Source organism: Schistocerca serialis, chromosome 5 (assembly GCF_023864345.2).
Source record: "Schistocerca serialis cubense isolate TAMUIC-IGC-003099 chromosome 5, iqSchSeri2.2, whole genome shotgun sequence".
Lineage (NCBI taxonomy): Eukaryota > Metazoa > Arthropoda > Insecta > Orthoptera > Acrididae > Schistocerca > Schistocerca serialis.
Window position 1 is genome coordinate 595911911 of NC_064642.1, and position 288358 is coordinate 596200268.

The 288358-nt window shown below is 41.9% G+C and overlaps 1 protein-coding gene and 1 pseudogene across 1 annotated transcript; both read left to right on the forward strand.

Annotated features, from left to right (window-relative positions):
• The first annotated feature begins 48747 nt into the window (after window positions 1–48747).
• Window positions 48748–228884, forward strand: LOC126481468 (transmembrane protein 229B-like). Its single transcript, XM_050105245.1, has 3 exons — window positions 48748–48836; window positions 186638–186775; window positions 227166–228884. The coding sequence occupies exons 2-3, from the start codon at window positions 186646–186648 to the stop codon at window positions 227519–227521; spliced, it is 486 nt and encodes a 161-aa protein (XP_049961202.1). The 5' UTR covers window positions 48748–48836; window positions 186638–186645; the 3' UTR covers window positions 227522–228884.
• Window positions 113100–113218, forward strand: LOC126482907 (5S ribosomal RNA; annotated as a pseudogene).
• Window positions 228885–288358: the final 59474 nt, after the last annotated feature.

Consider the following 288358-nt stretch of genomic DNA (forward strand, 5'->3'; position numbering starts at 1 on the left):
AAAGAGAACATAGCACTTTCAGTTGTTAAACGACTTCTAAAGCCGAACTGTACATTTTATAGCAAATTGTGTGATATAAAATGATCAATTATCCTTACGGACACAGCCTTTTCAATAACTTTAGCAAACACTGATGGCATAGAAACAGGTCTAAAATTATCTACATTATCCCTTTCTCCCTTTTTATAAAGCCACTTTACTACTGAGTACTTTAATCGTTCAGGAAACTGATCATTCCTAAGGAAAAATTACAAATATGGCTAGGTACAAGGCTAACGTATGCAGTACAGTACTTTAATATTCTGCTAGGCACTCCATCATATTCATAAGAGTCCTTAGTCTTCAGTGATTTAATTATTGACTCAATCTCCCCCTTGTCTGAATCACAGAGGAGTATTTCAGACATCAATCTCGGAAAGGAATTTGCCAAGAGAGTTATATGATTCCCTGTAGAGACTAAATTTTTGTTTAATTCAGCAGAAATGCTCAGAAAATTATTGTTAAATACTGTACATGTATCTGACTTATCAGTAACAGAAATATTTTATTTTCTATATCGTCGACCTAGTGATGCTGATCAGACACTTCCTTCACGACTGACGATATGGTATTACTATTATCCTGTGAATTAGCTATTCCATTTGCGTACCACATACTCTTTGCCTTCCTAATAACATTTCTAAGCACCTTACGGTGCTGCTTGTAATGGGCTTCTGTAGCTTGATTGTGAGTACTTCTAACATTTCGATACATTTCCCACTTTGTTCTACATGATATCCGTATCCCACTAGTTAGCCAACCAGTCTCCCTTTTACTGCTAGTACCCCGTTTAGAACGTTCTAATGGAAAGTAACTCTCAAACAGCATGAGAAATGTGTTAAGGAAAGCATTATATTTGTCATCTATGTTATCGGCACTATAAACATCTTGCAACTTTTGTTCCTCGACGAGGTTTAAAAAAACTCTCTATTGCCGTTGGATTAACTTTCCTAAATAGCTTGTAATTATATGTGACATTTGTTTGAGAATAAAAGCGTTTTAGTGTTAAAATTTGTGCATCATGGTCTGAAAGGCCATTCACTTTTTTACTAATAGAATTCCCATCTAGTAATGAAGAGTGAATAAAAATATTGCCTGTGGCTGTGCTACTATTCCCCTGCACCCTAGATGGAAAAAACACAATCTGCATCATATGAATTTAGGAGATCTACCAATATCCTTTTTCTTGCAGAATCATATACAAAATTAATATTGGAGTCACCACATATAACTAATTTCTGGTACTTCCTCTAAAGCGAATCAAGCACCCTGTCTAGCTTGAGCAGAAATGCTCTGGAGTCAGAGTTATGGGACCAATAAACAACAAAAATCAAAAGTTTAGTTTCATTAAATTCAACTGCCCCTGCACAACATTCAAATATCTGTTCAGTGCAGTGTCGTGATACGTCTATGGACTCAAATGGAATACTGTTTTTTTAGTATATGGCCACTCCGCAAGGAATTCCATGAAAAACAGCCAGTTAATCTGTATTCTGGAAAAGGAAGCCTCGGAATTGTCAAATTATTTAAGTGGTGCTCCGATATACCAATAATTTCAGAGCCAACATTGCATTCTGATGAAATATGCTAATTCCTTCTCTACTTGGAAATATGACGTTCTCTGAAGGTGATTCCTTAGTTAGAGGGACTTCCTTGAAGTAGGTATACCTAACAGCTGATTTGAATTACAAACTACCACAGGAATTTTTCCATGACTGATCCCACCACCACCCACGATGCTGTCACCTATCAGCTTTGCCAGCCTCCCCTTCCCATACCTATTGAGGTGCAGGCTATGCCTAGTGAAACCCCATCTACTGTTAGGCAGGCTCAACTGGCACCGCTGCAATGTGGTACATGCCCTCTGCCATCAATGCCGTCTGCAGCCCCAACGCAAATCCTTAAGCGCACATTCTGAACTTCTTCTCATAAATGTGGACCACCATACGGTAAATAGTTTCCCGTCTACACCGGTTCAAGTGGTAAAACTTTATTTATAGCCTCCCTGTACAACGTGGTAACATTATGAAACGTGGGAAACTGACGTGAGTAGTAGTTATACAGGAAAATTGGACATAGACCATTGGCATCACATACCGTGTGTGGTATCTTCTTTCCAGTCATGTACACAATGCCATTATGCATTGTAATGCACTGACATAAAAATTCCAGTGGCTGCTCTGTTGTGCTATATTTCTTGGTTGAGGATCAACGGCGCTTACAGTCCGATTGAAGAGGTTCCACAGATCCTCGATTGGATTTAAATACGGGGAGTGGTGGCCAGCGGAGTACAGTAAACTCATCTACGTGCTCTCTGACCCGCATTGAAAGCTGTGTGACACGTTTTATTGTCCTGCTGGTAGATGGCATTGTGCTGAGGAAAAACAAACTACATGTAGGGATTGGAATGGCCCCCAGGGAATGCAGCCACAACATTCTACAGACCATGACGCTCCCTCCTCCGGCCTGGACACTTCTTACGTTACAGGGTGATTGCTTCCAGACGTCTCACGCCGTACACGTCAACGGCCATCTTTCTGATGGAGCGTAAAATGAGATTCATATGAAAAGGTCACCTGTCACCATTCAGCTACGGTATTGGTGTACGGATTCCAGACTTTGTCGTCTAGGGGCAGCAGCCACGAACCACGCCCCTGCAACAACTTTTGCTGAAAGGTCGTTGTGGAGACACTGTGGGTAGCCCCGTGTTTCATCTGGATGGTCGGTTGCTCTACTTCGTTTCACTTGTACACATTTCCGCAGCCGTCGTTCACGCTTGTCATCTATGGCCAGTGGTGCACCACAGTTGCACGGCGCCGGTTTTGCGTCACATAATTAGCTCCGTTTACGCAATGCGACAATTACTGCACTGTTTACTACATTCTTCCGACATGTTCTATGTACGCTCCAATGCTAGTGCTACCACCTTCCGTATGTGATGGGTACTGCATGTTGACATGGAACATGCCTGATGGTCGTATTAATGTGACTGGACAGTGTAGATCCTCTTAAAAGAACACTCAGACACAGGAAATTTTAAGTTCTCGCTTTGTTGACAAATTCTAATGGAAGCTGCAGTACTGGCGAGCACCGATGAGCCAAAAACATTGTGACCACTGCTCACCTCGAGAGTGAATGCCTGCCAGGTGGTGTTGCGGACATGTGCCGGCACGGTGGTCTCGCGGTTCTAGGCGATCAGTCCGGAGCCGCGCGACTGCTGCGGTCACAGGTTCCAATCCTGCCTCGGGCATGGATGTGTGTGATGTCCTTAGGTTAGTTAGGTTTAAGTAGTTCTAAGTTCTAGGGGACTGTTGACCACAGATGTTAAGTCCCATAGTGCTCAGAGCCATTTAAACCATTTTTTGTTGCGGACATGTGACGCCGCTTTTTTTTTTTTTTGGGAGGGGGGGGGGGGGGGGGGGCTCGGGTCATCAGTCTTCTGACTGGTTTGGTGCGGCCCGCCACGAATTCCTCTCTGTGCTAACCTCTTCATCTCAGAGTAGCACTTACAACCTACGTCCTCAGTTATTTGGTGGATGTATTCCAATCTCTGTCTTCCTCTACAGTTTTTGCCCTCTAAAGGTCACTCTAGTACAACGGAAGTCATTCCCTCATGTCTTAACAGATGTCTTATCATCTTAGCCCTTTTCCATATCAGTGTTTTCCACATATTCCTTTCCTCTCTGCGCAAAACCTCGCCACTTCTTACCTTAGCAGACCACCTAATATTCAACATTCGTCTGTAACACCACATCTCAACTGCTTCGATTCTCTTCTGTTCCGGTTTACCCGCAGTCCATGTTTCACAACCACACACTGCTGTGTTCCAGATGTACGTTCTCAGAAATTTCTTTCTCAAATTATGACCTATGTTGTCTAGGCCAGGAATGCCCTTTTGCCATAGCTAGTCCGCTTTTGATGTCCTCCTTGCTCCCTCCGTCATTGGTTATTATACTGCCTAGGTAGCTGAATTCGTTAACTTCATCTACTTCGTGACCGTCAATCCTGATATCAAGTTTCTCGCTGTTCTCATTTCTGCTACTTCTCATTACTTTCGTCTTTCTTCGATTCACTCTCAGTCCATATTCTGCCCTCATTAGACTGTTCATTCCGTTCAGAACATCATGTAATTCTTCTTCACTTTCACTCAGGATAGCTATATCATCAGTGAGTCATATTACTGATATTCTTTCACCTAGAATTTTAATTTCACTCCTAAACCATTCTATTATTTCCATCATTGCTTCTTCTATGTACCGGGAAAAGACTAAATCCCTATCTTAGATCCTTTTTAATCCAAGCACATCGCTCTTGGTCGTCCACTCTCATTATTTCCTCTTGGCTCTTGAACATATTGTGTATTACAAATTCTCCCTACAGCTTACCCCTATTTATCTCAGAATTATGAACATCTTGTACCATTTTACATTGTCGAAGGCTTTTTCCAGTTCTACAGATCCTATGAACGCGTCTTGATTTTTCTTTAGCCTTGCTTCCATTATCAACTGCAACGTAAGAATTGCCTCTCCTTGTCTTTACCTTTTCTAAAGCGAAACAGATCGTCATCTAGCACATCCTCAATTTTCTTTTCCATTCCTCTGTATATTATTCTTGTCAGCAACCTGTATACATGAGCTGTTAAGCTGATTGTGTGATAAGCCGTAAGGAAGGTATATATCCGGACCAAAGACGGATGTGGAATCATTCTAGCGACGACAGGAAAAGCAGATAGGAAAACCCACTGGCAAAGGGCAGAGTGTAATGATCCGACACCTGGGAAAGAGCATATCGGCGGTGCTGGTCGGCTGTTCGTGTGCCACTGTCGTGAGCATCTTTGAAAAGTGATTGAAGAATGGCGAAACCACAACTAGGCCACAAGAGGCTGGTCGTCCACATCTCATCACAGAACGTGGAACTTAGAGACTTGCCCGCACTATATAGCAGGTCAGACGGCTACCTGTGACAAAGCTGACGACAGTATACAGTGCCGGTGCAATTACAAGTGTTTCGGAGCACATTGTTCTGTGTATATTTTTTAACGTGGGTCTCCATAGCAAACGGATTCTATCTGTTTCCTAGTTAAACCATCATCATTCATGGCGTTTGCAGTGAGCACTTGGTCATCGGTATTAGACTGGAGACGTGTCGGTTGGCCGGTTGAATCATATTTCTAGGTCAGTGAGGGCAGTATTATGGTATGGGGACAGTCATCTTGATTTTCGTGGGGTCTGTGGTACTAATCGAAAGCCCCAGGAGACTTTTCTGTTAAGCTGACATTATTGCGGACCACCTGCATCATTTCATGCTTGATGGTTTTCTGCCGGCGATGATGTCTTCCAGCAGTATAACTGTTTGTGTCACAGGGCTATACACGTCTCAGAAGAATGGTACTGAACTCACTTTTGATTTCTGGGCTGCCAAATTCGCCTGATCTGAACTAGGTGGAACGTAACTCGGACGCTACTGGATGCCAGCACTGCACTGATAAACCATCGGAATGTAATTTACGGGAAATGCGTGGCCGGTGCGTAGACATCTGGTGGTATACAGGGTGTAAATTTTAAGTTGACAAACCAGAATAACTCGAAAAATAAGCTTCACATGAAAAAATGTGTAGAATCCAAATTTGATTATTTTCGAAGGGGACATCTACTGGTGCTAAAATTAGCCCGTCAACCCAGCCCCCTGGGGGTGGTGCGGGAGGCAACTTTAAAATTTCAAATGAGAACCGCCATTTTTTATTGCAGAATCAGATTCTACATAAAAGAACTACGTACATTTTGTCTTAAACAATTGTTTTGATTCTCGGTAGTTGGCGCTGTAATTCAAGAAAATCCATGTTCTCATTTTTTCGTAGAAAATGGCTACGGATAAATAAAAAATACTCATTTACTTCCTATATTTTGATTCGCTAAAACTAAAGCTCTCCTTCTCTATCCATAGGGTGAGGTTTGAGAGAGAGGAATCAGAGTTTTACAAATCTTGACCCATATATTAATTTTTCTCGCAGATTCGGATAAGTCCTGTTTATTTCGTGGTCATGAGGCCACACAACTTTTAATTATCAAACAAATCATCTGACTAGCTAACTACCTAACCAATACCTATTTCAATAAGTATTTTTTATTTATCCGTAACCATTTTCCACGCAAAAATGAGAACATGGATTTTCTTGAATTACAGCGCCAACTACCAAGAATAAAAACAAATGTTTAATACAAAATGTACGTAGTTTTTTATATAGAATCTGATTCTGCAGTAAAAAGTGGGGGTTCCCGTTTGAAATTTTAAAGTTTCCGCCCGCCCCACTCCCCAGGGGGCTGGGGTGGCAGGCTAATTTTAGCACCAGCAGATGTCCCCCTCTAAAATAATCGAGTTTGGATTCTACACGTTTTTCATGTGAAGCTTATTTTTCGAGTTATTCTGGTTTTTCAACTTAAAATTTACACCTTGTATACCCCACAGAAACATTTCAAGGACTCGTGGAATTCATGTCACGCAGAATCACTGCAGTACTGTGTTCTAAAGGTGGGGCAACACGCAATTAAGCGAGTGTTCATGATATTTTTTCTCTTCAATGTATATAGACTTTACTACACTAACACAATGAACGAATGTATATAGACTTTACTACACTAACACAGTGAACCAATGGTTTGTTTCTGAACTCCTGTTATTTCGTAATTCATACTAAGCAGGAATCCATACTTTTTTGCACCGTTGTATACTTCACAGCTTGCAAAACGACCATTAGCGTATATTCACTTGCTTGGTTGAAACCTATAGTTTTCGTACATAGTTTGTCTTGGTTTTGGAAGCTCTTGTACATTTCGAAGAGAAAGACTTATATTTTTTTAAGTCTCACTCTAAGAAAACTACAGTAGTTACAGTAATTCTGGACTCTTTATTGAAATATTCATTCATTTTAACACCATGAGATGTGCGGAAGTCGTGGTATAGTAAGTCAACGAATTATTCCTCTGTGTCTTACCTGCGATAAGTACACTAAATATTAATTACTTTTAGAAAATAGGATGTTACATTTTATTAAAAATAAATAAATAGAATTAGCTGACAACGATTTAAAAACTTCACTTTTTTAGAAGCTTGTGTAGCTGCAAAGCATGATGACATTTGTTCTGATCCGACGAATGAAACAATGAATGCATATTATTATTGCTTTTTGTCGTGGGAAAAGGCGTTATGATCATGTTTCGAAAACATGCTTCCAAAAGTTATCCACAGACAGAAGTCATGAAATATAATATCGTGCCCGACCTCCATTTGCCCGGCGTAGTGCAGCACCTCGGCGTGGCATGGACTGAACAAGTCGTTGGAAGTCCGCTTCAGAAATATTGAGCCAAGTTGCTTCTACAGCCAATCACAATTGCGAAAGCTTGCCGGTGTAGGATTTTGTGCACAATCTGGCCTCTCTATTATGTCCCATAAAAGTTCGATGGGACTCATGTCGGACGAGCTGAGTGACCAAACCATTCGCTCGACCTGCCCAGAATGATCTTCTAACCAATCGCAAATATTGTGACCCGGTGACATGGCTCGTTATCATCCATAAAAATTACATCGATTCTTGGGACATGCAAATGGTCTCCAACCAGCCGAACACAACGATTTCCAATCAATGATAGGTTCAGATGAACCACAGAACCCAGTCGATTCCATATAAACGTAGCCCACACCCTTATGGAGCCACCATCATCTTGTATAGTGCCTTATTCACAACTCTGGTCACGCAGCTACTATCAGCTCTTACCAACTCAGAGCGGGAGTCATCTGACCAGACCGCAGTTTTCCAGTCGTCTAGGGTCCACCCATTATGGTCAAGAACACAGGAGAGGCGCTGCAGGCGATGTCGAATAGTTAGCGAAGGTGCTTGAGTCGATCGTCTGCTGCCATAGCCCATTAATACCAAATTTTTTCGTTTGTCCCACGTTGATTTATGCGGTTATTTCAGGCGGTGTTGCTTCTCTGTTACACTGACTGCTCTACGCAAACGCCCCTGCTTTCGGACGTCAAGCGAAGGCCGTCGGCCGCTGCATTGTCCTTGGTGACAGGTTGTTGTTGTTGTTGTTGTGGTCTTCAGTCCTGAGACTGGTTTGATGCAGCTGTCATTGCTACTCTATCCTGTGCAAGCTTCTTCATCTCCCAGTACTTACTGCAACCTACAGCCTTCTGAATCTGTTTAGTGTATTCATCTCTCGGTCTCCCTCTACGATTTTTATCCTCCACGCTGCCCTCCAATGCTAAATTTGCGATCCTTTGATGGATAAGAACATGTCCTACCAACCGGTCCCTTCTTCTTGTCAAGTTGGGCCACAAACTCCTCTTCTCCCCAATTCTATTCAATACCTCCTCATTAGTTATATGATCTACCCATCTTATCTTCAGCATTCTTCTGTAGCACCACATTTCGAAAGCTTCTATTCTGTTCTTGTCCAAACTATTTATCGTCCATGTTTCACTTCCATACATGGCTACACTCCATACAAATACTTTCAGAAACGACTTCCTGACACTTAAATCTATACTCGATGTTAACAAATTTCTCTTCTTCAGAAACGCTTTCCTTGCCATTGCCAGTCTACATTTTATATCCTCTCTACTTCGACCATCATCAGTTATTTTGCTCCCCAAATAGCAAAACTCCTTTACTACATTAAGTGTCTCGTTTCCTAATCTAATTCCCTCAGCATCAGCCGACTTAATTCGACTACATTCCTTTATCCTCGTTTTGCTTTTGTTGATGTTCATCTTATATCCTCCTTTCAAGACACTGTCCATTCCGTTCAACTGCTCTTCCTAGTCCTTTGCTGTCTCCGACAGAATTACAATGCCATCGGCGAACCTCAAAGTTTTTATTTCTTCTCCATGGATTTTAATACCTACTCCGAATTTTTCTTTTGTTTCCTTTACTGCTTGCTCAATATACAGATTAAATAACATCGGGGATAGGCTATAACCCTGTCTCACTCCCTTCCCAACCACTGCTTCCCTTTCATGCCCCTCGACTCTTATAACTGCCATCTGGTTTCTGTACAAATTGTAAATAGCCTTTCGCTCCCTGTATTTTACCCCTGCCACCTTTATGGTGACAGGTAATGACCGAAATTTAGTGTTCTCGGCACACTCTTGCCAGTGTGGGCCTCGATATACTGAATTCACATACGATTACCGAAATAGAATGTCCCATGCTTTCAAAGTCTGTTAATTCCCGTCGTGCGGCGATAATCACGTCGGAAATATTTTCAGGGTGCGTTCCCTCTTACTTACGGGCGGGTTACCGCAGAACTGTTCCATGAGGAAACAATCACAAATGCTGTAATCCTGCACACCCCTAGGACATGTGGATCTACCAATGAATAAAGTATTATAACAATATTGTGAGTTTATTTACACCTTACGACTGTTGCTCCTGTGACTGATAAGAAAACAATTGGCGGAGATTCATGTTATCAATTTATATGAGGATTATCAGCATCCGATTCATTTTACTACTAGTGTGCCTTTCTCTTGTGTGTTTTATATCCCTCACGGTGGCTCGTCAGGGCTTGCAGAGCATCTCTTCACTGTACTGCCTCAGACAGCTCATCACTGGGCATCATGCAACAAGTTAAAGAACAGTATTAGCGATACAAACAATTGGATACGTCCTGTGCTGCCCTGGAAGGTTTCCTGATTAATACATTTATTTCATCGGAAGTTTTAATTAATTTATATGTACTGGCATGAGTAATGCGATCTGTAGGCGGTGGGAACTGATACTTTTCACCGACGTTGTGTTGACATTCCTGTTACTAGCGGTACATTGCTTCAATTAAAGAGTTTCTGTCAGTTCGCAGCAGATAATCCAGGTCTCGGCACAAGCACTCAGTGAGCGCCTTTTTAGGGCACTCATCCCTTGCATATTATAGACGTTTTACAAGTTACGCGAGCAATACAACGTGCAACAATAACAGTAGCTGTGTTGAAAACTGTAATGGGCTACCAATGTGACAGACTGCCTGTTGGTTGTGGCGGTAGCACATCTAACACATGTGTTTCTGAGTTTTTATGTGTAACATCACCAGTTGGATTCTCTTAGGATCGAAGACGTTCGTGGATACAATACACTATTACATCCCATAACCCGTTTCGGCAGAGGTGAGTACCAATCCGTTATCTACTGTGCGTCTTCAAATGTTCTCATACATTTTGCTCACGACACCGCTACGGTATCACTGCGCTTTACACAGAAGCACTCAGCTCCTCTCAATACTCGGAAACCAACCATATCGAACCATTCTACTCTGAGCACGACACACCACTCGGAGATCATCACCATGCCCTATGAAGATGCTCAACTGATGCCGCCTCCGAGACAAGTACGCCCAGTCGCCACTGAACTGATGCCACCACCGAGTCAAGTACACCCTGTCGTCATTGTCACCTATAACGTGCCTGCTGCACCATCAGATGACGAAAGTCCAGAGACGACTGACCGAAAAAGGGCAAAGAAAGCACAACACCAGCCGCAACTGCAGACAAGACAACAGCCACACATCAAAACACCAACAAACCAACAAAAAGCGATGGCAACGCAGCTAACAACTGTCCCTAACAAAATCCAAGCCGAAAAATTGTCTATCGAGTAAACTGAAGACAGGACGCCATGACAAACCCCCACAGAGACACCAGAAGCTCAGCCCATCAACGAAAACTGGGACCTGGGAACGGGAGACACATGGCAGAAAATCACCAACAAACGCTCACGAAAAAATTCAGCAACAAGCAGGAGTGATGCACAAACACAGATCGCCAAATTAAAAACCACAGCCGAACTGGAAACACAATCTAGACAGACCACACCAGCAAACTACCGGTTCTCACTTATAATAAAAAACCTCAACAAATGTGAATCCCAGACATCACTGGCAATGGCCATATAAGGGATCCAGGAACCAACTAACATCGTCAATATGCCAGTGAGAAACAATGGTACGGCCTCCCTCCACAGCACAAATCCAGGAATACCAGAAATTTTAGAGCAACACCTGAGAAGCAGCTGAGTGAACATGCTAACAGAACAATTACCTATCCCCTCCCCCCCCCCCCGGAAACAATCAGCTAGGGAACACAAACCATATCAATTAACTTTTAGTGTGGTGATAAAACACGTCGACTATGACATAATGCCTGACGAGGTAACGAAAGATCTCGAAAAACAAAACTTCGACTTAAAGTACGTACGCCGAGCAAGAGGCAGAGACACAAACAACGAGCTAGAATGATGCGAGTAATATCACACAATAAGGCCACCATAGACCACCTGCTCAGTGAAAACGCTGGAATGTTCCACCGTACATACCCAGTAGAACACCAAACTGTGATGCCAAAACCCTAATCTGCAGCATATGCAGAGAGCCACACTTTTCGAGCAGATGCATATCACAAGACAAACCGCGATGAGCCAACTGAGGCGAACAACACCCAGCACACGATCCAAAATTCCGCAAAAGGCCGGCAGCACCAACCAGCGAGGACACAATAGCCATAGTAAAATGCATAGGTGCGACAGCTAAAGGAACCGTAAATCCAGAAGACACCCTCGTCAAAGTGGACGATCTACTGAGATCCATTACGGTAGCATTAATAACGTGTTCCCCCCAAAAAAGGCCAAAATCGGAAACAAACTGCAAAAGGTATCCAAACAATACATTCAACAGACAGTTTGTAGTCAACCAGATAGGGAACTACCTGCACTTCTTAATAAAAACAGAAACGCACTAGCCGGCCTCTGCGGCGGAGCGGTTCTAGGCTCTTCATTCTGGAACAGCGCTGCTGCTAGGGTCACAGGTTCGAATCCTGCCTCGGGCATGGATGTGTGTGATGTCGGTAGGTTAGTTAGGTTTAAGTAGTTCCAAGTCTAGGGGACTGATGACCTCAGATATGAAGTCCCATAGTGCTTAGAGCCATTTGAATTTAGAAACACACGAGACAAACAAACAAAGTGTGAATAACGCATGGGGTCCACCAGAAGAGCAATGACCTTCGCTAGCTTAAAAGTCAAAAGACAGCTCAAAACAGCGTTCGTCAACGCGAATGGCTTTCGAAAGAGACAGCCGATGGTGGAACACTTAATGAGCCAGGAAACTGGAAATTTGTGGTAAGCTCCTATGGGACCAAACTGCTGAGGTCATCTGTGCCTAGGCTTACACACTACTTAAACTAACGTACGCTAAGGACAATACACACACCCATGCTCAAGGGAGGACTCGAACATCCGAATGGGGCAGCCGCGAACTGTGGCAGGGCGACCCTTGGAGTAGCTGAAACAAGAGCAAACCAGCTTCTCCTACAACTAAGGGATTACATATGCCATACGGGGCACAGCGAAACTTACAGCAGATCCATTACCACCAAATTCCAGCCATGCACGTTGATATCCCTGCTAACTCCAATGACATCCAAGCAGTAATTATCAGACTACAAACCAAGATGTTTGAGACCATCAACGTAGTCACAGTACACGTTCTACCCAAAAACAGAAAACCTTGGGCTTCATAAATTACATAAAGAGTATCAGACCTCTCATCTTCGCATGAGACCTAAACGCCAGATTACCACATATGGCGACTACGCCACAAACAGTAACGAAAGAGAACTCGAAGATCTACTAGACGACCCAAACATAATGCGATTTGGAAACGAACTGCCAACGTTCATTAATCACAAAGGACGCTCCATACCGGACCACATACTCTGCAGTGTCAGCCTAGGCATACACTGCAGCCAAATGTGGATCGGCGACAGTATTGGCTGTGATCACCTTCCGCTCATTTTCAACTTGGACCTAATCAAAACTACACCAACACAAAAAGAAATCAAGACGCTACACAACCTAAGCAGGGAAGACGAAAAGAAATATAGAGAAATTCTGACCAACAATCTCCCAGCTCCCACCACATCACGACAGTACACGAACTCGATAACTATAAAGAAAAACTCACCTCAGCAATAACGCAAGCAACAAACGATACCGCACCCGAAAAATAAATAAGCTACGGATACCAACAATATCTTTCCATATACTTGCAAACATCAGGTCAAAAAGGAAGGGTATACAAATTCAAAATGTGCAATATGACCATCACAAAACGGAGTGGAATCGATTAAACCCACTCAACAGACAACAACTTGCTGGCTAAAGAAATCAAAGATGGGTACAAGCCTGTATAAAACTAGACCATAGGCAGGCAGGACGGTTCTGGAAAACCTCCAAACAAACCTGTGGCCACTCATACACATCCGAACCACCCATCATAGACAATGGCACCATTACGACTCAAGACGAAGACAAAGTAGAGGTATTCAAAAAGATGCTACAGAATGTCCACAAACTCTCTCAGGATGAAACATTCGATCTCTAACATAAAGCAATGGTGCAAAAAATGCTCCCTACCATGATGTCCTGTCCCACAGTATGCAATGCTAAGGAAGCAAGAAGAAATTAGCAGCGGAGAAATTGGGAAGGTGATCGCAGACGGCAGAAACAACGCGCCAGGCATTGATGGATTCACAAGGGGACAACTTCATCTGGCCCCGCAGGATAAAATAATAGCAATATTGAAAAGTCAGTTCAGCGGTGCAATCAAACTGCTAACTGTTCCAAAGAAGTGGAAGACAGCAAAAGTAAAGACGCTGTCAAAATCCAGAAACCCAACTAATAACCTACTGTTACATAGACCAATAACACTACTCCCGGTCATAGGAAAATGTTGATAATCACTAACCGAATTCAAAAACACTCAAGCAAACAGGAAGTCATTCCAAAAATCCCAGCATGTTTCCGTAAAGAACACGCAACTATCGATCCCATTCTGTACGTTTGCAATAAAGTCACAGAAGAACTCAACCTATGAGAGGACCTTTGATAAAGTGTGACACGCCAGCCTGCTAAAAACGGGACTCTCTGAAAAGCCTAATCACCTTACTCAAAAACATATTAGATGAAAGGCCATTAATGGGAAACCCTCGAACACCTTCTACCAAAAGGCGGGCTTACCATAAGGGGCTATTATCTCGCCACTGCTCTGCTAACTGTACGCAGGCGGCATCCCCCAGCCCATCAGATGGAACGAACTTAACGCCGATGACACGGCATACTGGAGCTATTGTGTAACAGCGGAAGGACTCTCAGAAATGACTAAGCACTACATACAATGGATATGAGTGTTGGCCGGGAGTTCCCAGACGGGAAGGTCGGCCGCCAAGTGAAGTCATATTGAGTGCGACGCCACGTTGGGAGACTTGCGCATCGACAATGGGGATGAAATGAAATGATGATCAGGACAGCACAACACCCAGTCCCTGAGAGGAGAAAATCTGCCCCCCCCCCCCCCCCGGCCGGGAATTGAACTCGGGCCCCCAGGCGTGGCATTCCAACGCGCTGACCATTCAGCTATCGGGGCGGCAGTACATAAAAGAGTTAGAACCATAGGTCGTAAAGTGGAAAATAAGGCCGAACGCCCTCAGCAGCCAACTTATTGTTTACCAGCACAGAAACAGAACGATGCATAGAAACCAAAGCCGAAAGGATTCCACAGTCCAACTATGGGACCAAAACGTCACCCCTAAGGACACCAGAAAATACCCAGGTACTACTCTAGATATAACACTGTACTGGAACGAACACATCACAGAGACTTTAGCAAAAACACGGTGCAGAATGCGATTAATAAAGATTGTCAGTGGCAGGGCACATGGAGTCACTACAGAGGCAATGATACACACATACAACGCCTTCATGAGGCCAGTCCTACAATATGCAGCCCCAGCCTGGATGGCTCACAGCTTACAAAGCCAGAGAGAATGTGCTACTGAAGACGAACTCTCAGAATCATGATAAAAGTATCAAGCAGCACGGAACAAGCAATAGTTTACAGCCCAGAAAAAGTAGAACCACTAGCACAAAGACTGACAACTAAGCTCCAGAATAGGACTAAACAGATTAAAATGCAAAACCCTAATCAAAGAAGAACTGAAGAAACAATACCACACAGCAAACTTTCCAGCATACAATACCCTTTACCAACACAGTCCTTAATAGTAGCAATCAGCATAGAAGGACCACAAAACGAAGACACAGCGGCCCTACTCACAGACCAACAAATCCTGCAACATCTACTCCCAATAGAAAGGAACCAATAAAAACAAAATGATAAGAACAAGAGAAGGATAACAGGAGCTATACACAAAGATGCAGCATACCCAACCCTTTCTGGAGTTTTAAGGAGGATTTCCCTTTGCGGTAAGGCAAATTCTAGGGTTGTGACTATACCTCTTACACGGAAAGATAATCCAACAGTAGAATAATAGGAGCAGAAAGTACAACAGCAAGAAAAATATGACATAGATGATAAGAATAGAACGTAAAGCTAATTAAGTCATATTGAGAAAGAAAAGATCAAAGAATGTAATAGATGTATATAGCAGTAACTTAGGCAAGAAAAGCCAGATCAAGAAAAATGAAAAGAAGCCGAGAACAAAATTAAACGAACTATAAGAAGAATACCAGACTACGGAAACCAAAATCCAGATCCAGAAATTAGCAACTAAAAATACAAAAGATAAAACAGAACAAAATAGATAATAAGAATAGAATATAAGAACAGAATAGAATATAAGAAACCAAACCCATGTAAAAAGAGTTTACATCTCTGTTCGTTCTCATCTGTCTTCATATTTGAATGCATACAGCCTATTTTTATATCCACAGACTGTGAATTTTTTTTATAAAACAAAAAGTTAACTACATATGGAATGCTTTTAAAGTTGAGATTACATATGAAACTGTTACTTTCTGAATTATTTAGTCGTATTTCTGTTTCAGCTCAGTGACTGATACACATCTATAAATTCTTTTTTAACCAAAAAGATTACGTGTTTTATCGCAGAGGACACCATTGCTCTACACTTACGCACAACAGATCAAGGATGCTTGATAAGGAATCGAAAAGCATAAATGAAAGAAAAAATATCCACCGCGAACGTGAATGAGGACATGTATCCAAATACAAACAAAAATTTATCTTACCATGATACCTAAACGTGTTGTTGTTGTTGTGGTCTTCAGTCCTGAGACTGGTTTGATGCAGCTCTCCATGCTAATCTATGCTGTGCAAGCTCTTTCATCTCCCAGTACCTACTGCAACCTACATCCTTCTGAATCTGCTTAGTGTATTCATCTCTTGGTCTCCCTCTACGATTTTTATCCTCCACGCTACCCTCCAATGCTAAATTTGCGATCCTTTGATGGATAAGAACATGTCCTACCAACCGGTCCCTTCTTCTTGTCAAGTTGGGCCACAAACTCCTCTTCTCCCCAGTTCTATTCAATACCTCCTCATTAGTTATATGATCTACCCATCTTATCTTCAGCATTATTCTGTAGCACCACATTTCGAAAGCTTCTATTCTCTTCTTGTCCAAACTATTTATCGTCCATGTTTCACTTCCATAATTGGCTACACTCCATACAAATACTTTCAGAAACGACTTCCTGACACTTAAATCTATACTCGATGTTAACAAATTTCTCTTCTTCAGAAACGCTTTCCTTGCCATTGCCAGTCTACATTTTATATCCTCTCTACTTCGACCATCATCAGTTATTTTGCTCCCCAAATAGCAAAACTCCTTTGCTACTTTAGGTGTCTCATTTCCTAATCTAGTTCCCTCCACATCACCCGACTTAATTTGACTACGTTCCATTATCCACGTTTTGCTTTTGTTGATGTTCATCTTATATCCTCCTTTCAAGACACTGTCCATTCCGTTCAACTGCTCTTCCAAGTCCTTTGCTGTCTCTGACAGAATTACAATGCCATCGGCGAACCTCAAAGTTTTTATTTCTTCTCCATGGATTTTAATACCTACTCCGAATTTTTCTTTTGTTTCCTTTACTGCTTGCTCAATATACAAATTAAATAACATCGGGGATAGGCTACAACCATGTCTCACTCCCTTCCCAACCACTGCTTCCCTTTCATGCCCCTCGACTCTTATAACTGCCATCTGGTTTCTGTACAAATTGTAAATAGCCTTTCGCTCCCCGTATTTTACCCCTGCGACAGGTAATGCCCGAAATTTGGTGTTCTCGGCACACTCTTGCCAGTGTGGGCCTCGATATACTGAATTCACATACGATTACCGAAATAGAATGTCCCATGCGTTCAAAGTCTGTTAATTCCCGTCGTGCGGCGATAATCACGTCGTAAATATTTTCACGTGAGTCACCTGAGTACAAACGAAAGCTGCGATGATGCACTGCTTTTTTGTATCTTCTGCACGCGGTACTAAGCCTGTCTGTATTTGTGCCTATGGCTAGTGGCCGGAAACATGTTTTGAAAATATGTTTCAAGCTCAGTGCCTACGCAGCTTAAGATTTCTTTAACATGAGCTGAGACAGAAGACAGTATTGAAAACAATGCCTCCCGTACCAAAACATGCTGACAGTTTATCGAGTAAAAGTAATAAGTCAATAACACTCCTTAAGGACGTTCATTTTTATGTATAAACAGGGAGCGCAGTAAACGCCACTCAGAAGCAAACGCATTTCTGTCACTCTGCATATGACGTCAGAGAGGAAAACTTCGCGTCCATATTTGTCTGTTGGGGGTTGTATGATTTCGCGAGTGTTGTTGCTTAGCAACTTTTGTGTAGTGTGTGACTTGCAAACGAAAGCATTTCGAATGTGTCCAAGCAATGCCAGGTTGTGTTGTTGTTGGCTGCAATTCTCACTATCAAAACACTACAGGGACTGAAGCTGTGCTTCCCTCGAGGTGAAAGTATGCAGAAGATCTGGCTGTCAAAATACAGTAGAAAAGATGCTGTGAATATTGCAAATGCTCTCGCCAATTCAGAGAAACTGGTTATGTTTGGTTCCCAGCCATTCTTAGACAGTTACACCCCTAATCAGACATTAGCTAGTGCCCCACTCTCCTCCCTCCTCCTTCCATCTATTGCCCCTCCTCTCACACGCATCGTCACCACCTTTAGCACCTAAATAAACTGATATTTAATTTGTGTGTGTGTGTGTGTGTGTGTGTGTGTGTGTGTGTGTGTTTCTGTTAGAATGGAAGACGAAGGAATTCGTGGTCCATCGCAAGTCCTACCCACAAGTCTTTCGCAGAAAAGAAAGCCGACTATCCACAGTGATTGTACACACTTGCTACAAAACACGCTTCCACTTCATTACCCTCTCCATTGCGGCACTTGCTTCACCTGCGCACTGCAACCCCATTTAAAATCAAACAAATTCATAAGTGTGTACTAACTGTTCGTGAAACACTTCATGTTGCACTCCTTACTTCCGAACTGACAGAAATTGGACGATTTCAGGCTGTTAATTCTTTGTGTCTAATCGCTCTAATAATAGTAATAATATTAAAACTATGTACAACACTATAGTAGCCCTTATGTAGTTACTGCTGTGTCGTGCTATGAAGTAATACATTTGTTTCGAAGAGAGTAATGAAGCAATTTCTGGACTACTGCAGGTGCTATCTGCAACTTTGGCAAGACATTTTCTTAAGCAATTTAGCATTTGTTACTTATATGTCTCACTTTCATCATCAGCGATGTACGGGACGAAGCACAACATATGTGTGTAATGCGTAGACTAAGTGAGGAACCTGTAACCCCCATCGCATTAATGCTACTAATTGAGAAAAAGTGATTATTGATAACGTATACCTGTATAATCGATATTATAGTCCATTAAATCTCGGGCATGCAGCCGCTCAAATAAAACTTCTTCCACCGATATTTCAGCTGCGTATCGTCCGACCATCCTCAGAGTGAGTCGCAAGATGGCCGGACGAAAGGCGGCTGAAATATCAGTGGAAGAAATTTCATTTGCGCAGCTGCATGCCCGAAATTTCATGGAGTATTCATTACGCCGCGAAAAGTTGAAAATGCACATTAATATTAGAGTCTTATAAAATTGTGATAATAGCAATAGTCTTTTAAAAATAATTTAGTTCCGTAACTGCAACAGAATCGCAGCGTTTAGTTTTTACCCCTCAGAAAATTTCGGGATAGTTACCCCAGGTAGGGAACCACTGTGTTACAGACTTGCCTACTAGACTACCAAATTTACCGTGGAAACGAGTGCTTAAGAGCTGTGCATTTCTATAGTGTGATTTGCCTTGTACAGTAGTAATAGCGCCAGTGATGGCACACCATGTACAGCAGAACGTTAGAGCCATAGAAGAAGCGTAGAGATATTAGAAAAGCTTTCACCGCGGAACGGGTAAGTGTAAATTTACAGATGAAGTTGTCTGTGACGATTCATATAAAGCCATCTTCTATAATTCAGTAATGGGATTGCCGAGGACGCTCTGAAGAAAATGTACATTAAATTGGGAGCGTGTAATACGGATCTTCAAAGTCAGTTTTCATCAACGAAGCGCCGTCTGCATGATGGAGAAAGTACTCGCAATAAAAATGCATTAATGTCATGTGAAATTGATTGACTACTGCCGAAAATATTTTTATGCAACCGAAGAAATTTTTTTACATGGATCAAAACGGGCTCTGTGAGTCAAAGAGTAAACTTGCAAATCGGTTACTTTGCGTGCATTTTCATAGGGAAAGCTACATGTCCCTCAAGGAAGAACTCGGATATCTTTATCTCCGTGGTTAATCTTGCTTTCTTGGGAAAAACGCAGTTTCACTCGGAATCCAGAAATTTTGAAGGATTTGTTGTTAAATTAGCTAATTCTAAAGCTTTCTACAAATAAAACACTTTTATAATCAATTGAGTGCAAGCGACAGTGTCCGCCTGTTAATTTAAGTAGATTTAAGCGTCTGGTGAATATAAAAAAAAATGAGCGTTATGCAGAGTGATCAGAAACAGTCAGAAGGGCTTGTAAGGGCGTCGCAGGGTGGACTGCGCTAAGAAGTATTTGTTAACAAATAATTTTCGTACGTTGCGCGGTTTATGAGTTAATTAGTATTACGTTAGCCCATCAGGCCGCTGTGGTCTCAAATTCAAGCTGCCCGTCACATACGATTAGTATCAGTTGTTATAGCTTAGATGATAGCGCACAGGACTGCTAGGCCTTTAGCTTGGGTTCAGTCCTCACTACCGCCTCATGTCCAATTTTTGTATCCTTCTCTTGCTCGGTTTTAGGAAACCAAACGAAGAACACGTTTGAGGACACTGTCTCTAGCGGGCCGATTGAGTTTGCGCGTGCAACGACCTGATCAGCTAACTTCAATGCTAATGAACTCGGAAACCTCGCAACGTATCGAGTTTTTTCTTATCAATAATTTCTCAGCACAGCTTAGTCTACAACTCCGTTATAAGCTTTCAAACTGTTTTGGACCAGCCTGTACGGATCTTGATCTTCAAATTTTTCTCAGAGGTAATTTAGAAAACAACACTGTCATTTCAAACATTTATTTAGACAGAACACTGCTATAACAGACTATACTTTGGGTTTTTTTATTTGCATGTTTAGATTCGGTAAACACTTAATTTTTTTTAAGCAGAATTGTCTGTTTAAAGACTGTTTAGGAACATTCCAGCAATAGCAGAATAACAATTTACGTTCCATTATTTCAATTGAAACTTACATAGAAGACAAATATATCGCATAAATACCAGGCGCACATATTATAGCGCTGTTCGCGAGGTAGATGCTCTTTCTTAGTGACGTCATAGGGTCAGCCAGTGTCAACATGGAACGCTTACTGTCCAACCTTATTTTCCTACGGATCTCGGCGCATAAACATCAAAACGGTTGGGTGGAGACGCTACAAGCTCTGGGTTGAGGAATGTCTACAAGTGGTACGAAGAAACTGGATAAAGCAAAACTGCTCCAAGAACCATCGGGAAACCAATATAGATTGGTAAAGACTGTCATACGGGCTGCCGTCTTTCTCTGTGAGATTGTCAGCGCACGGCAAAAGATGTAAATTCTATCTTGAAGACTTCTAATCGAATTTCAGATAAAAACTTTGATAAAATGTTTTTTGAGCAAGGACACCAGAAAGAAGCCTTATCTGAACAAAAGACAGAGGCGGAAACGTATGTAGCAGACTTTAATAGTCGGCCGCTTTGGCAGAGCGGTTCTAGGCACTTCAGTCCGGAATCGTGCAACAGATACGTTCGCGGGTTCGAATCCTGCCTCGGGCATGGTTGTGTGTGATGTCCTTAGGTTAGTTAGGTTTAAGTAGTTCTAAGTTCCAGGGGACTGATGACCTCAGACGCTAAATCCCATAGTACTCAGAGCCATTTGAACCATTTTAGACTTTAATAGACATCTAAAGAACACAAGAAAACATGACTAGAGTCATTTGAAGTGACGAGATTAAGATCACCGTCACTGGATGCGATGGGATTGAGTTCGTTTGTCGTCGACCAGCGAAGACTTTTTGCTTCAGAGAACCATTGCCACAATGAATCACCCCATCAATGTCATGATGTGAGGCAGCAGGGTACGACAAGACATTCAGCATCTGCCAGTGGTACATGGCAACATTAGCGCCAAAAATTACCAAGAAAAATACTCTTTGCGCGATTTGCTTCAAGGCAATAACGATCAGCAAGGTAGTACGCCATTTTACAGCGATAGAGTCGATAAGGAAAGGTTCACTGACCATCGCATAGTGCCGACAGCCTCGTAACATTCCCAAACTCAATTCAGTTGAGAATTTGTGGTCGAGGTCGAAAATTGTGGTTTTACGATGGAATCCCAGTAACAAGAGGGAGCTGTTAGAGGCCATCGTCAGTTCATGGGCCAGAGAGAACAAACCAGAAGATCTCCGACGTTTGTTAGACTCGACGCAGCGCAGAATTGAGGCAGTGGTTAAATCAAACCGATATCAAACTTTGTACTAAATAATTTGTAACTTTTTGAAATTGTTGGGTTGTCTATAATTTTTTATTTTAATTAAACTTTCATATTTTAACTCAAATTTTCAACCAGTGGACATTAGTTTATGTTTCCTGAAAAATTTTATAAATTCTGATACGTTTTTCAACTAAAATAATCTCCTGAGTGCAATATTCAATGAACCTCTATAAAGCGTACAGATTTAGTGTTACTACTGTATTAATCACAAAGGATCTGTAGCTGTCCACCGGTGACAGTTTGAGATAACAGATGGAACGTAAATATAATGAATGAACCGATACATGTCCCATTTAAAATGTTAAAGAAATTTTTATCCACCTATTTAAAGATTCTTGATGTAGTCGGTGATACCCCAGACTATCGTGTATGTAAATGAAAGTAAATATCGTTTTGTACATGGACGAAAACTGGCGCATTAAATTTTCTTTACAGTTAAGAAGAACGCTACATTGTTGTTTGACGACGAAGCAATTAATTCATCGAACCTTTCATGTAGCGTACGGGTCAGTTGTTCTCTATCGTTTCTCCTCCGTCTCTGCTTCACTTATCAACTTTTATACATTTATGGGAAACACAGACACTTCAGCGGTCTAACAACTTTTCTTCATAGTATATACGGTGTCACTCTACCGCAGTTTCACCATTTCCCTCCTCAGAAGCATTAAATATTTCATTCATATTGCACCGACAGTACCAAATAAACAAAAATAAGGGGGGCAAAACAACGACAGAAATGAAATCTCTTGTTCCACTCGTTCGCGTTCCAGAATACACGAGAGAAAAAACTCTTGAACTGCCTCCTGTTTCCCTAGCTGTCTGAGTGCAAACAAACACTCTAAAATCACTGAGAATGTTATTACAGAATTTACTACCATCGATGTCGGAAAACACGCGCAGAGCTGGATGTTGCCTGTGATACGCAGGATGAAGGTTGTTCCCTTGCACCATGTACTGAGTTGTATCGTGGGAAGTGCCTCAATGCAGAGGACACGCATCACCAAACTACCGAGCGGGTAGCCTAAAAGCGCAGGCTGCAGCCAGTTGCTGCACGGAATGGAATCGACCAGCTTTCAAGCTTCTTTAATTGAATAGCGTTACAGCGGCTGAAGACGTAATCGTATCTACATACTTCAGTGACTAGTATATGCACACTGTCTGCGTTTCGAAACGAAGCTCGTACAGAGAATTATGCAGAGACATAGTAGCGGTACGCATGCCACAACATGAGCTACCTGATGTGTTCCAAAACGCTGGTATATAAACGAGATGTCTCCGGGGTTCATACCTCGGGTTCTGTTGGTGATAGGAAGGTACGGTCAAGTGTTTTGGATAGCCCTTGGGCTAAGGACCGATATTATAAGTAACCTAAGGACCGTCTTATTACCATTGTCCTATAGTATAGGGTGCAAGTATGAATATTATCCTCCTGCTTAGGCAAAAGGAGTAAATCGTTTGGCTTTCTTTGCATTTGATGTGATTTACGGTGGGCCTTAAGGGGCTTGCAGAGGACCATTAGTTCATAGGTTGTCCCTTAGCAAACCCTAAAAGACCGGTTTTTATTATATTTTCGTACCAAAACCGAGCCGCAGATTCCAAGACGGCTATGCACAGCATATGCCTGAAATTTTTACCCTATTAATACATACAAAATACGCACGTAAAGTCCGGTGTTGGGCGAAACCTAAATAATAAACAACCACATAAAATTGCTCAAATGTTAACTATACGTTCTCCAGGAATTTATCTGGGAGTTCCATTAATTTCAAAAATCTTCTCCTTTATTGAGAGACACCTGGAAAACTTGGTTTCTGAGTACAACATAGAGCCGCAGATTCCAAGACGGCTATCCACAGCAAATAGTTGTAATCTATACAATATATGCGTAAGATTCCGATCTCGAACAATCTCAATTTTTTATACATTTATCCGTTCTGTAAAGCCCCAACGACCACCTTAAAGTCAATTAAGAAAAAAACATGAAGTAGGGAAAGTTATCTTGGCAGTTACGACATCTTTGCCGATGAGCTAACACGAAAGAGTTTTGTCAACAACTACATTGTACACCACTGAGCATATTTGTTAGCGAAAGAGAAAGAAGAAACATTGTATTTCAGCAACGGACAAATATCCATGTGACAAGTGTGAAATTAATATCTCAAAAGTTAAGTCCAAAGTAATGTCATCAGAGATAACTTTTATGTGGAAGAGAGTTGTAAGCGCAACGAAGAAAATCAATGCGCCTACAATGCTCTTCCACAGAAGAAGTCGCTTGCTAAAAATCATCCAGTGCAGACGTACGAGAGCAATTCTGATCTGAATTATTGAGATTGCGAATCGTGACGACATTGTTTTCGAGTTTAGATGTGTTTGTTGCGTGACGGGATTCACGGCTTAAGAAACTGATTTTATGAACTGAGACAGGAACAGATAGAGTCATTTAACCGTGCAATACGGGTTAATTGAAATCTAATAACGGAATTAGTGAACATTGGACTTGACTTTAAATTAGTTGGACCTTAAGGAGAAGTGAACATTCTATGAAAGAATACACGCAATTAGTCTTGAGTAGGGCCCAAGTACACGACATCATGAAGATAAAACAATTACGCTAAAGTGTTGAGTAGTGGTAAGAAACTATATCTCAATCGGACTGACTTAACTAAACTATTCCGTGTGCGTGTGGTGTGGGAGTTATGAGTATTTAGTTATAAAATAACAATAAACTGTTCGTTACCAATTAAATACCCGGTGTGGACTACATCATTAAATAGTTTGATAAATGACTAAATCAACGACTACTCATGAAAGTCTATTTCACTGAAGTGCAAATATTCATTTCATCAGTTGAGAAGTGAACTTTAAAATATTTTCGTATTACGACGCAATCTTACAAAGACTGAATCACTGAGTATCTCTGGATCTCGCTGCATACCAGCACAACAATTCCATAGCAACGAGACAACAGCGTAAAAAAAAAAACTGTTACCTAAAATATTTCCTCGCAATCAGTGGTGCGTGCTGTGCGAACGAGAGAAGAATTAATAACGACTGCAAATCCGGGCAATTAACAATACAATATTAATAATAAAAAGCATCAATTATACGAGTTCGCATAAGTGGAATCGCTGTAGACTTGTAATTGAGATACAACGACTACGCGAGGAACGCCTTTTCCGAAGTTTTTCAGGTTTCTTTTCTCCCGTTAATTAACGGGGACTGACGTTACATCGCATCGTGTCTCTACTATGCTGCGAGAGCTGTGGCAGTAGCAGCTCTACGGCGTCGACTACATCAGCACGCGGTTGGAGTCCGGGGGCACGCGCCACACACAGTTCCCGAGATACAGAGGTTCAAAGTTACCGTAGTTGTACACGTAACATAAACACATAAAATCCGGTATGAGGCGAAAATTTGTAGTGGTGAAGCGCATGCAAAATTTTTATTCACGTAAAGTCTGGTCTGAGGTGTCCAATTAGTTTAACGTTATTTCAGGTTTAAGTAAGTAAATTATCAAACTTTTACTGACTCATAGAGACGTGCTCTGCTGTGGAAGGGGAAGGAAGGGAACCAGTCTAAAAATGCACCTATTGGAGAACAAAATAGGTGAATATGCTCCTTTTTTAAAAGACTAACTGAAACTTTGGATACCAGCTGCTCATTTACTTTCCTTAGCACCGTTAAAAATTTTCCCAAAAATTTTGGCATGCCAATACAATTGCGCTTTTTCATGCTCAGAGAGAAGAAGGTAGTGGCAGTGGGAAACAATTGGAAAAGTAATAAATACTGGAAAGTAGTAGACAGTAGTTGTGGTATAAAAAAATCGAAGGAGACAATAACAGTGTGGGTGAAAGAAAGGAACACAGTGGCAGTAGAACCTAGTTTACAGTGACAGAACAGTGCTAGGAAAATAATGAAGGGGACAGTGCCACTGGGTCAGGAGTAAAGAGAAGGGGAAGTGGAAGTGAGAGGCAGTGATAATGAGAGACAAAGTCTGTGACAATGACAACGAGGGAGAAACACATAGTCACAGTGATAAAAGACAGCAGCAGTGGGCAGGAATAAATGAGATAGTAGTAGTAAGAAGGAGCAAGACGGAGACATAAACAGAGAAAGGAACCAGAAGTAGTAGGACAGAACGAAGGATACTGTGGCTGTGAGACAGGAGACAGTGACACTTAGATTGGCACAAAGAGGTAATGATTAGTTGGGCTGAATGAGTGAGTGAGAATGTGCAAGTGGGAGTGGATGGTATGAGCGACGATGGACTAGTGGGTGTGAATGTGTTACAGGTAGGGGAGCTTGTGGAAGTGAGAGGTAGGTTTCATGTTACAAAGAGCGCGAATATGCCCGCATGGCAAAACTTTTGGGAGAAATTTTAAATATGCTGAGGAAGATAGAATAAGGCAGCTGGTAACCCACTTTTCATTCAGAGTCTTTTAACCAGGAGCATAGTCGCCTTTCTTGCGCACCGAGGCGAGCATTTTTTCGATAACCAGAAAGAATGAACTAATTGTAACAACAAGCAAAAGTACTTCATAATTATGCTGCCAGAAAAAATTAGTACACCTTTATTTTGATCCAATGACGGCATATGCCACCTCGGGGATAGTGGATGTACTGATAAATGTTTCAATGTCGTCCACCAACAAATATTGTAGTGGCGTAGCTAACAGGGCGCCATCTGTGTCTACCCTTTAATAAGGAATGCTCACAGTCAGAGGGCTAAGTGTGGTGCAAACGTGTTAAGCAGGCAGGTGACCATGCCAAGGAGACGCACTCGTATTTCCTATAGCGAGTGAGTTTAAAAAGAGTCAAATTGTGGTCTTCCGAGAGGTGGGATGGTCCTCTCGGAGATTTGTTACTCATGTTGGAAGTACTGCGTCAGTTGTGCACCAGTGCTGGCATAAGGGATCACGTGAACATTCTCACACTCGTAGACGAGGTTCTGGACGTCCCCGTAGCATAGACGCCGGCTAGGATCGTCGTATTTTAAGGGCAGCAGTAGCAGGTCGTACAGCTACCACAGCACAGATTAGACACTTTGTGAGCCAAGACGTGCCAACACGAACTGTTGCGAACCGGTTACTCTTTTTTTTTTTTTTTTTTTTTTTTTTTTTTTTTTTTTTTTTTTTTGGTCATCAGCCTACTGACTGGTTTGATGCGACCCGCCACGAATTCCTTTCCTGTGCTAACATCTTCATCTCAGAGTAGCACTTGCAACCTACGTCCTCAATTATTTGCTTGACGTATTCCAATCTCTGTCTTCCTCTACAGTTTTTGCCCTCTACAGCTCCCTCTAGTACTATGGAAGTCATTCCCTCATGTCTTAGCAGAAGTCTTATCATCCTGACCCTTCTCCTTATCAGTGTTTTCCACATATTCCTTTCCTCTCCGATTCTGCATAGAACCGCCTCATTCCTTACCTTATCAGTCCACCTAATTTTCAACATTCGTCTATAGCACCACATCTCAAATGCTTCGATTCTCTTCTGTTCCGGTTTGCCCACAGTCCATGTTTCACTATCATACAATGCTGTACCCCAAACGTACATCCTCAGAAATTTCTTCCTCAAATTAAGGCCGGTATTTGATATTAGTAGACTTCTCTTGGCCAGACATGCCTTTTTTGCCATAGCGAGTCTGCTTTTGATGTCCTCCTTGCTCCGTCCGTCATTGGTTATTTTACTGCCTAGGTAACAGAATTCCTTAACTTCATTGACTTCGTGACCATCAATCCTGATGTTAAGTTTCTCGCTGTTCTCATTTCTACTACTTCTCATTACCTTCGTCTTTCTCCGATTTACTCTCAAACCATACTGTGTACTCATTAGACTGTTCATTCCGTTCAGCAGATCATTTACTTCTTCTTCACTTTCACTCAGGATAGCAATGTCATCAGCGAATCGTATTATTGATATCTTTTCACCTTGTATTTTAATTCCACTCCTGAACCTATCTTTTATTTCCATCATTGCTTCCTCGATGTACAGATTGAAGAGTAGGGGCGAAAAACTACAGCCTTGTCTTACACCCTTCTTAATACGAGCACTTCGTTCTTAATCGTCCACTCTTATTATTCCCTCTTGGTTGTTGTACATGTTGTATATATCCCGTCTCTCCCTATAGCTTACCCCTACTTTTTTCAGAATCTCGGACAGTTTGCACCATTTTATATTGTCGAACGCTTTTTCCAGGTCGACAAATCCTATGAAAGTGTCTTGATTTTTCTTTAGCCTTGCTTCCATTATTAGCCGTAACGTCAGAATTGCCTCTCTCGTCCCTTTACTTTTCCTAAAGCCAAACTGATCGTCACCTAGCGCATTTTCAACTTTCTTTACCATTCTTCTGTATATTATTCTTGTAAGCAGCTTCGATGCATGAGCTGTTAAGCTGATTGTGCGATAATTCTCGCACTTGTCAGCTCTTGCCGTCTTCGGAATTGTGTGGATGATGCTTTTCCGAAAGTCAGATGGTATGTCGCCAGACTCATATATTCTACACACCAACGTGAATAGTCGTTTTGTTGCCACTTCCCCCAATGATTTTAGAAATTCTGATGGAATGTTATCTATCGCTTCTGCCTTATTTGACCGTAAGTCCTCCAAAGCTCTTTTAAATTCCGATTCTAATACTGGATCCCCTATCTCTTCTAAATCGACTCCTGTTTTTTCTTCTATCACATCAGACAAATCTTCACCCTCAAAGAGGCTTTCAATGTATTCTTTCCACCTATCTGCTCTCTCCTCTGCATTTAACAGTGGAATTCCCGTCGCACTCTTAATGTTACCACCGCTGCTTTTAATGTCACCAAAGGTTGTTTTCACTTTCCTGTATGCTGAGTCTGTCCTTCCGACAATCATATCTTTTTCGATGTCTTCACATTTTTCCTGCAGCCATCTCGTCTTAGCTTCCCTGCACTTCCTATTTATTTCATTCCTCAGTGACTTGTATTTCTGTATTCCTGATTTTCCCGGAACATGTTTGTACTTCCTCCTTTCATCAATCAACTGAAGTATTTCTTCTGTTACCCATGGTTTCTTCGCAGCTACCTTCTTTGTACCTATGTTTTCCTTCCCAACTTCTGTGATGGCCCTTTTTAGAGATGTCCATTCCTCTTCAACTGTACTGCCTACTGCGCTATTCCTTATTGCTGTATCTATAGCTTTAGAGAACTTCAAACGTATCTCGTCATTCCTTAGTACATCCGTATCCCACTTCTTTGCGTATTGATTCTTCTTTACTAATGTCTTGAACTTCAGCCTACTCTTCATCAATACTATATTGTGATCTGAGTCTATATCTGTTCCTGCGTACGCCTTACAGTCCAGTATCTGATTTCGGAATCTCTGTCTGACCATGCTGTAATCTAATTGAAATCTTCCCGTATCTCCCGGCCTTTTCCAAGCATACCTCCTCCTCTTGTGATTCTGGAACAGGGTATTCGCAGGGTATTCGCTATTACTAGCTGAAACTTGTTACAGAACTCAATTAGTCTTTCTCCTCTTTCATACCTTGCCCCAAGTTCATATTCTCCTGTAACCCTTTCTTCTACTCCTTCCCCTACAACTGCATTCCAGTCGCCCTGACTATTAGATTTTCGTCCCCCTTTACATACTGCATTACCCTTTCAATATCCACATACACTTTCTCTATCTGTTCATCTTCAGCTTGCGACGTCGGCATGTATACCTGAACTATCGTTGTCGGTGTCGGTCTGCTGTCGATTCTGATTAGAACAACCCGGTCACTGAACCGTTCACGGTAACACACCCTCTGCCCTACCTTTCTATTCATAACGAATCCTACACCTGTTATACCATTTTTTGCTGCTGTTGATATTACCCGATACTCATCTGACCAGAAATCCTTGTCTTCCTTCCACTTCACTTCACTGACCCCTACTATGTCTAGATTGAACCTTTGCATTTCCCTTTTCAGATTTTCTAGTTTCCCTACCACGTTCAAGCTTCTGACATTCCACGCCCCGACTCGTAGAACGTTATCCTTTCGTTGGTTATTCAATCTTTTTCTCATGGTAACCTCCCCCTTGGCAGTCCCCTCCCGGAGATCCGAATGGGGAACTATTCCGGAATCTTTTGCCAATGGAGAGATCATCATGACACTTCTTCAATTACAGGCCACATGTCCTGTGGATACACGTTACGTGTCTTTAATGCAGTGGTTTCCATTGCCTTCTGCATCCTCATGTCGTTGATCATTGCTGATTCTTCCGCCTTTAGGGGCAATTTCCCACCCCTAGGACAAGAGAGTGCCCTGAACCTCTATCCGCTCCTCCGCCCTCTTTGACAAGGCCGTTGGCAGAATGAGGCTGACTTCTTATGCCGGAAGTCTTCGGCCGCCAATGCTGATTATTTATCAAAATTTAGGCAGTGGCGGGGATCGAACCCGGGACCGAAGACGTTTTGATTATGAATCAAAGACGCTACCCCTAGAAAACGGGTACTACCAGTGGGAATAAGGGCTCGCACACCTCTAGCTCCTCTTCCAGTCACGCCACAGCATTGCCGTGCACGGCTCGATTGGGGCCGTCAGAGAATTATTTGGAAAATGGAATGGTGCACCACGGTCTTCAGCAACGAAAGAAGATTCTGCCTGCACGCAAGTGATGGTCTTTTGCGCGTTAGATGCAAAGTGCATTCGTTCAGGACAACATGGCCCCAATCCAGGCCTTATGGCCTGGAGTGCGATAAGCTACAACTCTCGTTCACTTTTGGCGTTTCTGGAGGTGACGCTAGCCAGCGCTCGGTATGTGCAGGACATTTTCAGCCCGCTCTTTTGTCGTTCTTGCAATAGGAAGATGTGTTGTTCCAACTGGACAATGCTCATCCACACACAGCCTGAAGAAACTCAACGTGTTCATGAAGGCATGCAGTAATTTCCCTGGCAAGCAGATCTCCGGTCTTGTTTCCAATCGAATACGATGGCACGAGAAGTGTCTCATGCGACTCGTCAACCAGCAGCTCTTACAGAACTATATGAACAGGTTGAGCAGACGTGGCATAACATAACCCAGGACAATACACCACGAATTGATATGGGTGTTTCAACATGGGTCGATACCTGGAACCTCGGAAGTGCTTGTGGTGTTGATCTGTAAATGTAGTCATTTCATGCATTCCACATGTACTGTTGCAATAATAAATATTGAGTGAACTGGATACCTTAAAAAGGTGTACTAATTTTTTCCAGTAGTGTACATACAAATTCACCCTGATCACATTCTTTGCGGCAAGTAAACAGGGTAACATAGCTTCTAAAGTTAATTCCTAGGGAGCTGTTGTTTGTAGTAGTCTCCAGTCCAAAGACTGGATTAAACCAGCTCTCCACGCTAATATATCCTGTGCGAGCCTCTTAATCACGTCGTTACTACTATAGAATGTATCCATTTGGCCCTGTTTACTGCAGTCAACTCTTAGTCTTCTCCATCAATTTTTACGCTTTAGATTTCCTTCCATAACGAAATTAACTATTCCTTGATGACTCACGATGTTTCCCATCCACCTATCACTTCTTTTACACAAAGCTCTTTTCTCCTCGTTTCGATTCAGTACCTCTTCACCAGATATCCGATTTACGCATGTTACGCGGTTGTCTATAAGAAAGTAGCAACGCCAGAAGACATTAAAGATTTGCAGGATGACCTGCTGAGGATTGATGAATGGTGCAGGCTGGTAACATTAGCTACCGTAAAATACATAGGAGTAACTGTTCTGAGTGGTCTTAAATGAAATGACAACATCAAGCAACTAGTAGGAAAGGCAGATAACATATGCAGATTCAAAGGAAGAATCTTAAGGAAATGTAACCTATCCACGACAGAAGAGGCATAAAAAGTGATGTGTTGGTAAATCTGCCAACACCTTGTAGATAGAGGAAGCCTAAAATGCACGCTATCTAACGCAGACGGGCGTGAATTCTGGAAAAGTATAATTAGTGAATGCTAATAAGAAAAGTATGTAGCTCCTCGAATACTTAACTTTATTCGATCCTTGTGGTACATCGCTCTTGATAATACAAATAAGACTATCTTCAGATACGGTTAATGGCGCCTTGCTAGGTCGTAGTCATGGACTTAGCTGAAGGCTATTCTAACTGTCTCTCGGCAAATGAGAGAAAGGCTTCGTCAGTGTAGTCGCTAGCAAAGTCGTCGTACAACTACGGCGAGTGCTATATCGTATCTCGAGACCTGCCTTGTGGTGGCGCTCGGTCTGCGATCACACAGCGGCGACACGCGGGTCCGACATGTACTAAACGGACCGCGGCCGATTTAAGGGGACTAGTGTAGCATGGGATACAACCCGTCGGCTTTGGACAATGACGTCACAAGTCGCCAATCGAGAAGCGGTTCTTCTTAGTGTTGTAGCCCCCTTCAGTGGCTGATAAGTGTTTTTTGGCTTTTTAAAAAAAAATCTCACGAGATAGAATAAACAGATCCACTTTATTAAGCAATCAGTAAAAAAACGAAACTGAAACATAACAGCAAAAGCGAAAATCGTAAACTGCTCTCTGGCGACTTGTGACGTCATTATCCAAAGCCCACGGCTTGTATCCCCTGCTACACTAGACCCGATTTAAGCTAACACCTAGCAAGTGTGGTGTCTGGCGGTGACACCACAAAAAGTGCTTGTTCGACCAATTCTTGAGTACTGTTTATCTGTCTGGGATCCTTACCAGGTGGAACTGATAGAAGATATAGAGAAGATCAAACGAAGAGGGGCACGTTTCCTCTCGGGATCGTAGAGTTGGCGTTAGAGCGTTACAGAGATGATCAACAGACTGCTGGCAGACGTTACAAGAGGTGCGTTGTGCATCACTGGGAGGTTTATTATTGAAGCTTCGAGTGAGCACTTTCCCAGAAGAGTCGGAAAAATGGTTCAAATGGCTCTGAGTACTATGGGACTTAACATCTGTGGTCATCAGTCCCCTAGAACTTAGAACTACTTAAACCTAACTAACCTAAGGACATCACACACATCCATGCCCGAGGCAGGATTCGAACCTGCGACCGTAGCGGTCGCGGGGTTGCAGACTGAAGAGCCTAGGACCACTCAGCCACCGGCGGCCGGCGAAGAGTCGGACAACATAGTACTTCCTCCCAAATACATCTCTTGCAATGGCCACGACGAGAAAATTCGAGAAATTAGAGCTGGTACAGACGCTTACGAACAATCATTCATACCATGCTCCATTCGCGAATAGAACAGAGATGGGGGATCGGTTAGTGGTACCTCCGACACACACCGTAACGTACCTTGCAGACTGTGATGCAGATGTTGACGTAGATCCAACCTTCAGCATTCTTCTGTGTTACTAAATTTCTATAGCTTCTATCACCTTCTTGTCTGAACTATTTATCTTTAATGTTTCACTTCCAAATAAGTCTACCCTACAAACAAAGTAGATTCAATAAAGACCTCCTAACACTTAAATTTATATCCGATATCAATATAGTTCTCTTTTTTTTCGAAAAGTTTTACTTTGGATTGCAAGTTTTTATTTTACTTTGACTTTACTTCTTGCATCGTTAATTATTTCCACTACTTCCACTACTTCTGGTATGTCATTTTCTAATCTTAATTTTAATGGTATTGATATTCATATTATAACCTGTTTTTCAGACAGTATCCGTGTAAGTCGATTTGAATCCATGACAGAGTGAATAAATGTGCCTCCATTTCTACTTATAGTGTTATTTCCTGTGCGTCTATAGAAATGAAGTACTCTGCTTCAAAATGAGGTTGAGTCTGTTTTTTTGGTGTAGGGTAGAGTGTCTGCTAACGCAGGTTTGCCAGTCCTAAAACATTAATGCGTGGACAGAGAAGTGACCTACACAGCTCTTTGTGCACGTAGCAAAGGGGGTGTTCTGGCGAAGTTGGTCAGGGAACAGTAAGCTTCTTAGGTGCAACTTTCGCCCTCCAAAACCACAGGCAGATAGGGTGCGGAAATCGCTTTGAAACGGCGCTTGGGACCTGGGGAACGAGTGAAACGGATGTGAATACGCTCCACTCTTCATTCTGCATCGTGTACGTTCATATTCTTACCTCAGAGTCCGGCCCCGGCAGCTGAGTGGTCAGCGTGACGGAATGTCAATCCTAAGGTCCTGGGTTCGATTCCCGGCTGGGTCGGAGATTTTCTCCGCTTAGGGACTGGGTGTTGTGTTGTCCTAATCATCATCATTTCATCCCCATCGACACGCAGGTCGCCGACGTGGCGTCAACTCGAAAGACCTGCACCAGGCGAACGGTCTACCCGACGGGAGGCCCTAGCCACACGACATTTCATTTTACCTCAGAGCGTTTTCAGGTTGTTCAGTCAGTTTTCTTTCGGTGTTTACACTGAGGTGACAAAAGTCATGGGATAGCGATATTCATGTATACAGATAGCGATAGTATAGACTATATAAGGTATAAAATGGCAGTGCATGGGCGGAGCTGTCATTTGCGCTCAAACGGTTCATGCGAAAACTTTCCAAGGCTATTATGGCTGCACGATGGGAATTAACAGCCTTTGAACGCGGATTGGTAGTTGGAATTAGACGCATGGAACATTCCATTTCGGAAATCGTCAGGGGTTTCAGTGTACTGAGATCCACAGTGTCAGAAGTAAGCCGAAATACAAAATTTCAGGCAACGCAATGTCCGGCAGCCTTCACTTAACGACCTAGGGCAGCGACATTTACGTAGAGTTGTCAGTGCTAACAGACAATCGATACTGCGTGAAATAAGAGCAGAAATGAATGTGGGACCTATGACGAACATATCCGTTAGAACAGAGCGGCGAAATTTTGTGTTAATGGGCTGTGGCAGCAGACGACCGAGTGCCTTTGCTAACAGCACGACGTCTCCTGCAGCGCCTCTCTTGCGCTAAAGTGTGCGTCATTTACGACGGCGGCCGAGTTTAGGTTCGCTCTGCGCATCTGACGTCACAAAACACAGTCAGCCAATGAACAGAGAACGACGTTGCCAGAGTTCGACTGCAGTGCAGAGCATGGCCGAGCGTCTTCAGTTTTAGAAACATTCAGTCACAAATAAAGTAATTGAAGAAAAGCAATGTCCTGATAGCAGACTTTACAAAAGAAAGTTTGGAAAAAGCATTCTTTTATACCAATTGCTTCATATTATATTAATTAATTAAACCAAACAAGCAATAAGCCTCATAATGCAGGCCATAGCAAGGAAATTCATTCTCACTAACCGCTTTTTCGCAATAAAGAACAGCGGTAATTGTTTATTTCCTATTGTACTTCGACGAAACGTAATTCATAGTCATACCAACAGTGTTTGTCGGTATTTTGCGTGATTCTTTAAAATGACGAGCTGAATTACCGTAATGGTTAAGCTGTTAGACTGCTAAGCTAAAGGTTTTTCGTTCAAACCTTGTTCAGTGCTTAGTATTTTCTTTATTTAAAAACAATATCGAAGTATCTTACTTCATGAATTTTATTCATTTGAATGCAATTTTTTGAAATTTCTAGTGGCAACTAAAGTCGACCATACGGAAAGTATACGCTGTGGACTTCTACCTCTGTAAACTCTTCAAAATTTCGTGAATGGTTGACTACATTTAATGCTGCACAATAACTGCGTTGAACATCGATACAAAATTAAGTCATTTATGGGGGGAAGGTATCAGTCAAGAAGATGTGTAAAAATCAAATTTTTGGGCCAAATAGTTTGTGTGAAATCGAATGATAAGTATGTCAAATCAGTCAGAACACCATGTGTCTGCACAGGCGAGCAATGCAGTGATGACAAAATCGCGCACAGCACGGAATGCGGGGAGCACGTCTCTGTAGCAGCGAAAGGGTTAATGCGGCCGTGGTGGCTTTACTTCATAAACTGCGCGCTCTCCCCTAAACGTAAGTTTGCGAACTATTCTATACTATGGCGCTGCTTCTCTTGGCGCGTGCAACTGGCAACACAGCAATCTCCCGCGTCTGGACGCGCATGCGCGAGCCGCCTAGATAAAAGAATTGTAGTACCACATCGGTTGGACCCTGGACTACTTAAATGTCCGTGGGCTAGTCAGACGAGACCCTATTTCAATTAGTAAGAGCTGATGGTAGGACTCAACTGTGGTGCAGACCCCACGAAGGCGTAGACTCAAGTTACCAACAAGGCACTGTGCGAGCTGGTGGTGGCACCATAATGGTGTGAGCTGTGTTTACACTGAATGGACTGGGCCCTCTAGTCCATCTGAACCGATCATTGACTGAAAGAGGTTGTGTCCGGCTGGTTGGAGATCACTTGCAGCCATTCATGGACTTCATGTTCCGATGAAAAAACGCCATGTGATTGGGTCATAGTTGTTCGCTTTTGGTTTGAAGAATATTCTGGACAATTCGAACGAATGATTTGGCCACCCAGATCGCCGGAAATGATTCCCATTCACCATTCACGGGACATAATCGAGAGATGAGTTCGTATAAAAAATATTCCACCGGCTCAATATTTCTGCGGGGTACCTCCAGCGACTTGAGTCCATGCCACGTCGAGTTGGTGTACTGTGCCGGGCAAAAGGAGGTCCGACACGATGGCTTTTGTCACCTCAGTGTACATTTTGTCGATGTTTCAATGCTTAGAAGTTTGCAAACCAAACATTCAGGAGAACGTTTCGTTCACTCGCATGATTGCTTTGTGTAAGGGCCGCTGGGCCACAAGTAACGATTGTACAAAGGAAGTAGACATTTAGGCAACGCTTATAGGAATAAATCATTTCTCAGTCTGCTGGAATAATCATTGCGAGTCGGCGCGCTTCACCTGAATTCAAGGTTTGCAGTCTTTTTGTGTTAATGAACTTAGAATATTCGTGTCTTTATGGGATTGCTGGGTAACGCGTATCACTGTCCAAACTACATTGGATGAGGGTATAAATCATTAGATAGCTTTGGTTATTCAAATCATACGTACCATTTGAGGCGTGTACGACTCGCGTTCTTGCCGTTGGTTACCTCTGACTACCTAACAATCAGGTTTCACTATTCGAGGTATTGCACATCAACATTTTAATTGGTTTTCTTGGTGACAATCCATCGATGAGCTGCCATGTGTCCCTCAGACAATTCGCCGGCATCCACAATACCAATAGTGGGACAAGGTCCACTTTGGTGCTGGCTGAAGTGGCAGAGCGGTTCTAGGCGCTACAGTCTGGATCCGCGCGACCGCTACAATCGCAGGTTCGAATCCTGCCTCGGGCATGGATGTGTGTGATGTCCTTAGGTTAGTTAGGTTTAAGTAGTACTAAGTTCTAGGGGACTGATGGCCTCAGAAGTTAAATCCCATAGTGCTCAGAGCCATTTGAACATTTCCACTTTCGTAGTCATTAGTTAATCTTGTGCAATAGTAGGCGATGTCCGGACTCGCGGTTTTCTGAGACGTAACAGTTTTCGGGAACTTAAAACTGTCTTGTTGGTGTAGTGGTGTCTCTCTGTTCATGTATCGTAGCACTTTATGTCGTAGCGTTATAATGGAATGTTTGTCGCGAAAGATTCAGTGAATGTATGTGCAAATGCACGATTATGTCCCTCGTATCAGAAGTCCGATAATGCCCGTTGTATTCCCCATGCTCGTGCACAGAAATCGTTTAATTACTTTTCTGAAACTAGTAATCAGAATATATATCAAAAGCTATCTGGGTAATAAAACTTCTATTTAGAAGTCATTTTACGTAGATATAGATATCGCTCTCTTACTGATAATGCTGAGTAATTATAATAACAGCATGTTACTCTCCCACGTACAGGTTGTACTGGGATACATTAATAGCGGGAAACTGTCTTCTTTTGTTTCGTATGTGTGTTTAATAGTACTTTAAATCGTGTCAATTTAAAAGTGAATGAACCACATGCGAGGTAATGCTGGTTCCATCCCATCATCTGCTGCCTGGCACAGCAACCGCTCATGATATTTTTTTGAATAGCCCCAGTCTCGGTGGCAAAATTGTTTTTATCGATATCAGTTACTCTACTTGCCCTTGCGAGGCATCATCGGATGATATGAAGAGAACTGAACAAAGGACGTGTAACGAACGGTAACGTAATGGAGCAGGGTTCTAAATCATGCAGCCATGCATGCTCGTATAATAATATATGTCTGAACTCACGTAAAAATGCAGTTGAATAAACTTCACTAGTCAACTGCCACAACAGGGCATAAAATGAGGAAAAAAATTCGTCTGATAATGCATCCGCTCGTGAAAAGTCTTACCGGAACTAAAAAGAATCTATACGGAAATGAAAATAAAAAAGTAAAACTAATGGAAGGCAATGAAAACGTAAAATGAATGAAATACGTGAGCTGTTATATAGCTTACATGTCCTAAGACCATATCGGCATGTTATACACAGCATAAGAACACGCGTACAACATACACTCCTGGAAATTGAAATAAGAACACCGTGAATTCATTGTCCCAGGAAGGGGAAACTTTATTGACACATTCCTGGGGTCAGATACATCACATGATCACACTGACAGAACCACAGGCACATAGACACAGGCAACAGAGCATGCACAATGTCGGCACTAGTACAGTGTATATCCACCTTTCGCAGCAATGCGGGCTGCTATTCTCCCATGGAGACGATCGTAGAGATGCTGGATGTAGTCCTGTGGAATGGCTTGCCATGCCATTTCCACCTGGCGCCTCAGTTGGACCAGCGTTCGTGCTGGACGTGCAGACCGCGTGAGACGACGCTTCATCCAGTCCCAAACATGCTCAATGGGGGACAGATCCGGAGATCTTGCTGGCCAGGGTAGTTGACTTACACCTTCTAGAGCACGTTGGGTGGCACGGGATACATGCGGACGTGCATTGTCCTGTTGGAACAGCAAGTTCCCTTGCCGGTCTAGGAATGGTAGAACGATGGGTTCGATGACGGTTTGGATGTACCGTGCACTATTCAGTGTCCCCTCGACGATCACCAGTGGTGTACGGCCAGTGTAGGAGATCGCTCCCCACACCATGATGCCGGGTGTTGGCCCTGTGTGCCTCGGTCGTATGCAGTCCCGATTGTGGCGCTCACCTGCACGGCGCCAAACACGCATACGACCATCATTGGCACCAAGGCAGAAGCGACTCTCATCGCTGAAGACGACACGTCTCCATTCGTCCCTCCATTCACGCCTGTCGCGACACCACTGGAGGCGGGCTGCACGATGTTGGGGCGTGAGCGGAAGACGGCCTAACGGTGTGCGGGACCGTAGCCCAGCTTCATGGAGACGGTTGCGAATGGTCCTCGCCGATACCCCAGGAGCAACAGTGTCCCTAATTTGCTGGGAAGTGGCGGTGCGGTCCCCGACGGCACTGCGTAGGATCCTACGGTCTTGGCGTGCATCCGTGCGTCGCTGCGGTCCGGTCCCAGGTCGACGGGCACGTGCACCTTCCGCCAACCACTGGCGACAACATCGATGTACTGTGGAGACCTCACGCCCCACGTGTTGAGCAATTCGGCGGTACGTCCACCCGGCCTCCCGCATGCCCACTATACGCCCTCGCTCAAAGTCCGTCAACTGCACATACGGTTCACGTCCACGCTGTCGCGGCATGCTACCAGTGTTAAAGACTGCGATGGAGCCCCGTATGCCACGGCAAACTGGCTGACACTGACGGCGGCGCTGCACAAATGCTGCGCAGCTAGCGCCATTAGACGGCCAACACCGCGGTTCCTGGTGTGTCCGCTGTGCCGTGCGTGTGATCATTGCTTGTACAGCACTCTCGCAGTGTCCGGAGCAAGTATGGTGGGTCTGACACACCGGTGTCAATGTGTTCTTTTTTCCATTTCCAGGAGTGTATATACTTCGAGATTGAGAGCGTTCTGATGAAGCAGGTCTGCTAAGCACTACAGCAAAACGTACTATTCTGTACATAGGACAGTCACAGCTAAAAGTACATTGTTATTATTTAAGAGTCTTCAAACCGTTTTTTATTCAAAAAAGATCTTATGAACGTACTATTCTGTACATAGGACAGCCACAGTTTAAAAAAAGTACATTGTTATTCTTTAAGAGTCTTCAAATAAATTTTTTTATTAAAAAAGATCTTATGAACTGATGGGTTTCATAGTGAATGGAGATTCTTCAAGCCGTTTTAGCTTTGTAGTCCTACAAAACAGCTGAAGCAACTTGAAGAATCTTCATTCGCTGTGAATCGCATCAATTCACAAGACCTATTTCAGTAAAAAACGGTCCGAAGATTCTTAAATATTAACTACAGCAAAAGCTACTACCCACACGTGTGGGTTCATGATGACCCTTGAGCTTTAATTGACGATTCCCCAATCCCATTACGATTCCACTCTGGTAATTTGAATATGATAGCATATTATTTAAATATATTTGATCTTGATATAGTGAAGTTGCTGTATGTCTATTGATGGTCATGTAGCTAAATGATCAGAGAGTTGTTTTGGGAAGCTATGAGGAACTAGAAGCCATGTCGTTTCCGTTGCAGGCCATCGAACAAAGCCTCATCTGCAATAGCTCTTGGAAGGAGTCATCCTTTCCATATTTAATAAAGAATATTTTTTATGAGATTAAAATTGAAGTATAGCCACAGTGCGTCCCCCTCTCATTTATTCATGGCAGTGTGCTTTATCTGGCGACCCATTTCTTTAAAGTATAACTTAAACAGAACGTTCCCTGCCAAAATAGTACAGATATGCTACACATCATCTCACTGTACTGTCACAACCTCCATCCATTACCCAAATAGTGTGGGTAGGTTACAAACTCATCTGACTGAATTGCAATAACACTGACATTCTTAACCACTGCCTTCTTTTCATATCCTTCCACTTGCATAGCTCCAGCATAGTTACCGTACAACTTGTGGATACTTCTTAGTCTCTTTACCTAAACCGACAGAGGTGGCGCAGTGGTTAGCACACTGGACTCGCATTCGGGAGGACGACGGTTCAATCCCGTCTCCGGCCATCCTGATTTAGGTTTTCCGTGATTTCCCTAAATCGCTTCAGATAAATGCCGGGATGATTCCTTTGAAAGGGCACGGCCGATTTCCTTCCCTCACCGGAGCTTGCGCTCCGTCTCTAATGACCTCGTTGTCGACGGGACGTTAAACACTAATCTCCTCCTCCTCTCTTTACTTTATCCCTGACAATTCAAAATTTTAAAGCATTTTTGTCTAAATCAATATGTGCTACAAATTTCGATTTGCATATTTTTCAAGGGATCATACTAGTTGCTACAGAATGCGATGACACGAAACTATAATCTTCGTGAGCGAAAACATACAGCCAGAGATTGACGTAACACGTTGCCACACTATGCGGGATAATGGAGATTATTACCTAATATTAATTACACAAGGTTTTGAACCCTGGAACTGCTTAATAGTCTGTAATCCCGCACCTGAAACAAGTTGTCACAATTATCATGTAAAAGCAACAAAAAAGGTCTCGTTAACAATAAGGGCTAATCCTCGCCGATAACAGAGAAAAGCGTGGTTGGAAAGCTATGTCGAGTGGAGTCGGAACTACTGATTGTGCTAGAGACACAAACTCTAGGTCGCTGGCGTTTGGAAAAATGAAAAAATAGAGAAAGACATGAAGTGTTCCGGGAATATCGATATGTGACGAAACCGACCGGCGGGCCCGACGGACACATTTTATTGTGTCACTTACATGCAGTTAATATTGTTAGCAAAGTGTTTATCGCCAAGCGTGAACATGCATCGTTTTCCTCTCAGTTATTGCTGTAAGTGGGATAAGCAGGCTGCTAGGATGTTCATGTACAGAATATCTAATAATAAATCAATACATAAACATATAGCTCTAAAACAGGCAGTATATTTATACCGTACGGCCGATATTTTTATAAGCCACAGCTTCGGTACCTTTTCCGTCGATATATCGAAACATTTTCGCGATATATCGAGGGCCGGAAAGACACTTTTAAATATCGATATACTGGATCCCGATATTTTCGAAAGCATCAACAGTCCTAGTCGGTATACCTCGGTTCGAAGGTAGCTGACGGTTAGAAATAACCAGATAATGGTAATGTAACGGAATTATATTATCTACTGATCACTGACATATAAAATAAATCTACTTTTTTAGAAATGTGCTTTTACGTTTGTTACAGAAAATAGAGCAGCCACGATAGAAAGTTGTTTTCCATAAGACACCGAGTCCTTACGTAGGACCCGGCAGCATCACTCAGCCTTCTTTTGCCAGCTTTGGACTAGGCAACACGCAAAGTGAGTGTCCGGTTGTCAGTGTCCCCCACAATGAACCTCTTGCTCGGAACCTCGTAGGCGCATGTCTTCTATCGAAGGCTCACACCATCAGACGAGTGGCAATGTCTCTTTCTATCGAGCGCAATGTTTACCGTTAGAGATGTGTAAATTATCTTTGCAATTTACACGACTGAAACTTGAAGCACGCCCGCAGAATGCAGTCAAATTTCGAGGTACAGTGCGTTGGTTCTAGTCGTCCTACGGCTTGGCATTACCCTTAAAAAACATGTTGGCTGAGAGATATTCCCAAGTTGTCCTCGGCAGTCGATTAAACGAACAGAAAAAAACATAACAGCAGTGTTCTGTAGCGTTCAGTTTTGGTACTAATTCTGTTCAACTTATCCACACCTGATCTCTTTGTAACAGTATCGAGAAAGTCCGTTTATGAGGACGATCTAGCTTTGCCCATTCAACAGTGTTGAGGCTGGTGGAAAGGTACTCTTTGCGTAGCTAAGAACAATGTATGTATATTTCAAAAAGTGGAGGGCGACACCGATTCAGCGAAGACCGAAGTTAGCTGTTTTCGTCTTAATAATAGAATGGCCAATGCATAGCTAAACGTCGCCTTTATCGATAAACTCCTCCGTCAACAAAAATTCCCAAAATATTTAGGTGTAACTGTTGACAGAACCTTGTCGCACAAGAAACACACAGAAAATACCGCAGCAAAGACGAGATCGCGCATTAACATCATACAGATGTTAACTGCTACCTCATGGGACGCTAGAGATCCGACACATCAATGTTCTTCCGTTGTTCTCGTCTGCACTGCTTCCGGATACTGTGGTCCAGTATGGATTAATAGTCCACACGTGAGAAAAATCGAAGTTTAGCTAAATGCAGCGATGAGGACAAAAACAGGATGCATCAGCGTGAGACCTGAGTTTCTCCTGTCGTATACAATGTTCAAATAAAATACGGGAATGCAGCTGGGTGACCTTGTCGACAATCGCCAACATTTTTACAGGCGTACACACTGTCATTTTCAAGACAAAACTTCAGCACGTAAGAGCTCCGTACGGGAATTTAATACCTCGGATTTCAGAGAAACGCCAGAAAGATATCACACCCACATGCACGCACTGCAAACGCTAGTGTCATCACAAAACAAAGATGAAAGTATCGATGGTGAAATCAACGCGGAGGTAGCATAAAATCTGTCCTTCTGTTGTTTTTGACAAGGGAGAGAGCAAGATTCCATGCAGAATTTAAACAAAAACCACCATCTCTATCTACACTCCTGGAAATTGAAATAAGAACACCGTGAATTCATTGTCCCAGGAAGGGGAAACTTTATTGACACATTCCTGGGGTCAGATACATCACATGATCACACTGACAGAACCACAGGCACATAGACACAGGCAACAGAGCATGCACAATGTCGGCACTAGTACAGTGTATATCCACCTTTCGCAGCAATGCGGGCTGCTATTCTCCCATGGAGACGATCGTAGAGATGCTGGATGTAGTCCTGTGGAACGGCTTGCCATGCCATTTCCACCTGGCGCCTCAGTTGGACCAGCGTTCGTGCTGGACGTGCAGACCGCGTGAGACGACGCTTCATCCAGTCCCAAACATGCTCAATGGGGGACAGATCCGGAGATCTTGCTGGCCAGGGTAGTTGACTTACACCTTCTAGAGCACGTTGGGTGGCACGGGATACATGCGGACGTGCATTGTCCTGTTGGAACAGCAAGTTCCCTTGCCGGTCCAGGAATGGTAAAACGATGGGTTCGATGACGGTTTGGATGTACCGTGCACTATTCAGCGTCCCCTCGACGATCACCAGTGGTGTACGGCCAGTGTAGGAGATCGCTCCCCACACCATGATGCCGGGTGTTGGCCCTGTTTGCCTCGGTCGTATGCAGTCCTGATTGTGGCGCTCACCTGCACGGCGCCAAACACGCATACGACCATCATTGGCACCAAGGCAGAAGCGACTCTCATCGCTGAAGACGACACGTCTCCATTCGTCCCTCCATTCACGCCTGTCGCGACACCACTGGAGGCGGGCTGCACGATGTTGGGGCGTGAGCGGAAGACGGCCTAACGGTGTGCGGGACCGTAGCCCAGCTTCATGGAGACGGTTGCGAATGGTCCTCGCCGACACCCCAGGAGCAACAGTGTCCCTAATTTGCTGGGAAGTGGCGGTGCGGTCCCCTACGGCACTGCGTAGGATCCTACGGTCTTGGCGTGCATCCGTGCGTCGCTGCGGTCTGGTCACAGGTCGACGGGCACGTGCACCTTCCGCCGACCACTGGCGACAACATCAATGTACTGTGGAGACCTCACGCCCCACGTGTTGAGCAATTCGGCGGTACGTCCACCCGGCCTCCCGCATGCCCACTACACGCCCTCGCTCAAAGTCCGTCAACTGCACATAAGGTTCACGTCCACGCTGTCGCGGCATGCTACCAGTGTTAAAGACTGCGATGGAGCTCCGTATGCCACGGCAAACTGGCTGACACTGACGGCGGCGGTGCACAAATGCTGCGCAGCTAGCGCCATTCGACGGCCAACACCGCGGTTCCTGGTGTGTCCGCTGCGCCGTGCGTGTGATCATTGCTTGTACAGCCCTCTCGCAGTGTCCGGAGCAAGTATGGTGGGTCTGACACACCGGTGTCAATGTGTTCTTTTTTCCATTTCCAGGAGTGTATAAAATCACTTTAATTCCAACAGCTTCCTTAATAACACTATCCCAATAGTTGGAAGTGCATCTCAGAATCTGCGTGTTATATTCCATACGATGGACGTCCATAGGATGACCAGTGCCAAGACAGTGTTCAGCAATGGTAGATTTACTCGGCTGTTGTAAGCGTACGTGCCGTTTATACTCAGTACACCCGTTCTTCAAGGTCCTGATAGTCTGACCAACATACGACATGCCACAACTCCAAGGAATACGGTAGACACCCGCCTTACGCAACCCAACGTCACCTTTTACGGAATGTGAAAGAACCCCGATCTTAGATGGTATTGGAAAAACACACTTCGCATCATGTTTCCGGAAGATACGGCTAATCCTGTTCGGAATTCTCCCTGCGTGAGGAGAAAGATGCAATAGACTTTGGAGTCGCCTTGGTATTATCACCACTCATCCGATGCACATTTGGTCGATAGCCCAAACCGAGTCTCATCTTTCGCTGTACCCACTCAGGCGAAAGATGATATCTAGTGGGCTAACTCAGCTGACAAACTCTCAGGGTTCTAGATGACATGGGCTCTGTGAACCAAGGTACGAAGTACACCTTCACGTTGAGCAACTATCAGCCTGCACATATAAGTCAATATGAGTACGCTTCCTACGAACGGCATGTCTCGACGTACCGCCCATCTCGAAAGTGGACCCCATAGTTCTCAGGAAAAGGAAAAAATATAGTGCAGTCCTGTGTCTTGCTTTCAAGAAAATCAATTAGAAATCGCTGTTAAGCACGGAACTAGAACTTTTTTGTGGCTATTTAGAAGTCGCCATTCGTCTTGTAAAATATTAAAAATACTATATTTCCCTGGTCTAACACCCCACCCCCCACCCCCTCCCCCCCACCCCCTCCCCTCCCAGGCTATCGTATGGGCACCTTTGAATGCTCTGTAGCGGTTCTTAGAGTGATTGCATACAGACATACGTATCACACGTAACACATTTTCCGCTGGTTAACATCGTTGGTTCCGTATAGTATTTCCACCAGTTCCCGCTTGACTTCACAAGCTAAATAATGATTCATAAGACATCATCTTCGTCAGAGATCTATAACCACTTCAATAGTGTTAACACTGCTTGGAAATAAAGAGTAGTGCCAATTTTAACAGATGGTTCAAATGACTCTGAACACTAAGGGACTTAACATCTGAAGTCATCAGTCCCCTAGAATTTAGAACTACTTAAACCTAACTACCCTAAGGACGTCACACACATCCATGCCCGAGGCAAGATTCGAACCTGCGACTGTAGCGATCGCGCGGCTCCAGACTGGAGCGCCTAGAACCGCTCGGCCACGGTGGCTGGCCCAATTTTAACCTATGATGTCATGGTGGTTCAATAATTTTGTGCTGTCTGCTCATGAACTAGCTAATGTTTGCTACTCTCCCACACAAGAAAACACTAAGCTGTTTTTCGTTTCTTGTGCTCATGTAAACTTAGGTTTTATTGAAGTATTTTCAGCAGTTGGTGTGTACTGAAAATCTAATTGCACCGCCATCAGGTGCTACTAAAATGTTTATCACTCCTACTAGTATCGACTGTTATAAACCACCATCATGTTCAAGAAAGCTTTTAGTCACAGTACCCGTGTGGGATACACACGTGACGTCCCGCGCCTGTCTACACAAACATCAAATATATACACTGACAGCAGAACTGAATAATTAGCATTGAAGCATTGCTTACAACATCCATTTGCTTCAGACATCTAACAGTGATATTGTTCCGACACATTACAAGTTTATACAGGATGGAAGCATTGAATTCTTGCATCATGTACCTGATATTATTGCTTGATTTACAGCAGTCGAAACTGACAGCAACAATAAATGATTTCTTAGCACCTGCTAGTGGTGCAATAGGATTTTAGTATTGTTGAATTGTTACTTCTACTTCCTGTTTTGCCGGCCGCTGTGGCCGAGCTGTTCTAGGCGCTTCAGTCGGGAACTGCGCTGCTGCTACGGTCGCAGGTTCGAATCCTACCTCGGGCATGGATGTGTGTGATTTCCCTAGGTTAGTTAGGTTTAGGTACTTCTAGGTCTAGGGGGTTGATGACCTCAGATGTTAAGTCCCATAGTGCTTAGAGCCATTTGAACTTCCTGTTTTAAACGGTAACTGAAGCGAAACGTGTGTAAAATTTCTTTTTATAAATACGCCTTTATATAAATATCTGACGTGACTTGGACAAAATTAATTGCAATGTCTTCTATACACCTGATGTTCCTGGAAATTTTAAGAGACTAACTCGGCCAGAGAAATTCCAAAACGTTCATGTCTTCCAAAATGAACTGTAATTGGACTGTACACAGCGTTAGTTTCATATTTCTGACTTTCTTTCCTCTTTCAGTTTTTTGGCAGCATTAGTTTAGTAATTTAGTTACATATTTCAGAAATAATTATCGCGGTATTTCTTATATGGTGTAATGCTACACTGTGCACAGGCTATATAGTAATTTCTTTTTGTGTGTTACTACATGGTGTCAGTTGAATGATTAGTATCCAAAATGGCAATTCTCTCTTTGTAATGAACAGGTAAGTGCTCTCACGATGCAAACTTCCAATTCGTATTGTACTAAGTCACACAGACAGTAGAAGGTAAATGAACTATTAGTTTCATGTAACTTGTAGCGTTTTTCCATTAGTTTAATAAAAACAACAGGTAAACATAACAGAGACTTTGTTCATCAATAGTACATTCCCCTTCACTTTTTACAACAGTCTGCCAACGCTGGGATAACTTTTCGACTATAGAAATCACATGGTTTTGAGGCGTAGAACTCGTCGAACCATGTTCGGAGCGCACTTTCATCCGGAAAGGAAGTTCTTGGAGAGTGCGGGCGGGCGTTATCGTAGACTAGCATCACTTCATGCATTCTTCCTGGTTGCTGTTCCGAGATTGCGTCTGCAAGACTTCTCTGTTGTTTACAATAAATGGCACCAGTGATGAAAACCTCTGGGAGTTGCTGCTTTGTCTGAGCTCAACCATTCCTTTCTTTTATCTCATTGCCAGTAACGACACAGGATAAGAATGATCGGTGTTGTTCACGAGCCAATTGATGACGAGCAAGTAAAAACACGCAAATGGACACCTGCTGATTTTTGTGATTTTGGCTTAGAGCATGTCGTATCCATACACCCGATTTTTGAACCTTCCGCATTTAATGCAAATGTCGCACTATGTTAGTACAATCACAATTCATCATATTTCTCGAGTGGATCATTGTGGATTAATGCATTTCGACGATCTTCATCATACCCTGAAGGTCTTCCTGAACGTGGATTGTCACTAACGTCAAAAAACTCTTCTTTAAAACGAGGAAACCGCTTTCTTGGCGTGCCCTCTCCGATGGAATTATCCCAATGCCAGTGTGGATAATGGCAAATGTTTCCGGATACCTCTGCTACTGTCAGTGCTCTATTGAACTGTTGGAAACTTTCCGATTTCTCCGCTTGGTACTCCATTTTGTAGCGTCCATAGCTCTACATACTGCCTGCCGATATCAAACCGACAGTCTGTTAACTCATGTGGCAACAGTGAACCACAAATAAAAAACGACAATCGATAATAAACCCATAGCAATTGGAAAACAAACACGCTACGAACCTATGAACCAACCGAAAACGTTACTACACGGCTGATTTTTGAGTCGATCTCCGTTGTGAACAGAGATCACTTGCTGCGAAACACTGTGTTGCAATACGATTAGCAGAACAAAACACTGTCGCCCGTTCCAACTACGCGCGAACCGCGAGTAGCGCTCGTGTCGGTCAGCTGGTCGCCGGCAGAGCCACCAAGCGGCCGTCGCCGCGGCCGGCATCATGGCGGCGCAGCGCGGCGTGCGGGCGGAGCGACACTGCTGCGGTGGCCACAGCCGTCGCCACGGCCGCTGACTGCTCAGGTAGGTGCCGAGTGCGCATGTGCCACAAGCGATCTCGCCGGGAAAGCGTGGTCTCTCGCGGAAATAGCTCACGTGTGTGGTACTCGCCCGTTCTCGGCCAGGTAGCACCCGCAGCGCCGCTGAAACAGTAGCAGGTGCGGCTCATTGATTGCTGCCGTGGCCCTGCGAACCGGTGAGGAAGCCGACGACATGACGGCACAGCAGCCCCGACCGTCGCGTTCTCTGATAATATAGAAACGCACGATGTTAACTGCCATGTTCACAGACTCTGGTTCCTTCTGATAATACAGTCTCCTACCCCTAAAAACAAAAACAAAACATTGAAAGTAGTGTAGAAACTTTGGTACAAGCACGTCGGAAACCCATAGCAGCAAAACTAATTTACAATCGTTGAAACTGATTTTTTCATATCTGTAAAATACTTAAGTAGCGGAGTATGTGTTTAAGTAGGAAATAACATTTCGTCGCCATTATTTTTTTTTCTATTCCTACTGCATGAAATAAAAGGTAAAATCTACATTGTTTCATGGATGATGTTAGATGTTGCTTAAATAACAGGAATAACAAAAATATTAAAAATAACTATAATAATACATCAGCATAAAATGTTAACTTCAAATCATTAGTAACGACAAAGAAAAGAGGAAGAGGTCGCCACGGCATAATGACGGGAAGCAGATAGGAAAATCAAAATCACCAGAAAACTATACATGGGAAGCAAGACAACTGAAAGAGTGTTTCAATATTGCCGCGTATACGAGTCCTAAAAAAAAGAATACTCAAAAAAAAAACGCAAGCTTCATCTGCAGCTGAAAAGTTATGAGTTAGTACCTCTTATGCTGTATTTCTCAAAACAGCTGATACTGAACAGTAAGAAATTATCAAGCAACAACAGTAGAATGACCTTCAGGACTGAATTACCTACGCAATGACCTGTCTGAAGAAAGTTTAATCTGTAACTGTCAGAAATATGTAGGTACCTCATCAATACTTCATCGACATGAATTACACTGTACGCTTTTCGTCGATAAGTGTTTATCAATAATTCCTTATGTAATCTCCAATCTAAATACAGGGAAAGCGATAACTGAATGGATATACACGTCATTATTGTCCTCTGTCTCACAGGTTCTTTGGGAGATCAAGCCTACGTGAGGAATTTGAAAATATAACTGAGACGTTTCTCAAGTTCTTACCAATGTACCAAAAGCAATTTACGTCGGATTGTCATTCTATGAAGATAAGCAAATTAAAAATTTCTGGTTCTGTCTTTCAGGGAACTTAGTTCTTCTGTCAACGGCTTGGGCGAAAAGTAGAATTGCTACTTTGTTTTGAGCAACTAACCCCACACCAATCGCAATTTTCTCTGACATTTTCTTACTGTTTGAGCAAACAATAGTGAAAGTGATGTTCTATTTTCAACTGCCCATACTCAGAAAAATGATGAGATGGTAGAGGAAAATAGATTCGTGTACTACCTAAAATAACTTTCTGTCAGAATATTTTCTTATCTACCATCATTTCATCCTGTGCCTAAGTAAGCAAGAATTGTGTTGTTCGTTTCTTCGCATCGCTACAATTCAATCGGCCAACGACGAATTCTGCTGTCAGCAAATAGGGAAAAATGCCAGGGTTCAACGTCCTGTCGACGTCAAGATCCTTAGAGGCGATATATCTGATTTATTTTTACGTCCTGCGGCAGTCATTTTTGTCTATATAAAGCAAAAGCTCCTATATGACATTCTGAAGTGTTTTAACACGTCTGCTGATTTCTAAGTTCTTCGTAGCCTCACTGTCGAAACTCACTAATCGGAAAAGCACAGTTTTACTAAATTAGCCATAAAAGCTCTCTCCTGGTATAGTTAAGACAAACGACGGGACATTTAAATCATCAATGAGGTACAAAAATGGCAAAGACGAGAGGTCGCTCTTCGAGAGGAGCTAGATTCAAATAACAGCCATCTTTCGTGATATTCGTTAACGTTTCAGGCCGACATAGCGTTACGGTGTTTTTAAGTCAATATTGCATCCAACAACATCTGACTATGGTGTTTGCTGAACACTTCAGAGAATTTCTATTACTGCTACTTACAAATGTACAACATCGCTAATGATGTTCTACTGGCCTGTTCTTTCTTCTCGTGAACTTCTTCCTTTATAGTACTCTTCATTACGAGATTTATTTGCCCACTTAGTCATTAAAACTTATTATAAAGCATTACAGTTTAATCTGCTCCACTATGCATGTTTCATTTCTACGCAATTCAGTACTTCAGACTAACATTAAAGGTTTTTCAGAAACCACTACACGTCTCTGGAAAACCTTTTTCGATTTTTGAAACATTCACGGTCGATTAATGCTCAATGTGTCTTTAAATTGTTTAAGGTTCTAGTTTAACGGATGCCTTCATGATTCTCTGTCAGTATTTGGTGTAACTCGCGTTCTTTTCCTACACACACTAATCTTGATATTTTCACTTCTGATATTTTCCTTGGTTCGTTCATCTTTTGCCATATTGCTTTCTACACAGCAGAGAGTTTTTCATTTCTTCTAGTACTGCAAACCAACTTGGCTCACGCCGGTCTGAACCCCAGATCATGTAAGAATTTAAAGGTCGAAGAGATCTAATTATTTGGCTCCTGCACCCAAAATTTTTCTTAATCCATCATCGAGGTCGCAATCTGCTTTGTCGACATGAGCTCTCGAAAACAATTACGCTGTTATCCTCTCCAGTCTTTAGGTTCAGCAGTTCTCTTTACACTATTGTACCATTTGACATCCCTTCCATAACGGCTTTCTAATTACCTAATGTTATTCAGTTCGATAACATTTCTAAGCCTTCATTCTTTTCCACGTCTATACCTCCTACGACCTTTTGCATTTCTTTTTGCCCCTTTTTTTTTATTCCGCTTGTAATAGTATCCTTTCCTTCAAAGTTTCAAACAAGTTAAACAACAGTGATTATTGCGTATCTGCCTGACGTCCTTAATGAAATGATTTGTCTTTCTAGAACTTTCACTTTCATTGCCCTATTTAGTTTACCTGCAGCCACTGTAAATTATTCTTCTGTTTCTATAGTGTACTTATATTCCTCTCTAACCTTGAACATCTTGTTTTTCTTATATTGTCGAAAGCTTTTTCTACGACTGTAAATATTACGAAATACTCTTGACATACTTCTACTCAATCACGAAAGGTGAAACAATGCAACATATACTTTCTGAACACGCCGTCGTGTCGTCAGCTGTAAACCTGACGCACCCATGTTTAGAGATGGAAGAAAGATTAGCGTTTGTCGTCTGATCGACCGCGATTTCAGAAGGCGTGGAGCATACATTGAAATCTGGTGACGTGTGTAGATGCAGATCGGCGGTTTCGTTTTTATACTGCCCATCGTGACGTTTGGCTTAAACGATTTAGGGAAACCACGAGAAACCTAAATTCGGATGGCCGAAAGAGGTTTTGAATCGGTGTCTTCCTGAATGAGAAGTCAGTGCTCTTACTACTACACTAACTCATTCGGTCGCTGATCAAGGCTTTCCGAGTTCTAACAATGACATACTACTGCTAATTAGTGGGAAATTACCGTGAAGACCATTGGCAGACTGAGATTTAATAGCAAAGCCCTAGGAAGTGTAGTTCTCCAAGGAAGATCACTTACAAAATTTGTGACAGCAGCTGACAATGTAATTAATGGAAACGGAACGCCGCAGCCGCATTTTCAAAGTATTTATTGTTCAGACGGCCAGTTTCAACGCTTCATCTTCAGGTCGTGTTTATGAAAAATGGCTCTGAGCACTATGCGGCTTAACTTCTGAGGTCATCAGTCGCCTAGAACTTAGAACTAATTAAACCTAACTAACCTAAGAACATCACACACATCCATGCCCGAGGTGGGATTCGAACCTGCGACCGTAGCGGTCGCTTGCCTCCAGACTGCAGCGCCCAGAACCGCACGGCCACTCCGGCCGGCCCGTGTTTATGAAAAAACAACTTATGTTGTCACAATGCCTGTGTCTAATAACTTAATTGGTGTATAAATAAGATACCACAACTACTTAAACATGGTAAAATGAACAAAACTCAACCAAAGTATCCCGAGAGTGTACACATAAATACATAGAAAGGCTTTATATAATTTTTTTTACAGAAACCTGAGTCATAAAATGAATAAAAGTACATGAACATAAAGACACAGATTAGAAAAAATTGTCATAGTAATCATGCATGTGGAGAATACGGACTCTTCAAGGTAACTATTGGAATACTTTAAAAGTATGTTGTTTTACACTCTTATCCATTTTATGAGTCAAGTTTCTGTAAAAAAATTACATATAAATATAAAGCCTTTCCACGTATTGGTGTGTAACTCACAGGGTACTTGGTTGAGGTTTTTTTTTTTTTTACGATGTCAAAGCGATTCTGGTATGTTATTTTTACATCAGTTAAGTTATTAAATGCAAGCACTGTAACTATATAAGTTGTTTTTTGGTAAACAGGACCTGAAGATGACGCAAATGTAGCTTCTTTTGAAAATACAGCCGTAGTGTTCCGTTTCCGTTACGCAAAATTATTCGTTAGTCTTGGCCGCTACCAAACTGGATGAACGGAGGAAATATCGAAAATTCAACGAAGAGTTGTGCAATCAGTTACGTGTGTGTGCAGCCAGCATGGTAGTGTCACAGAGCATACAACACATTCAAACGGCTGACGCTGGAGTGAACGCGCTGTGCATTTCGGAGAGCCTCTCCCACAGAATTCCAGGGGTCCTACATTCCAGTATGGTTCAAGAAACACATTACTGTTTCCGACTCATATTGCGTGGAACGATCAAGAGGGAAAAGTTAGAGTAATTTGATAGTGGACATAGCGATAGCGACGATCACCGTAAGTGTAACAAGGAGATGTTATTGTCTGTGTTGTGAAAATTTTTGTCAGTTTTAGGGAGCTGTAAATTAGAAATTCTTGGACGAACTTTACACAGACTATTTAGCACACCGTTCGAATTAACGCATAAACGTGAAGCAAACTACAAAGACAAAGACATACGGCAGAACCACGCATTAATAAAAATCAAACTGAGAAAGAAGTTAAATAATACAATTAGTGTATTCAGAAAGCCAGATTCCACAAAGTGACCGAAGCGGAGAACATACGAAGATCATTTCGTAATTCATGGCAACTATGTTATGTCGTGCGAACATGTGGCGTCGCTGTAATCGGACACTTTCAAATTCCCGCAACAAACAGTACCTAAATCAACCGACAGATTGCCACGGCTCGATACGAGCGCCTGAAACATTCAGTGTGAGCTCGGCCGTGCTACAAGACGTATGTAAACAGAGTGAAACAGCGAGCATACGTGAAAATTGCCTTTGTCGCCGACAGAAACGCTACTCAGTGTCATGTGCGGAACTACGAACAGCTGTTACTGACAGCGAAAACGTCCGGGATTTCTGGATAATGAAATCATACTGCATGATAATGCTACAGCCCACACTGCAGACGTCATCAAGAATTGTGTACTACGGTAGAGTTGGAGATTCACCCCCACCCATCCTACTCAAATGACCCCCAATCCATTCCACTTCGACCTCATTCCAGCTTTGCAAACAGGGCGGATATGGCTCTAAGCACTATGGGACTTAACATCTGAGGTCATCAATCCCCTAGACTTTGAACTACTTAAACCTAACTAACCTAGGGATATCACACACATCCATGTCCGATGCAGGATTCGAACCTGCGACCGTAGCAGCAGTGCGATTCCGGACTGAAGGGCCTTGATCCGCTCAGTCACAGCGGCCGGCCACGGGGTACAAATTTATGGCAATACTAATGGCATTCAACGACTGCCCCATCATCGGCAACGCTGTCTGGATCCACTGATGGACTATTTTGAAGGACAGTGATTGATTCTGATTCATTTTTGTTCCGTTTGTACTCATGCACAATGAATTTGCATAGACTTCCAATGTGTGAATTTCATTTCACCCTTTGTCTCGACCTCATGTACTGGAACCCTATTGTATGTTGGCACTTACATACAAAGTGCCTTACCGGTTCAACGCACACGGTGAGATTACAATGTTGTCGCATTATCGTAAGATATACTATAGTTGTTCATAACTTATGGACTGACTATCTTCTTAGGATAAATTTCATGAAGCGGATAAAAGTCTATCGCGTGACAAATTTACCTAGATCTGAAGAAAACTTTGATGTACTATAAAATATATATATATATATATATATATATATATATATATATATATATAATAAGTGAGACGACGACGTGGAGAAAAAGGGAGAAGAAGGACTTCGAAGCATTCGCACTGGTACGTCGAAAACAAAACGTGCGAAGAAACAAAGGAAATCCAGGAAAAGACCCTGTTAGCAGTTGTACGAGAAAAATTAACGAGACACGGTAATAACATGGTATTAATATATCCGAACGGCAGTGTTCGAACCGGTAGCAATAATAGAGAGGAAAGTTGCAGAGAAACACAATTATAGAAATGAGTAATATGGTTTATTAAAGAAATGTGGGTGCAGGCAATACGAAGAGACTGGCGAGGTATAGATTGTTCAAATGGTTCAAATGGCTCTGAGCACTATGGGACTCAACTTCTGAGGTCATAAGTCCCCTAGAACTTAGAACTATTTAAACCTAACTAACCTAAGGACATCACACACATCCATGCCTGAGGCAGGATTCGAGCCTGCGACCGTAGCGGTCACGCGGTTCCAGACTATAGCGCGTAGAACCGCTCGGCCACCCCGGCCGGCGGTATAGATTGTAATAGGGTTTGTCAGTCTGATGAAGAGGCTAACCATTACCTGTACAAGGGAGATATTTAGCACTCATGTTAGACAAATAAACAAATCCAGTTTAACAATACATAGTAAGTGACTGATCTAAAAGAAACGCATTGCTCTGCAGCAAACACTCGTAAGACAACGCTCATGAAAACTGTCAAATGGTTCAAATGGCTCTGAGCACTATGGGACTTAACATCTATGGTCATCAGTCCCCTAAAACTCAGAACTACTTAAACCTAACTAATCTAAGGACATCACACAACACCCAGTCATCACGAGGCAGAGAAAATCCCTGACCCCGCCGGGAATCGAACCCGGGAACCCGGGCGCGGGGAAAACTGTCAATGGCACGCTTCGGAATTTACATTTAAATTGTGAACACTTCTCCTTATACACTCTTACTGTCCTCGAAGTGCTGTTGTCCATTTCAAAGCGTTTCATTTTGCTGACGTGAAATATGCAGTACTGTTAATGAGAGTTTGAAATAATACAAAGGTTTCACGAGGATGAATGGCGTCTACACATTATTTAAAGTACTACGAAGATACAATTAAATATTTAAAGTAAATAAGATGTTGTTTCATGCAAAAAAAAAACATATTCTATCAACTCAGTCTGTACTGTCTTAAGAGTTTGCATACATTTGACATAAATTAAAGAAATTTTGAATATTTATCTAAGAAGTTTATTTAGTATCTTGTAGTTACATATGTCTTTGGTAGTCGATTCATCATGCGAATGAGCTTGAGAAGATAATTTATGTACACTGAAGAGCCAAAGAAACTGGTATAACTGCCTAATATCGTGTAGTCGTGTAGGCAAGCATGCAGAAGCGCCGCAACACGACGTGGTATGGACTCTACTAATGTCTAAAGTAGCGCTGGAGGGAATTGACACCATGAAGCCTGCAGGGCTGTTCATAAATCCGTAAGAGTGCGAGGGGGTGGAGATGTCTTCTGAACAGCACGTTGCAAGGCATCCAACATACGCTCAATAACGATCATGTCTGGACAGTTTGGTAGCCAATGGAAGTGTTCAAACTCAGAAGAGTGTTCCCGTAGCAACTCTGTAGCAATTCTGGACGTGTGGGGTGTCGCATTGTACTACTGAAATTGCCCAAGTCCGTCGGAATGCACAGTGGACATGAATGGATGCAGGTGATCAGACAGGATACTTACGTACGTGTCACCTGTCAGAGTCGTATCTAGAACACGCCACATGTTTCCAGTGATCAACAGTCCAATGTCGATGTTAACGAGCTCAGGCGAGACGTAAAGCTTTGTGTCGTGCAGTCATAAAGGGTACACAAGTGGGCCCTCGGCTCCGAAAGCCGATATCGATGATGATTCGTTGAATGGTTCATACGCTCATACTTGTTGATGGCCCAGCATTGAAATCTGCAGCAATCTGCGGAAGAGTTGCACTTCTCTCACGTTGAACGATTCTCTTCAGTCGTCGTCGGTCCCGTTCTCGTAGGATCTTTCTCCGGCAGCAGCGATGTCGGAGATTTGATGCTTTACCGGATTCCTGGTATTCACGGCACACTCGTGAAATGGTCGTACGGGAAAATCCCCACTTCATCGCTACTCGGAGATGCTGTGTCCCATCGCTCGTGCGCCGACACAATGTTCAAACTTGATTAACTCTTGATGATATATCCTGGTAGCAGCAGTAACCAATATAACAACTGCGCCAGATACTTTTTGTCTTATGCAGACGTTGTCGACGGCAGTACCGTATTCTGCCTGTTTACATATATCTACGTTTGAATACGCATGCCTATATCAGTTTATTTGGCGCTTCATTGTATAATCTGTGTAATAATGTATTAATATGTGTAATATAGTGTGTATAATGAAGGTAATATGATAAACAATAATATGATATACGTATATTAAATATAAAATTTCCACGCAGGTATAGCTTATGCAATCAATAACAAATGAAACCACTATATCTGTCAGTTGCAGAAATATAATTAAAGAAATTTATTATTGTGTTACTATTGGTTATCTTTCTTGAGCTTACTGCAGTTTAATTCAAGAGGATTACACCAGAGGCATTTCATTTTCATTTATAAAGTATCTTCCGTGGTTATTCTGCAAATTGGATACGTATGTTTGTACTTTTTTTGTTTGTTTTAGGCTAAAAGCAGCGTATTGTTTCTGAAGTTGGTATGCGATTTACTTACAGTATGTCTTTACGTATTCTGCTTCTTCCTTCCTTGCTAGCAGTGGTTGACGTCGAAAGACTTCGACTCATATATGCACTTGGCAGTTTTTGCCATTCTACAGTATTTCTTGCGATGCGTTGTTTACGCTTCAGTTTTGTAAACCGAACTGCAGTTATATGTGTTTCTCACTCTGCACAGTAACAATGTTTATGTTTGTGCATTTGTTTTCGTTCACATTGTGGGTGTTGCCAACCTATGAAATTACTTTTGCTTGTGTGTGTGTGTGTGTGTGTGTGTGTGTGTGTGTGTGTGTGTGTGTGTGTGAGTTAATGTAAATTAGTGGAATTGTCCTGTACATTAGATAGAGATGTGAGAGGAGATAGGGGTTGAATGAAATTTCCTTTTTTCTAGTTTCACAGGTTGTCAATACTCACAATGTCAACGAAAACAAATGAACAGACATAAACATTGTTACTGTGCAGAGTGAGAAACACATAACTGCAGTTCAGTTTACAAAACCGAAGCGTAAATAATGCATTGCAAGAAATACTGCAGAATGGCAAAAACTGCCAAGTGCATGCGTGAGTAGAAGTCTTTCGATGTCAATTGCAGCTGTTCTCAAAGATAAAGAGTAAATTTTGCAGCACAAGAAATACTGAAGAACGGCAAAAACTGCTATGTGTGACTCTAAGTCTTTTGAGACCAACCGCTGCTAGCAAGGAGAGAAGCGGAGTATGTAAGGAAACACCGTAAGTAAATTGCACACCAATTTTATAAACAAAATACTGTTTTTAACGTAAAACATCCACAAATGAACAAACGTACATATCCAGTTTGCAGAAAAACCACGGAAGTTGCTTTATAAATAAAAGTGAAACGAGTCTGGTGTATTTCTCTTTAATTAAATTGCAGTAAGCTTTAGATGGAGAACCAATAGTAACTGATTTTAACAGCTGCTGCGGAAGATGGCCATGCAAACAAACGAATTTATTATTGCTTGTATTTCACAAAATACAGGGCGATCAGAAACAGTCTGAAAAGCTCGCACGGGTATTGCAGGGCAGGTTGTGCTAATAAATAACTGTTAAGAAAAAAAAATCTATATGCGGCGTTAGCATGAAGTTAGCCAATCAGGCAGTTGTTTGCGCCAATTCGAGCGCCCCTCCACAGATGGTGTCGCCAGACACGTTCTTCATTTTGTTTCCTAGCACTAGATAAGAGAGCGATGCAAAAACTGGACGTGGGACGGTGGAATGGATGGAACCGAGCCAATGGCTAAGCAGTCTCTTGCGCTGTCATCTACCCTATGATAACAACAAATTGTATCTGGTCGGTCGCTTTAATTTGCGCTTGCAACGGCCTGATTAGCTAACTACAATGCTAATTAACTCGGAAACGGTGGAAAGTACGGAACTGTTTCTACAACAATTATTTCTCAGCACAACCTACCCTACAAAACTCTTACAACCTTTTGAGACAGTTTCTGGCCGCCTTGATATTTGTTCCGTATCACATTCAGATTCACTATACAAAACTTATCAAGTCTCAGTCATACCAGCTGTATATAGGATCACTTTCCTGTCTCCTAGTTATTAATTTAGAACAAAAGAAACATTTTTCGGGAAGTAACTCCAAGCAGACGCCTTGTGTGATGGTTCAATGTTTATGGTAACAAAAAAATTGTACCATCACAGAAGGCGACTGTGATGAGTAAATTTTTTACGAAATAAGTGAAACCAGTTGCCTTTTGGGATGGCGCAATTTTATGGTAAAACAAAAATTAATAATTTTTGACGCCATAGCGGAACGACCGCGTTCATACTCAATACTGCAACAGTCTAAGTCGCCATCTTCAGATCAAAAGTTCCTTCATGACGTGTGGAGCCGCTTTACGAAGCTGCTGTGCGTATCAAAAAGTAGCAGCAGCCAAGGTTGACACCGAGAACTATTACACTCAGAACAAGTCTTGAGCAAGCTCCGAGGATAGGTTGCTGTGACCCACATCGGCGACAGTAGCACAATATCCCATACTTGACGTATGTCCTCTCTAATGTGTTGCATAATTTGCTCTAATCTTCTTCTTTCAGCGAATTGCTCAGTTCAGATCCTTGCCTTGCTTCTCAACCATTAAGCAACATGCTGAGTTGTCTGTGGTTTAACATATGGCACCAACGTGAACAGGAGAGCAAATGTAATGGCATGTACTCATAAACGTGAATCCAACAGCACCCAGATTGTATAGGTTACCTAAGCCTCACAAAGAAGGTATTCCAGTAAGACCTGTAGTGTATTCAGTTTCGGCATATTGTCACACACTATCCAGAGAATTAGATTCACAAATGTAAACTAAATTTCAACCAAAATTTTGAATACCTGACTCGCTTGCATTTGTGAAACAATTAAAACACGATCGTATTCTAATAGGGCTAAGACAGCCTCATTTCATGTCAATGGCCTGTTTCCCAATATTCCTGCTGGAGACGCAACGCAATATTTTCAACAGAATTGTTACGTGGAGACAGAAGATATTAGATCGGCAACTGAGACATATTTAAAGAAAAACTATTTCCAGTTTCTACGGACACTGTACAGTCACTCAGATGCGCTAGCAATTGGGTACCCATTGATCCCCTTATTGGAAAAAATGTTTATGGATAATTTTGAGCGAACATTTTTAAGCCTCTAAGTTGTAACATACAATGCTAGACTAGATATGTGGATGACGCACTGTGCTTGTGGACAAACACGACCAGACAGCTAAATAAACTTTTTCAACATTTAAATTCACACTACAGAAAAATTAAGTTTACAATGGAGTTGGTACTTTTGTACCTTTCATTGGCATTTGCAAGCAACAGCATTTATTTAAGATATATAGCAAGCCAACCTCTACAAATACAGCAATACCTGCCAGTTCCCAGCATACCATAACACACAGACATGAAGCCTTCCACTCCATGGTGCACCGCCTACTATCTATACCACAAACCAAACTAGATTTCGCAGCCGAATTGAAAATAATTAAGGAAAGAGCATCCAGAAATCCTTATAGTCTGACCTTCATTTATGACATACTCAGTAACAAGAAGTGACAGGGTAACAGTACTTCTGCATCCTCCACAGAAAGCACTAGACCACACTGGCAACACATGGCGCCATGCGCTATATGTATGCAGGACTTCACTGGTACCTGCCAGCAAACTAAAATCTAGGACCTACAGTCCAGCTTTCTATATATAAACACTGTTGCCCGCATTCTATTCAACAGTAAAGAAGAGACTCCACCCTTAGGATAGTTTTTTTTTTTGACAAACTACACTGGTGTCCAAAATTAAACAACAAAAATTTTGCAAGATTGCGTTTATTTTGCCACAAAATAATACCAACAGGTGGTAGTAAATCGGAAACAATGTAAATAATACGCAACGTAAACATATATGTGTAAAGGTAGAAAAAAATTCTTCGTTTTTTCCGAGTTAACGGATTTGCACACACATTTCGACAACGTGTTAATGTGCTCAGTAAGCGGTGTGAACAACTCTGGCAGCAATACAGGCCTGACAACGACGAGGCATGCTGTGAATGATGTCATCAATGTCATCAATCTCATTTTGAGGCAAAACATTCATTCTTCAAGCAGAGCTGCTTGTAAGTCTTGGAAAGTGATTGATGGATGTTTATGTGATGCACTCCGTCTCCCTAGTGCATCACCGACATGCTCTATGGGATTCAAATCGGGAGAGCAAGCAGGCCAGCCCATGCGTGCAATATCTTCCGTTTACAAGAAAACATCAGCCACCTGTGCTCTGTGAGGTCGAACATTATCGTCCATCAATGTCTAGGCACACAGAACACCGCAACAACCGCATATGAGGTCCCAAGATCTCGTCACGATACCTGACAGCACTTATATCTTGCCGATTTACTCGTACAATTTCATGAAGAGATATTCGAATGGTCAACATAACCCCTCCCCACACCATTAGGGATGCTTCTCGATATCGGTCTCTTTCCACAGTGTTTGGGTCCCGACATCATGTTCCACGTTCCCTCCAGCTGCGAATCCGTAGAGTATCTCTTTCCAGACCAAATCGGGACTCATCTGTGAAAAGAACATTGGCCCACTGTTCGACCGTCCAGATGGCATTTTGACGACTCCACTCTACACTTTCTCTTCTGTGAAGACGCGTCAGAGACACACATACGGCAGGTCTCCGACAGCAAAAGCCACTCTGCCGAAGCCTTCTGTACACCATCTGCCTCGGTACAAAGCATCCAGTGGATGCTGCGAGGACAGATGCCGTTACCGTGCTGTAGTAAGGCGCCACCGTCGTGTCCCTACAGCCAAATAACGGTCCAACCTTTCTGATGTCACATGTGGTCGGTCCTACCCTGGTCTTCGGGACACGGTTTCGGTCTCCATAAACTGTCGCCAAATCCGAGAAACAACAGAGCGATTCACATTGAGCCATCGGGCCACATCGGTTTGCGATTGTCCTGCCTCCATTCTTCCTATGGCCCTCCACCGTAGAGAGTCTAGGAGGCGTCTTCCCTGTACCAAACAGCACCCTTTGTGGCCGTGTCTACAGCGACTGTGGATGTGGGACTACCCGACAAACACTACCCCGTGTGATAGGTACCCTGACGTCATAGTTGGCGTGGTTGTCCGTTGACTGGAATGTCATCTACAGTGGAGAAAACGATCGTACGAACATCTGTTGACTGTGTGATGAAATCGTGAATTAGACACAGGACGGGGACATCGCAGTTTGTGGCTTTAATTTTGGACACCAGTGCATATGTAGTTCAATCGGGTAGGGCTATAAATACATCTACATCTACATCTACATCTACATTGATACTCCGCAAGCCACCCAACGGTGTGTGGCGGAGGGCACTTTACGTGCCACTGTCATTACCTCCCTTTCCTGTTCCAGTCGCGTATGGTTCGCGGGAAGAACGACTGTCTGAAAGCCTCCGTGCGCGCTCTAATCTCTCTAATTTTACATTCGTGATCTCCTCGGGAAGTATAAGTAGGGGGAAGCAATATATTCGATACCTCATCCAGAAACGCACCCTCTCGAAACCTGGCGAGCAAGCTACACCGCGATGCAGAGCGCCTCTCTTGCAGAGTCTGCCACTTGAGTTTATTAAACATCTCCGTAACGCTATCACGGTTACCAAGTAACCCGGTGACGAAACGCGCCGCTCTTCTTTGGATCTTCTCTATCTCCTCCGTCAACCCGACCTGGTACGGATACCACACTGATGAGCAATACTCAAGTATAGGTCGAACGAGTGTTTTGTAAGCCACCTCCTTTGTTGATGGACTACATTTTCTAAGCACTCTCCCAATGAATCTCACCCTGGTACCCGCCTTACCAACAATTAATTTTATATGATCATTCCACTTCAAATCGTTCCGTACGCATACTCCCAGATATTTTACAGAAGTAACTGCTACCAGTGTTTGTTCCGCTATCATATAATCATACAATAAAGGATCCTTATTTCTATGTATTCGCAATACATTACATTTGACTATGTTAAGGGTCAGTTGCCACTCCCTGCACCAAGTGCCTATCCGCTGCAGATCTTCCTGTATTTCGCTACAATTTTCTAATGCAGCAACTTCTCTGTATACTACAGCATCATCCGCGAAAAGCCGCATGGAACTTCCGACACTATCTACTAAGTCATTTATATATATTGTGAAAAGCAATGGTCCCATAACACTCCCCTGTGGCACGCCAGAGGTTACTTTAACGTCTGTAGACGTCTCTCCATTGATAACAACATGCTGTGTTCTGTTTGCTAAAAACTCTTCAATCCAGCCACACAGCTGGTCTGATATTCCGTAGGCTCTTACTTTGTTTATCAGGCGACAGTGCGGAACTGTATCGAACGCCTTCCGGAAGTCAAGAAAAATAGCATCTACCTGGGAGCCTGTATCTAATATTTTCTGGATCTCATGAACAAATAAGGCGAGTTGGGTCTCACACGATCGCTGTTTCCGGAATCCATGTTGATTCCTACATAGTAGATTCTGGGTTTCCAGAAATGACATGATACGCGAGCAAAAAACATGTTCTAAAATTCTACAAGAGATCGACGTAAGAGATATAGGTCTATAGTTTTGCGCATCTGTTCGACGACCCTTCTTGAAGACTGGGACTATCTGTGCTCTTTTCCAATCATTTGGAACCCTCCGTTCCTCTAGAGACTTGCGGTACACGGCTGTTAGAAGAGGGGCAAGTTCTTTCGCGTACTCTGTGTAGAATCGAATTGGTATCCCGTCAGGTCCAGTGGACTTTCCTCTATTGAGTGATTCCAGTTGCTTTTCTATTCCTTGAACACTTGTTTCGATGTCAGCCATTTTTTCGTTTGTGCGAGGATTTAGAGAAGGAACTGCAGTGCGATCTTCCTCTGTGAAACAGCTTTGGAAAAAGGTGTTTAGTATTTCAGCTTTACGCGTGTCATCCTCTGTTTCAATGCCATCATCATCCCGTAGTGTCTGGATATGCTGTTTCGAGCCACTTACTGATTTAACGTAAGACCAGAACTTCCTAGGATTTTCTGTCAAGTCGGTACATAGAATTTTACTTTCGAATTCAATGAACGCTTCACGCATAGCCCTCCTTACGCTAACTTTGACATCGTTTAGCTTCTGTTTGTCTGAGAGGTTTTGGCTGCGTTTAAACTTGGAGTGGAGCTCTCTTTGCTTTCGCAGTAGTTTCCTAACTTTGTTGTTGTACCACGGTGGGTTTTTCCCGTCCCTCACAGTTTTACTCGGCACGTACCTGTCTAAAACGCATTTTACGATTGCCTTGAACTTTTTCCATAAACACTCAACATTGGCAGTGTCGGAACAGAAATTTTCGTTTTGATCTGTTAGGTAGTCTGAAATCTGCCTTCTATTACTCTTGCTAAACAGATAAACTTTCCTCCCTTTTTTTATATTCCTATTAACTTCCATATTCAGGGATGCTGCAACGGCCTTATGATCACTGATTCCCTGTTCTGTACATACAGAGTCGAAAAGTTCGGGTCTGTTTGTTATCAGTAGGTCCAATATGTTATCTCCACGAGTCGGTTCTCTGTTTAATTGCTCGAGGTAATTTTCGGATAGTGCACTCAGTATAATGTCACTTGATGCTCTGTCCCTACCACCCGTCATAAACATCTGAGTGTCCCAGTCTATATCTGGTAAATTGAAATCTCCACCTAAGACTATAACATGCTGAGAAAATTTATGTGAAATGTATTCCAAATTTTCTCTCAGTTGTTCTGCCACTAATGCTGCTGACTCGGGAGGTCGGTAAAAGGAGCCAATTATTAACCTAGTTCGGTTGTTTAGTGTAACCTCCACCCATAATAATTCACAGGAACTATCCACTTCTACTTCACTACAGGATAAACTACTACTAACAGCGATGAACACTCCACCCCCGGTTGCATGCAATCTATCCTTTCTAAACACCGTCTGTACCTTTGTAAAAATTTCGGCAGAATTTATCTCTGGCTTAAGCCAGCTTTCTGTACCTATAACGATTTCAGCTTCGGTGCTTTCTATCAGCGCTTGAAGTTCCGGTACTTTACCAACGCAGCTTCGACAGTTGACAATTACAATACCGATTGCTGCTTGGTCCCCGCATGTCCTGACTTTGCCCCGCACCCGTTGAGGCTGTTGCCCTTTCTGTACTTGCCCAAGGCCATCTAACCTAAAAAACCGCCCAGCCCACGCCACACAACCCCTGCTACCCGTGTAGCCGCTTGTTGCGTGTAGTGGACTCCTGACCTATCCAGCGGAACCCGAAACCCCACCACCCTATGGCGCAAGTCGAGGAATCTGCAGCCCACACGGTCGCAGAACCGTCTCAGCCTCTGATTCAGACCCTCCACTCGGCTCTGTACCAAAGGTCCGCAGTCAGTCCTGTCGACGATGCTGCAGATGGTGAGCTCTGCTTTCATCCCGCTAGCGAGACTGGCAGTCTTCACCAAATCAGATAGCCGCCGGAAGCCAGAGAGGATTTCCTCCGATCCATAGCGACACACATCATTGGTGCCGACATGAGCGACCACCTGCAGATGGGTGCACCCTGTACCCTTCATGGCATCCGGAAGGACCCTTTCCACATCTGGAATGACTCCCCCCAGTATGCACACGGAGTGCACATTGGTTTTCTTCCCCTCTCTTGCTGCCATTTCCCTAAGGGACCCCATTACGCACCTGACGTTGGAGCTCCCAACTACCAGTAAGCCCACCCTCTGCGACTGCCCGGATCTTGCAGACTGAGGGGCAACCTCTGGAACAGGACAAGCAGCCATGTCAGGCCGAAGATCAGTATCAGCCTGAGACAGAGCCTGAAACCGGTTCGTCAGACAAACTGGAGAGGCTTTCCGTTCAGCCCTCCGGAATGTCTTTCGCCCCCTGCCACACCTTGAAACGACCTCCCACTCTACCACAGGTGAGGGATCAGCCTCAATGCGGGCAGTATCCCGGGCAACCACAGTCGTAGTCCGATCAGGGGATGCGTGGGACGAGCTGGCCGTCCCCGACAAACCCCCATCCGGACCCCGACAGTGATGCCCATTGGCAACAGCCTCAAGCTGTGTGACCGAAGCCAACACTGCCTGAAGCTGGGAGCGAAGGGATGCCAACTCAGCCTGCATCCGAACACAGCAGTTGCAGTCCCTATCCATGCTAAAAACTGTTTTGCAAAGAACGTCTGAACTAATCTACAGAGAGCGCAAACAAATCGACAAAATTTAAACGGTTATTAAAATACAAGATTGCCTAGTAAATGCAGTAATGCTGCTACTTGCGCACTGCTGACACTGCTCGGCGGCGGAAGGAGACTAAGCGAAATTACACTATTCAGGTACTAAAACACGATGCTACACTCTCAAATACTATAATACGCCCGAAATTTATGAATTAAACAATGCAAGAACCAAAAACACGCAAAGAAATTAAGAATTAAACTATGTAACAAATGAGTGAGCTAGGAGTATACGACTTGCTGCTCAGCTGCTTATCCAACGGCGGCAGGGAGCACACTGACTGCGACCAACCGACACTGGCTGTTCAAAACAAAACAGTAGACAAACGACTACGCGAATTTACACTATTCAGGTACTAAAACGCGATGCTACAACTCTCAAATACTGTAATACGCCCGAAATTTACGAGTTAAACAATGCAAGTACCAAAAACACGCAAAGAAATTAAGAATTAAACTATGTAACAAATGAGTGAGCTAGGAGTATACGACTTGCTGCTGCAGCTGCTTATCCAACGGCGGCAGGGAGCACACTGAACATGAAAGTAAATGGAAATTGAAAGAGGAAGATTACGTCTTTGCTGGACGTGCTCTGAATGAATGTCTTTCTTATGATGTTAAATGTGATGTTTTCCGCAGGGAACTAAAGACAGAAAACTAGGAACACTCGAAATTTTAGCTATTAATGAACAACAGTCAAAAATCCCGAACTGTTCCTTGAAGACCAAACACGGTTCCAATTATTAACCCTTTCCAAAGTAGCAGCAGTCAGTTAATATTTCTCACACAGTTAGATAATACACTGTTATAAGTGTTCGACACCCACATTTCCTAGACACCTTTACCCTGTCTGCCCACCCTTCCCCTCCCCCCTTTTTCAGGATGTTCATCACATTACATTCACCTGTTTGTCGATATAAAGTGGTAGTCTGTGCCATCACTCACTTGTACTTCCTATACTTTTAATCTTAGAGTATAAAGTAATATAAGATTTATTTGTTCAGCGTTGGCCGGCCTCTGTGGCCGAGCGGTTTTAGGCGCTTCAGTCTGGAACCGCACGACCGCTACCGTCGCAGGTTCGAATCCTGCCTCGGGCATGGATGTTTGTAACGTCCTTAGGTTAGTTAGGTTTAAGCAGTTCTAAGTTCTAGAGGACTGATGACCTCAGATGTTAAGTCCCATAGTGCTCAGAGCCATTTGAACCATTTTTTCAGCTTTGCTTTGGGAATTACACTATGTTTGTGTTTTTGTATCGATATATAGTCACAAAAGTTATATATCTTTGAAAAACAATCTTTGTAGAGCTCTGAACTCTCTCTCATGTTCTGTGAATTATCTTTTAGAAATCCAAAATCCGCTTCATAACGACTAAATTAATATTACTGTGGAGCCTCAATAGTGTATATTCAAGTTTTTAGTGCTTAGACTCTTCCTATTCTCCGCACACAGTGTTACACAAATTACGACACCAAAAGAACGAATGAAATGATTTCTAAAATTACATGTGGTTTCAGTTATTTGGCACTTACTTACTACTCCTAAGCTAATAGTCTGCGGTATCACCATTATTATCTCCCTCTCTCATAGATGTTTGCGGTCACTGCTTCATTCATAACCATTAATTTAAACTTCGCATTCTGCAGTCTAGGTGAATATATTACGAAGTGTGTATTGCACACTGACAGGCCAGAACATTGAGATCACCAACCTAATAACCGGTGTGTCCATTTTTGGCACGAGTATCAGCGACGACGAGTCCTAGCATCGCAGCAATGAGGCATTTGGTAGATCGCTAGAGGGAGTTGTCACTACATCTGCACACACAAGTTACCTAATTCCCGGAAATTCCGGGGTGGGGGCGATGAGCTCTGACGCCACGTTCAATCACATCCCAGATGAGTCCGATCGGGTTCAGATGTGGCGGGTTAATGGGCCAGCACATCAATTGGAACTCGCCACTGTGTCCCTCGAACCACTCCATCACAGTACTGGCTTTGTGAAATGGCACATTACCTTACTGAAAAATCCCACTGACGTCGGGGAACATGATCGTCATGGAGCGGTGTACGTGATCTGCAACCAGCGTGAGATATGTCTTAGCCCTGATGGTGCCTTGCACGAGCTCCACTGGACCCGTGGATGCCCACGTGAATGTTTCCCAGAGCATAATGGAGCAGCCGCCAGCTTGTCTCCGTCCCGCAGTACAGGTGTCAAGGAGCTGTTCACCTGGAAGACGACGGATTCGCGCCTTCTCATCGGCATGATGAACAAGGTATCGGGATTCGCCAGATCATGAAACGCTCGGCCACTGCGCTATTGTCCAGTGCCGATGGTCACTTGTCCATTTCAGTCGTAGTTGCCGCTGTCGTTGTGTTAACATCCGCTGCGGAGGCCCATCGTAAGGAGTGTTCGGTGCACTTTGTGTCCAGGCATACTTGAACTCTGCCCAGCATTAAAGTCTACTGTTAGTTCCGCCACAGTTCGCCGCCTGTTCTGTTTTACCACCTTGTCCATCCAACGACGTCCGACATCTGTAACGAGAGGTGGCCGCCCAACCCCAAGTCAGGACGTGGTTTCACCTTGGTTTCTTCACGTGTAGAAGATTCTCACGACAGCTCATCTCGAACATCCGACAAGTAGTGCAGTTTGCGAAATGCTCCTGCCGTTTCTCCGGGCCATCACAATCTGCCCTTGGTCAAACGCAGATGGATCGCGTTTTCCCCTTTCTACACGCGGATAGTGCTCGCTCGTACTACGTGCACCGTGCATTTGTCCGACAGGTTTCGCTGCTATTCCCTGGACGGATTTATATCGACAGTAGGTGGCTGGTCGTAATGTTCTGGCTGATCAGTGCTAGCGACTGCTATAAGCATGATTGGCATCCGTTATCTTTCACAACAACGTGCAGTCTGTACAAATTTGAGAAGGGAATGGTAAGGTTTATCGCCTCGAAAATTATATATATATATATATATATATATATATATATATATATATATATATATATATATATATATATATATATATATATATATAATAAGTAATGCAATACATTTTTTTCCTCGGCCAATTTTGGTTGATAAAACCGGAAATTTCTTGTGGAATATTTTCAAACATTCCCGCTTCGTCTCGTATAGTTTCATTGACTTCCGACAGGTGGCAGCGCTGTACGGAGCTGTTAAAATGGTGTCTGTAACGGATGTGCGTTGCAAACAACAGGCAGTGATCGAGTTTCTTTTGGCGGAAAACCAGGTCTACGGTGATCTGGCAGTGGACAAAAGCACGGTGAGTCGTTGGGCAAAGCGTGTGTCATCATCGCCGCAAGGTCAAGCAAGACTGTCTGATCTTCCGCGTGCGGGCCGGCCGTGCACAGCTGTGACTCCTGCACTCGTTCGAGATGATCGACAGATCACCATCAAACAACTCAGTGCTCAACTTGACATCTCTGTTGGTAGTGCTGTCACAATTGTTCACCAGTTGGTATATTCAAAGGTTTGTTCCCGCTGGGTCCCTCGTTGTCTAACCGAACACCATAAAGAGCAAAGGAGAACCATCTGTGCGGAATTGCTTGCTCGTCATGTGGCTGAGGGTGACAATTTCTTGTCAAAGACTGTTACAGGCGATGAAACATGGGTTCATCACTTCGAACCTGAAACAAAACGGCAATCAATGGAGTGGCGCCAAACCCACTCCCTTACCAAGAAAAAGTTTAAAGCCATACCCTCAGCCGGTAAAGTCATGGTTACTGTCTTCTGGGACGCTGAAGGGGTTATTCTGTTCGATGTCCTTCCCCATGGTCAAATGATCAACTCTGAAGTGTACTGTGCTACTCTTCAGAAATTGAAGAAACGACTTCAGCTTGTTCGTAGGCACAAAAATCTGAACGAACTTCTCCTTCTTCATGACAACGCAAGACCTCACACAAGTCTTCGCACCCGAGAGGAGCTCACAAAACTTCAGTGGACTGTTCTTCCTCATGCACCCTACAGCCCCGATCTCGCACCGTCGGATTTCCATATGTTTGGCCCAATGAAGGACGCAATCCGTGGGAGGCACTATACGGATGATGAAGAAGTTACTGATGTAGTACGACATTGACTCCGACATCGACCAGTGGAATGGTACCGTGCAGGCATACAGGCCCTCATTTCAAGGTGGCGTAAGGCCGTAGCATTCAATGGAGATTACGTTGAAAAATAGTGTTGTGTAGCTAAAAGATTGGGGAATAACCTGGTGTATTTCAGTGCTGAATAAAACAACCCCTGTTTCAGAAAAAAATGTGTTGCATTACTTATTGAACTGCCCTCGTATATATATACACTCCTGGAAATTGAAATAAGAACACCGTGAATTCATTGTCCCAGGAAGGGGAAACTTTATGGACACATTCCTGGGGTCAGATACATCACATGATCACACTGACAGAACCACAGGCACATAGACACAGGCAACAGAGCATGCACAATGTCGGCACTAGTACAGTGTATATCCACCTTTCGCAGCAATGCAGGCTGCTATTCTTCCATGGAGACGATCGTAGAGACGCTGGATGTAGTCCTGTGGAACGGCTTGCCATGCCATTTCCACCTGGCGCCTCAGTTGGACCAGCGTTCGTGCTGGACGTGCAGACCGCGTGAGACGACGCTTCATCCAGTCCCAAACATGCTCAATGGGGGACAGATCCGGAGATCTTGCTGGCCAGGGTAGTTGACTTACACCTTCTAGAGCACGTTGGGTGGCACGGGATACATGCGGACGTGCATTGTCCTGTTGGAACAGCAAGTTCCCTTGCCGGTCTAGGAATGGTAGAACGATGGGTTCGATGACGGTTTGGATGTACCGTGCACTATTCAGTGTCCCCTCGACGATCACCAGTGGTGTACGGCCAGTGTAGGAGATCGCTCCCCACACCATGATGCCGGGTGTTGGCCCTGTGTGCCTCGGTCTTATGCAGTCCTGATTGTGGCGCTCACCTGCACGACGCCAAACACGCATACGACCATCATTGTCCGGAGCAAGTATGGTGGGTCTGACACACCGGTGTCAATGTGTTCTTTTTTCCATTTCCAGGAGTATATATATATATATATATATATATATATATATATATATATATATATATATATATATATATATACTGCCTGACGAAGAAGTGCAGGAAGAAAAGAAATGAAAATTTAAGGATTCAAAGAGTGTGTGGCTTTATTTCGGTGACTACAAAATCGAGTCAAATTTAGAAGAAGCATGGAAATATGAGCCCATGTATCAGTATGACGTTGCACCCCCTCTTGCCTGGATGCATGCACTGGTTAGTTTGTGAGCGTCATAAACCCGTTGTATTCACTCCTGAGGCAAGCTAGTTCACAGCTGTTATAAGTGGTCCTAGATATCTTGGAAAATAACATAGGGACTGAGCTGGTCAAGCACATGTTCTATTGGAGACAGATTTGGGGATTTTGCTGGCTGCGGGAGTACCTCAACATCACACAGACAGTTTACAGAGACATGTGGTGTTTGTGGACGAGTATTCGCCTGTGAAAAAATTACATCGCGGTCTTTTCGAATGAGACGTGAGGACGTAGGATGTTTGTAACAGGCTGTCGTCGCTTCAAAATTCCCTCAGTCACTACCAGCTGTGACTTGAAGTCATACCCAACCAGAACCTTGTCGAGTATGCTTGTTCTGAACTTCTCATCTATTCCAAGGTTAGGGCCACCGTCCCCTCAGAATGCCTTACAAACGTGGATGCTGCACTATTCGACGAGCCGGTCAAATGGAGACCTCGAATTGAGACTCCTTCCAAAAATTGTCAGGTGCAGACAACGCTAACACGAGTTCGCAGCAATATGTGTCCACAGTGATCACTCAACATCCGATACTGTTGACGTTCCCTACATTCCCCTCCAGGACCGTTAACAACATTAAACACGAGCCGCACTATTGCACTCTCGTGACCGTACTAGCTGTCACAGAGAAGAGCAGCCGATGATTTACACATATACGAAGTTATTCTGACATCCGAGAATGTCTTCTGGGTGCTTCATTTTCTTTTGTGAAGCAGTATATTTTTTTGTTTATTTGGAGATACATACCACCCCCCGCCCTCCCCTCCTCCTTCCCACTCACATATAGGAATGTAGCACGCAGTTAGAAGTGGAGTATCGTGCGTTAATCCGTTTTCTGGGACATGCAAGTCCAAGGTTATATCCAGTTGAAAGATTTGACGAGGCCACTAAACCACATGAAATTATTATTATTTGTTTTCTGCATAATAACGACGCAGCATTCCATTCTGACTTAGTGGGGAAAGTACAGGAAGAATGCACCATCACATAATACAGTGGTCAGATGGTGCAGGTGCTTCGAGTGTTGTCAGACACGCCCGAAGGAGGAAGAGAAAAGTGGGAGAACCTGTCTAGGTGAGGAACTGAGAATCATAATAGGACTTACCGCTGCTCGCAAACCAGCATACCACAAACGAGGCGATAGTGAAAACGGTAAGAACATCTCATGGGTCAGTTCTCAACATCTTGCGAGCCTTTTTGACATGACGAAAGTCGCTGCCGGCTGGGTTCAAACTGAGGCAGCAATGAAAGTCCTTTATCACGCCAACGACGACTTCATTATCTCTCTAATCACCAGAGACGAGTGCTATATGTGTGACTCAGACTCAGTGGAAACATGAGGATTTACCATCGTCGACTCAACCATGATCGGAAAAGGTGATGCTGATTGTTTTTGGTACAGGCATGCAGTGGTACCAACAGCTATGCTCCTAAGTTGCAAACCATCACAGAAGCATACTATCGAAACCTCCTGCCGAGGTTGCGTGGTGGCTGTCAAGACAGGGGAATTGCGGGAAGCTGTGCAACGGGGATGTGGGGGGGGGGGGGGGGGGAGGGGGGCGGTTTGCTCCACAACAAACGTCCACTGCCTTTTCTGCAAGACAGTCTCACATGCTGATATTTTATTTTTTTTTTTTTATTTTTTTTTTTTTTTTGAGATGTCAGCTTTATCCTCATCATCGTCATCTTCTGACAAGGCACCTAGTGACCTCGTCCTTTTCTAGAATGTGCGAGTCAGTTTTTTAGGCAGAACCTTTGCTGAACACTCAAGGTCTCCGCCATCTCATTCATCGCCGGAGAAAAACATGTTGCATTGAAGGACTAACATCATCACAATTTCGTGGTAGCAGTTGATTCTTTTTTTATTCCTCTCACGCTAAATGCAGACGTCACCATAGCAAAAATTAAACGTAATTACGTACAAAACCTATATAGAAGTTTCTCCGTTTATCCATGATTCCGTAGAAAGTATAAAGATGAGATACAGTATAACTTGTCATGCCTTCCCACCCTAGACTGTGTAATTTAAATAAACTCTTTCGTGAATTATCGTAATGAATTGGAACTTAGGCTTTCCTCCTATCTGTTTTCTGTTTATCTCTCATAGATGTTGTCACTCAAAGCAGTTCTTGTAGCGCACTAGACTCTTCAGAAGGTGTAAGCACGCTACCCGCTATTAAAAGTGGACATGCGGATAGTTAATTTCTTTGAAATAAGTCCAAGGATGCCATTACGATGCATTTATTAGTGAACATCGTGAAACACTAACAGTTTAATATTTTGAAACGATTCATCTGAAAAAGTCAATAAAATTCCAGAGCATGATGGTACCGGCTATCACCTAAGAACAGATTTCAGGTACCTCCTATCGCCAACTGGCGAGATCGGAGCGCGTCTGAAATCTCCTACTTACTTCATAGCTCATCTTACACCTTTGGTAATTTGATAATATTCATTTGTCTAGTGAATTAACTGCTTAACTGTATAGCGATGTTGTGGTATTAAAAGCCTCACCACCAGCAGAATCCTCCTAGTATTCACTTTGTCAGAAATGGGCGTTAATAATCAATATTTAGTAAAGAAAATTCTGAGTTTCGCGACAGAAAGCTTATGGTGCCCTTACGTACTGACTGCCAGGCAAGATTCGCTCTCAAGGCTCGCATACTTCTCCCGTGATTCACTACTGTGCCATATGTCACACGCCACCACTACCTTCGTGGGAGCTAGCTTCCTACTCCCTGCCATTGTATTCTGGACAGCTGCTTGAGACAGTGAATTACTTCTCTTACATGCCGAGCTCTCCTGACTGTAAAATTTATAAAACGAAATACAGCCTAAAACAGCAGCCATTCCTGAATTATAGCACACGTCCGAAACTACACGGATCAGCCAGAACATTATCACCACCGACCTACTACCGATATAAAGCCGTCCGGGCGATAGCAGCGTCACCCGGCTTTTGTCTACTAGTCAGACACGCGCACGGAGCATGCTGTTCGTGCCTGGAAAGAGGGAGGTGCGATCAGTCTGAGTCTGACCGAGGGCTTGGGCGTTCGAGGAGTGTCGTGGTGGTGTCTTCGACACGTGGCGAAACCAAGGTGAAGCCACTTCCACACGTCGTGGTGTTAGGCGACCGCCCTTCATTACAGATGTCGGACTTCGTAGGCTGCGTAGACTGGTAGAACATGTCAGGCGGCGAACTGTGTGTTTGAAGTGCACCGAAAACTCCTAACGATGGGCCGCCGCAAATGACGATCCAGGCATGTGCCAATGTTCGCACCACGACATTGGCAACTACGAATGGAATGGGCACGTGACCATCGGCACTGGACGCTGGTGCGATGGCAGAGCGTTGCACAGTCTGATGAATCCCGATGCCTTCTTCATCATGTTGATGGGAGGACGCGAATCCGCCGTCTTCCAGGAAAACGGCTCCTTGGCAGCTACGCTGTGGGACGAAGACAGGCTGGCGGCAGCTCCATTATGTTCTGAGGAACATTCGCTTCAGCATTCATGGGTCAAGTAGCGCTCGTGCAAGGCACCATGACGGCCAAGAAGTATCGTACTGTGGTTGGAGACCATGTACACCCCTCCACGACAATTACGTTTGCCGACGGCAGTGGCATTTTTAGGTAAGATAATGCGCCGTGTCACAAGGCCAGGAGCGTGATGGAGTGGTTCGAGGAACACAGTGGCGAGTTGCAGTTGATGTGCTGGCCCCCAACTCGCTAGATCTGAACCCGATCGAACACGTCTGGGATGTAATTGAATGTGGTACCAGAGGTCATCGACCCCTCGGCGGAATTTTCGGGAATTGGGTGACTCGCGGGTGCTGGTGTGGTGCAAACTCCCTCCAGCCACCTACCATGGCCTCATTGCTTCCATACGGCGACGCGCCGCTGCTGTTATCCGTGCCAAAGGTGAACATACCGGCTGTTAGGTAGATGGCCATAATGTTCTGCCTGATCAGTCTACACAGCAGCGATAGGAAATAATGCTAATTTAAAATAATGGCGATTGCTGATTGTGATGTGTGATGTAAGCTATTATTCAATGCAAAAAGCTACTAAAGCTTTATCTTCAAACGTAAGAGGGCCTCGTGTTACATTGGAAAAATACGGTCCTTTGCACAACATTAATCCTTCGCTCAATCCCACAACACGGAGGTATTCACATCATCGCCGCAGGATTTTCAGAGTGCGAGTCTCAGCCCATGCTAATTTACCATATAAACTGAGTACCGAAGTACCCTAATTTGTAGGTTCGAGCAAACTGTATTTTCACCAACTTAAATTATGTAAAAACCATATAAGAAAGCTAAGTAAATGTCAATATCGGAAGTTTTTTCGAAGGTCTTAATCCACTTTTTAAAAGAAGAGGCAGGCAGCACTGGTCGATTTTGATTAATTCGAAAGTGGGCGCGGAAGGCCATGCCTGGACGTAAAAGCTACTGTTTTGGTAAAACGCGCGATGTTGCGTTTCCATCGCTCCGTTGCTTTTGAATGCTACCGCGACGGGAACATGGCAGACTGCATCCTCACTATCTTCCATCAACAGAGCGCGATTCCCGCACCTTTCAAACTAGCTCTTCGCTCTGCCGCGCCCTGTACTTCTCCAGATATTGGCACACGACAATAGCTTTTCCGTAACGCATCCAAAAAAAGAAGTCAAGTATTAAGTACAGAGTGTAAGAAAATAACCCCGACATATTTTGAACGGTAGCAGCTGACATTTTAGATGGCGATAAGTTTGTCTTTAGGAAAGCCAAGTGCGCCAGAGGCAGTTCTGACGTTGCGGTTGATAATGGAAGAAAGACTGAAGAAAAGTGAAGACACGTTCATAAGGCTTGTCGAATTGCAAAAGCGTTCGACAATGTCAAATGGTGCAAGATGTTCGACAACTGAGAAAAATGGGGATAAATTTCAGGAATGGCAGGTGATATACAGTACATACAAGAACCAAGACTGGAAGACCAAGAAAGAAGTGCTCGAGTTAAAAAGGATGTAATAAAGTGATGTAGTCTTTCGGGCCTTCTATTCAGTCTGCACGTCGAAGAAGCAATGATGGAAATAAAAGAAAAGTTCAAGAGTGGGATTAACATCCTAGGTGAAAGGATATCAATGTTCAGAATCGCTACCCTCAGTGAAAGAGAAGACGAATTACAGGAGGTATTGAGTGGAATGACAGTGTAATGAGTACAGAACAGAAATGAGAACAGCGAGAAACTTAACATCATAGCTGGTGATCACAAACTAGGTGAATTTAAGGAATCCTGCTACCTAGGCAGCAAAATAACCCATTACGGACAGAGCAAGAAGGACATAAAAATCGGACCAGCACTGGCAGAAAGTGATTTCCTGACCAGAGGAAGTCTACATAGGTCTTCATTTGAGGAAGAAATTTCTGAGAATATACATTTGGAGCACTGCATAATATGGCAGTGAGTCACGGACTGTGGGAAAACCGGAACAGAAGAGAATCGAAGCGTTAGAACGTGATGCGCCGGAAGAACGTTGAAAATTATGTGGATTCATAAGGTAAGGAATGAAGAGGTTCTCGACAGTCGGCGAGGAAAGGAATATATAAAACACACTGCCAAGGAGAGGGGACACGATTTTAGGACATTCGTTAAGACATTACCGAATAACTTCCGTGGTACTGGAGGGAGCTGCAGAGGGTAAAAGCCGTGGAGGAAAACAGAGACTAGAATACATGCAGCAAATAATTGGGGAAGTAGGTTGTAAGTGCTGCTCTGAGATGAAAAGGCTGGAACAGGAGAGGAATTTGTGGTGGGCCACAAGACTGATGACTCAAAAAAAAAAAAAATGAGGATAGGAACCAATGTCTGGATGCGATGCAATGACACTACAAGACGTGGAAGCCACAGCGACAAACTCCTACCGCTAGGCCATCCCCTTGGCAGCAAACGTGAAGTTGAACGCTTGTAGATCGCTAGCGGAACTTCTCGTAAAGAGCCTGTCAACATCTCGGAATTTAGATGGCGTCAACGCATCTATGCCTGTCGTAACAACAGAGCTTGCAGTTTTTACAGTCATCCCAAATATATACAGTTTTTTCGATCATTCCTAGCATTTACAGTGATGGAACAATATGTTAATCACAAATCATTTCTTCAGAGTCTTCTTTCTTTCGTTTCATCAGTTTCCCGTATCTATTGATACCGTAGCCCCGTTCTTAATGTCGGCACACCTGACATACCATTCTTGTTTTGTTAGTCATCAGTCTTCTGACTGGTGTGATGCGGCCCACCACGAATTCTTCTCCTGTGCCAGCCTTTTCATCTCAGAGTAGCACTCGCAGCCTCCGCGCTCAATTATTTGCTGGATGTATTCCAGTCTCTGTTTTCTTCTACAGTTTTCACGCTATGCAGCTCTCTCTAGTACCATGGAAATTTTCCCTGCATGTCTTAAAAAATGTTCTATCATCTTGTCCCTTCTTCTTGGCAGTGTGTTCCATATATAGCTTTCCTCACCAGTTCTTCCGAAAACCGCCATATTCCTTACCTTTAAAAGAAATAACTTCCATAATAAAATCTTTAAAAACAAAGCATTCTAGTGGTTACGATGAAATATCAACAAAGTTAATTAAGGCATGTTCTTGTGAGTTTAGTACAATTCTAAGTTACTTGTGTAACCAGTCAATTATAACTGGGACATTTCCTGACTGGCGAAAATATGCAGATGTTAAGCCTCTATTCAGGAATGGGGATAAAGAGATACCATCAAACTACAGACCGATTTCACTTTTGCCAGCATTCTCAAAAATTTTAGAAAAAGTAATGTGCAGGCAGCTTCTCAACCATCTCACCACAAATAGCACATTATCAAGAACACAGTTTGGATTTCTGAAGGGTTCTGGTATCGAGAAGGCTATTTACACCTACCGTGAAAATGTACATAATTCATTAAATAACAAATTACAAGCAGCAGGTATTTTCTGTGATTTGTCAAAGGCATTTGATTGTGTGAATCACAACATCCTTTTAAATAAATTAGAATTCTATGGTGTCACGGGCAGTGCTGCAAAATGGTTCCAGTCATACCTCGCTAACAGGAAGCAAAGGGTGTCTGTGCAAGGAACTAGTGAATTAAGTCATCAGTCATCATCAGAATGGGAAGAAATTACATGTGGTGACCCACAAGGATCCATCTTAGGGCCATTGCTTTTTCTTGTGTACATTAATGATCTCTCATCAGTTACACTGCCAGAAGCAGAGTTCGTTTTGTTTGCAGATGACGCAAGTATTACAATAAATAGTATGTCGAGTGTAGTTCTAGAAAGATCTGCTAATGATATTTTCATGGATATTAATAAATGGTTTAAAGCCAACTCACTGACATTAAACTTCGAAAAGACTCACTATATGCAATTCAGAACCTGTAAGAGGTTTCCACCCAACATATGCATAAAGTATGAAGAAGAGCAGATAGAAGAGGTTGACAGTCTCAAATTCCTGGGATTACAACCTGATAATAAATCCAGTTGGGTGGAGCACACCACACAACTTCAGAAATGCTTTAACAAATCTGTATTTGCAATTCGAGTGTTAGCAGACGTAGGAGACATAAAAATGAAAAAACTTGCATACTTTGCCTACTTTCATTCCATAATGTCATATGGTATAATATTTTGGGGTAACTCTTCAAGTCAAACAAAAGTTTTCAGAGTCAAAAAGCGTGTAATACATATTATTTGTGGAGTAAAATCACAGACGTCCTGTAGAAACCTCTTCAAAGAACTGGGTATACTAACTACTGCCTCTCGGTATATTTACTCCTTAATGAAATTTGTCCTAAATAATATATCTCTTTTTACAACAAACAGCTCAGTTCATACATACAGTACCAGGAACAAAAATGATCTGCACAAGAACTTAAAAGCACTTACTTTAGTTCAAAAAGGGGTCCACTACTCAAGAACATTCATCTTCAATAATTTGCCAGCAAACATAAAAAATTTAGTTACAAATAAAGATCAGTTTAAAAGGAACCTGAAAGACTTACTAGTGGCCAACTCCTACTCCATTGACGAAATTCTTAATAGAAACAAATGATGTATTGTATATACTCATACTACTAGTATTGTTATTTTAGCTTAAAGAAAAAAATGATCTATTATATATACTCAAACTATTAGTATTGTTATTTCAGCTAAAAAAAATGACATATTCCACATCCACGAGGATCTCCTCAGTACGAATCGATGGAACGAAAAACTAATCTAATCTAATCTTCTAATTTTCAACATTCTTCTGTAGCACCACATCTCAAACGCTTCGATTCTCCTCCGTTCTGGTTTTCCCACAATCCATGCCTATCTGTCATACTATGCTGTGCTCCAAATGTATATTCTCAGAAATTTCTGCCTCTAATGAAGACCTGTGTTTCATGCTAATTGACTTCACTTTGCCAGGAACGCCCTTTTTGCCAGTGCTAGTCTGCTTTTTATGTCCTCCTTGCTATGTCCATAATGGGTTATTTTGCTGCCTAGGTGGCAGAATTCGTTAACTTCACTAGGTATTTGATCACCAGTTATGATATCAAGTTTCTCGCTGTTCTCATTTCTGCTACTGCTTATTACTCTCGTCTTTCTTTGATTTACTCTCAATCCATATTCTGTGCTCATTAGACTGTTCATTCTATTCAACACCTCCAGTAATTCTCATTCACTTTCATTGAGGATGGCAACATCATTAGCGAATCTTAACACTGATATCCTCTCACGTTGAATTTTAATCCCTCTCTTGAACCTTTCTGTTATTTTCTTAATTGCTTCTTCGACATATAGATTGAACAGCAGCGGCGAAATAATACGTCCCTTTCTTACACCATTCTTAATCGGAGCATTTAGTTTTCGGTTTTCCGCTCTTACTGTTCCTTCTTGGTTCTTGTACATAGCGTATATCACCCGTCTTTCCCTTAAGCTTACCTCTATTTTTGTCACGATGTCAAACATCTTGCACCATTTGACATTACTGAAGGCGCTTTTACCAGGTCGACAGATTCTATGAGCGTGTCCTGATTTCTCTTCAGTCTTCTTTCTATTATCAACTGCAAGGTCAGAACTGCGTGCCTGGTGCCTTTGGCTTTCGTAAAGCCAGACTAATCGTCAGCTAACAGCAAGTGAATGAATTGAATTACCCTGGGAAGGTGCCCTGTGTGTTAGCACAGAAGAGACAAAGTTAATTTTGCGTTACGTTTTGAATGACGTCGTGTTTATGCGAATGGAACTCGTTTTTGAATAGGTCTTGAGCAGAGGAAGCGTATTATCGAATAAAAATATAAGATGCTATTTTAAAATGATGTATTGTTGTTCATATGCTCGTAACGAACAAAGATACAAGAAAGATAAATCTTGCTAATTAATGTACCCCAGGTAGCGAAACACAATTGCTTTGCTCTTGACAGTAAGTTGTTTGAGGTGATCAAGATTAATAGGACACCCTGTACGTGTGGCAAACTACGTTGAGCGGCATGTCGACAGCTTCTGTTCAACAGGAGATCCGTTCTTCTTGAAAATTTGCTTCTTCTAGCAAGCAGTCAGTATCTGTTTAAGATTGCAGTGCGTTTTTCGCTATACCGGGTGATTCAGTTGCCCCTGCCTATCGGCTTTATGCAACCCACAACACCTTCAAAATCCATGTATGAGATTTTCATATTTTCTCGCTCGCTATGTGCAAACTATACTTCCTGCAGAAAAATGTGGTTAAGTTTTGCACTGAGATACGTTTCCACCGAAGACCACTCAAAAAAAACGAGTCTGAAGGTCGTTTTTATATGTTTCTCTTGAATGATTAGAAAACTATGGCCTCTAGGGAAAACATATACCAGTGCAAAATTTAACTACAATGAATTTCCTGCAAAAAGGTCCTGTTCATTTTTTCCTGTAGCGAACGAGCATGTATTAATATCCCGCACATCGTGTTTGAAGGCTTTGTGGGTTGCATAAAACTCACAAGCAGAGGCATCTGAATCAGCCTGAATAACTTTTTTCTCTGTGGTTCCACCTCTATAATTATTTTATTTCATCGTGCTGCAACAGCTTTTTAATTCGCCTTCTTAATGATACCCGTTTTTATGATTATAAACGACATAAACGCAATTTGGATTTATCATTTTTCCATAAATGCGACTATGCCCTGTGGGACGTGAGCCTCCAAAAACGAACTGTCATTAAAGCCGAAGTTTTACACTAGACGTATTAAATAAAGTTTTATTGGTTCTTACAGTTACTCCTAGGAAATTAATGTTGCCAATTTTTGGGTTACAAACATTCCTTCATTGCGCTACTTTTGATGTAACAGCAACACTTAACAGCACTGGAGCTATGGCTTCAAAATTTACTTTAGAGCATACTCAATCTGGGGCGGTGGTGGCAGCAGCATATGCGCTGCTTTTCAGCCAAAAGACAATAATGATACAACAGAAGACATTTAAAATTACAAAGGAGAATATATGGCGGAGAAAAATATAAAAAAGGGGGGAACATAATGGACGAGAACAGACAAGAAGTGGGTGACTGTAAAATGGAGACAAAAACCTTAAAAAGTATTGAGCACAAAAAACCACACACTTGGACAATTAAAAGAACACAAGGCGTGCGTAGCACATAATGATCACTGACAGTAACACTATGTTCAAGTCCAACACACAATTAAAGTCACAGCTCGCAACACACAGGAGAACATCACCAAACACCACGCTGACGTAGCACACTAATAATGATGAGCAAAACACAGGATCTTCCAGGGGCATGGAGATAAGGGAGAAGGGAAGGAGGGGTGAGAGGGGGGAGATGGGCGGGGACGTGACAAAGAGGGCTGGGGAGGGAAGGACGTGGAAGGGACACAGTTGAGGAGGGCGTGCAGGGACCCAGGGGAGGAAAGTAGGAAAATCAGCTCTGGGGGAAGGAGGGGAGAGGAAAAGGAGCCCTGGGGAGGAGAGGGAAAGGCCAGGTTACAGTTGGAAGGAAGGGTAGATGTTACAGCGATGTTCAACATCCTGGGGGGGGGGGGGGGGAGGTGCTGGAAATTATCCTGATGAAGGAAATGGGGGGTGTGGAGGTGGAGAGAGGGAGGGATACAGCGATAGAGGTGCAGCAATGGGCGGGGGGCGGAGAGGAAGGATGAAAGCAGGGGGTGGGGGAGGGATCAAGCGTGCAGACAGAGTAAAGGTTGTGAAGATGTTGGAGGAAAAGGAGGAGGGGGGGAGGAAGGGGATGAGGTCGTACAGGAGCCGTGTGGGGGAAGGAAGGCGCATAAATAAGGCAAGGCGGGGCGCATGGCGTCCAAGGATTTGGAGGGCCTTGTAAAAGTGGGTGGGTGCAGAGATCCAGGCAATGCTGGCATAACAGAGGACAAGATGGATGAGGGATTTGTAGGTGTGGAGGATGGTGGAAAGATGCAATCCTCATGTCCAGCCAGACAAGAGTTTCAGGAGGTGGAGGCCATAATGGGCTTAATGCTGGATGGCCAGGAGGTGAGGGGTCCAGGTGAGGTGACGGTCGAGGTTGAGGCCAAGGTATCTCAGGGTGAGGGTGAGCTGGATGGGATGACGATTGAGGGTGAGGTAGAAGTCATGGAGACGGAAGGGGCTGGTGGTGCTGCCTATGATGATTACCTGAGCATCTTGTGCTGTGAAAAATTTACAAAAAGGCTAACACTCCACACCCACCACGGGTACATGACGTAGCTAACTGTTTATGAACCTTACGCACGTTTATGTGGTGTCTCTAGTGCAACAGCAGTGGCCCTAGTTCCAAACTTGGTCATGGAGAACGTTTCCTGTGCAGTTCTTTATTGACAACACAACACACAGTTACACACTGATAAGTCAAAACATTATCACCATCTCCAGCGCGACGGTGGATGCCACATGGTCGCGTTAAGGGCACGTGACGTGGTAGCAAAAGCATGCTAGAGCAGCAGACACGGACAGGCGATCACCCTAGAGGAGATACGGGCTGAAAATCTACATCTACATGATACTTCGCAAGCCACCTAATGCTGTGTGGCGGAGGGCACTTTTTGTTCCTCTAACTGAGCCCTCCAGCCCTGTTTCACAGACGAATAGCGCGTGAGAAAAATGATTTTCGGTAAGCCTCTGTATTGGCTCTAATTTCTCGAATTTTCTCCATGTGGTCATTACACGAATCCTATGTGGGGGGAGGGGGGGGGGGGAGAATTTGTCCGACTCTTCCCGGAAAGTGTCCTCTGGAAACTTCAATAATAAATCTCTCCGCGATGCACAACGCCTCTCTTATAACGTCTGCCAATGGAGTTTGTAGAGCATCTCGGTCTCCTCTATCAGTCCTATCTGACAGGGATCCCAGATAGATGAACAATAAAGAATCGGTCGAATAAGCGCCTTATAAACCGCTTCCTTCGTGAATGAGTTACTTTTCCTTAAGATTCTTCCTATGAATCTGGGTCTGGCATCTGATTTTCGCACTATTTGGTTTACGGGTCACTCCACTTAAGATCGCTCTCAATAGTTACTCCTAGATATTTTACGGTAGATACTGTTTCCAGCGGGTTGTCATCAATAGCGTAGCTGTACAGTAGTGGATTTATTTTCCTATGTATGTGGAGTATATTACATTTATTTACGTTCAGGGTCAGTTAGCAGAGCCTGAACCATTCATCAGTTCTCTGTATGTCATTCTCCAAATCGTTACTATCATCTGGCGTTGCTACTTTGTTATAAACGACCGCATCATCTACGAACAGCCTGGAAGAGCATCCAGCACTTTCTGCTAGATGATTTACGTATATTGTAAACAGTAACGGTCCTATCATACTTCCTTGTGGTACTCCGGAAATTACCTTTACAGCTTTTGATTTTTGTCCCGTTAGGAGCGGCGTCTTGAGTTCTGCCTGCCAGGAAGTCTTGATCCAGTCACAGATCTGTCTTTGTCACTACATGTCAGTGCGGAACGTGTCAAATGCCGTCCTGAAGTCAAGGAACACGGCATCAACATGAGCGCCGTTGTCCACGTCGCTGTGGATCTAATGAAGTAACACAGCGAGTTGAGTTTCACAGGATCTCTGCGGAATCCATGTTCATTTGGATGGAGGAGATATTCACTCTCCAAAATCGTCGTAATTCTTGAGCATAAAACATATTTTGTAATTCTATAACAGATTGGCGTCAAGGACGTAGGTCTATAATTGTGTGCATATGTCTTAGGGCCTTCGTAAAAAACGGAATGCCCTCGTTTTCTTCCAGGTGCTAGGTGCCCTTTGTTCAAGCGATCTGTGATAAATTACTGGTAGAAGGGGAACGAAGTCTTTCGCATAATCTTTGTAGAATCTTGTAGGTATCTTATCTAGACCTGACGCCTACTACTAAGCGATTGTAGCTGTTTTTCTATCCATTGAGATAAGCGACCTTGACAAAGGTTCGATTATTATAACGCAGAACATGTGAACGAGTGTCTAGAGAACGGCAAACCGGTCGAATGTTCACGTGTTACTATCGTGAGCATCTACAGAAAGAGGTAGAAGGACAGTAAATGAATATCGCGTGACTAGGGCCTCAAGTTTTATAACAGTTTAATCTGTGGCACTTGATGTATTACGTCTAGTACGGGGGGCTTTCAATAAGTAATGCAACACTTTTTTTTTCTCGGCCGGTTTCGATTGAAGAAATGCGGAATTTGTTGTGGGACATCGTGGAATATTCCCGCTTCAGCCCCTGTAGTCTCATGAAGTTCCAATAGGTTGGAGCGCCCTACGTAGCCCTCAAGACGGCGTCTGTAACGGAGGTGCTTTCCAAGCACAGAGCTGTCATTGAGTCTCTATTATAGCAGAAAACCAGGGCATCGAACATATTCACAGGAGCTTGCAGAATATCTACAGAGACGTAGCAGTGAACAAAAGCACGGTGAGTCGTTGGCCAAGGCGTCTGTCATCATCGCAACGAGGTCGCGCAAATCTGTCCTGTTTTCAGTGAGCAGGTCAGCTGCAGACAGCACCGATTCCTGCAATGTTCGAATGTGCGGAAACTCTCATTCGAGGTGATCGACGACGAATCACAATCAAATACCTCGCTGCACAACCGGACATCTCTGTTGCAGGTGTTGCCGCGTTCATCCACCAGTAAGGGCACTCAAAGGTATGTACCCACTAGGTTCCTCGCTGCCTAACAGAAAACCATAAAGAGCAAAGAAGGAGCATTTCTGCGGAATTGCTTGTGCGTTATAAGTCTGATCGTGACAATTTTTATCGTACACCGCTACACGTGACGAAACGCGTTCATCGCTTCGAACCGGTAATAAAACGGGAATTCATGCAGTGGCGCCATACCACCTCTCCTCCGAAAAAAAAGTTCAAAGGCGCATCTGCAGACGGTAAAGTCTTTCGGGATTCTGAATGGGTTATTCTGCAGCGCTACTGTCAACTGTGAAGTGTATTGTGCTACCCTCAGAAAACTAAAGACACGGCTTCACCGTGTTTGTCGCCATAAAAATGCATACTAACTTCTGCTTCTCCAAGACAACGCGAGGCCTCACACAAGTGTGCGTACGCGAGAGATCACAAAACCTCATTGCACTGTACTACCTCATCCACCCTACAACCCGCAGCTCGCACATTCTGTCTTCCATCTGTTTGGCTCACAATGGATACGCTGTTTGGGAAGCCGTATTTGGATGATGGGATGGTTATTCATGCTGCAAGACCAGTAGAGTGGTACCATAAGGACATACAGGCCCTCCCAGCAAGGTAGCGTAAGGCCGTCGCACTGAGAAACAGGGTTTTGTAGGCAAAAGAGATGGGAACGTCATGGTGTATTGGAGTCCTTAATGAAACCAAACAGTTTCCAGGAAAAAATATTTTTCATCTCTTATTGAACGCCACTTGTGTATGGTACCGAGTCTTTGTAGGACCGGGCAGCATCACTCGGTCTTACTTTTGTCAGTTTTCTGGAGCTCGCAGCACGCAGAGTGAGTGTCCGGCAGTCAGTGTCGAGCACAAAGAACTTCGTGCTAAGCGCCTCATAGACGTGCAATGAAATCTAAATAACTTGCCTGTCTCTTGGTTGGCTGTCTACGACACTGTCACTATGACTGAAAGTAATTATGCAGACACTTATTTGACTATCCCCGATGTTATTCAATCTGTATATTGAGCAAACAGTAAAGGAAACAAAAGAAGAATTCGGAGTAGGAATTAAAATCCATGGAGAAGAAATAAAAACTTTGAGGTTTGCCGATGACATTGTGATTCTGTCAGAGACAGCAAAGGACTTGGAAGAGCAGCTGAACGGAATGGACAGTGTCTTGAAACGAGGATATAAGATAAACATCAACAAAAGCAAAACGAGGATAATGGAATGTAGTCGAGTTAATTCGGGTGATGCTGAGGGAATTAGATTAGGGAATGAGACACTTAAAGTAGTAAATGTGTTTTGCTATTTGGGGAGCAAAATAACTGATGATGGTCGAAGTAGAGAGGATATAAAATGTAGACTGGCAATGGCAAGGAAATCGTTTCTGAAGAAGACAAATTTGTTAACATCGAGTATAGATTTAAGTGTCAGGAAGTCTTTTCTGAAAGTATTTGTATGGAGTGTAGCCATGTATGGAAGTGAAACGTGGACGATATATAGTTTAAACAAAAGAGAATTGAAGCTTTCGAAATGTGGTGCTACAGAAGGATGCTGAAGATTAGATGGGTAGATCACATAACTAATGAGGAGGCATTGAACAGAATTGGGGAGAAGAGAAATTTGTGGCACAACTTGACTAGAAGAAGGGATCAGTTGGTAGGACATATTCTGTGGCATAAAGGGATCACCAGTTTAGTATTGGAGGGCAGCACGGAGGGAAAAAATCGTAGAGGGAGACCAAGAGATGAAGACACTAAACAGAATCAGAAGGATGTAGGTTGCAGTAGATACTGGGAGATGAAGAAGCTTGCACAGGATACAGTACCATGGAGAGCTGCATCAAACCAGTCTCTGGACCGAGGACCACAACAACAACAACATTTGACTGTCTCTGTTTCTCCGTAAAAGTGACTGCTAAGTTGGAATGTAGTCTTCCGAACGGAACTCGTAAAACTGTACTGAGCTGGCTGCAGGTAATAAACTGAGAGCGTGTCCGCGGCTTGTCATGTTTTGAGTCTCTTGGCGGGAGGATTTCCATCCCCACCAGCACTGGGCGGAAGCAAGGTAACCCCTTGTTGACAGCGCACTCTCTGTGAGCTGGCAACGCTATCAGCGGACGAATACGATGTGTTGATGGACGTGGGGCGGAGAGAGTAATTCTGAACAGCGAGCGCCCTCTAGAAGCTGTTGGTCGGAACTCAGAAGGCGCCAGGCGAGTGGTTGTGCCTGTGTCTTGGTGGCTGGTCTCTCGTAGTACTGTTGACCACCTCTTGAACCATGTACGCAACAATTTCGCTATTTAGTTTGCACCACTGTGGAAGTTCTCGACAGGGGATTGAAACCGAATCTTTACCAACTAAACAATCCAGCCACGAATCAAGAAGCGTTTTTATTGCTTGAATCCTGCGAAGATCAGCCTTCTACTACAACTTGACATAGCAGCTCGCAGATGAGGCTACACCAGGAAGTAATGCCTTAACCATGCCCCTTACTTGTTTGCCGAATGAAGGTTTCACTAATACAGTTTGGATAGCAAGTATAGTCAACAACGCAGAGTTTGTTAACAACGCAGAGTTTGTTAACCTCGAATTCTGTTCTAATGTGTTTCATTAAATCTATAAGCCAGCGTCTCACAGCAAATGACCGAGTGAGGTGACAACTGTCTTCGGCACATTGGATTCGAATGCGTGAGAACGGCGGTTGAAAACGCCGTATGGTCATCCACATTTCGTTTACACATTAAAGAAAATGTGTGTATGTTGATGATGTTGGGACAGCAACCAGCCACAAATTTACTTTCAGTTCCTTTATTCAAAGGGTACCGTTACCGGTTTCGAATCGTTGTGATTCATCCTCAGACGGTTTACACACTTTCTTTATGACATGAGGTGTGTTTTTTATAGATTAATTGTCCTAAAATATAAATAATACATAATTATAAACATGCTACACACAGATGGTTGCGTTACAGATTTTCGTTGCATGTGACTTACGTGAAATGTCGGTTTGGAGTGTTTGTTTTCATAACATTCGTCCAACAAATGTGAATTCATTCCCACTGCATTCTTATTGTCGCACACGTAAATTTTTCTCACTGAACACTTCAGATTTGTCACTGAGAAGATTTCTGTCACGCACCACATGTTTTGGTATATGCAAAGAGCTTACAAACATATGAGTATCAAAGATGCTATGATATATAATAACATTTTACGATGATGTTCTATGTTTGAAAAGTATCATATACTCTTTTACGCAACTGTAATGCTTTTTACAATAGTACAGAGACATTGATTTTTTGAGTTGATATTGTTACATTAATTATAAAGTACTGCATAGGTAAAATAGTACATTATTTAATTTCATTTAGCATCATGAAAAATTATAGTAACATATAAATTAGGTACTAGATCTGCAGATAGGCGTACTAATATTATTTGCTTTGGAGGTTCGAAAATAATGTTTGGAAATTTTTCAGGAAAGGGGTGTTAGCTAACTCCGTTTGTTCATTAAGGATATGGTCTGAGGTGCTGTTTTTGTGTGTGTGTATTTCTATTTCTTCTAATATATTCATAGTCGCTCCTTTTTCTGCTAGATGTAAAATTTTTAAGTTGTCCTCAATGTTTCCCACTGAATGGTTTTCTTCAGCAATATGCGCTGCAAATGCGGATTTGTTTAAGTTACCAAGTCTTAAAGCATCAATGTGTTCTTTATATCTAATTTCAAAACTTCTTACTGTTTGTCCAATGTAGAATGTTGGCCATGTATCACATTTGAGTTTGTATATTCCTGATTTACGGTAGGGACTCTTGGAGATATTTACATCATGGATTACATCTTGTTGTAATTCATTATTTGTGGAAAAGCTGATTATGATAATTTTTTTTTAAACTAAGTTTTCTATTTGGTATGAAAGTGGGCCCATGTATGGGAGAGTAGCATATTATTTAGGTTTGGCTTCTGTGGCACACTGATTTGGCTTGAAGTGACTGCTGTGAAGTGGATCTGTGGTTTTTGTCTGCATCTTGTTGTGAAGTTTTTCAATTATTGTGGGTTTATATCCATTATTATAAGCAAGTGTTTTAATTATATTGATTTCATTTTGTTGGTCTGTGTCACTCATTGGTACTTTTTTTAATTCGGTGTAGCATCGTTCTGAAATATGCCTTTTTTTTTGTTGGCGTGGGTGGCAAGATGAGTTGTCAGTACTGACATTTGTGGTGGTAGGTTTTCTGTAAATACTAAATTGATGTTTATTGTTACTATTGCAAATTTTCAGGTCAAGAAAGTTAATGCTTTTATTAGTTTCATGTTCAACTGTGAATTTAATATTTTTCTGCATTTTGCTTAGTTCTGCTGCTAATGTATCTATTTCATTGCTTGTACCAACAAAAAGCGAGATTGTATAATCAACATATCTTCTGTAGTAGATTATTTTGTTTGAGATGTGCTGGTTGGTTCAGAAGAATTTTTGTTCTATATGGCTGATGTAAATGTCAGCCAATATCCCAGCTACGCTACTTCCCATTGCCAAACCATCATGTTCTTGGTACAGTTTTTTGTTGAAGCTAAAGTAATTATGCTCTAGAATAAGTGAAAGTATTTCTATGAGTTCACAGGTCGCTGCAACACTAATTTTCTTATATTTAAGCAGATTGTTTCTTATAATGTTAATAGTCTCTTTGACAGGGATGTTCGTGTATAGGTTGACTACATCTAGTGATGCTAATTTAGCTGTTGGTGGGATGTGGATGTCTTTAATTAAGCTTATGATTTCATGTGTGTTATGTATAGTGTAGTTATTTTCAAATGTATAGTATTTGTTAATGAGGTCTTTTAGTTTACGGCGTATGAAGTATGCAGGGTCGTTTCTTGAGTTAACAATCGGGCGAATGCGACAATTTTCTGTGTGAACCTCTGGGTGTGCACGCACTTTTGGTCCTGAGGGATTCATTGCTATGCAGTTACGTATTTCATATTTGTTCAGAAGAAAGTTACAGTTTTGTAGTAGCTTTCGGAGTTTAGTTTGGAATTTTACTGTAGGCTCTGACTTTATTTCAGTAATATTGTTGCTATGGAAAAATTGCAAGGTTTTCTTTACGTATTCTCTTTCATGCATTACGATTGCTGTCGCAACACCATCAACATTTGTCTTCAAACAACAACCACGGTCTCCATCATGTCAACATATGACAAAATTGCAAATGTGTGTATGTCTGAACAAAGCTGAAATCTCGTTATCAAAACTTCTGCCAATAAGTGATAAGGATTCTGAAAGCTGGATCTTTGTGAACAAAGATACTAGAGTGAAGATGGGTACAGATCAGAACTATTTAGTTTCAGTGACTTTATCTTGCCAATGAAGTCCTCAGAGTTGCGTATGTGATGAGCACATTTTCTCACAAGAGGCTCTAGTAACGATGTATGTGTTTGGCACAGTCACAGTTTGTGGAGACAGTGTTACTAGCTATTGGATACGGAGGAAGTCTATGAAGCCTCGGAGGAATCTCATCTCTTTGTTTCCCTAAATTAATTGTATCACGAGTGGTTTCTTTGAACAGGACACGGACGATTTCCTTTCCCCAATCCGAGCATGTCCCGAGCCTCGAATGACATCGCTCTTCCTTCCTTCTTTCATATAATATGATACTGTTGACGTTGATCATCTTTTTTTTGTTCTGTTTTGTTCAAGAGCTGACCACCTGCCATCAAAGTATTTTACTGCCCCCCTTTCTTACATTCTACCCTCAACTGCAATAACAACGTAAGACGTAACATTACTTTGTGTAAGCACTCTTCACAGTCCTTCATAGTTTATTAACAAGCTGGAGAAACACGCCGGCTAACTCACTCGACTAGGATCTTGACCAAGATACCACCCCCTGAACACTCCGCCAGTCCCTCAGCTAGTAACGTTAAAGTTTATAAATAAGTTTTATAGTGTCCTATACAGGTCACAATTTTTTGTTATCAAAATGATTGGAACTTATTTCGCGTGTGATCTCATTATCAGGCAAAACTAAATAGTTGAAATACCTTGAAGTACTGAACTAATTCAGCAAGATAACAAAACATTGTACTGTTATCGGTCTCTGTAAAGCCTGTCAGTGAATTTCACAAACTGTCGCGGTTGAGTAAGAGCGAGTGAGGCTACAAATGGCACTACGCACTGGGAATCACTCTAGCTGTCGGCTGTCGTATAGGTACTGTCAAGCTATTTCAATGAGTATCCGCAGTTAGCTGTCGGAGACTGAAAATCAGCATCTACACAAACACATTGCACTGAACGCTGATGCCATGTAAGGACAGGTATCCTCTGATCGTTGTTTCCGGGAGACGTGCTAGTCAATTAAAGCTATGTTAGGCAAATATTGGCCTGAAAGAATATCGTGGCAGTCCAGTGCTGCGGTAAGAGCGTTATGTGTACGTCGTTTGCTTTACCGCAAATACCGAAAGGTCACTCAGTCACTATAGAAAGTGAAACATCCCCTTCGAAAAATGTATGACAGTGCTGGTAAACCTCTTGCGTTATTTGATTTTCAAACAGCTGAGCAAAACTGAACGTACTCAGAAATTTCTCTCATTACTTATTCTCATCATCACTAAACTGACACACAATATTTTTAGCATAACGCAATCTGACTCTCAATAATCCCTACAAAAGAATGGCCGTGACTAACAATAACCTATACCTTTCATGAATCACTTACCTCACAAAAATCTCCGTTACTCGAACTACTGCAATACAGCGAGCGCCAATACAGTCAGCTAAATAAAAGATTCTAACTACTGAAGGCTCTAACTACTGATAGGCATAGTTAGAAAATGAATATGTAAGTAGGCTGTTTAGGTTTTTATGCTGGTAACGCCACGTAGCGCTCTGTATGAAAATCACTGACTGTACTGTGTGCAGTTTGTGGCTGGTTTGCATTGTTGGAATATTTGTTATTGTAGTGTTGGGCAGTTGGATGTGAACAGCGCATAGCGTTGTGCAGTTGGAGGTGAGTCGCCAGCAGTGGTGGATGTGGGAAGAGACATGGCAGAGTTTTGAGAGTGGACGATCTGGACGTGTGTCCGTCAGAAAAACCAAATTTTGTAAGACTGGATGTAATGAACTGATATATATATTACGACTTTTGAACACTATTAAGGTAAATACATTGTTTGTTCTCTATCAAAATCTTTCATTTGCAAACAATGCCGATCAGTAGTTAGCGCCTTCTGTAGTTAGAATCTTTTATTTAGCTGGCAGTATTGGCGCTCGCTGTATTGCAGTAGTTCGAGTAACGGAGATTTTTGTGAGGTAAGTGATTCATGAAAGGTATAGGTTATTGTTAGTCATGGCCATTCTTTTGTGGGGATTATTGAAAGTCAGATTGCGTTGTGCTAAAAATATTGTGTGTCAGTTTAGTGATGATGAGAATAAGTAAAGAGAGAAATGTCTGAGTGCGTTCAGTTTTGTCCAGCTGTTTGAAAATAAAATAACGTAAGAGGTATACCAACACTCTCATTATAAATTTTTCTAAGGCGATGTTTCAAAAGAAAGCGTAACAATATAAATGGTATTCATACGGAGGATGCCCATCATTAAAGTTGAAGTTTCAGAACGTTGTTGAAAGAGAACCACCGCTCAGAATGACCTCAAATTAGAATATTACATTACTGAGGCAGGGGAAACGTCATAAAACAAAAAAATAACCAAAATGTGACCAAAAGAAGGCGCAGTAAGCTTCAGAATATGCACACCAACAGACGCACATTCACGGATGTTCTTCAGTTTGCGTCCGAGACCCCCAACATCACTGTCTCCACGGCGGATCCCATGCTGCTGGTTAAGCTCCTTCACAAGAACGGTGAGTGTGCCCCGGTAGTCCTGCAGAAGTTCCGGACACCTAAGGCAATAAAAAAAGGCATTGGTCCGATGTCTGCTAAGCGTCTGGAGAAAATGATTACAAAATTAGAAAGGAAAGGTTCTTTTCAACTACAGTGTGGCAGGGGGAGGAAAGCAGTTGATCCAAGGTCTGTTGAAGACGTGGCCGCAGCGCTGCAGGAGGTTCAGAGCGTTGGTGTGCAAACATGTTGTGCACGGGGAATTTCTCAAACGTTGGAGAGCCGGCCGCTGTGGCCGAGCGGTTCAAAGGCGCTTCAGTCCGGAGCCGCGCTGCTCCTACGGTCGCAGGCTCGAATCCTGCCTCGGACATGGATGTGTGTCATGCCCTTTGGTTAGTTAGCCCTACGTCTAGGGGACAGATGATCGCAGATGTTGAGTCTCCTAGTGCTTAGAGCGATTTCACCATTTTGAACACTGGACTTGCGTTAGAGCAAGGGGTATAAAATCCTTGAAACTCCTGCAATGCTGTCCGTACAAAGTCACCCGTGTTCAACAATTGCTTCCTACTGACCTGCCAGCAAGACAAACGTGCGCTCTGGAATTCCTTGTTCGCGTGGAAGAGGAAAATGAATGGCCATGGATCCTTATTTGGACAGACCAAACAGATTTCCATCTCGAAGGACAAGTCAATATGCAGAACTGCAAAATATGGGCAACGGAAAGTCCGTACGCGCATCAACCGGTGCCACTTCATTTTGCGGAGGTGACTGTGGTGTGTGGGTTGATGGCATCGATTATCTCTGGGCTATAGTATTTTCTACGAGATGAGTCGTGAGACCTGTACCGTCACTGGCGAATGCTAAAGCAAGCCTTCAAGCAGCCCCATAACGTGCCCACAACACCAACAGACGCCATTCAGTCTCGTGTTGGGCACGTCATAACAAATCTACATCTGTATCTACATGATTACTCTGCAGTTCACAGTTAAGTGGCTGGCAGAGGATTCATCGAACCATCTTTAAGCAACTTCTCTACTGCTCCACTCACGAACAGCGCGCGGGAAAAACGAATACTTAAATTTTTCCCTGCGAGCTCAGTTTCTCTTATTTTGTTCAAAATGGTTCAAATGGCACTGAGCACTATGGAACTTAACATCTGAGGTCATCAGTCCCGTAGAACTTAGAACGAATTAAACCTAACTAACCTAAGGATATTGCACACATCTATGCCCGAGGCAGGATTCGAACCTGCGACCGTAGCAGTCGCGCGGTTCCGGACTGAAGCCCCTAGAACCTCTCGGCCACCGCGGCCGGCTCTTATTTTGTTGTGATGATCTTTCCTCCCTATGTAGATTGCCGCCAACAAAATATTTTCACACTCTGAGAGGGAAAGCTGGTGGTTGGAATTTCATGACAAGGTCCTTCCGCAGCGAAAAACGCCTTTGTTTTAATGACTGCCACCCCGTGTATCATACCCGTGGCATTCCCTCCTCTGTTTCGCGATAGTACAAAACGAGCTGTCCTTTTTTCAACTTTTTCGATGTCTTCCGTCAGTCCTACCTGACGTGGATCCAACACTTCACAGCAGTAGACCTACTCCAGAACAGGGCGGACAAGTGTACTGTAAGCAATCCCTTTAGTAAACCTGTTACATTTCTTAAGTGTTCTGCCAATAAATTGCAGTCTTTGGTTCGCTTTCCCCATAATATTATCTGTGTGAATGTTCCAATTGTAATTGTAATCTCTAAGTATTTAATTGCGTTTACAGCCTTTAAATTTGCGTGATGACATTACATGACGGTAAATGGCAGCATCATCTGCAAACAATCTAAGAGGACTGCTCGGATTGTCTCCTAAATCGTTTGTGTACATCAGGAACAACAGATGGCCTATAACACTTCCTTGGGGAACACCAGATATTACGTCTGTTTTAATCGATGACTTTCACTTATTACCAACCTCTCTTAGAGGAAATCATAAATCCAGTCAGACAACTGAAGCGATGATCCATAGACAGGCAGTTAAATTAGAAGTCTCTTGTGATGTGCGGTGTCAAAAGCCTTCTGCAAATCTAAAACTATGAAATCAATTTGACCTTCCCTGTCAATAGCACTCATTACTTCGTGAGGATGAAGAGCCAGTCGTGTTTCATAAGAACGATATTTTCTGAATCCGTGCCGACTATGTGTCAATAAATAGTTGTTTTTTTTCGAGGTGATTCATAATGTTCGAGCAGAGCATATCATCCCAAATCCTACTGCAAATCGACGTTAGTGATACGGGTCTGTAATTCAGTGCGGTTAGTGTATGAATAGAAAGGTGTAGTATACACAACGTTGGACAAGAACCTTCCATTTGTTCAGCAATGCATAAAATTCTATTCAAAATGTAAGATTGTCTGGATGCCAAGCAAAGGTCACTATCAAGGAGGAAGACGCGTTTGATCAATGAATGACAGCAGAGGACATCCACTGCACCCATCAGCACATCCACTCTGCTGTTCTGAAGTAAAGATGTCACACAACTACTCCTATAGGGAAGACCTTTTTTTATAAATTTGTAATGTAAGATCTTCCGAACGCACAACATTCTTGACTTGAGAAATGGAAGTGGAGGATTAGGGTTAAACTTTCCGTCAACAACGATTACTTTAGTGACAGAGCGCCAACTCGTGTTGGATGGCGGAGCGAAAACACTGACCAACACCTTTTCAAACGAAGCATCCCGGTAGCCGACTTACGTGATTTAAGAAACAACAGAAAATCTAAATCTAGTTATGGTTATCACTGTTAGCATTCAACCGCGATTCTTATACACATATTTTAACAACGCGTTTCAAGAGACAAAATACCATCACAACTAGTTGGGATGGTATTTTGTCTTTTTAGTCCGTTTAATTTCGTGACATAGACGTTACAACCTGATGATGAGAGCATTGTCTCTTGAAACGCGTTGTTAAAAAATATATGTATAAGAATCGGGGTTGAAGGCTAACAGTGATAACCAGTATAACGACAACTGCTACCTCGACTCCATAATGGATTATATTAAATCTAAATCTAGATTGACGAATGGGGACATTATCGTGAATACGGTTCCAGTGCGTTAACCACCGCGTCACCTTCTTACAACCCTCCGCGTACCACCGAATCGCAGCCAATTAAGCAATAATATCTATAGAATCGCAGAAGACCCGCGACGCCTAACACGAACTGAACACTGCGTCAGCAAAACGCTTCGGCAAGCGGGCCTCTGGCCACCCATCGCCCAACTCCTCTGAGACGTTTGCAGTCGCCGCAACTTGACTTGCTGACACGCGAGCTCTGCGACAAGGTGACCTGTTGGCAATCAAGCTGCCACTCTACTTGTAGCGTCACTTACGTCGAGGTCACTGTTTATCACGAAGCTTCTCCGGAACCGAACGAGTCGCCTCTTCAGACGGCGTCGACTGCCGCAGGCAGACATCTTGTAACAAACTTACTAAGGTGTGTACATCATAGAAAACTTCTCTTTTTTACATTTTTCATTCTTTACTCCTGGGATCCTGGGGGGCTGTTGTACAACTTTGTACTTCCAGCCAAATATCCCTGTAGGATGAGAGTGTGAGGGAAAGAAGGGAAATATTTTTGGGGGGAATTGCAAACCACATTTTTTTTTTTTTTTTTTTTTGAGTCATCAGTTTTCTGGCTAGTTTGACCCGGTCCGCCACAACTTCCTTTCCTGTGCCATCCTCTTCAACTCAGAGTAGCACTTGCAACCTATATTCTCAATTATTTGCTGGATGTATACCAATCTCTGTCTTCCACTACAGTTTTTACGCTCTGCAGCTCCCCCTAGTACCATGGAAGTTGTTCCCTGAAGTCTTAACAGATGCCCTATCATCTTGTCCCGTCTTCTCGGTACTGTGTTCCATATATTACTTCCCTCGCCGACTCTACGGTGAATCCTCCTCATTGTATACCTTATCAGACAACCTAATTTTCAACATTCCTCTGTAGCACCACATCTCAGTTGCTTCGATTGTCTTCTATCCTGGTTTCCCCACAGTCAATTTTTCACTATCATACAATGCTGTGCTCCAAACCTACATTTTCAGAAACTTCTTCCTCAAACTGAGACCAAAGTTTGATGTTAGTAGAGTTCTCTTTGCCATAAACGGGCTTTTTTATATCCTCCTTGCTCCGTCATCATGGGTTATTTTGCTGCCTAAGTAGCAGACTTCCTTAACTTCATCTACCTTGTGATCACCAACCCTGATGTTAAATTTCTCGCTTTTCTCATTTCTGCTGCTTCTCATTACTTTAGTCTTTCGTCTCTCAGACAATATTCTGTACTCATTGGACTGTTCATTCCATTCAGCAGATCCTGTAATTCTTCTTCAATTACAATGAGGATAGCAATGTCATCTGCGAATCTTATAATTCATATCCATTCACCTTGAGTTAAAATCCAACTGTTGAATCATTCTTTTATTTCCATCATTGCTTCTTCGATGTATAGACTGAAGAGTAAGGGCGAAAGATTACATCCCTGTCTTACAGCCTTGAAGAGTAAGGGCGAAAGATTACATCCCTGTCTTACAGCCTTTTTAATCTGAGCACTTCGTTCTTGGTCTTACACTCGTATTTTTCTCTCTTGGCTCTTGTACATATTGAATGTTACCCGTCTTTCCACTTAGCTTGTCCTTATTTTCCTCATAATTTAGAACATCTTTCACCATTCAACATTGTCAATTGTTGAACACGTTTTCCAGGTCTACAAATGCTATGAACGAATATTGATTTTTTTTTTCAGTCTTGCTTCCATTATCAACCTCAACATCAGAACTGGCGCCTTTACCTTTCTAAATCAAGCTGATAGTCATCTAATAGATCCTCAGTTTTCTTTTCCATTCTTCTGTATATTATTCTTGTCAGCAAAGTGGATGCATGACCTGTTAATCTTATTGTGCGATGATTCTCGCACTTGTCAGTTCTTGCAGTCTTCGGAATTGTGTGGATGATATTCTTCCGAAAGTCGTATGGTATATCGCCATACACACCAAATTGAATAGTCGTTTTGTTGCCACTTTCCCCAATGATTTTAGAAATTTTGATGGAATGTTATTTATCCCTTGTGACTTATTTGATTCTAATCCCCCAAATCTCTCTTAAATTCTGATATGATTCCAACACTGGAGCCCTTCTAAATGGATTCCTGTTTCTTCTATCACATCAAACAAATCTCCCCCCCTCCCCCCCCCACCCCCACCCCCATCACAGAGGCTTTCAATGTATTCTTTCCACCCATCTGCTCTCTCGTCTGCATTGAACAGTGGATTTTCCACTGCACTCTTGACGTTATCACCGTTGCCTTTATTTTCACCGAAGATTGACTTCAGTTTTTTATATGTTGCGTCAGTCCTGACGACAATCATTTCCTTTTGATTTCCTCACATTTTTCGTGCCGCCTTAGCTTCTCTGCTCTTTCGATTGATTTCATTCCTAAGTGACTTGTATTTCTGTATTTCTGAATTTCCCTAAACAATTTTGTACTTCGTTCTTTCAGCGCTCAACTGAAGTATTTCTTCTGTTTCTTTCCAATTTCTGCGATAGCTCTTTTTAGAGATATCCATTTCTCTTCAACTGAACTGCCTACTGAGCTATTCCTTACAGCAGTATGTATAGCCCTAGAGAACTCCGTTCCTTAGAACTTCCGTGTCTCACTTCTTTGAGCATTAATTCCTTCTGATAAGGCTCTTAAACGTCAGCCTACTCTTCATCATACAATCCATACAGATTGTAAAAAATGCCGCGTCGGACATAACATTTTATTTTATTAATTCTTCATTATGTATTCGCGACACATTTGCATATAGTTTCCACATATACCGCTGAGTGTATCTGCAAAATTATATCATTATATGACTTCTAGTTCAGAAGATATGCCGTAAACAGTATCCTCATAATTATTGGACTCATTTCATCGGAACCTAGTATCCATATTACTTACTGTATAGAAAGAATAGCTATGGATGTAACAACCACCTACGTATCAAAGGAGTGGGGTGGGGATGAAAAAGAAGTGTAACCAGCGGCGTGCGAATACCCAGACTTTATTCATCCAGTATTCGAAATGAGAGCGCTTAGTGACTTGTAACAGACTTTGCACAGAATTTCAAACCTTTACCAAGCTTTTTCTCCCTTCCACCCACACAAAACTACGAAAGGAAAAAAGTTTATCGCTTACTGTATTTTCGCTGTTCATGCAGTAAAACGGCCGCGTCAGGCATAACATTTAACTTTATTAATTATTCATTATCTATTTGCGACAAATTTACATATAGTTTCCACATATACCGCTGAGTGTATCTGCAAAATTATATCATTATATGACGTCTAGTTCAGGAGATATGATGCCATAAACAGTGAGATTCGTGAAAAACTGCTTCATCATGCATGATGTTTAAATTTATTACTACATTGCTACTACATTCCCAAAACATTTCGCATATAGTATCCGCATACGCCACTGTATGTACCTACAAAATTATATCATTGTACGACATATAGTTCAGGAGACGTGACGTCATAGATACTGAGATGCGTGAAAAATTGCCGAATCGTGCGTGAAGTTTTAATTTATTACTTCGTAACACATTTCGCGGACGGTATCCACATACACCATTGGATGCACTAAGAAATTATGTCGTTGTACGACATGTGGTTGAGGAGATATGACTTCATAAACATTGACCTGCGTGAAAACCAAACTGCAGGGCGAAATTCGCTACAGATACCGTTGAAATATGGGTACAAATATGACTGAATTATGTTAAATATATGTGGCATATACGTATGCGGGTAAAACCGCAGATAAAAATCTCCTCCTAAACCCCTAGATAGATTTCAGCCAACCTCAGTACACAAGTTACTTACTTTGCGGAAAGAAATACGATGGGGGTTAGGACGAGCAACTTACTAATGGGATGGAAATGATAATTTGGAGAGAAAAAGGGGAGGGGGAGAAGGACAGGCAGACAGGGGGCATGGGGAGATGGTCACAGATTGGGGGGCGGGGGGAGGGAGAAGTGGACGCAGAAAGGAAGAGATGAACAGAGACAGGAGGAGGGGTAGACGACCAGAGAAAGGGAGAGATGAGAGATGTGAGAAAAGATGGACAGAGGAAGAAAAGAGGAGGAGATGGACTAACACAATACTGGAATAAATACACTCCTGGAAATTGAAATAAGAACACCATGAATTCATTGTCCCAGGAAGGGGAAACTTTATTGACACATTCCTGGGGTCAGATACATCACACGATCACACTGACAGACCCACAGGCACATAGACACAGGCAACAGAGCATGCGCAATGTCGGCACTAGTACAGTGTATATCCACCTTTCGCAGCAATGCAGGCTGCTATTCTCCCATGGAGACGATCGTAGAGATGCTGGATGTAATCCTGTGGAACGGCTTGCCATGCCATTTCCACCTGGCGCCTCAGTTGGACCAGCGTTCGTGCTGGACGTGCAGACCGCGTGAGACGACGCTTCATCCAGTCCCAAACATGCTCAATGGGGGACAGATCCGGAGATCTTGCTGGCCAGGGTAGTTGACTTACACCTTCTAGAGCACGTTGGGTGGCATGGGATACAGGCGGACGTGCATTGTCCTGTTGGAACAGCAAGTTCCCTTGCCGGTCTAGGAATGGTAGAACGATGGGTTCGCTGACGGTTTGGATGTACCGTGCACTATTCAGTGTCCCCTCGACGATCACCAGTGGTGTACGGCCAGTGTAGGAGATCGCCCCCCACACCATGATGCCGGGTGTTGGCCCTGTGTGCCTCGGTCGTATGCAGTCCTGATTGTGGCGCTCACCTGCACGGCGCCAAACACGCATACGACCATCATTGGCACCAAGGCAGAAGCGACTCTCATCGCTGAAGACGACACGTCTCCATTCGTCCCTCCATTCACGCCTGTCGCGACACCACTGGAGGCGGGCTGCACGATGTTGGGGCGTGAGCGGAAGACGGCCTAACGGTGTGCGGGACCGTAGCCCAGCTTCATGGAGACGGTTGCGAATGGTCCTCGCCGATACCCCAGGAGCAACAGTGTCCCTAATTTGCTGGGAAGTGGCGGTGCGGTCCCCTACGGCAATGCGTAGGATCCTACGGTCTTGGCGTGCATCCGTGCGTCGCTGCGGTCCGGTCCCAGGTCGACAGGCACGTGCACCTTCCGCCGACCACTGGCGACAACATCGATGTACTGTGGAGACCTCACGACCCACGTGTTGAGCAATTCGGCGGTACGTCCACCCGGCCTCCCGCATGCCCACTATACGCCCTCGCTCAAAGTCCGTCAATTGCACATACGGTTCACGTCCTCGCTGTCGCGGCATGCTACCAGTGTTAAAGACTGCGATGGAGCTCCGTATGCCACGGCAAACTGGCTGACACTGACGGCGGCGGTGCACAAATGCTGCGCAGCTAGCGCCATTCGACGGCCAACACCGCGGTTCCTGGTGTGTCCGCTGTGCCGTGCGTGTGATCATTGCTTGTACAGCCCCCTCGCAGTGTCCGGAGCAAGTATGGTGGGTCTGACACACCGGTGTCAATGTGTTCTTTTTTCCATTTCCAGGAGTGTACATACCCAGACGACGCTGGGTGCCCAGATAGTTACAAATAAATTAGCCTCTGACTAGAAGAAAGTTTTTGAATTTTTCTTGCATAATCTATTTCTGGATTGCCAGCCTCATCATTAACTACAACTGTTCATGGAGCAAAATGCTCCAAAAATTACATTACAGCAGTGCATATACAACATAATCGCATACCGTATAGTATACCGTATATTACAACTTACACAATCTCTACCAGTCATGAAATCAGATTAAAGTTCTTATGCTGTAGTCATATTGTACATGAAATGACAAATATTCGTATTCATAGAGCAAATATTAAGACAATAATATTTTCAACCTTTCGTGCATGAAATATCATTATATACCGACTGGTTATAATTAAACGTTCCAGATTTATCACGTTATAACACGGGAACTAATTACCGTACGAGTACCGAACTTGGTAGCATTAATACCAAGGACATGGGGAAGAGAAATGATGCGGAATCAGTTCAATTGAAACACTTTTAATGTGCTGCTACAGTACATAATACCGCTGCCATTACTGCTACCAAAGGGGCACAATATGGCATCAGTGTCCAGAATAGTCTGAAAGCGCAGAATTGCATTCTGCACATCACAATGAAGAGCGTCCGTACGTATGCTGGCTACCTTTCTTGATATGCTGCTCTTCAGATAAGCCCATGCGTGAATGTTCCCCTGGTAAATCCTGTCGTTCAGGGTCACGCAAACCACAGGGAGTGAGATCAGGTGATCGTACCGGCGAAGAATTTGAAACGATCGGGTGACAGTTCAATCGTTCCCAAATGTGTTGCCGGCCAGAGTGGCCTTGCGGTTCTAGGCGCTTCAGTCTGGAAGCGCGCGACCGCTACGGTCGCAGGTTCGAATCCTGCCTCGGGCATGATGTGTGTGATGTCCTTAGGTTAGTTAGGTTTAACTAGTTCTAAGTTCTAGAAGACTGATGACCTCAGATGTTAAGTCCTATAGTGCTCAGAGCCATTTGAACCATTTTTGAACCCAAATGTGTTTCGGAGAAGCAGGTGAACTTCACGAGCGAAGTGCGGTGGGGGCCCATCTTGGGTGAAAACTGTTGAGCTCAATGCCTCTCTCTTCTGTAGGGATGCGGGGGGCTGTGACATGCTGACGAAGCATATCGCAATAACACTGGCCAGTCACAGTGCACGGTTGGTTGGTTGGTTGGTTGGTTGGTTGTTTTGGGGAAGACCAGACAGCGAGGTCATCGGTCTCATCGGATTAGGGAAGGACAGGTAGAGAATTCGGGAGTGCCCTTTGAAAGGAACCATCCCGGCATTTGCCTGGAGCGACTTAGGGAAATCACGGAAAACCTAAATCAGGATGGCCGGACGCGGGATTGAACCGTCGTCCTCCCGAATGCGAGTCCAGTGTCGAACCACTGCGCCACCTCGCTCGGTACACAGTGCACGTCTTTGGTGTTGAGCGCCAACCTGTTCAAAAAAGAATGGGCCAATGATGAACGTAGCCGTGAAACGACACTATACTGTGACACGTTCGCCATACAGAGGAGTTTCATGCACAGTGACTGGAAGTGGAGATCCCCACACTCGGTAATTCTGTGCGTTCACCTCAGCCGTCAGAGAAAATGTAGCTTCGTCTGTCCATAGGATTGTCCAGGGCCAGCCGTCGTCAACTTCAATCCTTGCGAGAAAGTGGAGAGTGAAGTCAACACGTCGTTGTGCGTCCTGTGGTGCAAGTTGCTGTACGATATGGATCTTGTACGGATACCATTTGAGAATGGCTCGAAGCACCTTCCGTACAGTGGATCTCGGGATGTTCAGCTGTCGTGACACAGCACGCGCACTGCCCGGCGATCGGGAATTGCGCGTAGCGGTGTGTGCCACAGCAACAGCGATTTCGTCAACCACCTATGGTGCAACCGGTCGTCGGTCTCTCCCCTGAGCGACGCCCAGTTCTCCTGCTGATTCGAACTTCTTCATGATGCTCCGCACAGCAGGTGGAGAAAGAGGACCCTTCTGTAATCCTTTCAGCCAGCGATATTCTCGAAGTGCAGCTGAACATTACTGTTCTTTTGATAATACAGCTTCACCAATAATGCCCTGCTCCATTTGCCCAAGCTCATGTTGACACTTCAACTAGTGCACTGAAACTGGTCAGGTGTGTGAGACTATGAACCACGTTCACTGATGACGGCACTTGGCGCCCATAGTTGGAACTGGACGGCGGTGCTGTGGCGCACAGGAATCGTGCACCCCATACTCTGGACATTAATGCTACCAAGTTTGGTACTTGTACGATAATTAGTTTACGTGTTATAACATGTTACATACGAAAAGTTTAATTATACCCACTCGGTATGCACTACTGTTCGTAATAAATAAAACACTCCGATACGAAGTGGAAATGTGTAACTAACTGCCACAGTACATGAAAGATCGGCATGTGAGAGCGTTCGAATGGCGCAGAACGAATGGTCTGCGCGAAGTGTGTCTCTCGTTCCAAGACACTGTGGCTCGTACAGGGCACCTGCTACAGCGGCGAAGCATATGTGGAACCAGCGGAGAGAATAGGGCCATAACCGCGCCGAGAGGGTATTGGATGACATAATGTGACCACAGTGCAAGATGACATCCATCATGTCCGCTTGGCCGTAACGGCCATAACAGCTTCGTCCACAGTGTTGGCGCGATATTGGAACACTGGGACGGGTGTGAACATGTCTGCGTCGACGGTTCGCCGCCGTCTCCTGCTGGCTGTAGTGGTGGCTTGCATGCCATTGTATCAGCTTCCATTGACCAAAACCCATCAACGCCGTAGAGAGCAGCGGACACGTCAATGATGACACTGACGCACTGAGTGACAAAATGTAGTGCTCTCTGACGGGTTCCACTTCAACTTGTCCGAGAGTGATGTCCGCATAGAGTTCGACGCCGCCTTGGTGAACACAGCCGGGGAAACTGGATTGTAGAGGGGCATAGCGGACAAACACCAAGTGTGATGGTGTGGACAAACACTACGTGTAATGGTTTGGGGCGCCATTGGTTACAACAACTGATCTCGCTTCATGCATGTTACGGACATTTTGAACAGCAACCGGTACCTAACGGAGGTTGTGGAGCCTGAGATACTCCCCCTGCTTCAGGCATCTCCACAGGCCACATTTTAACGGATAATGTCTAGTCATACATTGCGAAGAATGTATAGGCCTTCTTCGAAAAGCGACGGGTACCATTGCTTCCCTGGGCTGCACGTTCGCCAGACATGTCGCGCATCGAACATGTCTGGGATATGATTGGTCGGTACCTGGTGCGTCACGGTCCTCCAGTAATTGGTGTCATGGATTTGTGGACTCGGATACAAACTGTGTGGAGGGAAATCCCTCAGGAATGTATTCAGAGCCTTATTGATTCAATGCCACGGCGTATAGAGCTGTAATTGCAGCGCATGGTGACCACTAGATATACTGAATAGTAGGGCTCAAAGGACATGTACAGATTTGAAAAGGTAATCATTTGTTACTTGTCATGTACCTAACCTGTGGTATTAAATAAATTGAATTCATACGTTTCCTCCTTGGTGCTACAATTTCCACAAACGGTAGTGTATTTCTCGGACACTGTCCATCATTAGGGCGATGTCCAAGCCAAAAATTAAAACTGTGTATGTGGATAGTATATATAGATAGTATGTGGATAGCATATACAGAGAAACACTGAAAAGCTTGTAAGGGTGTTGTAGAGTAGGTTGTGCTGAAAAGTAATTGTTTAGAAAAAATTCAGACCGTTGTGCGCACAATTTCAAGGGGCCTGCCAGAGACGGTGTCGCCAAACGTGTCCTTTGTTTGGCTTCCTAAAATCGAACAACAGCGAAAAAAATTTATACGTGGGACAGTAGTGAAGATCGAACCCAAGCCTTGGGCTGAGCAGTCGCGTGGGCTATCGTCTACGCTGTGAGAACAACTGATAGTAATGGTATCTGGCGGGCCACTTGAATCTGCGCGCGCAACAGCCTGGTTGGCTATCTTTAATGCCAGTTAAGTCGGAGACTGCGTACCGTATCTAATTTTTTTCTTAACAATTTTTCTCAGCACAACCTACTCTGAAACACACCTAAAGGTTTTTCAGACCGTTTTGTGACCACCCTGTATATGTTGTATGTCTGTGTAAGTGTCACTGAATAGTGTGACGTATTGTAGCGTCGCGGCATGACGAGCTAGATGCTCACATTAAGGACGTAAATTAGTGTCCAAGGCAAAAACCGAGAGAGATGGTCGAAGGATGAATACACTGGAGTCTCGTTCGGGAGGTCAGCGATTCGTATCCCCTTCCGACCACCAATATTTAGATTCCCCTTGCTTTCCCTAGTTTCTTTCTCCTTCTTTAATTCTACGTGAAAAAAATCACTGGATCTACAGTTGTCTTTAGATTAGTGCTGCAGCATGAGAACCTCGCAATACAGGGCACATGTGTTCTAGTCGCTAATGTCAATTGCCGAGACGGTTTCTTAGAAAATGGCACTGTCGATTTTCTTACCCAACCTTCCTCAATACAAGTTTGGGCTCCATCACTAATACTCGTCGTTGGCGCAACATAAAACACTAATCGCCCTTCCAGTTTGTCTGATTGCAGAACCACTCTGTCACCGCGAAAGTCCTTTTTCGTTAATGAGATTTTCACTCTGCAGCGGAGTGTGCCCTGGTATGAAACTTCCTGGCAGATTAAAACTGTATGCCGCACCAAGACTCGAACTCGGGACCTTTGCCTTTCGCGGGCAAGTGCTCTACCAACTGAGCTACCCAAGCACGACTCACGCCCGGTACTCACAGCTTTACTTCTGCCAGTACCTCGTCTCCTACCTTCCAAACTTTACAGAAGCTCTTCAGCGAACCAGCAGAACTAGCACTCCTGAAAGAAAGGATATTGCGGAGACATGGCTTAGTCACAGCCTGGGGGATGTTTCCAGAATGAGATTTTCCCTCTGCAGCGGAGTGTGCGCTGATATGAAACTTCCTGGCAGATTAAAACTGTGTACCGGACCGAGACTCGAACTCGGGACCTTTGCCTTTCGCGGGAAAGTTGTAGAGCACTTGCCCACGAAAGGCAAAGGTCCCGAGTTCGAGTCTCGGCCCGGCACACAGTTTTAATCTCCTTTTCGTTGTTTGCAGTCTTTCCGGGGCACCCATTTTTACTTGCACATGGTAGGGGTCGCTACAGTTACACGAAACATCGTTTAGAGATCTACATGAACATTCACTTTTTTTTTCTTAGAACTGTACAGCTCATGTTTCTACATTGGTTCTGCGGATGAATGTGTTTCTAACTTCTTCATTCGTAGTTTATCAAGTGAGTCTACAGCTTGAGGCAGTGATGTTCAGTCGCCGCAGTGTCGGCTCTCTAGAAAGTTCAAGTACAGCTTAAGAATTTCAGAATGTAAGAAGCCTTAACCCTCCAAATTACAGCATCGTTGCACGAAGTGCAGGCAAGTTTATGAATGAAATCCGCATGAAAGTAGTGAATAACTGGCAGAATTATATAGTATGGACCATTTTCACTTTTTCAGAATCAGGCAATCACTACTGTGATGCTTTGGGAAAGCAGGGAACCGACAGAGAAAAAAGGAGTCGGTATACCGCATTGAAAGTCAAGTATCTGATACGCTGGACAAATGGCTTCAAATGGTTCTGAGCACTATGGGACTTAGATCTGAGGTCATCAGTCCCATAGAACTTAGAACTACTTAAACCTAACTAACTTAAGGACATCACACACATCCATGCCCGAGGCAGGATTCGAACCTGCGACCGCAGCAGTCGCGCGGTTCCGGACTGAAGCGCCTAGAACCGCTCGTCCACCGCGGCTGGCATACGCTGGACACCCTAGGTTCATTTTTTGTAGCCCTCGATAGCTATTAATTGCCATCCATATTTCCCAATACAGATTTTGATTACATATAAACGATGCAGTACGTAAACACATGTGATTTACGAAGAGGTAAAATAAATACTATTCCTTAACGCACAAGTCCCATAACATCAGACGTCGACCCTGCGTGTCTGATGTGTAAAGTGGTGGTGGTGGTTAGTGTTTAACGTCCCGTCGACAACGAGGTCATTAGAGACGGAGCGCAAGCTCGGGTTAGGGAGGGATTGGGAAGGAAATCGGCCGTGCCCTTTCAAAGGAACCATCCCGGCATTTGTCTGAAACGATTTAGGGAAATCACGGAAAACCTAAATCAGGATGGCTGGAGACGGGATTGAACCGTCGTCCTCCCGAATGTGAGTCCAGTGTGCTAACCACTGCGCCACCTCGCTCGGTGATGTGTAAAGAGGAATCGTGTTGTAGGAAGGGGCCACTTGATTAGAAAAGTGCAAAACCCACCTCTGGGTGTCGTGAATATGCCGCTAATCTTGAAGAACATACTCTGAGACATGAAACTTAATGCTACACCGTGACATAAAATACATCCACTCTGTAATATTATCGTGGCACATTGATTCGAGTTATATGACACAGGCAACTGTTCAGTTATATGACCACATGGGACGCAGTTGGACATTTGTAATGTACCTGTCCTTTACTCTGTACTTGATAATAACCAAGAAGATCGAAACCGGTTGTGCTCCAGTGAAATAAAGGATTTCCCTGGGTACAGCCAATGATGTTCTTCCAGAAGGTTTTTTAGTATGTTCACTTACAGGTAAAATGCTGTTAGGAACCTAACATCGATCTGTTCGAATCACTCGAAGCTCCTACGAAGTAACTCGATAGTTCAACATATCGCATAAAGAAAGAAAAACCGCAAATCGATCTTGGTTCGTGACGTCACCTTCCGGTCAATAATATAGGTCTGTTACATATAATAATCTGAATACTTCTGGAAGGCAATGAAGGTACAGTGCTCGTTTGAGAATGTAACGCCAAATCAAGATTTGTTATTGATGATAAAATCGTCTGAGTCGTTAGACCGCGTCATACATATTCCTCTTCAAACTTCTTCACTGTTCGACGTTTCTATACGTCTGCTAGGATCTTCTTCAGGAGTCCATTGGATAGCTGAACACCGAAATAAAGTGTCGTGTTCGCATATAAAGCGCTATTCTCACGCACTTTTACTGGGAAATGGAGTTACTGGGTAGAAAAACTCCAGGCTGCTGTTGGCGGGCCGTCGTAATTGAGTAAATACTGAAAGCAGACACTGTGAGATAGGGGGAATGCAAAATACTATTTTTGTTGTGCCGCTTCGGTTGTTTTCCGGTAGCTGTTGAACGCTGCTTGCTCGCCGTGGCTGGGTGTTTACTTCCGCAAGAGCCGGTAGCCACGAAGGTGGAAGCCTGTAGCCGTCATCTCTGTTGAAACTGTACTTAAGTGCGATCAGAAAGTAACAAGAATTTTTGTTTTTCTTCAATAATCTTTATTTCTTCATTAATATCAACTTTGTTCCCTTCAAAGCAATTCCCCTCAGATGTACGAGTAATACGCTTGTGCCAGCACTTGTCCCAATCTTGTAAGCACTCCTGGAACTCACTTTTCGTTCTAGGGTTCATGTCCTTCAGTGGTGGAAAAACGACGTCCTTTCATGGTTCTCTTCAGTCTCTGGAATAGAAAGAAGTTGCAAGGGACCATGTCTGGCGAATACGGTGGCTGAGGCAACCTAACGAATTTGTTTTTGACCAAAAAATCACGAGCAAGCAATGAGGTGTGAATGGGAGCATTATCGTGATGTAATTTACACGAGTCGTTTTGCCACAAGTCTGGCTGTTTCCTCCTGATTGCTTCACGCAAACGGCGGGTAAGTTCCGGGTAGTATTCCTTATTAACCGTACGACCATAAGGCACGAAGTCATGATGCACTATCCCATTGTAATCGAAGAAAACAGCGAGAAGAACCTTCACATGTGATCAAACTTGTCGAATTTTTTTCGGTCTTGGCTCTTCAGGCAGTTTCCATTGGGACGACTGCGCTTGGCTTCAACGTAATAAACGTATAACCATGTCTCGTTACCTATTACAACCTTCTTTGGAAGTTCTGCATTGTTGTCGACTTTATTCAGCCATTCCTGAGCGATGTCTACGCTGTGTCTTTTTTTGGTCGTAATTGAACAATTTCTGAACGGACTTTGCTGCTACGAGTTTCATGTCCAAAACACCCGAAAAAATGGCTTGGCGTGAACCAGAGGTCATGCCGACATCCTCAGTCAACTCTGTAATGATGATTATTCGATTTTCCAGAACCAATTTCTTTTCAAAATGAAATTTTCACTCTACAACAGAGTGTGCGCTGATATGAAACTCCCTGGTAGATTAAAACTGTGCGCCCGAACTAGACTCGAACTCAGGACTTTTGCCTTTCGCGAGAAAGTGTTCTAATAATAATATTCAACCGAGCTACCCAAATAAGACTCACTACCTCTCCACATAGCTCTACTTCCGCCAGTATCTCGTCTTCTACCTTCCAGACTTGACAGAAGCTCTCCTGCGAACCTTGCACAACTAGCACTCCTGGAAGAACTGAAGCTCAATTAGTAGAGTAAAGGTCACGAGTTCGAGCCTCGGTGTGGACACAGTTTTAATCTGCCAGGAAGTTTCACCATTTTCTTTACTTTTTCCACATTGTCATCAGTAATTGATGTGCTAGGGCGTCCAGGACGGTCGTCATCTTCAACGTTTTCTTGACCTCCTTTGAAAAGGTTATGCCACTCGTACACTCCTGTCTTACTCATAGAAGATTCGCCAAAAGACCCGGTCAACATTTAGAATGAGGTGCTGCACTTTATTCCATTTTCAAGCAAACTTTAATGCAAATTCTTTCATCCATCTTTTCCGAAAGTAACCATTCAACAAGTACTCGGAAACACGTATAACCGTGGCCGACCTCAGTCTCCACTTCCACGGTTAAGTTGATTCTCGGATGAATGTTGTCCGAAAAACCGTGAAATTTGCGTAGCTCTTCCCTGTTGTGTGGTCATACAGCAAATGTGTCCTCCACACAGTGGAGCCAGAAAGGTGGTTCGAAATAGTTATCCTAAATGCTCAGAAGATTTTTACCATCAATCATGACGGCCACGGAAGCCTACGGACTTACATAACAATGCTTGACCTTGTGGCGCTGGAACAAGAGCAAGTGAAGTGTTCTGAAGAAAAAGGTTTCGAGCTCAAAGCAGCACGCATGCGGAGGTCAACCGGGAAAATTATCTTCCGCTCTCGTCCGCAGACCGGTTCCGCGGGATCGCTGAACTCAACGACAACCGAATCCTGTTCCGCAGAAACGCGTCTTGGTGACCACGCACGCAGTCTACTGTTGCGATCGGAGAACAGGACGCTGCTGCGTCGCTGCCCTGCCACAGGACAGGTATACGCGTTTCTCCGACTTATCGAGGCTCTCCCACGTTGTGATGTAATGCACTGGGCCCGTAGCTGCCACCTGCATCGTCTCAGGATCGGCTTCGAAGAATTTACTGAGGTTGTGGACGCAGTGAAATAAGGTAAGCTCAGGAGCCACTTACCTAACACAACACCGTTTAACACTGCCTCTATCACTGATAATGTCTGCAATTCGGCAAGACAGAAAATCCTCAAATTTTTATATTCAGCTTAAGCCAAACAATGACGGTCTCATCCCATATAGTTATAAAATTTTCTGAGATGTTGCTTGCTAAGATTCGCCTCCTGTCCCAAATAGCACCAGGCATTTTCAATGATCGGGTGATTTAGTGGGCCAGTTGAGTTTCTGTGCAGCGCCTGAGTGTCTGTCAAACAAAACACATATGCATGCAGCTCTGTGAACAGATCTGTTCTCATCTTGGAAGACAGGATTTCCGCAACATACTCATCACGAAGACGTAAAGGAGAGGGCATCACTTGGCCAGTGAGACTGTAGAAATAAACATCGAAGTTTCATATCAGCGCACACTCCGCTGCAGAGTGAAAAGCTCATTCTGGAAACATCCCCCAGGCAGTGACTAAGCCATGTCTCCGCAATATCCTTTCTTTCAGGAGTGCTAGTTCTGATGGTTCGCAGAAGAGCTTCTGTAAAGTTTGGAAGGTAGGAGACGAGGTACTGGCAGAAGTAAATCTGTGAGGACGGGGCGTGAGTCGTGCTTGGGTAGCTCAGTTAGTAGAGCACTTGCCCGCGAAAGGCTAAGGTCCCGAGTTCGAGTCTCGGTCCGGCACACATTTTTAATCTGCCAGGAAGTTTCATATCAGCGCACACTCCGCTGCAGAGTAAAAATCTCATTCTGGATCGAAGTTCATGTTTACGATTACTTCAGTGGGTCCGAGTACGCAAAATAATCACATACTCACCTCCGGTCTGAAGTACACCCTCCATGCCTTGCAGGTTTAATACTTCATTTGGAAAGAGGCAAAATCGCGACTCTTTGGATGCCTCTAATCAGCTACTCACCAGTCCGGAGCGGTTTGTCCAATAGAAGATATACAGCCTTGTCTGCCACTGTGAGCAATGGGCTTTGGAAAATATCCGACTCAAAATGTCCATTGCATACAGTTCCCTTCGCAATTTTCGCTCGGAAAATTACAGAACAATATCCCTAACAAACCAACGGCATTGCCGTAGTGATAACACCGGTTCCCGTCAGATCACCGAAGTTAAGCGCTGTCGGGCTTGGCTAGCACTTGGATAGGTCACCGACCGGGTCTACCGGGGGCTGTTGGCAAGTGGGGTGCACTCAGCCCTTGTGAAGCCAATAGAGGAGCTACTTGACTGAGAAGTAGCGGCACCGGTCACAAAAACTAACAACGGCCCGGAGAGCGGTATGCTGACCACATGCCCCTCTGTATCCGCATCCGGTGACGCCTAAGGGCGAGTATGAGACGGCGGCCGGTCGGTACCGCTGGGTCTCCAAGGCTGTTAGGAGGGTGTTTGTGTTTGTTTTTTAATATCCCTTACAAAGGTTTGTTGCAGAATCCTTGAACATATTCTCAGTTCGAATATAATAAATTTTCTTGAGACGGAGCAGCTTCTGTCCACGAATCAGTATGGTTTTAGAAAGCATTGCTACTGCGAAATTCAGTTCGTCTTTTTCCCACATTGTACACTGCGAACTATGGATGAAGGGCAATAGGCAGATTCCATATTTCTAGATTTCCGGAAATCGTTTGACATGGTGCCCTACTGCATGCTGTTGAAGAAGATACGAGCATATGAACTAGATTCACAGATACATGAGTGGCTCGAAGACCTCTTAAGTTATAGAACCCCTTATGTTGATCTCGACGGTGAGTCTTCATCAGAAAGAACGGTATCGTCAGGACCGCGCCAGGGAAGTGCGATAGGACTCCTATTATTCTCTATATACTCGTACATAAATGATTTGTCGGACAGAGTGGCCAACAATCTGCGATTGTTCCCTGATGGTGCTGCAGTGTACAGTAAGGCGTCGAAGTTGAGTGACTTTAGGATGACACAAGATGATTCACACAAAATTTCTTATTGGTGTGATGAATGGCAGCTAGCTCTCAATGTAGAAAAACGTAAGTTAATGCGGATGAGTAGGAAAAATAAAGCCATTATGTTCAGATGTAGCATTTCTAGTGTCCTGCCTGACACGGTCACGTTGTGGAAATATCTGGGCGTAACGATGCAAAGCGATGTGAAATGGAACGAGCATGAGAGAGTTGTGATAGGAAAGGTGAACGGTCGACTTCGGTTTATTGAGAGAATTGTAGGAAAGCGTGATTCATCTGTAAAGAAGACCGCATATAGGACGCTAGTGCGACCTCTTCTTGAGTACTGCTGGAGTCTTTGGGATCGTACGAGGTCAGATTAAAGGAAGAGATCGAAGCAATTCAGAGGCGGGCTGGTAGGTTCGAACAACTCGCAAGTGTTACGGAGACGCTTCGGGAAGTCAAACGGAAATACCTGGAGGGAAGGCGACGTTCTTTATGAGGAATGCTATTGAGAAAATTTAGAGAACCGGCATTTGAAGCGTCCAACACACATCGCGGATAAGGACCACGAAGATAAGATACGGGAAATTAGGACTCATACGGAGGCATGCAGACAGATGCTTTTCCCTCGTTCTGTTTGCGAGTGGAACAGGAAAGGAAATGACTAGTAGTGGTGCGGGGTATCCTCCGCCATGCGCTTAATGTGGATTGTGGAGTATCGCTGTAGATGTAGCTGTAGATGCATTCAGTAACGACGCATTTCCTGTCGGGTTTCAGCACCAACTGTCACTGACAGGGTGTCTCATTCGCCTCCGGTCACCTTCAGCTATGATCTTTTTACTTCACACGGTTCTTGTGCCAAGTTATATGGCTTTGAGTGGTACACCATTCCTCGCAGGCACGTTGAACAGTCTCCACTGACACACCAAGAAGCCAGGCAACTTCATTCGTGTTAACTTTCTGGGCACATCCTGACACTCCGTCACGTGTCTTAGTCGACCCATCTTACTCGAGGCCCACGAGAAAGACGCCGTGGCGCGTACACCACAGCGCGTATCATTTCAGGTCTTACAAATATCAGCAGCCGTCTCCAGGTGGCGAGAGGATAATTATTTCAGACGAGTTTAATAATTCTTGACTGTGCGTTTTAACGCATGCAGGCTCTCGATAGCACACGGCAAAGTTAAGACCTTTAGTGGGTGTCTTTTCAATTACATATTGATTTCCTGAGGGCCCTACACGGAGACGAGCATTCGCAAAGTGTGGCGGACAAGCCGACTAGTGTGACGTCACATGTTCGATGCGGGACCCTAATTCTCTTCGGTCCCGATCTTACTGCGCTGACTTGTAGAACCGACTGGCAGACTCACGCCGTTTCACTGCTATGACTTAATCAGCGGCGGATGGTCACATGACTGCCTTATACCAGCTGAAACCATTTACAATGCTCTAAAGCGACTTACTAGTATTTTGTACAGTGACTATGGTGCCTTTCGAATTTGTTCTCTTTTACACAAGTAAGAAACAGCAATCTCAATGTAGCTGTTTTCAAGCCGTTGCCTTCATTTTCTATTGTGACACTGATAGGATTATTAGAGTCTTGTGGCCTTACAAGCTTGATATCAAGTAGGAAAATAATAACAAGTTTGTTTGTGTGGCCATCCTCCGCAGCAAGCATATAAATACTTATTTGGAAATAAACTGCCTTTTTCTGCTGCTAGTTACTTTATTTATCCCATACACGTTTCGCCTTCTCCTGTTCTAAGGCATCATAAGTGTGATCTATAACGATACAGTTTTGTTAGTTTTAGATTATTAAACAGTTAAAAGAAAACACTCATCGGCTCTCTCCCCCTCTTTCCCTCACTCATCCACACACACTGTATAAACATCGTAAGTAGAAGTTAGTCTCGAACATATACTTCGTTAGGTTTGCAACAAATAGGTAAACATACAAAAATGATGAAACACGTAATGGAGTCGCAATATTTACGTTGTGAAAAACAGTGTACGACGAAATAATTGTATCGAGTGACAAAAGAACAATAGTCCACCACAAAAAAGGGTGAGAAACATGGTGAACAGTGTGTGGAAGGCGAGAACACAAATATGTGATTATATGGGAGTGATAAAAGTGGTAGTGCGACCTCCAGACCAGATGTGAGGAAACGCAGATAAGCAAATCGTAAGTAATTACTTTTTTTACAAGAAAGTCGCCAAGTGAAGTGTTTAATAATCTAAAACTAACAAAACTGTATCGTTACAGATCCCACTGATGATGCCTTAGAACAGGAGAAGGCGAAACGCGTATGGGATAAATAAAGTAACTGGCAGCAGGAAAAGGCAGTTTATTTCCAAATAAGTATTTCCAAATAAGGAAAATAATTAATTGCCTCCGAATGCAAATAAATGCTCATCATTTTATTATATAATCGATTTCAATGCTCCTACGACCCATCAGTGCTGGTCTCATACAGTAGATCATTATTTCGGAACCGCAGTACTGTTAATTCCTTAACGACTCTGAAGCTTTCATCATTGGTGAGAATCGCGTCTCCCAAAGAGTAAGTATAGAAGTGCAGAGCGAAAGCGCTGATTGCAACTATGAGCTATATTGTTGGTGTTCTAAAACCCATATAAGAAGCATGATCAGCGCTAAACTGTCAGCCTCGATAATTTAGATAATTATCATCTCTTAGTTCATTAACCTACTAAACTTTTACCATGATATATATAGGATGTCAAAAATTACACTCTGAACACCGCGAACTGGTATAAATTATGTCAATTTATTGTACGTCATCTTGTCGTACAGTAATAGAGTCTCATTTAGCATGTGAGGACATGATAAACACTGCCCAGTCTCATTAATGTGACCACGTGTCATAAGCCTTAAGAACCCCTTTTCAGCGCGGGCTGCTGAAGACGTGCAGGAAGAGGGTCCGTGAGTTTCAGAGATGTGGAGCCGCGCAGACTCCAATGCCGCGGCCAGAAGTGCTAGGCTTCACGATTGAGGATCCATGGCGCCTACAGTCCGAACGAGGCGGTCCCACAGTTCTCGATTGGGTTTAAATACGGGGAGTTTGGGAGCCAGGGGAGTACGATAAACTCACCCTGGTGCTCTTCGAACCACGCACGTACACTGCAAGCTGTGTGACACGGCGTACTGTCCTGCTGCTAGATGCCATCGACGAAAAACAAGCTGCATGTGGAGGTCAACATGGACAGACACATACTTGTTTTGATCCATTGTGCCTCCTAGAATGAAGATACCACTGAGAGAAAGCCACGAAAACATTGCACAGACCAGCACGCTCCCTCTTCAGGCTTGAACTCTTTTGACGATCCAACGACCAGCTGCCCGATGGAGTATGAAACGTAATTTATCTGGATAAGCCACCTGTCGTCATTCAGTGGACGTCCATGTGCGGTATCGGCATGCAAATTCCAGCCTTAGTCAGCGTCAGTGCCTGAACCGAACACCTGCTACGACGTCCCATGCGCAGCAATGTTCGCTGAACGGTTGTTCAGCAGATAGTATTGGTAGCCCCTTGGTACGTCTGGCCGGTCAGTTGCACATTTATTCGCCCGTACACATCTCCGCAGCTGTTGTTCATCCCTGTCTTCTAGGGCCCGTGGTGCACTCCCTGTTGGCTTTGGATAGAGCCATTTTGCATGTACGTTATACTTCCATGACGGCGGCATGCGAACAGTTTACAAACTCACCCGTTTGGAAATGCTCCCACCCTTGGCACGAAACCCAATGATCACGCCCTTTTGGATGTCAGATGGTAATGGAAATGAGCGTTTGGCGCCATTGGCCGGGAGGCCTCTTACGGGGCAGGTCCGGTCGCCTTGTTGCAGGTCTTATTACATTCGACGCCACATTGGGCGACCTGCGCGCCGGATGGGGATGAAATGACGATGAAGACAACACGCCACCCAGTCCCTGAGCGGAGAAAATCCCCGACCCAGTCGGGAATCGAACCCGGGCCCATAGGACGGCAATCCGTCACGCTGACCACTGAGCTATCGGGGCGGACTGGATGTCAGATAAATCGCTGCGTTTCCGCTATGCGACAACAACTACACAATTTCGCCGTCCTCCCTCTTCACGCTTTATGTACCCTCAGCTGCTAGTGCTGCCACCTGCGGCCTGTGAGTGGTAATTGCATGTTGACTTCGAGCACAGGCGGTGGTCACATTAATGTGACTCGACTGTGTACACTTCACTGAGATGCGAGCGACAAAGTCTTAAAAAATTGGAAATCAACATGGAACGAGGCTAAACGTAAAATAGGCGAAAGTAATGAGCATTAGGAAACGTGAATGTTCCGCCACTATATCACTAGAAGTTAATACCTAGTAACAACTAAAAACTTCTAGATACTTAGCAAAACTGCTCACGTGAGATGTGGAGGAAATAAGAAGTAGAATGCTTTGGAGGAGGACGAGATTTGTGTTTTACGTCCCGTCGACAACGAGGTCGTTAGAGACGGAGCACAAGCTCGGGTTAGAGAAGGATGGAGAAGGAAATCGGCCGTGCCCTTTGAAAGGAACCATCCCAGCATTTGCTTGAAATGATTTAGGGAAATCACGGAAAACCTAAATCTGGATGGCCGGAGACGGGTTTGAACCGTCGTCCTCCAGAATGCGAGTCCAGAATGCTTTGGGTTAAAGAGCTTACGAAAAGGTGAAATGTTTATCGCCACAATTTTTTTGCAGTATTATGTAGCAGCTAATCATGGACAGTCGATAAGAAACGGGAAAAATACTTACTTTGCTTTGAAGTTTTGTCTCAGAGATAAACACTAAAAGTGAAATTAACCGACAAAAAGCACTTCTAAAGAAAGGAGAATAAAATTTCTAGTGTAGATGATAAAAATGAGGAAAACGTATTGGGTGGGACATATCTTGAGAAAGTGTTTGCAACGAGTAGTCATCGAAGGAAGTATAGCAGAGAGGGAAGGCAGCGGAGAAAGAAGATTTGGGACGCTGAATGACGTTCAAAACGGACGAAGCAGCGGCAGATTAACGACGAGGTCCAGGTCAGAGGAAAGGACAGACGATTCAGTCGATATCTGAGCTGTCGTAAGACGGATGTACCGAAGAAGAAAGAGTTGATTTACCGGCTTCTCGAAGTCTAAGGGCTTCCGCAACGTTATCAGCTGCAAGCTAGGACCTGACTGTGGACCAACGTGCTTTGAATGTAGTCCACACTCACAATTTTCTCGATCCAGTATTTTACCAGCGTGCAGATTTCATACCCCGAGTGCAGTCCTGGAAGTCTACAAAAACGTCTTTAGACTAAAAACTCCTTTCAGCTACACTTTTCTTTATATCTAGGGATAGGTACAAGGCAGGGTCGTGTGGCAAACGTGACTATATGTTAAACATTTCAACAATTCATATGATAATCTCCCTCCAAACCATCTTTCTAGCAGGTTGATTTCACTGTTTAAAGATGATTTTTTTCTTTTGTAAACAAGAGCTCTTGCATCAGTTTGGTTTGGTAATTGTTTTATCCTTCGCAAGATCATCAGTAAGAAAAATTCATTCAGTACCTCAAGAAAAACATATCATACCCTTTTCGGCAGATGATATCTACTTGGCTTTTGTTTTTTGGCTTCCAGCAACTGCTTTCCGGCTTGACGCAGCTGTCCCATGTCTCACTCACAGTTACGACATGCTGCACTTTTTTTTATATAAAAGTCCAAGACTGCTGAGGATTTCGTTTCCTCGTTTGTTTTCGTTCAGCATTCGACAAATGCGGCACCCATTTTGCTTATGCTTTTCATAGCTAATTCTCCGCGAGCATTTTATACGTTTATTGTTAATATTCCTTTACATTTAGCACCTAAAGTAAAAATGAGAGAGCCGCACTTCAAAGAAATGAGTAATAATCGTGATCTTCACCTTTTTGCCATTCACCGCGTTAAATGTTTAAATCATGTAGTTCTTGTTCAAAATCTCACTGGACAGTCGCCTTCTCTCTCCTGCCAATCTTCCTCATGTGACATTGCCTTTCGTAAGAGCTGTGAAAACTTGTGAAGTTGTTTAGTGTTCTGTTGTGAGACATAATCTCGAAAACCGTTAAAAAACCGCGACAAATTGATTTTTCTTAACGGTGTACTAGTTTTGCCATATATTATTGCACCGTTGTTATATAGGTCCTTAAGATGAACATCAACAAAAGTAAAACAAGGCTAACAGTATGTACTCGAATTAAATCATGCGATGCAGAGGCAACTGAATTATGAAATGAGATACTAAAAACAGCAGATGATCTTTGCCTTTTAGGCAGCAAAATAAGTGATGATATCCGAAGTAGAGAAGACATAAAAAAACCAGAAATGTCACTTTTTTTCGAAACTGAGTTACTGGTATAGTTAGATTCAGGCTATCATACGCATCTGTTGAGAGGCTAAAACTGGAGAAAAGACAAGAGAGTCCAGTGATATTAGAATTGGAAGTTTTACTTTAAGGGGAAAGAATCAGGTAAATTAGTTTTACTTCGGAAAGAAGCAGGCAGGTCAGTGATGACTCATCCGGTCACGAGAAGCAGAGCAAACGCAATTCCTACGCAGTCTCTTCCCTAAGTAAATGGGAGGAGAGGAAAAACAAAAAGAAGGTGGCTATCCGCAAAGACTTTGCAAAAAACGTGTCCCTGCCAAATAGGTGACCAATTACACTTACTTTATGCAGCGACTTTCGATGTATTCGTTCAGTATCCATGTTCTTCAACCAGGCAAAAAAAAAAAAAAAAAAAAAAATGCTTAGCTTGACTGAATTGCGAAAAAGGGCGCAAATGAAGTGACGCCATTTTTTTCCACTTTATCACTCATGCCTTGGGTGAGGACATAGTGTCCAAGGAGGAATGGTCAATATTCAGGCATACGACAGGAACGATCACTCTAAATAAAAAAGTCTATCAAACATGGGCTTTAATATGCATACCTTAAGAACTATGAGCACTTTTTCCTTAGAAGAGACGTGTTTCACGTAGCGAAGACGAACAAGTGTTCACAGATCTTAAGGTATACACTTTAAAGCCACTGTTTACCAGACAATTTTTTCTTGATTTGATCCATACTCCTTCCTGCCAAAATATAGAAAGCAAAGAGCTTGCAGTAGAAGAGATTTGTTTCACCGTATCGAAGATGAGGTGATGCTCATAGCTCTTAAGGTATGTGTTTTAGAGCCTATGTATACCAGAATTGTTTACTGTCATACCCCTGAATACTGACCATTCCTCCTGAATCATCCTCTATATCTTGTGATTCTGCTGATGGTGAAAATAAAAATGTTCCCATCATTCATTATGTTGCTCTGAATCAAATTAGTGGCCTGAAACAAGATAAATATTACTTTCCCTGTGCATGGTCATTCGTATTTAAACTGCGATAAAAATGTTGGATTGTGGAAAGCAAAGGCGCTGATGACAACACCTGAAGATTTCAGGGAAATGATCGAAGGATCCATATGTAAGCCATCTCCTTTGACTGTGGTCAGTGGTAATCAAGAAATGTAAAACATTTCTGTACTCAAAGTGCCCTGCAGAATAGCCTTTCAAAACTCATCCTATTGAGATTATATCATCTAAAACTAACCATTGCCGAACGCTGAAAGTCAAATGACTTATTACAGAAGAATGTAAACTGGCATCATAAGGACACCATGACAATGTCAACCAACGGACGGGCTGTTTGAGCTGCCTATAAACTTAACTCCACCCGAACACGTCATGAAGGCCAAACGGAGCGACCAACCGCCGTGTCTTCCTCAGCCCGAAGGCGTCACTGAATGCGGATATGGAAAGACCGGTACGGCCACAGGTTCGAATCCTGCCTCAGGCATGGATGTGTGTGATGTGCTTAGGTTAGTTAGGTTTAAGTAGTTCTAAGTTCTAGGGGACTGATGACCTCAGATGTTAAGTCCCATAGTGCTCAGAGCCATTTTTTGAACTTCAGAATTTCATACTTGTCCAGTGCACAACAGCTTTGCAGCTACCTTCTGCTCGGTGTAATTTAACTCGAACAATGCTGTTCTTTATTCCAGAACTCCTTCCATTTTCAGACTAAGATATAAAGATTTGCAAAGCCTGAGTTTTTCCCTCCTGGTGCTGTAAAGTTCTTCAGTCAGCTGCCCCATGGCTAAATATTCGTGATACGAGTAGTACCACTGTAGTTTCACAACCAAAAAATTCGGTTAGTCGTGGTTATTATAAAATCATTACCGCTGTTCCGCTTGAAGTATCCGTTTCTTTCCCTTTACAAAGTGACGTTTGGCTGTGTTTTGGGAAGTTAATTCGTTCTGGGACCACTCCGACTGCCAATAACGCTATTTCAACATTTTATCCACCAAATAAGTTTAATTTATGAAATAAAAATATTGTATGTTCTTATATATTGATGTAATAACAATTGAAACATTAAAATCGCTCTTTCTAGGGTTTCATAAAAATTGGGTTACCCGGTTTTTTGTCCTGACCCTTCAAGTGAAGACTGACTACAACAAAACAAGAATTATTGAAAAAAGTAATTTGTTAACATCTAATATAAACTTAAGTGTTAAGAATTATTTTCTGAAGATATTTGTCTGGAATGCAGCCTTGCACAGAAGTGAAACTTACCGATAAGCATTTCAGACAGGAAGCAAACAGAAGAATACTGAAGATTAGATGGGTAGACCAAATAATTAATGACGGGGTACTGAATGTAACTTGAGAAAAGAATGGCACAACTAAACTTAAAGAAGAGCTCAACTGATACGACACATCCTGAGATACTAATGAACAGTCAGTTTAGTAATGGACGAAAGAGTCGGTGGTAAAAAGTGTAGAGAGAGAGAGACCTAGCCATGAATGCAGTAAGCTGGTTTAAATGCTTGTAGGTTGCATCAGTTATTCATAGACGAAGAGACTTGCTTAGGGTAGGCAAACGTGGAGAGATACATCAAGCCAGTCTTCAGATAGAAGACCAGAACAATAACGTACTTCGTACAAAGTGGAATTTCATGTTACACTGTTCGACTGCGGTGTGTCGTTTTTATGAATCATAGATGGAGAGAATATGGCATTTTGTTGTTCGGTTGTTACGTTACTTTATTGCCACAATTAATTTAACCCTCACCTAGCGTGAAACCTAGCGACGAGGCAGGCAGGGTACTTCTTATCAGTTGGTAAAGCGACGTGCAAGCTGCGAGCTGCTAGCTGCAGAAGTATACATAGCGCAGTGTTTACTTCCGTGTTAAACTTACTGCGAAGTATGCAGCTCCGACTAGGGACTTGGCACAGCGGCTGAAACGCTGAACTCGTGTACCACTTAATGATGAAGCCATTATAATGTATATAATGTATGTTTATAGAACTCAGAAGGTAAGAATTTTACGTCCTGTTGATAAAGAAGCCACTACATATGAAGCGTTAACTTATAGGAGCAATGACGAGAAAACAAATCAAAGACAGCCATGTTTAAGAAACAGTTCCAGCGTTCACCTTGTGATGTTTCAGTATCTTCACACATCTTTTACAGCAATTTTAATATTATTTACACGTCTTATGAGCAGTGATACACAGTTCTGGGTTATGCCACATTTGGCAAATGAAGCTACGAATAAAAGGAACCTTCGAATAACATTGAGGAACGGTGGATTGACAGTGTTAAACGCTGCTTGCGCTGGAGTCGTACGTTCGATCGAATCCGGTCAGTACTGTGGAGTTTGTTACAAGCAGTCGTAATACACTACGTGATCAAAAGTATCCCGACATCTGGCTGAAAATGACTTACACCAGGGGCGGGCAGGAATCCTGCACGTGTGCGGTGCACTTGTACGCGTGCAGTTAACAGGTGTTCCGCGTGCACACAGGGGCAAGCTGGCCACCCGCTTCGCTCCCCTCCCCACCATACCGTCTCTCCACTCCTTCCTCTGTAATGCGGTTTGTTTCCTAGCTTGCTTTACTGAATGAAGGAATAAGGTTAGTAGGAGTGCTTGAAAGAAATCATGGTTTGAAAGAGTGTCTTTTACCTACGACACGTTTTATTTAATTATCACAGGTGGGGTTTACAATGCGTTTGATGTCTGGAACAAAATTTCTACATACAGACAAACGCAAACAGTTACGTAAATTTCCATCACTGATGTTTGCTCTGAACCGAGACATTAATTTTCATAACAGAAAAAAATCTCTCACGAACGTATGTCGAGCCAAACACTGACAATATCTTCGCGGCTTCACGATGGAGACGAGGAAACTCTTGCTGTGGAAAGTCGTGATAAAAGTCTATTACACGTCTTGGCAAAAGGAACTTGTCTCTCAGACGTGAATTACACTGTAGATCTATTAATTCCATTTGCAAATTGGGATGAATATCATCTACAGAAACAGCAAATGGTCTCGAGAACCATTCAAATGCTTGGGATAAATATGATATATCCCCAAATTGCTTGAGAAATTCCTCTTTTATTGCACTAAGTACGGAAACATATTCTTTGCAATTCTGTTCTCGCACAGTAGACAGAGTAGGGAAATGGACTGTGTTCCCTGATGAGTGCTGTCTTTCCCACAGATGAAGCTTGCTAGTGAAAGCTTGCACCTTTTCAGCCATTTCACAAATTAGCTGATTTTCTCCTTGTAAACTTGTGTTCAGTGCATTCATGTGTCCGGTAATGTCCACTTAAAATGCAAGGGCAGCAACCCACTCTGTATCTTCTAACTTGGAGTCGTACCTTCCTTTGTCCTTTAAGAACTGATTTATTGGTATTCTCAGCTCAAAAAATCTTTTGAGTACATTACCGCGGCTAAGCCAGCGGACTTCACTGTGGTAAGGTATGTCACCGTACTCTTCCCCAATTTCAGCTAAGTATGTGTGAAGCTTTCTATGTGTAAGCCCGTGGCATCTCAAATAATCAACTGCCCGAATAACCACTTGCATGACGTCCCCCAGTTTTGCTGCTTTTGCACAGAATACTTCTTGGTGCAAAATACAGTGGATGCTGTACAATGATTCTTCTGTACGCTGTAGCTTTTTTCTGAGTAATCCAACAAATCCCATTTGTTCCCCATTCTTTGCAGGTGCTCCGTCTGTTGTCACTGACACCAAACGTTCCCAGTTTAAGCCAGCTTCTTCAACGGCTTTTAGGATGTCCGCGCCGGTGGTCGTGCTTTTTAAAGATATCATATCTAAAAAATCCTCTGTTATGTGCAGAGCAGTGTCCACGCCGCGGACATAAATCACTAATTGCGCGGTGTCTGAAATATCTGTGGATTCATCAAGTGCGATAGAAAATTCAATAAGCTCCTGCACTGCACTCCTTAATTGACGCTAAACGTCACCTGCCATGGCACTTATACGACGACTTACAGTCCGCCGAGAAAGAGTGATAGCTCGAAACTGACTTGCATTCAGTGGGCAAAGTAAATCAGCAGCGTCATTGATGCACTCCTTTATAAACTCACCTTCAGTTCTATTCTTGAGTTTTCGCTCGTCTCGCTATCTAGTGAGGTCTGCTGGTATTATCTCCATGACGGGTCTAGCCGCTGTGATTTATCTCACAACTAGCTGATCATCCAGCGTTGCTCAGCTATCCGTTTACCAACACAAAAACGCTCCTATTGGGACACAAAAAATGCTGATATATTCCCATCTATTTAAAAGACTCTGACTGAAAAGTGGAGTACCAGCTGCCTCACTCTACCTTCCTCAGCACAATTAAAAATTTTCCCAAAAAATATGGCATGCAAACATATCCGTGCTCGTTTTAACTCGCAACTCATCTCAAACTCCCACAATCTCCCCTAACTGTAACTCACACCCGCTAGTCCATCGTGTACGTCGCTCATACCCATCCACTCCCAGTTGCCTTTTTCCATTCACTCTGTCAAAAATGGTTCAAATGGCTCTGAACGCTATGGGACTTAACATCTGAGGTCATCAGTCCCCTAGAACTTAGAACTACTTAAACCTAACTAACCTAAGGACATCACACACATCCATGCCCGAGGCAGGATTCGAACCTGCGACCGTAGCGGTCGCGCGGCTCCAGACTGTAGCGCCTAGAACCGCACGGCCACTCCGGCCGGCACACTCTGGCAGCCCAACGCGTTTTCATTATCTCTCTGTGCCTCTCGGTCTTTTTCTCCTGTGTCGCAGCCACAGTCTCCTTCGTTCTGTCCTACAACTACAGTCTGTTCTCACTCAATGTCTCTCTCTTGCCCCCTCTTATTGCTAATATCTCATTGCTTCCTTCCTACTGTTGCTGTCTCTTCTCACTGTCACTCTCTCTTACACATTGTCATTGTCATATACTCTGTCTACATTATCACTGGATCTCAACCACTACCATTTTTTTCTCTTATTCCTCCCTCCAACCTGGCATTGTCTCCTTCACTCGTTTCCTGGCGCTGTTCTGTCACTGTCAACTGTGTTCCACTGCCACTGTGTCCCTCTCTCTCTCTCTCTCTCTCTCTCTCACACACACACACACACACACACAGACACACTACCATTGTCTCCTTCACTCTTCCTGCAACGCAGCAAGAGTCTCCTACCTTCCAGTATTTATTATTTTTCTGTCTCTTTTTGTCACTGCCATTGTCTTCTTCTCTCTCAGCGCGAAAAAAGCGCTAATATGTTTGCATGCCAAGATTTTTGGACAAATTTTTAAAGGCGGTGAGAAAGTTAGAATGAGACACCTGGTACCCCACTTATCAGTCACAGTCTTTTTAAATATACAGGAACACATTCGTATTTTTTGTGCTCCTATAAGAGCATTTCTCCGCTGGTTCCTTTGTTTTCCCTGTTAAAGCGTGGAACGTCAACTCATATTAAAAGAAATGTATTGGTCAGTAAAATTTATACAGTTTAGTTATGTAAAATTGAAATAACCCAAAACCAGTTTTACACGTGCTTAAGTACTACAACACGGGGTTCCCAGATGATAGCGGAGACACTTTACAGCATTTTTCCCCGCGCTCATCACCTTATAAACTATGTTTTCGCCTCATGTCGGATTTTACGTGCGTAGTTTACGTGTACAAGTAGGTTAACTTTGAACCTTTGTAACTCGGAAACTGGCAGAGACGTGAAGAAAATTTTGAAGGTTGTTAGAGATCGGGATCTTAGAAACACATCATAAAAATTACAGCCATTTGCTGTGCATAGCCATATTGGAATTGTAGGCTGGTTTTGGTTCACTGGAGACGGCAAAAATACAGTGAAAAACCCCTTTTCGCGGTTTCCCGAGGAACCGTCCCTCAACTAATGGTGCCTCCGTAAGTTTCATCAAGTCCACCGTACATCACAGGAAATGCAAAAACAACCAACCGATTTGCTTCAGTCGCCTAGGTAGGAGCAAGTGTGTAATGTAACACTTTGGCCCTGTGCCGTAGGATACTAAGACGATCCTTCTGTTGGGTATAGAAATGGTCACTAGCCCAAGGGCTATGCAAAACACTTGGCCGTACCTTTTTATAACGAACAGAACCCCAAGTGTGAGCACCGGAAAATTCCATTTCTATGCGCAGCTTTTTCGAACATTATGTACGCATGCTGTCGCATGTACACAGTTACAATCTTCTACATGTTCACCTACATCTACATCTATACTCTTCCTGTTCCATTCACGAGTGAAGCGCGGGAAGAATTATTATTTAAATACCTCTGTGCGTGCAGTGAATATTCTAATCTTATCCTCACGATTCCAATATAAGCGATACCTAGAAGGTCGTGGTATACTCCTAGAGTAATCATTTAAAGCCGGTTCTTGAAGCATTATTAAGACTTTCTCGGGATACTTTACTCCTATCTTCAAGAGCCTTCCAATTCAGTTCATTTAGTATCTCTGTGATACTCTCCCACGGATTAAAAAAACCTATGACCAGTCGTGCTGCCCTTCTCTGTATAGGTTCAATGTCCACTGTTAGTGCTATCCTGTAAGAGTCCCATGCATTTGAGCAATAATCTGGAACCGGTCGTGCGAGTGATTTGTAAGCAACCTCCTTTGTAGACTGATTGCACTTCCCCAATATTGTACCAATAAACTGATGACCACCACTGCTTTACCCACGACTGAACCTATGGGATCATTCCATTTCAAATTCCTACAAAGTGTTACATCCAGGTATTTGTATGAGTTTGCCGATTCCAACAGTGGCTCGTTCACATTATATTCATAGGATCCCACGTTTTTTTGTTTTGTGAAGTGCAAAATTTTATATTTCTGAACTTTTAGAGCAAGTTGCCAATTCCTGCATCACGCTGAAATCTCAGTAAGATCTGACTGAATATTTATGAAGCTTCTTTCAGACAGTAATTCATTAGAGGTAACTGCATCATCTGCAAAAAGCCTGATTTTACTATTAATATTGTCTGCAAGGTCATTAATAAACAACGGGAACAGCAAGTGTCCCAACACACTTCCCTGGGGCACACCCGAAGTAAATTCTACATCTGACGATAACTTTCCATTCAAGACAACAAGCTGTGTCGTCCCCACCAAAAAATCCTCAATCCAGTCACAAATTTTATTTGAACCCCATATGATTGCACTTTTGACTACAAACGTCGGTGCAGTTCCAAGTCAAATGCTTTTCGGAAATCAAGAAATATTGCATCTACCTAGCTACCTTGATCCAAAGCTTTCAGTATGTCATGTGAGAAAAGTGCGGTTTGGCTTTCACGGGATCTATATTTTCGAAATCCACACTGGTTGGCATTGAGGAGGTCATTCTGTTCAAGATACCTGATTATGCCTGAGCTCAGAATATGTTCTAAGATCCTGTAACAAATTGAAATCAAGGATATTGGACGGTAGCTTTGTGGATCAATTCTACTGTCCTTGTAGATGGGTGTGACCTGTGCCTTTTTCCAAGAACTGGGCTCGGTTGTTTGTTCGATGAACCTATGATAGATTATAGTTTGAACAGGACCTAACTCAGCCCCAAATTCAGTATAGAATCTAACGGTAATTCCATCGGAGCCTGGAGCTTTGTTCAGTTTTAACTATTTCAGCTGTTTCTCAACACCAATGACACTAGTATTTATTTCATTCATTTTTTCAGTGGTATGAGCATCAAATGGGGGCAGTTTCGGGTTTTCCTTTGTAAAGAAACATTTGAAAACGGAGATAACTATTTCAATTTTTGCTTTGCTACCCTCAATTTCAGTTCCTTTCTCATCCACGAGGGACTGGGCACTAACTTTGGTGCCTATAACAGCTTTTACATATGGCCAGAATTTCTTTGTATTCTGTGAAAGATCACTTGACAATATTCTGCTACGGTAATGATTAAAGGCATCACGCATCTTGACAGCCAAAAGCGTTTCATTCAGCATCTCTCCACCTATAGCCCTACGCTTTGTTTTCGCCTATTATGCAGTAATCTCTGTTAGAAGTTTCTTTACATTGATTGTATACCACGGAGGTTCTCTCCCATTATGACGTGTTCTACTGGGTACATACCTATCCAGTGCGTGATCAACTGTTCTCTGAAATTTGAGCCAGAGTTCTTCTACATGCTCCTGCTTGAAGTGCTGAAAGTTTCAAGTTCCTCATCGAGATATGACCCTACTGTTTTTGATCTAGCTAACTGAAAATACAGTATATGTCTAGCTTGTTTTAGTTGTCCTTTGTACTTTGATAATTATGGTCACTGATAACAGTTTCTGGGCGGATATTCTCTGTCAGGTCTATTTGTTGCCTTTAGATACAGTATTTTTCCACCATGAGTGGGGTTCCTCTATCTGTTCTAGGTAGCTTTCAGAGAACGCGTTTAGTAAAGTTTCACAGGACGTCTTGTAACGCCCACCACTAACAAAACTGTAATTTTCCCAAGTAATTTTTTGATAATTAAAGTCTCCACTGATAATTCCCGTATGATTTGGGAACTTACATGCAAGTGAACAGAGGTTTTGTCTAAAGTTTTCGGTTACCGGTACCTTAGTCTGTCAGGTGATAGATGAATGCAGTTATTATTTTATGCCCACCCCTGATACTGAGACTTGCCCAAACGACATCATTGCAGCATTAATTTTTATCTCCGTAGATCTGAATTTCTTGCCAACTGAAACAAATATATCATCTCCATTTTTCATTTGCCTATCCTTTCGATATACACTCAAATTTTCCTCAATTTATTGTTAGTCCACCCCCTCCTTCCCCCTCTTCCATCTCCTGTTCCCTCTCTGTCCATCTTCTCCTGCCCTTCTCTCTGTCCGTCTGCTCCTCCCCTTCTCTCTTACCATTTGCTCCTCCCCATCTCTCTGTCCATCGCCTAGTCCCCGCTCTAAGTTCATCTCATCTTCCACCCTCTAAGTTCATCTCCTCACCTCCTATAGCCCTACGCTTTGTTTTGGTCCTGTTATGCAGTAATCTCTGTTTCTTTAGAAGTTTCTTTACATTGATTTTTTACCATGGAGGTAATCTCCCATTACGATCTATTCTACTGGGTATATACCTATCCAGTGCTTGATCACCTTCTTTTAAATTTGAGCCAGAGTTCTTCAACATGCTCCTGCTGAAAGTGCTGAAAATTTCAAGTTTCTCATCGAGATATGACCATACTGTTTTTTATCTAGTTAAATGAACATACAGTATATATCTTTTTGCTTTCTAAGTCAGTCTCCTCCGGCCCTCTCTCTGTCAATCTCCTCATCCTCTTTTCTCCATCCATCTCGCTCTCCCTCTCCCCTTGTCCACTTCCTCTTACTGCCTCTCTGGGGCCATCTCCTCCTCACCCCCTCTTTGTCCATATCTTCCCCCACACCTTCTCTCTTCATGTTATCACCCACATCCAAATAGGAGGCTGGTGGTTCTTACCCCCTTCGTATTTCTTTCCATATAGTAAGTAATATGTATAACAAGTCTGACTGAAATCGATCCAAGGATTTAGGATTAGCTTTTCATCTGCAGTGTCGCTAGAGAACGCATATGTCACACATATTTCACATACACTTATCATATTTCATGCATATTTGTATACATATTTCGCCTTGCAACTTGGTTTGCACGCAGCTCATGACGTCCTATCTCCAGAATAATGTGTACTGCAATGATATGATTTTCCAGATACGTTCAGTGGTATATTTGAGTACTATCTGCGAAATAGGCTGCGAATAGGGTTAGTAGTAAAGACGTAATAAATTAAAATGTCATGCATAATGCGGCAGATTTTCACTCGTCTCAGTGTCGTACAGTGATATAATTTTGTAGGTGGATTCAGATATTTAGATACTGTCTGCGAAATTTGTTGTGAATAGATTTAGTAGTAAAATGTAAATGTCGTGTGAATAGGTCCTCCCGTTGGGTAGACCGTTCCCCGGGTGCAGGTCTTTCGATTTGACGCCTCTTGGGCGACTTGCGCGTCGATGGAGGTGAAATGATGATGACTAGGACAACACAACACCCAGTCCCCGAGGGGAGAAAATCTCCGACTCATTCTGTCGCGCTGGCCACTCAGCTACCTGGGACGGACATTTAGTAATAAAAAGTAATGAATTATAGCTTCATTCCTGATGTGGCAGTTTTACAATATGAACAACGAAAATATAGAAGGTGATAAACTTTTTCTCTTTCATCATTTTGCGGGGGTTGTCAGCGAGGCAAAGTTTTGTAACGGTCTGGAAATATGCGCAAAGTCCGTTGCAAGTCACTAAGTGCTCTGATTCTTAAATACTGGATGTGTAATTCTCGAGCGTCGTGGACTACACTCCTTTTGTATCCGCTCCATCATTCTTCTGATATGCAGGTGGTTCTTATCCCCTCCCCTCCCCCCGCCCTCTCCCCCAGTGATTCTTTCAAGACAGTAAGTGATATATATACCAAGTTTGGTTGAAATCGGTCTAGCTGTGTAGGAGAAGATGTGGAATTTGCATATATTATTTTCAGAGTATTCTCATGATGTCAATTACAGTCAGCTTAATATGATTTATTTCATTTGTTTGGAGTTCAATACCTGATTAACCTTCTTTATTGTTTCGTCTTAATAACGGCATCTTGTTTTCAGCTGATTGTAAGCTGGTAACTTCTTCACCTCTTTATTCTAAATTGTGAACGGCTTTCGAAATACTCATCTGCACCCGGCTTGGTAAATATCTACTGTCTCTCATAACCAAATAAAATATTCGAACAGGTTCCGGGTGAAGTAATATCTTTATAATGATAATATTTTCGTCTCTGACTGTTAGATTTACTTTTAATCAGCATAAATGTTTATAGTCATGTATCCATACAAGCCGGTATTGTACGAGAATTACTTTTCGAAATGTGTTCAAATACAACGAAAGTTTTCACGGTGGTGGAATTTCTTCCTGTGTTTCATAAAACTGTCAGACTTTAAGTATAGCAAAGCTTGTTGTTGTGATTACTTCATAGCCTCTCGCATATCCCTTTCAATCCCTCCGCGCTGTTCAAATATCACGTGATTGTTCGAGCAGACTCGATACTGCATCGAGAATAGCGGCGTATTGTGAAACCTCGACCCCGTTCGAACGCGGGTATCGTTGCTCAGCGCTAGTAATGGGCAGTTAACTCCCGTATCAGTGCGGAATTATAACAGCAGTGTGGAATGGAGTAATGATGATTAGTCACGTATTGTATGAGTGATTGCTGTAAGTGTGTAAATATGTTGTGCTTTGTTTTGATCCTAGTTGCTAACGTTCAAACATAGATAACCACAAGGAATAGTTAACTGGAAACTGGGTCACGTTACCAGCAGCGGAAGCAGTAGGTAGAAGTAACATAAGCGACTTTGCCTGTACCGTCGTACCAAAATGGAAGAAGGTGGGTAGCACGGTAACCAGTAAACAGCTTGCTCAACTTAGACTTTCATTCACCAATGTTAAGTACACATTTCTGATGTCTAATTATACTGGAACATTTAAATATATTTTCTTAACAAAACAATTTTTTTTTCGGAGATAACTGTTCCCTTCTCCTTTTATTTAGAATATTATGACACTGTAAATTGCTATTTACAAAATATATATTTCAAAAAGCATCTATCCGACTCGTCCCATGAAGTGCTTATGGCTGTTCCCAGAAAGCTGTTAAACGAAAGGCTGGTTCATTATGGTAGCGACATTTTTTTTAATTACGCTCTTATCGCTAACGGACTTCCGGCGAACGATGAGCCGTAATTTGCACCAGATGTGAGCGATATTCAGAGCCTGTTAGCTTTGGTAAACAGTCTGCCTGTAATTCGATGCAAATACTGTACCTCGTTAAATTTCAACGGATTATTAGAGCCAGGATTTTCATGCACTATCGAATCTTAAAATATGTAAGCGTTCATGCAGTATCATATCATTAAACATGCACAATAAGGCAGCAAAACAATGAAAAGTCGGTATCAAAATTCGCTTCTATATTTATTTCTGTTTGTTTGTAAAACAGTACACAACAGCCAATTTCTCTAAATTTTCTTTACTTTGGCCCTTACGTATATCAGACAGAACACTTTTGTACATAGAGGATGACCTTTCTGCGCCACAAGAAGCGACAGGTGAGTATTTAAGTGAAGAAATTTTGGACAAAGGCAGATGAAATTGAAATACTTTTACATGTTCACCACAAAATATTTGTTTGCCAACTTCATAAGTTAAAAATCGGGTTTAGATCCGATAACCAGATGTCGGTCTTGTAGAACGCAACGAGCTCTTTATTCTCAGGAAGTAACGAGTACTATCGACGAACTGAGTCCATTTTGGTATATTCCCAGAATGCTTTTGACACCGTTCCGCACAACTGGCTTCTAATCGAATTGTGTGCCTATTGAGTGTCGTGTCACTTGTGCGACTGGATCCGTGATTTCCAGTCAGAAAAATCACAATCCATAGTAACTGACAGAGAGCCATCGAGTAAAAGAAGTCATATCTGGTGCTCCCCAAGGAACTGTTACAGGCCCTCTGCTGTAACTAATCTATAGAAAGGATTTAGGAGGCAATCTGAGCAGCCCTCTTAGATTGTTTGTTGATCGTACTGTCACTTACCATATCGTAACGTCATCAGATGATCAAAATCAATTGCAAAATGACTTAGACAAGATATCCGTATGGTGCGAAAAGTAGCAACTGACTCTAAATAACGAAAAGTGTGAGATCACGCTCGTGACTATAAAATTAATCAGTTACATTTCGGGAACATGATAAATCACACGAATCTAAAGGCCGTCAAGTCAACTAAATACCTAGGGATCATAGTTAAAAACAATTTAAATCGGAATTATCGTCAAGATAATTTTGTGGGGAAGCAGATCCAAAGAATGTGTTTTATTGACAGAAAACAAGAAATGCAACAAATCATCGAAAGAGACGACCTACACTGCCCTTGTCCGTCCTCTGCTAGAATACTGCTGTGGCGTATGGTACCCTTAGCAGATAGGACTGACGGAGGATATCGAAGAAGTTCGAAGAAGGGTTAGCTTTGTGTTATCGCGAAAATATGGCAGAGAGCGAATTAAGGTGGCAATCATTTAAAAACAAATGCGAGATCTTTTCACAAATTTTTAATCACCAATTTTCTCCTCCAAATGTGAATATATTTTGTTGACGCCCAGTCACATAGACATAAATGATCATTGTAGTAAAATAAGAGAAATCAGAGCTCACACGGTCTGTAAGTGTTCGTTCTCACTGCGCACTATTCCACAGTGGAACCGTAGAAAAATGGTGCGAAGGTGGTTCGACAACCCCTTTGCCAGGCTCTTAAATGTGAACTGCAGAACAGTCATGTAGATATGGATTATTTTGTGATTCATGAGAAGTTTTCCCGCCGTACTGAAAGTTCGATGAGATTTCGGGATTGCAGCCGGATCACGTTCACTTCTTGCCACGATATTTCGGCTGGCGATCGTCCAGCCATTATCAGGTGAGTGTCCGTCACTGGAGAATGCAAGTTCCCGGAGTCAACTTTATAGCAAAAAATTGGCGCGAAAATGCATTCTCATTGGCCTCCGTCACAGGAGCGTCCTCTATCGAAATCCGCGCCCTCTGGAGCTACTGTTCTATCTGTGGAGTGCAGGCGCATGCGTAAAGGTGAAAACTACATGTCCGCCCTCTGTCGGAAAGCGTCATTAGGGCATTCTGTCTACAGTAAGCAAACACATACGGACCTTTACCAGCAAGCGTCGAGTTGTCATCATCCTTCACAAACTACCGGCGTCCTTAGAACGTTGGTGCACCGGGCTCATGTCGTTTCTGATGGAGACAGCCTTACAAAGGAGATGGAACATTTAGAGCGGTGTTCAGAGGTAATTGTTACTCTCCACATCAGATTACAACAGCGCTAAGAAGGAAGAAACGTGACCACCCACAACATCGAGAAGCTAAGGACCTATTCAGGTCCAGGGCATTCCGTCCATACGCCGGCAACCTTTCATCTAAAATAGGCAGGATCCTAAGGAAACAACAAGTTAAAGTAATCTTCCGGCCACCGGCGAAGATTAGTGCCCTTCTCGGTTCAGTAAAGGACGATCTGGGTCTGCGGAAGGCTGGGATCTATAAAATTCCTTGCCGTTGTGGCAAAGCTTCCATCGGTCAGATGACACGCACAGTACATGAAAAGTGCGTTGAACACGAACGCTACACTCGCCTTTCGCAGCCCAGTAACTCGGCCATAGCTGAGCACTATATTACCACATGACACGCTATGGATTTTTCTGCCGCGAAAATCTTGGCCCCAGCAAAAACTTTTTGGGATTCAGTAATTAAAGAATCTGTGGAGATACGCGTAGTGCAAAATCTTATAAATCGTGATGGCGGTTTTCAACTGGACAAGGCTTGGGACCCGGTGATCTCTCTAATTTCCTCTGAGAGAAGACAGTTTATTCATAATGTCTCGTCTGGCGAGATCTGACGTCGGTTTTTAGCGACACGTGCGCGCATTCCGACAGAGGGCGGACATGTAGTTTTCACCTTTACGTATGCGCCGGCTCGCCACAGATAGAACAGTAGCTCCAGAGGGCGCGGATTTCGATCGAGGGCGCTCCTGTTACGGAGACCAATGAGCATGTATTTTCGCGCCAATTTTTTGCTATAAAGTTGACTCCGGCATCTTGCAGCCTCCAGTGACGGACACTCACCTGAATGTGGCTGGACGATTGCCAGCCTAATTATCGTGGCAAGAAGTGAACGTGATCCGGCTGCAATCCCGAAAACTCTTCGAAAATAGATTATTTTGTTCATCTTATCCCTTGTTGCAGTACCCACTTCTCCAAAGAATTACTGCAAAGTTTTTTCAATTGTCAGAGGTCCCAATAGCTGCCTGCGACTCCCAACTTCGTTTTTGCCTGATGGAAATATACAAAATTTGATTTGTTATGAATCGCCGGCCGTTGTAGCCGAGCGGTTCTAGGCGCTTCAGTCTGGAACCGCGCGACCGCTACGGTCGCAGGTTCGAATCCTGCCTCGGGCATGGATGTGTGTGATGTCCTTAGGTTAGTTAGGTTTAAGTAGTTCCAAGTTCTAGGGGACTGATGACCTCAGATGTTAAGTCCCATAGTGCTCAGAGCCATTTGAACCATTTGTTATGAATCAGATACTGATTCAAACCGTTTTTTTAATCCCACTTCCATGTCTTTAATACAAGCTGTTGTAACAGTTTCGAAAGTGTCTACGAGCCTAAACAGAAAAAGCAGTTTGGCAGCAGTAGCTTAAGGCTTTTCAATAGAATGAAACAAACAGATGTTAACTTTAATAAATTTGCGGGAATTTAAGTTCTCTTGATGACTTAACTTCATCAAACACTATCACAGTAAAACATTCCAGCATTTATCCAGATACCCCATCTGGTTAAAATAGGTACTGATGGCAACATATCTCTAAACGCGGCTACACGGGCAGGTGCTTCCAAGAAAACCTACATTAGGAAAAAAAGCCAGCACATGACTTAATTAATGCTGTCACAGCCATCAAACCTTTGTATTTTGTGCGTCTGTTTACCTGGTTTATGGAGAATATCAGCGTATTCACATTGCCATATTTTAGAAGTACGGCTTCAGCTACACGATATAGCACAAGGAAGAAACATGTTTCTTATTTTAACATACGCCAACATCATGTACGAGGCGACGTCACTTAACAATAGGATCCTTTTGTATTTAAATTTATTGGCACGAAGTATATTGACTTCTACTAGTATCTACTGAGCCGATGTATGGCACTTGAGCTCACTACACAGTTTACAGAGTGTAACGAAATTCCAGAAATTACTCATGTTCTACACTTTTGGCGTAATTCATGTGAAGAAAACATCAATAAAAGACGCCATCATCCAAGTTACAGTAATATATGCACTGAGGCCATAAAAATTTTATAATATGCATTGTAAATGTCTAAATTTATGCAGTTTTATCCACGAAGTCTTCGAAATATGCATTTATTCCCCAAATGGTTAAAATATGCATTTGCATGGAAATCCGATCTCTACTGATTATGTCTTACTAAATTCTGTTTGTCCGACGTATGATGCCTAGTTTGTAGTACGTTTGCGACAAGACATACGATACTGCTTTTTATAAAGAATGGGAATTACTGAATTGTTGTGTGGCTAAAAAGGGAAACGGAAATCTTGATAGTTAAAATGTTTGCATTGCGTAGTTATTTCAGAAATAGCAATAGAGTTCCATTGTGCCGACCACTTCTTAAAATAAGTTATTTTAAAGTTTAAATCTGTTTCAACAAATGTTTTCCGTAGCGTCAAATTCAAAAGTTAAATAGTGTAGTTTCGTATTTAAAGGACATATGATGTAATCTGTCTCCAGCTCTATTAAAATGTGTTGTCTTTGGTACTATTTTCATACATTACTGTTAGGACGACAATTGCTTTCTCTAATCACCTGACAAATAGACATGATTTCGATTTCTTGTTTCTCGCTGTTTTACCTCTGTCCAGTAAATTCATTTTAAACTGTCAAATTATTTGGAGACGAACAAAATGAAAACGTGCAGTCACATTAATATTATGCGTAACTTAGGAAACAAGTTGAAAATACATACTATGATTAAGAAATTACTGTAGCTCAAGAGATATTATTAAAATTCCCACTTCGCTATTTTTTTATTAGTTGTAGCTAATATAAACAAAAATTCATAATATTATATATCTCCAACAAATGCACGAAAGAAATCAACTATGACATCTACTGAGGAACTGCAGAATTAGTGATTACTATAGCAGAGTGATAACCCAATAGTCTTTTGGTATAACAGAAGAAACTAAATAAATAAAGAAAGGAAATAGCAACTGTTTTTCGTCTACTTACGTCTTTTGACTTACACATAGACAAAATAAAGACGTATTGGTGGAATACTACTACATATGTTATAAATAAAATTATTAGCCGTCCCTTGATCCTATTAACGTTAGGAGATACCTTTCAACTTGATAGCAGTATTAGTACAGTACTGGATTCCGTAAGTGATTGCTAGTGAACACAAAGCTGCTTTGTTGTGGCAGCAATATGTTGCCGATACGGCTTTATCTCGTATGGATTTCTGGGAAACAAGACACATTTGGATAGCACATCCTTGAACCTTGAGCAAAAAGGCACGCAGGTCTCTGCTGCATCCGTTTTCAGTAAGCTACCTTAACAATTAAAAAATCTAATCAGTAATCTTCGTACTTTCAAGTCTAAACTGAAGAAGTTCCTCATACCTCACTCCTTCCATTCTGTTGGGTAGTTACTGGGAAAAAAATTAAGCAAATTCCTGTGTTATATTGTTGTCTATGCTAATACAGGGTGATACTGCAATGATGTTATAAATTTTCAAGAATGATGGAAAAGGGTAATTTCGTCAGTTTGAGGTAAGAGGCCCTAGTCCAGAAAGGACCGAGTCAAAAGTTAAAATTGAAAATCATTCTGATAACCCTTACAGATACTGGCACTCCCATTGCCATGATTGTAGAGGAGGCAAGTTTCAGAAGTAGTAGTATGGACGAAAAAAGAAAAAATGTCCGGTAAACATGGGCTCCAAAATGCAAACTCTAAGAGCAATGATCACATGTTCATCTTTGATACTGTAGAACACACATCTCTTACTGCAAGCTCTTTGGCTACCACATTTTGGAGGAGTTCGTATCGACCAAAACAAGAAAACATGTTGAATAAAGATGGGCTCTAAAACGCATACCTTAAGAGATATGAGCACTTGTTCATTTCCGATAGTGTGAAACACATCCCTTCCACTGCAACCTCTTTGGTCTTCATATTTTTGGAACAGATAGTGTGGACCCAAAGCAAGAAAAAACGTGCAGTTAATACGGGCTCTAAAACACGTAACTTAAAAGCTGTGAGCACTTGTTCATCTTCGCTAATATAAAATACATCTCTTAGACTGAGCAAAGGCCCATAGCTCTTAAGGCAAAAATTTTGGAGCCCATATTAACAGGAGTTTTTTATTGTTTTGGGTCATATTACCTGTTCCAAAAATATAAAAGCCAAAGAGCTCACAGTAGAAAAGAGTTGTTTCACAGTATCGAAAATTAATGTGTTCATAGCTCTTGAGGTATGCGTTTTACAGCCCGCATTTACCAGACTTTTTTCCTTGTTTTGGTCCACACTATCGCTTCTGAAAGTTACGAGCTTAACAACAAAAGTAATGTTACATACGTCAGCTGTCGGATGCATCAGAGTTATTTTCGCTTATAACTTTCGACTCGATCGGTTCTGCACCAGGGTCTCTTATTTGCAGTTGAAACATTTACTTTGCTCCATCATCCCTGATGATTTGTAACATCATAGCGAAATCTTCGATTCCCGGCGGGGTCAGGGATTTTCTCTGCCTCGTGATGACTGGGTGTTGTGTGATGTCCTTAGGTTATGTAGGGAAGCAGCCTACTCACTCCTTAAAAAATTCACATCAGTCTTTCCATTGTGTACCAGCCAGTCCGCTGCAACTAGCTCTGACGTCATAAATGTTGCGCAATACTTTAAAAATCAAGTAAATAACCTGAAACGTTTCTAGCATGTCAGGAGTAATACTAAATCAACATGTGTTGAATATCAGTTCAATAACTTTAACTATTTTCGAAATTTGGACGTTTTTTTGTAAAAATCATTGGCACATCAGAAAAGAGCTAGAAACTTAAAAATTTATATTTAGATTCCTTTTGCATAATAATTTAGTAAAAACAGTATTCTGGCTCTCACAAATTAAAATTTTAGTTGAAATTCATGATTTTCTGGTTTTTATCTTAAAAATTAAGGAAGCAAGATAGATTAAGTAGGCGAATAAATGAAGCTAGGATGTTTAAATTTAAGTAGAATGGAGATCCGCTATAATCATAAAGATGTGAGAAGTTTCAACTGAATAACTATAAAACTATAGCGATAGCGTATCTCCAAAGAGCAAGTTCAGAGCTCATCTACTGCATGTAGTGTAATTAAATTAGTTCTCTCGCCCAAAATATTTGACTTAGCCACGTCAGACTTTTATTATGATTACTTACCTGTGTGCTGATTGCACATTTAAATTGAGAGCTTCATTTGCCATCAGCAAAGGAAGCAATGATTTATTCGATAACTTAAAGTGGTGCATTACTAGCCCAGCGGCTAGTCGGGAGAGCAGATTTGATCAGGCGTTCCCTTAGCCATCCGCACCGCGGCTTTATATGTAAGAAAGCTGCGTGAAGAAGAAAGGCCCCAGCTCTCTCCAGACGCTGATTAGCGCACCACCTGTGCCAGGAGTCGCGTTGCGTCGGTATCGTTGATATAAACAGCCTCGGATGCAGTAATAAATTACTCGGGATATGCGTAACCATGAAATCGTTTTAGAGTGAAGTGTTAATTTTGGGATGACGTTAATGATCTATCTTTAGTTTGAGTATGTCGTATTTTCACGTGCCACCGCAGAACAGACATTCTACCATTATTAGCGTGGCGTTTGATGAACATTATCATCAAATTATGGCGAGCATTCACTTAAACATTTAATTTGAACAGTTATAGTTGCATCAGCGCATTAGACTCTGAACTGCTCTGGTAGTTGGATTGTGTGGATTCTTTTTGGTCTGTGACTTTCAGAATATAGTGAACATTTTAGAGAGAATGGTTTTTGATTATGAATCCCAGACATCTCCTAATTCCTCAGAGCTATAAGCTGTAGCTATAAATGTATTTCTCAGATGAAGTGGGCGCTACGAATTCTAATTACAGGCTTCACGTTTTGCTAATCACTTTTTGGTTGCCAATATTGTAGTTAGAGAGCCAGTGTTGAGAACGGCAAACAACAGCATTAAATAAATAATAGGAACATTAACAATTATTCCACCTGCCGCCCCACAGTTATGTTTAAGTAGTTCTCAGTTCTAGGGGACTGATGACCATAGATGTTAAATCCCATAGTGCTCAGAGCCATCTGAACCATTTGAACCATCTCGAAATCACCCTTTTGTGTATACTCAGCAGCTTACCATCTATACAGCATTCTATCTATTACTAACATTTTTCATGTAAATTTCATGTACTGACTCATTCCCTGGATATTTACTCCTCAATTTGGTCCTACGGAAATAGAAGCGTAAAATATAATATCAGATAAATAAAAAGTATGGAATCATAATTTTTAATAAACCTAACATCTTACTTTTTATTAGTAGTCATGCAAAAAATAAATTAACATCTGATAGACATGCGAAATTCTTTATTGTTAAATAAAAAAATCATACCAATATACATCAGTAACCAGTTCAGACTCTAAAAATGAAAAAGTATTCTATTTTCTGCTTGATCTTTTGCTTTTACACCGAATTTTAATTTATTGTGAATACTGGCGTTTTCATCCGATTAGTAATTAAAAATAAAAATGTTTTTATTAATGAATTGTGATACAATCTTCGTTAACTAACATTTATAATAAAAATAGAATTTAAATAAAAGTACACAAAAGTTGCTACTAGCGAGATACAAACCAACAACTTTATGGTTATAAATGCTTTGAGTAAAACGCTTTTCTTCTATCGACAACTATGTTAATTAGTTACAAATGTTTTAAACATTGGTAGAAAAAAACAGTACACCACGAAAGACGACGTCAGTTTTGATCCGATGACGACATATGACGTCTGTGGGGACAGTAGATGGTCTGACAATGGTTTCAACTCTTCCGCCAGAAGATAGCGAAGTGGCATAGCTGTCAGAACGCCATCTATGTCTACCCTTTAATAACGAATGCTCGTAACCAGCAGGCACAGTGTGATACAAACGAGTGAAACAAGCAAGCAACCACACCACAGAGGTACACTCGTACTTTCTACACCCAACTGAGTGAGTTTGAAAGGGGTCAAAATGTGACCTTCTAAGCGGCGGGACAGCCCCTTTGGAGAATTGCTATATAAGCTAGATTTGCTGCGCAAGTTGTGCGACGACGTTGGTATCATTGGTCACGTGAACATCCTGATACCTGTTGACATGGTTCTAGATATCCATGCAGTAAAGACGCTCACCAGGGTCGTCGCATTGCAAGGGCAATAGTAGCAGAACGTTCAGCTACCACAGCATGGATAAGACGGCTTGTGACCCTAGGCATGTCACCACGAACTGTTGTGAACAGGTTATTAGCAGTGACACTACAGGCACGCACTCTAGCCTGTCTTCCAATTGAACCACAGCATCGACGTGCCCGGCTTGACTGGTGCTGTAAGAGGATCACTTGGAGGATGGAATGGCGCGCCGTGGTCTTCAGCGATGAAAGCAGATTCTGCGGGTAAGCCATGGTCGTTAGCGCGTTCAACGTAGACACCGTGTCTCGCAGAGTACAATTCGTCCAAGATACACTGAGCCCCTCCCCAGGCCTAATGTTCTGGGGTGCGATAAGCTATTGCAACGTAACCTTCTAGTACTGGTGGTGGTAAAAGTCTACCTAAGTAGGTAGATTACCGTCGCTATTACATGTCCTACCGCTCCTGCAAGCTACCGTCTGTAGTAAATGGTTTCTTAAATTTGTGTGGTCCACGAAATTACTGGCCCCTGCAATCTATTGCTGGGTATTAATAATTTCTAGCGGACGGTTTTAACGAACCAGTAGAAATTTGAACGCAACGGATTACGAATTTTTTTTTTTTTTTGAACCACTACAGAAGGCACCTATACAGGGCTTAGTAGGCAGTATATAGCTTTTATTTGCTTTCATGACCCAGAATTCGACTGTGGTACTGACTGCCACCTATTCTTTATGATGGAAGGAGTAAATAATCAGCCGATTGTAGAGATTAATTGATATTTATTCAGTACCGATGGTATTTCAACAACTAGTCGTGTTTCTCTTGCAATGTACATCATCAAAACCGGTCTCTACTTAACATGGTTCAGTTTCGCCACGTAATTATGGAATGGGACAGAGGAGCGCAGACCTGGCTTCAATGTAATTTTATACAACCGCACAATTATACCTAAACCTTCGGCTATTACATTCAGTTGCTATAGATTACTCAGAACAAGTTCCGCAAAGACAATACAAGCAAAACTAGGTCAGGGTGGAAGAGTATTTCGCAAATCGTTATCAAATCAGTGGGCATTAAAATCCGATACTTTTCCTAGTGGCACGAGTATTTTACTTAACGCACAACATCGCCAACAAATCAAATCATTATGGGGGTGCACAAGAAACATCACTTCAATGCTCTTCAACCCACATGGCCAAGTTTCAGTAGCCAACAGAAATCCAGAAAAATATGGACACACACGATTATTCCTTCCCTATTTTACACTCGCTCACTATCGAATGATTATTCATCGTATACAATATATTCTCAGACCGAAACTACAATTTTTCAATGCGGCGGTTGCTCCAACCGACCGCGTGGCGCGAAAGCAAGTTCACAAAGAAAACATATGGAAAATAAATAAAAATCCCCAAAATATTATTGTAAATGAAAGAGCAGATTAAAATACATTGAATGAGTGAATTTCCCCTTGTGCTTAAGCACAAAGCAATAACGTGACCGTGAGCTTAAGGCACACGGTGCGTTGCCTGAACAAGGCACTAACGCAAGGTCTACTGAAATTCGAGTAAATTGAGAAAATCAATTCCCTTATGGGGTCCAGTGGTAATTTCGCACCTGAGTTTAGCATCTGGACTTCATTACAGAGCAGATTTCAGACAATCTAATACCTATGTTAACATTACCAAAACGGGAGCTGCGTCTCCATGTCTGTCCAGCACCACGACCCAGGAACAAGTGCTCTTCCCACCGAATTCGCCTAATAACCGTTCCGCTTACAAACGTGGTGGGGGTGGCGCGCCAACCTGACAGAGCCAATACGCGCGCCTAAGTGTCATCTTTGCCCTGACCTGCAAACTTGGTCTCTGCTAAACTTGTTCACGCTTGGGGGGTTGGTACTACCCTACCCCATAACGAACATTCATGCAGTGTTACATTCTATGCCTAAAGCTTTCTGCTAGTTCAGACACTCACTCATTTATACCGTCCAGGCCGCACAAAGGAAAGGAAAAATGGGAAACGTGGTACACAACATAAAAAAATTCAATAAATAACACTGTTTAGTCCATTCTCTCCTTTTGGACACCAGAAGAGGTATTACCTGCAAGAGAAGAAACTCTTGCTAATACTTTCTGCGTGCTAGCAATTTAATAAAACATTGGAACGGTACCACGAGTTCCGTTTCACTATAGCTCTTGTTCACCTTTGGTGTTTCTGGAGGGGACGATAACCATCACTTGGTAGAGGCAGAACATTATTGTTGTTTTGCCGTTCTTGCAACAAGAAGGTGATGTGTTGTTCCAAAAAGGTGAATGCTCGCCCACACAGAGCCCATGAAACTCAATGCGTTCTCCAAGACGTGCAGCAACTTCCCTGGTCACCACGATATCCATACTTGTCTCCAGTCAAGCGAAGGGGTATAAAGGGACGAGAAGTGACTCGTGCGACTCGTCAACCAATAACTCTTGTAGAATTACGGCGAGCAGGCGTGTAATAACGTATCCCAGGAGAGCATTAACCATCTGTACTATCGACTGGATGCCAGTCAGTGCCTCCATTGGCGCCAGCAAAGGCTACACGAAATACTAATATGGGTGTTTCAGCAAGGGTCGACAGCTGGTTCTTCAGAACAGCTTGTACTGTTGATCTGTAAATGTAATCGTTTTGTGTAATCTGTGTGCACTGTTGCAACAACAAATCTTGAATGAATTTGGACCCTCTAAATGTGTGTACCAACTCTTTCTGGCAGTGTACATACCTTAGAGATCTAACGGCAATTTTTTTTTTTAGTACATTGACGTCCGGGCACTGTGGTTGAGATTCTGTAAATATGAAGAAAATCAAAGAGGACCACTGCTTAAGGTTGCATCGTTAATTCTGACGCCGACGGCAATGCAGCGATCACGTGACATTGTCCCTCCAGTCTCACACGTGCTTCGCTTGTCAGGCTCCACAGCGGTCGAAAGAAACACACTCATTGGGTCCCATCTTCGTTCCATATCTGCACTGTGACAGCGTTCTGTCCGGGCGATGCCCTAGTAGTTTTTAGCTATAGTCATTAGTGTAATTTTGGTGTCTATTTAATTCTCACATACAGAATATAAATTTGCACATTTGCCCCTTCATGCCACATTTTTTTTCAACTAGAGTGATATCTGTTCAAGCTGGATGTTGAACTGCAGCTGTTTTAGCATGCCTCGCAAAGGTCCTTATACTTAATTTCTTGCCTATCTAAAATATGGTGACCAGTAGGTGTCATTTGAACACAGAAGAAAAAACACTCCGCGACTAAAAAGAAACAGGCACCACAAAAGAGTTATCCAAATTTGTCACAAGTTGATATTCATACAAGTATCGACGGATAACGCAAAATTGCACACTTTGACATTCAATGGATGAATGTGTAATGCTGCAGCGCAATTTCACCGCTCACCTGCAAGGATAGTAAACAGGGGACATGCCGATACCAAACATAGTTTTTGCGGATTTCATTCTGTGCGCTAAATTGGACAGTAACTATGTCTCACAGACACGCGCATGAACTATATACGCAGGTGTCAGTCTTTGAAAGAGGATGTGTAGCTGCACAGGAATGCAGGAATGGGTGAACCATGGCCGAACACAGCGTCAAGGAGGAAGCGGTTGACCTAGAAAGAAGACAGAACGTGAGAACCGAGCAACAGTCAGAGGCGCACTCAGACCCCCGGATTCACCATTGTCACCGATCCGGCGTGAGACTGGTGCTTTCAGTGACCACAAGGACCATTAATAGGCGGCTCACAGAAAGGGGCCTGAGCTCAGGGCACCCCTTCCGTCGATTACCATTGACACCTGCAATGGTGTCAGACACATTTGGTGTCAGACACATTTGGTGTCAGACACATTTGGTGTCAGACACATTTGGTGTCAGACACATTTGACGTGGAATTTCATTAACCAGAGTAGAAGTGTCTGTAGTGATAAGTTCTGCTTCCAACTGAGGCAAGACGTGTCTGGAGACACCCCGCACAGTGGTGGGATGCCAACATGACGGCCCGACAGACGGGATCGATGGTCTGGTAAGCCATTTCATTTCATAGCACGAGCCCTTTGGTTGTCATCCGCTGCACCCTTACGACACAGCAGTATGTCGACGATATTACGCTCAGTTTCGTTGCCCTTCAAGGCAAGCAATGCTGGGCTTACATTTCGGCAAGATAATTCCTGCCCGCACACGGCTTGTCAAACCCTACCTCGGCCAGCAAGCTCGCTCGATCTCACCCCGATTGAGAACGCTTGCAGCATTATTGGCAGGGCTCTTCAACGAGCTCGGGTTTTTGACGATTTAACGCACAAATTGGACAGAATTTGGTACTACATCCTCCAGGAGTATACCCAAGAAATCTGTCACTCAGTGTCAAGTCGAATAAATACTTGCATAAGGGTCACAGGTGGACCAACGCATTGTTGACTTGCTCAATTTCTGAAGCTCTTTCTCTTGATTAAATCGTCTTATTTTTCTGGAATTTTAATCCTTTGTTTGTCTGCAGATGTACATTACTCTACTGTGCATCTAGTGTTGACAGACTGATCAAACAATTGATTCTGCTTTATTCCACTTATCTTTTGCTCATGCATTTCTTTTTCCAGCAAAGCAACGCCAAGAGATATGATAAAAACGGATAAATGTGTTACTGTTTTAGCGAAATCTTTAATTCTGTGTAATCCATATGATTAAGGTTCTTAAAACTGACAGCTTTAGTGCCTCTAATGATGATATGAAGACGGCATATGCCACCTGAGGATAGTAGATGTACTGGTAATGGTTTCAACCTCGTCCGCCAACAGATAGCGTAGTGGCGTAGCTACCAGAGCACCATCTGTTCCTACCCTTTAATACGGAATGCTCACAGCCAGAAGGCTCAGGGTGGTGTAAACGTGTGAAGCAAAGAGGCAAAAAAGCCGCAGAGATGCACTCTTCTTTCCTACAGACAACTGAGAAAGTCTGGAAGGGGTGAGATTGTGGCCTCCCGAGTGGTGGGATGGTCCTTTCGGAGAACTGCCACACAAGCTGGACGTGCTACGTCAGTTGTTCAAGGATGTTTGTATAGGTAGCCATATGAACGTTCTCCCAAGTGCAGAGGAGGTTCCGGACATCCACGCAGCACAGACGCCCGCCAGGACCGTTGTATTGTAAGGGCAGCAGTGACAGATCGTACAGCTACTACAGCACAGGTAAGAGAGCTTGTGAGCCTAGACGTGTCAGTACGATTTGTTGCAAACCGGTTATTAGCAGTGAGACTACGGGCACGTACACCTCCACCCGTCTCCCAGTCACGCCACAGTCTCGGCGCGCACGGCTTGACTGGTGCCGTCAGAGGATCACTTGTAAAGTAAAACAGCGCACATGGTCTTCAGCGATGAAAGCAGTTTGTGCCTGCACACAAGTGACGGTCGTTTGCACAAAAAATGTGTGTGGTGTCTTGTAGAGTACATTCGTCAAAGACACGCTGCCCCCACTCCAGGCATTATGGTCTGGGTTACGATACGCTACTGCTCCTGGTCACCTTTGGTGTTCCTGCAGGGAACTAACCAGCACTCGGTACGTACGGAATGTTGCTACACCCGTTCGTTTGCCGTTCTTGCAAACAGGAAGGTGATGTATAGTGCCAAAAGGATAATGGCCGCCTACACACTGCTCGTGACACTCGCCGTGCTGTGCAAGACGTATAGCAACTTCCCTGGACTTATCTCCAATAGAGGTCGTGTGGGATATGACGGGACGTGAAGTTACTCGTGCGTCTCATCAACCAACAACTCTTGCAGAACTACTTGAACAGGTCGAGCAGGCGTGGCATAGCGTATCCCAGGATAATATTCGAAATCTGCACGATAGACTGGGTGCCAGGCTCAGCGCAGCATTGCTGCCTGTATTAATATCGGTATTTCAGCATTGGTCGATACCTGGTATCTCAGAACCGCTTGTGCTATTGATCTATAAATGTAATCATTCCATGCACTCCACAGGCACCGTTGCAACAATAAATCTTGAGTGAATTGGAAAACTCTAAAAGACTGTACTATTTTTTGCGGCGGTGTATTATCTGACATTAACATGTAAGAGGGTAGCAACTTCCCAATCTAAAAGGAAACACAATTTTAGATACTTGGCATCTGAAGTGTATTTGCAATGGTTTGTGTATTTCTCTGAACACGACATTAAATATCTTGTTTTCAGGAAGATTATTACACTCCTGTGTACTAAATATATTCAGCTTTCATACGTGTACAGTGTACAGTGACAAAAAAGTGAAGAATAAGAAAGGGAAGAGGAAATTAAATGAAGGTTCACGTATAAAGCAGACATATGATTTAGTTCAGTGATCACAAAATCGAGTAAAATTTACAAAGAACTTGGCAGAATGAGACAACTTACCAGTATGATGGTGCACCTCCCCTGGTCTGGATGCACGCGTTAATTCGGCTGAGAACGGTATCATAAAGTCGCTGTATCTTTTCGTGAGTAGAGCTGTCCCACAATTGTTGTAGCTGGTCCTTCCTGACCAGGATTCTGGACCTATACAGAGCTGATACCAGAGCTGGCCGTACACATGTTCCATCTAAAACAGATATGGGGACCATGTTGGCAATTGGACTACTCTAACATCACGCAGAAAGTTGACAGACAAGCGTGTCATCTGATGTTGAGAGTTGTTCTGTTGAAAAATGACACCACGACATTGTCGCATCAAAGGAAGCAGGATGTCCATTATGTATCGTCGTGCTGTCAGATTTCCCTCAGTCACTATCAGCCGCCGGCCGGCATGGCCGAGCGGTTCTAGGCGCTACAGTCTGGAACCGCACGACCGCTACGCTCGCAGCTTCGAATCCTGCCTCGGGCATGGATGTGTGTGATGTCCTTAGGTTAGTTAGGTTTAAGTATTTCTACGTTCTAGGGGACTGATGAGCTCAGAAGTTAAGTCCCATAGTGCTCAGAGCCATTTGAACCATTTTAGCAACTATCAGCCGTGACATGAACCACCACCGTGCAATCTCCAAACCATTGGAAGAATGACACCTCTCGAGATCGCCGCCGCCATACTCGCAAACGATGGAATACTGAAGAGCCACGAATCATCTATGAACACAATGAGGCGCTCTTCATCAGTGGTCGATGCTTCCCGGGACGGCACCACTTCATATGTTAACGGTAGCCTACGCACAACGCAAGGACGGTAATTCCTAAGCCCAGCTGCTTCCAATCTCCGACCATTGGTGCAGGGTGACACAAAATGTTATAGGAAGTCATATTACTTGTTGTCGGATCGCAGGCAGAGACGTGATGGGGTTACGATGTTATTGGTGCATAATTCGGCGATCCTACCTTATGGTGGACAGACGTTGTGGGTTGGAACCTTGACGACGAGTATGCCAACCCACAAGTTCCTATACTGTCCAACATCAGACTACTGTCACACCCGAAAGCTCCACAAATCTGGATAATGGGCAAGTCGATCAGCCGGCCAAAAGTGTACCCACAATGGCACCCTTTTTAAATTCTACCTGATGCTGATAACTCTGCCTCACGCCAGTAAGCGGCATCTCCTTGTTCACGCTCCTTATTATTTACTCTAGCAGGCCTGGAGACGACACAAAACACGAACAATACTAACACACTCAGGTACCCGTTCTACCTTTCACAGAGATTTGCAGCGCCGCCTCTGGTGTGTACATGTACGAAATTTCACTGATTTCCGACCATGTCTTATGGGTGCTTCAGCCTTTTTTGTCAGGCAGTGTAGTTCTGAAAGTATCCTCATCTCTCTTATTTTAATCTAATGATCCATACGCGAGTTAAACAGTGATGGACGTATATCGGTCGCACGTTCTATTATACATTCTATCATAAGTTCTCTAAATTTACTGCCGTGCGGGATAGCGGACGGTCTGGGGCGTCTTGTCACGGTCCGCGCGGCTCCACCCGTCGGAGGTTCGAGTCCTCCCTCGGGCATGGGTGTGTGTGTTGTCCTTAGCGTAAATTAGTTTAAGTCAGATTAAGTAGTGCCTGAGCTTAGGGAATGATGAGCTAAGCAGTTTGGTCCCATAAAATCTTACCAGAATAATTTTTTTTTCTAAATTTACTCAAACAAATTTCGCCAGTACTATGTCGTCTTTCTTCCAAGGATTCCCACATAAATTCCGCAAGTATTTGTGTTACACTGAGCCGTGAGCAGCTCGCGTTCATTCCGTTTATTGTTTGTCATCTTCTCTTATGGTACTGCCGCCTCGTTTTCTTATTACATTTACTGGCGTCACTAACTTCCTGCCTCACCTGCCCTGAGTGGCAGTAGCAGCGCTTATCGATAAGTGCACCGTCGTACCATCTCTGGAGCGACTGATAGTATTTCTGGGTGTCGTGCGTCTGGAGTTCAGTCGGGACGCAGCAGCAGTGAAGTCGGGGACGGAGCGTCGGTGAGGCGTGGACAGTCAGTGCTCGTCGACCGCTGGAGACACACTGTCCTGCGGAAGGAGACTGGAGCGGGAACGGCTGTTGGTTGGTCGTTCGGTCGGCCGTCTCATCGGCCGACGTGTATTTGGTCCGTTGACCGTTTCCGGACCTAGACAGTCGGACGGTTGGAGCAGAGCAGCAGGGAAGTCTCCGTGGCAGGTAGTCAGCCCGGAGCCGCTGGCGGCGTGCACGAGTGGTTGGAGTTGTCGCCCACCGATCCTGGACACTAAAGTTGAGTGCTCATTTAACGTACTATCAAGCCTCAACTGCTATTACATCTGTTCGTTTGGCCGTGGTTGTCGCTTTCTGGGAGATTCCCTCGAGCAACAACGTGTGTGCATTGAAGTCGGCTAGAATTGCAGCCGTCTTCCTGTGTCGTGCTTAATTTAATTCATTCCTTCATTAATGAAGTGCACCAGCGGTATCTTCCGCCGTGTGGCCATTGACGTTCCGGTGACCTGCCCTGGTCGTTGACGTAGTTTTTGACAGTGTATTTTCCTCGTCGTGTTGATGCTGTCCAGCACGGCGTGTAGTTCGACAGGTGAGGTGTTGGTAGTTTTGGGCGTTTATTCTGACTTGGTTGGATTGGGCACCAGTATCCAGAACGCTATGCTATTGACATCTTGATGTCGTTTTTGCAGGTCGGGTGGAGCAGAACTGATCTTGTTGGTTGGTTCGTTGGCTGGCTTTCAGTTGAGTTGCCTTCCGATTAAGAGCTTGTCGGTCTGGCCGCCTGTCTCACCTAAACGTGCGTTAGTGTTACTTCCCTGGCCGACCCTTGGAACCTACTGAGCGCTGCTCCTTGTGATGTAAACAGTGACTTCCTTTTTAGTCGTAAGTACTCTGTGTGGCCTTCAGCCGAGTTTTAGCTTATTAAAATTGCAAGGCTTTTCTTCTTAGGCCTTAAGCCGTAAAAAAATTGTTTCTTGTTTGTTATATGGCCTTCAGCCGAGTTTTCAGCCTTTTCAAATCAAAAGTTGAAAAATTTTGTCTAGGCCTTAAGCCAGGGCCGGCCAGAAATTCTGCACGCGTGCGGTGCTCCTGCACATGTGTAACTTCCGAGTCACAGCGTGCACGCCGCAGCCGTCAGCTTTCATGTAGTGCATGTTTCTACGCACAGATGTCGCTTTATCCACTTGCTGGGATACTCTGTACCGGCGCATTCTAGTGCTCTTTCCAGAGCTTGCAAGCCAACCATGGGAAGGTATTTCGCGTATTAAACACTTAAAATACTGTGACAGTCTACTCATTGAGAAGTATACTTTTATGTCAACAGTTTAACCCAGTAAGACAAGTAATACAGTTAACAACCGTGAGTTTTTATTAAGGAAGCTTGACTGACGGCACGTAAATACGCGTAATGTTTTTGATCTAGTATTTAAGAAAGAGAGCACTTAGCGACTTCCAACGAACCATATTCATGATTTCAAATAACATTCAACTAATGCAAGGTTTCCTATAACTAATTCTCGGTGCCCTCAGTTACACCCACATAACTTCTGTCTCACTGACCTCTGAACAGAATGATAAGCGCAGACCTCTCGATGATCATCTGTTATTTCAATTCCGTTATTGCTATATCTTTCATCAGTTACGTCTGAAATCTGCATAATAACCGACAATTAGATGGATGTTACGCCTTATCGACTTCAGTTGAGCGTAGCCCTTCATTCATTAAAAAAAAACAAAATATAAGTTTACATTGGAACAATCGGTTTAATGACCAACTTTCCTGATAATAATGTAACATGAAGCAGAATGAGGCAATAATGCACAGTTAGTAAACAATAATTTTTAATTATGAAAGGAATAAATCCAAACACGTTTATCACTGGTCGTGAGAAATGATAATCGACTTGATGTGTCTCATCCATTTTCTTAAGGACATTTAATTTTGCTTGCCGTTCTTTACTGTTGAGTACACTACACTCGTCTTTGTGATATGTATTGTAGTGTCTTTCAATTGAAAACTTACGCTGGCCGCCTGTTATTCGGCGGCACAGCAAACACTGTGAGTTTTCAACAACGGCTACAAAAAAGAATTGCAGTTCCCAGTCATTTTTAAACGTCGGAGAACATAGATCTCCCGTCCTTTGCTTTTTCACAGTACCTGCCATTTCTCAGTACTTCTCTGTTAACGTTACGGTTACCAGGGGTAAACGAGACTGGGTATGTTGCGCTCTTGCTTGTACCACATAAACAAGGAAGTGGAGCCGCCGCCGTTCATTTAGGATACATGTCTAATAACAGATGTCGCTGTCGCTCGCTGTCGCACACGTGCGCACATGTGCAGCTCTTCCGCACGTCTGCACATTGTGAAGCGTTTGGCCGGCCCTGCCTTAAGCTGTAAGAAATATTTTCTAGTTTGTAAGTGGTCTTCAGCCGAGTTTCCCAGCTTAAATTAAAAATTTGAAATCTCTTTGTCTGGGTTTTAAGCTATGAGATTGTTTGGGTTTCGTATGTGGCCTTCAGTCCAGTTTTATGTGAAGCATTTTAGGATAAAGGCTTTAGCCTATTTTAGTTGACATTTAGAAGCTCTTCCCTTTAGGCCTTAAGCCGTAAAATTGTTTTCTGCATGGTGGGTGGCCTTAAGCCGAGTTTTAATCTCTCTGAATTTAAAAATTCAAAATCCTTGTCTTGCCCTTAAGTCATAAGATTGTTATTCTTTAGTACGAGGTCTTCATCGGAATTTTACACGAAATATTTTAAAATAACGCCTTCAGTCTTTTCAGATTGAAAGCTCTTCTTCCTAGGCCTTTAGCCGTTAAATTGTTTTGTTGATATGCGGCCTTCAGCCGAGTTTTCAGCCTATTTAGATTAACCATTGAAAATCTTTGTCGCGGTCTTAAGCCGTAACACTGTTCTTGCTTAATGTGTGGCCTTCAGTCGAGTTCTGTGGGAAAAATTTAAGCTAAGGCTTTCAGCCTATTTATGTTGAAGTTAAAATTTTTTTCTAAGGAAGTGAAATCTCCAGAAGAACTCCTGTACCTCAACTCCTTGCTTAGGCCTTGTGCCTTGGATTTTCGATGTAGCCTTCAGCCGATCTGAATTAAATCAAAAGAGATCTTTCGTTAAAAGCTTGGCGTTTTGATTCTTGCTTGTGTGATTGGGTGTTTTAAGAAATAAAGTTTATATGTTGAGTGCAACTGACAGTAACTTATTTTGGCCCCTTTCCACAATATAACCTCATCCGCTCTGTCCTGCTAGCCCAGGGATTTCATACACAGTGATATGGACCGTACCGTTCTCTTATGATCCTAGTAATGCGTGTCAAATTTCATTCGATCCATGTTGCCAAGTCTACTTGATAACGACTCCAGAAGATGGAATGACAGAATTAGTCACACTAGAGTACTGTATGTAATTCAAGTTCTCAGAACCCTACCGCCAAATCTAAGCATTGCTATCACCTTCCTTGATAGTTTTCACGTGATGGTTCCATTTCATACAGCATCTTCGTACTATTCCTCAATACTTAAGCGATGTGAGGTGCTTATGAAGTTCACCGAAATCTTGTAATCGAAAACTGTCGGGCCTTTTCCCTTGTTACGGAAATTATCTTTCATTTATCTCCATTTAAAGAGGGTTGCCACTCATTACACTAACTGTAAATGTTGTCAACGTCTTTCTGCATTTCTTTGCGATCGTCCAATGGTGATACTTCCCTGTATACGATAGGATTCACATCGAAAAAAATTATATGGTGTTTCGTCATTGAACAAAACATTATTCCGCTCTTCCAGCCTCCTGCGGCCTCACTGCAAACAACATTAAGGCAGCACTTTTTATCATTGCAAATTGTACAGTTTTGTTCTTAGCGTCGAAAAGTTGTCATAGGTCAGTCAGATAAAGTGGCTGATCATTGTTGTAATTAGACAATGTCTCTACGTCTGACTGCTACTGCTGAACGTGTTCTATGTCGAAGTTATAGCGCCTATCCACTCCTAAAGTAGAAGCTGTTAAATTTCGTAAGGTCCTGGTAAATGGCCCTCATCAAGCTCAAAATGAATAAACAAAATTTACCACCTTCTCTCTCTCTCTCAAGATTCATCCACTTACCACACTGTCTATTCCACCCATATCATTCATTCTGTTCTGTAATTTCGTTTGCATATAAACAGATTTATTAAATACACTACAATTCAAATTTATGTGTATTTCTGTTGCAACTATGTATTATTCTCCATTAACTACCATAATATTTGTATCTTGCAACTGGGACCAATGATCCGATTTGGCTCGCCTGCGCATAGCCCTACTTTTAACTCAGCGATTAGTTGAACCGTTCCTGTTAATATTGTAGCTACGTCATCACATTTAGATGGTCTGACCTTTCATCAACAAACCTTTTAGTGATATTTATTTACTAGCATGCGGCCATCTTTGACAACGGTAGTGAGTTATTATTCTTTGATGATCATCTTGTGAACCAAAAACAGGTCATAAGAAAATTAATTATGAGCTAAACACTGTGCTCTTTATTTTTAATCGTTTAATTGACAATGTTGCTATCAAATAATGTTAATGTCGAATTAGTAGCGGGGTCAGGGATTTTCTCTGCCTCGTGATGACTGGGTGTTATGTGATGTCCTTAGGTTAGTTAGGTTTAAGTAGTTCTAAGTTCTAGGGGACTGATGACCACAGATGTTAAGTCCCATAGTGCTCAGAGCCATTTGAACCATTTTTTTCGAATTAGTATTTTTAAATGGGTACGAAGAATTCTAATGCATTTTAATAGGCACTGTTGTTTCTTTCACCATTAGCTAAGCACAGATAAAACCAACTATGTTTGTAGTGCCATTTTTAGCCATCTGAATCCAGGTAAACATCTGGTTTCACGAGAACAGTAAGCTATCACAGACGGCTTTCGTTTAGTTTGATCGCGAATGAACAAATAATTAATTTTGCACAGGCTTTGTCAGATCGCTTTCATAAAACACACACATGATGAGTTCACAAACGTACATGTATCACATTGGAACAACCGAAATAAAATGTTCAAACGTACCTACGTTTCGTATTTTAATTTAAAAAACCTACCTGTTACCAACTGTTCGTCTAAAATTGTAATGCCATATGTTTGTGACTATTACAGCGCCATCTATCACAAAGCGAAAATAGTGGTCCAAGTAAAACATTCATATTTCTTTACGCACTAAACGAATATGTAATAAAAATGGGGGTTCCTATTTAAAAAACACAGTTGATAACCGTTTGACCTATGGCAACGCTATAAAGCGGGCCACCCATAGCGTCATCTGGTTTCCCCCTTCAAGCTAGACGAGTTTCGTTCTTTGTAGTTTTTTCGTTTGATGCTTATTTCGTGAGATATTTGGCCCGGTCACTATCAATGGACCACCCTATATATATATATATATATATATATATATATATATATATATATATATATATAAAAATAGCATAACATTTTAAACACTTAAGACCTTACAAGCGGCATGTAAAAATACATTTAAAAATATGTAAATACTTGCTGCATTCAGGAATCACATTTACTCGAAAAATAATATACCATTATTATTATAAATAATATGCCATTTTCTCAAAATTTTAAAGGTGTATCAAATAAAGGATTAAATATTCTATTAAAGTGTGACGTTATTTGCTAGAGATAGCTGTCGAAGGCTGATGATGTTCAGGACAATGTATTTCTTAACACTTGACTCTCTCCACGGTTTGAAAAGTGTGATTGGCACAATTCAATGTGAAGACGCCCTGTCACGTTTACACTTTCTGTGATACCTGCAAGAAGTGAAATCTGTATATTGGGTTAGGAGGAGGGAGAGATATACAGGATGTTCTAAGAACGACCTGAACACCTGATAGTAGGAGCGGCTCAGTGTGACGTCCACTCCATGGCAGTGCATCCTTCTTCGGTGTAAGAAATCCCACACTCGACTGGTGAACATAAATGCATGAATTGAAGACGTGACGCTGGAGTGTCGCCACGTCATTGACTGAAGTGGCATAAAATACTTTCAAGTGCTGCCGTAACTAAAGGCGTGAGGAATTGAAGTCTGTTGAATGTGGAGGCCTTACCGCATTTCCACTCTGTGGTCGCACGTATGGCTCTATTAATTGAATACCAAAAACACAAGCCCATACTAATTTGAGAAACGGTGTTGGTGCCTTGTTTTTTTTTTTTTTTTTTTTTTTTTTTTTTTTTTTTTGAAATTTCGTGGGGTTTTTCATTAGATCGTACGTGCCGACTATGAAGCAACCACCTCTAGTGAACCCGCTTCGTTTCTCTTCGTCAGAAAATTAAATCTTGGACTCAAACAGTCAATCTGCACCCCCCTTTTGCAAGCGCCATTGACAGAATTGTAATTGCCTTAGATTCTGGGCCCGCCGATGATGCTAAGGGTACAGCAGTTTTCCATGAAGCACCGTCCAGACAAAATGTTGACCCATGGCTCCCGCTGCTGCTAATGGTTGAACTCTATTTCCAGGATTTTCGTCCAATCTAGGACACGCTCATTCATCTGAGGCGTGTGTTAACCTTTTGGAGTGCTTGACAACCTCTGCCCCTAGGACACCGGAATAGAAGTGGAACAGTTTATCAGATGGTACTTGCAACGTTGATATTTTGAGAGTAGCGTAGAGAGTAAGGAGTTGTGTTCCAATGATAGCTTTTCAAGAATCTTTCTCTGGTTTCGTGGTTTATATTTTTATAAGTTAGTAGCTATTTCTTTTTATAAAAAGTCTTTTGCCTTTTGAAATCCCTGCTATTATATCAAACACTTATGATTAATGTTGATGAATAATGATTGTTGTATATGGTATTAAAGGTGCTCAGCCGGCCGAAGTGGCCGTGCGGTTAAAGGCGCTGCAGTCTGGAACCGCAAGACCGCTACGGTCGCAGGTTCGAATCCTGCCTCGGGCATGGATGTTTGTGATGTCCTTAGGTTAGTTAGGTTTAGCTAGTTCTAAGTTCTAGGGGACTAATAACCTCAGCAGTTGAGTCCCATAGTGCTCAGAGCCATTTGAACCAAAGGTGCTCAGCGAAAATATTTTTCTTGAGAGTAAGCAGAAACTAGCAAACCAAAAACGTAAATATTCACGTTTTGAGATAGTATTTAATTCTGGTAATTTCAGTTTCCCTGTCGTACGCTCTGTGAGGTAATTTTTAGGTTTTGTAACACGAAAAAACACATATGTCGCATGTAACAGGTGATTGTCATCTACGTACACTTCTGGTCACATATCACACGTGGGTGTTTAGCATGCGCAAATAACAATGTAATCTTCAAAGGTGAAACAAAATTGATAGGTAACTGTCAGTGAAGAATCGGATCAAATTGCAGGAAAACAATACCCAGAAACTTCCTGACAGATTAAAACCGCTCAACGGACCGTTTTAAAACTGTGTCTTTGTTACATATCCTTCCCTGAAGTAAGAACGGGGGCTAATTTTTCTTGCAGGCCGACAATAATAAAAAACGCCCAACAGTTTGATCTGTGACAGATAGTGAATGACCTGTATTGTTGAAAGACATGTAGCCTTGTTTGTATGGTCATTGGCGTTTATCAAATTTCATCAGCGAATTAGAAGCAAGAAGTATGTTGTGTGTCTCTGTGGCTGCTATTTAAAAAAACGGACAGCAACGAAGATTATTCATAAAGCTACAGTTTTCATGTGACAAACTTCCGCCAACGTAGCTGAGTGGACAGCGCACCGGCTTGTCATGCCGGCGGCCCGGGTTCGGTTGCCGGCTGGGTTGGATATTTTCTCCGCTCAAGAACTGGGTGTTTGTGTCGTCTTCAAATGGTTCAAATGGCTCTGAGCACTATAGGATTCAACTTCTGAGGTCATTAGTCCCCTATAACTTAGAACTAGTTAAACCTAACTAACCTAAGGACATCACACACATCCATGCCCGAGGCAGGATTCGAACCTGCGACCGTAGCGGTCTCGCGGTTCCAGACTGCAGTGCCTAGAACCGCACGGCCACTTCGGCCGGCTGTGTCGTCTTCATCATCATCATTTCATCCTCATCGACGCACAAGTCGCCGGAGTGGTGCCACCTCAAAAGACTTACACCAGGCGATCGGGCCTACCCGCCGAGAGGTCCTCGCCACACGACACTCCATTTTTTCATGTGACGAACAGATAAATACACATTTCGTAAGCACTAGGCTTTCGGTGACTACGACATTTCAACTGCCGATTGCAAGAATGATAAGAACATTTAAGGCGTCCTCCAAACAGGTGCTAAATAACACCGCTAAGGGCAGTTTCACCCTGCAGTGAGTCAACCGTGTTCCAGAGGTAACAACAGTAAATGCTACCAGCTGAGCATAATACCTGCTGTTTAGACGCAGGAGACCGCATCTCCTGGAATCACGAAAATTGCTACGTATTGTTGGCCGTGAGAACGCCAGGAGCCATGCGTCATGTGACACAGACTATGTATACCGCAGATGTGTGGTCGGCAGCGGCACGAGATTACATCGACGGACCGCAGCTATTTAAAAGGTCTTTCACAAATACCCGATATCTTACCGCTCCAACAATAACCGCTGTTGTAATCAGTGACCTGTCCGAAATTAGGTTTGGTGTCTTTGTTTTTAGCAGGATGTGTTGGATATGGCTTGCAGCTGCATCCTTCCTTACCGAGGAACTGACCACCCAGCCAGTGATAGGAGAACATGGAATCAGAGCAATGGTACGATCTAGATTAATTAATTAGTTTATTAAAACTTCCTGGCAGATTAAAACTATGCACCGGACCGAGACTCCAAGGCAAAGGTCCCAAGTTCGAGTCTCGGTACGGAACACAGTTTTAATCTGCCAGGAAGTTTCACATCAGCGCACACTCCGCTGCAGAGCAAAAATCTCATTCCGAGAGAAATCCCCCAGGTCGTGGCCAAGCCGTGTGTCTGCAATATCCTTTCTTCCAGGAGTGCTAGTTCTACAAGGTTCGCAGATGGGCTTCTGTGAAGTTTGGAAGGTAGGAGACGAGGTACCGACAGAACTGAAGGTTTGAGGCCAGGTGGTGACTCGTGCTTGGGTAGCTCAGTCAGTAGAGCACTTGCCCGCGAAAAGCATAGGTCCCGACTTCGAGTCTCTGTCTGACACATAGTTTCAATCTGCCAGGAAGTTTTGAATCAGCGCACACTCCGCTGCAGAGTGAAAATCTGGAATTAATTTATTCATTTTTACATTGACAGCATTTTACCATACGTGAGATTTAAATTACATATCACGAAATCTCCCCGTGCGAACTGTATTTCGATGTTAGATCGCTTGCTTCAGTAACTTCGAACAACACAATCTCCAAGCCACATATTTTTGTAGTCGCTTGCCACATGCGACGTTTATGGCAACGCCTTTATCTTCTTATAGATCCACTCGATATTACTTTGCGAAATTTGCATATAAAAGAGTTCTCTCGGGTATGAAATAGCACTTTATAGTTTAAAAAAATGGTTCAAATGGCTCTGAGCACTATGGGACTTAACATCTTAGGTCATCAGTCCCCTAGAACTTCGAACTACTTAAACCTAACCAACCTAAGGACATCACACACATCCATGCCCGAGGCAGGATTCGAAGCTGCGATCGTAGCAGTCCAGCGGTTCCGGACTGCAGCGCCTAGAACCGCGGCCGGCTTTATAGTTAAAGTAATTAGCTTTCTGGGCTAATTTCACATTTAATTAAAGCTTAGCTAGAACATTAATGAATCGGTTGCTAAACGACACAGAACTTATGAAGGGTTTTAGGGGTATAATTACAGGTATTGTGATCATTGGCACCTTATTATGCACTCACTTCAGTGTGTTAATTGTTTCTTTTCTCTGCATCTAGCAGTCTTCCCAGAAACACGTCACGTAATTTACTACCTGATGTCTTCTGTAAGATTATAACTGTACCCCGCAGTGAACTACGCCTGTCAGTGTAGATTATCCATTATGCGTCCAAGAGTCCACACTTCAATACCTGACTTGCTGCCCAGGGGGAAATAAACACTAATGGCTTACTTGTACCATGCTTACTTGGAAGTATAAACCACTCTAACAGCATAATACTCGTAAAAGCTACAATAATTACTTTGCAAATTAAGTAGATACTAATGCAATGTTTGTTGTTCAGTACTCTGAGGTCATTTATAAAAAATATCTGCCCTTGTACCTAATGTAATCCATAGATAAAAATCAGTGTGTGAGATAAGAGTGTTCTCTTTCATCATTTATTTTTAACATTGTGGTAATAATATTCTTGAAAATTGCAAATTAGAGAATTATACAAGAAATAAATTGGATAAACACACTAATCTAAACGTGTAATTTTTCAGGTAATGAAATAAACGAACAAGACGTTTTAAACCACAAATACACAAATTCGGTCTTACAGTCTCACTTCAAAAAAATAAGGTTTTCGTTTTCCAATGTAACTATCCGATACGGTCGAAGACAGCAATTAACAACAAAATAATTGAACAGGTCTCAAATTTTAAATAACTGAGTTGTGACACAAGTGCTAATTATTATAACGATCTAGATGAAAAGTTGCACAACTTTCAAGCAAAATATTTAACAATAAACAGAAAACTTTTCTAAAAAACCCAAAAAGATAAAAAAATCCAATTTAGACCTGTAGTCGGATAAACAGATATACGACAACAAAATGCAAGCAATAGAGATATTATTGAGGACGCGTTGAGGGCTGCACAATAATAAATTTAATTAAAAATTCAAAAGTTCCTACTGAGTTGTGTTTACATGTTATGAGGAAATAGCTGAACACAGAACTAGGTGGAAACAAAATGTGAATAGAATGAGAAATGAAGATCCACCAAAGAATACACTTAATTACAACCAGAAAGGAAAGAATTCACCGATCAACGAAGGAAGCGATGGATATATAATAAAGACGGAACAGATGTATTACTAAATCGTGTATCTAACACAACTACGACAACTGTAATTTCTTCGCGGCATTCCATTTTATACTCATCTACTCTGACGTTTACTCTAGTATGAAGATATGTTTCCGTTCTGTGGATTTTTAGCGCACTGCCACTCCACGAGTTCTGTTTACACTTACCACTGTGGTTTATGAGACATCATGTCCTGATTGAAGCACTACCGCCTTCCTCTCTAGCAGCTAAGAAAGTTCTTAAACGCGAAGGGTGATAACTGGTAATTACTGCGCTGTTAACTTCACGTCCATTTCGCAGTTGCGAAATTGTTAGCTGTCAAACAAATGCGTACACAGAAAGCGAACTGCCAACCAGAAATGACTCAGAAATTTATTAATCGGTATTCATTACATGCGACGACAGTTGATCTGACAAAATCGTTCATTTTGCAGGCAAATAGCGAGTAGTCCGTTGAAATATGGCATTTTCCACATCAAACGAAGTAATTAATTACTTCACAGACGTGATGAATTGTAACCTGCAGTCTGAATATTGGCTGACATTTGTAATGCAAAACGGTTTAGTGACATAGCAAGTCGTAATTTCAAGAGGGAATTCGCAACGCAGGTATGTGATAGCATTTATAACACAGACGATAACTACTATCATCCTGAAAAATCAGTCTAGAAAGAGTAAAGCTCTTGAATGCCTTAAGTCTATATTCATGCAAATAAATTAAAAAATTTCGTCAGTGAGCAGGCCAGACCTCAAAATATTATCAAGAGGACACGTTTTTGATAATCAGGCGGAAATCAATTTTGCCAAAATTACTATTTGACAGGAAAACTAGTGTACTTGAAGTATGCTCGTAACTGTCACAGTGCTGTTTCCAGGAATATTTCAACTTAGTGGCAAATCTAAACTCTAGAAACTCTAAAACATTTATATAAATAAAAATGGAAATATTCGTTTGTTGAAAATATTATATCACCGAAAGCTCTTCCTCCATTTCTTTGATATTTTGACACAACGTTGCATACGAATATGCGCGTGTTAGCATATACTTACTGGAGCGCCTTCTGTTGAACGTGATAGCAACACGCCATTTGGGAACGCATTGATATTGCTTGAAGACTTCAGGCAATCGTTACGCGTAATTCCTTAGGCGACACTAACTGACAAAATCAATGCCTGAAATACACTATTTTGTGGCGACATGTAAAGTCGTTGAAATTAACGAAATTTGTGTGTCCAGCTGCAAAACGATGGACAAGCTGAGATATTCTCACATCAATTGTTAGAAATTGGGAATGGAAAGATGCAGGTTTCTCTGACCTCAGAACGAATATCATTGTATCATTACTTCCGCAGTTTAGAGACGTTAAAAGAAGAATTAATTGAGAACGTATTTCCCAGTATTCAAACCATTTATAAAAATTAGGCTGGTTGAGAGAACGAGGTGTTCTTGTTGCCAAGAACAAAGACGTCTATGGACTTTCCAACATTTTTCGAACATTCAAAGCGATATTTTTACATACAAGTCCGTCGACACTGTTTGGGAAACAGAGGAAGCAGTTAATTATTCAACAGCATTTGTTTTTAATTCACTCGATTTGCAAGGGGTGCCACCACACATGCTAACAACTGAAAATCGGCGTGCCAAGTATCGTGTTGCGAAATAACAACCAGCCAAAGCTTTGCAGTAGCACGCAGCTAGCAGTAAAAAAGAAAAGTAATGAGCAACGTCGTAGAGGCAACAGTCTCCAATCTTGACAGGATCTTTCAAAGATGAAGATGTTCTCGTTCCTTGTATTTCTACGATCCAAACGGATGTTGTTGTTGTTGTTGTTGTTGTTGTTGTTGTGGTCTTCAGTCCTGAGACTGGTTTGATGCAGCTCTCCATGCTACTCTATCCTGTGCAAGCTTCTTCATCTCCCAGTAACTACTGCAACCTACATCCTTCTGGATCTGCTTAGTGTATTCATCTCTTGGTCTCCCTCTACGATTTTTACCCTCCACGCTGCCCTCCAATATGAAATTGGTGATCCCTTGATGCCTCAGAACATGTCCTACCAACCGATCCCTTCTTCTTGTCAAGTTGTGCCACAAACTTCTCTTCTCCCCAATCCTATTCAATACCTCCTCATTAGTTATGTGATCTACCCATCTAATCTTCAGCATTTCCCAACGGATATACCATTTCAATTCAAGAAACTGCAGTTCCCAGTCAGATTGGCGTTTCCAGTCGCCATCAGCAAAGCTCAAAGCCAGTCTTTAGAACTCGGTTTAGATCTAGAGACGTGAACCGGGCAACCTCTATATCTGCACAGACAATGGAACAACATATAAATTTTGTATTCCCACAAGCATTGTGAAATTAAACGTATTAGAGACGTGTGTTTTCTCTTTTCTTTCTTTTCCATTTAACCAAAATGAGCCACAGCAACGCGTGAACGGGTACAGCTAGTTAAATATAAATAAATATTGTACATCGGTAAATGTATAAGAGTTTATATATAAAGCGAAGGATCATTGAGAGCAAAGAGTGAAATCATAAATCAAATAAAATAGGTTAGCAAATAAGTGTCATTGTTGTAATAACGATTTATGTTTTGTTACCAAATTATGGATACGTTCGCAACTCGTATGAAGCGAGTAATAACTAGATTCAAAACTTAAGCTGTGAACTGGTGTAGTAAGAATATTTTAGGGTAGTCTACATCACAATATGAGTCTTCGGCTGTGTATGTTGTAAGCCACTTTATCTAATGGAGCGCTACCTGAGCTCAACACGCGCTTCGCCAACAACAGCGTGTGGTGTGTGTTCCACGTACGTCGCTTATTAAAGGGAACCTACAATTAACCACTCTACAGAGTAATTTAACAAGCCTGGTACCTTGAAGGTCACACTGGGTGCCAAAATTCAAGAGCACATCTTTAGCGTGACATAGGAGACGTTACGAATCGAAAGCAGCTACACGATTTGAAACATGGCGCTCCACGTCTTCATAGCTCATAGAAGCGGTCTGAAGGCATCCTCACACACATGACGCAGGAACGGAGGGGCAGACGTAAAACAGGATGTCTCCGAATAACATGATCCATATTTGAATTTTACATAGGGTTGTGACATGAGAGATAGTTGCAAGGAACTCTTATTGTGTAAAGCTCTTGACAGAAGTATAAATTTCATAATGTAATTTCTAACAGAAAAAAGACCAACTATCTTTATACCAGTAAGTTATACCTCTTGCATTATCCCTCTTGAAATTCTATAGTGACATGAAGCATTTGAATTTAAAGTTCGTCGAGGGAAACGGTTAGGTGGTTAAACACTGAACGCATATTTGGTATGAGGTGGCCTTATATTTCTGATTGGCAGCCCTGATTTAGATTTGTGGTGGTTTCCCTAAATCATTTTAGGAGATTGCCTCAGTAGGACCACGGCGATTGTTGTCCAAGCTACAAATCCGACTCCAATGACTTTTGTGTCGACAGCACGTTTAATTCTGAGCTTCCTGTGCACATTCCTTCCCGCAAATAGTTTCCTTTTTTTGACCTTCAGCTCTGCTAGAATATTTTCTAATCTTTCACTCCCTGGTACCTACCGAGATGAATGCCTGCGTTATTTCAGCTGTAGTCAGTAAATTATTCGTTGGGTATTACTGAATAATAGCAACATTATGTTTGACGGTCTGCCTCTCAAAACGTTTGTGGTTTTCCTACTTATGGTGTTACAGTAAACTGGTGAAGAGCAGATGGATTGAGTGTGTAGGTAATGAAGACATAATGCAACGACGCTATACTCTTCATTGTTATTCATATCTCTATATATAAAGGCAATGTCCTGACTGACTAACTGACTCAGCATTGCCCAGCACAAACCTCTAAGGATAGAAACTTGGAGTTTGGCGAAGGTGTGGATCTTATACTGCTTTTTTTTCATCAGTCTTCTGACTGGTTTGAGGCGGCCGGCCACGAATTCCTTTCCTGTGCTAACCTCTTCATCTCGGAGTATCACTTGAAACCTACGTCCTCAATTATTTCCTGGATGTATTCCAGTATCTATCCTCCTCTACAGTTTTTGCCCTCTACAGCTCCCTCTAGTACCATGGAAGTCATTCCCTCATGTCATAACAGATCTCCTACCATCCTGTCCCTTCTCCTTATCAGTGTTTTCCACATATTCCTATCCTCTCCGATTCTGTACAGAATCTCCTCATTCCATACCTTATCAGCCCACCTAATATTCAGCATTCGTCTGTAGCACCACACCCCAGATTCTTCGATTCTCTTCTGTTCGGGGTTTTCCCACAGTCTATGTTTCCGTACCATACAATGCTGTACTCCAGACGTACATTCTCAGAAAGTTCTTCCTCAAATTAAGGCCTATGTTTGATACTAGTAGGCTTCTCTTGGCCAGGAATGCCCTTTTTGTCATTGTTAGTTTGCTTTTAATGTCCCCCTTGCTCCGTCCGTCATTTTACTGCCTAGATAGCAGAATTCCTTAACTTTATCTACTTCGTGACCATCAATCCTGATGTTAAGTTTCTCGCTGTTCTCATTTCTATTACTTCTCATTACCTTCGTCTTTATTCGATTTACTCTCAGTACATACTCTGTACTCGTTAGACTGTTCATTCCGTTTAGCAGATCATATAATTCATCTTCACTTTCACTCAGGATCGCAGTGTCATCAGCGAATCGTATCATTGATATCCTTTCACCTTGAATTTTAATTCCACTCCTGAATCTTTCTTTTATTTCCATTATTGCTTCCACGATGTACAGATTGAACAGTAGAGGCGAAAGGCTACATCCTTGTCTCTCATCCTTTTTAATACGAGCACTTCGTTCTTGGTCGTCCAGTCTTATTATTCCCTCTTGGCCGTTGTACATATTGTACATGACCCGTCTCTCTCTATATCTTATCCCTACTTTTTTCGGAATTTCGAACATCTTGCACCATTTTACATTATCGAACGCTTTTTCCAGGTCGACAAATCCTATGAACGTGTCTTGTTTTTTCTTTGGTCTTGCTTCCATTATTAACCGCAATATCAGAACTGCCTCTCTCGTGCCTTTATCTTTCTTAAAGCCAAACTGATGGTCATCTAGCGCATCCTCAGTTTTCGTTTCCATTCTTCTGTATATTATTCTTGTAAGCAACTTAGATGCATGACCTGTTGAGGTGATTGTGCGATAATTCTCTCACTTGTCAGCTCTTTAAGTCTTTGGAATTGTGTGGATGATACTTTTCCGAAAGTGAGATGGTATGTCGCCAGATTCATACATTCTGCACACCAACGTGAATAGTCGTTCTGTTGCCGCTTCCCCCAATGATTTTAGAAATTCTGATGGAATGTTATCTACCCCTTCTGTCTTATTTGATCTGAAGTCCTCCAAACCTCTTTTAAATTCTGATTCTAATACTGAATCCCCTATCTATTCTAAATCGACTCCCGTTTCTTCTTCTTCTATCATATCCGTCAATGTAATCTTTCAATGTAATCTTTCCACCTATCTGCTCTCTCCTCTGCATTTAACAGTGGAATTCCCGTTGCACTCTTAATGTTACCACCCTTGCCTTTAATGTCACCGAAGGTTGTTTTGACTTTGCTGAGTCTGTTCCCCCGACAATCATTTCTTTTTCGATGTCTTCACATTTTTCCTGCATCCATTTCGTGTTAGCTTCCCGGCACTTCCTATTTATTTCATTCCTGAGCGACTTGTATTTCTGTATTCCTGAGTTTCCCGGAACATTTTTGTACTTCCTCCTTTAATCGATCAATTGAAGTATTTCTCCTGTTACCCATGGTTTCTTCGCAATTACCTTCTTTGTACCTATGTTTTCCTTCTCAACTTCTGTGATGGTCCTTCTTATACTGTAGGCATCGTTTAAGGAGGGATTTTTCGAAATTCCACTCCTGAGGGGTAAAATAGGGGATGAAAAGCTTTTTGAAAGTATGTCGCTAATAAGTGAATTTTGAAACTAGAACTACCGAAACTGGTATTTGGTTTCTCAGTCAGAAAAATAAAACATACGTGATTCAGAATTTCGAGAAATTCAACCACTAAGAGGATAGTATAATGGGTGAAAGTTTTATTGAAAATAAATAATTGCTAAAGAACAACTAAAGGATTTTAAGGCTACATCTATGACAACTGATATTTGATTTCTCGGTTACAAACAAAAAATACGTGTTTCAGTGTTTCTGGAAATAGAACCCGTAAGCGAGTGCAATAGAGGACGAAAATATTTTGGAAAATATTTCATTACATTAAAAAAGTTTAAAGCTAAATTTATGAAAACCGTTATTTCACTTCTCGCTTAGATATAAAGAAATATTTGTTAGAGCAAGAAAGTTGTTATAGAAACTTGTCCACAGGAACGCAAAAGGCACTATTAACAAAAACTTTGGACTCCAGCTGTCAGAATCTCTTTTTGGTGAGAAGAGCATTCGGAAAAGACCAAGCTTATGCGGCCTTAACTAGCATCAGAAGCTTAAAAAGTGTTGCAATTTGTGAACAAAATAAAAATTCGATTAAATAAAAACAAAAAATGCCTCTGCAGGCCATGCAGTCTACGTGAGCTAAGCAGCGGGCGCCAAGCAAGTAAACAATAAAAGGATGTTTTCAATAAAATGTAATAAAAAGGGTAAAATATACAGAAAATTTCCATAAAGATCCCGCTTCGCTATCTGTAGTAGAAAATGGAATCTTTTCTAGTACTACAAGACTTAAAAACTACGTCACTGACGTGTGGCAGGAACACTAAAATGTACACAAAATTAAATACTGTCCCAGAATTTGAACATTTGAGTTTTGTTTTGCTAATTTCTCTTAAGACTTAAGGAAAAAAATGTCTGTTGCAATTAAGCACCTGTCATACAACATACAATTGTTACTCATCAACATTAATAGGTATAATGTTATAATTATTAGACAGTAAACTTACTACAAAAAGCAACTTACAACAAACAAAAAATACAAACCTCAAAACAAGAAAAAAATCATGAAAAGTTATGATTGGCACACAGCTCTGTATGGTTATGAAATATGGAATATAGGGAAGTCAGAAATGAAATCTTTCGAAATGTGGTCTTACAAAAGTGTATTGAAGATCACATGGATTGATCGAGTACGGAAACAAGACGCAATGATAAAAAAACTTTCTCTTAAACAACATATTAAAACGAAGAGATAGATTCCTTGGGAACATACACAGTCTGATCAAAAGTATCCGAAGACACTTGCGTAATGCGGAACATTTTTACTTTTTCCCCTGCGGAATATAAAACTGATCCAAAAATAAGGAAGGAATATTGCCACCCCCACTTTGGCCATAAATAAAAAAAAACACCACTTCAGGCGTTGGCCCCTATCTAATCCTACTCCCAGGAAGACTAACCTAGAGCTGTGAGGGGGCGAGAAAGAATTAAGGAAAGGAAACCAAAGGGGAGCCACGAAAATTTAACGTAATTAGTTTTTTGTTGTATATATATATATATAATTCGAGACTGTAGCGCCTAGAACCGACAGTGGAATCTACTTCCACTGAACGAGAAGACACGTTTGGGCATGCTCGCCGACGCAGGATATATATATGAGCGCGTTGAGTAGCGGATCCTGCGTCGGCGAGCATGTCCAAAAGTGTCTTCTCGTTCAGTGGAAGTAGATTCCACTGTCGGTTCTGTTCGATTCCCGTAGCTTCAGATCAGTTCAGATCAGTTTTCAACTTATTGCTTGGACGTTCCATCTACACCTATATGATACTCCGCAAGCTACCTAATTGTGTGTGGCGGAGGATACTTTCGGTAGCACTATCTGATCTCTCCAACCCTGTTCCACTTGCAAATAGTGCGTGGGAAGAATGATTGTCGGTAAGCCTCCGTATTGGCTCTAGTTTCTCTAACTTTCTCCTCGTAGTCAATACGCGAGATGTATGTAGGGAAAGCAATATATTATCCGACAACTCCTGAAAAGTACTGTCCCGAAATTTCAACAGTAAATCTCACCGTGATGCACAACGCGTCTCTTGTAACGTCTGCCAGTGGAGTTTGTTTAGCATATCCGCAAAGCTCTCTCGCCAACTAAACTATCCGGTGACGAAATGCGCCACTTTTCGTTGGATCTTACCTGATAGGGATCCCAGATCGATGTACAATACTCAAGAATCGGGTGAACAAGCGCCTTATAAGCCACTTCTTTCGTGAATGAGTTACATTTCCAACGAATCTGAGTCTGGTGTCCGCTTTTCCCACTATCTGTTTTATGTGGTCATTCTACTTAAGGTCACTCTGGATAGTTACGCCTAGATATTTTACGGCAGACGCTGTCTCCACCTGTTTGTCTCCAGCTGCGAGGCAGATCGTTAAAGGTGCTCGATAAGAAATTAGAGAAGTATTGCTGATAGTGTGGGTTGCGTGTTAGGACGCAGTGTCGTTCGTTGAGATAATTCCAATATCCTAGCACTGACTTACGGCCAGAATCACAAAGATAACGAATCGTGTGGCCACAGATCAGGAATTGACCACAAGACACCAGAATAAAAGGAGGCAGGGAGTTTTGTGTTGTCAGGAGAGAGGCAGTAACAGCAGAACTGGTCGCTAGGGAGAGCTCAGTGATTTCGAAAGTTGAAAATTCATTGATTTCCACCTTAGTAACAAATCCATCAGGGACATTTCAATACTTCTCAAGTTACCCAAATCGACTGTTGGCGACGAGACTGGAAGTGGAAACGCGAAGGAACAACCACGGCCAAACCAAGAACAGGCGGTCCTTATGTACTGACGGACGCGGACCATCGAGTACTTTGAAGGGTGACAGTAAGAAATAATACGTAATCAGCGGAAAGAATTGTTCGAGAGTTCCAAAGTGCTATCACACTGACTGAGCGTAGCGAGTTAACGAAGAATGGGATACTCTGGTTGAGCAGCTCACTATCAGTCTTCTGACTGGTTTGATATGGCCCGCCACGAATTTCTCTCCACCACCAACTTTTCATGTCAAAGTAGCAATAGCAACGTACGGCCTCTATCATTTACTGGATATATTCCAATCTCTGTCTTCCTCTACAGTTTTTACCCTCTACAGCTCCCTCTAGTACCATAGAAGTCATTCCCTAATATCATTAAAAGATGTCCTATCATCCTGCCCCTTCTTCTTGTCGGCGTTTTCCATGTATTCCTTTCCTCGTCGATTCTGCGGAGGAGAACCTCTTTATTCTTATTCTTTGCTCATTAGACCGTATCGGTAAGCGGGGAAGCCTGCAAAATCTCTACAGTTTGGTTCGTATATCTCGCGTTTGGAACATGGGAATGAAATAGGACAGGAAGAGGCCAATATTGGTACGAAGTATAGTTCGGGGAACGCTGTGCAGCGGTCTGCGGAGTATACACTGTGTGGTCACCTATTAGTGGACATAAGTATGCGATGTGTCCACTCTTCGCCCTTATGACCGCTTGAATTCTGCTACGGACATTTTCAATGAGATGTCTGAATGTATGTCAGTTGATTCTTCCTCTGGAGCCGAAACATGAGAAGGCAGTGATGTTGGACAATGAGGTCTGGAGCGAAGTCGACGTTCTAACTCATCCCAAAGGCGTTCTATTTGGTTCAGGTCGGAACTCGGGGCAAGCCAGTCCATTTCAGGAATGTTACTGTCACAAACCACTGCCTCACAAATGCTGCTCTATGACTGGATCCATTATCGTGCTGATGCAAAGGATCATCGTCTCCCAATTGTTCCTCTCCTGCACTCAGTAGACAATGCTGTAAAATGTGTTCATATCCTTCCACATTTAACGTTTTACGAGGGCGTGCTGAAAAATAATATCTCCGAATTTTTTATGTAAAAACTCTTAAAGCTGCTTAAAAAACTTTATTAACAATCAGCTCTTTATTCTTCATATCTACGTACCTGTTTCTCATCACAGCCTCGCTGACTTCGCTGTCAAAGTGAAGTCCTCGCAAGTATTCTTTAAGTTTTGGAAACATATGAAAATCGGATGGAGCCAAGTCGGGATGGTATGCAGGATGATCGATGACAGTGAACCCAAGATATCGGATTGTTGGAGATGTCGCAGCGTTCGTGTGTGTTCTGGCATTCTCATGCCGAAGGAGAAGGCGCTCCATGTGTGGGCCAAGTTAGAAACTCGTGTACAGCACGCTGTTTCTCACGTACGCACACGATTATGCAACCCACCGCCGTGTTACATGCTACAATTCGGAGCCTTCTAATGACAGAGAGCTGCAGCTTGGATCAGCGAAGCGGGAAAGACGACCGAGTAATAAGTATGAAATGCAGTACCTAAAACGATATTGAGAACTGAATCAAAAATTCGGATGCATTACTTTTCAGCAGGCCCTCGCATTAAGTGCAATAAGGTGACCACACCGTAACCATGAAAAACACCGCTGTTCTCCGTAATATCACGTTCTCAGTACTCCACTGTTGGCACTACACATGAGGGCAGGTAACATTATCCAGACATTTGCCAGACCCAAACCCTTCCATCGGATCACCACAGGGCATAGCGTGATTCATCACTCCAAATCACTCGTTTCCAGTCATCCAACCTCCAGTGGCGTCGCTCTTTTTTCCACCTCCAGCATCGTTTAGCGTTGACTACAGACATGTGTCGAGCTACTCTTGCACTGTACCCCATTTTTTTTAACTCCTTACGATACGTCATTGTGCCACCTGGACTGCTGATAGCACTTAGGAACTCGCGAGTGATTCCTTCTGGTAATTTCACATACTTCTTACAACCAGCTTCCGCAGCACTCGACGGTCCGTAACCCTTCAAATGGTTCAAAGCACTATGGGACTTAACATCTGAGGTCATCAGTCCCCTAGACTTGTTGTTGTTGTTGTGGTCTTCAGTTCTGAGACTGGTTTGATGCAGCTCTCCACGCTAATCTATCCTGTGCAAGCTCCTTCATCTCCCAGTACCTACTGCAACCTACATCCTTCTGAATCTGCTTAGTGTATTCATCTCTTGGTCTCCCTCTAAGATTTTTACCCTCCACGCTGCCCTCCAATGCTAAATTTGTGATCCTTTGATGCCTCAGGACATGTCCTACCAACCGATCCCTTCTTCTTGTCAAGTTGTGCCACAAACTTCTCTTCTCCTCAATCCTATTCAATACCTCCTCATTAGTTATGTGATCTACTCAACTAATCTTCAACATTCTTCTGTAGCACCACATTTCGAAAGCTTCTATTCTCTCCTTGTCCAAACTATTTATTGTCCATGTTTCACTTCCATACGTGGCTACACTCCATACAAATACTTTCAGAAACGACTTCCTGCCATTTAAATCTATGCTCGATGTTAAGTTTCTCTTCTTCAGAAACGCTTTCCTTGCCATTGCCAGTCTACATTTTATATCCTCTCTAATTCGACCATCATCAGTTATTTTGCTCCCCAAATAGCAAAACTCCTTTACTACTTTAAGTGTCTCATTTCCTGATCTAATTCCCCTAGACTTAGAACGACGTAAACCCAACTAACTTAAGGACATCACACACATCCACGCCCGAATCAGGATTTGTACCTGCGACCTTAGCAGCCGTGTGGTTCCGGACTGAAGAGCCTAGAACCGCTCAACCACAGCGGCCGGCTCTGTATCCGTCAGGACATAGGGTTTGCCCGGTCGTGGTTTAGCTAAGGTTGTTCCTCCGCATTTCCACTTCACAATCACAACAGTCGACTGGGACAGATTGAAAGCTGACATCCAATGACAAGTCCACGTTAGAAGCCACTAAGTTCTTACGACTGACTTATTGTGATGTTACTGCATCTCTGCTGACATCACGAGGCACCTCCTTGTATACAGGCGGGTCTGCCTCTCGCGCACTTTAGCGGCCACCTCTAGATTACAAAGCAGCACCCGGATGCTTTTGACCAGATATTCTACGAAGCTGTACAGGGTCTCCACGAAGTCTGGGTGCATAGGGAATTATAATAAATTGTAATAAATATCCTATATTCCATAAATATTAATAAAGAAATAATAATAAAATAAATTCTAACAATTATAATAAATTTCGTTTTTTCCAGATTGGTGGGTTGGTTGGTTGGTTGTTTTGGGGAAGGAGACCAGACAGCGTGGTCATCGGTCTCATCGGATTACGGAAGGATGGGGAAGGAAGTCGGCCGTGCCCTTTCAGAGGAACCATCCCGGCATTTGCCTGGAGTGATTTAGGGAAACCACGGAAAACCTAAATCAGGATGGCCGGACGCGGGATTGAACCGTCGTCCTCCAGAATGCGAGTCCAGTGTCTAACCACTGCGCCACCTCGCTCGGTTTTCCAGATTGAATTATGGCTCTATCTAAAAAAGAACGAGTGGAGTTGGCACTCTTAAGTGGACGAGAAGGGCGGTCGTATTGCAAAACTGCGAAAGAATTTAACCGTAGACTCCCTCCCACCCACCCACCCCCACCCACCCCCCATCGTCAACCTATCTGTTTTACTGCCGTCGGGAAATTAACCACCAAGTTTAAAAAAAACAACAAAAAAACAGACAGTATGTTGGACAAACCCCGTCCCGGACGACCAAAGACTTCAGACGGAATGAAAGAGGCCGTCTTGGTCAAAGTTTGTGCTAGCCCAAAGAAATCACTTCGTCGGACATCCAAGGAGTTGGGTGTTTGTTCTCAGGTCAATCGCCCACAAAATCGTGGCAGAGGAGAGGTTTCATCTGTACAAGTTATAGATATTGCTTCACTTAAATGAAGATGACATGTGTGAATGGTTCGAAGATAAACTGGATGAAGCTGGCCGGGGTGGCTGAGCGGTTCTAGGCGCTACAGTCTGGAACCGCGCGACCGCTACGGTCGCAGGTTCTAATCCTCCCTCGGGCATGGATGTGTGTGATGTCCTTAGGTTAGTTAGGTTTAAGTAGTTCTAAGTTCTGGGGGACTGATGGCCTCAGAAGTTAGGTCCCATAGTGCTCAGAGCCATTTGAACCATCTTTTAAACTGGATGAAAATATCAGTTTTACTAAAGACTGTGTTTTGTTCAGTGATGAAGCCATGTTTTACGTCAATGGTGAAGAGAAAAGACAAAATCTTCGATACTGGCCTCAAGGCAATCCACGGCGGATGAGTCTACCCAAACAGCAGAACTGCACTGCCAAAAGGTGATAGTGTGGTGCGGTTTGCGGAAAGGTCATGTGCTAGGATATTTCTTCTTTGATGAACATGTAACGGGTGAGACTTATCTGTACACGCTGATAGACAAATTGATGCCTCACACTGAGCATTTGGGTGAGGGACTTCAAGACTAGTTTCTGCAGCGTGGGGTCCTGCCCACTTTGCTGCAGCTGTTGGTTGAGTGACAATTTTCCTTACTGGAATGGGAGAAGAGATCATGTGGAATTAGCCGCGGCGCTACGCTGGAGTTTGCCCATGACATATTAATTTATCACAGTTGCTGACAGGGCTGCAACATGTTAAAAATTCTTAGAAATGAAATGAAGTCCCATGCTTCTTGACAGAGCGTAGGGAAACGATGCTAGAGACCCGCACCGCATTACTAGGCAAGGTCCGAATGCACGTGGTATGCCTTATTCTGGCATGTATTAGTTTATTTCATGCTTCTGAAGAAGGCTAGATTACTCTGGCTGAAACCTGGGTAAAGACCAGTAACATTTCGCAACTGAGGCGGATTTTTGACATATTCATTTCATTTCCATTCATCACTACGTCCTTGTGGTGATATTTACTTTGACTCCTTTCAAACACTTCAAGTTTCACTCATTGGAGGAGCTACTAAACGCAATGCGAGGGTGAATGAGACCAATTTCGTGTGTATGCGAGCAAATGTAATAATTCTACTGTTTTTAGCTTTATGGTCAGTGCGCCACAGATATGGCGGTGACTCTGGGATGAAACATTTTAATGAGGTCGAAAGGATTGGCGAGATGGTGTTGACCGTTCTGCGACATCTATAGCGTGAAAATCTTTCTATTTGTGCCTGTAGAACACGTGTGAAGTGACGGGAACTGTTTGTGAATCCATTTTAACGGAAATCGTACCCAATTCTTGCCTTTGAGCTGCGCAATGCTTTGGACGTATACCGCTGCTGACGGCTATTTTTTTAATTTTTGCAACAGTACGTGGGTATTCTTCAAATAAGTGTCTAACCTTAATTGTGTTCTAGCTATTGTACAGAAGGTTTATCTGTCTATCTATAAGTGCCTGAATGGCGCGATAGTGCAGTCACTTTGTCACTGAATGTGAACCGGTCGTAGCTCTTTTACCCCAGAAAATGTTTCTGCTAAAGTGCAGTCAAATATCGCAGGGAAAATTGTTGAACGAACAGGGAAACGAGGTTTCTCCAAAGTTACTTCTGCTCCTGAATTTCGTGATAGACAGAAGAATCCAAATACAACTTTTATCCCATTCGTTACTGTTATTTGCGCGCAAACCATTTCAAATACAGGATCATTTCCTGCTTCAGTTGATTTTACATTCTTATCTACTGCTACAAATACACCACCGCTCATACTGTGGAGCCCGTCTTCTCTGTAAACAGGTCTGCCCCAGAAGACCTCGTTGCCTCCAGTTTCACGTCTCAGCCAAGCCTCATTTTCGATAATTACGTAGCCCCCACAGCTTTTCAGTATTATTTCAACGTATGACACTTTTTTTTTCAAACACTTCTACGATTTACCATTAAGATCTTGATATTATCATCTATTTTGGGACATTTCTTGAGGTGTGACATAAATAATCGAGCCAGCTAGAGATAATATCTACCCAAAGTGGCCATTTGACGCCCAGCCAAAATGTCGTCTAGAATATTTCTTGGATTTTAGCGATTTGTACGCAAGGAGAGTCCAGCGACATTAACACGGAATGACTCAGAGATTACAGGTGGCTCAGTCGATTGTCAACCACTTTGTAGAAACTGTACTAAACTGTTCTCATTATGTGGCGGGAATTTACCTCTACCAGCCCCTCTGATCTGCTTCGCTTAAGATTGTGTACTAATGAAGATTATTTTTGTAAAGGTGCAAGACCGCCGTTGATAGCTGATGATGTTGGCTTCCTTGAACATCATAAAAATCAAAAATATTCACTGTTTGCAGCTGTGGTGACCCTAATGGCGTACGACTGTCTTTGCCGCAGGTCTCTTTCTACGATCTAAATAATCTGAAGCTATATTTAAACCTAATACGTTTGATGTCTTTCTTCAAATCCAAGTTTTGGTTACAAAATATGTTTTTATCGTAATGGATAGCATAACCCGTGCTGCAGATTATCACAACTTAAACCGAGTCTTTAAATATTTATTTTAATAGGAACCATACGGGCTTTCAGCTCAGGAAAGCCACGGAATATGTACATCTGGAAAGACCGACAGGGATTTCAATACCATGTCGGCCCATTGCTTTTCTTGTCGATCCACTGTTTCAATTGCTGTTCCGTCTTGTTCAGTAATTACACTTAGAGGCTAAAACCCTGTTAGATGAAAAAGTGTTAGCGACAGTGAGACAAGCGAATACATTTTTATATTGTTTTAGGATTCCAAAAAAATTACTAAATTCGCAAGTTCCCGTAATTCCGTAAGTATGTTAGGCAGCGTCCTGAGAGCGTTACAGAGAAAGTTGGATGATCGGTTGTACTATGTCGATATCTTGAAATACCATATCGAATTTTCGACATATCAAAACGAGTGACTCTTATTGTTAAATTTGAAACAGGGAGCTGTTATCAGTTGCCAGTAAATGTGTGGCTGTAGAGTGCAGCAGTGCCGAAGGCTAAATAAAAAATTTTAAAAAATAAGTGTATTGTATGAGTTGCGCCATTGTTGATATACATATAAGTTTTCTCAATAAAAATGTGTAATTTTTGTGAAACAGCTTTTAACACTTTTGTTGGTTTTAGATGAAAGGGAATGTATAGAGCTGCAGTTACACTTAATCTGTATTAATACAGATGTCAGAGAGGATTAGTAACATTAATGTGGTTTTTTAAATCTTCTTTCTGTGCTGTCCCAAAGGAACGATATTCGAAAGCGATGCCAGTTTAAATGTGAAAACAAAAATATCGCAGTTCAAGAGTAGATTAACTCATAAAACATTTGACTGTGTGGCAGAAACCGAGTAACCTTTGCTTTTGAAACTATGAAAAATCTTTCCTTTCTCTGCGTTTCCACAGAGAGACATTTTCTTTATTTTACAAGTGAGGGTTACACCATTTTTGCGTCAATTTCGTGATTTACAACTAACAAATTAAATATGTTTACTTCTAAGAAGTTTTCTGTAATCGAGCATATGAGCTTTGATAAAGGCAGAAGATACTGTTCTGTTGACGACACAACATCGGATCATAAAGTGAAAGGAGCGTCTTCAGATTTTATATTCATATGAGAACGCTTTAATAGGAAATACATTGCAAAAAAAGATACCAAAACACTCGCTGAACTGGTGTCTCTATATACCAGTGAAGATAACATTATTGGCATACGAGGCAACGTTCCAACATATCACCTCTTCCAGCTGTTCTATCATTTTTTTCTGTGTTGTTATTTCACCCTCCTCACCCCAGACACACGCTGAGGGGGGGGGGGGGAGAGGCGCTATCAGCGATTACAGTTCGTCGCTCTTCAGGCAAACGAATTTTAAGTATGATGAAAAAATTTAATGGTATTAAAAATCGAATATTTTTACAAATGGTGAGTTGTGTTGGTTAAAACATGAAACGCAGAATTGTTGACTGTTTAAAATATCCCCACTTATGTAAATTGCCAGGAGTAAGGTTATCACGGAATTTATAGATATTTGGGAGGTGTATAGCATGGGTTTTAAGTGAGTGAATGTTTGGCTGAGAGATTTGGGAGGACGATCAGGGATGAGATTCCGAACCAAATCTTGGGATGTCGAGGTGGGGTAGGGGGTTTGAGGACAAGATCCCTGACAAGGAGAGGAGGGGCAGACCTCTTGATCTGGCAAGACGAGTATATATCTGGGCGGATTCCATGGTCGGGTAAGGGGAGGCGATTAAAGTTTGGTTGGGAAAGAATATGGAGTGTGTGTAGGTGTAGTGTTATGGGACTATGTTACCACAGGCATGACGGAGTACTAGTATCATAGAGCGGGGAGGGGGGCGATTAGACAGCGAATGAGGTATGATATTCATAGCTCTTGAATCTGGAAGAGAATGGTGAGGATTTTATAAGGTGATAAAGGATTCGTGTATGGGTGGGCAAGCTGAGCCGAAAGCGTACTGGGCAGAGTGCATAGCATTGTAGGCTTTACAGAATTTTGGAGGAACTGAAGACCATGCTACCTTTACATAGCAAAGGATGGATTGGATTAGGGATTTGCAGGTGTGGAGGTTTGTGTAAGGATACAATTCCCGTGTTCAAACGGTTAGTAGTTTTAGGCTGTCATAGCATTTCTGTTGAATGGTTAGTAGGTGGTGTTCCCATGTTAGTTGGCGATCAATCATTGATTTACATTGGCATTGGTCAAGTACTGCTGATATTGTTCCCTTAAAAGTTTTATGACAGATTCCCTGCTCCAACCTTTAACAACTGAGCCAGGTCCACCCTCTTGTGGCGACGCCATCAGGAGGCGGCAGTGCAGTGACTGGCAGTGCCTCTCCCGCATATGTGGACAGGGGCTGCAGTGACACCGGAGAGCGGCCACACTCTTTCCCAAGGCGCCGAGTCGCGTTTCGTTTCATACGCAATTGACTTGCTCCTCTCGCTAATTCAGCTAATTGTACAAAGGTCGGCTGGCCAGTCGTTACTGATCTGCGCAATTATTTGATGCAAAGTACGACAGATATATGGCGACCTTGTATCGTGTGCCCGCATCTCGTGGTCGTGCGGTAGCGTTCTCGCTTCCCACGCCCGGGTTCCCGGGTTCGATTCCCGGCGGGGTCAGGGATTTACTCTGCCTCGTGATGGCTGGGTGTTGTGTGATGTCCTTAGTTTAGTTAGGTTTAAGTAGTTCTAAGTTCTAGGGAACTGATGACCTAAGATGTTAAGTCCCATAGTGCTCAGAGCCATTTGAACCATTTGAACCTTGTATCGTGTTTGGAACACCGAGTGAATCGTTCAGTGGCGAAGACTGTGCACTCGCTTTCAACACAAGTGCGCTTCATTTCCTCGTCCATCGATTCTGATTCTCATGTAGTGACTTCAGGTGAATGCTGGAATGGTTCCCATGAAAACATTACGACAGATTCTCTGCGTACTCTTTTACAGCTTTTATTGTTGTATATATTCAGCATCCGAAACACAAAGAAGCAATGTTAACACATCTCGTCATCTGGCTGTGTTTAAATTGTAAAACCGAGCTACTTGCGCGAGCGAAAGACGAGGAATAGTCACGGTTTTCATTACCACCTCCAAAAAATAAAGTTCTGCATTTGATTTTTGGTATGTGTGCAGATACATATCTGTAGTCCTAGTACATACTGGAATGCCCGTGCCGTAGTACCGTATCATGCCAAAACAAAATGGCACAACCTGTAGACAAAATGGAGTATTGTGCAATAATTCATTTTCGGCAGTCTAGTCCTCATGACATCTTTAGTCGTCTACATTGACCTAACACAGGTGCACCTGTTTTGATAAGTACTACACTTGGTCCAGCCATTCTCCAGCTTTTTCGTCTCATCGCAAAAATATGTTCTGTCAAAATCTCCAAAATACTAGACTCCAACTCTCACTTCCTCTTTGATGGTAATTTCTTGCCAGCAAGCCAAAGTTTCAAGTTAGGTAACACGAAAAAGTCACTTCGCGATAGATCTGGTAAACAGGATGAATGAGGAACAAATTTAAAGCCCAGTTCATGCACTTTCGTCACTGTTCGCGATTATGGGATGGTGCATTAGCCTGGTGAAAGAGCACTTTTTTGTGTGCCAACTTTTCTCTTTTTTTTCATCCAACGCAAGTTTCAAACGATCCAACAACGGAGCATAATAGGGTACAGTTCTGGTTCTGCCTTTTTTTCAGGTAATCTATAAGAACTATTCCATGGGAATCCGAAAACACAGAGGCCATCACGTTACCAGCTGACAAAATGGTCTGTCTTCTTCGGTGCACTTTCACCAATGTTTTGACTGCCGTTTTGACACTGGTTTGTAGTGATGGATCCAGGTTTCATCAATAGTCACATATCGGTTCAAAGCGCTTTGTGGACTGTGACTAACTATCGCCAGAAATTGTGTTGAAATGTTGAGCTAGATGCGCTTTTGATCGACTGTGAGCAATCGCGGCACCCACTTGGCACATGGTTTCCTCATAACCAATTCTCCATGCAGGATACTATGCACTCGTTCATTTGAGATGCGAATAGTCTCAGCAGTCTCACGAATTTTTATTGGTCGTCTTGCATTAGCATATCATGGGTTTTGCCCAAGCTGACCTCAACTGGATGGCTGGAGCGTGCTTCGGCTTCAGTGCTTGTCAAACCACGTTTAAATTCATTAGTCCAAAAGTAAACCGTCTTCAATGACGGTGCAGAGTCTGCGTGAACTTCTTGCAGCTCTATTTTGATTTGTATGGCAGTCCAACCCTTCAAATGAAAAAGTTTAATAACAGCATTAAATTCGGTTTTCTCCATTTACTATCGCATTTGACACACTCACTGAACCGTACGCTGTACATCGTTGAAATTCTTTATACGATCATTGGAATAATCAAGCTTATCAACAATGTTGGCGCAACAAAAATGTTCGATATTTCCATGGAAATTTACGGGAACGAATTATCGAAAACGAATTATCGCACGATACGCCACTTTATCAGAGGGCTGCACCATTTTGTTCTGGTTACTCTATTGGCAGCCAGGCTACTGTGGCGCAACGATTTCAATGTGTACCAGGATTGCAGACATGTATCTTTTTTCCCTTCATCTTCGGTCTTCTGGCTAGTCTGATGCGAACCGCCACGAATTCTTCTCTTGCACCAAGCTCTTCATTTCAGAGTAGCACTTGCACCCTATATCCTCAATTATTTGTTGAATGTACTCAAATCCCTGTCTTTCCCTACGGCTTCAAAGCTATACAGCTCCCTCTAGTACCGTGTATGTCAGTCCCAGATGTCTTAACACGTGTCATATCATCCTGTCCCTTCTTCTCTTCGGTGTTTTCCATAGGTTCTTTTCTTCGTCAATTCTGCGGGGAATATCCTCATCCCCAATCTCATCCGCCCAACTGATCTTCAACATCTCGAACACTTCGATTTCCTACTTTTCCCATAGTCCATGATTCACTACCGATCCTTTGCTCAAAACGTACATTCTCAGAAATTTCTCCCTCCTGTTTAATACTAGTAGACATGTTTTGGCCAGGAATGCTCTCTTTACCTGTGCTAGTCCTCCTTCCTTCGTATGTCCTGTGTTATTTTGTTCCCAAAATAGCAGACTTCCTTCACTTCGTCTAGTTTTCGTCACCAGTTTCGATGGTAAGCCTGTTGCAAGTCTTATTTCTGCTATTCCTCGTCACTTAAATCGTTCTTAGGTTTACTTTCAACCCACAATCTGTACTCTCTAGAATTTTCATTCCTTTCAGCAGGTTTCTTCTTCACTTTCCCTGAGGATACCAATGTCATCAACCAATATTATCATTGATATCCTTTCACCTTGAAGCTTAATTCAACTCTTAAATCATTATTTCCGTCTTTTCCGATGTATAGACTGAACAGCAGGGGCGAAAGATTAGATCCCTGTGTTACACCGTTTTTAATCCAAGTATTCGTTCTTGGTCTTCCATTCCTATTGTTCCCTCTTGGATCTTGTACATTTTGGACATTACTCGTCTTTCCCCATAGCTTATGTTTTCCCTTTTGTTTCTTATACTTATTGTACTGAATACGGGGTGAACATTAATGAAACCGACAAACTGCATGGACTGGTTCCTGACTCGAAATGGAGGAAGAAAGGTCCTATGAACTTGCGTCCGGAAATGCATCGTTTCCACGGTAGATGACGCTGACGAATCACAGTTCCTCTTAACACGTGCCGTGAGTTCCTTGGGTGTTGCAGGTTTGTGTGATTGACGAAGCGTGCTGTAAGGAGTAGAATGGTCCGGTATTCATGTCGGGAACAAGCCGGGATGGTGTTTGTGTTCGGCCAAGCAGATGGAAACGGTCAAGAGGCAGCACGGCTATACCAAAACAATTACCCTCACAGACACCAACCACATCAAACAACATTTCAAGCCCTTTCTGGCGTTTGTGAGACCGTGGGTCCTTTCAGACAGATGAACATGCGTACACCAGATTTGGAGGACCAGGTACTACAGGTTACAGCCAAACCATAGTACAAGCTCCAGGCAAGTGACCCGCCAACATGGAGCAAGCTAAAGTACTATTATGTGTATCCTGCATGACAACCGCTACTATCCCTATCACCGGCCACTTTGAACATTTGTTGTGACGTGGATTTGCGCAGCTCTGTACTGTGTTCAGGGACGATTTGTTGTCGTTGCACGCACGCCGACCATTTCCGGAAACATATTCATAGGACCTTTTTTCCTTCACCTCCGGTCAGAAATTCGTCCTGGCAGTTAGTAAGTTTTATTAATGTTCACCCTGTATCCGTCTTTACCTATAGCTTACTCCGATTTTCCTAAGAATTTCGAAGATCTTGCACCACTTCACACCAACACTTTTTCTAGGCCGACAAATCCTACAGACAGACAAAAATTTAATCAAGTAACATTATTTCTTGAAGGTGATAGTCACAGACCATCCTTCGTAGTAATCGAAGTTTAATGTTAGTGGGACAAAAAGTCTATGGTTCCTGTAGGTTATGATCTTTTAATGGCCACTGTTCTTTCGCCATGTTACATGATCGCGAATAGTCCACTATTCCTTGTAGATACGTTGGACACTTCATGTTGATAAAGCTACAAATCGGGCAGCTTCATTGGTGGTATGGTTACGGGCAGCTAATCACGGTGGCTCCTTTATGCAGTTATCTCACGTCTCCAAATCTACCCATCTGACTGCACTGATTCCATAAATCAAACTTTGTTCTATGACGTAGCATGTAAATCATAGACACTGAAGGATTGCTCTTGTAAGCGACGTACACAGATCTTGATGGAACAGAAGCTGGTCACTGTTATACAAACATATGCAATCTAGATAGACAATGAAATATGTCGTACGACCATTGACTGCGGATTTTCTTCAGAAAAGACAATATGTCGATTTTCCCAACACTTTAATCTCCTGATGTATAATCCACAAACTCTGTTGTATTCTCATCACATAAAACTTCCAGGCTAATAAGCCGTGGTCGATGTGTAATACTTTATCCTAACGTTTCCTCTCCGACTGCGAGAGACACCTTCAGAGGTAAAGAGGCGAACTGCAACCAGAACTCGAGGTAGCGCCGACTATATGGGCAGTGTAGAGGGCACCACAGATCATCACGTGATACCGGGTACGAGATTATCGCTGGTACTCGAAGGAAAGTAATCGATCGTCATTCTTACGTTGCAACGTTGTCATTCAAGAGGAAGGTATTAAATTACATAAATCCTACTACCAGAGATAAACTCGTAGCCGACGTCACGTGACGAACTGTGGTGCCCTCTACACTTGTAAGGTGTCAGGCAAATCCAACACCTTCCATGAAAACCCTGACATGATAAGCAAATCCAGTAGTATGTCACATAGCTCCGAATAAATCGTGACATTAAATTAACCAAAGTAATACGAGCAACGAGTCAGCAAATGGAATACCACAGACTAACACAAGAATGCCTAAATGCATGTCATACCTTCCCACCGTGAGACAGACGCAGTTCCGAGGGGAGAAACGAGAACAGAACCCGAGAGCAGAACCGTGTTAAGCTGGAAAGCCCTACGATAAGGGACGGACACCCACATCGCCAGCTAACCGCTAGGACCACACCCCTGCCGCAAGTTTTAGCGTGAGACTTTTTCGCGTCTCTGTTACGTCAAAACCACCCCCCAGCCCATGTTAAAAGCTAGATCCCTCCAGAAGAACAGTATAGATCTTACGACAACACAAAAAGGGCCACCCCAAACGCAAGTTTTAGCGTGAGACTTTTTCGCGTCTCTGTTACGTCAGGACCACCCCCCAGCGCATGTTAAAAGATAGAGCCCTCCAGAAGAACAGTATAGATCTTACGATAACACTAAAAGGACCACACCAGCTGCAAGTTTTAGCGTGAGACTTTTTCGCGTCTCTGTTACGTTGCAAACTTTAAAAACATTGCCCCACCACGAAAAGTATAATGTTTATCATTGGATAGACATAATTTTTGTACGCGGAGCTTAATGTTAACATTGAGACCCTGATTGGTCAGATGAAAACACAGCCAGATGGTTTTTTTTAAACCAACTTCGGTAAATTGTAGTAAGGAGAAGTTAGGAGAGAGTTGCTTCCGAGACGGCGAGATGAACGAAGCTGTGCTGCTCGCCGCCCCCTGACGAACACCGACAAGGTAATGAACACACGCGATGCCGCATAACAGCGCATAAAGCTTCATTCGGAACTGCAGAAGTCTCATCTACTACACCCCCTTTTTGCGTAATACTAGTGTCGATCGTCAATTAAAGCTCATGGTGTTCACATTTGCCACTTGAAGTAAAAATCTGAAACGCGATGATTTTTCTGTTATATAGTTATTGAGAAGCCACATCACCCACTGTAATTTACGACAAGTTAGATAAGTAATTGAGGGTCACTGTAGACCATTTTGATAGTTTTCTCTCTTGTGAAACTTAATTTAAACCTAGATTATAGATGTGATATGGCATAGGTCATCCATCGATCCATTGTAGAACTTGGAAACCCACTCAGGGAATATTCGTTCACATTTTTGTTGAACGCAGTTGGTTTTTATCATCCTGTATTAAAACATTTTCTTTTATCAATAGTGCAATTTATAAACAATGTTTTGTGAGTAGAATAAAACTTCTAATGGTAAACTTAACTGCTTTTTCGACGTTATTTTACCAGCTAACTAAAAATAGGAAAGCCTTGAACCCCTTCCACTAAATTTAGTTAGTATTAAGATTCTTTTACAGGGAATGCAGTGGAGCTGACGCTGAAATCATTAAGTATTTGGTTATATCATCGCTAGTCTCACTGAACTCTTTTGAACTCTACATGGCATGTGTGGTCTGGCGTCTCCTTACCAGCAACAGGTCCCAGGTTCAAACTAGTCAATTCCCTAAAAAACACGCTCAGAGCGTCGTTGCGCGAAAGTGGTAGGAAGACACGATATAGAACAACAGACACCATGCAGAATGTTAGACACTGCCTACGTATTCGGCGCTCCCTCGAGTTCTGATTGCAGTTCGCCACTTTACCTCTGAAGATGTCTCGTGCAGTCGTAGAGGAAACGTTATGAGAAAGTTGCATACATCGACCACGGCCTTTTAGCCCGGAAGTTTTAAGTGACTCAGTACCAGCCATGAAAGCTTATTATGTGATCTGTTGTATTCCCTTTTTTATTATTTTCCAGCTACGATTGTGGAATGTTAACAATGTTTTTTTTATCTTTAACTTGTGTGAATTCTAAGAAATTATCTGAAATTATTGTGCAGATTCTATCATGATATTTCTATGTATATGTTTTTTTTCTTTTTTTTTTTTTGGTACCAAGTCGCGCTGCTGCTACGGTCGCAGGTTCGAATCGTGCCTCGGGCATGGATGTGTGTGATGTCCTTAGCTTAGATAGGTTTAAGTAGTTCTAAGTCTAGGGGACTGATGACCTCAGATGTTAAGTCCCCTAGCGCTTAGAGTCATTTTGTACCAAGTGAAGAAGAGGACACTGTTAACTGTGAAATGTACAGGTCGGCACTAGCTACACTTCTCTGTTCCCAGCACACCTTAAGAAACATAAAGGAAATGTCTTTTTTGCAGAGGGCGGCATGCAGCAACAGCAGCTCCAGCTTTCACCATGCATGCGACTCTACATCTACGGACTTCATGGCTTTTTGACTGAAATAATCTTCACGGCAGCTTGGGAATACGTCACACAACTTAACTGGAAACTACCAGGTAACTTGCTATATGTGGGCAATACATTTATCTCATGGTTTCACCATAACTACGTCTACATTACGTACACTGGTTGGTTGGTTGTTTTGGGGAAGGAGACCAGACAGCGAGGTCATCGGTCTCATCGGATTAGGGAAGGACGGGGAATGAAGTCGGCCGTGCCCTTTGAAAGGAACCATCCCGGCATTTGCCTGGAGCGATTTAGGGAAATCACGGAAAACCTAAATCAGGATGGCTGGACGCGGGATTGAACCGTCGTCCTCCCGAATGCGACGCACACTGGAAACCAATGCCATGTGCATGGAAGAGGGTTCTTGCCACTGTATCGCCTGTTACCGTGTCTTCTCGTTCCACTCGTGTCTGGAGCCTTGGGATAATGACTTATTAAACCCCTCTGTGCACATTGTACTCAGTCTAATCTCGTTTTCGAGGTTTACGCGGAAGCGATATTTGGGGGTGTAGTATATGCCTAGGTTCTTTACTCAGTGTTTCATCTCGAAACTCTGTACGTAGGCTTTTCGTGGGATAGCTGAAGGTTACCTCCAAGCGTCTGGCAGTTCACGTTTACCAGCTTTCCGCGATGCTCTCCCTTGATTCAAACCTGTGACCACTCGTGCTGCCCTTCTGTTCATACGTTCAATATCCTCTGAGAGTCCCGTCTGGGTTGAGGTCTCACACACTGAGCGGTATTCTAAGATGGGACGCACGAGTTATTTGCGACCAGTCTCCTTTGTAAACTGACTGCGTATTCCCAGTATACCATTAATGAACCCCAGTCTGCCACCGCCTTTATCTGCAGTTGTGCTTAGGTGCTCATTCCATTTCATATTCCCAGAGTTTGTTACAGCCAGTTATTCGCATGAGTTGACTGACCCCAGTTGGCATTCATCGATATCTTAGTCATAGAACATTGTTTCTCTGTGTTTTGTGAAGTGCATATTTGACATTTCTGTACTTATAAATGAAGTTGTCAATCTTCGCAACACTATCTGTAATCTCATAGCTCTCCTCCCCCCCCCCCCCCCCCCCAATATTTTTTTACTAGACATGCTCTACACAAGTCACTTCCTGTGTATCCACAGCCAGAAGAAGTGCCACCTACAAGATTAGTGTCCATCTCTGCTAAACTTTACTCATGACAATTAACGTACTGAAATTAAAACTGTGGTGCAATTGTCCACTACAGTGGACAGTTATTAATGTCGCTTTTTTGGCGTTTTTAATCAGTCCTGAGGCTGCAGATGCACGCAGTCCACTCCAGTGGCTATTCAATACTGATCCTGTTCCTTGCGTGCATTTGCAGCCTCAGGACATTAAAAACGGCAAAGAAGCAAGGGCACCCACGCCCAGGAGGAGAACCCCTCTCCCCGTAGCTCTCAGAGAAAGGGAAAAATGTACACTCATGCCCATAAATTAAGGATAATTGCAGAATGTGGTGCCACACAACGTGGCACTAATAGCATAGGCACCTAGGGACAACACACGAGACAGATCTGTAAGTCCACGGTATTGGAAATAAGTTGAGAAAAGCGTCCCGAAACACATGTGCTACAAAACGCCAATGTTTCCTGTGCATGTACTCCGACATCAATATGGGATATTATCACCATGCACACGTACACAGGCCGCACAACGGGTTGGCATACTCTGCATCAGGTGGTCGAGCAGCTGCTGGGGTATAGCCTCCCATTCTTGCACTAGTGCCTGTCGGAGCTCCTGAAGTGTCGTTGGGGTTTGAAGACGTGCAGCGATACGTCGACCGAGAGCATCCCAGACGTGCTCGATAGGGTTTAGGTCTGGAGAACAGGCAGGTCACTCCATTCGCCTGATATCTTCTGTTTCAAGGAACTCCTCCACGATGGCAGCTCGGTGGGGCCGTGAGTTATCATCCATCAGGGGGAAAGTGGGACCCACTGCACTCCTGAAAAGGTGGACATACTGGTGCAAAATGACGTCCCGATGCACCTGACCTGTTTCAGTTCCTCTGTCAAAGACATGCAGGGGTGTACGTGCAACAATCATAAACCCACCCCACACCATCAAACCACGACCTTCATAAAGGTCCCTTTCAAGGACATTAAGGGGTTGGTATCTGGTTACTGGTTCAGGCCAGATGAAAACCCGGCGATAATCACTGTTAAGACTACTCCTAGACTCGTGCATAAACATAACCTGGGACAACTGTTGCAATGACCATGTACTGTGTTCTTGACACCACGCTTTACGGGCTCTCAGGTGACCAGGGGTCAGTGGGATGCACCTTGCAGTTCTCCGGGCGAATAAACCATGTCTGTTCTGTCATCTGTAGACTGTGTGTCTGGAGACAACTGTTCCAGCGGCTGCGGTAAGGTCCCGAGCAAAGCTACCTACAGTACTCCGTGGCCGTCTGCGGGCACTGATGGTGAGATATCAGTCTTCTTGTGGTGTTGTACACTGTGGACGTCCCGTACTGTAGCGCCTGGACACGTTTCCTGTCTGCTGGAATCGTTGCCATAATCTTGAGATCACACTTTGTGGCACACGGAGGGCCCGTGGTACGACCTACTGTGTTTGATCACCCTCCAGTCGCCCTAGTGTTCTACCCCTCATAACGTCATCAATATGTGTTCTTTGAGCCATTTTCAACACACAGTCACCATTAGCACGTCTGAAAACGTCTTCACTTATTCGCTGTATCGTACTCTGACATGCACCAACACACTGTGTATATGGACTGCTGCCAGCGCTACCGTGCGACGACCGCAGGTCAAATGCACCGCATGGTCATACCCCGAGGTGATTTAAACCCACAAACCGCCAACCAGAGCGTTGTTTCACCATGTATCAGCATTATCTTTAATTTATGAGCATGAGTGTAGTATGATTAGATGATACCAGGTGTATTTCTTTTAAGAAACTGGTTTAAAAGTAGGTACTACGCAGGCTTTTCACAGGGTCAGAAAGAGAACTTCCTTATGGCTACGTACAAGTCGCCATTTGTCTTCCAAAATATTAAAAATACTCCAAACTCTCAGGGCTATCCCCCGTCCCATCCCCCTCCCCCCACCTACAGAGTATCTTATGGCTCCGTTGCATACATGCTACATTAACAGCTGTGCAATACAGTGGACAACTGCCTCATAGGTTTAAAGAAAGACACGATGCTTTGCAGTCTTGCGCAGGAGCTTTGCGCAATTGAAAAAAAGAGGATAATGAGAAGATACTAATAATTTCCTGGTGGTCAGTGGCCGGATTCGGTAACTTGCGCGTCCCTAATCCACCCCAATTATCCAACCGCGAAAAGGGAATTTACAGTTTAACGTGGAATCCGAACCAAGTGTCGTTCGTGGCAGCTTCTCAAGTCGTTGACAGGTGAGGTCTAGATTAAAGGCTGGCAGCAAATTTCCGTAGATTTCATCTTGCGACCTGTTAGCTTTTAGGTATGCCACTAAACTACCAGGCCCGACAATGTGAGGTTAAAGGTTAACAGTCACTATAACCAGCTCATAAAGACACTGGTATAGTGCTCTCCGAATAGTAAAGAATTGCTGACCATTGCGAATTGTCCCAGTCGTGTATCCACTCCCTGAAGTGTACACCACAATACCATAATAGCGGTATGGGGCCCCATTAGAGTGCGTCATTTCAAGGCTTCGGTGACTATTCCTAAACATGGGAAATGTTCGATGTAGGCAAGTACATGTTCAACTAGTCGATAATCTCTCCTCGGATACAAGAGTTGGCTGTAACTGTCTACAGAACCTATAGTTGCCAGTACACTCTGTATTAGAATCAGAGAACAGATGTTTTGTATGCCAGTTGTCTGACTATGTGCGCCACTCACAACTTTACCTACTGCAGAGTCAGCTTGGATAATGAACGTATGTAAGAATTTTCTTAGACAGGCATACAGTCTGAGGAGGGCTATCTTGTAAACTATTTATTTTTATATACACTCCTGGAAATTGAAATAAGAACACCGTGAATTCATTGTCCCAGGAAAGGGAAACTTTATTGACACATTCCTGGGGTCAGATACATCACATGATCACACTGACAGAACCACAGGCACATAGACACAGGTAACAGAGCATGCACAATGTCGGCACTAGTACAGTGTATATCCACCTTTCGCAGCAATGCATGCTGCTATTCTCCCATGGAGACGATCGTAGAGATGCTGGATGTAGTCCTGTGGAACGGCTTGCCATGCCATTTCCACCTGGCGCCTCAGTTGGACCAGCGTTCGTGCTGGACGTGCAGACCGTGTGAGAAGACGCTTCATCCAGTCCTAAACATGCTCAATGGGGGACAGATCCGGAGATCTTGCTGGCCAGGGTAGTTGACTTACACCTTCTAGAGCACGTTGGGTGGCACGGGATACATGCGGACGTGCATTGACCTGTTGGAACAGCAAGTTACCTTGCCGGTCTAGGAATGGTAGAACGATGGGTTCGATGACGGTTTGGATGTACCATGCACTATTCAGTGTCCCCCCGACGATCACCAGTGGTGTACGGCCAGTGTAGGAGATCGCTCCCCACACCATGATGCCGGGTGTTGGCCCTGTGTGCCTCGGTCGTATGCAGTCCTGATTGTGGCGCTCACCTGCACGGCGCCAAACACGCATACGACCATCATTGGCACCAAGGCAGAAGCGACTCTCATCGCTGAAGACGACACGCCTCCATTCGTCCCTCCATTCACGCCTGTCGCGACACCACTGGAGGCGGGCTGCACGATGTTGGGGCGTGAGCGGAAGACAGCCTAACGGTGTGCGGGACCGTAGCCCAGCTTCATGGAGACGGTTGCGAATGGTCCTCGCCGATACCCCAGGACCAACAGTGTCCCTAATTTGCTGGGAAGTGGCGGTGCGGTCCCCTACGGCACTGCGTAGGATCCTACGGTCTTGGCGTGCATCCGTGCGTCGCTGCGGTCCGGTCCCAGGTCGACGGGCACGTGCACCTTCCGCCGACCACTGGCGACAACATCGATGTACTGTGGAGACCTCACGCCCCACGTGTTGAGCAATTCGGCGGTACGTCCACCCGGCCTCCCGCATGCCCACTATACGCCCTCGCTCAAAGTCCGTCAACTGCACATACGGTTCACGTCCACGCTGTCGCGGCATGCTACCAGTGTTAAAGACTGCGATGGAGCTCCGTATGCCACGGCAAACTGGCTGACACTGACGGCGGCGGTGCACAAATGCTGCGCAGCTAGCGCCATTCGACGGCCAACACCGCGGTTCCTGGTGTGTCCGCTGTGCCGTGCGTGTGATCATTGCTTGTAGAGCCCTCTCGCAGAGTCCGGAGCAAGTATGGTGGGTCTGACACACCGGAGTCAATGTGTTCTTTTTTCCATTTCCAGGAGTGTATTTATGTATAGCGTGATTCAGCTGACCCTACTTATGGGTTTTATTCCAATCGCAATGCCTTCAAAAACCATTCGTGAGATTTTCACATTCTCTCGCTTGCTATGTGCAAACTATTAGTCCTCCTGTAAAAGATGAACAGGACCTTTTTGCAAGAAAACCAAGGTTTTCGAATTATTAAAGGAAAATGCGTTTGAAGGACACTTTTGCACTTTTTTCTTGAATATTTCGGGAACTGCGGCCTCTAGCAAAAACGTATTACAGTGCAAAATTTAACTACAATAAATTTCCTACAAAATGGTCCTGTTCATTTTTATCTGTAGGACTAATATTTTGCACATAGAGAGCGAGAGAATATGAAAATCTCGCGCATGGTATTTGAAGGCGTTGCGGGTTGCGTCAAACCCATAGGTAGGGGCAGCTGAAGTACACTGTATATTTTTTTACAGGGTGTTTCAAAAACAGTCATCCGCTTTCAAAAGACTTCTTCTTAGCGTGAAATCCATCTCGTCCAGCATCCGCTGTACTCAATATTTGGCAGTTTTATGGGTGAAACTGACTGCGGTCAGATACCCTTGCTGCCGCCACAGTAGTCAATTACTTAATGGAGGGAGTCGTGTGCGCCGCCTGCCTATGTGTTAACTTTGTCCTCTTTGTGTATCGTATTTTCTGAAGCGGAAATTGGGGAACCAGTCTGGCATTTGTCTAAACAAGAGGGAGAAACCGCTTAAAACCGCACTCAGTTTCGTCAGCGCACAAAACTCGGTCGTTTATCCGTCATGAGGATTCCACCCAGGTATGACTTACCTTCCTGTATCGCAAGCTAGTGCACTGTACGTAATGCTATCCAAACCTATCAACCTATACCACAAGACTACATATTCTATATGAAGACCCTCTGAATTACCCATCGTCGATGCGATTCGTATTGAAAGCATGTGTAAGGTACAACTAGGATTTCAACGTATGTAAACAGGAAGATGCAACTCTGAACCGAGATAATCGAGTTTGAATATTTTAGGTGTACTTATATACTTTTTATGGTTGCTACTGCTCGAGAAGCCCACAGCCGGGTGATTAAGTCCGTAGTTTCATAAGAGCGAGGACTTCGGATCGAATAGCGCTGCTGGTACTTCTTTTACAGTCCCACGTAAATATAACAAAAGATTATTATGAGTGTGAAAATTGTCAATACTTAGTGATTCAGTTACTGTTTTCACAATATTTATCCTGAAAAAAGGGGAAAAATATCTTCGTGAGGAAACTCGAAATGAAGAAAGTAGTCGCGCGAACGAGAACTTTCAGTCAAATCAATGCATCCGTTTTATTTGTAGTATTGTACCTACATTTGTGAGATGTATAATTTATAACTTACGGAATACTGCACTAATCGGATGATACTGATCGTAAAAACAAGGAAAACTATAATTATTGCGACATGAAGCACATGTAATGAACGCTGAATTTTTGCTTGTCCATTGTTTCTTTCAGTGAGTCTATTGCAAAACAAACTTGGTTTACATTGTTACACGGTTCTTGATGATCATACAATTTCAAGGCCTACCACCCGTACGAAGCACATAACCGAATATTACGATGCGTGTTTTTTAAGTAAGTGCCGTTTTGAAATTAAAAAATGACGTGCTAAGATATTTCAATAATTTTATTTTTACATGAAAGCGTGTACCTTAATCTACTTTTCAACATAATTTCCGTCAATATTGAGGCACTTGTCATAATGTTGTACCAGTTTTTGAATACCTTCCTCATAGAAGTCTGCCGCCTGACTTGTTAACCACTGCATCACCACTGTTTTGACTTCGTCATCGTCTTGAAAGACGCTGATCGCCCAGGTGTTTCTTCAAGTGCATGAACAGATGGTAGTCACTGGGCGCAAGATCGGGGCTGTACGGAGGATGATTTAGAGTTTCCCATCGAAAAGATGTGATGAGATCTTTGGTCTGATTCGCCACATGCGGACGGGCATTGTTTTGCAGCAAAACGATGCCCTTGCTCAACTTCCATGGACTGTAGCTTTGATTCTGGTGTGACGTAGGCCACCCATGTTTCATCACCCGTAACAATTTAGCTTAAGAAATCATCACCGTCGTTGTGGTAATGCTCACGGAAAGTTAATGCACTGTCTAAACGTTTGGTTTTGTGCACATCCGTCAACATTTTCGGTACCCAACGTGCGCACAATTTTCGTTAATTCAAGTGATCGGTCACAATGCCATACAAAACACTATCAGAAACATTAGGAAAGTCATCTCGCAAGGAGGAAATCGTAAAGCGTCTGTTTTTTCTCACCTTATTGTCCACTCCTGCACCAAACTTTCATTAACGACCGAAGGACGCCCATTCCGTTGTTCATCATGCACATTTGTGCGGCCATCTTTAAATGCTCTCACCCACTTTCTTACCATTCCATCACTCATAATGTTTTCTCGGTAAACTGCACATATCTCACGACGAATATCGATGACTTTTAGGCCTTTAGCATTAAGAAATTTTATAACAGCCCGTACTTCACAGTCGGCGAGACTCATGGTTATCGGAGGCGTCTTAAACACTCAGTATACAACGTAAACAAGGAAGATCAGACTGTAATGGCTTTCATGCAAAAATAAAATTATTGAGATATCTTAGCATGTCTTTTTTTACTTTCAAAACGGTACTTTCTTAAAAAAAATACGCCTCGTAGTGTAGACAACTGATGGTGTGCGACTGATTGAATTTTTTTTAGTCTTCTCTAGAGGCTATCTCGTTATTCTGTACAATGACGTACGCACAATTTTGCAGTCATTTTATGATGTTCTTCACCTGCCTGTAAAAACAAATGTCTCAAGGCTGAATCGACACTGTGCATTTGTGAGCGATTACTTTGATATTGCACGTTGGCAGACCCTCGCCATCCTGAAAAGTTTCGTCGTACAAACCTGGATTCGTTTGCCCTCCCAATGAGTCAAGGAGCAAAAGAATTTTTTTCTCTGACGTATGGCTTCAGGTCGTCCATTAGAAAGTTCTTTTACAAAGCTGTTGTGAGTCTGCAGCAGTTTGAAGATGTTATGGTAACGTGATAAAGGGTATGAAAATAATAAATGAATCAGGCATTACTGACAATTTTCACAATCATAATAAACCTCTTGTTAGAAATACGTGGGAATGGAAAGAACAGAAGCCGCAGCGAGATTGGAGCTGCAGACCTTGCACTTGTGAGAACTAAGCGCTTATTCATTCACCTGCTTACTTCTTGAACACTGAGCACCATACAAAGTGTGATTTTCGTCGAGACTACGGTACTGCAGCGTCGTACGTATCTCACATCCCATCACTGGACTCCACAGTCTCCTTATCTCACAGAACAAGTTTTTTGGCCAAATGTTTGAGCAAAGTAAAAACAATACTCCCTAGAAACGCATTTTTTCCGAATTTTCACAGGCAAACGAAGAGTGAGAAATGGACAAACGGGGTATCAAACTGACCAGCGTGAGGTCTATCTTTACAAAAAAATTAATTAACTAATTACGTGGAAGTATTCGGGGTAATTACGAAAAACTTAACGAGTGGTTTGAGGTAAAACTGAAATGTTTCAAGAACAGCTTGCTAGCTATGTAAATAAAGTGTCAAAAAGTTCATCTTTTTAAGACCTAGCTCTTTTGCGCAAAAAATTTACATTTGTATAGAGCTTACGGGAGTCTTACTTTCAGGTTGAAAAAATAAAACAAAAATTAAATTCCAGCATCAACTGAAACTTATCTCCTTTCTCTCGCTGTGTATACCCTTAATAGTAATACAATGCCCGTGTAGATTTAAATATATTTCACGTTTTCTGAAAGAAATTTTAAGATAATATATAATTTTGAAGAAAAACGATCAAATGTTTGTGAAATGATTTGTCCAGAAGTAGGAAATAAAACAGGTAGAGAAAAATTTGACGCACCTTTGAATGATGCTCGAAATCACGTACAGCAAAGGAAGCGTGTCAAATGTTTCTCTACTGTTTCCTACTTTTACCCAAATCATTTCGTAAAATATTTGATTTTTTTCTTCAAAATTATTTTCGGTTTTCTGGAGGTTCCTGAAAGACACTATCTACTCGTCTAACAACTTTGGGTGAACGGCAACGTGGTACAGCAACAGCAGGAACTGCAGTACCTCCAGACATGCTCGCAAGAGCATGGGCCGAGCCTCACTATCGGTGGATGTCTGTCGTGCATTCAGTCGAGGGTACACTGAACATGCGTGAAAAGTAAACGAAAACTTTTATCCCAAACGTAATTATAAAAAGTACCCCAAGGTTGTATGTGTACACGTGTAAAATAAAGACACTTGTTAAATCGTATGGTTCGTTTGTAAATGAATTACCCACGCTTCTACCTTCATTCGTGCAGAACATAAAGTCGTGTGAAATCGGATGATTGTTTTAGAAACGCCCTGTATTTTTCCGCCTCATCTAAATCAGATGATACTCTTAACCGGTTTCGACTTCCTAGCAAGTCGTTGTCAGATGATTTGTACAAATGCTGGGAACCTGTGGTTTTGGTGGTCGAGTACAGACCTGTTCACCGATCCGCTCGTGCGTGCTGGCTCGCGCTAACGTCGCAGCCGTGAGAAACCGGCCGGCTCACAGCGCGTAACGGTTTAGGAAAGGGAGGGGGAGGGAGGGAGCGTAGTCCCGCACGAGTAATGTCGTCTATGAGTCTATTCTACTAATAGTGCTGCGGAGACGTATCGCTTCAGGGTGCCTAATTAATGCATTTTCGTAAATTCATTTTGTAAGACACTGAGACGAGATATAACAGTGAAATGAATTTTACATTTCTTTTAACAGATAAAGCGAAGAACACTGGCAGCTAAGTATGAAAAATGATATTTCTTACGACTGATGAAACCTTACGACGAAAGTCGCTTTCAGATGAAGTTTACATTGACATGTACTTGTGACTGTTTTATTCATGCGTTAAACATATCAACGAATACTGTTTTATTCATGCGTTAAACATATCAACGAATACTACATTCTGATAAAAATTAGTTGATAGTTGACACTTCACACTTTGGAGCTGGTTTCGTCCCTAGCAGAGCGCTCAACGTCACTCCCGAACCGTTCGCTGTTGCCAAACTGCCACAATAGTTCGGTCAGTTCACTTCTAATTCCTTGTCCGTCATTCTTTGTTATTGTGTTTGGGTTTAGAATCATGGGCCTAGCACTTTTATTTCGTATTTAATCGTACATGATAACCACACCACAAGCAACTCACGCATACTATGATGCTACTGAAACACACACGTTTCATACACAACACTAACTAAACACTACCGAAAACTTCCGTCCAAGACGCGATTCAGCGTCACATACGCGCTTACCATAATCACAGAGAGACTTACATCGGATAAGTTTCGCACGACACTGCGCGAAACGGGGTTTCTGAAGGCTGCACTTCGTCATTGCAACTGGGGTCTGCCCCCATAGGTGAGTGGTCAGCGCGACGGATTGCTGTCCTACGGGTCCGGGTTCGATTCCCGTCTCGGTCGGGGATTTTCTTCGCTCATGGGCTGGGTGTCGTGTTGTCTTCATCATCATTTCATCCCCACCCGGCGCGCAGGTCGCCCAATGTGGCGTCGAACGTAGTAAGACCTGCACCAAGGCGTCCGGACCTGCCCTGTAAGGGGCCTCCCAGCCAATGACGCCAAACACTCATTTCCTTTTTCCATTGCAACTGGGTAATCGCAATCAAAAATGTAACTAGTTGACTCATTATTATACCATAGTGCAATGGATAGCGTACTGAAACATGTTATGTTGAAGTCATAGGTTCGAATCCCGTCAGAGGTCGCGAATTTTTCTTCATTTCAAAATCTAATCAAAAGAGTATGATTATCGTTTTCATTCCATTAATTAATTGGAATGTATTTTTTTATTTCTAATTCTTTGTATGCCATTTTCATCATCGTATTAGCCTTTTTATTTGCTCTTATTTTTCTGCCTGGCATTCTGTTTTCGTCTGGAATCTGCCTGTGTCGTCTATAGTCTCCAACTAAGTACTAGCGAGGAGAGCTCACCGGTTGGTAACACGGCAACACTTATAGCCAGTGTGAGCGTAGTATGAGGCAACCAATGACAGCAAGCAGTTACAGTTTGCTTTTAGCGCTGAAACTGAACTTTTACTGTCTTGAGTTTTTCTTCGCTGACCACTTTTTTTTATTCCACAAAAACAGTAACAAAAACAGCTAGCTTACAATGAAATAGCATAAATAAGGTGACAGATAATTGCAGTCATAAATTACAGCATTCAAAGAATGAGGAATGATATTCAGTCTTTAGCGGTAGCACACATTTAGCACCTTCACTGTCACCTTCAACCCGCGGCAGTTCAGCATGCACATTTTCTTCTTCTGCAGCCTGAGGTTCCTCATCATCATTTGCCACACCCAAATTAATCATTCAGTAAATCCTTTGCGTGTGTTCCTTCCAGGGTATGGTCGTAGAGGTCAGCTATAATCGTGAACAAAGCGATCGTGATTATAGTGCTGCTTCAGATTGCTAGCCTCCGCGTTCTTGGATTCTTTGCACAACACGAGGTTGTGGTTGGCTTACGACATGAGTTTAAATTCAGGGCTACAAAACGCGTCTGCTGTCATGTTTCAGTCATCGGTCACTTACAATCATTTGTCGACAGAGGATCTCGCATTTCCGACGTATTTTGCGGCGGTCACTTCCAACATTGCTCCATGTCACACTTTAACAGTATTTGTGAAGTGACTTGCCGTGTGTTACGTATAACCGAGTGATAGCCGGCGACCTATGAGGCAACACCGTAGCGACAAGTGACAGACGTCAACTATCAAGTACTTTGAAACAGACATTACTTATTTTGCATCAACGTGTTTACCATGTTCTAAGCACTGCTAATGCGAAGGTAAGCTTTTAAGATCAAGTCTGTCAGTGAGCTTCTGTAGGTAGATTTCGTTCTCTTCATTGCAGAAGAAAGTTACATAATCGTAGCTACAAACTTACAATGTCGTGCAAATTTATGTGGAGGAAAATTTTAATTCAAGTCTATGACGCTGGGCGTCTAACTGTAACTAGGCATCCTGCTTGTAAATTAATGTCGGTGTGTGTGACCTTCGGCCTTAATGCAGCTTCTAGTTGATTTAAAATAACATACTCTCCACTTCAGGCCTGCGCCGTAAGTACATACCCCTGTGTATAAGGCTACAGTGAACCTTACACGTGGTCATTTCCCTTCAGACAGTGCACAGTTTGCACTTCCTCCGCTCTACATACACTGATGAGCCAAAATTATGACCACTGCTTACTCGACGTTGGATGCCGCCTGGTGGCATTGCGGACGCGTGACGCGGTAACAAAAGTACACTACTGGCCATTAAAATTGCTACACCACGAAGATGACGCGCTACAGACGCAAAATTTTACCAACAGGAAGAAGATGCTGTGATACGCAAACGATTAGCTTTTCAGAGCATTCACACAAGGTTGGCGCCGGTGGCGACACCTACAACATGCTGACATGAGGAAAGTTTCCAACCGATTTCTCATACACAAACAGCAGTTAACCGGCGTTGCCTAGTGAAACGTTGTTATGATGCCTCGTGTAGGGAGGAGAAATGCGTACCATCACGTTTCCGACTTCGATAAAGGTCAGATTGTAGCCTATTGCGATTGCAGTTTACCGTATCGCGACATTGCTGCTCGCGTTGGTCGAGATCCAATGACTGTTAGCAGAATATGGAATCGGTGGGTTCAGGAGGGTAATACGGTGCGCCGTACTGGATCCCAACGGCCTCGTATCACTACCAATCGAGATGACAGGTTCAAATGGCTCTGAGCACTATGGGACTCAACTGCTGAGGTCATAAGTCCCCTAGAACTTAGAACTACTTAAACCTAACTAACCTAAGGACAACACACACATCCATGCCCGAGGCAGGATTCGAACCTGCGACCGTAGCGGTCGCGCGGTTCCAGACTGTAGCGCCAGAACCGCTCGGCCACCAGCGGCCGGCCGAGGTGACAGGCATCTTATCCGCATGGCTGTAACGGATCGTGCAGCCACGTCTCGATCCCTGAGTCAACAGATGCGGACGTTCGCAAGACAACAACCACAACCATCTGCACGAACAGTTCGACGACGTTTGCAGCAGCATGGACTATCAGCTCAGAGGCCATGGCTGCGGCTACGCTTGACGCTGCATCACAGACAGGAGCGCCTGCGATCGATGGTACACTCAGTGACGAACCTGGGTGCACGAATGGCAAGACGTCATTTTTTCGGACGAATCCAGGTTCTGTTTACAGCATCATGATAGTCGCATCCGTGTTTGGCGACATCGCTGTGAACGCACATTGGAAGCGTGTATTCGTCATCGCCGTACTGGCATATCACCCGGCGTGATGATATGGGGTGCCATTGGTTACATGTCATGGTCATCTCTTATTCGCACTGACGGCACTTTCAATAGTGGACGTTACATTTCAGATGTGTTATAACCCGTGGCTCTACCATTCATTCGATCCCTCCGAAACCTTACATTTCAGCAGGATAATGCACGACTGCATGTTCCAGGTCCTGTACGGGCCTTTCTGGATACGAAAAATGTTCGACTGTTGCCCTGGCCAGCACATTCTCCAGATCTCTCACCAACTGAAAACGTCTGGTCAATGGTGGCCGAGCAACTGGCTCGTCACAATACGCGAGTCACTACTCTTGATGAACTGTGGTGCCGTGTTGGAGCTGCATCGGCAGCTGTACTTGTACACGCCATCCAAGCTTTGTTTGACTCAATGCCCAGGCGTATCAAGGCCGTTATTACGGCCAGAGGTGGTCGTTCTGGGTACTGATTTCTGAGGATCTATGGACCCAAATTGCGTGAAAATGTAATCACAAGTCAGCTCTAGTATAATATATTTGTCCAATGAATATCCATTTATCATCTGCATTTCATCTTGGTGTAGCAATTTTAATGGCCAGTAGTGTATACAAGCGGAGCAGATATGGGCGAGGGATCACCCTAGCGAAGATATGGGCTGCAAATGGGGAAATCCATTGAGATAAGCGACTTTGACAAAGAGCAAGTTACTATTACGCAGAACCTGTGAACGAGTATCTCGAAAACGGAGAAGCTGGTGGAATGTTCGCGTGCTACTGTCACGATCATCTACGGAAAGAGACACAATGACAATGAAACTACGACTACGCGCTAAATGGTTGGATGTCCACGACTCTTCACAAAGAGAAGTGTTCTGAGGCTTGTCTGCTCTGTGAAGTAGGATAGATGTTGATCTGTGCCATCTCTGCCGAAAGAGCACAATGCTTGCTGGTGCACGTACAAGTGTTTCGGAGCACACCATTCATCGTACATTGTTGAACATGGAGCTCCGCAGCAGACAAACTTCACATGTTGACCTAATGACATCGTCGATTATGATTGTAGTGGAGACGAGGCCATCGGGGTTCGACCGTCGATCGATGGAAACGTGTCGGCTCTTCGGGCGAGTCACAGTTTTGCTGCACCAGGTTCAAATGGTTCAAATGGCTCTGAGCACTATGGGACTTAACTTCTGTGGTCATCAGTCCCCTAGAACTTAGAACTACTTAAACCTAACTAACCTAAGGACATCACACACATCCATGCCCGAGGCAGGATTCGAACCTGCGACCGTAGCAGTCCCGCTGCACTAGGTCTGTGGTCGTCTCCACAAACGCCGTCATTCGAGATGAACGGTGGCTCGAAACGTGCAGTGCACCGCGGACGCATGCTGGTGATAGCAGGATTATGCTATGGAAGATATTCTCCTGCGCTTGCATGGGACCTGTAGTAGTAATCGAAGACGCGCCGACAGCTGTGAACCCCCCGCATACCTACATGATTGAAGTCTTCCTAGGGTGACCAGATGCAATTCTTTAAAAAGGAGGACAAACAGCTTCAAAAAGGAGGACACAGGAAGAAAAAAGAGGACACATCAAACGGGTCAACTGCAGATGAGGATACCACCCGTCAGCTTTGAACAAGTCACGTGACTGCCGGGAATTACAGGTAAAACTAGTAGTTAATTGTTACTGGTGGTCAAGTGGTGATTCCCACAGCAATATTTTTTATTTTAAATTAAAAACGTTGATTGTGGTGACAGTGTGGCATCAACTGTTTTTATATTTACGCGTAGTTTTAAGATTTAACAAAGACGGCTGCCTAAACGCCACTCCTGATTGGTTACTTTCATGTGACTTCTCCAAAGCTGATGGGTGGTATCCTCATCTGCAGTATTTCCCATCAAACATACGTTCAATTTTAATAAATGAGTTTAGTATTTATAGACATAACATACATACGTTTCTTAACAATTATTGATACTTCTACAAATAAACTGAATGACTATGATACAATGAAATAAAACCATCACAGTTAATCTGTCGAGTTATTTCTTACTTTTATTGGCCACTGAGACGTACGTTCCAGCTCCACATATCTTACATTCCGCTTCAAATTCATTTCTCCCTTTCTTGAAAGCCGGATGTTTGCAGGAAAGGACATCAGAAAATGTACACTTTCGTTTAGGCATAGCCAAATATTTTACGTAACGGTTAAAAATTACACTCACAAATCACACGTGCAGTACAGAAAGTCAAGCCAATACAAAGCGAAAATACGAAACGAAAATTTTAAGTAATCGATATTCGCATTCGCTTATAGGTCGATCAACGATAACATCGACGATCCTGGTTCCACCTGCTAACACCGACTTCATGCCTGTTTATCACGAAGGCTGTGCCAATAGTTAAAGTATTTAAGAAAATAGCAATATAACGAGACGAAATGTTAATTTAATTGTATTACGCACAACTTTGCGAAAAAGCAGGACACTGTAAAAATCCGCCCGGACGCCAGACAAAGAGCTAAAGGGGAGGACATGTCCGGATTAATCTGGACGTCTGGTCACCCTAAGTCTTCCACGACGGCGAAGTCATCTTTCAGCAGTACGATTGTCCGTGTGTCGGAGCCAAAACCGTGTTACAGTGGTTTGAGGGGCATTACAGTGAGCTCATGTTGATGTCTCGGCGATCCAATTCGCGTGAATAAGGAACCCATCTGGATCGACGTCGGGTGCAATCACCACTTATGCAAATCAGAGGCCCGTTATTTACGCGATTTGCATGACCTGGGCGTATACATCTGATGCTACTTACCTCCGCAAACCTACCAACAAACTGTCGGATCCCTCATGCAGAGAATCAGTGATGTATTTCGTTCCAAAGACGGACAAACAAACTATTAAGCTGGTGGTCATAATGTTTTGGCTTATCAGCACAATTATGTCGTTTTACCGCGAGCGCTCACTACCCAGGCAGCGAGCCAGTGCGAGCGGTCGTGCTCGCCTGTGCGCTTCCTGGACAGCCCTGGTCCAGAGAGTAGAGCGCTCCGGCGCTGTTGGTCCTGGATCAGTCCCGAACATGGATGAAGATTTTTCCTCGTTCCAGTCTCTCCAAGACGGCCCCGAGGGGACTGCATACAAAACACTCGTGAGACCGATCCTAGCATATTGTTGAAGTGTGTCGAACTCATATCAAAGGACAGCACGAATGGTCACAGGTTTCTTCGACCCACGGGAGAGTGTTACGATTAAAATGAAGGAACTAAACTGGATGCTGGAAGATTAAACCAAATTATCCCGTGAAAACCTACTTATAAAGTTTTTAGAACCAACTCTAAGTGATCAACCTAGGAATATACTAAAGCCCCCTACATACCACTACCGCACGGTTCGCCAAGACAAGATTAGACTAATTACAGCAGCATGGTAGCATTTAAAAGACCATTCTTCCCGCGATCCATATATGAACGGAATGGAAGAAAGCCCCAATAACTGGTGTAATAGGACGTACCATTTGCCATACATTTCACAGTGGTTTGCAGAGTATAGACGTAGCATACATGTAGGTGTAGATGTCAAGTGACAGCGCGAGCCGGAGGCATTTTGGTAGGCAAACGTATTTGGATAAAGGAGCACGTAGTCAAGGAGTAGAAAGTTTTTGCAAAAAGTATTGGAGATTTTATTGCACGATAATTGTCTTAGTCTCACAGATTGCATAAAAGGAACTAGTATTATAGAGTTGAATTGGAGTCTGAAAAATAGAGTAAATACGGTTCAAAAAATCCCTGTCAGGTTGGTGTGATTGTGGAAGTCAAGAATAAAGCAAGGTTTTGTGTCTTAGAATGAGATCAAGTTCTAGCTCAGTTAGAGATTAATGGATGAAGAAAACAGCCTTTATCTGTTTACCAATCTAGTCTGTAATTCACTCGCAGTGTTTCACGTAATCAGAAACTTGTTCTAGGATTATCAGACGGGTATTAAATGTTAGAAGAGATTCATAGGGCGGGATTTTGATGTGACAGGGCATGATGCGAAACCAGTTATCTGAAATGCAAACGAATGTTAGTGTCTTGCGGGCAGAATATGTCGGTGGCCTTGCTCGTTGCCATCGTACACTCCTGGAAATGGAAAAAAGAACACATTGACACCGGTGTGTCAGACCCACCATACTTGCTCAGGACACTGCGAGAGGGCTGTACAAGCAATGATCACACACACGGCACAGCGGACACACCAGGAACCGCGGTGATGGCCGTCGAATGGCGCTAGCTGCGCAGCATTTGTGCACCGCCGCCGTCAGTGTCAGCCAGTTTGCCGTGGCATACGGAGCTCCATCGCAGTCTTTAACACCGGTAGCATGCCGCGACAGCGTGGACGTGAACCGTATGTGCAGCTGACGGACTTTGAGCGAGGGCGTATAGTGGGCATGCGGGAGGCCGGGTGGACGTACCGCCGAATTGCTCAACACGTGGGGCGTGAGGTCTCCACAGTACATCGATGTTGTCGCCAGTGGTCGGCGGAAGGTGCACGTGCCCGTCGACCTGGGATCGGACCGCAGCGACGCACGGATGCACGCCAAGACCGTAGGATCCTACGCAGTGCCGTAGGGGACCGCACCGCCACTTCCCAGCAAATTAGGGACACTGTTGCTCCTGGGGTATCGGCGAGGACCATTCGCAACCGTCTCCATGAAGCTGGGCTACGGTCCCGCGCACCGTTAGGCCGTCTTCCGCTCACGCCCCAACATCGTGCAGCCCGCCTCCAGTGGTGTCGCGACAGGCGTGAATGGAGGGATGAATGGAGACGTGTCGTCTTCAGCGATGAGAGTCGCTTCTGCCTTGGTGACAACGATGGTCGTATGCGTGTTTGGCGCCGTGCAGGTGAGCGCCACAATCAGGACTGCATACGACCGAGGCACACAGGGCCAACACCCGGCATCATGGTGTGGGGAGCGATCTCCTACACTGGCCGTACACCACTGGTGATCATCGAGGGGACACTGAATAGTGCACGGTACATCCAAACCGTCATCGAACCCATCGTTCTACCATTCCTAGACCGGCAAGGGAACTTGCTGTTCCAACAGGACAATGCACGTCCGCGTGTATCCCGTGCCACCCAACGTGCTCTAGAAGGTGTAAGTCAACTACCCTGGCCAGCAAGATCTCCGGATCTGTCCCCCATTGAGCATGTTTGGGACTGGATGAAGCGTCGTTTCACGCGGTCTGCACGTCCAGCACGAACGCTGGTCCGACTGAGGCGCCAGGTGGAAATGGCATGGCAAGCCGTTCCACAGGACTACATCCGGCATCTCTACGATCTTCTCCATGGGAGAATAGCAGCCTGCATTGCTGCGAAAGGTGGATATACACTGTACTAGTGCCGACATTGTGCATGCTCTGTTGCCTGTGTCTATGTGCCTGTGGTTCTGTCAGTGTGATCATGTGATGTATCTGACCCCAGGAATGTGTCAATAAAGTTTCCCCTTCCTGGGACAATGAATTCACGGTGTTCTTATTTCAATTTCCAGGAGTGTATAAGTTGCTATTGAGCTGTCAGCTAGTGCTGACAGGAACCTTTGAGTTATACTTAATCCAAGAGTCTCGATGAAGACCAAGTCGTACGATTGTTCCTTCAGCCATAGGTATGGCTTTTCCTAACTTTTTCCTTCCAGCTTGTAATGACAAAAATCGTCTTTAAGAGATGAGAAATTCGCTATTTTGAGATGGATTGCGTGTAAAGGCTGTGGTGACGGTGTTATACGGCCCAGATTGCTTGTAATGGCACAGATAGAGTTAAGAGATGAGAAATACGATAATTTTGAGATGGGTTGTGATATCAGCTGTAGTGATTGTGTTTTATGGCACAGACTGCAGTTCAACGAACTCCGTACTATGCGCGAGCTTGAGAATTAACGTATTTGCAGCAGCGAAAGATAGTGACTGTGAGAATAAACATGGTGAAGACGATACTTCCCTTTACTGATTTAGCATCCTTGACACTGGATTAATAATGCTTTTTAGTATGGCCTCAGATGCTGGAACAGAAATACTTGCTGTCGAAGAGGATCTAATTGTACTGTTGCACGGCAGCCATTACGGAATAAGTTAGAGAATTAAGTTTATTTAAACCCTGAGGCGTAAAATCTTGTGAATAGATATACGAAAGTGGAAGTTTTACTAAAACGAACTGCCGTATAAATAAATAATTACTAAAAGGTGAGCAATTTCATCGTTTTAACAACTTCCTGCTTCAAGTTTACACATACGCACGATTAGACATTCCTCTCTGCCATTTTATGAGTGTCCGGTTCCGTCGCAATAAGCCTTCTTTGTATTGCAACTGTAACTTACTAATATTTTACCCCCAAAAATTAATAGGACTACATTCATACATCCCAGAGTGTGCTACGAGTGTAGGTGGCCACGCATGTCTAACGTGAGAAATAAACTTAAATAAGCTGAAACGTCCCCTTTGAACAATTATAAAAGACTGTGCTTAAACTGACACAGAATATTTTTTAGCGCAACGCAATCTGACTTTCAAAAATCCCTACAAAAGAATGGCCCTGACTAACATTAACCTATACGTTTCACAAATCACTTGCCTCACCAAAAATCTTCGTTACTCGAACTACTGCAATACAGCAAGCGCCACTACTGCCAGCTAAATAAAAGATTCAAACTACGGAAGGCACTAACTACTGATAGGCATAGTTAGCAAATGAAAGATTTTAATAGAGAACAAACAATGTATTTACCTTAATAGTCATAACATATATAGCAGTTCATGACATCCAGTCTCACAAATTTCAAAACTCCGCCATCTTTCTCCCCACGTCCACCTCTGCTGGCGGCTCACATCCAACTGCGCAACGCTACGCGCTGTTAACATCCAGCTGCCCAACACTACAATGGCAGATATTCCAACAACAATGCAAACCAGCCACAGACTGCACACAGCACATACAGAGCGCTATGTGACGTTACCAATATAAAAACTTAAACAGCCTACTTACAAAGCTTTTCAGGAGAGCGGCGTGCAACAGCAGCGGTGCGGATGCTACAGTTGTGTATCGGTATCATTTGATCATTACGTCGACCGTACGAACCTACACGATACAAGCAAACTTATTAAACATCGGCATAGCTGGACAGTCCTGAAAGCTCTTTTACAAAGGCTCTCTTAATAAGGCGCTCTTAATTAAGGGGAAAAACTTCTTTCTCAAGCACATTAACGTTTAACTTAACAGTCAAGTAACATTCATTTGAACTTTAATATTTCAAGATTAATATTCATTGAAGTGAATCGCAATTTAAATTTTTCTCTCTTTACTTTTCTGTGGTCATATAAAAACCTGTCTTTTGCTTTTCCTTCGTTTTCCTTGATGTAGTGCGTTCTCGTCACTGGCGTTGTTCTGCCAGCTTAGGAAGTCTGCGTAGCGTGTGCTGATGCTTCAGTGCAACTTGTGTCTTGTGAGCTCTGACTTCTTAAAAAATATTTCTTGACGTGTTCTTGTAAGAAAAGGTCTTGCGTGAATCATAAAATTTTCCTGGCGTATTGACAACTCGATGGTGTTTCGAGTGTGCAGCCGGTCGTCGCTGTCTGCTACGCACGATACTTCAGACATCTCCAGGTGAGAGGTTCGTGCGCGGTAGAAAACGACGACCGGCTCGACTTCCGGAACATTGTCGAATAGTAACAGACTTCCCATACACAACATCCGTTCGGTGACCTCTCGGGAACTGAAGCAACCGCTTTAGCAGCCATCCGGAGCCACCTGATGTACTGCATTGTCACATAAAGTGACTGCATACTAGATGAGTTCGCGCATACGCGAATGTAGATCGTCAACTCAATGTGCAGTAACAACGTTTTGCTACCCCTTTCAGCCAGGCGGGGTATCTGTTTATTCGGTTACGATTCATTTTTTATCTGCTGACTAGGATGCAAGGTGGGATTTCTTACAATACGAAACTTACACTGATGATCCAAAATATTAAGACTACTGCCGACAGCGTTATTGAATGGCGCCTGGTGGCTTGCAGCCACCTGACACGGCGCGAGGGCACGACAGCGTGCTGAAAAGTAATGTCTCCGAATTTCTTGTGTGAAAACTCTTAAACTTTTCAAATACAACAATACACAGCACGACTTTATTCTTCATGTGTACATATTTGTAGCCCACTGCCGCTAGAGGGCATCAACTGTAGCATGTAACATGACGGTATGAAAGGTCGGTGCGTGAGAAACAGCGTGATGAGTTTCAAGGAGGAGGATATTAGTGTTTAACGGTCCGTCGGCAAGGAGGCCATTAGAGAGGGATGAGTTTCGAATTCGAAGAGTGCGTCCAAACATGAAGCACCTTCTCCTTGAACATGACAATGCCAGACCACACACGAGCGCTGCGGCATCTCCAACGATCTGACACCTTGGCTGCACTGCCATTGATTATCCTCAGTGCACATTTGGTACCGTTCGATTTTCGTCTGTTTTCAAAACTTAAAGAACGCCTTCGAGATCTTCACTTTGATAGTGACGAAGCGATATAAGCAGAGGTGAGCTTATGGATCCATCAACAAAGTCATTCTACTCTGATGGTATCCACAAGCTGATCCCTAGTTAGGAGAAAAGTGTTCGTCGCTAGAGTGACTATATTGAAAATTACACTGGACCGCCAAACAAACTGGTATAGGCATGCGTACTCAAATACAGAGATATGTAAACAGGCGGAATACAGCGCTGCAGTCGGCAACGCCTACATAAAACAACAAGTGTCTGGCGAAGTTGTTAAATGGTTCAAATGGCTCTAAGCAGTATGGGACCAAACGTCTGAAGTCATCAGTCCCCTAGACTTAGAGCTACTTAAACCTGTCTAACCTAAGGACATTACACACATCCATGCCCGAGGCAGGATTCGAACCTGCGACCGTAGCAGCAGCGCGGTTCCGGACTGAAGCGCCTAGAACCGCTCGGCCACAGCGGCCGGCAATTGTTAAATTGGCTACTGCTGCTAAAATAGTAGGTTATCAAGATGTAAATAGTTTGAACGTGGTGTTATAGTCGGCGACCGAGCGATGGGACACAGCATCTCCGAGGCAGCCATGAAGTGGGGATTTTCCCGTACGACAATTTCACGAGGAATCAGGAATCCAGTAAAACATCTAATCTCCGACATCGCTGTGGCCGGAAAAAGATCCTGCTAGAACGGGAGCAACGACGACTGAAAAGAATCGTTCATCGTGACAGAAGTGCAGCCCTTGGCGCAAACTGCTGCAGATTTCATTGCTGGGTCGTCAACAAGTGTCAGGGTGGGGGCCATTCAAAGAAAGATAATCGATATGGGCTTTCGGAACCGAAGGCCCACTAGTGTGCCCTCGATGACTGCACGAACACAAAGATTTACGCCTCGCCTGGGCCTGTCAACACCGATATTGAACTGTTGATGAGTGGAAACATGTTGCCTGGTCGGACAAGTCTCGTTTCAAATTGTATCGAGCGGATGGACGTGAACGGGTGTGGAGACAACCTCATGAATCCATGGGCCCTGCACGTCAGCAGGGGACTGTTCAAGCTGGTGGAGGCTCTGTAATGGTGTGGGACGTGTGCAGTTGGAGTGACATGGGATTCCTGATACGTCTAGATACGACTCTGACAGGTGACACGTGCGTAAGCATGCTGTCTGATCACCTGCATCCATTCATGTGCATTGTGCATTCTACGGACTTGGCCAATTCCAGCAGGGCAACGCGACACCCCACACGTCCAGAATTGCTACAGAGTGGCTCCATTCCGACGGACTTTGGCAATTCCAGCAGGACCATGCGACACCCACACGTCCAGAATAGCTACAGAGTGACTCCAGAAACACTCTTCTGAGTTTAAACACTTCCGCTAGCCACCAAACTCCCCAGTCATGAACATTATTGAACGTATCTGGGATGCCTTGCAGCGTGTGATGAGGAGAGATCTCCACCCATTCGTACTCTTACGGATTTATGGACTGCCCTGCAGGATTCATGGTCTCATTTCCTCCAGCACTACTTCAGGCATTAGTTGAGTCCATGCCATGTTGTGTTGCAGCACTTCTGCATGCTTGCGGGGGCCTTACACGATATTAGGCAGGTGTACCAGTTTCATTGGCTCTTCAGTGTAGATACGTAGACATGAAGAATAAAGATGTAGGGTGTCAATGACGATTGTTTTATTCAATAAGATTTGAGAGTTTTCACATAAAAAATTTGGAGGCGTTACTTTTCAGCACGCCGACGGATAAGTGGAGCAATGACGATTGGACAATCATTCTAGGGACGATACGGCCACAAATGGAGATATCCACCAACATAAGTGACTTTGACTGTTGTAGCTCGCCACCTGTGAACAAGTATCTCGGAAAGGATGAAGATGGTCTTCGTTTCGCGTTCTCATGTCGTGAACATCTCTGGGAAGTGGTTGGAAGACGTTGAAACCAAGAGAAGGTGTCGTGGTGTAGTCCGTCCACACCTCATCACAGAAGTGGAAGCCGGAGGCTTGCCCGCTCTGTAAAGCAGCTGACGAGAGAGTGAAATTCTGGTGCGGGTGCAAGTGTTTCACAGCACACCATTCAACGCACGTTGTTGAGCATGGGGCTCCGCAGCAGATGACCCCTACGTGTTCCCAAGCTGACCCAACGACTTCGTCAATTACGATTGCAGCAGGTACGTCATTCTCGAGTGATGGGAGCGTAGCCGGCCGCGGTGGCCGAGCTGTCCTAGGCGCTTCAGTCCAGAACCACGCGGCTGCTACGATCGCAGGTTCCAATCCTGCCTCGGGCATGGATGTGTGTGATTTCCTTAGGGTAGTTAGGTTTAAGTAGTTCTAAGTCTAGGGGACCGATGACCTCAGATGTTGAGTCCCATAGTGCTTAGAGCCATTTGGACCATTTGATGGGAGCGTGAATCAGTGGAAAACTGTCGCATGGTAGGGTGAATCACTTTGTTACACCAATCGATGGTCGTCGTACCACGAATGCTGGCCGTGGGGGCAACATTTTGCAATGGGAGACATTCACCTGGCTTCCATGTGATGTGTGGCACTAATCCAAAGCATCACACAGCTGAAGACTCCGTGAACATTACTGGGGCCCATCTACAACCCTCAGTGCTTGATATTTTCCCCGACGGTACAGTAAGGTAATTGTCCATGTCGCAAGTCCAAAATCGTGCTACAGGGTTCGATAAGCATCGCTCTGAACTCACGTTGATGCCTTGGCCACCAAATTTGTCTGATCCGATCGCCATGGAACATTCCTGGGAAGCCATCAAGTGCCATCTCAATGCCCACGAAACACAGGCCGTAATTTGAGGGAGTTATGTGACTTATGAATGGACATCTGTTGACACATATCTTCGGACGCCAACCAAGGTCTTGTCAGATCCTTGCTATGCAGGATCGCTTGCTGTATTGCGTTCCAAAGGTGAACCAACACGCTGATGAGTGTATATCCATAATATTTTGGCTCGCAAGGATATTTATTTGGAGAAAATTTTGGGGATGGGTCGAATTTCCTTTTCAGTCAAGGGAAACCTCAACAATGCAATCGAAACGAAAATTCCATTGCACTGCTGCCGCGTCTGAAACTCCTGTTCTGGCATTCGTTGTGGCTCTCGTGCTACTTGGTATGCCGCGCGGACTGGCCGTGCGGTTTGAGGTGCCATGTCACGGACTGCGCGGCCCCTCCCGCCGGAGGTTCGAGTCCTCCCTCGGGCCTGTTGTTCTTTGCATAAGTTAGTTTAAGTAGTGTGTAAGTCTAGGGACCTATGACCTCAGCAGTTTGATCCCTTAGGAATTCACACACACTTGAACATTTGACCTATTTGATATGATGGTCGCAACCAAACCGCCGTGCTACAGTGAACAAAACACCAGATCCTAACGGCATTCCAGTTGGACTTTACATAATTTACGCCGCGGTGTTAGCGCCCTTCCTAGCTCATACTTTTCGAATATCTCTTGCGCAGTTAACAGTACCGTGTAACTACAAAAGAACCCAGGTAACTCATGCCTCTAAAAAAGGTAATCGGTCGGATGCACACATTTACAAACCAGTACCACTGACGTCCTATTGCTTGTTCCTAGAGTATATTCTAAACTCAAACTTACTGACGTTCTCAGAGGAAAGCAAGCTTGTCTCAAATAATTATCGCGGATTCAGAAAGAACCATTCGCGTCAATCATGGCTCGCATTATTCATATTAGTCGACCACAATATTATTGCACCTGAGAGTGAAGGCACTTCGGTCAGCTTATCCTGAGTAATCGGGTTGCAGGAAGGAGGGTCGATACAGCTGACGTTATGAAATGGAAACCGAACTGACTTCGGTGATTAGAGTTAATAAGTCGATGGTCCATCACACAAGTGTCAAACGCCAACTTCTTCATCTGCTTTATCTGCTTCACTGGAATCCGTTCCATTTTCATCTGACGTGTCAGTTTCTACACAATGGTCAGAAACAGTATTGAAAAGCCTGGGCTAGCAGGCCAGCGCGGATTAGGTTGAGGAAAGGGCCCAGAATAAGGTTGCTGTCAGTTGCACTCATTTGTCCACACACATAATATTACAACAAGAATGCAAAACACTTAAAGTTTTAATCGACCTCCTTTGATTAACTTTAGATCGGCTGAAGGCCACACTCAAAATCTAAGACGCAAGGCCTAAGCAAGAAATTGGAATACGAGGTTCTTCTGGAGGTTTCACCCAAAATATTTTCTAAATCTTTAATTAAACAGGCTGAAGGCCTTAGCAATTTAATTTAAATGGAACTTAGCTGGAGGCCGCATATTAAGCAATAAGAAAAGTTTCAATTCAAAGGTAGAAGGCCGTATCTTAAAACATAGAATGCAAAATTAGGCTGAAGGCCCATAGCAAAGCATCACAATCTGATGCCTAAAGGGCAAGACGAGAACATTAATTTAAGAGATATTAAAACTAGGCTGAAGGCCACACACCAACAAATAATTTAACGGCTTAAGCCCTAAAAGATTTGATATAAAACTCGGCTGAAAGCCCCATATAAGGAATAACAATCTTATGCCTAAAGGGCAAGATAGGAACATTATTTCAGAATATATAAAAACTCGGCTGAAGGCCACACATCAGCGAAATAACTAAAACTGAAACAGGGAAGTTACTATGTAACAGACACGGAACGGGGCTCAGAAGTTTTCAAGGGTCGGCCTGGAATTGTAACACTTACAAGGGGAGGCCGCCAATTGTGAAATTCAGATTCGATTTATACTGCGCTTAATAAAAGATCATGGCCAGAGGTGTAATGTGGCAAAGCACCAAGATGCACTTCTCAGCCGTTGTCGAGAAAATCGACAGTTAAAAGAAACCGTTGCTGTGAAAAACACTCTACGATTAATAATTCTCTACAGCGTCGTGGCGCAGCGGTAAGCGCTCGGGTTCGTAATCCGAAGGTCGCCCGATCGAATCTCACGCTATGCAACTTTTTTTTTTTTTTAGTGTTTGTTTTTTATAATTCAAATATATATATATAAAATTCCCGGCAATCAGTTGCAACAATTATGCATATAATAAGTTGTTGAAAGTAGTTTGTCGTGGAAAACTGGCGACTTCGAACATCATTTTGTTTTCCGCAAACAAAGTTGTATTTCACAAATGTTATTAATTGTCTTCATAATGTTAACCACGTATAGTTAACGGAAGACGTAGAAACGATATTCCGAAACGAATACGTATAGCGTAAGTCAAACGTTCGAATTAGAGTAGAGACCCCACGAACACAAATTTGCTGTGGCAGGTATGAAATATAAACTCCGTTACTCGCTCGTAACACTTGAATGACAGATGTTGAATGGGCCGAAACGAGCCGCCGCATAACAGCGTAGTTGCCTGCTAACTTCGAAAGAAGGTAGATGCGGTCCCTAGCGCAACTTATAACAGTGTCGAAAATCAGTGCGGACGGGAGAGCTTTGGTACACCCTGTTAAAAAAAAACGGAAAAATGGAGGTGGTACAATTGGAGAGCGATCCGCCTTCAGCAACATGCATAAGCAATTCATTAATACTTTATATATATATATATATATATATATATATATATATATATATATATATATATATATATATATATTTGAATTACAAAAAAATAATAATAAAAAAAATTGCAGGGCGCGAGATTCGATCCGGCGACCTTCGGATCGCGAACCCGAGCGCTTACCGCTGCGCCACGACGCTGTAGAAAATTACTAATCGTAGAGAGTATTTCACCGCAACGGTTTCTTTTAACTGTCGATTTTCTCGATAACGGCTGAGAAGTGCATCATCTTGGTGCTTTGCCACATTACACCTCTGGCCATGAGCTTTTATTATGCGCAGTATGAATCGAATCTGAATTTCACAATTGGCGGCCTCCCCTTGTTAGCCAGTTTAGGCGAGACAAGCAGCCTGACCAACAATCTCTTAATCGGAAGGCAACCCAACCGACAGACAGCCGACGAACCAACCAACTACCTGATTTCGGTCACCAGACCAACGCTACTGCAACCAAAAAGCCAGCGAGGTGAAGAGACCAATAACACTCGTCTTCAAATGTTGGTGTGTTAATAAGCCAAGGCACAATAACCACTGACATACATGAACATCGCAACGGCTGTGAAACTACACGTCGTGGCGGACAGCATGAACACGGTAAGAAAACACTCGCTGCTCTGTCGCAACCGACCAACTGGCTACTGCAGTACGTACACAGCATTACAGCATTTAAAGCATGCTCAGTGGAACTGACACAGGGTACACAGTGTTCCACGAAACACTGCCACAAGAAACTCGAACACTCGTAAAACGAATCACTGATGAACAACTAGAACAAATCACAGGTGGACACACACATAAAACCAAAAGACGGTCGGTGACAAAACACTATCGCCTGACCAGACGACCGACCAACAACCAAGCAAGGTCGTTCCCAATCAAACAATGTGCGTCAGCAACGGTCGGGCGTGTCTTGACTGTCCAGGCATACTGGCTCGGACCCAATCATGCAGAGGTAACTCTTGCCTATTGGCCACGACGTCTCCGCACAAGAAGGAACCAAGCCACGTCCAGCAAGATGGGCCAGGGGCGGGGCCCAGAAACGGTCAAAAGACCAAACACACGTCGCCCAAAGAGACGACCAATTGAATGACCGATCAACGGTCGATCCCGCTACCATCTCCGTCCGTCGGACAGTTCATCCTGTGTCGTGAACGGTCAGCGAGTACTGGCTGGCTGCGCCTCCCTAGCAGCCCGCTGCTACGTCCTGACTGCACTTCTGCCGCGTTCCAACTCAACGACTGCCCAGTGCGATCTCTCTCTACGACACACCACGACCCGAAGTAATAGCCGTCCAGCAGAGATAATACGGCAGGGCAAATATCGATACGCCCTGCTGCTGCCACTCACGGACAGGCACGACAGCAATTCAGTGACACCAGTAATTGAAATTTAAAATGACGAGGTGGCCATACGGTAGAACAAGATTCTACATAGTAGATGGCACGAACATGAACCACGCACGGCTCAATTATGAAAAGCTTGTAAGGGTGTCGCAGGGTAAATTGTGCTGAGAAATATCTGATGCGCCGTTTCTGAGTTTATTAGCCAATCAGGCCGTTGCGAGCACAAATTAAAGCGGCCTACCAGAGACACGGTCGCCAAATGTGTTGTTCGTTTGTTTCATAAAACCGAACAAGAAAGCGACTCAAAAATTGGACATGGGACGCTACTAAAGATGGAACCGAAGCGAAAGGCTGAGCAGTCTCGTGCGATATCACCTACACTGTGAGAACAACTGTCACTACCACAAATGTGTAGGCGGGTCGCTTGAATTTGTGCGCGCAATGACATGAATGACTAACTTCAATACCAATTAACTGAGAAATGGCGCAACGTATCGAATTTTTTCTTAATAATTATTTCCCAGCAGAACCTACCCTGCAGCACCCTTAAAAGCTTTCCAGGCTGTTTCTCACTACCCTGCATACGACTGTCATCATCATGTGCTGCATACACTGATGAGCCGAAACGTGATGACCGCTGACCACAGCGAGGTTGAATGTCTCCTAGTGTTGTTGCGGGCACGTGACGCAGTAAGGAAAGAATGTATACGGAAAATAGACGAATGAGCAGTCATTATAGCGAAATACGGGCTGCAAATGCGGAATTCCACTGATATAAGCAGTTTTGACAAAGGGCACAATGTTGTGGCGCTGCGGCTGGAAATGAGAATCTCTGAATCTGCGAAACTGGTCACCTGTTGGCGTACTACTGTCATGAGCACATATAGAAAGTGGTTGAAGGCTGGTGAAATAACGATTAGGCTGTATGGTTCTTGACGTCCGAGCGTCATCATAAAATGTAGAGGACGGAGGATCCCCCACCGTGTCATCCAAGACAGGCAGCAATCTGTGGCAGATCTGACTACACAGTACAATGCTGGTACACACACAAGTGTTTCGGAGCACACCGTTCAAAGGCCAATGTTGAACATGGAGCACCACATCACACGACCCCTACGTGTTCCTGTGTTGACGTAACGATTGCACTGGGCACAGCATCACTGAGTTTTACCGTGGATCAATGGAAATGTGTCGCCTATCGAATGAATCGCATTTTTTATAACACCAGATCAATGGCTGGGTCCTTAAACGCCGTCATCCAGGCGAATAAGCCGCGAGGGATAGCCACGCGCTCTGAGACGCCTTGCCACGGTCCGTGCGGCTCCCCCTGTCGGAGGTTCGAGTCCTCACTCGGGCATGGGTGTGTGTGTTGTCCTTAGCGTAACTTAGTTTACGTTAGACTAAGTAGTGCGTAAGGTTAGAGACCGATGACCTCAGCAGTTTGGTCCCATAAGGCCATACCACAAATTTCCAATTTCCAGGCGAACAGCTGCTTGAAACGTGCAAGGCGCTACAGATCCAGGCCGGTGAGAGTAGAATTACGCCACAGGGTACACGAGTTCGGCTTCTATGGGCTCTATGATCGCACTCGAAGACACCATAACAGGAGTGAACTGTATGAACATTGTTGCAGGCCACCTGCATCCCTTTATGGTTGAAGTTTTCTCTGATGACTATGACATCTTCGAGTTGGATAACTTTCCGCGACACAAGGCCAGAATCGTGCTGCAGTGGTTTGAGGATGATGGTGAACTGACATTCATGTCTTAGCCAGTAAATATTGGGCGTCAGCTGCGTGCCCACAAACCACCGTCCCGTAATTTGTGGAAATCTGTGAGTAGTCATTGTAATTCTATCAGAGACAGCAAAGGACCTGGAAAAGCAGCTGACCGGAATGGACAGTGTCTTGAAAGGAGGATATAAGATGAACATCAACAAAAGCAAAACAAGGATAATGGAATGTAGTCGAATTAAGTCAGGTGATGCTGAGGGAATTAGATTAGGAAATGAGACACTTAAAGTAGTAAAGGTGTTTTGCTATTTGGGGAGCAAAATAACTGATGATGGTCGAAGTAGAGAGGATATAAAATGTAGACTGGAATTGGCAAGGATAGCGTTTCTGAAGAAGAGAAGTTTGTTAACATCGAGTATAGATTTAAGTGTCAGGAAGTCGTTTCTGAAAGTACCGGGTGATCAAAAAGTCAGTATAAATTTGAAAACTGAATAAATCACGGAATAATGTAGATAGAGAGGTACAAATTGACACACATGCTTGGAATGACATGGGGTTTTATTAGAACCAAAAAAATACAAACGTTCAAAAAATTTCCGACAGATGGCGCTTCATCTGAGCAGAATAGCAATAAATAGCATAAAAAAGTAAGACAAAGCAAATATGATGTTCTTTACAGGAAATGCTCAATATGTCCACCATCATTCCTCAACAATAGCTGTATTCGAGGAATAATGTTGTGAACAATACTGTAAAGCATGTCCGGAGTTACAGCGAGGCATTGGCGTCGGATGTTGTCTTTCAGCATCCCCAGAGCTGTCGGTCGATCACGATACACTTGCAACTTCAGGTAACCCCAAAGCCAATAATCGCAAGGACTGAGGTCTGGGGACCTGGGAGGCCAAGCATGATGAAAGTGATGGATGAGCACACGATCATCACCAAACGACGCGCGCAAGAGATCTTTCACGCGTCTAGCATTACTTTGTTTTTTATTTTGGGTCCAATAAAACCCCATGCCATTCCAAGCACGTGTGTCAATTTTTACCTCTCTATCTACATTATTCCGTGGTTTATTAAGTTTTAAAATTTATACTGACTTTTTGACCGCCCGGTATTTGTATGGGGTGTAGCCATGTATGGAAATGAAACATGGACGATAAATAGTTTGGACAAGAAGAGAATAGAAGCTTCAGAAATGTGGTGCTACAGAAGAGCGCTGAAGATTAGATGGGTAGATCACATAACTAATGAGGAGATACTGAATAGAAGTGGGATGAAGAGAAATTTGTGGCACAACATGACTAGAAGAAGGGATCGGTTGGTAGAACATGTTCTGAGGCATCAAGGGATCACTAGTTTAGTATTGGAGGGTAGCGTGGAGGGTAAAAATCGTAGAGGGAGACCAAGAAATGAATACATTAAGCACGTTCAGGAGGATGTAGGTTTGCAGTAGGTACTGGGAGATGAAGAAGCTTGTACAGGATAGAGCAGCATGGGGAGCTGCATCAAACCAGTCTCTGGACTGAAGACTACAACAACAACAACGAGTAGACATCTGCTGCCACATACTTCTGGAAACCTATCATGGACTTGTAAGAGTCCTTGCCAAGCAGAATCGCTGCTGTACTGTGTTTCAAAAGTGGACCAACACCATATTAAACAGGTGGTCATAATATTTTGGCTCATCGGTGCATTCATCTTCACTCTCCGGACCAACATTGATTATTATATTCCCTATTGCTTCTTCCGTTGCACCAACTCTGCACCAGTATTCATTTTCAATGCCTTTTACATGTTCGCGAGTTTTTAACCAATCATGTCGAGCGATCTTGAAGACTCTTTTGTTATTTGTTTTAGGGTCGTTGAATTAATGGAAGAAATTTTTTCTGCGTTTATTCCAGATTAGCTCTGTAAGGTCAAATTACAATGGGAGCCACAGAACAGTATAACCCTTTACTCTTTAAAATTGCATCTGCTTTGAAAACAGGTTTTGATTTACTAAGAAGTACAGTTTGTAAAAGCTCATTCCTATTTAGGTCAGTTCGAAACTGATTTTGTTCTGAATGAGCCATTTAGTTATGTCTTTCTTGCGAGTCGCAATAGGGGAGGTGGCTTTTTGTCTGCGTCATTGTCTTTATTTTTTTATTATATAATAATACCAGCTGGGATGTTAGGAATTAGTTTCTCTTCTAACCGTTTATAACAGTCATCTCCATTCATATCATCGTGATAATCTTGGGACTTAGATTTCGAATCAAAAATTAACTCCATCTGTGAAACCAGTTACTCCTCCAGCATGGCCAAAAACGCCTCTTTGGCCTGGAGTGCTGTTAGTCATTACACACGGAGCACTTCCACGCTGCCAGAACATTTTCATTGTACAATGCGTATGCACCCACGTTTCGTCCGTGAATACCACTGGTTTATTTGACCACTTTACATTACTTCTGATAGCTCTCATGTATTCCGCACGCTTTGCAACAATGTAGGAATGTTCTCTTAGGGTGGTTCTCGTAGTTTTACATTTTTTTGAAACGAAATCCCATGTCTTTCAAAATTTTCCGAATGTTTCCTTTCCCCCTTAATACTTACCTCGGTTTTGGAAAATATAAACAGCTTTCGTAACGCTGGGATTTCCTTCTTCTGCTCATAATACTCCAAAAATTTTCTTCCAGTAAGTGCTTTATTGAAGTGATCTAGAGAAACTAGTTTTCTAGAACTCCTTTCTCTTGTAGGATTTTTAACTTTTTCCCCGGCTTTCGTAAGTACTTTCAAAATGTATTTCACTCTTCTTCCTGACCTCCCTACATTTCAGCCGCCCACAAGTTGGCTTTCTGTAGATATTATCATTACGTGATTCGCTCTTTTTCTGCCTGTGCAAAATTGTACGACATTGAATAGAAGTTTTTTCACCGTAAAGTGTCCGGTTCTGCTACATCTTCCTCTGCTTTCCACTCTCAGAGGCAATCATGGTTATGGATAACATCGCACTGCGCTATTGACGATATTTCACGAGAATACGCTCAGCCACTTGTTAGTACATGCACAACTGACCTGAAAGCGTTCCAGTGTAATGCGTTTTCCTTACCAGTGTACTTGTTTACTGTAACGTCACCACTCGTTTCCAAAAATAGCCACTGGAGGCCAAATGCGATAATATCGTTGTTGGGAAGTACAAGATTTCTTGAACTAAAAGATGCAAGTGCACATGTAGATTACATCTGCCTACATATGCGAAAGACATTCGACACTACCACATCGTGACAACTACCCATGACACGAGCGTAACGTGTGACTGGCTCTAGATATATTTGACTAACAGAACTCATTACGCTGTACTGGACGGCGAATATTCCGCCGAAACAGAAGTGACATCGGGTGTGCCCTAAGGAAACGTAATAGGACCGCCAATATTCACATTATTATGTAAACTATTCATCAAATAGAGATTGTTCGAAAACGATGCTACTGAATTCAGGAAACGTGCTTGCAAATGTGTAGCTCATCTTTTTAATGATACAAATAAGTTGTAAGAGCGTAATACACACTTACGGAAATAAAATCGCAACACCAGGAAGGAGTTGCGCGACATAAACGAAAGTTGGTAGGCGTGTTTCTACATCGGAAAGGTGATGTCTATTCATATTTCGCGCCAATCGCGTAATAGTAGCACTAATAGCACCATTGTGAGGATGCAAATCAGGTTTGTTTAAATACACGTTCTAACGGTCGTGAACATTACTTAACTTTGAGGCTGGATGTGGTGAGTTGATTTTAATGCCTTTAAGGCGACAGAGACGTCGTTATCACCTCACTGATTTTGAACGAGGTCGTGTAATAGGGCTACGAGAAGCCGGATGTTCCTTCTGCGATGTTGCAGAAAGACTTGGCACGGATGTAGGCACTGTACATAATTTCTGGCAGCTGTGGTCACGAGAATGTACGGACGCAAGAAGACCGGGCTCCGGACGACCACGTGGCACTACCGAGAGGGAAGACCATCGTATTCGGCGTGTGGCTCTGGCGCATCGTACTGCATCTGCAGCAACATTTGAGCAGCATTTGGTACAACGGTGACACAACGAACTGTTACAGATTGGGTACTTGAAGAACAGCTCCGAGCTAGACGCACTGTATCGTGCACTCCACTGGGCCCAAACCACCTCCATTTGCGACTTCAATGGTGTCAAGCGAGAGTTCATTGGACGGCAGAGTGGAGGTCTGTTGCGTTTTCTGATGAAAGCTGGTTCCATCTCGGTGCCAGTGATGGCCATGTGTTGCTTTAAAGGAGGCCAGTTGAGTGCCTGCAACCAAGTGCTAGACACATTGGACCTATACTTGGAGTTATGGTCTAGGGTACGATTCCGTATGATAGCAGGAGCACTCTCGTGGTTACCACATGAAAAAAAAATGGCTCTGAGTACTATGGGACTTAACATCTGAGATCATCAGTCCACCTAGAACTTAGAAGAACTTAGAACTACTTAAACCTACCTAACCTAAGGACATCACAAACACCCATGCCCGAGGCAGGATTCGAACCTGCGACCGTAGCAGTCGCGCGGATCCGGACTGAAGCGCCTAGAACCGCTCGGCCACCGCGGCCGGCTACCACATGCACCCTGCCTGTAAATCTGTACGTCGATCTGGTGATTTCCATTCATGAACAGCATTCCAGGGGGTGTTTTCCAACGAGATATCGCTCGCCCACATACAGCTTTTGTAACCCAAAATGCTCTACAGAGTGCCGACATCTTGCGTTGCCCATATTTGTCTCCAATTGAGCTCATATAGGGCATCATCGGACGACAACTCCTCCAGCGCCATCCACAAATACCGTTAACCGTCCATATATTGACCGACCAAGTGCAACAGGCATGGAACTCCATCCCACAAACTGACAACCGGCCGCTGCACAACACAGTGAATGCACATATGCATGCTTGCGTTCAACATTCTGGTGTTTACACCGGTTATTAATGTGCCAACATTTCACATTTTCAATGGCTACCTCGCGCTTACATTAACCACTGTTAATCTCTTCAGTGCGTTGCGTACACAAATGTATTCGCGAAATTTCATTACTTTACACAACCTTTTTTTGTGTCACGAGTGTTTCTCTCTAGCAGCGTATATAAAACAATTCTTAATTAGATTTCTAACTATTCATTATATGCTATGCAGTTTGTTCTAAAAATTTAAAGGAAGTTGTTGAACCAACATGTAAAAAGATTTTCTGTTCAGCACATTGCGTACTTCACAAGTCCTTAAAAAAGATTTGTATGGACTAAATAAATAAGTATATAAAATATCGTCGTTGGATGATCGTAAGGAATTATTAAAAGACTTGGCCAGAGGCAACAGCTATAACAAAGAGAAAGAACTCGACATCATCTGTTTACGAGACTACTGATCAACATCTCAAGCACATCATATCGTTTAAGTATTTAGGGGTAATACAAAGACGTGATTAAAGGGGCCGACTAAGTAAAATCAGAAAAATCGAATGTAGACTTATATTTGTTGGAACCGTACTGGGAAAATGCAATGCGTCCGTAAAGAAAATCGCATAAATGGTACTAGTGCGACCAGTTCCACAGTATTGTTCCAGTTTTCGGAGTCCCCATCAAGCAGGTATGACAACAGACATCGAACGAATGCAGAGGCTCTGCCAGGATCGTAAGAGATCGGTATGGCCCATACAGAAATGTAATAGAAACGTTTGGGGAGCTCAAATGGGTGTCGTAGGAAAAAAGATGACATTGTTCTCGCGAAACTCTGTTGGGTAAGATTAGAGAACCTGTATTCGAAAATGATCGTTTAACCACTATGCCGACACCATCGCGTATGCCGCATAGGGATCGTGAGAATAAGAGAGGTGGGGACCGCGTACAGAGACATATGGGAAGTCTTTTCTCCTTCTCTCAGTGCTCGAATGGAATAGCGAAAAAAATGATTACATCGATATGATGTACCTTCCGCTACGCACTGTACAGTGACTTGGGAGTATACAGGGCGAGTCATCCCGTTTAATTAGTGAACGATTTTAGATATTACACGAGATTTTCGGCAACTGACAGTACACTAAGAGGCACTTACTTTGGCATGTAATAAATAATCTTAACCCATGTATCGATGAAGATACTGAAGCAAATATGGTTTTAAAAAAAATAGAATAATATATTTTTTCAACGGCATCCGAAAGACAAATACAGTGATATAATGCTTGTTTATTTTGAGGTTGAAACTCAGCTAGCACTGAAGCTGCCGTAGTTCCATACGCAGAAATCAAAGCTGACCCACCTACGTCGTATAGGAAATGAGGTTTTACCGTAGTAGCTTAGGCCTGTCTTGTTGCATCAGCCTATAACGACGGAGCCTGACATGAGAGCTCTGCACGACGTTGTTTACACCGCGATAACGGACTGTGGCCGCGTTGTTTTCCAATTTTAGTGCATTTCTCGGATTGTTTTGCGAAAGGTTGGTACGTCGATACCAACAACCACGGCACCTTTGCATCTATTACGGTTGGGTAGATACAAGGGGTGTTATGACTTCACTGCCTCACCCTGTATAATACCTAGGGACTTAATCTTGGCTATTATATACGCAGATTTGTAGTTTCATGTTGCTAGGAAAACAGTCATCAATATCACACATATTCCTCGCGTTTGCTGCAGACTTCAAAGTAGATCTAAATACAAACAGTACTGGCAGCAATGTTAAATTGGAGGTTACTGGAACATGGAGAAGCTTGTGAGGAATGTGGTAGGAAAGGCAGAGAATTCTAGGGAAGTGTGATTCATCTGTAAAAGAGACCACATATAGGATGCTATTCCAGTCTGCTCTCGAGTACTGCTTCAGTGCTTGGGATCCATGCCAGGTTGGATTAAAGGAAGACATTAAAACAATTCCGAGGTGGGCTGCTAGATTTGCCACTGGTAGGTATGTACAACACGCAAGTGTTACAGAGATGTCAAACGGGAATCCCTCGAGGGCAGGCAACATTCTTTTCGAAGAACACTATTGAGAAAATTTAGAGAACTGGCATTTGAAGCCGACTGCAGGACAATTCTATTGCCTTCAACCATATTGTGCATAGGGACTACAAACATAAGATACAAGAAATTAGGGCTCATATGGAGGCATATAGACAGTCATTTTCCGTCATTCTATTTTTGAGTGGAACGGGAAAAGAAATGAGTAGTAGTGTTTTGGAGTACACTCTGCCTTGCACCATAACTGGTTTGTGGAGTATTGATGTAGATGTAGCAGTGCCACCCATCTGAAAACTAAAGGATCCAAAAATTGTCCTAAATAAACCATCTAGTGGAAAACAGTATTTATTTTAATAACACACTTAGTCTTACTCATTAGTATGTCTCCAGAACTCGTTTCTTTCTTAGATTTGTGCAAGAGGCTCTGTTTTTTCTTCTGATGCACTTTTGTAACTTTGATCACTTTGCATCAAGTCATCAGATTCATCAGACTCTGTGTTGCACTCACCTGGATTAATTCTATTGACTAACTCATTGAGCTCTTCATCTCTTACTCCTGGGAATCAAGTGAAAAAAAATATACAACCACATTTCCACCGACGTAAACAAATTTGAGTTTCAGTCATAAGATATCATGTATGACACCCAAAAGTTTGCGTGAATCCATTATAATATTAATTTATCTTGTCTTAACTGAGGAATGTCTGTACAGCCTTAATAAGTTAGTAAAGCATGCAAAAAGAGTTGTAATTAGAAAAAAAGATATTTCTTTATCTTTATTTCACTGAGACATTCTGTGCAGCTGCAAAATCCAAAGTTTTCAATCAGTGCTGCCTCATTGTGGCACTTGGCAGAAGGGCTAACAAGAGAGCTATGGTAAGCACAAGGTGTCTTGTACATGATAATACAGATCAGAAAAGTTTCAGCTGCATATAAGCTCAAGAAAAATGAAAAAACTGGAGGTATCTTGCATGCCACCACATGACTAAAGAAGCTATAAAATGTTTTAATATGTTCATAATAATGCATTTTCATCAGGGTGTAGTATTCTGTTTTATCCTTATATCTAAGAAATTGCAGTTCAGAGAAATATAGCAAATGAAAAGCATTTGTCCAAAAATTTGCAAAGTGAATACCATACAATTAAAAATTTCAGGATCATAGTAGCAAAAAACCCTCACCTCTTCAACAACTTCATAATTTGTATAATATAAAATCAAAGGGTGCACTCACCATTATCAGAATTTCCCCTAGCATTGCATTATCAGCACAGATCTGCAGACTATGGAAGTAATCCAGATTGAATTTGTTTACAAACCCTGGTGGGTCTGCTTTTGGATCCTCCATGCATCAGTGCACACCATGTGTTTACCTTAGAAATGTTATGTTCATACTCAGAACAGGCATGCAGATTTTTATAAGCTCATATGCTGACATTTTAGGAATGAACATGACGACAGACATGGAATGTGACCTCATCTCTAAAAATGATCTTCATCAATTGTTCATGATGGTCAATCACATTAAGCATATCTAACAAACTCAAATCTTTTGGGTCTACTAGCTGCTTTGACAGCATGCTACCACTGCAGTTTGTAACACAAAAAACAGAGATATTTCTTTAAAACCTTATGAACTGCAATCTTTGTTAGGTGTAATTCTTGAGTACATGCACACAGATCTTTCTCAGATCTTTTGAAGCTCCTTAAGTGCTATCCTGTACAGCTAATACAGACTCATCATTTATCGAAGCCCTACAATACCAGTAGGTGTTCATCCAACAAACTGTTGGTATACTTAAATTACTTACCAGTATCCAACTGATTAATATTATTTCTATGCTGTGGCTCTCTACTATGTATGTGATGATATTCACATTGAAAATTGGTCATAGATTTGAATTTAGCAAACCACAAACACACTGAACTTTCCTCCGTACCATCCACATCTCGACTGACATAGCCTGACCCAATGGTGCTACACAATTCGTTTTGTTCATCACCTGCATGTACACACCACTGAACATCATACTGCAGAAACTCTTTGCAATACTCCCCAGCACAGTGGAAGTTTCAGTTTTTTATTTTGTTTCTGTTAGCCACAATAAGTGGACATAACTACACCAAGACTTCAGAGACACACTGTACATAAGTACTGAAACTATGCAGTCAAGCTATGTTGGCATGACAGGATGTAAAAAAGAATCAGCAGCTTATAAACCTTTTCACATTTTATTACCCCTTTTTGACGTTTCGCCTTTCCCAGTTTCCTCTGTAATTTTATGTATTTCTTCCAATTCATATGGGCCTTTGACAGGGATTTAAATACTATTTCATCAAACCATACTAACAATATTTGAAACTGTTTCTGCCTGAATTTATCTTGTACGAACTGCATTTAGTGCTATTTACAAATTGCATTTTCCTTACCTTCACAGTTACTTAATAATTCTTCTGTGTTTATTTTCAGGTTGTTCCAGTGTGTGGTCTCTCCCCATCTATGGCATTTCTGGACTTGTGATGGAAAGCATACTGACTGCTTGCATGTCTTCCAAAGTACCTATTCATATACGTGGTTTGTGTTATCTTTTGTGGGTTTATCTCTGGGAATTCTCAACAGGATCCATCCTGAAAACATTTGGTGCATGTCCATGGGACTACTCAGAATTTACATACAATTTCAGAGGGCTAATAACATTTGAATATGCTCCTTTATGGTATGTTGTTTCTCTGCTGATGGAGAAAATCATAATCAACAAGGTGCTGCAACTACGGTGGGTGGTCCCACATATTCACAATGGTTCAGCCACAAAGCTGTGTGACTGAAGTCAGCTGTACTGGCTGTTAAGAAAAATTCATCCTGTGAAATATCTGCCAAAAATGGGTTGAAGTCCCGTTAATACCAGAGATTGGCAGTCTCATGAAAAACAAACAAATGTAATCAAATACAGTACTTAAACATGACCTTTTTGAAAACTTTAAGTGTAATGTCATAGAGCAACTTTAATACGAAATTGGCAGCTCTATGTTGTAAATATGATATCGTGACATACGTGTACTTTCTTTCCTGAGAAGAGAAGTGTTTTACTATGCAAGTGAAGTCAGTAATCCATACCTAGAGCAAATATGTTAGCTGACTGACAGTATCTAGTTTGCTTCAAAAAACAATTTTGTACAATTCACATTGGTATGCTCTTGCTTGATAGATTACAGCCTTGATGCTTCCTCTCATTATTTCACTTTCTTTTTTTTTTTGTGTCTTTATTGGAGGTAAATGGTATTTATGTCCCACTGGTAGATAACATCATCATTCCACTTCAGAACTATACACTTTATCTATCAAATATTGATACAGTACAGATAAATATTAATAAATTTTCCTAAAATACATAAAATGAAGTTATAATAATTCAAACACATTTTCACAATGATACAATGATAAGTAAGTAACAAAGGTTCGATATGTAATGCAACCATACTACAAAAAAATATCAATACTTTAGCATTCAGTTTATAACTAATGTGCATATGCCTTATCAGTAGCGTATAACATAATTTGCAAGTACAAGTATTTTAATTCATGTTGCTACTGATAATCCCCCAGAGAAAAAAAAAGTTAGCTTAAGGGCAGAAAACCGGAGAAAAATATTGTTATTTACAGTTTCAGCTGTATCATTAGACTCATAGTTTCATAAATTCTTCTTATTGAAAGAACTCTACACTCCTTCACTATTCAGTTCACAAATGGAGTGACAGTTACACTAGTGAAAAAAAGCAGTTTATTTGCTCTGTTGTGTTTCCAGCATTACACTCAACTCTAAACAAATTAATAATGAAGTAATACATACAATAAGTAATAAAAACAGAAACAATGAGTCAAGTGACAAATAAAAAATCACATCCAACAGTAACTCGACAGCGCTAGAACACTGATTAAGAAAGGAAACTTCAGACACATCTGTCAAAATCATCAGCTTACAAATAACTTTCTTCACAAGAAAGTGCAACATTGTTTCCAATTATACCAGTACCAGCTGCCAAAATGGAAAACATATGGTGGTCTGTTTCATTTTTCCATCATTTGTTCCTTGTATATACCTTCCTGTCTTCCTCATTTTCCAGTTATGCACACATACAACAAAATACACACACACACACACACACACACACACATACACAGAGAGAGAGAGAGAGAACATCCATATGTTACTGTTGATCACCTTCACAGTTATATTTTAGATTTTTCAGTGCAAGAAAGCACATTTCCACAACATTCAGTATGGAAGTCAGCAGCTAATTTTACTTCTGTATTACAACCAGAGAGCCTCTAACAATTATATTTCTTATGTGATTTAGCGTACGCAATATAAACAATATACATGTAATGTAATGTCCATTTTATCATTTCACTGGGCCTGAGACTTTCCATGATAATGAACAAGGTTAAATGAGTATTTTTGCATCAAGAATGTGAAAAAAAAATTCAGTTGTTTAGCCATTAGCAAGTTCGCCTCAAAAATACTAAAAGTTCGCCTCAAAAATACTAAAATCAGATAAATCAAAAATGAATATTTCTCCAGATACATGTTTAATTGAAGAAGACATAAAGTTAAAGTATAAATTAAATCTGAATACTGCACTGGGAATTTTTAGGCATATTTCAAGTTTGGATAATTACTACAACTTTGAGACATTGTGTCCTGGTGAATTATTTAAATTAATATTTTGAATACTGTGCTTCATTGGGTAGCCGCTGGAAAAGAAGGTAACACGTAAAGGTGCAGAAAAGGGGCAGAGTAATGAATATCAGCTGTGTTTGGAGTACATGGGTAAGAAAATAATAGTAACTTCTGAATGAGCCATCTTTCGAATGATGCCCAGATTACATATATGTTTATTTTCTACCTACTCCAGAAGGTGAACAGTTTAAGGTCTAAGATTGTCTTTCTATTTCTTCAGTTGGGTGGATTATAATTTCAATTTTTTTTACAAAATTTTCATCCACTTTTCTCAGTTTCAGTTCAGTGAGATCACAACACATCATATTTAATGCCTCTTGTATATTAAGAACATTTTTCTGATATAGTATTGAAAAAATGTGTATGGCAGAGATGTAATACTATTTTGTTGTATTATGAGACTGAAAAGATTATAAATGGAGTTAGAAACCTAATAATCTGAACAAATCAATGTGATAATGTGATTGAGAAATATTAATTAAGAACTCTAGAAAAAATTGTACATCAGCAATAACTTGAAAACATTATAACATTCTTGATAAAAATTCTAATGACTACTACTACAATATTTTTGGGTCACCATCAGAATGAAATAGGTTAACCTGAGAGTATCCAATGAACATTTTTACATTCTTTTTCAATAAATTTTACAACATGTTTTAGTCAGTTGTAGCATGTTCTCTAAATGAATCTATTTGTAGAATTGTTTGAAAATTTAAATATTATGGGAACAAAAGAAAATTATAATGTGGTCTTTATATCCACTGCATAATTTGTATCATATCTTACATTTTGTAAATGTTGTTTACTGTACTTTAATAACAAAATGTCAAAAAACCATGTTTGTTTTTCATTTCTTTTCAACTAAATTTAAGGAGCACTAAAAAAACAACCAGTAGTTCAGAGACTTTTTATGACAATCTGCTGTAAAAGAAATTGTGTAAAACTGAACAGACAGCACTATCAATTACTCTATTTCTAATATCTACCCTTACATCTCATAAATACAGATTTCTTACTCATCTCTGCTAGTTTATTTATTGTGAACCACATCCATAGTGCAGCCAAACAAGAAGGCAGAACATCTGGTAAATGTTGAATCTTTTGCTCTCCAACAGAATTCAAGCTACAAAGTTACTTCCTGATAGACTGAGAATATGTGACAGACTGGCCAAAGAGGCATAGAAGAGATATACTGACAGACTGAAGCTTTAAGTTATATCATTGCATTGATGACTTAGATGAAAAGAGCACTACATGTAGAAGGCTAATATCTAGGTTCAAATTCAATTTCAGCTCTCAGCTTTACTGTTTCAAAACACAAACTGTCAACAGTTAATATTTAATGACAAATCATCCTGTGAAATTGCAAATGTCTTACCAAACAGAAATAATCCATAAAAGTCAAAAACAAACGACCATTCCAATTACTTGGATCAAATATTTGGAGTTCACCTCCCAAGAAAAATCTAGGAACATCAGCTCACAACAAGTAATACTTTCCTCTCCTCTACTGCTAAGAGTATAGATTCTACAAGCTATGGACCAAATTTTCTGCCCATTTCTTCACTATAGTACAAAGTTGAGAAAGAAGCACATACAGACATGACAGACTTACTAAGCACTAATACAGACATAATAGACTTACTGAGATCAGTCCCATACCTGCTTTCCTGTGTTAAGTCACAAGGAATACTACCAAGAGTAATACAGTGTTTGACATACTGGCCTGATATTCTGAATAAATAACACTCAGATACACTTCCCACTATTCTGATCTAATTATTCATGGTTTCACAGATTACTTTAGCCTACTTCCACTTTGTTTCCATGCGCAAGACAGAATTCCATTCATTTGCATTTACTAATGCAAATGATTGAAGATTCCACCTCTATTTCATTAGACATGAATGGGGTATAGATATAGCATTTCTTCCTATTTGATAATTAAGAAAACAAAAAATACTGGATCACTGATAAATGATAATGACTGTAATTGTGATCCTTGCAAACTACCGACACTTTAGAAACTTCTCATGGGATCTGTCTCTAATTCCTTCTATAATCAAAAGACTCTCTCTCTCTCTCTCTCTCTCTCTCTCTCTCTCTCTGTCACAATATTAGTTCCTTTATTGATTTATAATTCATTCATTCACACATCATATTCCATAAATCCCATCATGTAGGAGAACCTTCATTGATGTGGAATGAGCCAAACATTCACAAGCAGAAGTAGCCATTGTTGATTATTGCTGTGAAATATACTAACAAAAATTATGAATAGTCTTAATCTACCCAAACTGATACTTACAATAACTATTTCTGGATTACTTTATAAGTCTATGTTGTCCACCTCCATAGCAGTATGGTCAGCCTGCCTGACTGTCACGTGGAGGACCCAAGTTCATTTTCCAGTACTGCCAGAAATTTTTTCTTGGTGGGAGGACTGGAACAGGGTTCATTCCACCTTGTGATGTCAGTTGAGGAGATACTTGAATGTGCAGATCCCACTTTCCTCCAGACCACATCCACATGACACCACATGGCTGAAGATGAGACAGTGGTCTGTCAGTCCCAACTGACCCACCTGTGGCCAGAGTAGCAGAACTTTGCTTTTTTTGTATATGTACCTCATGAGAAAAACAGCTGCTTTGAAAAAAGTCACTGCTCCTCCTTCTGTACTACTCAGCTGCTGTTATATCAAACAGTTCAAATAAAGCATTTATGTAACTATTCATGAAACACACTATATACTGAACTAGCTAATAAAAATATTAGCGTTAAGTGGAATTTACATTTTTGAGTCAAAGTTTTCAGATAAATCATAGAAGGAGTGGTTAGTGAGGTAGTCTTTTAATTTGTTTTTAAATATTTGAGATTAGATTAGATTAGATTAGATTAGATTAATACTAGTTCCATGGATCATGAATACGATATTTCGTAATGATGTGGAACGAGTCGAATTTTCCAATACATGACATAATTAGGTTAATTTAAAGACATACTTAAGTTAATATAACAACTTTATTTTTTTGGGTTTTTTTTTGTTTTTCTTTATTTTTTTATTTATTGTTTATTTTATTTTTTTATTTTTTTTTAATATTTTTGGTTTTTTTTTTTTAATTTATATCTAAAAATTCCTCTATGGAGTAGAAGGAGTTGTCATTCAGAAATTCTTTTAATTTCTTCTTAAATACTTGTTGGTTATCTGTCAGACTTTTGATACTATTTGGTAAGTGACCAAAGACTTTAGTGCCAGTATAATTCACCCCTTTCTGTGCCAAAGTTAGATTTAATCTTGAATAGTGAAGATCATCCTTTCTCCTAGTATTGTAGTTATGCACACTGCTATTACTTTTGAATTGGGTTTGGTTGTTAATAAAAAATTTCATAAGAGAGTATATATACTGAGAAGCTACTGTGAATATCCCTAGATCCTTAAATAAATGTCTGCAGGATGATCTTGGGTGGACTCCAGCTATTATTCTGATTACACGCTTTTGTGCAATAAATACTTTATTCCTCAGTGATGAATTACCCCAAAATATGATGCCATATGAAAGCAATGAGTGAAAATAGGCGTAGTAAGCTAATTTACTAAGATGTTTATCACCAAAATTTGCAATGACCCTTATTGTATAAGTAGCTGAACTCAAACGTTTCAACAGATCATCAATGTGTTTCTTCCAATTTAATCTCTCATCAATGGACATACCCAAAAATTTGGAATATTCTAACTTAGCTATATGCTTCTGATTAAGGTCTATATTTATTAATGGCGTCATACCATTCACTGTACGGAACTGTATGTACTGTGTCTTATCAAAATTCAGTGAGAGTCCGTTTACAAGGAACCACTTAGTAATTTTCTGAAAGACAGTATTGACAATTTCCTCAGTTAATTCTTGTTTCTCAGGTGTGATTACTATACTTGTATCATCAGCGAAGAGAACTAACTTTGCCTCTTCATGAATATAGAATGGCAAGTCATTAATATATAATAAGAACAACAAAGGACCCAAGACTGACCCTTGTGGAACCCCATTCTTGATAGTTCCCCAGTTTGAGGAATGTGCTGATCTTTGCATGTTACGAGAACTACTTATTTCAACTTTCTGCACTCTTCCAGTTAGGTACGACTTAAACCATTTGTGCACTGTCCCACTCATGCCACAATACTTGAGCTTGTCTAGCAGAATTTCTTGATTTACACAATCAAAAGCCTTTGAGAGATCACAAAAAATCCCAATGGGTGGTGTTCAGTTATTCAGATCATTCAAAATTTTCTGTTGAAAAACCTTTCTGGAAACCAAACTGACATTTTGTTAGTACTTCATTTTTACAGATATGTGAAGCTACTCTTGAATACATTACTTTCTCAAAAATTTTGGATAAAACTGTTAGAAGGGAGATTGGACGGTAATTGTTGACATCAGGTCTATTCCCCTTGTGCGATATCCACTGGCAAAATGTTAGAGACCCTTGCACCGGAATATAAAGCCTACATAGAATGTGAAACCTAGAGAGTTTCTATGGAAATTGTTTCTGTTGCTGTTATTGTGACTGTAAACTGTTGAGTTCTTGCTAAAATCACTCTTGCTTGTATCCACAAATACCACTAAGCATTGACATATATTGGTAAGTGTAAGGAAACCTATGTCACTGAAGAGGCTTCTGCAAGATGTTCAGTTGTCACCTTTACACTGTATTCTTATTGCACACTTCTGTAGAATAAACCATCTTTTGTCTTAGCTGTAATGCACCAGAACATTATACCAGAGAACAGAACTGAGTGGAAGTATGCAAATTATGCTAGCTGTCATGTCTGTAGGTCAACACAGTGAGAAGGATTTCTCAGTGCAAAACAGGCAGAGCTGAGTTTTATTGGTTAATTTACACACATGTCATTGCTACCTCAGTTTAGTACCCATCTGGATACTCACTGATATTACTTTTAGTATCTATAAGTAATTTTTATTTGTCTGAAACTGAAAAGTATGATTTTTGCAAGCTCAAGTGTTAAGCTGTTGGCTGTAAACCTGTTGTAAGCCTGTTCCGCTATTCTGCTGGCTCTGACTGGTATGGATATGAATGGGCCCTTTATCAGCATACTTGTGTTCTCAACAAATATTAAAGTTTGGTAAATCATTAATGTACATCAAGAATAGGAATGGGGCTCTCACTGAATCTTGTGGTACACCGAAGTTAACGTTTCAGCACTCTGAATTTAGTCTTATTTCTGTTGTATCATTTGATAATGTTGGCCTCTGTTTTCTGTTGTTAAGATATGAGTCCAACCATGAAAGGGAGAAGACCTTTAATGCCGTACCATTCCAGTTTCCCTCACAACATTTTATTTCAAAGACCTTAGCAAGATCACAGAAAATGCCAACAGTTAGTGTTTTGTTCAGTTCTACTGTAATTGAGTTTGTGAGATCATATGAAGGTGAGGTTAAAAAATTATCAAATTAGGAATATAATATTCTTTATTTATACTTCTTCACAACTTTGACACTACCTCCTCCAAAATACTCCCATTCACTAACCACACACTGCACTATATGAATTTTTACTGCTGAAAGTAGTGTTTGAAGCTATCTTTTGAAAGCATGTTCATGGTCTTCATCACTTTTTCTTTCACAGCTTCAACTGTCTCAAGTCTTTTTCCTTTCAGTGCAGATGTCACTTTCAGGAACAGAAAAAAATCAGACAGAGGAAGATCTGGTGAGTATGGTGGATGTTTCAACACAGAGATCATGTGCATATTCAAAAACGACTTGACAAGCATCAAATTCTTGGCACAATTTTTGAAAAACCTTTTCTCATGCGAAAATGTTCAAGCAAAATGTGTCAAATTGCTTTTTTGTTGATTCTTACAATATCAGCAACCATGTGAATACTCAACTGATGGTCTTTTTGGATTAATTCTCACTTTTTTCAATGTTTTAGTCCTCTGTCAGCCTGAAGGTAGACCCAAATATGACTCTTCAGTCTCTTATAGTCTCTCTTAGAACCACTTCAACCACGCACAAATTTGTGTGCAGGAAAAACATTCATCCCCAGTCCTTATTTCAGTAAAGTATGAGCCCCTGTGATGCTCTTTCTAACTTTCACTCAAAATTCCACATTAATCTGTTGTTCTTTCAAAATTTTTTGATGGGTTGCAGGTACTCAATATGACACAAATGAAGGCCACAGGCCGACTGAGAAGTCAACTGGTGAATGGGTGACAGGAATGTAAAGAGGACCACAAACGCTGACTCCATGGGGCTTGAGGTGGTCTGAGCCCCCTTAAAAATTCGTTTGGAGGGGTGGAGTAACCCCAGTAATTTAAGAAAATTATTAGTTATATTATGCTTTGTAAAATCACAAAATTATGTTGGAATTTTTAATTTTCCTTTTAAAATACATTCATTCAGTAATGAGTAAAAATGAATAATTATTATGGTAGTAAGCAGGTTAACTGAAAACAAGTGGTGTGAATCATGATAATGTTATGGTGCTGCAGGCACACTTAGAATATGTCCTATGTGCGAACCTTCGGGTAAAGTCTGGCACCGAAGGGCCGGTGCTGCGGCCACAATGACATCAAAAGGACTGGAGCAGAAGCACCTGGAACCCTCCACTGCGTGTCGCCTTGATGCTTCACGACATTATGACACAGCGGCTATATAAAGCCCACGCTGTTGTCGCAGTCATTCAGTGTGGATAGTTTCGTTCAGTGCATGCTGCAGACGTGTTTAGCGTTAAGACTTTAGTGTCTAGTAGACTATTTCATATTACTATTTTTTATTTGTTTACTTTAGTCTCTTAGTGTATGTGAATTAAGTTTGCAATGGATAAATTTGTTACCAAAAAGGCACACTTGGAAATTGATGATACTGCAAGTCATCCTCCAACAATTATTGTGTCATCAATTGCTTCGTCATCTTCAGGCGAGAACCGTTCACAGCCAAAACTTTGACAATCCGGTAAGGGAAGATCATTTCAGAAGTCTTGGTTGGTCCAATATACATGGCTAGAATATGGACCATCTACCAAAAAAGTTTTTGCAAAACCTGCAAAGAGGCAGTTGCTAAAAATCTGTTACAATTTTCTTCAGAAAAAGAAGATGCATTTACTTCCATAGGGTTTTCTAACTGGAAAAATGCTTTATAAAAATTCTATCTTCATGAAAATATGTTTATGCATAAAGAAGGTGTTCTGAAACTATATTCTCTAACTAACTGAAGTGTGGCCTCCCAACTGAATAAACAGTTAGATTTAGCTCTTGAGACAATTTTTACCACTGTCCAATTTCTATGCCAACAAGGACTAGCAATTAGAGGCCATGAAGATGTAAACTCAAATTTTTTTCAATTGTTGGAACTCCGAAAGAATGACATACCTGAGTTTGAAGATTGATTTAGGCATCTGGGGTACAAGTGGACATCCCACGATATTCAAAGCAAGATTATTGACCTACTAGGAAAGTCTGTGTTGAGAAAGGTATTGGCTTCAATCAAGACGACTGAACATTTTTCTATTATGGTTGATGAAACAAGTGATTCTTCGGTTGATGAACAAGTGTCATTTTGTATTCATACTGTCGATGATTCCTTAATCATCAGTGAAGACTTTATTGGCTTATACGAGACCCCCAACACTGAATCACAAACTCTGTTTAGTATTTTAAAAGATGTTTTTGTTGATCTTGATTTGTCAATGGATAACTTAAGAAGACAGTGCTATGATGGTGCCTCGAATATGAGAGGTAAGTTCAAGGGGCTAAAAGAGTTAGTTTTGGATATACAACCAAAAGCGCATTATGTGCACTCTACTGCTCACAGTTTAGACTTGGGTAGACAGTCTCCGTGATCTTATGTCTATGAGGGAAATTATTGCTTTACCCAAGGACTTAATAAACACTGTAAGGGAATCCAACAAAAGGATGGGACTTTTCAGAAGCATACACTGTGAGAACGCCAATGACCAAAATAGTCTACAACCCCTTTGCTCAACTCAATGGACTATGCGAGCTTCTAGTATCTTGAGAATATTGAAAAACTTTGAAGAACTTCTAGAGTTTTTTGAAACATTTTCTGCAGAGGACAAAACAGAGGTAGGTTACAAATGTGCAGGCTACCTTGAGACAATGTTACAATTCAAGACTTATTTCTTATTACGTCTTTATCACCATGCAATGAACCCAGTAGAGGATGACAATGAAAAAATTCAATGCTCTCATCTAAGTGTTGCCAATCTGGAAAAAATATATGACGGCTTGATTTCTATATTGGCTAGAAGGCGTAATAGTTTTGAACACTTTTGGGAATTGTGTTTATAAGAAAAACCTTCACAAGTTCATGATTCTTTGCTTCCTCAGAATCGAAGTATACCAAAGAAGTGTGAAAACAATGAAGCCAGCTCACCGCACACTTTCAAAACCCCAAAGGAATACTACAAAACTATTTACATTGAAGTTTGTGGAACGGTGCAATCTTGCATTACTGAGTGGTTTGCTTCAATTGGACTCACACAGGCCATTGCAGTTGAACAAGAGTGCTTGCTTTTAGTAAACAGAGGTGAAACAAATTTGGAAGAATCAACTGAGTTTTTCAAAAATGACCTACACATTGAGAGACTGTGCTTACACTTGAATATGTTAGCCAATATCACTAATAAAAAACAACTGGTCTTAGAATACATGTTTGATGTAAGAAAGTACATTACACAAGAGCCTGCAGTTGGAGGAATGTTATGTGAAGTAGTGAAGTGCATTAAGCTTTTCCAAGTAGTTCCAATCATGACAGCAACAGCAGAATGGTCATTTAGTTCCCTTAGACATCAGAAGTCATATCTCCAATCAACAATGGGACAGAAGTGATTGAATAACTTGGCTGTTCTTCATGCTAACCGAGATTTTTGGGATGAATTGGGTATGCGACCAGTCATCAACAACTTCATATTCAGTAATCCAGTCAAACGGTCGACATTTGCACTTTTCTAAAGACACTCTAGCCCTAATAATGGCATTTAGAGCAATATTAAAAATCTTTAAAAAATAGAGAATTAAATACAGACATAATGTTAAATTTTCAATTTCGAAATATTAGTACTAGTTTAGTACTGTATTACTATATTATTATGGTACTGTACTAGTTATTTTCAGATACTTACATTTTTTAGGGTGTAAGACACAATTAAAACCAACTATTTACATACTTTTTGACTGAAAGTATTAGGCATACTGTATTAACTTCATTAACTGTATTAAAGCATTAACTTTGAGATATTGTTTATATTTAATGAACCTGAGCCTTATTTAAAGTAAGCTTAAATTAGCTATTTCACTTATTAATCAAAGTACTATTACTTTGTGACAGCAATGTTTTATTCTTTGAATGACAGTTTAGGATTTATTTAAATATAATTTCAGTCTTTTCAGAGCTATATATTCACTGCTCTGTAATAGTCTATAAGCATGATTATTACTGTAAATTAAATTAGCTGTTTACGAAAATACCATGTGTGTGTATGTTTTGTTTCTTTTCTCAAAGCCAAAAAATGTGTCAGTCCTGTCGAGTTTCCCACAGTGTTGAGTTATCGAGAGTCCAATTTTCGGGGTTCTAATGTTGATTGTATGACTCTAAAATGCTTAAAAAAACTTCAAAACACACTATTTTTCGTCTAAAATTTAGAAAACTTCCCGGCGCAAGACCCCCCCAATATGGACCCCACCCCCCCACCCCCAATATTTTTTATAAGTCGGCACCCTTGAAGAGGACATGTCACATGACTCGGCACTGTAGTATTTGACCTTGATGTCCATGCTGGTTGTCTGTTAAAAAATTGGTCCACTTATTTTTTAGCTGGACATTATCAATAAAGACACATTTATGAAAACTAATAATTTATGCTTGGGTAGTTTTTAGCTCATTCATTAACCACAAAACTATATCTATAGTAACTATGGTATAATGTTTAGTTGAGGTAGACCTTATTTTATTATAAATTGTAGCTGTTTAGTTTTATTCTTCATACATATAGGGGATGAAATGTGTGATTTTTGTACCACACTACAGTCTTTTTATATAGATAAACAACCTATTTATGCTTATTCACCAAAATATCCCTAGTATTATAATCTGCACTCATTTGGGCTCCAGATTATCCACATTCTTTTTTAAATTTTGGAAGCCTTGTGTGTGATGAAGTGCAGGCATATAACATAGACAGGAAGTTAGACAATTCACTATGATATTTTGCTCTGACTTAGGTGACATAACTGCAAAAGAAAACTTAGACATATATAAGCAAAGGCAGCACAAGCAAAATAGGGACACTGTCACTTGGATGTAGTGATCACAACACTGTTGGTTATATAGATATTTTAAAAATACCTGTTTTGGTCACAAAGCACTTTTATTAACATTTGACCAGTTTCAATGAATTATGAAAAGCACTGCAGGTTGAGTCTAATGTTTATGTTACTATAATTCACACTGATGTCCTGTTCATAGCCAAGCATTTTCGTCTCTGATTATGGTGCACAAGGTACTGAAACCAATCATATATTAACAAAAATGCTTTGCAATCAAGGCAGAGAAAATTGTATTACTAGAAACAAAATCAGTTAGCAAAGTAATAAACAAAAACACAGATACAATCAACGTAACAGTAACATTATTTGCTGTAACTAAAAATCATTGAATATCATTTAATGGTACCAAATATTGAATCCATAGTAAGAAAAAAAACAGATGCTAAAACTAACAGAGATGTTAACAACAAATAAACAGAAACTTATTTTACAGCTAGTAACACTGTCAAAATACAAGAAATACTACACCTAAGCAAGAAAACAACAACAAAAATTGTTAGACTTGTAATATCCTACACAAAATGATTACATAAATTATGAAAGCCAAAGATTCTTTTCTTAAAGATATCATAAATATTTTTTTGATACAGAAATATTCCCAATTTACCTCAGACAATCAGTAGTGAAACTCTACCAATGGAAACTCTAGGTAGGAATATCAAGAATGTAGGAAAAGATAGATTACTGCTTACCATAAAGAAGGTACATTCAGTTGCAAATAGATACAATTAAAAGACACTTACACAAAGTGTATATCTTTTCTCAAATATATTGTAAATACTTTTTGGCACAGAAATATTTCCAAATGTTATTACTTGTCAGCGTTATTTATGAAAGTTAAAATTAAAAGACAGACTGTCTTATTGAGCACACTGGTGTGCTCACGAAGACACTAAACTAGCATTCAGCAGAAGCAAGATTTAAATGTTCACCCATCCACCAAGATTTATGCTTTGTTTTATTTTCCTAAACCATTTATGGTGAATACTTGGCTGGTTTCTTTTCAAATAAGACAGTTGATTTTTTCCCATATTTGTCCTGTTTATTCCCAGAATCTACTTCTAGTGATTTCACTGTTTAGTAGGATGTTAAACACTAATCTTTCTTACTCTCTTACTGTCTATTTTCTAGTATGAATATAGAATACAGTTCAGAGTACAAACTGGATCCAGGAATGAATGCACTGAACAATTAAGATGTCATTTTTTAAAGTAATTTTTCATTTTATAAATAATAGATAACAAATCTGTGAACTGGTTCTGATCAATAAAAGGTCCTTGACATTATTAAGTATATAATAACTGGCCTACTTACTGATATTGTGATACTTTGGCAAATTTGTGTCTAAAATTTTACTATCCTTTTAACAGCAATTGTTGCACTTCCTCTTTTACAACATCAGTTTGTTTATTAATGGGTAAAATGAAACAGATCTGCAGCAAAAGTCTAAGTAATAAGAGAAGAAGCAGGAAAAGGATTTTTACAAATGCTTGACAGTTAATGGTTAATTTTTAAAAAATAGAAAAAAACATTAACTTAACCGTGTGTGAAGTGTTAGAAAGACCACAAACTTAACCAAATAACATAAGGTAAGTCTTCTCTCTGGTTCAGTTTATGATGAAACACATAATGATAAGAAATACAAGCAAACAAGGTGACACTTCAAAAACCAAAAATACAGCCACTGCTCATTACTTTCATAACTACCCACATGATGATCAGCTTGCAGTTCATACTTTTCACTGTTTTTTTGCAAGATCGGGCCAGTAATTCACATGGTCTCCAAAGAAGATAACCTATTTATGCAAGTGGTAATAAAAATGACTTTTGTGACTGTAAATATGTAACTGATGGTGACAACTGGCATTAAGTAGCAGCATAACAATGACTGATTTTGATTGACTCTCGTTGACTACCTGAGAATAAATTTTAGTGACTGATCCAGCTCAGCCATGGCATGATGATTTTTCTCCCCCTCCCCAAAAACAGATAGATTTTGTGTATGCATAAGTGATTACATATACATGATACAAATACAAGTGTACTTAGTAAAACAACAGAATTGGGTTTACATCATAATTTATTACAAATATCCAGATTTTACCTAACAAAATTTACAAAAATTTCAATGCAATTTAATGTTAATATTCACTCAAGTAGTATGACCACTTATCAATCAGGAATGATTTCAGTTTCACTTTGAATAATTTTCCTTTGTAATACCTTATAGAGATCAGCAATTTATTATACCATATGTGGCCATTAATGCCTGGACTATGGACTTTTGTTTAGCTCAGTTCTTTGCCTATAGTACATTCTTCTATTGTAGACTTGGATATTAGAGCACATGATTGCTTTGTTTTGATGTGTCACAAAAAATGTAATTAAATTGTAAAGATACAGTCAATAGATTGTGAGGCATTTATGATGTACAAAGATTTTTCTGTGGGAGTCTCTGTGCCCAATTCCATGAAAAATTGTGATTGCATTTTTCTCTAGCATTAATATTCTGTTAGTATGTATGCCAGTAGCAGAGCCCTATATCTCTATCCCATAATTAATCTGCGCAAAAATTGTCCCATAATAAATTGTTTTTTATGTCTAATCAGAAACTTCTTTTGATAGCTCACTAATTTGATGTACTAGTGAACTACTGACACTATCGAATATAAAATTGATAATTATAGTTTACCTATTATAGATTTTCATCTGGGGAACACCTAGAAATCTACAGTCTGCTGTGTCTACTGCTTCAGTCCATCTACATTACTGACAGAGGTTTGGTTGGAATTTGTGAGTTTAAATGGCAATAACTGTGATTTGCTGAGGTTGTTCTTTGATGTTGTGGTCTTCATTCTGAACACAGCTCTCCATAATACTCTGTCCTGTCCAATTCTCTTCATCTTCAATTAACTGCTACAACTTACTGATACATCCTTCTGAATCTGCTTAATGTATTCATCTCTTGGTCACCCTTTACGATTTTTACCCCCCACCCCCCACACAAACACACACACTTCCTTCCAAAACTAAATTGATGATCCCTTTGCATCCCATAATGTGTCATGTCAATGAAGTCATTCTTCTAGTCAGGTTGTGCAACAAGTTTCTCCCCATTTCTACTCAGTACCTCTTCATTAGTTACTTGATTTAGCCATCTAATTTCCAGCATTCTTCTGTAGCACCACATTTCAAAAGCTTCTATTCTCTCCTTGTTTTAGCTCTTTTATCATCAAGAAAGACTTAAATCAATATTTGATGTTAACACATTTGCTGATACTAACCTTCAAACCTTGATCCTGGAAACAAGTAGTCCCACACTTGCAACCAATATTAACTCACAATTTTGTCTGCCAAGAAATAACAGTGAGGTATCATTTCCACAGGTTCCCAATTACGAATCAAAAGGTGGCTCTGTATCATTACTGTACACAAAAAGGAGGAATTGGCGCAAAACTGAATCTAGGTACACCTTTTGTGACTGTTTCAAATCCGGATTTGAAATTTATGACCTGATCACTGATTTTTTTAAGCAGCTTTGTACACTGTTTATGGTTAACTAGGTATGTAGTAGGAATTTGCTTGGATTTGGCATTTATATTGTAGTTCTCAAGCTTGCTTGAGACTAACTCGTGCTTTACCTGAGTCAAAGACTATAGTGAATTCTAGAAATGTGCCTACTGTTTGCATTCCTTGATCAAGGACCCCACACACTTTATTAAGAAAATCTGTAATTGGTGTGATAGTGCTGTGATCCTTTTGGAAGCTATGCTGTCTGTTTGTTAGTAACTTATTTTTCAAGAAATAACCACTAAGTTGTGACAGCAATACAATTTCAAATACTTTACTGAAGATGGGTATTATTGATACAAGCCTGAAGTATGAAACGTCTTATTGGATTCTTTTTTGTGCACTGGTTTAACTGCACTCCATTTCAATACATATGGGAAGTCATGTTCTCTGACAGTACAGTCAATCAGATGAATAATTATTTTAACTGAATCTTTATTACATTTTTTAATCATAACAATACACAAACCATCCTATAAATATATCACTTTTTCAAACCAACAGCTCAATTCATGGAATCAATACTAGAAATAAGAATAATCTTCACAAGAATTTAAAGTCACTTAGTCTTGTACAAAAAGGTGTGCATTATTCAGGAACACACATTTTCAATAACTTGCCAGCAGCCATAAAAAGCTTAACAACCAATGAAATTCAGTTTAAGAGAAGCCTAAAGGATTTATTGGTGGCCAACTCCTTCTACTCCATTGATGAATTTCTCAGTAAAACCAACTGATTTGTATATAAGTACAACATAACTTCTGCACAATTTCAGTGCAGTGATGTGTTCATTGAAAATTTGTGTGTGTGTGTAAGTATAATCTGACTTCTGCACCATTTCAGTGCAGTAAGGTGTTCATTGTAAATAAGTATTACAGTAGTTGTATTACATGTTTATTACCTTATAAATAAATAAAAAAACGTTTTTTATTTTAAATTCAGTGCATTAGTATTTGTAAAATGACTCTTAGTGTTCATTAAAAATGACGATCATTCCACTTGGGACCTGTGGAATGGTACATTAGCTTATTTGTTTTAGTTGTAAATATTTGTCATGTATTGTTGTTTTTCTGACAAGTTCCACATCCAGGAGGACCTCCTCACTACGGATCAACTGGAATGAAAGTAAATCTAATCTAATCTAATCTGTACTTCCTATTCACTGACTTCTACGAATTCAAAAAGTGGTTCTTCAATAGGGCAGGGCTTTAGCTTACCACTCACATTTGTGGGATTAACTGGACTGAGAGCTGCAGATATAAAATATTTATGAAACCACTGCAGACGTCATTCAGATCTTTAATTATGTTTCCTTCACATCTGATGTTTGCAATTTCAGTTTCTGGCATTGGAATTGCAAAATTTATTTACTATTTTCCATGAAGTCTTGGGTATATTGGCTGATTGACCTATTTAACTGCCGTATATCTGTTTTCTTACATTTAAGATCTCTTTCTGAAAGATATTTTTTCTTCATTGTACTTACCCTTAAAATTTGCAACTTTGTTTACTTGAGTAGCACATGCAGCTCCTGGATATTTTGCCTGAATTTGATCATCTGTCACTATGATGTTTCTTGCACTATGGTTATAGGTTACTACTGTCTGTATTTCCTTAACAGAGCAGAATGAGTCAAAATGTCTTAGTATAATGGCATAATATTTGGGCTGTTTGCTTTCTGACCCTGTAGTCTGGTAAACCAAATCCCTATCCTCCATAGGTAATTTATTTTTGATGGTATAAATATTGCACCTTTTAGAATTCATTTATTTTCCACAACTTTTGTCATTTTTGGGATACTTGAGTTTACGTGCTCCAATAGCTGACATTTGTGGTCAAAATAGTTAAAATCCACATATCTGCACCTAACACCATCTTTAACATGTTTACTAAGTTCAAAGCGATCTATTCCACTCGAAGTGCACTTTGCTGCTCTGATGTCACTATTTACTACAGTTATAAGATTATATGAGTTAAGAGTATCTTTTAAACTCATATTAGACACAGTGCAAGATTTTGCCTCAGTATTCAGACCGTGAAGTACAGTGAGAACACTGGGACCACATAATTCCAATTTTCTGCCAAATATGTCTATGAAACTCCCTACTTCAGCCTTTAGCAATGACAAATACCAATAATTTTATGTTTTCTCATAACCTTTCTGCACCATTTGGTGGGAAATTCAATGGCTGTCACTTTGATCAATTTTTGTTTGCTGTAATTGTCTAAACAGTTTGTTTTCTTAGGCTTGAGATTCTCACCAATATAAATTGCCATTCTACCACCCTTATGTTGCTTTCTGCTATAACTGTTTGCTAAGAAGTAGCCCTCTAGTTTACAGTAAATAATTTTATCAGGTTTTAATCCATGTTCAGTAAACACTAATACATGAGGTGAGTTTTCATTTACAAAAGGCTGCAATTCATTAAACTTATTTCTAAGGTACTGTATATGTAGGTGCATGAGTCTTAGGGTATTTTTAACTGGTCACTCTGGTTAGCTGCCTTTGCAAAGCATTCAACTGTTTCACTTACGTAAGTACAGGATCTGGGCATCAAGGCTGAGTTTGTTCCTGTTCACTGCCCATGATGCATTTCTGGAACTACTACCTAACATGTATGTCTGTCTAGATATAATAGAAGATGCTGAGGAGCCTTCCTTCTCCATACAGTCCTCGAAGTTGTGGAACTGTGTGGTGATGCAGCAACTGGAACTGTACACTCTACAACATTTGATTGATTAATTGATGCTGAAGAGTCTGCAGCTGTTGATACCAGAACTACTGTTGTTCATATAGATAGACTTGGCAAGCTGTCCACAGACAATAAAAGGAATTTGTAATTTGGTTTGACTCTGCAATAAAAAAAGACACTTTAGGCTCCGGGTTTTATTAGTCTTCAGCATCTTCTAGTGGCACTACTTGTGCCTTGCCTTTAGAGAATTACTTTTGCTGCAAACTTACCTTCTTACTTGACTGTTCATCACTGTCACTGCTGTAGTTCCATTTGGTCACTTGCATCTGGATCCTTACCTGGTGACTTGATGAAGATTGAGTGAAAGCTTAATGGACACTGACTTGTGGCATTGTCTACATTTCCTATTTAAAGACTTGCAAAGGATATTTCGTACAAGTTACTTACAGAGCTTTAAAACACAGTTTCATGTCAACATACTGTACTATTTAATGTTGTTTATTCTTGTCACAGCTAAATTTGATCAAGTAAATGGAAAGGATGCTGCTACTTTGAAAAAAGATGCTGCCTCCTCCATTATATTACACAGCTGCTGCTTATCTGCTAATGGTAGCTTAATACTTAATTGGTCACAATGGCATTTTTCAAAGGAAGTATTTATCTATGTCTGTAAATTTTGATTCTGTTTGTAGTACATTCCTACCTGTTGTAAGGCTTTGTCATAAACACTGCTATTTATCATGTAGCTAATGGAACTTTTCAGTCTCTGAATCTAGGCATTCAGGGGATTTGTGGAAAGATTGGCTAATAAGGTATGTTTTTAATTTTCATTTCAGATGATTAGAATGTCTGATTTCTTGCTTTATGCTGGACAGGAGTTTGTCGAATATCTTCCCACAAATGTACATAACTACATTCTGAACTCTAGATAAGGAGGCAAAGGCATTTAAAAATTATTTTTGCATCTTGTATTGTGACTGTGAAAATCACAAATCAACTAAAAATTATTTTCTAGTATCAACCAGAAAAACTGTTAATGAGTGAACATACTGGAAAGTGGCTATAAGAATTCCAAGATTCTTTAAAATGCTTCTACAAGATTAATGGTTATCTACTTGTGTGACGCATCTTAGAATATTGCTCAAATGTATACAACACATCCCACACACAACCAACATGAGATATTAAATATATTCAGAGAAGAGCAGTACAAATGGTCAAGTTTGTCTGACTCATTAGAGAGCATCAAAGAAGTGCTGAGAAACCTTGATTGGCAGACACTTGAAGATTAATGTAATTTACTCTGTGACAGCCAACTTCAAGAACCAGTATTAAGCAAAGAATCTAGAAATATACTTCACACCCTAGGTATTGCTCCCACACAGACTGCAAAGAGAAGATTAGACTAATTACAGTGGACACAGAAACATTTAAGCAGTCATTTTTTTCACATTCCATACATGATTGGAATGAAAAACATCTATAATAAGGTGCAATGCTAAGTTTCCTTGGACATACACTTCACAGTGGTTTGCAGAGTATGTAAGTATGTGTACATTTGCTTTACACACCTTTCTTACTGATAACTTCTGCTGAATAAACACTTTACTTATTTTAGGTTATGACATAATCTCTTCATCATAAAATGAAAATGGTAATCTAATCTTGCTGCTGTTAAAACTAAACTAAATATAAACAGTTCAGATGGATAGTGTAGCTCTGACAATCAACTTTTTTTTCTTGTCCTGGGTTTGTCACATAAATAGGATTTGCATGAATAAGTCATTTAACGTGATAAGTGAACTCAGTTAAAGACACAACTTTACACTTTTCATAACATTTTATTACTCAAATTGATACAGGTGGTCTGTCACAAATATCAGATCAACAGTAGACTGGGAGGTCCATAACTCTCACACTTATATGCATACTCAAACAACTACTTGATTGTTAGTATTACAATTTTTAAAAATTATGACATAAGCTTACAGCAGTTTGATACACACACAAAAATTTTATAATTGTTATTTGCTCCATGAATACAGTTTGCCCAGAAAACAATATTATGACCTGTATTTACATCATATCTGTAGGACCAGCAATAATTTCAATACATTCATTAATTACTTGATGATGAAATTAAGTACAGTGTTCCTACCACATTTTCAATACATATATGACCAGGGCTTTTTATCAGTATTAACAGTAACTCTGTCTTTTACAGAGAAAGAATCTTTTGGTGATTTGTAGAGCCTGGATTTATGTAATTACATATTCTGTTCCTTTACATCAAACTAAAATTTCAACAAATTACACTGAAAGGACTCCTTTTTTTCAAAGTTTTAAATCACATATTTTTACATATTTTAAGGTGCAACACATATTTCACACTATACTAAATAATTTTACACATTTAAATATTATTGTGGAATTATTATACATTTTGTTGGTCCAATACATTGTCATTACATAACAAAAAATGAAAAAGAATTTTAAGTTTTATTATTGTGTTTCTCATACTGATGTCAACCCATTACACTCAAAACTAAACTGCACAAGTTAGATGCAGACAACAATAACCATTTAAAATGTTTTTCAGTGTGTAACCATCAATTGCATCTAAGTTAACAAAGACACTAGCTGTGTTCTTCATTGTGATCAAAGCCGAAAACATGAATTTCTATTGACCACTGACTGTAAATTAGTCCTCCACCAAACTTGTGATAAAGGTATATAATGTACAATGAAATCTCAAGCTGAACAACATTTATGAAGCATTCTATGTATTAGGAATAAACAATGGATTTCTTTATAGAAACAGGTTCCACTTACATAGTTGCAGGGACAGCCTCCATTACCTAACAATGAGTTTTACGAAGAAATGAGCTTTGCATTGGTTGCAGGTAACGTGTCCTGGAATGAAATTCAGGTACCCAAATTTAAACATATCCTACAGAAATACTACAACCGCAACATTTCCAATGAGTCCACGCTCAGTGAGAATTACCTGGATTCTTGCTATGTTTACATCTTAGAAAAAAATCATTGCTGAAATTGGCAAATCATGTATACAGATTTTTTCCAATGAGACTACAGATTATAGCCCGTTTTATCACTAATCCAATTCTGCAAAATTAAGGTGGAGGGGAGAAAGGAAAGAAAAAAAAGGATACATTGATGTCAGTTGCATCAGGGTTTCTCGCAGAATCAGTGGCAATGAGTGAAAATATGTGCCGGACCGGAATTTGAACCCAGGACCTCCTGCTTACTAAGTAGTTGTGTTAATCAGTGCAGCATTCAGAGACAGTGTTTACTACAACTGCGCAGACTATCTCGGCACGCTCCCTGTGGTGACCTTATTCCCACCTACCTCCATGCCCTCCATGCTCACTACTTCAAGATTCCCTCATCAGGTCAAATGGAATTGTGCATCCACTCTGATAGTGGTAGATTCATTGCCCATTGAAGGAAATCAATTATATGAATGCCTGGCATTCATATAACCTAATTGTGGGCAAGTTGGACTCTGAGGCTGCATCTGAACCCTACTTCATTTATTGTAACACTTCAGAGGTGAAAAATGGTTCAACAATTGCTAGATTCATTAATGGTGGATTTTATGTACTATGGCCAGATGGCATAAAAGAAAAGAGGGTCCTATTGGTGCATGCAGATGCAGTTTCATATATGTTGAAATCAGGAAAATCGCTTAATATATTTTATGCAAACTTTGTGTATGTTACACATATGATTCACGCATTGTAACCAGTGGCAGAGATAGTTAGACATCAATTCCCCTAAGAAAATACACTGATATCAGCAATGAAGAATGTTCTTATCCAGTACAACGCTACAAGCACCAGCTGCCAGATGTACCTGTATTTCCAGAGCCATTGATAACAAGATGGGCAACATGGACTGAAGCTGTGATTTTCTACAGTAAGCACTTTGAAGCTGTGAAATCAGTGATGGAGAACTTTCCTTCTGATCCTGCTGTGTCAGTGGGTGAGTCCTTGTTGGCATTCAACAGATCTAAAGTGCTCAGTCCAGTTTCGTACATCACAAGTCACTTCAGCTGGCTTCCTAACAGTATCCAGAAACTGAAGACTTCAAGTATGCCTCTGCAGGAGGTTTTGGGAATAATAGAAGAAGCAGTTCAGAAAGTCAGTGTTGTATCAGGTTGGTGGTGTAGTTTCCAGTAAACTGCAATTTGTGCTGAATAAGAACCTAGGATACTCAAATCTTGTTAATTTGTCTCACTTTTTAATGGTGAAATTGTGCAACCCCCCTGAGAATATTATTCTTAACACAATCTCCTATATAAATATGTGTCATTTACTTCTTGTGAAGCTGAACCATCTTTCCCTATATGTAAAAACATATTGTCAGACACAAGACTACGCATGGCAACAGAACATTTGGGAAAGTATATTATACTTAATTGTGCATCCCATTCCAATGTGACTTAAATGCTTGAATAGGAGATGCTTGTACTCCAATACTTTGCAGCAGAAGAGATCTGCTTAAGAATAAACAAAGATGTCTGACTAGCATATCTGTGAACTTATATTTTCTAGAATAAAATAAAATTTTGGATTTTAGATATAATTACTTCATTACATAACTATTTACATATTTCACCAATTTCTGTTGCATATTTATGTACATAATTCTTAATATATGAGGGGGGACCCAAAAGCAACCGGACTCTGAAGCCACTGCCACTCGTAGACGTAGTGCAGGGTTCTCACGCTAGATGGTGTTAGTAGAGACCTTCATGAAACAGCTGTGGAGATTGTGTCAGTGTAGAGCTGAACATCCAAGTGTGGTATTGCGTGTCTCTGACTGTTGGCGGGTTACCTCTGTGAAGTCGTTATGGCAACTTTAAAAGAACAAAGAGTGTGTGTGAAATTTTGTTTCCTGCTTAAAAAAACTGCAACGGAGACACACCAAATGCTTCAGGAACCTTTCCAGGAGGAGGCTATGAGCTGCACATAGGTTTTTGAGTGGTTTGGGTGCTTTAAACGTGGTGAGATGTGTGTTGAGGCCAAGCTCATTCTACACGCCCTTCAACATCGCGAAATAAGGAGAACATTGAAAAGGTCCGCCAAAAGATCAACGAGGATCGTTGCCAAACGATCAACCAAGTTTCAGCAGAGACAGAAATCAGTTGGAGCTCGTGCCAGCGGATTTTGAGTGAGGATTTGCACATGAGACGTGTTACTGCTAAATTTGTTCTGCGCCTTCTCACACAGGAGCAAAAAACCATCCACATGAATGTGTGTTAGGACTTGAAAACAGAGATTGCACGTGATCCAAACTTCTTGAACAAAGTCATTACAGGGGATGAGAGTTGGTGTTATGAGTATGACCCAGAAACCAAGCAAGTGTCAAGCCAGTGGAGGACTCCCAACTCTCCCAGACCAAAAAAAGCAAGGCAAGTGAGGTCAAATGTGAAGACGATGATCATTGTCTTTTTTGATGTTCGTGGAATTGTGCATCGGGAATTCATACCCCTGGCCAGACTGTTAACCATCACTTTTACTTGGATGTTTTGATTCATCTGTGGGAGGATGTGAGGAGGAAACCCCCGGAACTTTGGCGATCAGGTGACTGGTTTCTGCATCACGACAACGTTCCAGCACACACGGCCTTACGAGTGACCCACCATTTGGCATCTCAGAGGTGGGCTGTCATTCCCCACACTCTGTATTTGCCAGACCTAGCCCCATGTGACTTTTTTCCTATTTCCAAATGAAAAAATGCTAAAAGGGGAGCATTATGACGATGTGGAGGTGGTAAAAACAGCTTCGCAAAGGGCACTGGAAAATATCAAACTTGAAGAGTTCCAAACATGCTTCCAACAGTGGGGAAAGAGACTTTACAAGTGCATCGCATGTAATGGAGAGTATTTTGAACGTGACTGAAGTAATTTTGTAAAAAGGTTCATCAATAAATTTTTTATGACAACAATCCAATTTCTTTTGGGTCCCCCCTCATATTACATACAAACTGGGCTCTAGTGATTTGTTGGCATATGTTTGGTTTCCTTGTTTTAGAAACTCTCATAATTATTTAAAAAATAGTGAATTTCGTTATGTGCATAAGTTATACTGATTGATAATAGAAGTACATGTGTCAATCCAGACTTTGTTTCATGCATTTTGACTGATAAATGGAAGTGAGTCATATCATGTAACATTATTTCATTCTTTGCTAATTGGAACACAATGTGATAATTTAAGATGTTCCTACCAATTGACCGAGTTCTGTAGATTTGATATATTGGTATTTCGCTGAAGAGCCAAAGAAACTGTTACATCTACCTAATATCATGTAGGACCCAGGGAGCATGCAGAAGTGCCTTAACATGACATGGAATGGACTCCACTGATGTCTGAAGTAGTGCTGGAGGGAACTGACACCATGAATCCTGCAGCACTGTCCATAACTTCATAAGAGTACGAAGGAGTGGAGATCTCTTCTGAACAGCATGTTGCAAGGCATCCCAGATATGCTCAATAGTGTTCATGTCTGGGGAGTTTAGTGGCCAGCAGAAGTGTTTAAACTCAGAAGAGTGTTCCTGGTGCCACTCTGTAACAATTCTGGATGTGAGGGGTGTCACATTGTCCTGCTAAAATTGCCCAAGTCCATTGGAATGCATAGTGGACATGAATGGATGCAAGTGATCGGACAATATGCTTACATACGTGTCACCTGTCAGAGCCATATCTAGAAGTATCAGGAGTCCCAATCACTCCAATAGCACACTCCCCATGCCATTACAGAGCCTCCACCAGCTTGAAAGGTCCCCTGCTGGCATGCAAGGTCCATGGTTTCATGAGGCTGTCTCCATACCTGTACATGTCCATTCTCTCAATACAATTTGAAACAAGACTCGTCTGACCAGACAACATGTTTCCAGTCATCAACAGTCCAATGTCAGTGTTGACGGGCCCAGGCAAGATGGAAAGCTTTGCATCATGTAGTCACCAACGGTATACAAGTGGGCCTTCAGCTCTGAAAGCCCATATTGATGATGTTTCACTGAATGGTTCACATGCTGACAATTGCTGATGGCCCAGCATTGAAATCTGCAGCAATTTGTGGAATGGTTGCACTTCTGTCACGTTACAATTCTCTTGAGTAACCGTTGGTCCCTTTCTTACAAGGTCTTTTTCCACTCGGAGCAATGTCAGGGATTTGATGTCAATCAGATTCCTGATATTCATGGTACACTTGTGAAATGGTCATATGGGAAAATCCCCACTTCATTGCTACCTCGGAGATGCTGTGTCCTATCGCTCGTGCGCCATCTATAACACCACATTGAAACTCACTTAAATCTTGATAACCTGCCATTGTAGCAGCTGTAACCGACCTAGCAACTGCACCAGACACTTGTTGTCTTATATAGGCAATGCCAACCACAGTGCCATATTTGCCTATGCCAGTTTCTATGGCACTTCAGTGTATTAATCACAAGGTTGAGATTACTGGTTCTCACATTAAAATTACCTTGTTTATTGGAATCTGGATGATCACTTCCCCTAAAAGAAGTGGAAGTTGTGGTACTCGACTGGCCCAGAATGTATGTCCATAAGTCAAAACAGAGTGAAAATATACAAAATAATCCAACACTATTGTCTTCAGGTCAACACAATGAAAGATGCTACTAAGGGCATAATATACTGAACTGAGATTTCTGATTAGTTTTTCTATGTGTTGATTCAGTTTTAACTTATTAAACAACTGGATCTCAAGGAATTTTTCACAATGTTTTCCAATTAGTGTACAACCATTAACGTCCAGTTCTGGTGCTAATAGATCACCACTGCTTGTCTGAAATTGTCTTTGTAAGATTAAGGCTTATACACTGAAGTGATAAAGTGAGGGGATAGTAATAAGCATATATACACATGGTGGTAATATGGCTTACACAAGGTATAAAAGGGTATCGTATTGGCAGAGCTGTCATTTGTACTCAGGTGATTCATGTAAAAAGGTTTCCAGTGAGATCATGGCTGCACAATGGGAATTATCAGAGTTTGACAAAGATGCTTTTAATCCTATGAGACTTAAGTTCATCCAGTACAGTTCCATAATCCATGCCCCAAAGGCCTTCTTAAGTTACAGAATGTACCAACAAAATAATTTTTCTTGTTTAGCTCTGTTTCATATCTGAGTTATTGTATTACTTTCTCTGTGGAGACCTCTTTATAAAAGCCTGATTGGGAGGCAGTTAAAAAGTTCTGCTCAGTTAAATAGGTCAGTATTCTACCACAGGCTACTTTCTAAAACACTTCTCAAAAGTCTAGAAGGAGTGCAACAGGTAATCAGAGTTGGTTTGCTTATTTCCAGTCTTTCTGAAACACTGATCTGTAATTAGAGTTGATTTGCTTATCTCCATCTTTATATATGCATGTCACTACAGCAAATTTAGTTCTGTCATGAAATATGAGGGAGTACCAAAGAAGCCAAATTAATTGTTTGGTGGGCAGAGCTTTTGTCGTACCATGTATTACTGCTAGGGGTGCATAGGGAAAACATACCAGAGACAGTACACAGAGTTCCGTCGCTGAAGAAGGTCAGGAATAGTTTTGGCAGAATTTATAGTGACAACTTGTAAGCTTGGTTGCAGAGTATCTTTGAGAGCAGCTGTATTGCAGAGCTGAGCATGGACATGGAGCTGCTATGTTGTGTTGTGGGTAACTCTGCATGGAAAAGACATTATCGTGGAAGTTTAAGTCTGGCTGCAAGTACTATTATTGGGAGGTAATGAGATATGGAAGTGGATTCAGTGAAAGGTGCATACAGAAGTAATTAAGTATGAGCCGTGCTGCCAATAAAGTATTTGAGTATCCGCCCGTTACGTGTCGTACCGTGCAACATCAATCATCCGCATTGTGTTCGGCCTCCCAGATTGAAACTAATTTGAATCAGTAAAATAGTTTACCACAAAGGACAGCAAGCAGGTGCCCATGTCTTGTAGTGAGCATGAGAACATGTGTTCAGTCATTGCATTTCTGCATCATCAACAATCAGCCCCATCGATAGGCTCGTCCAGGTGATAATTGTGGACAGATAATCATCATCATTTCCTGTGTTCGGCCAGGGTAAGACTGTGGAATACGTGTGACGTTGTCAAACACAATAGTGACAGACATTAACATCATCAAGAATAATGTACAATAATAAGGGAATGATAATTATGACCTCTCATCAATTAGCAAAGATGTTAATTGGCTACAACATATATGACTTTGTGTGTAAAGAGTGCAACCTGCAAGTTTCTTATCATCTCAGAAAATAATTGTTTATACCAGACGTAGTAAAATGTTGTGTTTAATGTTGAGTGGCTCCCCTGAACCAACTTGCATATTTATATACATAATTTTAGGCAAGCCAGCAGCAGTCCAGAGCAGAAATAATATGACCGCCTTGGGAGTACCAGGTACATGGCATAGACAGGGTGCACGGTCAAGCAAGAACAGTTTCAGGGTCCCCCACCAGTTATACCATAGTGCCTGTTACATGGTGACATGTTTACAGGAGCTGCAAATTTTGGATAAGAAGTGCTGTATAATTAATTAGTAGAGTGAACAATTTTTGTATAAACAGTGACTGTTAATTTGGATTGTTGAGTGACATCAAGCAAGCTGTAGGATGTCTATGCCAAAGAACTTGTGACACTGTGAATACCCTCATCTGATTGGAGACAGTGCAAAGAACTGTTGAGAAATAATCATACTCCATTGTGTTATGCTCATGGTGACACTAGTGGCACCTAGGTATAAAAGTGAATAACTATTTGGCAGCCATTACTGTACGCAATGTGAGCGGCACCTAGGAATGATGCTGCAAACGCTACGATGCTTTGCAGAGATGGTGCAGAGCTGACAGCAGCACTGCATCATCTGAGTCAGCACTAGGGAACAGCCATGACAGCAGGGCCAGAAGACAATGCAAAGTACATCGCGAATCGCAACGTTACCTCACACAACTGAAGCAATGTGAGTAATTAACTGGTAGTGCAGATTGCATTCTATAATTGCATACTTACAAACAGTGATAGTTAAAATTCTTTTGTATCACTAAATTATGAGACATTACTTACTCTACCAATCATACAGTAAAGTAAATGTCACTGCCAGACCCTGCTTACTAAGTAGTCTACCTTTTTAACAACAATTAATACAACTGCAGAACTGTATTTACCTTATCTTATATTTCATTATTTTTACTCTATTATTTGATATTGTATGATATGTGTGCTTCTAAGCATGAATTACAGCATTGAATGCACATGCCGTTGTAGTTTGGTTAGTTATTGCCATCCATTCTATGCTATGAATGTTACTGTGATTTGTTTATTTCTTGCTTGGGTGACTTATTTGTGGTTCAATATGGCAAATGAGGTTGGTTGCAACTGCAGTAGACAGGGAAGTGAAAGTAAATTCTTTAGGTGAAAGTAATCAGGTGGAGACAAAAACAGAAGCAAGTAGTAGTGAAATGTCAAAGGATTCCAGTATGGGGGCAGTAGTTTATCAACAGAGATGTGAAGTCCGAATGTGGTGTCGTCACCAATCATGGAGATGCCCAAACAGGATGAGTGTAAACTTAGGTCTGACCTGTCCATCATTGATGTTACTGCATGATAACAAACAATGAAAGGAAGATATTATGTGCCAGAAAGAAGATATTAGGCAATCAGTAGACAACCATAAAATATTATTGCAAGATAATGAACAATTAAAGGAAGATATTAAGCAATTGGTAGAACAGATAAATGAAAAACTCAGTAAAAAGATCAATGAGACTAGTGAGGCTCTAAAGAAGCTGGCTGAGTCAAGTCATCAAAGGCTAGATGAACTTACCATTCCATTTGAGGAGAATGTTGAAGGCAACGCTAAATGTTTTAAAAAGGTAGAATCGGATGTCAAAGAAGTGAAGGAAGAACTTATTAAAAAGGTTTAAATTCATGAAGAGCATTTCGAACAACTGGATCATGAAGTGAAAAATTATACACAGGATATCAGCTGTTGCACTACACAACATGCTTACGTATAGCGAGTAGAAGAGGTGTACAGTGAGGTAGGCAAGGCTCAAGACCAGGTAAGTCAGCAGGAGAAGAGCAAAGCGAAATCACTATTATGTAATGGAAGCATTTCAGGAGGCAGCTTAATTAGTATACAAAATGATGAGGTCTTTCTTGGTATAGGGAATTTTAAGAATTTCAAACCAAATAGAAGATGGCATCCCAGAGATTTCCTGCATCAATTTAAGGGTGTGTTACCTGAATTATGGGATAAGCAGAGAAAGGTATGAGATTGGAAGGTGAAGCTGGTACATGGGCTATGAGAATAGGACATAAGAGTAAAGCCTTTGTTGCATTTGAAGAGGAATTTTTACAGCAATATTGGTCACAATGGAAGCAAAATGAAATATGTAACAGTCTATACCAAGGTAGAAGGTTTGAGAGAGGTTGTGATCAGAACTCAAAACAATTTTTTTCAAGATTATTATGAGAGGAATTTGTATTTAGATGAACCAATGACAACAGAAGCAACAGTGTCCCTGATCATAAGTAAACTACCAACTGGCATTCAGTTACTAGCAATCCATAGAGACGACACAGAGGCAATGAAATCAGCCTTAGGACAATTAGACACATTGTATGAGGGGACAATTAGACACATTGTATGAGTCACGAGGAACAGGAGGAGGAGAAGATGATAGAAGAGTATCAGGGGACAATGAATCCAATACAGATACCCGTTCAAACCATAACAATAGACATTGTGGATGATAGTGGAATAACAATAATGGCAGGAGGCATGGCAGCAGTTTCTGTGGCCACGGTGCTCACAGAGGACACCGCGGCAACTACGGATGTCAGAACTCAAGGCATGACGCATCAGATGCCCAGGTGCGAAACTCAAACCATCGCCCAGACAGGCAGCAAAGGGAAGGAACACCAGAAAACTAGACTAGGTTCTTGATGTGGCCTGGTCAGGAATGGAGGATGGAGAGCCCATAATTACGTCTATATGCAAGACGGATAATGTGGCAGAGGTTGTGGAAGACCTATTGCAAGAAGTTGGTAAAGGTTGTGAGGAAGCTATACAGCCTATCATTGAAGCAGAAGTCTTTGATACCAATATCGAGTTTCATTGGATTCTCACAGCCAGGTCAATGCAGTATGCAATAAGCTCTATACGAAGTGGTTAGAACAAGGAAAGAGGATATCTAGTTTCCCTGTACCTGTAATACGTATCACAGATACCATGGCTACAAAGATCAAAGTTATTAAGGAACAGATCTTAGTCACATTGAAGCTTGGAGATGAAGATTATGACATGTGGATGTTAGTCATGCCCGGGTTGGCGTTGCCCATAATTTTAGGGGTTGACTGGTTAAGTGAGCACAAGGCTTGATTAAACCCTGGAAAAGGATGTGTGGAGGTGCAGAAAGGAGGAATGGAAGTTGTTATTGCCTTTAAAGAGAGGATCAATGTCAAAGAAGTGGTTGGTATGACTAAGATATGCTGTCATAGTGATCTGCGAGTAACACCACAAGGCACTGTGAAAGAAGATTTGGGAGCTCGGAGCAAGAAGCAGTGGAGATGGGAGAGCAAGGCACAGAGGATACTGAACCTGCTGCTGAGTGGAAACTCCGGTCACTAGAACACCAAGACCATGAGATGATGGAAGAATTGATGAGGGTCCTACGAAGGTACAGGCATGTTTTTCCTAGTGAGCCTGGTATAATCAAGACAGCTGAGTGCAAATTACAAGTGAAGGAACATGAAGCATTTTATGTACAGCCTTATGTGATACCTCAGTCGAAACATGAAGCAGTAGAAGAAGAGCTTCAGAGAATGTTATGGATGGGAATAATAGAACAGTGAACTAGCCAATGTAACAACCCGTTGTTCATTATGGAAAAAAGGAATGACGTTGTCAGAGGTATATCGGATGCATGTCCAGTGAATAAAATTACACAGGCCAATGATGGAAAAACTTCTTTGCTGAAAATACCTTATCTTATGTTTTTTATGGTGGGAAATCCAAATGAGATACTTAAAAAACTGTATTACCCACCATTTCTTCACATTTAACAGTTAAATTTATTAAATTAAGTGATTTTTTAAAGAATCTAACAGCTTTTATATAGTTAAAATAATTTAAAAAGGTGGTGTAATGAATGTAGATGATGTTGGTAGCACTGCTGTAAAACATTTGCTGGCATAAAAAGGTCGATTCTATTTTTATGTTAACAGATGGTGTTTTGTTTACTGTCAACCTAATGTCACTTTGCTCAGTACAATTTCTAATCGTGGTTGAAAAAACTCTGCTGACAGTTTTTTGTTATATTTGTGGTGAATTTATGATTAAAAAACACCAAAGAAACATTACAGACTTTGTGAAACGGTTTATCTATCATACTTAGGGTCTAAACTTGGTCATCAAGATAAATCTTGGGTGCTGCATAAGGTATGTTATGTGTGTTTTGAAGATCTGAGAAAAAGATCCAAAAAGGAGAAAAAAAGCCTTTAGATTTAATGTCCCTATGACATGGAGGGAGCCAAGAAATCATTCCAATGATAGCTACTTTTGCAATGTTGATATTATGGTCATAATTCGAAAAACAAGAAGGTAATAAGTACCCTAACCTTCTGTCCTGTCCGCCCCCAGTAGCTGAAGTGGTCAATGTGACATAATGTCAATCCTAATGGCCCGGGTTCGATTCGGCTGGGTCAGAGATTTTCTCCACTCAGGGACTGGGTGTTGTATGGTTCTAATAATTTTCATTTCATCCCCATCGTTGTGCACATCGCCGAAGTGGCATCAAATCAAAAGACTTGCACCTGGCAAATGGTCTACCCAACGGGAGGCCCTAGGACATGACATTTATTTACCTTCCGTCTGCCGTCCGATCAGTAGGGCATGGTGTAGATTTGCCAGTTCCTGAACCACCATATGATTTAAATTCTATTCCAACAGAAGTATTTTCTGGTGTACAATCTGATTTAGATGAACCAGATGATGATGAATTCCATTGCAATACAGAAAGTCTAGAGCCCAAATTGTTTACTCAGACCAAGCTTAACGATCTGGGCTTAACGAAAAATAAAGCTGAATTTCTTGGCTCTAGATTAAAAGAAAAGAACTTATTGGCAGTTGGAACCAGCATATACATGTACAGAAAGAGAGAGCAGCAATTTTTTCAACAAGAAGGTGATTTAGTGTACTGCTCAGACAATCCCGGTCTGATGAATGAGTTTGGTATTGAATACAAAAAGGAAGACTGGAGGCTGTTATTGATTCATCCAAAACTAGTTTAAAGGCTGTTTTATTACACAATGGTAACATGTATGCATCTATACCTGTTGAACATTCTGTACATATGAAAGAAAGCTCTGAAAACCTAGAAATAGTGCTAAACAAAATAGGCTAATCTGCTCATAGTTGGATGATATGTGGTGATCTAAAAGTAACATGCATGCTCCTTGTTCAGCAAGGTGGCTTTACCAAATTCCCATGTTTCTTGTGTGAATGAGTCAGTAGGGCTAGGGATCAACAGTGGTGCAAAAAGAACTGGCCTGTGAGGGAGTCTTTAAAACCTGGTGAGAAGAAACTTTCTCCGCAAAAACCTTGTAGATCCAAAAAAACGTACTCCTACCACCACGACATATAAAGTCAAGCCTAATGAAACAGTTTGTTAAGGCTTTGCCTAAAAATGGACCATGTTTTAAGTATCTCTGCCAAAAATTTCCACACCTTTCAGAAGCTACACTAAAAGAAGTCATCTTTGTCAGACCTGACATTAGAAAATTGATGTTTGATGTTAACTTTGAATCCATAATGACCTTAAATGAGAAAGAAGCATGGGTATCATTCAAGCAAGTTGTTACAAAGTTCTTCGGACATGAAAAAGACCCAGAATATGTTTCTGTTATAGCTACAATGTTAAAGAAGTTTAAAACTTTAGGATGTTTAATGAGACTGAAAGTTCACTTTTTGAACAGTCATCTTGATTACCTCCCAGAAAATATGGGAGATGTTAGTGAGGAGGAAAGAGACCATTTGCACCAGAACATGGAGTGATGGAAAAACACTACCAAGGCTGCTGAAACACCAATATGATAGGGGACTACTGCTGGTCACTTCACTGAGAAGTTCAGCAAGTGACTCATCATATAAAAAACTACACAAGAAGCTTCAATGAAAAAAGAGAAAGAAAATATAAACCAATTCCAACTGACAAGTGAAACCTCTATTAACACATATCATTGTTTTAAGTTGCTTACTGTAAATACAAACAATGCTTATGTTGTAACAAAGTGTTTCGTTAATTTCCCCTTTTACTGCATAGCATAGGACTTTCATACAATATAATAAAAAGCATATTGCTTGAAAACTATGGGTGATACAAAAAAACTAAGGCTAGATTTGGATTCATCTCATAACAATATATAAATATCAGCTATCAAAGTAAAAAGAAGTTTTTCAAAAAAAATTTTCATTGGCCTTTTCTATTATTCCAGAAAGAAACAGACCTGAGAATTTGGAAGAGTCACTCCAAAAGTTTCATGGGGCAAGAGTATTCAGTAGCATAGATCTCAGACAGGGGTCCTGGCAGGTCCCCCTAAATAAGGATTCAAGACTCTTCACTGCATTCCTGTATGGAGGAAGAAGCTACCAGTATTGTGTACTACCATTTGGCCTCAATATTCCGATGTCTGCCTTTGTGAGAGCATTGGATGAGGTACTGTGTGAGCAGTTGAGTAAGAAGGTGACTGTGTACATTGACAATATCTTAATAGCAACAGCAGACTGGGAAGAGCATGTTAAAATGACTGAAGATGTGCTCATGACCTTTGAGAAGGCAGGAGTGACAGCAAATTTGGAGAAATCAGATTTTGGAGGTGTGAGGTTAAGTTTCCTGGCCACATTGTCAATGCGCAGGGGATCAAACCAGATGAGGACGAACTACAGGCCGTCAAGGATCTTCCTGCACCACAATGTAAGAAGCAATTAAGAGGTTTCCTTGGTTTATGTGGATGGTATAGGAAGTTTATAGGTGGTCAGTCACTTAGTAACCCACATTTGTTGAATCCGCTGAAGAACAAAGTGTTATGGGACTGGAAGATGAATGCCATGGTGCTTCCGAAGAAATAAAGCAACAGCTGTGCAATCATAAGCTGCTTTTGCATTCAGACTTGAGCAAGGAATTTTACTTCGCTTGTGACAGCTCAGACTATGGATTAGGATTGCACTTATACTAATTGCATGAAATGGACTCGGATAATGTTAAAACAACCACATTTGAAAGCAGGGCTCTGAATAAATAGGAATGACAATATCAGTCACAGAGAGAGAGAGAGGCACTTGCTGTCCTGTGGGGTTCCACAAAATTCAGATATTACCTGGCTGGTAGAACCAGCTAGGTAGTCACAGACCTTAAGGCATTGACCTTCCTACTTGATGGCAAATTATGCCATAGACGTCTCACCAGATGGGCACTTGCCTTACAAGAATATCAATTTAGTATTGTCTACCAACCTGGGAACCAAAACATCATACCTGATGCACTTTCGAGTACGCCACCTGGCATTGATGACATAAATGTTAATGTGCCACAAGGGCAGGAACTGAGCATTAATTTGATCAAGGACATTCTATATGAGTCATTTGTTACCAAATTACTTAAGAGTATCCAACTAGAGCAAAATGAAGATCCTGCATTGAAGAGTGTGAAGGTGAGATATGGGTGTGCTAGAGTAGATAAATTGAAGAAATAGAAATATTATTTAATTCATCACAACATTTTATACTGCCATGTGGATGAATCGTCGCAAGACTGGAAGTTGTGCATTCCAGAACATGCTATTGAGAAGCTGGTGTGGTACACACAATTCAGTAGTACCCACTTTGGTGCAGACAGATGTCTAGAAAAACTAGCAAAGGAGTGTATTTTCTTGGCAGGGGCAAAAAAATTAAGGAAGATAATACAGACCTGTGATTTGTGCCAGAAGACTAAGGCAACTACTATAAGTCATCAGGGACCTACACAGCCTGTAATTCCTGATGGAATCAAAGACATCGAGGCCATTGATTTACCAGGTCCACTGCCTACGTCCCGTGGCAGTTTCACACAGCTCATGGTGCTTTTATACAGTTGAACTGGTTAGTGATAAGTCAGGTAACCATGAGGACAAACACCATGTGGAAAACATTAGACCATACCATAGCGAGCAAGATTAATGACCAATTGATATATGTGACATGTCTGAATCTGTACATATGTCAGCTGCTACTCCTTATTATGTATAAGGTTTTATGAAGACACTCTAATTGAGTGAGATTTAACTAGGATGTGTTACGATGATATGCAATATTATAATTTTTTTCGCTTTCTATCTGTTCAATCTAGACTATATGTATCATGATTCTTCCTTCCCATACAGTGATATGGTTTGAGTGATTACTGGTGTTTATAGGTTGTTCTATCCAAAAGGTTTTCCATTAAAAAAATTCCTATTACTCCTGATTAGTGATTGTGTACCCATTATTTTATTATATTATTATATTATATTATATTATTCACTTAGTAACTGAATTCAGCTTAGAGGAGTTTCATATATTTTTTTATTAGCCTTTGTGTTTATTATGTCCGACAGAACATTATAATGTCCACTGTAGTAGTAACAGACTAGTAGTAGGTTGAACAAGCATTGTTAGGACAACACTGAGAGCACTGTAAACCTGTTTCATGTATGACAACAGACAGATTACCACAAGGTGAGAGTGGCGATCAGAAGACTATACTGTACATCTGCCTGTCAGCGCAACATCGACACTACAACACTCCCCATCCCCTTTCAGCTTTCAGAATGTTCCCTTGTGATGCATATATATATATATATATATATATATATATATATATATACTGGCACGTCGATAGACACACAAACATACACACAAAATTCTAGCTTTCGCAGCCAATGGTTGCTTCGTCAGGAAAGAGGGAAGGAAAGGGAAAGACGAAAAGATATGGGTTTTAAGGGAGAGGGTAAGGAGTCATTCCAATCTCGGGAGCGGAAAGACTTACCTTAGGGGGAAAAAAGGACGGGTATACACTCGCACACACACACATATCCATCCACACATATACAGACACGTGTCTGTATATGTGTGGATGGACATGTGTGTGTGTGCGAGTGTATACCCGTCCTTTTTTCCCTCCAAGGTAAGTCTTTCCGCTTCCGGGATTGGAATGGCTCCTTACCCTCTACCTTAAAACCCACATCTTTTCATCTTTCCCTTTCCTTCCCTCTTTCCTGACGAAGCAACCGTTGGTTGCGAAAGCTAGAATTTTGTGTGTATGTTTGTGTTTGTTTGTGTGTCTATCGACGTGCCAGCGCTTTCGTTTGGTAAGTCACATCATCTTTGTTTTTAGATATATTTTTCCCATGTGGAACATTTCCCTCTATTATATATATATATATATATACACATACATACACACACACACACACACACACACACACACACACACACACACACACACACACACACACACAAAAATGATGTAACTTACCAAACGAAAGCGTTGGTATGTTGATAGACACACAAACAAACACAAACACACACACACAAAATTCAAGCTTTCACAGCCAACAGTTGCTTCATCAGGAAAGAGGGAAGGAGAGGGAAAGACGAAAGGATGTGGGTTTTAAGGGAGAGGGTAAGGAGTCATTCCAATCCCAGGAGAGGAAAGACTTACCTTAGGGGGAAAAAAGGACAGGTATACACTCGCACACACACTCATATCCAACCGCACATACACAGACACAAGCAGACATTTGTAAAGGCAGAAATGTCTGCTTGTGTCTGTGTATGTGCGGTTGGATATGGGTGTGTGTGCGAGTGTATACTTGTCCTTTTTTCCCCCAAAGGTAAGTCTTTCTGCTCCCGGGATTGGAATGACTCCTTACCCTCTCCCTTAAAACCCACAACCTTTCGTCGTTCCCTCTCCTTCCCGCTTTCCTGATGAAGCAACCGCTGGTTGCGAAAGCTTGAATTTTGTGTGTATGTTTGTGTTTGTTTGTGTGTCTATCGACCTGCCAGCGCTTTTGTTTGGTAAGTCATATCATCCTTGTTTTTATAGAAAGAAACATTCCACATGGGAAAAATATATTAAAAACAAAGATTCCATGACTTACCAAACGGAAAGGCGCTGGTAGATAGGCACAATAAAAAAACACACAAACACACACACAAAATTTCGAGCTTTCTCAACCCACGGTTGCTTCGTCAGGAAAGAGGGAAGGAGAGGGAAAGATGAAAAGATGTGGGTTTTAAGGGAGTGGGTAAGGAGTCATTCCAGTCCCGGAAGCGGAAAGACTTACCTTAGGGGTAAAAAAGGACAGGTATACCCTCGCACACACACACGTATCCATCCACACATATACAGACACAAGCAGACATATTTAAAGGCAAAGAGTTTGGGCAGAGATGTCAGTCGAGGCGGAAGTGCAGAGGCAAAGATGTTGTTGAATGACAGGTGAGGTATGAGTGGCGGCAGCTTGAAATTAGCAGAGATTGAGGCCTGGTGGATAACGGGAGGAGAGGATATATTGAAGGGCAAGTTCCCGTCTCCGGAGTTCGGGTAGGTTGGTGTTAGTGGGAAGTATCCAGATAACCCGGACGGTGTAACACTGTGCCAAGATGTGCTGGCCGTGCACCAAGGCATGTTTAGCCACAGGGTGATCCTCATTACCAACAAACACTGTCTGCCTGTGTCCATTCATGCAGATGGACAGTTTGTTGCTGGTCATTCCCACATAGAAAGCGTCACAGTGTAGGCAGGTCAGTTGGTAAATCACGTGGGTGCTTTCACACGTGGCTCTGCCTTTGATCGTGTACACCTTCCGGGTTACAGGACTGGAGGAGGTGGTGGTGGGAGGGTGCATGGGACAGGTTTTACACCGGGGACGGTTACAAGGGTAGGAGCCAGAGGGTAGGGAAGGTGGTTTGGGGATTTCATAGGGATGAACCAAGAGGTTACGAAGGTTAGGTGGACGGCGGAAAGACACTCTTGGTGGAGTGGGGAGGATTTCACGAAGGATGGATCTCATTTCGGGGCAGGATTTGAGGAAGTTGTATCCCTGCTGGAGAGCCACAGTCGTCCAAGGGCAAAGTTTTTCTTCCGTTCATTAGTAAGATCACAGATCGCATTAGGAAAGTTTTAGGCAAGTATGGGGTAGAAACTATTTTCAGACCCATTAGGAAAATAAAAGAATTTTTAAGGTCGGCAAAAGATGCACGACACCCTTTGGCCACACTGGGGGTATATAAAATTCCTTGTAGTTGTGGACAGGTTTACATCGGTACCACAAAGAGAAGTGTGAACATCCGTCTTGTCGAACATAAGAGGAATTGCCGCCTGGGTCACACGGATAAATCGGCCGTAGCGGAACATGTTTACCAGGAAGGTGACCATGAAATAAAATTCAGCGAGACAAGCGTCATATCAAAAACCTCGCATTATTATGCATGCTTGTATAGAGAGGCTATCGAGATTGATAAACATCGTAATAATTTTAACAGATAAGATGAAGGTGTTAAACTGGATAAAATTTGGATGTCAGCTTTGCACCGCAAGCGTGACGATCGATTACTTTCAATCAAGAATGTTGGCAATACCAGAGACAATCTCATAGCCGATGCCACGTGATTGACAGTGGCACCCTCTCTACTGTCTATACAATCAGCGCTTCCTCGAGTTCTCTTCACAGTTCACCGCTTTACCTCTGAGGATGTCTCCCGCAGTCGGAGACGAAATGTCAGGAGACAGTTTTATACTTCGACCACGGCCTATCAGCCTGGAAGTTTTAAGTGAAGACAGTACCGGCCGTGAAATCTTACATTGTATGAATTTCAGGAAAGCCAGCAGCAGTGTGGAGCAGAAATAATACGACCATCATGGGAGTACCAGGTACATAGCATGGACAGGGCACACAGTTAAGCGAGAACAGTTTAAGCATCCCCCACCAGTTGTACCCCAGGGTGTTACAAACTATTTTGTATGACTGTCGTTTTTGCAATGGCTGATTTTCATGAAAGGAGGAGTGGTGAAATTCTGCTTTTAGCTCAGAGAAAGATGAGCAGAAACCCTTGAAATGTTAAAAATGGTATACAAGAATGATGCTACGTGGAATAATAACGTGTCTGAGTAAATTTGTGAGGAACTTCATTTTGGTCATCCTTCCATGATCCAAACACATGAAAAGATTGAAAACATTTGTGCAATCATCAATGAAGATTGATAATACACCATTGAAGAAATTGTGGAGCTGCTGGTAGTGACTTGGAGTTCTGTGCAGCAAACTGTGACAGAAGATTTGGGGATTGAAAGGGTGGCTACCAAATTCACACCATGATTGCAGACTGCTGAACAAAAACTAGGTCACATGGAAGCACGCTGAGCTTTGAAAGTAGCGTCCCAAAATGATCCAAACTGTTTTTCGAAAATTATCACAGGTGATGAAAACTGGCGCTTTGCTTATGATCCTGAATTAAAACAACAATCAACCCAGTGGAGGATTTCATGTTTGCCTCACCACAAAAAAGCTCATCAGCTGAAATCAAACTGTAAAACAATGATGACGTTTTTCTTTTTTTTAATGTGAGAGGAGTCATCTATTCAGAGTTTGTTCTACAGTGTCAGACAGTGAACCAGGCTTTCTACTTGGAAGTATTGAAAAGACTGCACAACAGTGTGCGATCGAAGTGGCCTTATTTGTGGCTGTCGGGTGAATGGTTTTTCCATCACGACAATGACCCTCCACACACAGCCCTGTATGTATGACTATTTTGGACCAATAATGGTATGACCCCTGTTCCTCACCCCCATACTCACCCAACCTTTCCCCTGTGACTGTTTTTTGTTTCCTAGAATGAAAAGAGACATGAAAGGGAAGCGTTTTGCTGATGTCACTGAAGTTGTGGCGCCAATGAAATTGACACCAACATCGATATGCATTCATCTTTGGACTCTAAGCATTATCTTTGGCTGTTCCACCATGTTCAGTTCAGTTCTTTGTGATCCTTGTATGTGTTAAGGTTAATAAATAAACTATTGCTAAATGGGAGTGTTGTTTGGAGCAACCAACCCAGTAATCCTCCTCACTGGTGACCCCGAGTTGTAACATCTTCCGTGTTCGCCATTTTACTGTGTCCGCGACCTCTGCGTCAGTTATTTTCACGTGTATGACATCGACACAGCATTAGAACAATGACTTCGGCCCAGCACCTAACGTTGGATTTTGTGATCGACATCCATCACATTGCGGGCGATGTACACCTGCCAGGACTGCAACACGATGCCTCTCACTCAATGATTCCACCGATTTCGCCGGACGTTTTTGAGCCTGCAACAATAAGTGAGGTTAGGAGAGCGCATGACTCCGGCTATCAAACACTTTTGTTCACGTCACATGTGCCCTCGCTCATCGACTGTGCAGTTACCTCTTTCAGATCTCTGTGCAGTGTGGGACCAATGCCAATTTTTGCAAATGCTTCGTCGGACACGGTTTTGAGTGGAGTGATTATGAACAGTGAACATTCACCCATTCCATTCCACATTCCACATCATTTCCCACACTGTGCTTCTGGACAGCCCGCACCTCCGCAGCCTCCCTGGAACACAGGTTGCCCTGGCTCTGATCATACGTCGAGCCTTCCGCGTACTAACACACGTTCTCAAACTTTGAACTTTTTCTCACCTGTCACCCCCGTACTGTTACTTCCACACACGGTTTGGTGAGGCGGCACGGAACTGCAGACCATCCTGCTACTTCCCTAACGCCAATCGCAGGTAGGTCCAGGTGCCGCCTCCTCTGCACAACATGATAGGCAACCCCCAGTGCTCCATTCTGTCCAGGAACGACCGGATAATTGCGGACGACTTTACATTAAACACATTTCATCGGGATACCTTTTCCTAGTGGACACAGGCGCCAATGTTTCGCTACTGCCTACATCCTTAGCGTTGTCGAACATCCGCTCTCATCATACTTCACTGCAAGCCGTGAATTCAACTAAACTACAATTCTCGGGTTCAACTTCTCACGTCGTCTCACTCTCCGCAAACTGCAAACTCGAGTGGACTTTTTTAGTGTGTGAAATTGACGAAGCTATACTAGGCATTGACTTCTTGCTACACCACAAACTTTCACCAGACCTAGTGCGAAACACTGTGTTTCATCATCCTTCCAAGATTCAGTTCCCCTGTGATCTGTCGAGCAACCCTCCCTCCCGTGACACATCAGTCCATACTCATCTCATCCATACATGCTCGTCTCTGTCTACGACGCTACAAGAAACCATGCACAAGTGTCTTGTTGAGCTTGAACACATCGCTCGCCTACACAAGGAAAACTTCGAGCTCTCCCTCCAGCTCCACGAAAGACAGCTCCAGCTCTCCAATGCAGCAAAGGAATTACAGACACTACAGCAAGGACAAAGCAAGGTTGGTAAGTGTGCCGAATCTGCTTGCAATCCAGCAATCGAGCCTCCGTGTGTTTACCTCCCACTACCACTCGCAACTGTGCTAGCAAGACTGCCATAACGTGTACTGACAGTTCCGCAGGGCCACACCCTCCTAACACGGCAGCATTTGACACTCGGGCGGACACAAGTGCACATGTGCGATGAGCGTCACGTGTTCCCGAACTGATGGCTCCTACCCTGCCCCTTGCAGACAACACCTCAAACTATGCAACTTCGGCTCCTGCACGCTACCATGCGACCGCCACTGCCAACACAAACAGTGCACTCGCGCCAAGCATTTCACCCACAACCGTGCTGCCACAGGCCGCGCCCTTGAACAATGGACTCACTAATGGCTCACAAGCTCTGCCAAGCTCACCTGACCACGGTGCCACTGCTTTGGGCCAGCGGCCATCTTGTCGCGTTGACTCCTGGGACACTTTGCCGCCTTGGCTCCCGTTGGATCTGCCGAGTGGCTCCGAACACCACGACCACGCCTCGCCCACCCTGCTGCCACACATTGTAAACAGACCGCCTCTCACGCCGGCCGAAGTGGCCGTGCGGTTAAAGGCGCTTGCACCAAACCGCCTCTCGTGCCGCTGGCAACATTTCCGTCTTCACCAATGGCACGATTCACAAGCTTCGCCTCACGCCAGGTCCCCCGATCTCCAGTAAACCACGTCGACTTTGGCCCGAGTGCCTCTCCGACCTTAAAAATCAGATTTCTGAACTACTAAGCTCCGGCGTCATTGAACCCTCTGCCAGTAACTGATCTACGCCCATACATATGACACCCAAGAAAGACGGGTCCTGGTGCGTGTGCAGAGACTACCATCGACTAAACGCACGAACAATTATGGACACCTACCCCATACCCAACATTGCCGACTTTACCAGTTCTCTCGCAGGTGCGATCATGTTCTCTGTCATTGATTGCAAACGGGCCTACCACCAGATCCTCATGGCACCTGAAGACATCGAGAAGACAGCAATCACCATCCCAATCGGGTTATTTCAGTTTCGATTCATGCCCTTCAGTTTGAAAAACGTAACCCAGACCTGGCAACGCTTCATCAACGAAATACTATTCGACCTAAAATTATGCTTTGCATATCTTGATGACATTCTTGTGTTCAACTCCTCCATCGAGGACAACATTCGACATGTGCAAACTGTTATGAACACTCTCGGGGCAGCAGGCAACGAGATCAACCAGGACAAATTGCAATTACATCAACCCACTGTCACGTTTCTTGGTTTTCAGGTCTCTGCCGATGGAATTTCACCGCCCCCTGAGAAAGTACAAACGATACAAACCTACCCAGACCTTCGTCATTCAAAGAGCTCTGGTGCTCCCTGGGGACGGTTAATTATTATCGCCAACATCTACCTCGGGGGGGGCTATGTGGCGCCGATGAAATCTACACCAACATCAATATGCATTCATCTTTGGACTCTAAGCAGTATCTTTAGCTGTTCTGCCATGTTCAGTTCAGTTCTTTGTGATCCTTATATGTGTTAAGGTTAATAAATGAACAATTGCTAAATGGGTGTGATTATTGGTGCAACCAACCTGGTAATCCTCCTCAAAGTGAAGAAAAAAATGAGAGAGGCACTGTCAAGCATCACAAAAGATGAATTTAAACTATGTTTTCTAAAACAGAATAAAGGATTAGACAAGTTTATCAGTTCAAGTGTAGAGTACTTTGAAGGGAATTGAAGGTACATCCTTAAAATGTGAATAAGTAAGCTCCAACAAAAAAATAAGTTAGGTTTATTTTGGGCACCCCCTCATATGCCCATAGTCATGGATTGATTACAAAGGTACTGTTATCTTAAGGTTACCTATCAAGCCAGTACAAGATTTTAATATTCTGTTAAAAACCTCATTATAGCCAGTGGAATATCTGCATTTTAGAAACCTTTCAAATTTTGTAATCTCCTTAGGGGTATTAACATCTGTTGGTGGTACATACAGTGTCTGCACAAGCAAATCTAATGCATCTGCATTTCATTGTGTTTTATTGGGTGCAATTTTTGCTGTCAATGTGAGCAACTAATCATTGAATCCGAAAGTGTCACCATTTCTGTCTGAGCTCTTTTCTTGGGGCTCAATTATATTTGGGTTGCTACTTTTTTGTTTATTGTTTAATAGTGCTCCAAATAGTTTTTACATTTTTCTTAGAGTTTTTATTTTTTGAGCTAAGTACATGAATTTTGCCTTTTTAGAAACAGTATGGAAGATATTACAATACTGGTGCTAATGGAGTTTCAAGTCTTGATCACAGTTTGTCCCGTAAATTAGGTAGAGCTCTCTTTTCCTAACACAAGATAACTTTATCCCATCCTTGCTTCTGTTCAATTTTTCCCTTATTTATTTTAAGTGAAACAAGACTCAGACTGCTCTAGAAATATGACAGATATTCAGAAAATAAGGTTACAACATTTTTTTTATGCAAACACAAATGCATCTACTTCAATGAAATATATAGGAACAGTAGCATAGATATTACATCATTTTTCCACATACTCACTATTTACTTCAATGCATTTTGACGACTCTGGGATGAGTCTTTTTTATACCTGCATCATATATGTCTCCCGCCAACTCCTTGAACCATTTCTCCACTTTGATTTTCACCTCCTCATCAATGGAAAAGTGTTTTCTGCCCACACATTCTTTCAATTTAGGAAATAAAGGACAGTCACTAGGTATGAGATCAGGACTGTGAGAGGGGGATTTAACAGACTCCATTCATTTAAATGAGGTCAACAACTCTTGTATACCACAGCCTAGTACTGTCATGAAGCAGTTATACTCCCTTCATCAGCATTCTATGGCATTAGTTGTGTATAGCTCTGTGGAGTTTATTGATGGTCTCATAGTATCACACAGAGTAGATTGCTCCACCTCTTCACAAGAATTTGACAAGCAGAGCCCATTTTCTGCCCCAGAAGGTGGTTGTGATGACTTTTCAATCTGATTACTGTTCTGAATTTTTTTATTAAAGGGAAATGAGTGTGGTTCCACTGCATTGATTGTTGCTTGTTCTCCAGAGTATCATGGTAAACCCATGTTTTATCCCCCATCACTACGCAGTTGAGAAAAGCCTCTCCATTACTCACAAAATTATCAAGAAACTTTTGCACAACCTTGACTGTGTTGGCTTTGTGTCCCAGTAAGCATCTCTGGAACCCATTGCACATAAAGCTTATGATATCCTATTTAGTCACTCACAGTTCCATGAACAATGGTTCGAGAAACTTCAGGACACAGCTCTTGCAGGTCATCAATGGTTACATGGCAATCAAAAGGAATACACTCTTAAAGTCTTTGTACCAGTTTGTCAGTCACCAAAGACAGGTGTCCATTTCTCTCTTCATCATGAATTTTCATTTCTCCAAAAGTGAAATTCTGTACTCGTTTTGTCACATGTTGCAGTGACATTACCTCCTCCCAATACATTGACAAAATTTTGTGATGAATGACAGTGGCATTCATGCTGTTGGCATTCAGGTAGCATATCACAGTGCGTACTTCACACTTGATGGGAGACAGAATGAGACTGCTCATCTTTAACTATCATTGCAACAAGAGTCAGGATATTCATTCATTTCAGAGAGCACTACCATACCCAACAGTGGTGCCAACTGTGAAAAACTCAATTCCTTGGTAGAGTTACAGGCCTTGTAACCTTACTTTCTTGACATCCCTCGTATGTTTAGGAAATAGTTAAATTTTCCATCAACACTGTCTGCTTTATAAATTTCTCCCCAGTGTTCTTCATTTAATTTCTTTCTAAGCAGTTTAGTTAAGTCATTGTTTATGATTTTTGATTCAGTACTTCTCTTCTACAATTGGTACATAACTAGTCAGTATATTTAATTGTTAACATTTAACCACCATGGCTGGATGTACCACTGGCTATTGATTTCACAGCTAAATCGCTGTTGTTGGATGCAAAAACAAATTGGTAACAGCTGTTGCACTATATCCTTCAGTCCTTGGAGGAAATTTTACTGTGTAAAATTATCCATGGCTGGACATCAACAATCATAGATGTCCATAGTCAGTATAGTCTGACAAAATCAAAATTAAAGTTTCCTCAAACAATGATTCTTCACTTAAGTCTGCATTACTTTATTAAAACTGTTTCTAGCTGTTTTATGAAGCTTAAGATGTTTCCTGCGGGTGGTCTGGAAACTATCAGTACTGCAAGCCCTTCAATACAATATTTGTGATCCTAATAGTCTGGGACTTAACTCCAATGTTGACCACAAATAGCCACATCTCCTTTCTTCTTATTATTTCTATGGCACTAAGATATTAGCTTGCACTCATCAAGATGAATCGTTTAACATCAGTGATTTCCAAGTGATGTTCTGATAAGAACAAAAAGTCTGCTGAAATTTCATCAATCCTTTCAGTGTCCTATAGGGTATGAGAAATTCAGTCCTTTTTAGTTATGAGGCTTCTAATGCTTTGATTTGGTTTAATTTAATATTCTTGGCTTTGTCTAAGCAGCAGTTTTCTGTTTTGCTAGAAGCTGTTTCAGCTGTAACTATATTTATTCTGTAGCTCTGTTTTCATAAAAATTTACCCTACCACTTACATTTTTAATAGTAATATAAACGAAATGAACTATAGAAATACTTATTTGCATTTACTAATACAATTATTTTGTTTAACTATTGACTGTATATTATTCTCATGGTTTTCAAGCTTTTATGAATGGATTTTTAGGTACACATTTTTTTACATCTTTTTCCATAATAAAGCCTACTCAGGTTATTTCAAAAACTAAATCTTATATTTGAAATATTTCACTCACATACATGTTTTCCATTAAAAGTGTACATTTTTGGCAACAAAAAAATATTAACACAAGACTTTTGAAGTATTTATATCCCTATTTGTACAGCATTATGTTTCTTATGACAACAACTTGTCTGAGTTCTAAAATTTCCAAAACTACAAAATTTTGAAAGAAGGGAAAGTGTTCTCTATATAGAAAAAAAATAGGAAAAACAATGTTTTTGAATTTGGTCTATAACTCATGAAGAGCACCCTTGTTAACAAAATTTTGAGTGCACATAGTTTTACAGGATCATAAATTTTTAATATCTCCTCAAGTAAAATGTTCTATTTGGAAAATTTATTTCTAGATAACCATTCAACTGTAAGTTATATTTTAATTCAGGAACATGTTGCATTACCATACATCAATGGTGTGCATGACTCTACAGAATATTTTCCTATGTATTCAGATTTCAAGCTACAGTGATGAGGAGCATTCCCTTCGTCTTTGATTGACAAGTGTTGCAAGAAACATGAGTGAGTGCTTCAAATTAATTTATTATTGAGCATATAAAAGGTTTTTTTTATTTTTTTATTAATTAATTAATTTATTTATTTATTTTAATATATTACATAATGGTGTTAGAGATACACTGCTGATGATGCTTTCACAATATTTAGTAATCTGAGTAAATAATGATCAGCATATCACAGTTTGAACATTGCAGTTTGCACTACCTACAGACCTTCTTATTTTTTGAGTTCCTTTTACATTGTAGGCCAGGATTTTTGCTTGCTGGAGCCATAAACATATTACTGGATGAGGATATGACTGGAGATACTTTCATGGAGCCCTCAGATGTCAATCTAGAAACAGATGAGGATTCAATAGATGAGAATGAGGTTGAGTAAATATGTTATTTCCCATATAGTTCACAATTTTGCGATTAGCATTTTACATATCACTTATCAGTGTTGAATATATCATTACAGGCTTCTTGATAATTTATCATCTCAGAAATTAAGGGCTATTGCAGAAGTCAGACTTCCCAATAACAAAAGAATGGGCATCAAAATTATGACACAGCCAATTCATTAGCAGGAGCTAAATCTTTGCTTGATTCAGCTTCACACTCTGTTCTGCCTTCAACCAATGATGATACTGTACTAAGCCCTTCATTGTCAAAGGTAGCGAAATGGATCAATGAAAGAGAAGCAGGTTCATCACAGTGAATAAACGGAGCAGATTTTGACATTGAATACTATACTTCATTTCAAAAGTTGATTGTTCTACATATAAAAGTATGTCTGCTTGTAGATTTTTGAAAGGATTATAGACAAGATAACTGAGCATTTAGTTTATGAAACAAGACATTATGCATTATTTATTTATTGTACAGGTCCAAATATAACAGCTGACCAGATCAAATGCTCCATTGGTAAGTTAGTGGGTACAATACAGACATTACTGAAGTTGTAATGATGACATGAAAAATCAAGCTGTGTATAATTCCATGAGGTAGGATGGATTTCTACAAATCTGTCAATTTTTGCACTTTGCCAATAATATCAAAATTGATCCTAATCATTAAGCTTGGAAAAGCCATCCACTTATGGAAATGCTAAAGAAGCAGTGTATAGATAATTTTGTACCTGAAGACCATCTGGCATACAACAAATGCATGATTAAATATTTTATATGCCATGGTTGCAAGCAATTTACTGGGGTAAAAAATACAATTTAGGTACAAAATGTGGAGCCTCAAAAATAAGAATGGGTATTTAGTCAATTTTGAACATTACCAGAGAAAGGTTCAAAAGCAAACACCAAGTATGGGAAAGTATTTGGCGAGGCAATGAATCACTTACTGGCCGTACTTGCTGATATTCCAGCTGGGAGGGGGGATTTACAGTCTATGTTTTTCGTGGATAATCTGTTTTCCAGTTCTGCACTTTCCTCATTTTTAAAATTCTCCAGGTATTCAGCCATTGAAATTACACAAGAAAACAGAATTCCCAAAAACAGCTCATTTCAAAGTAAAGGTTATTTTTTGAAGAAAGATTGTGGGTCCTATGAAATAGTAATTGACTGGTGTATTTCATTTGGATGGGCAATGTGGTAGTCACAATGCTTTCCTTCTCAAAGGTAGCCAGACTTTTGGTATGGTTAGGAGATCTTCTTCTTCTTCTTCTTCTTCTTCATCTTCTTCTTTTTCTTTTCAGATAACAAACAGGAATGTGGCAATCCCGAGGCCTCAAGTAATCGCAAAGTACAACATGTACATGGGAGGAACAGACCAAATGGACCAAAAACTGGATGCTACTGAATTGGAATTCATAGCAAGAAATGGTATTGACCCCTGTTGACATGGTTGCTTAATGTAGCTATATAGAATAGTTGGATTCTGTATAATAAATCAGGCAGACCAAAAATTTCTCAACTACAGTTCAGGCAGGAAGCAGTAGATGTGCTGTTATGTAAGTCTCAGGTCCTTCCAAAGGAACCAGAAGACTGTCTTCATCAAAGGCTTTAACTGATAATTGTTTATCCAGTTTCATAAGGCATGACCAGACTGATCATTTTATTCAACACAGAGAAGAGAAGAAAAAGAAAAACTGTGCTGGAAATAACTGTAAGTCAATTGTAAGAACAATGTGTTCACCAGGAAGGTAGGAGATGAGGTACTGGTGGAAGTAAAGCTGTCAGGACAGGTCATGAGTCGTGCTTCGGTAGCTCGGTCGGTAGAGCACTTGCCCTCATAAGGCAAAGGTCCCAAGATTGAGTCTCAGTCCAACACACAATTTCAATCTTCCAGGAAGTTTCATAGCAGTGCACACTCCACAGCAAAGTGAAACTTTCATTCTGGAAACATTCTCCAGGCTGTGGCTAAGACATGTCTCTGCAATGTGCTTCCTTCATTCTGGAAACATCCCCCAGGCTGTGGCTAAGCCATTTCTCTGCAATATCCTTCCTTCCAGGAGAGCTTCTGTGAAGTTTCGAAGGTAGAAGAGGAGGTACTGGCAGAAGTAAAGCTGTGAGGGCAGTTTGGGAGTCATGGTTGGGTAGCTCAGTTGGTAGATCACTGGCCTGTAAAAGGCAAAGGTCCCAAGTTTGAGTCTCGGTCTGGCAAACAGTATTGATCTGCCAGAAAGTTTTGTATCACCACACACTCTGCTAGAGAGAGAAAATTTCACTCTATCTGAATATGGTCATACCCCACCTAGACTGAGTGCTTATATAAGTGCAGAATACTAACTACTGTAAGTGCCAAGTGTTGCCATATGGCAATGGCATTTACATGTATTTAGAAAATTAAAGAAGTGATAATTATTCCTGCACATCATTTAATTTATTTAATTAACCTTGAGATACAATAAATCAAAAATACATAAAAAATTGAAAAAAGTAATAATTCCATCGCTAATGGGTTAATCAGTAAGAATTTAACAATCTTTCCTGAAAGAACTTTAATACTTGATGCAAAAACAGTATGTGGCTCAGATAATAAAAACAAAGAAAAAATAATCTTTATGTTAGAGCCACTGCAAAATCGTGAAGCTATTCCACCTTGCCTTATTTCAACATTAAACCAAATTTCCAAACATGTTTCATCACAATTGTGCCATCATTAGTGGATTATTATTTTATTAAAATCTTAATTATTACTTGATTGTGTTTGGAAGACCCTCCATAACAGGTTGGATAGCTTGCTATTGTTTGCTTCAGTGTCATTGTCATCATGCACATATTCTTCTCATGAATATGGGGCTCATAATACTGTTAGTAACATCACTCACACATTTATAGCACAGCCTACAGTTCACAGTGTTTATATTTGAATAGTGTGTGGCTACAGCAAATGTTCAGCAGCAAACATTTAAAGTTTTGAATAGTTCTTTAAAGTCTTTGGAAGAGCATATAATTTATAATAATTATTTTCAAATCAGGAGTGAATACCATTCAAAATCATGTATTCCATGTTTCTCCACTCTAAGTTTACTTTTATCCACAACATACAGTTTGTTTACATGACTCATTGCCGTTTGTTATGAGAGCAAACTCCATCACTGCAGGAAGGATACAACAGGAGCTAATACACATACAAAAAGAATATTAGAGGATCTAACATGAAACCTGAGCCACATTATTTGAAAATGATTACATATCCGACTGAGAAGGGTAGTTAAATGTACAGTTACTAATCACATATTATTCACTCTAAAGTGTTACTTTTCAGAGGAAGAATATATTTATGTTAATATTTGTAAAGAGCTAGTCTCCTGTGCGTACAATGGTCAGCTAGAACATTATGATCTAGTACCTAACAGCTGTTATGTTTATGTTCACCTTCGACATGGATAACAGCAACAATGCTTCATGGCATGGAAGCAATGAAGCTTTGATGGTCACTGGAGGGAGTTGGTACCACTGCACACACAAGTCACCTAATTCCTGTAAATTCTGAGGATAGGGGGTGATGATCTCTGATGCCATGTTCAATCACATCCCAGACGTGTTTGATTGGGTTCAGGTCTGGTGAGTTGGGGAGCCAGCACTTCAATTGGAACTCACCACTGTGTTCCTTCAACCACTCCACCATACTCCTGGCCTGGTGAAAGGGTGCATTACCTTGTTGGAAAATGTTAATGCCATTGGGAAATATGATCATTGTGAAGCAGTGTACATCATGAAGAGGTGTACATGGTCTGCAACCAGAGCACGAGATTCCTTGAGCACCATGGTTCCTTGCACGAGCTCCACTGAACTCAGCGACACCCATGTGAATGTTTCCCAGCGCATAATGAAGCCGCCATCAGCTTGTCTCTATCCTGCAGTACAGGTGTCAAGGAGCTGTTCTCCTGGAAGATGACAGATTCATGCCCTCCCATCAGCATGATGAGAACGGAATCATCAGACCATGCATCAATCTGCCAATGTGCCAACAATCAGTGCTGATTGTCATATGCCCATTTCAGGCACAGCTGCCAATTCCATGGTTAACACTGGCACATGCATGTGTCATCAGCTGCAGAGGCCCATCATTAGGAATGACTGGTGCCCTGTGTATTCAGACACACTTGTACTCTGCCAAGCATTAAAATTTGATGTTAGTTCCTTCACAGTTTGCTGCCTGTCCCGTTTTACTAGTCGGACCAGCCTACAACGTCTGATATCTGTAATGAGGGGCAGCCACTGAACCACATGGTTGGAGACACTCACCACAACACTCCTCAAACACCCTACAAGTCATGCTGAGCCTCCGGGCCACCACAATCTGCCTTCAGTCAAACTCAGATACATCGTGTGCCTTCCCCATTCCACACACAGACAGCATGCTCAGTGATACCACATGCACTTAGCCTGTCTCTGACATTCCTTGTCGGGTTATGCTGTTATTGTCTGAGTGGGTTCACATCAGTAGTAGGCTGGTGGTCATAACATTCTGGCTAATCAATGTATTTTTTTTCTTTAACAATTTCTGTATAAGGAAGAAGAAAAAACTCCCACACAATGTCTTGTTATTTAAAAAAATGTAATAATAATAACTACTGAATTCAGTGATCTACCATCTTACAATTATGCGTTGTCCTCCTGTGAAATTGTAGGGTAAAGTAAGAGAACAGTAAAAAGAGAGATGCAACACAACAACTGCTGTAAAATATATTTTTTTTTTCTGAAAGAGTTTTCTTATTTATGCCATCAGATAACTAATGCAGGCACAGGCAATAAAATTTCCAACACCCTCCACTATAAGCAGTGCCTCTCAGAACTACAACCTAATAGTCTAAATTTTTGGGTCAACTGATGATGTCCATTTCTTTGCAGCACCTTTGTAATTATGTCCACAAGCATTCCATTTGTTGAAATTTGCTGTGCTTTATTTCCCCTGGATCAATTTTTTCCCCTGATGAAATTATGCCTGGTGACAATGTGTTTCATGTAACCTTGTGTCCACTTGTCTTTGACAGGTCTACTGCATATTTATTTATGCACGACAATTTTATGAGGTCTTCTTATGAGGAAGTAAATGTTTCTCCTTGCAACCCTGTGCCACTAAAGGGCTTCCTGACAAGCAGACTCTAATGCCGTGTATTCTGATTCTTTCATCAAAATACCTACCGTTGGTTGTTCTCTTACAGCTTCATGAAATTGCTACAGATTGTGACACAAACAAAAACTTGTGGTCGATTTCCTATCTTCATTGTCCCCAGCCGATTCAGCATCAGTATATACTGTGATTTCATGGTCCTTGTCTTCATAAAATTGTAGTTTGAAATCTTTAGTTCCCTTTAGGAACAATAGGATTATTTTTACAGCTTGCCAGTGACACTCTATAGGGTTATTACTGAATTGACTCAGCACTCCAATTTCATATGCTAGATCTGATCTAGTATGTCATTTTGGATACACTAGCCTACCTATAGCTCAAATATATGGGACATTCTTCGTGGTACCTCTTTCTCTCTCTGTCTTTGGGCTAATATCATAAGTTAATACTTCACTGTGATCTAGCAGTGTGGATGCTGGATGGTAGTCCTCTATGTTATATTTTTGTAAAATCTGATTTATATAATGGGTCTGTCGTCCACTCATAAAAGTCCATACCTGTAAACTCTTGTTACTTGGTTAGTGTAAACTGTTCTTTTAGTTTCTCTTTAAACACAATTTTTTGTTGCAGATGGTTAATGTTGTATGACCCACTGGCCTGATTTATGTGAACTGGGCACATAACTTGTTTTAATTTTATCTTTAAATAAAAAGTGGTCACAATTTGCAACTAAATAAAGCACTTAATTTTTATGCAAAATGAATGTAACAGTCAACAGTAACTATTACAAATTTAAAAGGTAAAGAACATGCATAAAAAAACTTCCATAGCGACAAGATTAAAGATGGCTTTCTAGTACAGAAATTGATTCTACCTCATAACTTCCAACATTGGGCAAATACTGCAAGTTACATCCATTTGAACCTGCCTGGGCCTATTATATTCCAGTCTTTGTCTCCCTCTACAGTTACCCCACCTCCATACCTCTCTATCCCATTTCCCCCAATTATCAAATTAGCTCTGTGATCTATACATGCAGACTAAAGCAATGAATGAAAATTTATACCACGGCCCGGATTCAAACCTGGTCTCCCACTCACTAGGCAGATCTGCTAACCACTACACCACCCTGGCACAAAGGCTTTGCACAACTGCAGAGGATACCCTAGCAAGCCTCCCTCCTCAATCAAAATTACCATTGACACCTCAACCCATTTGGTGTTCTCCCTAAATTCAAACAGCATTGCAGAGGCTCTCCAACTGTATTGAAAAAGCACCTGCATGTATACATCATAGATGTTTGAGACTTGAAAAGGTCTCTGGAGCCACATAGTATCATTTGACTAAAGAACTTCATGCAGGATCCCCCATTTCATTCAGTGCTGAGGCACTATTCCAATACAGTAGGAGAGCATCTGTAATGTTGTTCGAGTTTAGGGGGATACCAAGTGGGCTGAGGTGTGAATAGGATCTTATATTAAGGAGGTAGGCTTGCTAGGGCAGTCTATGCAGCTGTGCAAAGCCACTGTGTTAGGGTGGCTTAGTGGTTAGAGTATCTGCCTAGTACGCAGGAGACTCAGTTTCGAATCCCAGCCTTGGTAGAAATTTTCATTTGTTGCTTCAGTCTGCAGGTATACATCATAGATGTCTGATACTTGAAAAGGTCTCCATACTTTCCTTTTATCAAATTAACTCTTCCTTGGTCTCTCAGGATGTGCCTTATCAACAAATACCTTCTTTTGGTTGAGTTGTATCATAAAGCTCTTTTCTCTTTGCTTTGATTCTGTGCCTGTTCATTAGCTACTTAGTCTACCCATCTCATGTTTGGCATTCTCCTGTAACACCTTGTTTCTTAAACTTCAGTTCTCTTCCCGCCAGCAACATTTATCATTCATGTTTCAGTTCCATAAAAGGCTACACTCCAGAGAAATATTTTTATAAAAACTTCCTAACATTTAAATTTATGTTCAATATTAACATTTTTTTTCATAAAGGCTTTTCTTGCAACTGCTAGTCCGCTTCTTCCATCCTTCTTATTTCCACCATCATCCATTATTTTGCTGCCCAAATAGCAAAACTATTACTGTGGAATGTCATTCTCTAATCTAATTCTCACCGAATCATCTGATTTATTTTGAGTACATTCCGTTACTTTACTAACCCACTACTCCATCCAGGCACAGTGGCTTTGCATAATTGTACAGACTACCCTAGCAGGACTCCCTCCTCAATCCAAGTCCCCATTCCTCAACCTACTTATTGCAGAGGCTATAACGTCTTTTTAAACTATACATCCTGTTCAAGTGATCTTCCAAATCCTTTGGTTTTGCAGTATTTATAACTGCAATGTGGTTTCTCTACTACTTGTAGAGAATCTTTCATTTTCTGTATTTTATTTTAATAAAACATCTTCCAGTTCATAACACGTTTGGTACAGCAACCAGCACATAGGTTTGTTTCTTTATAGTTTTGGCATAATCAGTATCACTTCAGGCAGGGGGTTACCTTCATAGTCTTGGATGTTATTGAATTTAGAGTATGTTAAAATTCAGGAGCAAGTAAGATTTTTTTGTTTTCTTCAAAAAAATTCCTGCCCCTAGATACAGACCTCCAAAGATGACACTGCGAACACCATTTTGAAGATGCAAACTTCAGAAAAAAATTTTAAATGCTGTATCTTTGTAACAGTTCTAGATATTTCGTTAGAGATTTTTTTATTTTAAAGATAATTTCTTTATGATTACAATGGTATCCTTCATTTGGACATACCCATCGAAGTTCTTTTACTGTCGCCTTTTGAATTTTTTATAATTTACGGAAAAAAATTTTTTTTTTTTTTTTTCAAAAATGCCAATCCAGAAAAAGTTAGATTTTTTTTCTATTGATTAATACCATGTAGTACTATACTCTCTGTAAAGAAGAGCTTCCACTTTTAAGTTGGACAGGTTTTATTTTAAATATTTTTTTTTTTTTTTTTTTTTTTTTTTTTTACTTCACTGAAGTTTTCTCACTAATTTCTTTGTTACAACATTTATTTCTATTGTCTTTGTTGCAGTTATTTCTTATCACTTTCTTTTTTGCAGTTATTTATTTTCACTTGCATTGTTGCACATATTTCTTACACTTTGTTGTAGTTTCTTGTCAGCTTCTTTGTAATGGTGGTTCATTGCAGGCTTCTATATTGTAGTTGTTCACTGCTAATTTGTTTACTGAAGAGGCTTCTAAGAAATCTGAGACCATCCAGTGATCATGAGGAATTTGCCAGTTGACAGAGTTGCAGTGTGTTTTGTGAAAAGGACTGTTTGAAATGTCTTCTGGCTGGGGCCATAGGAGAGTGAAGTGTGCTGTTTATTTGCATATCCTTAAAAGAGTAATATATAAGACAAACAAAAAAACAGACTTTGTTCAGGTTGGGAATAAGTGTTCTCATTTGAAGACTCTGTTTCAAAGTGAAGATGTTTCCAGAGATGACTTTTTGTGTTCTAAATGTTTTGGCAGAAAAACAACAATGATAGTATCTGAACAAGGTGAAGCCTCCCAGGTGCAGATGATGCAGATTTTGCATCAGTAGAGGAAAAATTATATACCCTGAATCAGTCAACTACAGAGGTAGATGTTAGTCCTGTTAAGAAATCGTGGTCAGTTGAGTCGAGTCATAAGCTCTACGCATCACGAAAGCACAGAGAAATTTCTAAAGCTATGGATGGATACACTACAGCAAAACTGACCTCACTCTACAAAGTAAAAATTCCATCTTCAGAAGAAAATGAACCAAAGCACTCTTGCACCTCTTGCCAGGAATTTTTCACAAATAACAATTCACCTGTTGAATATTGTGCATTCCAGAGAAATTTTCATAGAAAACAATTTTGAACCACGTTCCATCAGTATCAAAGTACATGGTAGACAAATCAATAAATGTGAGGCTTGTAAAAGGAGCCTGTGGAAGACCAGGTCCCTATCACAGTCATACTGTAGATGCAGCTCAAGTTCAAATAGTGCAGTGATTTTATCTGGAAAATAAATGGGACTGTTCTCACCAGAGTGACAACAAAAAAGACACTATAACTGTAACAGTTGAAGGTCAAAAAGTTGTGAAAGTGAAGAGGTACATGACTCACAGTATTAAAGAAACTTTTGCAATTTATAAGAGCAACTATACAACTTCACATACTGTAAGATCAAAATTTATATGCACTACGACCTAAGTGGTTAGTTCCCACTTAGGTCATAGTGCATATAAATTAGATGTTTGTATATGTGTGTAGTGCATGAATTTTGAACTTTGTGTGCTAACTCTGAAGAACTTAATGGAGCACGTGACATATGACACCTCAGTTGGGTGTGTGAAGTCATTAGTAATCTGTGGCGTAAAGTGATAGACTTGTTTGTTTCAAAAATGTGGTGACACTTGACACTTGGCCTGGAAGACATAGCAGATAACTGCAGAAATTAAAATATACAACATGGAAGGAAAATAGACTAATTAAGAAAACTATTGCCTTTGACAGTTTCATTGATGAACATGGTAAATGGTCAATGAAAGCAGCAACACACCAGCATCTGAAGAAATTGCAACAACACATTGCAGGAGTGAAAGGGTGTGTACAGGCTGAAGAACTATGTTTAATGCTTCACTGTGATTTTGTTGAGAACAGGTCTGTAATTCTCCCACAAGAAGTACAAGCGTATCACTGGAGGAATGTGTAGGCTTTCAATTTTTACAGGAGTGACACATTTTCAAAACAAGACCACAAGTATTGCAGTTATAAGTGATGACATAGGACATGACTCAGCACAGGCTTTGCTAGCAATGTGCACAATTCTTCAACTGCAAACAGGGACAGAGAAGATCATCATTATTTCTGATGGTGCTCCTAGTAATTTTAAAAATCATTACCAGCTGTTTGAATTGAGTAAGTTGTTGGTGCTGCTGGTCACTGGAAGGGGCCTTGCAATCATGTAGGAGGCCTGCTAAAGCACCATGTTACAAAACATAATCTTTCCAGACCAAATACAGCTGTGATTCAGAAAGATGAGGATTTTACAGGAGTCATGAAATCTCAGACATTGACAGCCCTCTTTCTTTTTTCCAAAGAGGAAATCGAAGAATTCTGTGAACAGAAAAGAAGAAGAATAGTCCAAACAAACTACTCCTGTGAAAGGAATTAAGGAATTCAGAAGACACATTTTTGGACTCAAAGTGATGGTCGAACTCATATTGCACGCACTTTAAAGGGCAAAAAAGAAGAAATTTTGTTCGTTCAGCCAACACCGCAGAAACAGCGCGATTATACTCAGATTCACAACCTGAGAAGGGGGATGTTTGTGGCGTGTGTGTATGACTGTGACTGGTGGATTGCAGAGATTCCAGTTATGAGTTAAACAAAATTGTACTGAACTTTATGCTACCACATGGACCAGCTGCTGTATATAAGTTTCCAGTTGAAGGACAGCAACCATGTCATCAGTGCTCACTTCCTGTTCACAATGTTTTGAAGATTGTAAGTGCTCCAGTTTCTATTGGTTCGACAGGAAGGCACCACCCTATATCAAAGCAAGATACTGAAGCAGTGGAACACATTTTTAGTTCATTGACTGGCTAATTTCAGTACAAAACAGAAGCAGCCTAGTGTCCAGAAAAACAGTAAATTTGACACTAATATTGTTTGTTTTTTTTATTACTTTTGTATATAATCTCTTTTAAATGTATGGCCCACCATTAAGGGTTCCAGGATAGTCATAAGAAAAAGGTACTTTTTTCCAAACAGTAAGTCATACACATGAAATGTTTCATTGAAACTATTGCAGATATGATACTTACATTCATCATTTTGCTGCCCCCAACCATACAGATAGTGTTGCCAGGAATGTCTTAACCAACAGAGTTGTTTTCTTCCAGATAGTGAGGCATTTTTGTACAAAGGAAGGTTGAAATTTTATCAAATGTTTCAGAGTTATGGTTACAAGTCACCCCTTTCCCTTCCCTATCCCTATTTAGGGAGAATGCTAAGAGTGTCTTAGTCTTCTACTATTTTATCCTAATAATAAGTCACATGTGTAAATAGTCTGCTTATGCTCCTTTCATCTTATGATATGCTCATGCTGTCAAATGACAGCTGCATGGATCAGCTTACTCTCACCTGTTGACACACTTCATTCTTAAACAGAACTGTACGAAGGAATCCTGTGCCCCTGGCTGACTTCCAAAAGTGCCTCCTCCTCCTCATCCCCCCTCCCCTTGTTTATCCTGTAATTTTTCCACAACAGATTTTCAAATTTTATAACTTTTTAAGTAAGTTTGATAAAAATGATGCATCATTGCCCCCATAACATTAGTTGCAGAAAGAGGATCAGAGATAAATTTAGTAAGAAGTTCAGTACACACCAACAAAATTTTATCATCATTTTCCAAAGAATGTTAAATATCCATTTTTAAGTGTACTTGCATGAGTAGGACTTAAAAATACATTTATTGTTGCCAAAACCAATCACTTATACATAAATTGGCTCATTCCACATCATTTTGATAGAAGAAATCATTCAAATAGTCTATGGGAACATGCAACTAACATTAAAATTGAAGGGGAAGGGGTAATGGTGAAATAAATGAAGGAATTCTAACTGCTCTAGGAAAAAAAAAGACGTTACACTTGCCCAAATGAAGTTCAGTACTATTAAACATTGGCGTTCACTTGAGGAAGATATGGCTGAGAATGGACTATGTTTGGAGCATAGCAAGTGAATCATGGCTTGTGAAAATCTAGAAGAGGGCAGAGATGAAGTGTTTGAGATATAGTGCTGTAGAAGTGTATTAAATTAAATGACCAATAAGATAAGAAATAAGGAGGTTCTCCATTGAAACGGTGAGGAGAACAACATGTAGAAAATATTGACAATAAAAAGAGAATGGATGATAGGACAAGTGTTAAGATATTAAAGAATTACTTCCATGGTACTTAAAGGAGCTAGAAAGGTTAAAAATTATAGAGGTAGGCAAGAATGATATGTATCTAACAAATAACTGAGAACATTGGGTGCAAATACTACTCTGAGATGACAAGGTTGGCACAGGTGAGAAACTCATGGGGTGGACAACATCAAACCAGACAAGAGACCGATAACACAAAATATGATTAATCAGATACAAAAAAACTTACATTTCCATCCAACTTTTTTAATTGCCTCATCCACCACCACATGGCAGAAATCGGTAAAAGTCAGAAGCCTTCAATCAAATAGCATATTTGCTTCACCACCTGCTCATAAACTTTTGAGATCCTGCAGTAATGTAGCGAAGTAACAACAAGAAATCCACTGTTAAACATGACCAAGTTGTGCTCGTGGTAGCTGTGAGAACCAAGTGCACAGCTGCCACATAAACTGTGTTAGTGATTGCTGTCTGTTCAGTAGAAGTCACTTTCTTACATACATACTTGGACAAAGTACCACTTGACAACAGTACGTCATACAACTGCAGGCTAAAGGAAAGCCTTCTTCTCTTAGACAGAAGGCTGGAATGAGAGGGATAAGAGAAATTGTGTACACCTCCTGCTTAATTCTTATACTATCTCTCTCTTCTTCCTTTTCCTTGGGAGGGGTGGGGGGGAGGGGGCTCACTTTTTGGATCCCACATCCCATGTGCCTGTGCCTGTGATCTTGGCAGGGGCCTATCTTACCAACTCCTCAGTATGGTCCTTGCCCTTCAGTATTAATCCATTGGGAATATTTTTTATGATGATGAGCGTATAATGATTGTGGCCACTTTCACATCTATTCCTTTCTTCAAAAATCTACCAAACACTTTGTTTTCAAAATATGATGGAACTTTATCACTATCTAAAATTTAATTCATGATCTTGATAAACTCTTTAGCCTGATACCTGCAT

Bases quoted from the DNA above. Each gene is read 5' to 3' on its own strand.
- LOC126481468 (XM_050105245.1), top strand. From the start codon at position 186,646: ATGCAGCAACAGCAGCTCCAGCTTTCACCATGCATGCGACTCTACATC. The intron at 186,776-227,165 runs GTAACTTGCTAT...GTTTATTTTCAG, and splicing joins ACTTAACTGGAAACTACCAG to GTTGTTCCAGTGTGTGGTCT.